This window comes from Oncorhynchus mykiss, chromosome 21 (assembly GCF_057628025.1).
Source record: "Oncorhynchus mykiss isolate SJ-2025 chromosome 21, ASM5762802v1, whole genome shotgun sequence".
Lineage (NCBI taxonomy): Eukaryota > Metazoa > Chordata > Actinopteri > Salmoniformes > Salmonidae > Oncorhynchus > Oncorhynchus mykiss.
Window position 1 is genome coordinate 22,356,111 of NC_143042.1, and position 262,791 is coordinate 22,618,901.

At 43.2% G+C, this 262,791-nt stretch overlaps 5 protein-coding genes and 1 long non-coding RNA gene across 11 annotated transcripts; 4 read left to right on the forward strand and 2 right to left on the reverse strand.

Annotated features, from left to right (window-relative positions):
* Nucleotides 1-22,694: 22,694 nt before the first annotated feature.
* On the forward strand, nt 22,695-45,648 carry tmem168a (transmembrane protein 168a). Its single transcript, XM_021577492.3, has 5 exons — nt 22,695-22,941; nt 23,307-24,609; nt 33,370-33,512; nt 42,249-42,523; nt 44,124-45,648. The coding sequence occupies exons 2-5, from the start codon at nt 23,446-23,448 to the stop codon at nt 44,669-44,671; spliced, it is 2,130 nt and encodes a 709-aa protein (XP_021433167.3). The 5' UTR covers nt 22,695-22,941; nt 23,307-23,445; the 3' UTR covers nt 44,672-45,648.
* A 44,548-nt stretch (nt 45,649-90,196) lies between these two features.
* LOC149973023 (uncharacterized) lies at nt 90,197-94,007 on the reverse strand. Its single transcript, XR_016490256.1, has 2 exons — nt 92,595-94,007; nt 90,197-90,493 (listed from the first exon to the last, which is right to left on the reverse strand). It is a non-coding gene; the product is annotated as an uncharacterized LOC149973023 (long non-coding RNA).
* Nucleotides 94,008-104,567: 10,560 nt separating this feature from the next.
* On the reverse strand, nt 104,568-113,953 carry LOC110500243 (interferon-related developmental regulator 1). Its single transcript, XM_021577493.3, has 11 exons — nt 113,499-113,953; nt 111,940-112,044; nt 111,624-111,705; nt 111,241-111,365; nt 109,449-109,606; nt 109,303-109,353; nt 108,901-109,079; nt 108,556-108,664; nt 106,498-106,632; nt 106,073-106,297; nt 104,568-105,491 (listed from the first exon to the last, which is right to left on the reverse strand). Exons 1-11 carry the CDS (start codon nt 113,527-113,529, stop codon nt 105,405-105,407), a joined length of 1,287 nt encoding a protein of 428 aa, XP_021433168.3. The 5' UTR covers nt 113,530-113,953; the 3' UTR covers nt 104,568-105,404.
* Nucleotides 113,954-128,959: 15,006 nt separating this feature from the next.
* Nucleotides 128,960-133,217, forward strand: LOC110500245 (apoptosis facilitator Bcl-2-like protein 14). The gene is made up of 7 exons (XM_021577498.3): nt 128,960-129,414; nt 130,418-130,815; nt 130,977-131,072; nt 131,287-131,348; nt 131,603-131,749; nt 132,048-132,161; nt 132,303-133,217. The coding sequence occupies exons 2-7, from the start codon at nt 130,422-130,424 to the stop codon at nt 132,339-132,341; spliced, it is 852 nt and encodes a 283-aa protein (XP_021433173.2). The 5' UTR covers nt 128,960-129,414; nt 130,418-130,421; the 3' UTR covers nt 132,342-133,217.
* A 210-nt stretch (nt 133,218-133,427) lies between these two features.
* LOC110500244 (ras association domain-containing protein 3) lies at nt 133,428-183,048 on the forward strand. Of its 4 annotated transcripts, none has more exons than XM_021577494.3 (7): nt 133,428-134,097; nt 144,516-144,640; nt 176,160-176,267; nt 178,006-178,161; nt 178,286-178,373; nt 179,963-180,078; nt 180,160-183,048. In XM_021577494.3, the coding sequence occupies exons 1-7, from the start codon at nt 133,743-133,745 to the stop codon at nt 180,307-180,309; spliced, it is 1,098 nt and encodes a 365-aa protein (XP_021433169.2). In that variant the 5' UTR covers nt 133,428-133,742; the 3' UTR covers nt 180,310-183,048. The 4 variants fall into 4 exon arrangements, with proteins under 4 accessions (XP_021433169.2, XP_021433170.1, XP_021433171.1 ...); XM_021577495.3 differs by lacking the exon at nt 133,428-134,097 and adding an exon at nt 140,393-140,744; XM_021577496.3 differs by lacking the exon at nt 133,428-134,097 and adding an exon at nt 143,228-143,446.
* A 7,003-nt stretch (nt 183,049-190,051) lies between these two features.
* On the forward strand, nt 190,052-243,593 carry LOC110500247 (ras-related and estrogen-regulated growth inhibitor). 3 transcript variants are annotated; one of them, XM_021577499.3, is made up of 5 exons: nt 190,052-190,429; nt 194,503-194,676; nt 235,603-235,659; nt 240,611-240,684; nt 241,772-243,593. In XM_021577499.3, exons 2-5 carry the CDS (start codon nt 194,616-194,618, stop codon nt 242,180-242,182), a joined length of 603 nt encoding a protein of 200 aa, XP_021433174.1. In that variant the 5' UTR covers nt 190,052-190,429; nt 194,503-194,615; the 3' UTR covers nt 242,183-243,593. The 3 variants fall into 3 exon arrangements, with proteins under 3 accessions (XP_021433174.1, XP_036813551.1, XP_090070408.1); XM_090214282.1 differs by having other exon boundaries at nt 190,143-190,429; nt 240,611-241,169; XM_036957656.2 differs by lacking the exon at nt 235,603-235,659 and having other exon boundaries at nt 190,106-190,429.
* The last annotated feature ends 19,198 nt before the right edge of the window (nt 243,594-262,791 follow it).

A 262,791-nucleotide genomic window follows, 5' to 3' on the forward strand; every position in this document is an offset into this window, starting at 1 on the left:
AAATCATGTTGTCACATGGCCTCTAATAGGGTTCGAGGGAGGAAGTCAAATATCATAAATCTGCTGTTTGAATATTCAGAATAAGCTTTCGGGAGAGAACTCCCTTGACATATGTCAGCTTTGCCGACAGGAATTCCATGGTTCATGTTTGACATTAATCTTGTTTTTAAGAGGGGCTACTCATCTGAATTTGATGTGTACTTCAAGGACCCTGCATGTCTGGAATGGAACAAACAACAAAGCTATTTCTGTCAGGTTCAGGAAGAAGAAAAATAGGTTTGATTAAATATCAAGTTATTTTATCAAATTGAACTTAGAATCAAACATTGTTCAGGTGTGCCTTCAGTCTGTTTTTTTTTCACTACTGCTTTGGTCTATGGTTTTGTTCATGGAAACTAGGCTATTGTACCTGCATGTGTGTGGGTGCATAGAGAGCTGTTTGGTGAGACAAAGCCAAGTAAACGATGCCTCTCGGCACTAATATTGCAGCAAAGAAAATCACATAGACTCAACCCCCCTGGCATCCAATTTATTTTTAACTCATCTCTTGCTCTTGCCCTGCTGCCTGCGAAAGATGCTCTTCGCTTTCCACTACAGCACGTGTTTAGCAATGCATGAACACGGCACAAACCTCCCGTGCGCACGTTGAGAAATACATTTCACTGCCTGGCTCACAGAGACCTGTGGAGCATGAAAAGGTAGGGCTGTGACCACGGTAGAGAATTGATATTACTGTAATATGGTTCAATTCTCTGAGGCGGTAATTGTCCACAAGTGACAGCAATTCAATCAATGAGGAATGGTCTCCTGTGGAAAGCAAAAAGTTAGACACACAGGTAATAGTTAGCATAAAACCACTAAAGTACATCAGGGCTATTTGGTGAGTAATAACCAATATCTGTTAAATCCATACCGTATGAATAGGGCTATATTATCGTGACATTAGTGATGTGATAACGGACTTGAAGGATGTTCTGCTTCATGGACAGAATGGTGTGGGTGAACCAGTTCTATAATGTACATGTCAGCTCACAGGTTGCAGGGTTCCTGAAGTGCTTTAGAGATTTGAGGGGAGGTGTTTGTGTGCATCCGTGCGTGTGTTAATTCATCAGTGTACGTGTGTTGAACCAGTTTACAGGATCGTGGTTTGTGGGCACTGTTGTATCTAATTGATTCAACATTTCATGTGCTGTCTACTGTCATGCAAGCCCAAGTGATTTTTACTGTAAATATGGTTTCTGAGGTTCCCATGTGATAGTAACCTACAAGACAGGACACTCATTCCGCACAGCTCACGTTGTCGTCATTATATATAAGCCTATCCTAGTCATGATCAGACATTGACCTACACAGATCCCTCTCGGACCTTCACAATGATAATGTACTGACGCGTGTGGGTTTTAGGAGTCATTTTCAGGCCAATCAGGCATTTCCCACTTTATGTCTGTGCTGTTATCACTGCTCTGATGAAGCATGAAAGTACCTCGCTCACTCACCTTGAGTTTGGATGTTGGTGAGGAGAGGTGTGTGTGATGGGAGAGATGTGTGTGTGTGTTTGTATGTGTGTGTGTGTGTGTCGAGTGCCTCTCCGGACTAGCACTTTGAGAATGAGGGGCGCTGTCTTTGTTACAAGTTGAATCACTAGCCTGGAGGCAGGTGTGTTAACACTCTCATTCCTACTTTGTGATTTTTCACACATGCAGACATACTATAAAAGAGGTGCTGTCCGCATAGGAGAACCCATTGAAGAACCATTTTTGGTTCCAGGTAGAATGCTTTTGGTTCCAGATTTAACCCTTTTGGGTTCAATGTAGGACCATTTCCACAGAGAGTTCTACATGGAAGCCAAAAGGGTTCTATGTGGAACCAAAAAGTGTTCTCCTATTTGTAGTTTCTGTACTTGAGGATGGCTTATACATCATACATTTGCATATAATCTACTACATGTTTCAGAAATATAGTCAGTTATTAAAGAATGAACATGACATAACACTATCTCCCCAAAATTAAAAAGTAAGTTCATTATTTTGACACGGACTCTACATTCTGTCATCATACTCCATAATACTCACTCTGACAACATCCTCGCCAACCACGTCTGTACAGTACGCATCTGACAGAACAGGGTTTCCTGAAAGGCCTCTGTGTTGCTTCTTTGTTGCTGCAGGGAGTGTCTTGGCAGTTCTGCCATCCATTTTGAGACGAGAAACACTTTGGCTGGGCCTGTGGAGCTAGGAGTCAGGGCAGCAGGGTGATAAATGGGACCGTTCAGAGACCAGGATGGGGGCCCTGCCTGGCTGCACTCAATCTACTGTATGGTGGTGGGACTGGGAAAAACACATTATCTTTCATGACTGCTGGGTTTGGAACCAGTGGTAGGCAGCATACAGGTGAGGCAAGAGCTGTTTTGGCAGATGGTCAGACCAGCACACCTGCCAGTAGTGTAGAGTAAATTAGTGTTGTGGGTTGTCTTACTGTAGAAAGGAACCGAATCTATGAATAGACTAAGAAGTTTAATGGCGCCAAAGGGGGTGGCTGCTGTTTTACGGGCTCCTAACCAATTGTGCTATTTTTTTCGCAAGGTTTGTAACCTTTTTTGCACATACTGTTTCTGCCACCGTTTCTTAAGACTGAAAAGAGGTTTATGACATCAGAACAGCGATTACTCACCTCAGACTGGACAAAGATTTTTTTCTATAATGAATCGGAGGCTAAAGATTTACGGATTCTCCCAGACCAGGCCCAAATCCCCGTCATTTGCATGAAGAGTAGACACAGATACAGTGGCCGCAGATCCGAGTGTTCGGTGAGACTCGTTGGCGAGTGTATAATCCGCCTTTACCATCTGTCTTACTGACAAACATGTAATCACTGGAGAATAAACTGGATGAGCTCCGTTCGAGACTATCCTACCAAAACTGTTATATCTTATGTTTCACCGTACAGTGCATTCGGAAAGTATTCAGACCCCTTGACTTTTTCCACATTTTGATACGTTACAGCCTTATTCTAAAATTGATTAAATCGTTTTTTTCCGTCAATCTACACACAATACCCCATAATGACAAAGCAAAAACAGGTTTTTAAACATTTTTGCAAATGTATTAAAAATAAACTGAAACATCACATTTACATACGTATTCAGACCCTTTACTCAGTACTTTGTTTAAGCATCTTTGGCAGCGATTACAGCCTTGAGTCTTCTTGGGTATGACGTTACAAGCTTGGCACACCTGTATTTTGGGAGATTCTCCCATTCTTCACTGCAGATCCTCTAACGCTCTGTCAGGTTGGATGGGAGCGTTGCTGTACAGCTATTTTCAGATCTCACCAGAGATGTTCTGATCGGGTTCAAATTTGGGCTCTGGCTAGTCCACTCAAGGACATTCAGAGACTTGTCCCAAAGCCACTTCTGCGTTGTCTTGGCTGTGTTCTTAGGGTCGTTGTCCTGTTGAAAAGTGAACCTTTGCCCCAGTCTGAGGTCCTGAGCGCCCCGGAGCAGGTTTTCATCAAGGAGCTCTCTGTACTTTACTCCGTTCATATTTCCCTCGATCCTGAATAGTCTCCCAGTACCTGCCGCTGAAAAACATCCTCACAGCATGATGCTGCCACCACCATGCTTCACCGTACGGATGGTGCCAGGTTTCCTCCAGATGTTACACTTGGCATTCAGGCCAAGGAGTTCAATCCTGGTTTCATCAGACCAGAGAATCTTGTTTCTCATGGTTTCAGAGTCCTTTAGGGGCCTTTTGGCAAACCAAGCGGTCTGTCATGTGTCTTTTACTGAGTAGTGGCTTCCGTCTCTACCATAAAGGCTTGATTGTTGGAGTGCTGGAGAGATGGTTGTCCTTCTGGAAGGTTCTCCCTTCTCCACATAGGAATTCCAGAGCTCTGTCAAAGTGACCATTGGGTTCTTGGTCACCTCCCTGACCAAGGCCCTTCTTCCCCCGATTGCTTAGTTTGTCCAGGCGGCCAGCTCTAGGAAGAGTCTTGGTGATTCCAAACTTCTGAATTATGGAGGCCATTGTGCAATGCTGCAGAAATGTTTTGGTACCCTTCCCCAGATCTGTGCCTTAACATAATCCTGTCTCGGAGCTCTACGGACAATTCTTTCAACCTCATGGCTTGGTTTTTGCTCTGACATGCACGGTCAACTGTAGGACCTTATATAGACAGGTGTGTACCTTTTCAAATCATGTCCAATCAATTGAATTTACTACAGGTGGACTCCAATCAAGTTGCAGAAACATCTCAAGGATGATCAATGGAAACAGGATGCACCTGAGTTCAATTTTGAGTCTCATAGCAAAGGGTCTGAATACTTATGTAAATAATGTATTTCTGTTTTTTATTTGTAATAAATTAGCAAAAATTTCTAAAAACCTCTTATAATTTTGTCGTTATGGGGTATTGTGTGTAGATTGATTACAAATGTTTTTTTTTTTTTTTTTTTACAATTTAGAATAAGGTTGTAACCTAACAAAATGTGGAAACCGTCAAGGGGTCTGAATAGTTATTTTTGAGTTGTACTGTACTTGCTCAATTTTGTGTTGAAATGTAACTATGCGTCATTGCGTTTCACTCTGTACAGTATTCATTTATAATAACTCACTTTCTTTAGTTAAGAGTAATGCTTACTCCTACAAGTGTCATTACAATTTACTCTGACTCATAATATTTAAAAAATGTACTCTGATCAGGGTAAACACAGAAACATTATATTACTACTATAAATCAGTCAAAAAAATATTGCACAACAGGATTTTTTTTATTACATGAGATGCCAAAAACAGTCCAAACAGTACTTGCATGGTGTACAATCCTTGAAATAAAATAAAGCTATAGGGACAGTAGGAATTGAAAGCCACACCACTGTTCCTCCTTGGGGGAATTTCTCAATTGTTCTGATACTGTGTACAATCATGGAAATATAATCACATGAAGCAGTATGGGACCACTGTCACGCCCTGACCTTAGAGAGACATTTTATTTCTCTATTTGGTTAGGTCAGGGTGTGATTTGGGGTGGGCATTCTATGTTGTATATTTCTTTGTTTTGGCCGAGTATGGTTCCCAATCAGAGGCAGCTGTCTATCTTTGTCTCTGATTGGGAATCATACTTAGGCAGCCTTTTGCACACCTGTGTTTGTGGGTAGTTATTTTCTGTTTAGTCTCTGTTACCTGACAGAACTGTTCGCTTTCGTTTTCTTACTTTGTTCAAGTGTTTTTTGATAATAAAATAAATCCTGAACACTTTTCACCCTGCACTTTGGTCCACTCCTTCCGACGACAAGCGTTACAACCACAAACAAACTTGAATCATCACCACTATAGGACATCTGTATGTCAAATACTTTGTGATACAAAAGATCTTCAACAACATGGGGTCCCTTTCTTGTCCATACAACTTTAAACGCATTCAAATGTTCACATATACAGAGTGTGTCTAAAGCAAAGAGAACCAGCAGTACGTTGTCATCTTTTACAAGAATAGACTGGATTTCGTGAAATATTGGCATCTCACAATGAACTTTAATAAGACAAACAATCTGTGATGTTCTGCAATGCAGTGCTTCAAATATACTGTAATACCATCTGATAACACTGGAGAAAATACAGTGTTGACTATTTGAAGAAACAAAAGCAGCAAATGCCAGTGTTGTTCATTTGGAGACACCAAGTCACCAAAGGTAAGTGATTGCATAGTAGGAACCAAGACTGAATGGAAAATCATTGGAACCTTCAAGTGACTTCACTGCAGGGGGTCTGTTACATATAACCATATTTGAAGCTCTGAATTCTCATCAATTTCTTTTGAAATTAAATGCTTGTTTTGCAAGTGCTATAGTAGCAATTTCACCTCATGTTGCCCAACACCCTCCAAGATGTCATGCATGATATCAACTGAAAAATGATCACTTGTATGGAAGTACTGTTATGAATTTAACCAGATTTTTTTTTTTTAAATCTTGGGACTGTCTTCACTAAACTATGTCTGAAAGTCGTGTTTCTCAACAAGACAGAAACGGAAGCAATATCTTGCACTAAAAGATCCCACAAAACCAAATAAACCATGAGTACCAAAGTTGTCACTCACCAGTTACTTGGACAATAGGTCCATGAATTTGGTGATCGTACAAGGGAACCATAATTCCATGACAAAATGTTTACACCCCATACAATTGGGTCAAGTAGTGAGTGAAACATACGTTTTTATATCTTGAGCATGAAATAGAGAAACTAGGTGAATATTGAGCAGAGAGGAATTCCACTTTGGAGAGACATTTCTTAAAATGAAAGTAAATGGCACCCAATGTATGTATGCCACGCTTCGATCCAAGAGGATTAGCGGTTTCAAAGTCGTCAAACAAGAGTTGAATTTTTATTGCATGTTTCTCTTTTGAGAACAGAGCACGATTCTTAAAGAAATATCCGTCACGCAAGACATAGAGTAGAGACTTTCTTTGGGACCATCCAGAGGCTGCAACATTTTGTGTGCATTTTTGTAAATAGACTCTAAAATCTGCAAAATGGGTATGTACAATAACCTGGTCATATGTTCCACTGGTTCTATTGCGTCAAATCTTGTGCCAAGAACATATTCAACTGGATCTATAGTTCCCCACTTCTCTGAGAAATATTTCAACCTTTTGGTTTCAGAATTCAATACACTGAAAGGATTTTCAATTTGCCCAAAACACCCAAAATCAATTTTACACCCAATGCCATTGTTGCCAGTTTCCTGTAAAGTTAGGCTCGTCTTCACTGACTCTTTAGCTTGACTGTGGATATCATCAACTGTCTCATCCATGGTACTGTAACGGATGTCGTCTGGAGATAGAGAGGAGGACCAAAGCGCAGCGTGGTAAGTGTTCATGATGATGTTTAATTAAAACTCAGAACACTAAACAATAAATGACAACGTGAATTTACAAAACCGAAACAGTACCGTGTGGCCCAAACACACGGAAACAAACACCCACAAACCAAAAGTGAAACCCAGGCTACCTAAGTATGATTCTCAATCAGGGACAACAATTGACAGCTGCCTCTGATTGAGAACCATACTAGGCCGAACTCAAAAACCAACATAGAAAAACAAACATAGACTGCCCACCCCAACTCACGCCCTGACCATACTAAAACAAAGACAAAAACAAAGGAACTAAGGTCAGAACGTGACAGGTACTGACTAAAGTGTCCACTGTTGTCTCACCAGCTCCTGCTGCTTTGAGTTGAGTTATTGTTGTGGCACAACTATCCACAGTAGTCTCATCACAATGTGAGCTTGGTGCTGGCACATTGGCAAAATCGTTTGCTGTAAAACCGTTAGCAGCGGTAGAGGGACCTCCACCATCATTATCAGAAACTGCTTCGGTACGCTCTTCATATGCCCTGTTAAGATGCTTTCTATATCCAGAAAAAGTACCAAATACATGTGAACAACCAACCTGACCACACTTTAAAACGCAGATATTTCTCTGGACAAAGACACGGGATTCACTTCAGATGTTTTACAAGGCTATTGGCATATGCCTGGCGGCGTTTGCCAACAAAACAAAACATTTGTCTCTAACAGATCTGTTTAAAGCAACATTCTGGCCCTTAACCTGGGATTCGCCTTAGTTGTATCAACGTCAGTGTCATAGATTGTCGTTTATAGAGAAGTGTACATGTTTGCCAGACCCTGACTGTAAGAGGTACCAAAGACAAAGGGAGTTTTGTAAAGCTTATCAAAACAGCCCAGTGGAGTAGCCTCGTCCCCTGTATTAAGCCTCTTTATTGTTATGTACATTTGTTGTTACTTTAAAAAGAAAAGAAATGTACCTTAGTAAAAAAAAAGAAAATTGTGGATGGGTATAATTTGTATGTATAAAATGAATAATAGTAATATTTAAAATGACTAAACCTGGTAATTTTGTATACATTTATTTAAATTTGCACCGGGCTTCTTCTGGGTGGATTCTGGTAGGATGCCGGCAAAGTCGGCCTAATTCTGGTAGACGGAAACGGCCCGATGTACTTGTGCCGATTCTGGGCAGTCATTCATTTTGATTCTGGGCGAGTCCGACACCCGATTCCGGGCTGATTCCATCAGTTCCGGCCCCTAGGAAGAGGGCCAATTCCTCATTGCTAGCTGGGTATTCTCATCAAGTTGTAGCTACATGTAATTTACCTGTTTCCACTCTAGTCTGTTCCCACTCAATGATGACTTCTCATATGTATGATACGTACCCATTGTTTCTAGAAGAATATGTATATATACAGTGCCTTGCGAAAGTATTCGGCCCCCTTGAACTTTGCGACCTTTTGCCACATTTCAGGCTTCAAACATAAAGATATAAAACTGTATTTTTTTGTGAAGAATCAACAACAAGTGGGACACAATCATGACGTGGAACGACATTTATTGGATATTTCAAACTTTTTTAACAAATCAAAAACTGAAAAATTGGGCGTGCAAAATTATTCAGCCCCCTTAAGTTAATACTATGTAGCGCCATCTTTTGCTGCGATTACAGCTGTAAGTCGCTTGGGGTATGTCTCTATCAGTTTTGCACATCGAGAGACTGACATTTTTTCCCATTCCTCCTTGCAAAACAGCTCGAGCTCAGTGAGGTTGGATGGAGAGCATTTGTGAACAGCAGTTTTCAGTTCTTTCCACAGATTCTCGATTGGATTCAGGACTGGACTTTGACTTGGCCATTCTAACACCTGGATATGTTTATTTTTTAACCATTCCATTGTAGATTTTGGCACTGTATATATATATATATATATATATATATATATATATAAATTAGCTTAGTTCTACTGTCCTACCCTACTAGAAGCCCAAATATAAGATTGTCTTACTCCAATATCATGAATGGTCAGTCCTTGCATCCATAGCTCTGTCTAAAAATTTGACTGGTAACATTTCTCCAGCCCCGTCCCGTAGCTTTTTACCAAAACAGGGACATGGAAGATGCTTTATTTTTTCTACTGCTAATTGCTACATAAAGTGCTTTCTAATTTCTTCATATTGTAACCTGCAGTAGGCTATATGAGTACAGTATAATGAAAATAATGGCTCCTACTACCCTGACCAAGGGCTTTTGTTCTTGCTGGCAAAGGCTAATCCCCTGTCATTTAGACCAAAAGGACTGAAGGCTCTTGTTCAAAGACTGGGAAACACTTACATACACCCATGTTACAATTTAATATTTCATATATCTGTGTTGCTGTTGTTGTAGGAAGACATCTCCTAATGGCTAACATCAGGGGCGGTCCTCAGCCCTGGTGACAGAGGCTGCTGCAGCTACAGGACTACCTGTGTCTGTAGTTAAGGTATGAAATGTATTTATTTATTTTACCTTTATTTAACCAGGTAGGCAAGTTGAGAACAAGTTCTCATTTACAATTGCGACCTGGCCAAGATAAAGCAAAGCAGTTCGACAGATACAACGACACAGAGTTACACATGGAGTAAAACAAACATACAGTCAATAATACAGTATAAACAAGTCTATATACAATGTGAGCAAATGAGGTGAGAAGGGAGGTAAAGGCAAAAAAGGCCATAGTGGCAAGGTAAATACAATATAGCAAGTAAAACACTGGAATGGTAGTTTTGCAATGGAAGAATGTGCAAAGTAGAAATAAAAATAATGGTGGGAAGGGGGGGGGTGAGAGGGAGGTGGAATTAGGGACATGTGACTACAGGGTTGATGGGTTTTGAGGGGTTAGTGACCAGAGGGGTTCGGGGGGCACATATCTTTTCATGTGACAACACTGAAGAAATAACACTTTGCTACAATGTAAAGTAGTGAGTGTACAGCTTGTATAACAGTGTAAATTTGCTGTCCCCTCAAAATAACTCAACACAGACATTAATGTCTAAACCGCTGGCAACAAAAGTGAGTATACCCCAAAGTGAAAACGTCCAAATTGGGCCCAAAGTGTCAATATTTTGTGTGGCCACCATCATTTTCCAGCACTGCCTTAACCCTCTTGGGCATGGAGTTCACCAGAGCTTCACAGGTTGCCACTGGAGTCTTCTTCCACTCCTCCATGACGACATCACGGAGCTGGTGGATGTTAGAGACCTTGCACTCCTCCACCTTCCGTTTGAGGATGCCCCACAGATGCTCAATAGGGTTCAGGTCTGGAGACATGCTTGGTCAGTCCATCACCTTTACCCTCAGCTTCTTTAGCAAGGCAGTGGTCGTCTTGGAGGTATGTTTAGGGTCGATATCATGTTGGAATACTGCCCTGCAGCCCAGTCTCCGAAGGGAGGGGGATCATGCTCTGCTTCAGTATGTCACAGTACATGTTGGCATTCATGGTTTCCTCAATGAACTGTAGCTCCCCAGTGCCGGCAGCACTCATGCAGCCCCAGACCATGACACTCCCACCACCATGCTTGACTGTAGGCAAGACACACTTGTCTTTGTACTCCTCACCTGGTTGCCGCCACACATGCTTGACACTATCTGAACCAAATAAGTTTATCTTGGTCTCATCAGACCACAGGACATGGTTCCAGTAATCCATGTCCTTAGTCTGCTTGTCTTCAGCAAACTGTTTGCGGCCTTTCTTGTGCATCTTCTTTAGAAGAGGCTTCCAATTTGATGCAGTGTACGGCGTACGGTCTGAGCACTGACAGGCTGACCCCCCACCCCCTCAACCTCTGCAGCAATGCTGGCAGCACTAATACGTCTATTTCTCAAAGACAACCTCTGGATATGACGCTGAGCACGTGCACTCAACTTATTTGGTCGACCATGGCGAGGCCTGTTCTGAGTGGAACCTGTCCAGTTAAACCGCTGTATGGTCTTGGTCACCGTGCTGCAGCTCAGTTTCAGGGTCTTGGCAATCTTCTTATAACCCAGGCCATCTTTATGTAGAGCAACAATAATTTTTTTCAGATCCTCGGAGAGTTCTTTGCCATGAGGTGCCATGTTGAACTTCCAGAGACCAGTCAGTATGAGGAAGTGTGAGAGCGATGACACCAAATTTAACACACCTGCTAAAAATGGCTAATTGGGCCCAATTTGGACATTTTCACTTAGGGGTGTACTCACTTTTGTTGCCAGCGGTTTAGACATTAATGGCTGTGTGTTGAGTTATTTTGAGGGGACAGCAAATTTACACTGTTATACAAGCTGTACACTCACTACTTTACATTGTAGCGAAGTGTCATTTCTTCAGTGTTGTCACATGAAATGATTGTCACGTTTCTTCAAAATCGAACCCAGAAGCAGACCAGGACAAGGAGAGTAGGAAGAAGGTGAGTATTTATTTACAAGTGAAAGTGAATGGTTAGATATATCCAGGTGGCGTAGCGGGCAGCGGTGGTGAGTTGATGGGAGTAAATAGGTGTATCCAATGGGGAAGCGGAATCCTCCGACAACCAGGCGGGAAAGGGGTAAATGATCAGGGTGAATAACTGAAGACAAAACAAACGGAGGTAAGTTTAAGGCAAGCAATACGTAACAAACAACTAAACAAATTCTATCCAACTTGAGGCTGATACTCTGGCACAACATACTGTTCATGGCTAACGATCCGGCAGGGAATGGATGTCAGGTCCGGGCTTATGAAGAGGAGAGATGATGATCAGGACCAGGTGTGCAGATAGCTGATGGGATACAGGTGCGGGTAATCAGAAACCCCAACTGGCTACATTGCCCGGCAACCAGACAGGGTGCGTTCCAGGACGCCGGAAAAAACACTCCAGGACAGAACATAGGCAAAAAACAGACTCAGGAAACGGGATTCGTGACAATGATATACTCAAATATTTACAAAAATGTGAGGGGTGTACTAACTTTTGTGATATACTGTATGTACGTTATCCATGCCAAGCTCTCCGTCTCCCCCTTTGGCTGAATGTGGTGGAAAAGGTTGATTTTCCTTCCTCTCTTTTGAGGAGGGGACCATCGCCATTAGACGTCTGGGGCATGAGTTAACCATCAAGAGACTGTCATCTTTTAGAAAGAAACAGCTGGAAGACATACTGACAAAGGCAGGAGACTTCAAATGTGAAATTAGTAGGTGTAAATTAATTATATCATTGTCTCGTTCTATTTTGTTATGGTTCAATTTTATGATTCAATTATTACTTGAGATAACTGAATAGATATTGAAGACCTGCCACTGAAATGACTCTTAACTGTATGCTGTATTAACTGTATTATTGTGTGAAAAAGATGTAAGGGAAGCGCTGCACAATAATTGATTTTTGCAGATAGAAGTTGCTCTTTTGGTAAACAGGTTCATGTCTTTCTCCCTTTCTGATCACGTGTAGAATAAAGCCTTAATGGCAGTAATGTGCTGTAACTTACGGTTTTGCCTTGTTATTCAATATTCATCTTTCAGATCTTTCTAGATAGGCAGTTAGTGCAACTTAACCATAGTCCTTTTGCACATTGCTCCCGTCCCCCCCATGCGACGCGAGGGACAGCCGAGCCCGAGTGGACCTCCAGTCCCCCAAAGAAGTGGCGAGGGCAAGCTGGGCCCCAGTGGACCTCCTGTGCCCCCCAGGCATGGCGAGGAACAGTCTGGCCTCAGCGGACTTCCGGGGCCCACCAGACCCCTTGTTGCATTCACACCTGATCAGCCGGTGGGTCTACATTGTCCCCAATCATTTGATGGCCATTTTCAAAAGTCTGACCTAAATATGCTTCTGCAACAACATTGCTACTAGCGAAGAAGAAAAAAAACACACTATACCGATCAACTGCTAAGTAATAATAATGAATATTTGGCTTGGAACTAGCTAATGATATATAAGGATACACCAATCTAAATGGTTGACTTACATGCTGACCACACCTTTCACCATTAATGTTTCATGCGTCTCGACCTCTCCCCAAATGAATAAAATAGGTTCAGAGTTTGTTTCGACATTTCAACCTGCGTGTCTTGATCGTGTCTGTTGTGGATGGACAAAATCAACATGTGCGCAGTGGCGGGCGCAGTCTAGTCATGTTGATTTTGTCCATCCACACAAGACAAGATCAGGACACACAGGTTGAAATATCAAAATGCACTCTGAACCAACTATATTAATAGTTCACTGCAATTTAGCTAGCTAGCTTGCAGTTGCTAGCTCATTTGTCCTGGGACATAAAGATTAGGTTTCAGTGGTGTAAAGTACTTAGTTAAAAATACTTTAAAGTACTACTTAAGTATTTTTGGGGGGTATCTGTACTTTACTTTAATATTTATATTTTTGACTACTTTTACTTTTACTTCACTTACATTCCTAAAGAAAATAATGTACTTTTTACTCAGACATTTTACCTGACACCCAAAAGTACTCATTACATTTTGAATGCTTAGCAGGACAAGAAAATGGTCAAATAGAACCAAGTTCTATTTTAAGGACTGGCTACGGAGACCTTCATTGACGCGTGCCAGTGTGGATGAAATTATTGAATAACATGTAAGTGTACATTTATTTTGCAACGCATCTAAGCTATGATGCCGTTACTCAGAATGTGTACTCAGAGCATGCGCTGACCAACTGGCAAGTGTCTTCACTGACTCCCTGACCGAGTCTGTCATACCTACATGTTTCAAGCAGACCGCCAAAGCCCCTGTACCCAAGAACGCTAAGGTAACCTGCCTAAATGAGTACCGCCCCCTAGAATTCACAGCAGCAGCCATGAAGTGCTTTGAAAAGCTGGTCATGGCTCACATCAATACCATCATCCCAGAAGCCCTAGACTCACTACAATTCACATTTCGCCCCAACATATCCACAGATGACGCAATCTGTACTGCACTGCCCTTTTCCCAGCCCCGCACGACTCAAAACACCATCATTAAGATTGCCGAAGACACGATGGTGGTAGTCCTGATCCCCGACAACGATGAGACAGCCTATAGGGAGGAGGTCAGAGACCTGGCAGTGTGGTACCAGGACAACAACCTCTCCCTCAACGTGAGCAAGACAAACAAGCTGGTCGTGGACTACAGGAAAAGGAGGGCCGAGTACGCCACTATTCATATCGACAGGGCTGTAGTGGAGTAGGTCGAGAGCTTCAAGTTCCTTGGTGTCCACATCACCAACAAGCTATCATGGTCCAAACACAACAAGACTGTCATGAAGAGGGCACAACAACGTCTATTCCCCCTCAGGATACTGAAAAGATTTGGCATGGGTCCTCAAATCCTCAAAAACCGACTGCAGAGTGTGGCCAAGTACATCACTGGGGCCAAGCTTCCTGCCATCCAGGACCTCTATACCAAGCAGTGTTAAAGGAAAGCCCTAAAAGGCCACCCAAGTCATAGACTGTTCTGACTAGACCGGGCACGCGCATGTCAGGCTGACACTGACAGAAGTAGCGTTACCGGAGTGCCAAGTCTAGGTCCAACAGGCTCCTTACCAGCTTTTTAGTTTTTTTACCCTTGTTTTCTTCCCAATTGGTAGTTACAGTCTTGTCCCATCGCTGGATCTCCCGTACGGACCCGGGAGAGGCAAAGGTCGAGAGGCATGCGTCCTCCAAAACACGACCCTGCCAAGCCGCACTGCTTCTTGACACACTGCTCGCTTAACTCAGATTCCAGCCGCACCAATGTGTTGGAGGAAACACTGTACAACTGGCGACCGCAGTCAGTGTGCATGCGCCCGATCCGCCACAAGGAGTCGCTAGAGCACGATGGTATCCTCTTGGAATTCATGATCTCAGTCAAAGGCAAACATGGTATAGAGATATAAATATGAATGACTTTATATTTCTATGGTCTGAAGTACTGAGTTAGTATGTCTTAACTCTGCTTGCCTTGTTGGTACACAAAGTACACAAAATACACAAAGTATATGATGGAGGAGTGCAGCAAGGCTCTCTCTCCTGCCAACTCTTTAAACAAATATTTTTCCCTTCTCTATTCCCCCGCTCTATCACTATCCTTCTCTCTCTCTCTCTCTCTTTCTCACACTCTCACCCTCATATATATATGGAGCCAATGGGTTATGGGCTTGCAGACTTGTGAGCAGATGCTGATTTGTTGAACCTGAGAGAGCACAGCAAGACAGCCCTGAATTCAGCCCAGTCTTTGGCATGATATTTTCTCTACAGGTCCACTACAGTGTTGGAAAGAGAGAGAGCAGGGAAAATAATTGGAATCTGGTGACCTAGTTTGTGAAACAGTGTGTGGTAAATGTAATGATCATTGGTGTTGTTCATGGTTCTGTTGATTCTGTTGCAGTCTACAGATGTAGGATCTTAATTTGAGCCAGTTCTGCTACAGCAGAAAAAAGAATCCTTCAGCAACAGGAAATGGTAATTACATTTTTGTACGGGTTGATACATGTTTTATTAGGGCAAATCTAGTCTGACATTTTAAAGTGGAAATGGCAAACTGCAGAAGCCTTTAGAAAACTCAAATGTACTACAAGTTTGCATTTCTTGCTGTGCAGGAAAAGTCTTAATAACAAAATAGGGATCAAATTACGATCCTACATCTGTTGTTACTGTTCCGATTTCTCAGTCACAACTACATAAACAGATTTGTTTTGAGTTGTAATTTTCTCGCCGTCAGATCAATTCATGAATTCCGCTTTTATTGTCTTATTATTAAAAAGGATTATTAAAAAGTCATCGCTGTTCTACATGGCTGTTCCAGGGAAAGGAGTAAATTAGGTTGGTAATGTATGAATGCCCTCGACGGGTAATTATATTGAAGGTTCACGTTTATGAGAGGAAATGTCTCTATGCTTTAGATTACATATGAGTCATTGTCTTTCTTTTGCACACTGTCTATATCTCCTCCCTTACCAACCAAGGCACAAAAGGTTATTTCTGAAGCTGAAGGCTCAAAGTAAATATCAGGTGAAGAAATGTGATATTGCTGTTTTTATATCATGACTAGAATATGAATACAAATATAGTTATTCAAGATATTGGGTTGAATATATGTAGGCCTCTCATGGATAGGTGGTGCTGAAAATCAAATTTCCCCTATGCAAATGTATATTTCTGCTTATTTATCTCCTTTCAAATTAATCTTATGAAAGTCAATTAAACAGATTACATGTCACTCTTCCCCTACATGAGCTGAAATTATTAACATTTCCTGTGTGTCTCTCCCTCTCGGTGTCACGCCCGTGAATGGCTGACAGGAATAAGGAGTGTAATAGCTGTTTGAATTGATCCCTGTGAGTTGACAAGACGTCTGGCCGGTGAAGCGTCGTCATTGTCCCGTCAAGATAGATGACTTTTGAGCATAAAGTGACAGTTAGTGGTGGATTTATTTCCCTTTGAGTATTAATCAACAGAGGATTTATTTTTGCTGCGTATTATAAAGACTGAGACTTACTCTGCCACTGCCATAGAATAGCGTTCCACCCCTTTGGATATCGGTACTTCTGGGGGAAAGAAAATGAATAGGCTCTGATGTTAGCCTCTGATGTGCCCGACTCTCCAAACATTAACTTCGTGCGGCACACCCACTCCATCACGTTGATTTCTGTGAAGATGAAACTGTGATTGAACAGGCCTCTCCTCCTGCAGGCTCTCACCGTATGTCTCATACAGTTAGAGAGTATGAAGGGTGAGCTTTATAAAGCCTGTCACCTGACCAAACATGAGGTGAGGAGTATACCTGCTACACATGTCTATGCCTGCTGCCGTGTCGGTCAGGGTTCACCTGGGGGTGGAATGTGGGGGGCATAGAGTAGGTGGGAAATGGGGGTGGAAAAGGGGGGTAAGTTGGGCTAGATCGGTTGAAGGGGGTTAGATAGGGTGAGGTGATAGCTATGCAAGGTGGCAGCTTGCTATCCAGCTGGCTATCTCTAACTAAACCTGCATAATGTGGTGGAGAGCTTTAGGTATGGTTAGGGTTGGTGAGGTAGACGAGGCCTAGGTAATGTGAGGTGAAGTGGAAGCTGGGAAGTGGAAGCTGGGCATTTGAAGGGAATGGTAGAGGCTGCCTGGGGAGAAGAATGAAGCGGTGGCTGTTGCTAGGTAGGAGACCCAGACCACAGACCTGGGGAGGCACAGTGAACAATGATAAACATCAGCAATTTCGGTCACTGGAGGCCTCAAATCTGGATCTCTCACCATCTGAGTGGATCTGGCCAGGGTTATCCACACAGTCAAACCAACCGCAGGACAACAAGCGAATAAAACACACCCTCACCGCTCCACCACCATAAGAACACAGCTCTGCATTTTTAATGGGAGCTAAAATCACTCAGGACTTAAGAAGGGGATTGCCTCTGCTCTATATGCAGAGAGCAGAAGACTGGATACTGGCAGTGTTGAGGAAGCTACTCTGAAAAGATAGTTTACCAAGCTTTACTTCACGCTGAAAGAAGTTAAGGTACACTAAAGCTTTCCCTACGAAAAATATAGTTTACTTAACTAAAGTTACTTTGAAAAAGTAGTTCACTACATCCAAACTACTTTGTGAAATGTCAGACTATAAATTGCAAGAGCACACTTTGGGGTCATATGTTAACAGAATGTGTCATTTATCCGATTAAACACAAAAACAATGTTTCAAGTGAGAATTAGGCAGGTCTGACGCAGGAAAAGGAAATATTGCATACTCCACCCACATTTTATTGTATTCTGCAAAACAAGTAGTGTATAGTTCCAGTACTTACAGTGCCTTTGGAAAGACTTTCTTCCACATTTGGTTACTTTACAGCCTTATTCTAAAATGGAGTAAATAAAAATAATACTCAGCAATCTACACACAATACCCCAAAATGACAAAGAAAAAAACTTTTTTTAGAAATGTATACAACTTTTTTTTAAATGAAAAACTGAAATACTTTATTTATGTAATTATTCAGACCCTTTGCTATGAGACTTGAAATTGAGCTCAGGTGCATCCCGTTTCCATTGATCATCCTTGAGATGGTTCTACAGCTTGATTGCAGTCCGCCTGTGGAAAATTCAATTGATTGGACATGATTTGCTTAGTAAAATAAAGGTTCAATTTAAATAAATAAAACATTTGGAAAGGTACACTCGTGTCTATATCAGGTCCCACAGTTGACAGTGCATGTCAGAGAAAAAACAAAGCCATGAGTTTGAAGGAATTTTCAGTAGACCTCCGAGACAGGATTGTGTCGAGACAGATCTGGGTAAGGGTAGCAAAAGAATTCTGCAGCATTGAAGGTCCCCAAGAACACAGTGGGTTCCAAAATTCTTAAATGGAAGAAGTTTGGATCCACCAAGACTCTTCCTAGAGCTGGCCGGCCGGCCAACTTGAGCAACTTGGGGAGAAGCGCCTTGGTCAGGGAGGTGACCAAGAACTCGACAGAGCTCTAGAGTTCCTCTGTGGAGATGGGAGAACCATCTCTGCAGGCCTTTATGGTAGAGTGGCCAGACTGAAGCCACTCCTCAGTAAAAGGCACATGACAGCCCGCTTGACACCTAAAGGAATATTAGACCATGTGAAACAAGATACGCTGATTTGATGAAACCAAGACTGAACTATTTGACCTGAATGGCAAGCGTCACGTCAGGCGGAAACCTGGCACCATCCCTATGGTGAAGCGTGTTGGTGGCAGCATCATGCCGTGGGGATGTTTTTCAGTGGCAGGGACTGGGAGACTATTCAGGATCGAGGTAAAGATGAACGGAGCAAAGTACAGAGACCTCCTTGATGAAAACCTGCTTCAGAGCACTCAGGACCTCAGACTGGGTCGAAGGTTCACCTTCCAGCAGGACAACGACCCTAAGCACACAGCCAAGACAACGCAGGAGTGGCTTCGGAACAAGTCTCTGAATGTCTTTGAGTGGCCTAGCCAGATCCTTGACTTGAACCCGATCGAACATCTCTGGAGATATCTGAAAATAGCTGTGCAGCAATGCTCCCCATCCAACCTGACAGAGCTTGAGAGGATATGTAAAGAGGAATGGGAGAAACTCCCCAAATACAGGTACCAGGCTTGTAGTGTCATACCCAAGAAGACTCAAGGCTGTAATCGCTGCCAAAGGTGCATCAACAAAGTACTGAATACTTATGTAAATGTGATATTTAAATTTTGTATTTTTAAATCATTTGCAAAAATGTCTAAAAACCTGTTTTTGCTTTGCAATTATTGGGTATTCTGTGTAGATTGATGAGGGGAAAAACAATTTAATCAAGAATAAGGCTGTAATAAGGCTGTAGAATAAGGCTGTAACGTAACAAAATGTGGAAAAAGTCAAGGGGTCTGAATACTTTCCCAATTCACTGTAGCTACACCACTACATGGCAATTTTTTTTTGTTAAATTACTAGTTGAACTACATGTAGTTCACTACTCCCCAACAGTGAATACTGGATGGTGGTGGTTCCGTTAAGGTGGCCATGTTTCCTCAGAATGTTGTTGTAAAGTCGTCTTGCCACGTCTCATTGCACATCTAAGAATGACGAACACGCGATGAGGCCCGGACTCCCTGCATAATTCAGATGAACCTCACTCTTTCTCTCTCTTTTTTTCCCTCTCTCTCTATATATATATATTCTAGTTATTTCTCTCCCTCTCCTTCTTTATCTTTCACTCTCTATCTCTCTTTCTCCCCCGTTCCCTCTCCTTCCCTCTCTCTCTCTGTCCCTTTCTCCCCATCTCCCTCTCTCCTCCCCTCTCTCTCTGTCCTCAGTCTCCTTCACCCCTCTCTCCCTCCCACTCTCCCCTTACTTCTCTCGCACTCTCTTTATGTGGGAGTTCATTCATTGAGTGCTGTGACCTACAGGGAGTAATGAAAACATTGGCACCATTCATGAGCTCTGATTGGGTTTCGGAAAATAAGTAATCACGGGTGAGCTAGTCTTCTCTGCCTTGTGGAAACAGCACACCAGGAAACTGTTGCTGTGTTGGGCCAGGTGCTGCTGAGCTGCTTTTCTGTGCTGCTTACCAAGAATAGTCTTACGTTCCAACCACATATTCAATTAAAGATGAAGAAACTCTGCACTCATTTAAAAAATGGTCACTTGAATTCTGTTGTAACAGTTATCGTGGTCTTGCCTGAAATATGTGGCCTATTTAATACACGGCGACCTCGATATTTCATTGAGGAAAAAAGAGCAATGTTGAAGTGGACTAATTGGGTGTATTTATAAAAAGTGATGACCTCTTAATACACTCTGAAACACTCACAAGTGTTCTTTCTTCCTATCATCAGTCGATTTCCCCAGAGTGTAAACGAGTGAGACTTCTGTACCCTTCAGGCCCTCCGGTACACCACGTGACACTCTGCCTTACTCTTCGCCAATAAGCTCAGCAGAGAGAAACACACTCACTTTGACATTAACATTTCACTTTTACAGTACCTGGGGTACAGCACACACACACAAACACAAACGCACAAACACACACTCACTTATCTCTGCAGAACCTCACTTTGCCCTCCTCCTGATACTTTGAGATACCACCCTATCTGTGCATCAATAAATAGGCTGTTTATAAGCTGTGAATGTTGATTGTCAACCTATTACAAACACACACGTACACACACACGTACACACACACACGTACACACACACACGTACACACACACACACACAGACTTTTTGGATGCTTTATAGCCTCAGGTTAGTGAATTAGCCTTCTCCTTGATGTTCATCCCATCCTTACGTTTATCATGTTGTATCAGCAGAAAATCCTAAATAAACCTTTTAAAAGGCTTCTCCTCTGTAATGCTGTAAATGATCCAAAAGGCCAATGGGTTTATCTTGGTCTTAAAAGCCCAACGTTGAGATTTTCTGTGCAAAAAAGAAGAGGATAGTCACATTAAACCTGCAGTTGGGCTTGGCGGTTACAGATATGTGTACCATAGAATTTGAATTTATGTTATTGACATCACAATCCTCAAGTCCAAATTTATCATTCACCTTGACCAAATGTATTTAATGTAAACTATACAGAACATTTATGTGGTCCTTATACACATGGTGCTCATAACTATGGTCTAGAGTTTTCCTGGTCATGTCATCATATGAAATGGTGGGGAAAAACTCAGGGCCCTAAATCCCTCCAATTACAGTACGCTGGTATGATTTTTGATGAGGGCTGCAACTGTGTTACGTGTTGTGTCTCCAGTCTCCAGCTCAGACGTTTCTTGGCTCTGTGGGCTTCACAGTGATGTGTGGGAGGAAGGACTGCCGCTGTATCTGTATGTGCATTATTACACCTAGTCAGTCAGAAAAGATAGAATCAAATCACATTTTATTTGTCACATGCTTTGTAAACAACAGTGAAATGTTTACTTATGGGCCCTTCCCAACAATGCAGAGAGAAAAATACTAAATGAATAGACCCCTGCCTCCACAGTGCCCTTGCTGAGACAAAGCCACACTACTCCACAAAATAATTTTCCAGAAAGTATCATAATTAACCAGTGTAATCTCTCTTGGATTATTCCCACATAGTGTAGTATTTGACCAGAGCTACTGTATGTAGAAAAGTAACTTGAGTAGGGTGTCATTTGAGATGTGCCCCTTGGCACCACTATGCCACCTTCACATGATGTGTTCACAGACCATAGAGACCATAGAGGGCACACAATGGATGTGGATGCAATAATTATATGCTCGAGGTGGTTGTCTTTTCTGATCAATGAATATTAAAATTACATATTTGTTCAATTATCTTGATTTATTTTTTAAAATGTTTATATCAGTACTGTTAACAGTGGCGGATTCAGGTATAGGCGACATGGGCGGCATCTTGCCGGGGGGCGGTAAGTGGCGCCCGGACAACAAAAACTTGTTATGGGGCACCCAGACAATTTTTTTTTTATTGCTCATATGCACATTACGTCAATGATATCATTTCACCGTGTGGGACTGTTGGTCAATTAAACTTGTTGGAGTGGGCGCCCTGATTCTAGTTTGTGAGCTAGGCAGGCTACAGTCTGGGAAGCTCTCCCACTCAGAAGTACGAGATGGGGAGGGGGGTGGTGGTAGGTTGACCTCAGGTCTCCCCACTGAAAACCTGAGGTAGGGGGAGTGGGGGAATCTATCAAATAGCGCACCTCTAACGTTGTACAGTACTAATGCAATGAGTAAAATCAGTCGCACTACGAAAGGCTACCAAATAAACCACAATTAATTCATAATACTGTGAATATATGGTTTCACAGACATATTGTTGCATTTTTTTCTGGTTTGTGGGAAATCATTAAGAATAATATAAAACCAATCCAAATTTATGCTATTAGAATTTGTCTATTCTTCCAGTGATCGTAGCTGAAGCAGAGAGGAGCTTACCTGAGGTCCACCTTGTCACAGGAAATCCTTAGTGGCCTTGCTGTCATCCGTATTAACTATGCAATTGCTGGGCAAAATTCTTATGATGATGTAATTGATGACTTTCAATTAAGGAAGATAAGAAAGGTCAAGGTTTAGATGGCAGTTGTGCAATTTAGTTTGTGTGTTTCTTGTTTGAAGTGCAATAGTGTAATAATCAGGTTCTCTTCTTTATAAGTGTGTTATTCTATTTGTGCATTTGTGTGTTATAGGATTCGTGCAATTTAGTTTTATTTGTGTTTTTTGTTAGCAATGGTGTAATAGTGTAATAATTCGATTCTATTTTTTATTTGTATGTATATACTACAATTTGTTTCTATTTGTCTTTGTTACTTATTTTTGTATATATTTTTATATTTATATAGTTTTAAATGTTACGATTATTTATTGATGTTCCAAATGTCTGATTAAAAATTACAGTTGGTGCAGAATGGTGCTTCTTTTTTTTGGGGGGGGGGCGCTGAAGCGGGGGTTCGCCCAGGGAGCTATACAAGCTAGAACCGCCACTGACTGTTAACGTAAATAATTATCTTTCATTGATGTCACCTCTAATGGAATAATAATTTATTGAGAGGGACAACCTCATTCGTTTTCTCAGCAAACGCAAAATCCCAGGTATGTTTGACTCATCAGCCTTGCCGTAGTTTGGAGTCCGGAAACGTCACGAACTGGAAACGAAAAAAGTTTTTCAACAAACAAGAGTAAGCAACTCAATATTAATCTTTCGTTTTATCATCGCTAATTATTTGTGAATAGCTTTAATGATTTGAATTAGTTTTACTGTGATGTATCTGGAATTGTGGGAGATGTCATCACTTATTCAACCTTGCGCCGCGTAACTAGGTAGCCATTGTTGTGCTATGTGGCATTCTTGTACTATTGACAGCAGCACCTAGCAAGCTAGCTAACTGGCTCTAATCTTCTGTCAATAGCAACAGGGTCCGTGTTTTTTTGCTTGTCATCCAGCCAACATATGACATATACAGCTAAATTAGGATGACTGTTGTGTTTATGATAATTAATGTACACATTTTTTACATTCCCAAAATATGTTCTCCTTTCACAGTGGCCGAATAGCCTATTTCATCTGGATCTCATCCATAATGTTGCCTAAATTCAAGTGTCCCAGTCCACTACAAAACCTACACAAGCTTGCTACTGTCAGTGTTATATCTGATCATTGAATCATGAGTCCCCCCAGTTGAATGTTCAGGAGGATCTGTTACTGCCTCAGCCACTGTCTCTACACAGCCATGTCACGCCTTGAGCCGGAGGATGAGAGCGGGCCTGGGCAGGAGCCCAGCAGGGAGGTGGACATGTGGTCGTCAGTGCGTTGCCTTGGTTACCTGTCCAGTTTCAACCTGATGGTGGCGGTATGCCTGGGCCTGTACGTGCGCTGGGAGCAGACAGACGAGCCCATGATCCTTGTTATCTTCATCCTGGGTCTCTTCGTCCTGGGCATCGCCAGCATCCTTTACTACTACTTCTCCATGGAGTCAGCCAGTCTCAGCCTCTTCCACCTGTGGTTTGGCTTCCTTCTGGGCCTCCTGTGCTTCCTCAATAGTCCCTTGCTGGAGGAGAATGTGAAGGAGCAGGCTACTAACTACCTGCTTCTGGCTAGTGTGGCTTTGAGGACGGTGTGGGCCTTAACTGATAGGATAATGGGCTGCGTTCACTATAAACCCACCCTGCTCTTGTCCGAGGAGCTCCTAGAACTCCTGGGCTTTGGAATTGCCAGCACCACCATGCTGATGCACAAATCTATTGCCCTCATTGCCCTAGTGGTGGCGCTGGGGGCTCTGATCGTGAGCCTACGTGTTAAATCCCTCCTAGCCCTGCCCAACTTGGCCTGCTTTGCCCTGGTCACCTCCCTGCTGTTCTTCAAGGCCGTGGGGATAACCACCAATCCCTTCGCCCTGGGCTGCTACCTGGGCCGTCTGATATGTGACCCCCTCTTGGACGTCTACTTCAGCAGCCTAGGGGCCACCGAGCGCTGGCTGCCCCTGCTTTCCTGGGGACGTGTCTGGCGTCGACTCTCCCTGCTCCCTCTAGGGCTTGTGGAGATAGCCTTCTTCGTCCTAGCCGCTCTAAAGATGAGCCATCTAGAACTGTGGTACCTGGTGATCCCCGGATTCTGTGTGTTTGGCCTGTTTTGGACAGTCTGCCATGTGGTGCTGCTGATCACACTATGGGGCTTCCACACCAAGCTGAGTGAATGTCAGAAGGCGCGCTCGATCCAGCAGTCAGACACACGCAGCCTTGACCGGGTCATGGCCTCGCGGGGGATGAGACACTTCTGCCTGATCTCTGAACGCCTGGTCTTCTTCAGCCTGGTGTCCACAGCCATACTGGCAGCTGTGTCCTGGCAGGTAAGATGCTACATAGTGGTAAATGGTGAATTGGCAGGGTAATACAGTGCCTTGCAAAAGTATTCATCCCCCTTGGTGTTTTTCATATTTTGTTGCATTACAACCTGTAATTTAAATAGATTTTTATTTAATGGAAATACACAAAATAGCCCAAATTGGTGAAGTGAAATGAAAAAAATAACTTGTTTCAAAAAATTCTTAAAAATAAAAAAACAGAAAAGTGATGTTTGCATATGAATTCACTCCCTTTGCTATGAAGCCCTTAAATAAGATATGGTGCAACAAATTACCTTCAGAAGTCACATAATTAAGTCCACCTGTGTGCAATCTAAGTGTCACATGATCTGTCACATGATCTCAGTATATACAGTGAGGGAAAAAAATATTTGATCCCCTGCTGATTTTGTACATTTGGCCACTGACAAAGAAATGATCAGTCTATAATTTTAATGGTAGGTTTATTTAAACAGTGAGAGACAGAATAACAACAAAATAATCCAGAAAAACGCATGTCAAAAATGTTATACATTTATTTGCATTTTAATGAGGGAAATAAGTATTTGACCCCTCTACAAAACATGACTTAGTGGCAAAATCCTTGTTGGCAATCACAGAGGTCAGACGTTTCTTGTAGTTGGCCACCAGGTTTGCACACATCTCAGGAGGGATTTTGTCCCACACCTCTTTGCAGATCTTCTCCAAGTCATTAAGGTTTCGAGGCTGACGTTTGGCAACTCGAACCTTCAGCTCCCTCCACAGATTTTCTGTGGGATTAAGGTCTGGAGACTGGCTAGGCCACTCCAGGACCTTAATGTGCTTCTTCTTGAGCCACTCCTTTGTTGCCTTCGCCGTGTGTTTTGGGTCATTGTCATGCTGGAATACCCATCCACGACTCATTTTCAATTCCCTGGCTGACGGAAGGAGGTTCTCACCCAAGATTTGACGGTACATGGCCCCGTCCATCGTCCCTTGATGCTGTGAAGTTGTCCTGTCCCCTTAGCAGAAAAATACCTCCAAAGCATAATGTTTCCACCTCCATGTTTGACGGTGGGGATGGTGTTCTTGGGGTCATAGGCAGCATTCCTCCTCCCCCAAACACGGCGAGTTGAGTTGATGCCAAAGAGCTCCATTTTGGTCTCATCTGACCACAACACTTTCACCCAGTTGTCCTCTGAATCATTCAGATGTTCATTGGCAAACTTCAGACAGGCATGTATATGTGTTTTCTTGAGCAGGGGGACCTTGCTGGCGCTGCAGGATGTCAGTCCTTCACGGCGTAGTGTGTTACCAATTGTTTTCTTGGTGACTATGATCCCAGCTGCCTTGAGATCATTGACAAGATCCTCCCGCGGAGTTATGAGCTGATTCCTCACCGTTCTCATGATCATTGCAACTCCACGAGGTGAGGTCTTGCATGTAGCCCCAGGCTGAGGGAGATTGACAGTTCTTTTGTGTTTCTTCCATTTGCGAATAATCGCACCAACTGTTGTCACATTCTCACCAAGCCATTTGGCGATGGTCTTGTAGCCCATTCCAGCCTTGTGTAGGTCTACAATCTTGTCCCTGACATCCTTGGAGAGCTCTTTGAGCTTGGCCATGGTGGAGAGTTTGGAATCTGATTGATTGCTTCTGTGGACAGGTGTCTTTTGTACAGGTAACAAGCAGAGATTAGGAGCACTCCCTTTAAGGGGGGTGAATACTTTCGCATATTACCTGTATAAAAGACACCTGGGAGCCAGAAATCTTTCTGATTGAGAGGGGGTCAAATACTTATTTCCCTCATTAAAATGCAAATAAATTTTTGACATGCGTTTTTTTGTTTTGTTATTCTGTCTCTCACTGTTCAAATAAACCTACCATTAAAATTATAGACAGATTATTTATTTGTCAGTGGGCGAACGTACAAAATCAGCAGGGGATCAAATACTTTTTTCCCTCACTGTATACACCTTTTCTGAAAGGCAACACCACTAATTCTGCAACACCACTAAGCAAGGGGCACCACCAAGCAAGCGGCACCATGAAGGCCAAGGAGCTTTCCAAACAGGTCAGGGACAATATTGTGGAGAAGTACAGATCAGGGTTTGGTTATAAAAAAAATCTGAAACTTTGAACATCCCACAGAGCACCATTAAATCCATTATAAAAAAAATTGAAAGAATATGGCACCACAACAAACCTGTCAAGAGAGGGCCGCCCACCAACACTCACGGACCAGGCAAGGAGGGCATTAATCAGAGAGGCAACAAAGAGACCAAATATAGCCCTGAAGGAGCTGCAAAGCTCAACAGTGGAGATTTGAATATCTGTTCATAGGACCACTAAGCTGTACACCACAGAGCTGGGCTTTACGGAAGAGTGGCCAGAAAAAAGCCATTGCTGAAAGAAAAAAAATAAGCAAACACATTTGGTGTTCACCAAAAGGCATGTGGAAGACTCCCCAAACATATGGAAGAAGGTACTCTGGTCAGATGAGACAAAAATGTAGCTTTTTGGCCATCATGGAAACGCTATGTCTGGCGCAAACACAACACCTCATCACCCTGAGATACCATCCCCACAGTGAAGCATGGTGGTGGCAGCATCATGGTTTGGGGATGTTTTTCATCTGCAGGGTTTTGGAAACTGGTCAGAATTGAAGGAATGATGGAGGGCGCTAAATCCAGGGAAATTCTTGGAATGGCCTAGTCAAAGCCCAGACCTCAATCCAATTGAGAATATGTGGTATGATTTAATGATTGCTGAACACCAGCAGACCCCATCCATCTTGAAAACTGCTGGAGCAGTTTTGCCTTGAAGAATGGTCAAAAATCCCAGTGGCTAGATGTGCCAAGCTTATAGAGACATACCCAAGCTTATAGAGACATACCCCAATAGACTTGCAGCTGTAATTTGCTGCAAAAGGTGGCTCTACAAAGTTTTGGCTTTGGGGGTTGAATAGTTATGCACCCTCAAGTTTTCTGTTTTTTTTGTCTTATTTCTTGTTTGTTTCACAATAAAAAATATTTTGCAACTTCAAAGTGGTCGGAATGTTGTTTAAATCAAATGATACAAACTATCTATTTTAATTCCAGATTGTAAGGCAACAAAATATGAAAAATGTGAAGGGGGTGAACACTTTCGCAAACCACTGTATATGTTAAACTAATATGTTAAACTAATGAATGAAAAGATGGATTGATAAATCAGTTGGTTTATTGATCAGCTGATTGATCGATTGAGTGATTGATCTGAGCTTTTCATTTATTTGGGTTTTTCCTCATTGAGAGGATTTTAATTATCTTATTAGAGACCGAACTGACCATGATAGCTGCATAGTCTAGTAACAAAGCAAGACGAGTGACATCATCAACATTGAAACATCAAGCGTCACGTCATAAGCCCCAGAGACTGACGCTTGCTAGAGGCTTGGCATGCAATCACAAGACAGTCCCAAGCCGGAAAGGAGAGCTGCTTCTGCTCTCAACCATGACCCAAGTTAATTAGCACTTTAATATGCCTATCTCCTTACATAAAGAGCCATACATTATTTAGCTTTACTTGGTAATCTGCTATTAGCATAACAGGCTACACTGTAGCAACTATTTGCCACATCATATAAGATCTCCAGCCATCTTATACTACTGTACCTGTAAACTTCTAGTTATTGCGTTAATGCTAGGCAAGTAGCGTCATCATTGGCTCACAAAAAAATAATAATTCCTTAATACTGCACGCAGAGACATTAACATGCTATCCACGAGTTTGCCTGGGTAGGTAGAAAACAAATTGTCAGAATCTCGCTATATCCCTTTAAGCTATGACCCACCATTTATTTTAATCATGAGCAAAAGCTGTTGGTTTTCTACCTAAAGTTGCAATGGGTCCATTTAAAGGCCCTGTGCAGTCAAAAATGTGATTTTTTTCCCCCTATGTTTTATATATTTCCACACTATGAGGTTGGAATAATACTGTGAAATTGTGAAAATGATAATGCCCTTTTAGTGCCCTCAGACGAACCATCAGAGACAAAGCTTCACTTCAGGATTAAGATTGAATCCTACTACACCGGCTCTGATGCTTGTCGAATGTGGCAGGGCTTGAAAACTATTACAGACTACAAAGGGAAACCCAGACACAAGCTGCCTAGTGACGCGAGCCTATCGGACGAGCTAAATGCCTTTTATGCTCGTTTCGAGGCAAGCAACACTGAAGCATGCATGAGAGCACCAGCAGTTCCAGATGACTGTGATAATACTCGCTGTAGCCGATGTGAGCAAGACCTTTTAAACAGGTCAACATTCACAAAGCCGCTGGGCCAGAAGGATTACCATGACATGTATTCAAAGCATGCCTAAACGAACTGGCAAGTGTCTTCACTGACATTTTCAACCTCTCCCTGACCGAGTCTGTAACCTACATGTTGAAAGCAGACCACCATAGTCCCCGTGCCCAAGAAAGCAAAGGTAACCTGCCTAAGTGATTACCGCCCATAGCACTCATGTCGGTAGCCATGAAGTGCTTTGAAAGGCTGGTCATGGCTCACATCAACATCATCATCCCGGATACCCTAGACCCACTCCAATTTGCATACCGCCCCAACAGTTCCACAGATGACGCAATCTCTATCGCACTCCACACTGCCCTTTCCCATTTCGACAAAAGGAACGCCTATGTGGGAATGCTGGTCATTGACTACAGCTCAGTGTTCAACACCATAGTGCCCACAAAGCTCATCAGTAAGCTAAGGACCCTGGGACTAAACACCTCCCTCTGCAACTGGATCCTGGACTTCGTGACGGGGCACCCCCAGGTGGTAAGGGTAGGTAACAATAGGTCTGCCACGCTGATCCTCAACACTGTTGTCCCTCAGGGGTGTGTGCTTAGTCCCCTACTGTACTCCCTGTTCACCCATGACTGCGTGGCCAAACACGACTCCAACACCATCATTAAGTTTGCTGATGACACAACAGTGGTAGGCCTGATCACCGACAACGATGAGACCTGGCAGTGTGGTGTCAGGACAACAACCTCTCCCTCAATGTGATCAAGACAAAGGAGCTGATCGTGGACTATAGGAAAAGGCGGGCTGAACAGGCCCCCTTTAACATCGAGGGGGCTGTAGAGCGGGTCGAGAGTTTCAAGTTCCATGGTGTTCACATCACCAACGAACTGTCGTGGTCCAAACACACCAAGACAGTCATGAAGATGGCACGACAACACCTTTTCCCCCTCTAGAAGACTGAAAGGATTTCACATGGGTCCTCAGATCCCTAAAAAGTTATACAGCTGCACCATCAAGAGCATCCTGACCAGTTGCATCACCGCCTGGCATGGCAACTGCTCGGCATCTGACCGTAAGGTGCTACAGAGGGTAGTGCGTGAGGGTAGTGCGTACGGCCCAGTACACCACTGGGGCCAAGCTTCCTGCCTTCCAGGACCTATATACTAGGCGGTGTCAGAGGAAAGCCCCAAAAATTGTCTTAGACTGTTTTCTCTGCTACCGCACGGCAAGCTGCTACTCGCTGTTTATTATCTATGCATAGTCATTCCCACCCTACCTACATATACATATTACCTCAACTAACCTGTACCCCTGAACATTGACTCGGTACCGGTACCCCCCTTTTATATAGCCTCGTTATTGTTACTTTTTAATAATTTTTTACTTTAGTTTATTTGGTAAATATTTTCTTAACTCTTTCTTGAACTGCACTGTTGGTTAAGGACTTGAAAGTAAGTATTTCACAGTAAGGACTACACCTGTTGTATTTGGCACATGTGACAAATAAAGTTTGACTTGAAAAGGCCGCCTGAAATTTCTGCCTGTTTTGGTGGGATGGAGATTTGGCCTGACTGTTGACAGACGGTAAATTAGTAAATAGACTAATAAGAAACCGTTCCAAATCTCTCAGCTAGTTTCAATTTTCCCCTCCATACTCAGACCACTCCCAGACAATCCGAGCAAAATTCTTGCTTGAGAAATTGCTCTTTGCGAAGAAGCTTTTTTGTCGTTGTTATTTTTGACCATTTTAAATTAAATCAATTGAGGTACTTAATTGTTACTCAGAAATGATTTGATATTGGGATAGAAACGACCTTTAATAAGTACAAGCGACCTGTAAAATGTATAAAAGGCTGTGGCAATACGAGCAGGAACAGCAGCATCTAGTGGACAACCTGGTACTCTCACACTAATTTATGGGGAGAAAAAGCTTCATAAGCTTCATAATACTTGTCAAACATAGAGAACTGATACTGTATACTGGCGGTTGGAGTGAGCTTGGTTTGGGTGGGGTACATGGGTGGCTTTTGGCGATTTATTTGGATTCCTCACCTCTTAGTAATTTTAAGTAGTTTGGTCCAAATCAGATGTTGGGTATTATATTTAATTAATATTATTTTTTATTTTATTTCACCTTTATTTAACCAGGTAGGCAAGTTGCGAACAAGTTCTCATTTACAATTGCGACCTGGCCAAGATAAAGCAAAGCAGTTCGACAGATACAACGACACAGAGTTACACATGGAGTAAAACAAACATACAGTCAATAATACAGTATAAACAAGTCTATATACGATGTGAGCAAATGAGGTGAGAAGGGAGGTAAAGGCAAAAAAAAGGCCATGGTGGCAAAGTAAATACAATATAGCAAGTAAAACACTGGAATGGTAGATTTGCAATGGAAGAATGTGCAAAGTAGAAATAAAAATAATGGGGTGCAAAGGAGCAAAATAAATAAATTAATTAAATACAGTAGGGAAAGAGGTAGTTGTTTGGGCTAAATTATAGGTGGGCTATGTACAGGTGCAGTAATCTGTGAACTGCTCTGACAGTTGGTGCTTAAAGCTAGTGAGGGAGTTGTGTTTCCAGTTTGAGATTTTTGTAGTTCGTTCCAGTCATTGGCAGCAGAGAACTGGAAGGAGAGGCGGCCAAAGAAAGAATTGGTTTTGGGGGTGACTAGAGAGATATACCTGCTGGAGCGTGTGCTACAGGTGGGAGATGCTATGGTGACCAGCGAGCTGAGATAAGGGGGGACTTTACCTAGCAGGGTCTTGTAGATGACATGGAGCCAGTGGGTTTGGCGACGAGTATGAAGCGAGGGCCAGCCAACGAGAGCGTACAGGTCACAATGGTGGGTAGTATATGGGGCTTTGGTGACAAAACGGATTGCACTGTGATAGACTGCATCCAATTTGTTGAGTAGGGTATTGGAGGCTATTTTGTAAATGACATCGCCAAAGTCGAGGATTGGTGGGATGGTCAGTTTTACAAGGGTATGTTTGGCAGCATGAGTGAAGGATGCGTTGTTGCGAAATTCTATGAATCCTATGATTGAAATCGCCAATTTGGATGCAATCAATTAGCTTAATTGCTCAGAGTTCAAATAGTCTTTTCAACAAAATAATATTTGCAAGAATGCGACAGAAACTATTTCAACAACAATCGGAGATGGTGGGTGTCATGGCTTGCTGAAATGGAACTACCCTTAAAGAGATTCTCCTGTACCTTTTGTATACTTTTTAGCCGGTTGTTCTGAAAATATTACTCACGAGCCAAAAGTGGTCTCCAAAAATGGTGTACTACGTCACATATGTGCAGCTATGTGCACCACGTAATTACTCTCGCCCTCTCGCTCTCTGCTGTGTCCACTGAGTCGCACTGCAACCTCTTTGGATAACGATGGGCAGGCGTCTTGCTAGCTGTCACTCAAATGCGAGGGGCTGAAGCGTATTGGCTAGAACTCTAATTGCTAGGAGTCTGGCCCATGTGGGGGGGAATGTAGGGAAAATGGTGCAGCGCAGCTTCAAAAAAGCAGTCACTTTCAAACTAGGGATTTCGTGGCTAATTAAGGTGACAGTAATTCTGCCAATAGATGATGCATGTATGAACTACACATTGTCACATCCAGCCCAAAGTGGGAGGTTAAATATTTATATTTCTTAGTCACCAAAGTATTGTAGCATTTCTTTAAGCAATAATACTTACCCACCCACACACTCAACATAGTAAAATATACAATTCAGTGTCCGTGTTACCAAACATGTAGGCCTAGCTATAGCCTTGAATTATTTTTCTTTAATATAGGCCTGCTCTACGATAAAAGGGCTTGAAGGCTGGGATGGCATAAGAGCTTCGGTGTTGCTATGTCAAATCAGGACTGAGGAGATGATGATGGACCAGCTGTGAGGCCTTGGGCAGTCGGAGCTGAATTTAACAAGAGGTCTGCTGCCTCCATCCAAAACTGACGAGCTAATAATGAAGCAGGGAGCTCTGAAGTGATGTGGTAACCTTGCTGGTGCCTCGCTAATTGGACAAGTCAGATTGAGGAAAGAGTTAATAAGGATTTTAATTGCAAATGTGAATGTAACACAAGTGTAGTTGAGGAAACACAAGGCTACATGGAAATCGTCATGGCAACGGCATAAAATAATTTAGATGCCTATTGTTTCTGTGTAATTTATGTTTATTTAACTGAATTTTAACAGCTTGGTGAATTTGTATAACAGAGTCCATTGGGTAGGCCTATAGATGTGGCCTTGGAATTCACTTAGACTATCTTTAAAAAAGCTTAATTCTCACTCATTCCCACAGCTTCACTTGAGTGTCTTTGAAGGGTGTTTTGAACTCATTCCCACAGCTTCACTTGAGTGTCTTTGAAGGGTGTTTTGAGCTGAAGCCTTGTGATGGAATTGTTTTATGTCTGTATCTAAATAGCTAAATTCTCTTGTTTCAAAACATTTTTTAAAAATCACATGAAATGCTCTATTGTGTTGCAGCCCTCAAATGGTGTGTTCATGAGTGTGTTCCTGGTGGTCCTCCCTCTGGAGTCTCTGGCCCACGGGCTCTTCCATGAGCTGGGCAGCTGCCTGGGGGGCACATGTGTGGGCTACGCTCTCGTCATCCCTACCAGCTACAGCAGGTCCGTACACACGCACATATAAAGACTACGTAGACACATGTACACTGAACTCACACACACCAGGGTCTCCGTTAGCTGGTAATAGCCAGCTTTTGGCAAAAACAAATACATTTGCAAATACATGCTTATCGGTCTATAAGTTAATGTGCAAAATTTTGTGGAATTAAATTGTCGCTTGTGTATCTTCGTTAGTCGTTATGTTTATCACACGCGCACAGCATACCGATACAGAGCATATGAGCGGAAAATTTGTCAAACAGCTAGAGGTCGACCGATTAATTGGCATGGCCGACTAATTGGGGTCGATTTCAAGTTTTCATAACAATTGGTAATCTGTATTTTTGGACGCTGATTATGGCCGATTACATTGCATTCCACGAGGAAACTGCGTGGCAGGCTGACCACCTGTTACGCGAGTGCAGCAAGGAGCTAAGGTAAGTTGCTAGCTAGCATTAAACTTATCTTATAAAAAGCAATCAATCTTCACATAATCACTAGTTAACTACACATGGTTGAGGATATCACTAGGTTAACTAGCTTGTCCTGCTTTGCATATAATCAATGCGGTGCCTGTTAATTTTGTCATCGAATCACAGCCTACTTCACCAAACGAGGGATCAAATCAAATCAAATTTTATTTGTCACATACACATGGTTAGCAGATGTTAATGCGAGTGTAGCGAAATGCTTGTGCTTCTAGTTCCGACAATGCAGTAATAACCAACAAGTAATCTAACTAACAATTCCAAAACTACTGTCTTGTACACAGTGTAAGGGGATAAAGAATATGTACATAAGAATATATATGAATGAGTGATGGTACGGAGCAGCATAGGCAAGATACAGTAGATGGTATCGAGTACAGTATGTACAAATGAGATGAGTATGTAAACAAAGTGGCATAGTTTAAAGTTGCTAGTGATACATGTATTACATAAGGATACAGTCGATGATATAGAGTACAGTATATATGTATGCATATGAGATGAATAATGTAGGGTAAGTAACATTATATAAGGTAGCATTGTTTAAAGTGGCTAGTGATATATTTACATCATTTCCCATCAATTCCCATTATTAAAGTGGCTGGAGTTGAGTCAGTGTCAGTGTGTTGGCAGCAGCCACTCAGTGTTAGTGGTCTGATGGCCTTGAGATAGAAGCTGTTTTTCAGTCTCTCGGTCCCAGCTTTGATGCACCTGTACTGACCTCGCCTTCTGGATGATAGCGGGGTGAACAGGCAGTGGCTCGGGTGGTTGATGTCCTTGATGATCTTTATGGCCTTCCTGTGACATCGGGTGGTGTAGGTGTCCTGGAGGGCAGGTAGTTTGCCCCCGGTGATGCGTTGTGCAGACCTCACTACCCTCTGGAGAGCCTTACGGTTGAGGGCGGTGCAGTTGCCATACCAGGCGGTGATACAGCCCGCCAGGATGCTCTCGATTGTGCATCTGTAGAAGTTTGTGAGTGCTTTTGGTGACAAGCCGAAAATTTCTTCAGCCTCCTGAGGTTGAAGAGGCGCTGCTGCGCCTTCTTCACGATGCTGTCTGTGTGAGTGGACCAATTCAGTTTGTCTGTGATGTGTATGCCGAGGAACTTAAAACTTGCTACCCTCACCACTACTGTTCCATCGATGTGGATAGGGGGGTGTTCCCTCTGCTGTTTCCTGAAGTCCACAATCATCTCCTTAGTTTTGTTGACGTTGAGTGTGAGGTTATTTTCCTGACACCACACTCCGAGGGCCCTCACCTCCTCCCTGTAGGCCGTCTCGTCGTTGTTGGTAATCAAGCCTACCACTGTTGTGTCGTCCGCAAACTTGATGATTGAGTTGGAGGCGTGCGTGGCCACGCAGTCGTGGGTGAACAAGGAGTACAGGAGAGGGCTCAGAACGCACCCTTGTGGGGCCCCAGTGTTGAGGATCAGCGGGGAGGAGATGTTGTTGCCTACCCTCACCACCTGGGGGCGGCCCGTCAGGAAGTCCAGTACCCAGTTGCACAGGGCGGGGTCGAGACCCAGGGTCTCGAGCTTGATGACGAGCTTGGAGGGTACTATGGTGTTGAATGCCGAGCTGTAGTCGATGAACAGCATTCTCACATAGGTATTCCTCTTGTCCAGATGGGTTAGGGCAGTGTGCAGTGTGGTTGAGATTGCATCGTCTGTGGACCTATTTGGGCGGTAAGCAAATTGGAGTGGGTCTAGGGTGTCAGGTAGGGTGGAGGTGATATGGTCCTTGACTAGTCTCTCAAAGCACTTCATGATGACGGATGTGAGTGCTACGGGGCGGTAGTCGTTTAGCTCAGTTACCTTAGCTTTCTTGGGAACAGGAACAATGGTGGCCCTCTTGAAGCATGTGGGAACAGCAGACTGGTATAGGGATTGATTGAATATGTCCGTAAACACACCGGCCAGCTGGTCTGCGCATGCTCTGAGGGCGCGGCTGGGGATGCCGTCTGGGCCTGCAGCCTTGCGAGGGTTAACACGTTTAAATGTCTTACTCACCTCGGCTGCAGTGAAGGAGAGACCGCATGTTTTCGTTGCAGGCCGTGTCAGTGGCACTGTATTGTCCTCAAAGCGGGCAAAAAAGTTATTTAGTCTGCCTGGGAGCAAGACATCCTGGTCCGTGACTGGGCTGGATTTCTTCCTGTAGTCCGTGATTGACTGTAGACCCTGCCACATGCCTCTTGTGTCTGAGCCGTTGAATTGAGATTCTACTTTGTCTCTGTACTGGCGCTTAGCTTGTTTGATAGCCTTGCGGAGGGAATAGCTGCACTGTTTGTATTCGGTCATGTTACCAGACACCTTGCCCTGATTAAAAGCAGTGGTTCGCGCTTTCAGTTTCACACAAATGCTGCCATCAATCCACAGTTTCTGGTTAGGGAATGTTTTAATCGTTGCTATGGGAACGACATCTTCAACGCACGTTCTAATGAACTCGCACACCGAATCAGCGTATTCGTCAATGTTGTTATCTGACGCAATACGAAACATCTCCCAGTCCACGTGATGGAAGCAGTCTTGGAGTGTGGAATCAGCTTGGTCGGACCAGCGTTGGACAGACCTCAGCGTGGGAGCCTCTTGTTTTAGTTTCTGTCTGTAGGCAGGGATCAACAAAATGGAGTCGTGTTCAGCTTTTCCGAAAGGGGGGCGGGGCAGGGCCTTATATGCGTCGCGGAAGTTAGAGTAACAATAATCCAAGGTCTTTCCACCCCTGGTTGCGCAATCGATATGCTGATAAAATTTAGGGAGTCTTGTTTTCAGATTAGCCTTGTTAAAATCCCCAGCTACAATGAATGCAGCCTCCGGATAAATCGTTTCCAGTTTGCAGAGAGTTAAATAAAGTTTGTTCAGAGCCATCGATGTGTCTGCTTGGGGGGGATATATACGGCTGTGATTATAATCGAAGAGAATTCTCTTGGTAGATAAGGCGGTCTACATTTGATTGTGAGGAATGATGATTTAACAAAAGCGCATTCGCGAAAAAAGCACATCGTTGTACGAATATACCTGACCATGAACATCAATGCCTTTCTTAAAATCAATGCACAGAAGTATATTTTTTTAAATCTGCATATTTAGTTAAAATAATATTGCCTGCTAACATGAATTTAACTAGGGAAATTGTGTCACTTCTCTTGCGTTCATTGCACACAGAGTTAGGGTATATGCAACAGTTTGGGCCGCCTGGCACGTTGCAAACTAATTTGCCAGAATTTTACATAATTATGACATAACATTGAAGGTTGTGCAATGTAACAGCAATATTTAGACTTAGGGTTGCCACCCGTTCGATAAAATACAGAACCTTTCTGTATTTCACTGAAAGAATAAACATTTTGTTTTCGAAATGATAATTTCCAGATTTGACCATTTAAATGACCAAAGGCTCGTATTTCTGTGCTTATTATATTAGAATTAAGTCTATGATTTGATATTTGATAGAGCAGTCTGACTGAGCGGTGGTAAGCGTCAGCAGGCTCGTAAGCATTCATTCAAACTTTACTGCGTTTGCCAGCAGCTCATAGCAATGCTTGAGTCACAGAGCTGTTTATGACTTCAAGCCTATCAACTCCTGAGATTAGGCTGGCAATACTAAAGTGCCTATTAGAACATCCAATAGTCAAAGGTATATGAAATACAAATGGTATAGAGAGAAATAGTCGACGCGTCATAATTCCTATAAAGACTACAACCTAAAACGTCTTAACTGGGAATATTGAAGAACTGGGAGTATTGAACCACCAGCTTTCATGTGTTCTCATGTTCTGAGTGTAACAGTATAATTTCCGTCCCACTCCTCGCTCCAACCTGGGCTCCTCTGCACACATCAACCACAGTCACTCACAAAGCATCGTTACCCATCGCGCCACAAAAGCCGCGGCCCTTGCAGAGCAAGGGGAACCACTACTTCAAGGTCTCAGAGCGAGTGACGTCACCGATCGAAACACTATTAGCGCGCACCACCGCTAACTAGCTAGCCATTTCTCATCGGGCACATGAGCAAGGAACTTAAACGTTAGCTCTTTTACATGGCACATATTGCACTTTTACTTTCTTCTCCAACACTGTGTTTTTCCATTATTTATACCAAATTGAGCATGTTTCATTATTTATTTGAGACTAAGTAGATGTTATTTATGTAGTATATTAAGTTAAAAATTAAAGTGTTCATTGTTCATTCAGTATTGCTGTAATTGTCATTATTACAAATATATAAAAATTGTCAGATTAATCGATTTTTTTGGTCCTCCAATATTCGGTATTGTTGAAAAATCCTAGTCGGTCAACCTCTACACACAGCACGAGAACTGCTGCTACAGCTTCTAAAACAGCTCATTTGTTGCTGCTGGAGTGAAACTTGCTTTTATAAGCCCAATCATTGCGTACCAATTCTAAATGCAATTGCGTATTAAACTGTTTTGATGGCCACGATTAAAATTGAAGCAGGCTTCCCATTCGTAATTGAAGCACGCTTCCCATTCACCATTCAAGTGCATATAGGCAACGGTATAGGCAGGCTTCAGCATGTCACACACCACTTTGCAATGAGCTGGAGCAGTATGCATTTTGAAAACATATATTTATCTGTTTTGAAACCTTTTACTTCATATTATGAGGCATGTAGCCTATATCTCTCATGTTCTATTGGTTTTCAAATCAACTTTCTTTCATTGTCCAGTAACCAAATGCACAATCCTAAGCTGTGTTCGATATTAACCTTACTATTTTTGATGTGAGTATAAAGTATGGATATAGTTAGTATGCCAAAAGTTCAGATGTCGTACTAAATTCGCCAAAATACAAAGTATACGAGCAGTGTACACTATTTCCGTGCTTTTAGGGACCATGATGCAATTCTTCAGAAAATGGGTGTGGCTTCACAACGTTTTCACATTTGAAGAAAATGTCGGGGAAAATGCAGCCAAAGTCCGACGAGAGTGGATACAAATTCATTGCTTCATTGCTTTTCTTAACATTATGACAAATGTTAAGAAATGTAATAAAGTAATGTCTTTTCAAGTAAGTTACGTTGGCTGACAATTTGTTAACTACGCTATCCTTATAAAGAGCATAGCATTACAGCAGTATGTTAGCTAGTTGGCTACTAATACATCGAACTTGCCAGGCTGTATTTTAACTATCTGATATCTTACTATTTTCTATCTAACTATTCACATCATTCTTAACTAAGTGGTATAGTCATTGTGTGTTTCAATGGACATGGTTAATTCAGGCTATCTACTCCGATTTCAGAACTCTCGTCTGAGTGTGCCAGAGCGCAGAATAACTGATGAATTTAAGAACACTCAACACCCGTTGAATATGGCCAGTGGCAGTAAACGTTGGCCAAAAAAAAGCGTCATTAAATTGTTTCCAGTCACCAACGCTCTGGATAACATGAAAACAGCCTAACCAGCTCTGCTAGGGCAAGTAAAATGGTTAGAGTGAGGTGTTCTCTCATTTGTGGTTGGAAGTAGCTAGCCAACATCATCAGTCAGTTAGCTTGGGTGCTTGACTGCCAGTGAACACTCGGATCAACCCTACTCCTCGGCCAGAGTGTCCAGCGTGCGCTCTGAACGTTCCGAGAGTGAAACTCTCTGAATTTATGAACGGACAATCTGACAACACTCTGAATTTACGAATCGTAAGACGTCTAGCTGGTCGTTTGTTATGCTAACAAACTAGCAAGAGGCTGCATAGCAACAGCATCAACTTCTGGTAGACGGGCAAAGCGCTAGTACGCTCAACTGAAACGATACCGTTCATTTACAGTATATCAAAATGAACTAATAGTATGTAGTATATACTCATGAAATGTGTAGTATACAGAATGTTAGTATGGGTATTCGAACACAGCTCTAGTCATATTAGCAACCCATGCTAGTTCTTGAATCTTTAGATCTCCCCTCTTTTCATATTTATAACAGATATTTGTATCTCTGTCACATGAAACCGCTTGCATGTGCAGTTTGCATTTGACAACTGTATTTTTCCGCTAATTGCATTACGGAACAAACATATCTGTGTAGCTTACTGCTTATTGTGTGCTTTGCTAAGCTTATACTGTGAAGAAATAACAGTTTATCAACATTTTAAGCTAAACGTTCTGATCTGTTGCATCAGACTCATTGCTTTTAAATTTGTAACATTTTTTTAATGTAGCCGAGGCCTACTAGTTATATGAATTTGGGATCTATCATCCCATAACTGTCCCAGGGTCTGTTTGGAATAGGCTATTTCTTTCTCGCATTGAACGCCAAGCTGACCATAAGAATAGGTCAACTTTTCGACTATGGGGGATATTGCATTGACGCAGGCTAGTGATTTTGCTGTTCGTTACTCGTCTTGTTGGCTGATGAAAAGTGAATGTGGCAGTTATTCTTATATCTTAAAAGTGCGCATTGGAATTCGGTAAGAAGGATGCACGCTGTTGTGTCCTCGAGTTGCATGTTCTGTGACGACAAATAATCAAAATGTGATTTTTGTCAGTGGGTGGACGCCCTAATCAGGTTATGTGCCCAATGCATATGGGTCCGGTAAATTTCTCAAATGTCTGTTAAATTAAAGTACTGCCGATCAAAAGTCAAGACGCCACATTTTCCTAATGGAAACTCTGACACTCGTACACAGACCTCACACGCACAGACACACATTCACTTTATTCTTCTCCACAATCATTACTTCCCTGCACCCAAGTAAAAAAAACAATAATAATTCAATCTTATCTTTACAGCATCCAGAGGGACAGACCATAATTTCAATTCCCTCACTGGACAAACCAAGTGGAAAAATATCCCAATAAACATGGCCCTAATGTTTCCCCCCTTAGGCTGCTCTCTCCCTGGCATACTAAGTGGCTGTGGATGGAACATGTGTTTATGACCAGGCAGGGCCACTCTCTGTCCAAAATGGCACCCTATCCCTTTGACTAGGACCCATAGTGCACTACTTTTGACTAAAGCCCTATGTAGGGAATAGGGTGCCATTTCAGACTCTGCCTCTATGATGTAAAAAGGGCTTTATAAATAAATGCGATTGATTTGATTGATCTCTGTGCTAGGGCAGTTAGCACTTAGCAGTAGCTAGCTCTGTGGTGGTGATTCGGATGCAGGCCCATACATCTGCTCTGTATGCCAGGGCTGTGGATGTAGGCCCCAGCGGGAGACCAGAGAGAATGTTGAGAATATAGCAGTGTATTATCTACTGTTTGATGGGTTCAGATCATGTTTTTACAATGGTGAGTGGCCCCTTGGGAAGATGAGGAGGAGAAGAAGGGAACGGTGAGGGACAGAGAACAAAGGAGAGAAAGTCAGACAAGGACAAAGTGAGAGAGGGTGCAGGGGAGAGAGACAGGCTTTTAGAGAGGGAGGACAGAGGGAAGGAGATAGCAGGAGACTAATATGTTCCCATCTTTGTATAGATAAGGCCAGGTAAGTGAAACAAATCTGTCACGTCAGCCTCTAACAGCCACGTTATCCACTGTCCCCAGTCATCTCAATACAACTACTCAGTCAAAATCTACTCATTATTTAAACAGAACTCTCTCCAATCTATCCAGCCCAAAGTCTCTCTCGAGATCATAATAACTCTGCTTTAAGATGAGATGCTTTGAGTTATGTAGATGTCTCTATGATTGAATGGAGAAAGTCGTGAGTAATGTCAGGCACAGGGACAGAGATACAGAGTGAGTGGGGCTATGTTGAGTGACGGAGACTGGGGCAGCCTTGACTCCTGCCCTCATGCCTGGTGCTGTGGGATGGAGAGAAAGAGGTGTGCCGGATCAAACAGGTGGCTCTGTCTTACCCTCCGAATCTTGTTGTTGGGTCAGGACTCATCTCCATCGTTATTCTCGCTCATCTTAGCCTTACTCACACACACAGACATGCACATGCACACACACACAAATTCATATTATCTCATATTCCATCTCTACTGTACTGCCAGTGCCTTCACCTCTTTCACCTCTATTCCTTTTCATTCTCTACATTCTCCTCGTCTTCCTCTTTTCAATTCCGCTCTCCGTCTCCACTTGCCATTCTCTCCTCATATTCATTCTCGTTCTCTCCTCCACCTATCCTCTCATCCTCTCCTTTCCCTCTACCTATCCTCTCATCCTCTCCTTTCCCTCCACCTATCCTCTCATCCTCTCCTTTCCCTCCACCTATCCTCTCCTTTCCCTCCACCTATCCTCTCATCCTCTCCTTTCCTCCACCTATCCTCTCATCCTCTCCTTTCCCTCCACAGCCCAGACGGCCAGCCCACCCTCCTACCTCCGGACCAGGTGCAGGAGCTGAATGTGCGCTCCACGGGCATGTTGAACAGCGTGCAGCACCTCTTCTCCCACCACATGATCGAAACGTTTGGCTGTGACTACTCCACCAGCGGGGTGACTTTGGAGGCCCTCCAGGCCAAACTCAAGGCCTTCCTGGAGCTTCGCACGGCCGACGGGCCCCGCCATGATACATACGTGGTGTTCTACAGTGGGCATACGCAGCGCACCGGGGCCTGGGCACTGGCAGGTGAGGGTCACCATAGCTCACAGAGGCTGGCTGGCTGGCTACCAGCAGACAAGCTTCTTGCCTATCTCTGTCTCTCATCGTCTATCAGTGTTTATTTTACACCTACTTATTTCCAGACTAGATCTAACATGAAAAAAAACAAATACAGGATCAAATTAAGGTTATATGTTTGAATAGAACATGATGATGAGTGTAGAATAGTATATTTTTGTTTTGACAAACATTTAAATGTTAGTTTTTGAGAAATGTCTAGAACAACAGCAGTAGTTAGAACAAGTACACAATATTTAGTAGTCTGCCAGATACAGTGTGTGCCTGTACTTTTCATTAATCCATGGCGATTTAGTAGAAATGAAGAGTCCAACATTTTCCCAGTGTGATAACTGAAGTTTGTCTTCAGTGGCTGCCGACACACGCCCACGCTTTATCACTGCATGGTGCAAGGCAAGCTCAGTGACAATTAAACATGACTTGACCATTAATGTACTCCCACTCGTAACTTTTCCTTTTCAACATGAACCCAGACAACTTTTACCTTTTGTCTTTAATGTCCATTACTTGCTCACCACCTACCTTAACCACCTACCTTAACCACCTACCTTAACCTTAATCAAATACATGCATACAGTCGTCGTGGCTCATCGGGCAAGTCAGCTGTAATAAGTGTAGTTAATTAGTATTATTATTAACCCATTAACCAATTATTATTTCATGGACTAAGGAAGGAATACATTTGTATCGTACTGTACATTCTAAGCTATGATTACAGTAACAAAGTAACCTTTGTTATCAAACTAGCTACTAAACTCCTAACATGCGGGGTCAATTAAAAAAAAATGTGTATGTATTGTTTTCCTAAAGATACAGATCCGACTACGGACCAACTAAGTCTTCTAGTAATATGTGTCAAAACATCAACGCGGCCACAGTACACCACACCACTGCTCCCAAATTGTACTTTAAGCATCAAGTGTGTCGCGACCACACAGTATCACTCCTCCTAACCAGTCCCTTTCTGAGCAGCTCCCAAACTGTAAAGAAATATCTTGGCACCATCTACGGGCACCTCTTAATCTTCCTGCCATGGAGCCCGCTGCCGTATTAATCCTCATGAAGGATACTGCGTGTCATACCCCGTGTCACAGTGTTTGAGCAGTGGAGGCCGAGTGGAAAACAACCCAGGCCCTGGCTGGCGTTGGAGCTTTACAGAACGGACTGGGAAGAGCGGGGGGGGGGGGGGTTGTCTCTGGCACTCACACTCAATCACACAGGCTACTCACGTGCACATATACACGCTCGTACTCCGCTCACGTTTCTGCCACAGAGGAAGGGTGCCCAAACGGAGAGCAGTCCCTATAACTCAAGATTTAGGTGCCTTAGACTAGGGATAGGCCATACAGGTGTGTAGTTGTAGACGGTACACAGAATAACGATAGAGAGGATTGGACCGATAACTTGACTATTCACATGTTCCTTTTGTTTGCATTGTGCATGTTCTGATATAGAACATATCAGCTGTTTGCAAATGGTTGTTCCTTGTTTGTCCCAGCCTAAGACTAGGGTTGTGTTTATTACAATGTTTTATTTCTCTCTCTACCAGGAGGAGACTCTCTGCGTCTGGAGCAGCTGCTGGAGTGGTGGAAGGAGAAGAACAGCGGCTTCACCTCCCGTCTCATCCTGGTCCTGGACACGGAGAACTCCATGCCCTGGGTAAAGGAGGTCCGCAGGACGGAGGGAGTCTACTTGGCCGTGCAAGGGGCCGAGCTCGCCCCTGCTGGCGACATCGAAGGCGGGGTCGCCCCCCGCCTTGGGGACTTCACCTCGGAGTGGGTGGAGTTCAACTGCAACCCGGACAGCACCACCCAGTGGTCGGAGAAGGACAGGGCGGTGGCGGCGGCCTACGGCGTGTCGAAACACTGGAGTGACTACACGCTCCATCTTCCCACAGGGAGCGACGTGGCCGAGCACTGGAAGACCCACTTCCCCCAGGCTACCTATCCTCTGGTGCACCTATCCAACTGGTGCTGTGGGCTCAACCTCCTCTGGCTGTGTGGAGTGTGTCTGAGGTGCTTCAGGCGACTCAAACTGGGCTGGTTCCCTCCCAATATACTAGACACGGGACAGGGCATCAAACTGGTCCACTCATAGACTGACTGAGCTGTCTGCCTGCCTGGGAGATCACTTGCCTGACCACTCACCCTGAATTGAATTCCTCTGCTCTATCAATCGCTACCTACTTTCAGTCAGAAGCTGTCATCCTAGAAGTTGACTTCAAAAGAAATTAATCAGTGATTGGTTAGATTTGTTATAGACGATCCAAATCAGAGAATCAAAGTTGATAACGTCATCGGGTAGTCCGGCTCTGGCCCAACCCATCGGTTTCTGGGGCCAATCAGATTGGTCAGATTGTGTTCGCGTTCTAGAAATCGTCAGGGGGGAGGCAAATCCAGACTCATCGTGGAGAAAAAAACATCAGTTGGACGGAGCAATGTGGATGGGTAGCCAGGCAAGGAGACCACAATGGAGTTTCAGCAGGTAGCCTAGCGGTTAAGAGGGTTGGGCAAGTAACCGAAAGGCCGTTGGTTCAAATCCCCGAGCCGACTAGGTGAACAATCTTGTTGATGTGGCCTTGAGCAAGGCACTTAACCCTAATTGCTCATGTAAGTTGGTCTGGATTAGAGCGTCTGCTAAGTGGCTAAAATGTAAATGTGTTGACCTATGATCTATGGTAAGTTATGTGTAGACAATCACCAATAGAATATGTGGTAAAGTACAGTCACCACAATAGGCCTGCTTTCTATGGTAAAGCTATAGACAATCACTGCAATCAGTCTTATTGCCATAGACTTCAACCATGCTAGTGTGGGCCTTATCTAAATGGTACAAGTAGACAATCTCCACAATATTCTGTGTATCTATGGTTTACTGACATCCACCCTATGTGCCTTTGTGAATTGAACGGGACATTGTGCTTTATTTTGAAAGTGTAATATGACATTACTCACGTGTTTTTTTTCTGGGAAGATTTTTGTAAATTGTTTCATGTTTATTTCCCCTTTTGAAACTGATAGTATACAGATTTTACCATTAAAATGTCTAGCCAAAGATTTTGGGACAATTTTCAAGAGTTGTGTCTTACCTTGTGTTTGGTGTTCGTTTCTGTGGACTGACTATTTAAAATGATGAGACGAAAGCCTTATTTTAGTACCCAATTCTGTTCCATTAGATGGATCCCCACAAATGTGGTTAATTCATTGATTCGTTTTTTTTTTTAAACATTCATTTTATAAATGTGCTGCATCAGTGTGAGTAGGAGGAGGGAGTGTTGACAATTGGTCAGCCTGACAGGATCCATATAGCTGCAGGGATATACAGTACACAGCTCCCTGCCTGGCGCCACTTTCCTGCAGTTGTTTTGGAGTCAAATCCACCGTTAAAACAATGACTCACCACATGTAGCCTATCATTGAATCACTACGGCTGCGATGGCCATGGTGACCCATATTGGCCAACCTTTCTGCTTCATTTGGTGCTCTCTCTCGCTCTTTCGCTGCGATGCTGCCTTTTATGATACACTGTGATGTTTATGCTAAAAAGGTCCAATTGTATTATTCTACATATAAATGAAAGCCGAGCTTTTTGTCTCGCTATGTCTTTGATGTCCTGATAAGAGCCGATGTGATGCCTTATCTCAGATTATGCTTGAATAATAAAGTGAATATGTAAAACGTTGACCACATATCTATTGAAAGTAATAGTTTATAAAGCATGTTCAATGGGTTAAATTGGGCCCAGTCGGCTCTACATAATTGCTTGTCTCTTAGTTGTGGTTTGATAGGATGTGTAGAGGGAGAGAGGAAAAATAAAAAGCAAGAGTGGGAAAGATGAATCATGAAATGGGGCATAAGAGAGAGGAGATGACCCAGAGGTGTCCCTAGCCATCCATTCCAATTCCAGACATTAAAATGACATGGTTTACAGACATTGAGCAAATACAGGGCCTTGGTGTAGATATGTTACTGTTGGCAGCAAATATTGGGTTTGGGAACGTAGAAGTCCGGGCAGATGTTGTAGGAATAATTGTCCTGCGCTGCTGTAAAAAGCTGTCAGTTCTCTCTCTCTCTCTTTCACTGGGGAGTCTAGCTGGACACAAAGCTTTCGCTTCAGCTTAGTCGCCCTTTCCTCAACATGTTTGGTGGAAATTCAACACCAGGGACACCTTAAGTCAATATTAAATGAATCACTCTTTAACACACGTACAAAGTACAAGTCTGCCCACAAGCTCCGTCAGGGTGCTCCCCTCGGCCCTCTTATATACCGCTACCCAAAAAACCTACATAGGCATGGTTCATAGGGTTGGTTCTTGCAGGTGACTGGCTGTTATCGCTCGTTGCTCAGATTCTCTAGAAACTATCTTAACTTCCAGATCATATTCTGGGCATTCTGCCCATAGGTCTGTAGAGGAGGTCACAGTCACCTGCACGAACCAAGAGGGAGTGAGAGAAGATGCATACTGTGTACAATTCAAGGCTATGTCTTCAGAACATAAAATGTTCCCTTACAATGTCTCCAAGGTAGAGCTGTTTTCGATGGTCACACTTGATGCGTTTTATTGGTTTCATAGAGCAGGTCAGTGAACCGTGGCATGGTGCCTGGAAGATACTATTAGACTAGAGAGAGGAAGGGATGAAACAATGTTGATAAGTTTTGGGATGAATAGAGAGAACTCCAGTGTCAGCTTTGCTGCTTTCATACAGGCCTGTATCCTCACACAGACACATGCTTGCTCGCACGCACACACACACGGTCTCTGTCTTGTCTTTCTATTGGACAGGGCTGAAATAGAGTGCTGTTGGGTAAGGTCAGTGATTCATGTATACAGGAGGAATCATTTATTGGAATATTAGATTCAAGGCTGGATTAATCTCCCAAACTGGATTCGGTAATAAAAGAGCCAGTCTCTCTCTCTCTGCAGCCCACATCAATGTGCTGAGTCAGAGCCTGCCACTCACTCACACACTGACAGTAGGACTACCCAGCATGCTTCAATCAGCAGCTGTGCCTCATCTGTACTGAGTGGGCAATTTGGGCCCGTCAGAAAATGTTTCCCTAGTATAGGAAAAATCATGTGCGTGAGTGTTATCCAGACTGTATTTGACAATTACTTAGCTGTTTATCGGGTTTTTGTAACCGGGAATTAAGTCACTTGAAAGAAGTGTGCTTGAAAGAACCGAAACATTGACACAGCCCACAGTAGGAGGCCATGGGTAGAAAGTCTTCTAGAAATCTTATTTCACTGCTAGACAACACACCGGTATGAAATTATTCACTGTCTTCATTTAACTATGTCTCCACAATAAGGCAAGCACACATCATTATTCCTAGTCTCATTCATTGTTTCCAAGCCTTTGTATTGTTGCAATATGAACCATCATGCCAGTACTGTATGACTAGGAGCTCATTGCACTCTTTCCTATTCAGAGGTATGGTCTATTCTCCTGTGTGTCCTTCAGGCCTTTTTAAGTGTGCTGCTCACAGTCATTCAGCATCTGCTCGTTGCGAGGGAAATCTACTGTAGATGTATGAATACAGAATTTCTATCTTCTCTTCTCTCTGGCTGTAAATGGGCCTGACCAGCTGCTGGAGTAATGGGATGAGATTATTGATTCATTCGATGCAGGACCGCTCCAACTTTCCCACCCAAAAAAGATAGTTGATATTGCTGTGACTTTGAAATGTCAGAGGCATTATCTCTAATCACAAGAGGTGAGGAAGCGTTTAGTGGCCACTTAACCACTGAACGCTTTCCTCTCCACATTATTATTTTATTTTAAAGGCGGCTGCCAAATACAAAACCTTCCATCCAGCTCACTTGTCCTTCCTTCATCCAGCAAGGAAATTAAAACAAACTAGCTACCTTTTAGGTCTTTTGAAGTAAAAAGGTCTTTCTCTGTCCTTCCATCAATCAATCAAATTTATTTTATATAGCCCTTCGTACATCAGCTGATATCTCAAAGTGCTGTACAGAAACCCAGCCTAAAACCCCAAACAGCAAGCAATGCAGGTGAAGAAGCACGGTGGCTAGGAAAAACTCCCTAGAAAGGCCAAAACCTAGGAAGAAACCTAGAGAGGAACCAGGCTATGTGGGGTGGCCAGTCCTCTTCTGGCTGTGCCGGGTGGAGATTATAACAAAACATGGTCAAGATGTTCAAATGTTCATAAATGACCAGCATGGTCGAATAATAATAAGGCAGAATAGTTGAAACTGGAGCAGCAGCACAGTCAGGTGGACTGGGGACAGCAAGGAGTCATCATGTCAGGTATTCCTGGGGCATGGTCCTAGGGCTCAGGTCCTCCGAGAGAGAGAAAGAAAGAGAGAATTAGAGAGAGCATATGTGGGATGGCCAGTCCTCTTCTGGCTGTGCCGGGTGGAGATTATAACAGAACATGGCCAAGATGTTCAAATGTTCATAAATGATCAGCATGGTCGAATAATAATAAGGCAGAACAGTTGAAACTGGAGCAGCAGCACAGCCAGGTGGACTGGGGACAGCAAGGAGTCATCATGTCAGGTAGTCCTGGGGCATGGTCCTAGGGCTCAGGTCCTCCGAGAGAGAGAAAGAGAGAAGGAGAGAATTAGAGAACGCACACTTAGATTCACACAGGACACCGAATAGGACAGGAGAAGTACTCCAGATATAACAAACTGACCCTAGCCCCCCGACACATAAACTACTGCAGCATAAATACTGGAGGCTGAGCCATCGATCTGTCTGTCTGTCTCCTTCATACCAATAGCATTCATTTAACAACAGCACACTTCTATTGAAGGGAGGACATCATTGATTTCAATCTCTAAATCAAAGTATAGCCGTGCCCAGAGATATTTTAGGAGAGAAGTAAGAGTGAGACTTTTCTGAAAACCAGAAAGGAAATTTTAGCGCCAAAAATGTCAAAACTACAGTGCCTTGCGAAAGTATTCGGCCCCCTTGAACTTTGCAACATTTCAGGCTTCGAACATAAAGATATAAAACTGTATTTTTTTGTGAAGAATCAACAACAAGTGGGACACAATCATGAAGTGGAACGACATTTATTGGATATTTCAAACTTTTTTAACAAATCAAAAACTGAAAAATTGGGCGTGCAAAATTATTCAGCCCCCTTAAGTTAATACTTTGTAGCGCCACCTTTTGCTGCGATTACAGCTGTAAGTCGCTTGGGGTATGTCTCTATCAGTTTTGCACATCGAGAGACTGAAATTCTTTCCCATTCCTCCTTGCAAAACAGCTCGAGCTCAGTGAGGTTGGATGGAGAGCATTTGTGAACAGCAGTTTTCAGTTCTTTCCACAGATTCTCGATTGGATTCAGGTCTGGAGTTTGACTTGGCCATTCTAACACCTGGATATGTTTATTTTTGAACCATTCCATTGTAGATTTTGCTTTATGTTTTGGATCATTGTCTTGTTGGAAGACAAATCTCCGTCCCAGTCTCAGGTCTTTTGCAGACTCCATCAGGTTTTCTTCCAGAATGGTCCTGTATTTGGCTCCATCCATCTTCCCATCAATTTTAACCATCTTCCCTGTCCCTGCTGAAGAACAGCAGGCCCAAACCATGATGCTGCCACCACCATGTTTGACAGTGGGGATGGTGTGTTCAGGGTGATGGGCTGTGTTGCTTTTACGCCAAACATAACGTTTTGCATTGTTGCCAAAAAGTTCCATTTTGGTTTCATCTGACCAGAGCACCTTCTTCCACATGTTTGGTGTGTCTCCCAGGTGGCTTGTGGCAAACTTTAAACGACACTTTTTATGGATATCTTTAAGAAATGGCTTTCTTCTTGCCACTCTTCCATAAAGGCCAGATTTGTGCAATATACGACTTATTGTTGTCCTATGGACAGAGTCTCCCACCTCAGCTGTAGATCTCTGCAGTTCATCCAGAGTGATCATGGGCCTCTTGGCTGCATCTCTGATCAGTCTTCTCCTTGTATGAGCTGAAATGGGTAGATTTGCAGTGGTCTGATACTCCTTCCATTTCAATATTATCACTTGCACAGTGCTCCTTGGGATGTTTAAAGCTTGGGAAATCTTTTTGTATCCAAATCCGGCTTTAAACTTCTTCACAACAGTATCTCGGACCTGCCTGGTGTGTTCCTTGTTCTTCATGATGCTCTCTGCGCTTTTAACGGACCTCTGAGACTATCACAGTGCAGGTGCATTGATACGGAGACTTGATTACACACAGGTGGATTGTATTTATCATCATTAGTCATTTAGGTCAACATTGGATCATTCAGAGATCCTCACTGAACTTCTGGAGAGAGTTTGCTGCACTGAAAGTAAAGGGGCTGAATAATTTTGCACGCCCAATTTTTCAGTTTTTGATTTGTTCAAAAAGTTTGAAATATCCAATAAATGTCGTTCCACTTCATGATTGTGTCCCACTTGTTGTTGATTCTTCACAAAAAATACAGTTTTATATCTTTATGTTTGAAGCCTGAAATGTGGCAAAAGGTCGCAAAGTTCAAGGGAGCCGAATACTTTCGCAAGGCACTGTATGTCTACATCGCTGTGTGTAGTTATACATTTTCATACTTTCTATAGGATTGGAGGTCAGGGCTTTGTGATGGCCACTCCAATACTTTGAATTTGTTGTCCTTAAGCCCATTTTGCCACAACTTTATAAGTATGCTTGGGGTCAATGTCCATTTGGAAGAACCATTTGTGACCAAGCTTTAACTTCCTGACTGATGTCTTGAGATGTTGCTTTAATATATCCACATAATTTTCCTCCCTCATGATGCCATCTATTTTGTGAAATGCACCAGTCCCTTCTGCATCAAAGAACCCCCACAACATGATGCTGCCACCCCCGTGTGTCACGGTTGGGATGGTGTTCTTCGGCTTGCAAGCCTCCCCATTTTTTTTCCAAACATAACGAAGGGCATTATGGCCAAACAATTATATTTTTGTTTCATCAGACCAGAGGACATTTCTCCAAAATGTATGATCTTTGTCCCCATGTGCAGTTGCACACCACAGTCTGGCTTTTTTATGGTGGTTTTTGAGCAGTGACTTCTTCCTTGCTGAGCGGCCTTTCAGCTTATGTCGATATATGACTTGTTTTACTGTGGATATAGATAATTTTGTACCTGTTTCCTCCAGTATCTTCACAAGGTCCTTTGCTGTTGTTCTGGGATTGATTTGCACTTTTCGCACCAAAGCGCGTTCATCTCTAGGTGACAGAATGTGTCTCCTTCCTGAGCGGTATGACGGCTGCTTGGTGCCATGGTGTTTATACTTGCATCCTATTGTTTGTACAGATGAATGTGGTACCTTCAGGTGTTTGGAAATTTCTCCCAAGGATGAACCACACTTGTGGAGGTCTACAATTTTTTTCTGAGGTCTTGGCTGATTTCTTTTGATTTTCCCATGATGTCAAGCAAAGAGGCACTGAGGTTAAAGGTAGGCCTTGAAATACATCCACAGGTACACCTCCAATTGACTCAAATTATGTAATTTAGCCTATCAGAAGCTTCTAAAGCCATGACATCAAAATTATAGTTTGTTAACAAGAAATTTGTGGAGTGGTTGAAAAACACTTAGGTTGGAGTCATTAAAACTCGTATGTAAACTTCCGACTTCAACGGTGTTATTGATTTCTCGTCAATTTACACACAATACCAAAACAGGTTTTTAGAATGTTTCAAGTTTATAAAAAAAAAAAACTGAAATATCTTCTTTACGTAAGTATGACACTTTGCTATGAGACTCGAAATTGAGCTCAAGTGCATCCTGTTTCAAATCAAATCAAATCAATTTATATAGCCCTTCGTACATCAGCTGATATCTCAAAGTGCTGTACAGAAACCCAGCCTAAAACCCCAAACAGCAAGCAATGCAGGTGTAGAAGCACGTTGGCTAGGAAAAACTCCTTAGAAAGGCCAAAACCTAGGAAGAAACCTAGAGAGGAACCAGGCTATGAGGGGTGGCCAGTCCTCTTCTGGCTGTGCCGTGTGGAGATTATAACAGAACACGGCCAAGATGTTCAAATGTTCATAAATGACCAGCATGGTCAAATAATAATAATCACAGTAGTTGTCGAGGGTGCAGCAAGTCAGCACCTCAGGAGTAAATGTCAGTTGGCTTTTCATAGCCGATCATTCAGAGTATCTCTACCACTCCTGCTGTCTCTAGAGAGTTGAAAACAGCAGGTCTGGGACAGGTAGTACGTCCAATGAACAGGTCAGGATTCCATAGCTGCAGGTTTCCATTGATCATCCTTGAAATGTTTTTACAACTTGATTGGAGTCCACCTGTGGTAAATTCAAGTGATTGGACAGGATTTGGAAAGGCACACACCTGTCTATATAAAGGTCCCACTGTTGACAGTGCATTTCAGAGCAAAAACCCAGCCAGGAGGTCAAAGGAATTGCCCGTAGAGCTCCAAGACAGGATTGTATCGTGTCACACATCTGGGGAAGGGTACCAAAATGTCTGAAGCTTTGAAGATCCCCAATATCACAGTGGCCTCCATCATTCTTCATTTGAAGTTTGGAACCACCAAGACTCTTCCTAGAGTTGGCCACCCGGCCAAACTGAGCAATTGTGAGAAAAGGGCCTTGGTCGGAAGATGACCAACAACCCGACTGTCACTCTGACAGAGCTCCAGTTCCTCTGTGGAGATGGGAGAACCTTCCAGAAGGACCATCATCTCTGCAGCACTCCACCAATCAGGCCAGACTGATGCCACATGACAGCCCGCTTGGAGTTTGCCAAAAGGCACCTAAAGGGCTCTGACCATGAAAAACAAGATTTTCTGGTCTGAATGCCAAGCGTGACATCAGGAGGAAACCTGGCGTCATCCCTACGGTGAAGCATGGTGGTGGCAGCATCATGCTGTGGGGATGTTTTTCAGCGGCAGGGACTGGGAGACTAATCAGGATCGAGGGTAATATGAACGGAGCAAAGTACAGAGAGATCTTTGAGGAAAACCTGCTCCAGAGCACTCAGGACCTCAGACTGGAGGCGAAGGTTCACCTTCCAACAGAACAACGACCCTAAGCACACAGCCAAGACAACGCAGGAGTGGTTTCGGGCCAAGTCTATGAATGTCCTTGAGGGGCCCATCCAGAGCCCAGACTTGAACCTGATCTAACATCTGTGGTGAGGCCTGAAAAATAGCTGTGCAGGGGATCTACAGAGAATGATGCTTTGTAATTATGGGGTATTGTGTATAGATGGATGAGGGGGGAAAAAATCTATTTAATCCATTTTAGAATATGGTTGTAACGTAACAAAATGTGGAAAAAGTCAAGGGGCCTGAATACTTTATTAGCAAGTGCATTGGTGATGTTGTACCCACAGCATCTATTAAAACATTCCCCAACCGTGGATTGATGGCATCATTCGCGCAAAACTGAAAGCCCGAACCACTGCTTTTAATCAGAGCAAGGTGACCGGAAACATGACTGAATACAAACAGAGTAGCTATTCCCTCAGCAAGGCAATCATACAAGCTAAGCATCAGTATAGAGACAAAGTAGAGTTGCAATTCAACGGCTCAGACACGAGGTATGTGGCAGGGTCTACAGTCAATCACAGACTACAAAAGAAAAACCAGCCCTGTCGCGGACAACAATGTCTTGCTCTCAGACAGACTAAACAACTTCTTTGCTCGCTTTGAGGACAATACAGTGCCACTGACATGGCCCGCTACCAAAACCTGCAGGCTCTCCTTCACTGCAGCCAACGTGAGTAAAACATTTAAAGGTGTTAAACCTTGCAAGGCTGCAGGCCCAAACAGCATCCCCAGCCGCGTCCTCAGAGCATGCGCAGACCAGCTGGCCGGTGTGTTTAAGGACATATTCAATCAATCCTTATCCCATTCTGCTGTTCCCACATGCTTCAAGAGGGCCACCATTGTTCCTGTTCCCAAGAAAGCTAAGGTAACTGAGCTAAAAGACTACCGCCATGTAGCACTCACTTCTGTCATTATGAAGTGCTTTGAGAGACTAGTCAAGATCCATGTCACCTCCACCCTACCTGACACCCTAGACCCACTCCAATTTGCTTAGCGCCCCAATAGGTCCACAGACAGCACAATCACAATCACACTGCCCTAACCCATCGGGACAAGAGGAATACCCATGTAAGAATGCTGTTCATCGACTACAGCTCAGCATTCAACACCATAGTACCCTCCAAACTCGTCATTAAGCTCGAGACCCTGGGTCTCGACCCCACCCTGTGCAACTGGGTCCTGGACTTCCTGACGGGCCGCTCCCAGGTGGTGAGGGTAGGTAACAACATCTCCACCCCGCTGATCCTCAACACTCGGGCCCCACAAGGGTGCGTTCTCAGCCCTCTCCTGTACTCCCTGTTCACCCATGACTGCGTGGCCATGCACGCCTCCAACTCAATCATCAAGTTTGCAGACGACACTACAGTGGTAGGCTTTATTACCAACAACGACGAGAGGGCCTACAGGGAGGAGGTGAGGGCCCTCCGAGTGTGGTGTCAGGAAAATAACCTCACACTCAATGTCAGCAAAACAAAAGAGATGATCGTGGACTTCAGGAAACAGTAGAGGGAGTAGCCCCTATCCACATCGACAGGACAGTAGTGGAGAGGGTGGAAAGTTAAGTTCCTCGGCGTACACATCACGGACAAACTGAAATGGTCCACCACACAGACAACGTGGTGAAGAAGGCGCAGCAGCGCCTCTTCAACCTCAGGAGGCTGAAGAACTTCAGCTGGTAACCAAAAACACAAACTATTACAGATGTGCAAGCATCCTGTCGGGCTGTATCACCGCCTGGTACGGCAACTGCTCCGCCCATAACCGTAAGGCTCTCCAGAGGGTAGTGAGGTCTGCACAACGCATCACCGGGGGCAAACTATCTGCCCTCCAGGACACCTACACCACCCGATGTCACAGAAAGGCCAAAAAGATCAAGGACAACAACCACCCGAGCCACTGCCTGTTCACCCCGCTATCATCCAGAAGGCGAGGTCAGTACAGGTGCATCAAAGCGGGGACAAAGAGACTGAAAAACAGCTTCTATCTCAAGGCCATCAGACTGTTAAACAGCTATCACTAACATTGAGTAGCTGCTGCCAACATACTGACTCAAATCTCTAGCCACTTTACAGTTTTTTTCGATTGCTAAACGACAGTGGGCACAACTGGAGTCACATGTGCAAAACTCTAACTATAGTCTGCACTACCAACAGTCACCTGAGCTAAACAGTTCACATCACCTGCAAAACTCATTCCAAGCAACACAACTCTTAACACATGGCTCAAAACACGCTCAGTGCAGCCAAACACTATGCACAACCCTCACTGAGATAACACACACTGTCACTCAGAACACACTGAGAGTAAAAACACTAGCATCAAACACCAATACAGAAAATACAAACTTTTCATCTTTACAGTTTGAACAATTTCAGTGACTTCATACAAAGTAATATTTTCTTCAAAGAAAAGAGTGACATTCTTTCACATGATTTATATTTTTTTTTAGAACATAACAATTCTTTAAGGTAAATGAAAATTAGCAGTTTGCTTCAATAGTCTGTAGTAATTTACGGAATTACAGTAATGAGAAAAAAAAGGTAGAAACTAAAAGTACATACTGTAATTCGAACAAATAATTGAGGGGCTAATCCTGCCTCTCTCTAGCATCAGGCCACAGGTTTTCTTCAACATCACATCTAATGTTTTCTCTTGCCATGCACCTGGGGAAGAACCTTCTGGAGTGCCTTATCCAACCCTGGCAGTCCTCTGGACTCGTGTCCTCACATCCGGCACGCATGGCTTCCAAAAGAGACATTTGGTCATGTGGGTGGTGACCAAACACTTTCCACCTCCAGGCAGAGAAAAACTCCTCTGTTGGGTTGAGGAAGGGTGAATATGCAGGCAGGTACAAAACCATAAATCTGTGATGTGCTGCAAACCAATCTGTGACAGCTGCAGAGTGGTGAAAAGCAACGTTATCGCAAACTATGACAAAAACTTGTGGGTTTCTTACTGGCTCCCCCTGTTCTGCTGGCACTAGCTGAGCATAGAGCTGTTCTAGGAAAGCTATAAGCCTTTCTGTGTTGTATGGGCCAATGAGTGGTGTGTTGAGAAGCAAACCATCATTGGCCATTGCAGCACACATGGTGATATTTCCCCCCCTTTGGCCTGGAACCTCCATATAACATTCCTTCCTCTGCGCCGTGTTTTGGCAAGGTTAAATCCAGCTTCATCGATAAATACAAATGAATGTGGTCTTTCCAGTGCTTCCACCTCCATTACTCTCTGAAAAACAGTAAGTGCACAGTTTTACTGTAGAAATGCTAGTGTTTTTTTTTACTGTAAATATTTTGTATAGCTGTGTACGTAACCTCAGACGTCTTACCTGGACATATTGGTATCTTTGCTCTTTTACCCGTTCACTGTTTCTCTCGAACGGTACAGTGTATAACTGTTTCATTGTAACTTGGTGTTTCTTTAGGGCTCAAGCAATAGTTGTTGTGCTGACAGAATTAACATTTTCAAATATATAATTATCAGCCAGCACTCTATCTTGAATCTCCCGCAGTTTTATTGCATTGTTGACAACAACCATGTCAACAATAGCATTTTCCTGCGCATCTGAAAATATTTTTCCTCTTCCCCCTGTTGGGGGCAGCCTTTGGGTCCTGTTGTAAAAATATATTTTACAGTCAAACTTACTGTAATATATATCTGTGTAAATATTCTATAATTGCAATACAAAAAAAAAAAATCCTGTAATGTTTTCATTTACTGTAAGGATGTAACTCATCTGTTTGCATGATGGAAAATTCGCATTACAGATGCCACTGTGGATCTTTGCAGATTGGGTTGCACCCTCAACCCTGCCTCTCTCAATGAGAGACCATGGTTCACGACATGGTCTATAAGTGTAGCCCTTATTTCATCTGAAATAACAGCTCTTTGTCTTCTTTGTCTTCCTCCACGCATCCGCCTTCTCCCTGCCACCCTTCTCCCTCCACGAACCCATCTTCCTTGTTCCATTTCCAAAATGAGTCTTTCTGAGCTCTACCTATATATACTGTAATATGTGTGTGTGTTCACTAACAAGTCTAAAACAAGACACCTGCTTAGCCTTTCAGCTGAAATTGCAATCAGCAGTGTTTGAAAGGCACAAGGCTGAAATCTATTCCGTTTTGAATGTGTGGTTCACAGTTTTGACAGTAGTGTGTTAGCATTTGAACAAAGTGCTGCAAATCCACAGTGTTGTGCAGGTTGTGGTTAAAGTCATGGGATAAGTGTGTAGAGTTTTGAAAACTGTGTTCAAGCAATGAAAAACTAACTAGGGTTTGGTCCACATGAACTGCTGCTGTGCCGACTGTAGTTAGTTTTGCACATGTGACTCCAGTTGTGTCCACTGTCGTTTAGCAATCGAAAAAAACTGTAATAATGGAAACATTTTATGTAATAAATGTATCACTAGCCACTTTAAACAATGCCACTTTATATAATGTTTACATACCCTACATTACTCATCTCATGTATATACTGTACTCTATATCATCTACTGCATCTTGCCTACGCCGTTCAGCCATGACTCATTCATTTATTTTTATGAACATATTCTTATTCATTCCTTTACACTTGTGTGTGTATAAGGAAGTTGTTGTGAAATTGTTAGGTTAGATTACTTGTTAGATATTACTGCATGGTTGGAACTAGAAGCACAAGCATTTCGCTACACTCGCATTAACATCTGCTAACCATGTGTACGTGACAAATAAAATTGGATTTGATCGTGACGCCAAATTTCTCCTTGAAAGTCTTCCATACCCGTGACGTGAATTGGGGGCCACGGTCGGAGACGATGTCCTCCCAAATGCAATAGTGCAGGAAGACCTGCTGGAACAGTGCCTCAGCGACCTGGAAAGCAGAAGGGAGAGGAATAAACCGGCATGACTTAGAAAATCTGTCCACAACCACCAGAATGGTGGTGAAACGATCAGAGGGGAGATCGGTAACAAAGCCAATGGACAGATGAGACCAGGGACACTGAGGCGCAGGAAGGGGAAGGAGCTTCCCTGCTGGAGCGATTTTGTTTGGGCACATACGGAGCATGAGTTGATATAGCACGCCACATTCTGCGCCAAGGTGGGCCACCAGTATTTCTAAGAGATGGAGTGAATAGTGCAAGTGATACCTGAGTGGCCAGTGGTGAGGGATGTGTGCACCCAGGTCAACAGCCTATCCCTTATCCCTGTGGAAACGTAGATGCGCTCAGAAGGACAGTTAGTGGGTGCGGGCTCCCTCTCCAGAGCCTGGTGAATGTCTGCATCATCGTTCCAGACCACATTGACTGACTCGAGAGGGAAGGCAGGTCCTCCGACATTCGGGCGCCTAGTCCGTGATATTAATCTTCGACCATGAGATGGTGGGGTTATGGCGTTGGAGCCATGGGAGGCCGAGGATGATCTTGTGAGCTAGAGCACTATAATTGGGAGGAAGAAAGGAGTGTTTTCCTGATGAGTGGACTCCACGGTGAGGTGATGTGTGTAATGGTTCCGGACCCTAGTGGTCGATTATTCAGGGCTTGAACCGGAAAGGGGGGTGGGTATGAGGTGATGTTCAGAGAGAAGGCAAGGGTCTGGTCAATAAAGTTCCCAGCGGCACCGCAATCCACTAGCGCTGTAGAAACAGTACATGAGGGACAGCCAGCTAGTGTGAGAGACACTAAAAAGGGTTTGGCTGAAAATGATGAAGATGGGACACTCACACCTGCCCCAGGAGGTGGAAGATCACGTGACCGTCCCTCTGCTCTCGTGGATCCCGAGTTGGGACCTACCGGACACTCAAGCTGGTGCCCACCTTGACCACAATAGGGACACAGCCCCAGCTGTTTCCGTTTACGTCGTTCAGCAGCGGGGAGGCGTGTGACCCCTACCTCCATGGGTTCAGGCTCTCATACAGTGGTCACTGAGGGAGAGAGAGCAGTGAGGGTACCGATTAGGTTATCCAGATGGATGGCCATCGCGATGAGTGATTCCAAGGAGAGGTTGTCCTCAGCCCTCTTCTGAATAGCTACGGAGCTCATTCCATCCGCTGGATACTGCTACAGTCCGGAAGGTGAGCACATGCTCTGCAGCGGTCTGGTCATCCTACCGTAGTTGGAATAGGGATCCCCCTCTGATCGAAGATACCTCTGAACAGAGCCAAAAACCCTTCATTTGAATCTAGCTCCTCCACGCCTCTCTCCCAGACGGCCGTAGCCCACACCAACACCCACCCAGTTTCAGTGGTGGGGACTCCCATCTGGTGCGGAAAATAGAGGGAGCACTGGAGTAGGAAGCCATGGCATTTAGAAGGGGTTCCGTCATATTTATGGGACAAACGTGCGTAGCTGACCTGGGCGGACAACTGAATGGACTGATGTGCTGGCTCGCTGGGTCGACTGGTGGAAGAGTATCCTCCGCTACTTGAAGGCAAAGCCTCTCGGGCATGTTTGAGATGTAGAAGATTGCGAAGAACCTCATCCATAGCCGTTCCCAGTTGTGCCAGCTGGTCGTGGTGTGGACGAAGTCTTCTTCCATTTGTTGAGGCAGTATTCTGTAACGTAGACGCTGGGAGTCGGGAAGCAAGTGCAGGTGGTGAGTTTAATAATGAACTAAACCTGGACCAATACAAGAAACAAGAGATGCGTACGAACATGAAACTACAGCAATACTGCCTGGGGAATAACCCTAAGTGAGTGCCAGATATAGAGGAGGTAATAAGTGAGGAAATGGTGTCCAGGTGTGCCTCGTCATGAGGAGCAGGTGCACATACTGATTGATGCCAGGTGCGCCTAATGATGGTTGCCAGGACCGGTGGTTAGTAAACCGGTGACATCGAACTCTGGAGAGGGGGAGCAGGAGTAGATTTGACAATATTATTTAACTACTGATAAAAAAAACAATAGTTTCTACCTTGTGGCCAGGTGTATATGCCTCATTATATTAGTTAACTATTGATAGAAAAGGATAGTTGCTCCCTTGTGGCCAGGTGTATATAGGTGCTCCCCTTTCTCCAACTAAACAGAACAAGTCCACCTCCACCTATGTTCTAAAATGTGTGACGCTGAATTTGTCTCAAGGCTTTTTCTCAGGAGACTATCACCATGGCAAAGTTGACCCTATTTTCGCTTCTCAGCGCTGCCTTTTCTCTGGGTGATGCAAGTAAGAGATATACCTTCGTTCTTTTTGTTATTTTGTTATTTTTTTACTCTTTTTAGTTAGATAAGAGGTGTTTATTGATGTGTTGGTAGCAGAGGTATTCTTATCAGTGGTTTGATTACCTGTTCACACGTCAGATGCAGTTTGATGATATAATTCCACACTTTTTAAAGAGCAGATGAGTATTAATCTTCTGTCTTTGGCTCTCTTTGTTGTAGTGGATCTGAATGACGCAGAGAAACACATTATGGAGACCCTGATACGCCACCTGCCAATCTGTGAAATGCCATCCTCATATCAACAGACTTTCTGAAACCTGCAGAAAACAATAATATTACATTGTTTTGCTAATGTTAATGGACTGATAACGCACAGATAGCCATGTTGCTGTGTTCAATAACACGGCTGGAATGCACTTTTGACCACTCGGATTTCATAAAAATATTGAATGTTATCTATCCCTCCTACAGAGTCTGAGGAGATGGGAGTGAAGGAGAAGCAGGGACTACAAACCAGGAGCCCACCTGGTTGGGACAGTTATTTTTTTTATTTATCCTTTATTTAACTAGGCAAGTCAATTAAGAAATTCTTATTTACAATGACTGCCTACCCTAGCCAAACCCTAACCCGGACGACGCTGGTCCAATTGTGTGCCGCCCTATGGGACTCCCAATCACGGCCAGGTTGTGATACAGCCTGGAATCAAGCCAGGGTCTGTAGTGACGCCTCTAGCACTAAGACGTAGTACCTTAGAACGCCGAGCAACTCGGGAGCCCCATGGGACACACTGCTATCACTACGTCCCCATCATGGAAAAATGGCCAGAGGCGCCTTTTAAATTGCTGTAAACAAGTGTCTATATTTAGGGACAGATTTACTCATTCTAAACATCATAGGATTAGTGTGTTTAACAGGGTTGCTAAACTAAAACTTGATATGTGCTATTCATTTTCTTTATCTTTTATATTCAGAAACTTATATATATATATATATATATATATATATATATATATATATATATAAAATCATCATTACATTTAGACTCACAAATGAGCAAACAGGCTTGGATAACTCTGGATGCCACTTCGGTCTCCCCAGAGTTGGGTAAAGTTGCTTTTAGTTTTTGTTGCACACTTTTATGTGGAACAACTTCCAGAGCTCTAAGAAATGAAATGTTCTGGTCCCACAGTTCAAAGTAACGATTGGAGACAGCCATGTTGATTAATGTGTCTGTTCTAAATGTTTTGACTGTATTTCTACAGGGCTCATCTGTAAAAGAGAGTCTAAATTATGATTATATATATATATATATATATATATATATATATATATGAAGTTTCTGAATATAAAATAGAAAGAAAATGAATAGCACATATCAAGTCTCAGTATGACTTATCTGTCAAAATATAGGTTAAATAAAACAAAATACTACCTTCTGTATGATTCCCTTTAAAATATCTCTTTCACAATTGTCCAATGTCCCAGTTCTTCCGTGGCCTGCATACACCAGACATGTCACCCATTGAGCATGTTTGGGATGCTCTGGATCGACGTGTAGGACAGCTTGTTCCAGTTCCCGCCGAGATCCAGCAGCTTCGCACAGCCATTGAAGAGGAGTGGTACAACATTCCACAGGCCACAATCAACAGCCTGATCAACTTTATGCGAAGGAGATGTGTCGCGCTGCATGAGGCAAATGGTGGTCATATCAAATGCTGACTGGTTTTCTCATCCACGACATACCTTTTTTTAAGGTATCTGTGATCAACAGACACATATCTGTATTCCCAGTCATGTGAAATCCATAAATTAGGGTCTAATGAATCCATTTCAATTGACTGATTTCCTTAAACATTGGGGCAAAAAAGTATTTAGTCAGCCACCAATTGTGCAAGTTCTCCCACTTAAAAAGATGAGAGAGGCCTGTAATTTTCATCATAGGTACACTTCAACTATGACAGACAAAATGAGAAAAGAAATCCAGAAAATCACATTGTAGGATTTTTTATGAATTTATTTGCAAATTATGGTGGAAAATATGAATTTTGTCACCTACAAACAAGCAAGATTTCTGGCTCTCACAGACCTGTAACTTCTTCTTTAAGAGGCTCCTCTGTCCTCTACTCGTTACCTGTATAAATGGCACCTGTTTGAACTTGTTATCAGTATAAAAGACACCTGTCCACAACCTCAAACAGTCACACTCCAAACCCCACTATGGCCAAGACCAAAGAGCTGTCAAAGGACACCAGAAACAAAATTGTAGACCTGCACCAGGCTGGGAAGACTGAATCTGCAATAGGTAAGCAGCTTGGTTTGAAGAAATCAACTGTGGGAGCAATTATTAGGAAATGGAAGACATACAAGACCACTGATAATCTCCCTCGATCTGGGGCTCCACGCAAGATCTCACCCCGTGGGGTCAAAATGATCACAAGAACGGTGAGCAAAAATCCCAGAACCACATGGGGGGACCTAGTGAATGACCTGCAGAGAGCTGGGATCAAAGTAACAAAGTCTACCATCAGTAACACACTACGCCGCCAGGGACTCAAATCCTGCAGTGCCAGACGTGTCCCCCTGCTTAAGCCAGTACATGTCCAGGCCCGTCTGAAGTTTGCTAGAGAGCATTTGGATGATCCAGAAGAAGATTGGGAGAATGTCATATGGTCAGATGAAACCAAAATAGAACTTTTTGGTAAAAACTCAACTCGTCGTGTTGGAGGACAAAGAATGCCGAGTTGCATCCAAAGAACACCATACCTACTGTGAAGCATGGGGGTGGAAACATCATGCTTTGGGGTTGTTTTTCTGCAAAGGGACCAGGACGACTGAACCGTGTAAAGGAAAGAATGAATGGGCCATGTATCGTGAGATTTTGAGTGAAAACCTCCTTCCATCAGCAAGGGCATTGAAGATGAAACGTGGCTGGGTCTTTCAGCATGACAATGATCCCAAACACACCGCCCGGGCAACGAAGGAGTGGCTTCGTAAGAAGCATTTCAAGGTCCTGATCTCAACCCCATAGAAAAGCTTTGGAGGGAGTTGAAAGTCCGTGTTGCCCAGCAACAGCCCTAAAACATCACTGCTCTAGAGGAGATCTGCATGGAGGAATGGGCCAAAATACCAGCAACAGTGTGTGAAGACTTACAGAAAATGTTTGACCTCTGTCATTGCCAACAAGTATTAAGATAAACTTTTGTTATTGACCAAATACTTATTTTCCACCATAATTTGCAAATAAATTCATTAAAAATCCTACAATGTGATTTTCTGGATTTTTTTTCTTATTTTGTCTGTCATAGTTGAAGTGTACCTATGACGAAAATTACAGGCCTCTCATCTTTTTAAGTGGGAGAACTTGCACAATTGGTGGCTGACTAAATACTTTTTTGCCCCACTGTATGAACTGTAACGCAGTAAAATCTTTGAAATTGTTCCATGTTGCATTTATATTTTTGTTCGGTACAATTGTAAACAAACACTATGTAGCTTCAAAACATAGTTTAGTCATTTCTATATATCATGTATGGTTAGGTCTGTCTATGAATTTCAGAGTGGCTATATTTCTCCAGTCCCATCCATCAGCTGCTTGCCAAAACAATGGCAAGGAGATTGCACTTTCCTTTAAAGAACAGTAGTGTTTAGTGTCTGCTGGTTACACATCTGCCTGTGTGCTCTTTAGGAGGGTCTTTGGTTTTGGATCGACGGGTCCAGGTTTAGCTACCAGAACTGTGGCCAGGGGCAACCCAATAACCACAACTATGGTGCAGTGAACGACAACATAAATGGCCGTGAGCATTGCATGGATATGAACTATGGAGGTACGATGCAGACGCCAGTCCACCTTCCCTCACTTTATGCATCAAACATTTTAATAGATGTAAAAATACATCTGAAATAGAATTTGTTCCTTTTTTTTAGCTACATAAAAAAAAACATCAATACAATAATTAGCTTTCTCTGTGTTACCCTCTTTCCCAGGTGACCGTGGCTTGAATGATGCACCCTGCCGGATTCAACAGCCATTCATGTGTTCCAGAAAAATGTGATTTCTACCGATTAGCTGAGAATACGTTCTATCGTTACTCCCCTGGTTAGTCTGTCATCGTGTGTAGTGTACTTTTATATTCTTGTTGATTTTAATGTGGGATTATATAACTTTTTTTTTTATCTTGATGATTATTGCTGATTAAGTAAAGTGACTTTGGGTGTCTTGAAAAGCGCTTCAAATATTTTATTATTGTTATTATTATTACATCTGAGAGCCTCCTGGGACATGGGATTCTTCAATAACGTCACAGTCGGTAATATTTCCTGTTGTTCAGAGGTCATTTTTGCAAAACCCCCCCGAAAATTGTGTGTGGCTACAGGGAGGGGGTTTCCTTTGCAGAAGCACCCTCATGAAACAATGTATTAATATGTGCGTGCATGTGCACCATTGATTGCAAACAGTCCTTTGTAACAACCGAACCTATCCCTTAGCTCTCAGCATATGGGATTATTTTAACTGAGGATGGTGTTGGATGCTGGATATTGCTGTATAGCTGGCCAAAAACACCTAGTATGGGCAAAATGATGTTGAAACGGATGATAGGATTCAAAGTGTAAATCTGGGAGCTAACGGGCCTGTCAGCCTTGTGGGATTTGAGGACGGAAATTAGCTCAGCTGTCACAGTCGGGTTCAGATGGGTTTTACTCCGGGCCGAGATAGGGCAAGGGCTGGGCCAGATTTGGACCGAATGGAAAAATACACAGAGAGTTGATACAGGAGTTCCTCAAACAAGCAAAGCCAGCCAGCTTGCCAGCCACCTCTCCCTATGTCCCTGCCATCAAATCCACTCTCCCCTTAATGAAGTGGCTGACATGACTGAAGCGCTCTCCGTCTGGCTGCGTGGTGGAAAGTAGGTTATGGAAACAAGGGGGTGTCCTCCACCTTCCCGCCATAACACACATGCATTCAGACTGTAGCTGGCTGGAGACATACCTGTTTACTGCACCGTAAAGCAAAGCATGGATGGCAACCGTGCAGTGGACGGGGAATAACAAATGGCAAACGCATCACGGTAGTGCAGAATACTGTACCCTGCAGTGTTACTTAGCTACATGGGCTGATTTTATGTGTCATAGCCATGTGTTGTCTCAAGAGATGTTGTGCCTGCATGTATGTATGTATGTATGTATGTATGTATGTATGTATGTATGCTTGCTTGCATTCATGTGTGTAGGTAGCCTACACTGTGCTGTGCACTAGAGATTTGACCACTTCATTATACTACGGTACGACATTTCTGCTGAGACAAAATATTTCATGATATTACATGCATGACGGAGTGCATGCCTGTATACTTCCACGCATGTATGTTGGTAGCCCACATACAGTACACTTGAGATGTGTCCTGCCCAGGGGAATCTCCAGAATTATACCATACTGTAGTTGAGGCAAAATATTGAAATTTGCTTCTCCTTCCTTCTCTGGAATGTGGAATACCATTCGCAACAAGTTTGATATATATTTTGATGTATATCTAGTTTGAATGGTATGCGTGAAGATACCAGGCAGACCCAGACTTAAATGATGCAGAAAACTGATTTATTTCCCAGATTTACCCATGCTTCATTATTGGAGCATATTGGCTCTGGGCACTGATGTCAGTGTTCCCCAAGAGGCCCTCCCTGCAGGAATTTGTTTGATTGTAGCCTCATAGCTGGCTTGTGATGTGGGCCAGGCCTGAATGGAAGGATGGAGGGAGGAGGGGAGACGGGCGAGTCAGTTGCCCCCAGCTGTGAAAATCTGAAACTCAGGCTGGACCCTGGTGCAGGGTTGGGAAGAGGGAGGAGTTTCTCTCTCTTTTTCATTCTTGCTCTCTCTCTCTTGCTTTCTCTCTCTCCTTCTCTATCTGTTTCTGTGAGAGTGAGATAGAATAGACCAAAAATGCACGTGCACACACATATACCCACATGTCCTCAGCAGCATCCTCGCCTGGATGGGTGGAGGATATAAAAGCCTGCATGGTCCCTGCCCTGCTGTAGAGAGGCAGGACTCCCTCACTGTTTGGCAATTGGGCAACGGAATGCCTGCCTGCCTGCCTGCCTGCCTGCCGCAAATATGTGACAAACAGCAAAAGTAAGAGACACAAGTACGGAACAGACACCCACATTTCCCATGAGAATATCTGTCATCCTCCGTGGCATGCGGTGTGGAGACATACCAGGGCTCATCTAATTTGTGTCCTTGCTGTGACTGCTGAGAGAGAGAGAGAGATAAAGGGAGAGAGCGAGTTAAAGAGACAGACTGCTGAGAGAGAAAGAGGGCGAGAGGGAAAGAGGCCAGGGAATGAAAAAAGCGACTGAGACCGAGACTGTATTTTGTATTGAGGCACAAACACACTGATGATGCATAGGGGCAGGAGACTTGTTATTGCCGTTATTGCTCCAGCTGTTCCATTTGGATGAAGAATATGTTTCATGGGACGTGTGAATGGACTATAAAACAGGGAAACAGTCTTGGGTGTGAAAACATTGTGTTAACGAGGCCCACTTCCATTCATTCAGGATAAAGAGGGTATTCTCGTAACCTGCACCTCAGCGTTCAACACCATAGTGCCCTCAAAACTCATCACTAAGCTAAGGACCCTGGGACTAAACACCTCCCTCTGCAACTGGAATCTGTACTTCCTGCGGGCCACCCCCAGGTGGTAAGGGTAGGTAACAACACGTCCGCCACACTGATCCTCAACACGGGGGCCCCTCAGAGGTGCGTGCTCAGTCCCCTCCTGTACTCCCTGTTCACTCATGACTGCACGGCCAGGCACAACTCCAACACCATCATTAAGTTTGCTGATGACACAACAGTGGTAGGCTTGATCACCGACAACGACGAGACAGCCTATAGGCAGGAGGTCATAGACCTGACCATATAGTACAACCTCTCCCTCAATGTGATCAAGACAAAGGAAATGATTGTGGACTACAGGAAAAAGAAGACCGAGCACGCCCCCATTCTCATCGAGGGGGCTGAAGTGGAGCAGGTTGACAGCTTCAAGTTTCTTGGCGTCCACATCATCAACAAATTAACATGGTCCAAGCAGACCAAGACAGCCGTGAAGAGGGCACGACAAAACCTATTCCCCCTCTGGAGACTGAAAAGATTCGGCATTGGTCCTCAGATCCTCAAAAGATTTTACAGCTGCACCATTGAGAGCATCCTGACGGGTTGCATCACTGCCTGGTATGGCAACTGCTCAGCCTCCGACCGCAAGGCACTACAGAGGGTAGTGCGTATGGCCCAGTACATCACCGGGGCCAAGCTTCCTGCCATCCAGGAACTCTATACCAGGTGGTGTCAGAGGAAGGCCCTAAAAATTGTCAAAGACTCCAGCCACCCTAGTCATAGACTGTTCTCTCTGCTACCACACAGCAAGCAGTACCGGAGGGCCAAGTCTAGGTCCAAGAGGCTTCTAAACAGCTTCTACCCCCAAGCCTTAAGACTCCTGAACAGCTCATCAAATGGATACCCAGACTGATGCTACTACTGATGCTACTACTCTCTGTTATTATCTATGCATAATCCATAATTATCTCAATTACCTCGACACCGGTGCCCCCCACACATTGACTTTGTACCGCTACTCCCTGTATATAGCCCCGCTATTGTTATTTACTGCTGCTCTTTAATTATTTGTTTTTCTTATCTCTTATTTTTATTTTTTTTGATTTGTTTAATGTATTTTCTTAAAACTGCATTGTTGATTAAGTAAGTAAGCATTTCACTGTAAGGTGTTGTATTCGGCGCATGTGACAAATCAAATTTGATTTGATTTGATGTCATTTATTGAGTGTAAACTGGACTGTGAATAGGTTGATGTGAAGCAGGATGACTTCTCACACATCACCCTTCGTTCTAGACCAGCGTTGTAGTCATTAGGGCACACTGTGGCAATCCATTTAAAAATGAAAACAAGTGGTTCCTGTTGGACAAGTCCAGGTAGTCCCTCCCTGCTCCCTGTTTCAGTACGTGTTCTCCCGTTTGGTGCCTAATGAACACAACCCTGGCTGCTTCACATGACCAGCCCCTGTTGCTAAGCAGCCAGTTCAGGTCGAGCTATTTTAATGGCTGACACTAGATCACCCATATTCTAATTACATTGGCTGGAGAAGCGGCATCCACCGCTAAAATGATAACCTGCTTATTCAATTCATTGACTGAATGCGCACATGTAATGACTACCATATTACATGCATTCATGAAAGGATGGATGCGGCTGGGCCTGGGGGACCTTCAAATATAATTTATATAATACTACAAAAAAATATCCTTGAGCTCTAGGCATCATTATTGTCGCTATAATATGCATTGGTTGAAACTCAATGTTAAATCTACCTACCATCATATCTAAGCCAATATGACAGCAATGTCGATGAGAATTCGCAAATCAACTTGATTGACTCGCCTCTCATCATGATTGTCCATCGTTAGGGCCGTTAGCATTAGGGTCGTCAGATTTTTTTTTTTAAATCCCAAACCTAGCTCAAATTTTAGACATCGGATTAAAACGAGGCTACAGCGTCGATAAAGTGACCATTAGATTTAGACACATTTGGACTGGATACGTTTGTAGGCTCAACAGTTTTTATTGAATTCACAATGACTGGCTCTCACGTGTACATTTCTGACCAATAAAAACCAAGGATGCGCTGCTACCTTTTCAGACCAATTTCAGAGTTCTAAAACCAGTCGAGCAATTTGGTTGCTGCGCAACAGTAGCAGCTAGCTAGTAGAAAGCCAGCATCTTTATGTAGATAGCTAACACCAGTTGGATGAGAAGCAAAATAAAATAACTAGCTAGATATATTTCGCTATGTAAGGTTTTCATATGGCTGAAGACAGTCATCCGTGAAAACTGCTGACCTGGACTGCGCCGTAATCAGAGCACGAACAAATAAATTAGCGAACATCCTTGGCTGCTATTATAGCCAGTTAGATACACAAACTTTGGTAACTTTGGGGTAATTGCCACATGGCTAATTATAATACATGCACACACCAGACATACCGGTTGCTGTTAAAAGATCAAGAGCAAATTCTAGCCCTTACCTTATGCAGTAATTCCGTTCACTCCCTCCTCTGTCAATGACATTTTCTTCTTGTCATTATAATACACATTTACACTTTTTGATCAACACAGAGTCAAGTTACTTTTCAATGCGTTTCCAAAAACCTGACGTCTCTATCCACAAGTGAAAAGTAGCAGGGATGCAATTTGCACATGAAGCATCCAGGTAAAACAACATAATGATCATTGCTTTTTTTGCACGAGGTCAAAAGAAAACGCCATGCTGCTAACACATTCATGTAAAGCTTAGAGAGGATCTCATGTTAAATACCGTTGAAGTAATATGGCTACTGATTCATCTGCCTCATCTAAAGCCCATTCTTGTGGGAAGCTGCTATATACCACCAAGTGCTAACAGTCAGTATCTGGATAACGTGCGAAATGCTTAATAATGTGATATCAACAGAGAGGTAGATTTTATGGGTGATTTAAATATCCACTGGCTTTCATTAAGCTGCCCAATTAGGCTGTGTAATGAGGAGCAAACAGATGCTGAACTTGACACATTGATGAAATTGCTTATTCCAGTTACTAATAAGCATGCACCCAGTAAGAAAATGACTGAAAACTATTAAACTCTTGTGGATTGATGAAGTATTGAACAATTGTATGGTTGAGAGGGATGACGCAAAAGGAATGGCAAATAAGTCTGGCGGGACAACCAATTACCAAGGTAAGACCCAAGTACAGACTGTGTTAAAGTAACAATGTTTATTACAGCAACATGGGGCAGGCATATGACCGGTCAAGGCAGGCAGGGGTCGATAATCCAGAGTAGCGGCAACGGTACAGGATGGCGGGCAGGCAGAGTGGTAGGCAGGTGGGCTCAGAGTCCGGACAGGCAAGGGTCAAAACCAGGAAGGCGAGGAAAAAAAGAGACTGGGGGAGGGCAGGAGCTGAGAAAACCGCTGGTTGACTTGAACAAACAAGACCAACTAGCAACAGACAGACCGAAAACACAGGTATAAACACACAGAGGATAATGGGGAAGATGGGCGACACCTGGAGGGGGGTGGAGACAAGCACAAGGACAGGTTAAACAGATCAGTGCGTGACAAAATTGAGAAATCATGTGACTAAACTGAATAAAAAGAAGACACTACACTATCAAACAAAGATAAATGACATCGCAGTGCTAGCTGTGCCACCAGAGACTCTGGGTTCGCGCCCAGGCTCTGTCGCAGCCGGCCGTAACCGGGAGGTCCGTGGGGCGACGCACAATTGGCCTAGGGTCGTCCGGGTTAGGGAGGGTTTGGCCGGTAGGGATATCCTTGTCTCATCACACACTAGTGACTCCTGTGGCGGGCCGGGCACAGTGCACGCTAACCAGGTCGCTGGGTGCGCAGTGCGTCCTCCGACACATTGGTGTGGCTGGCTTCCGGGTTGGATGCGCGCTGTATTAAGAAGCAGTGCGGGTTGGTTGGGTTGTGTTTCGGAGGATGCATGGCTTTTGACCTTCGTCTCTCCCGAGCCCGTATGGGAGTTGTAGCGATGAGACAAGATAGTAACTATTGGATACCACGAAATTGGGGAGAAAACGGGGTAAAAAAAATAAATAATAATAATAATTTAAAAGCACCTTAAATTAAATTTTGGGAAAAAAGGCAAACTCAGCTCAGTCATTCATTGAATCATTCATCACAAAACCGACTGATATTGCCAACTCATTGACATTATTAGCAAACTTAGGCATGACATGTGTAACAGTACAAATTTAGACCGTCCCCTCGCCCATACCCGGGCGCGAACTAGGGACCTTCTGCACACATCAACAGTCACCCTCGAAGCATCGTTACCCATCGCGCCACAAAAGCCGCGGCCCTTGCAGAGCAAGGGGAACTACTACTTCAAGGTCTCAGAGCAAGTGACGTCACTGATTGAACCGCTATTTAGCGCCCACGCTAACTAAGCTAGCCGTTTCACATCCGTTACACTCACCCCCCTTTTGACCTTCCTCATTTTTCCGCAGCAACCAGTAATCCGGGTCAACAGCATCAATGTAACAGTACAAATTTAGACCGTCCCCTCGCCCATACCCGGGCGCGAACCAGGGACCTTCTGCACACATCAACAGTCACCCTCGAAGCATCGTTACCCATCGCGCCACAAAAGCCGCGGCCCTTGCAGAGCAAGGGGAACTACTACTTCAAGGTCTCAGAGCAAGTGACGTCACTGATTGAACCGCTATTTAGCGCCCACGCTAACTAAGCTAGCCGTTTCACATCCGTTACACATGCTACCAAAAAACGTTGACACTACTGACCAAATTATGAAAGCCAAGCATTGTAATTTTGAATTCCGTAAACGTAAACTGAGTGTGGAAGAGGTGAAAACATTATTCTTGTCTATCAACAATGACAAGACACTCTGGTCTGACAACTTGGAGGGAAAATTACTGAAGCTAATAGCTGATGTTATTGCCACTCCTATTTGCCATATTTTCTATTTAAGCCTACTAGAAAATGTGTTCCCCCTCATCAATTTAGACACAATAGCCATAATGACAAAGTGAAAACTGTTTTTTAGACATTTTTGCAAATGTATTAAAAATAAAATCAGAAATACCTTATTTACATGAGTATTCAGACCCTTTGCTATGAGACTAAATTGAGCTCAGGAGCATAATTTTTCCATGGATCATTCTTCGAGATGTTTCTACAACTTCATTGGAGTCCACCTGTGGTAAATTCAATTGATTTGACATGATTTGGAAAGGAACACACCTGTCTATATAAGGTCCCACAGTTGACAGTGCATGTCAGACCAAAAACCAAGCCATCTGTCGAGGCACAGATCTGGGAAGGGTACCAAAAAACGTCTGCAGCATTGAAGGTCCCCGAGAACACATTGGCCTCCATCATTCTTAAATGGAAGAAGTTGGGAACCACAAAGACTTTATAGTGCTGGCCGCCCGGCCAAACTGACCAATCAGGGGAGAAGGGCCTTAGTCAGAGAGGTGACCAAAAACTCGATGGTCATTCTGACAGAGCTCCAGAGTTCCTCTGTGAAGATGGGAAACCCTTCCAGATGGACAACCGTCTCTGCAGCACTCTACCAATCAGGCCTTTATGGTAGAGTAGCCAGATGGAAGCCACTTCTTAGTAAAAGGCACATGACGGCCTACTTGGTGTTTGACAAAAGGCACCGAAAGACTCTCAGACCATGAGAAACAAGATGTTCTGCTCTGATGAACCCAAGATTGAACTCTTTTGCCTGAATGCCAAGCATCACGTCTGGAGGAAACCTGACACCATCCCTACAGTGGAGCATGTTGGTGGCAGCATCATGCTGTGGGGATGTTTTTCAGAGGCAGGGACTGGGATACTAGCCAGGATCGAGGGAAAGATGAAAGGAGCAAAGTACAGAGAGTTCCTTGATGAAAACCTGCTCCAGGACCTCAGACTGGAGGTTCACCTTCCAACAGGACAACAACCTAAGCACACAGCCAAGACAATGCCGGAGTGGCTTCGGGACAAGTCTCTGAATGTCCTCGAGTGGCCCAGCCAGAGCCCAGATTTGAACCCGAACATCTCTGCAGAGATCTGAAAATAGCTGTGCTGCGACGCTCCCACCCAACCTGACAGAGCTTGAGAGGATCTGCAGAGAAGAATGGGAGAAACTCCCCAAATACAGGTGTGCTGAGCTTGTAGCGTCATACCCAAGAAGACCCGAGGCCGTAAGTACAGAGTAAAGGGTCTGAATACATGTAAATGTGATATTTCAGTTTTGTATTTTTTATGCGTCGACATTATGGGTTATTGTGTGTAGATTGATGAAGGAAAAAAACAATATAGGCTGTAAAGTAACAAAATGTGGAAAAAGTGAAGGGGTTTGAGTACTTTCCGAATGCACTGTATAATATTCAATGAATACGTTTTATTGTAAATTTCATATTTTGTAATAACTCACTATTGTTTATAGGTTATGTAGTACTAGGCCTTTGGGTGCCAAATACATCGATGAAGGCAGACCCCCACACCTCTGATTCAGAGGAGTTGGGTTAAATGCGGAAGACACATTTCAGTTGAATACATTCAGTTGTACAACTGACTAGGTATCCCCTTTCTTGAGTAAACTTTAAAGCACATTTTCATGTCTTTAGTTAATGGGTACAAACTAACTATCTTAAGGTACTTTAAGCTAGGCTGTTTGAGAATGTTTGACTCCTAAGCAACCTGCCTACACATTGTTGGAAGTACAACAGACATATATAGCTAATGTAGTAGGTCAAAGCGTGCTTGAAAACCTTGGTAGAGCATGGGTGAAGAACGCATTGTGGTGGTCATGTGAATTTCCTTGCTTTTTCGGCTTCAGACCAATGACTACTTCTCACTTAAAATATAGTTATTTGTTTTTAATACAATTCCATTGACTGATTGAATATATTCAAAGAGGGATGGGGTGTCTCTTTTATTAAGAACACTTATTTATGTCTTTGGGAAATGGGACGAACACTTCAAAGCAGTCAGTTATGAGAGGAGCTTTTGATTTGGCAGGATTAGAGATAGGCAACCCCTAAATGACATAATCAAACGTACTTTACTCCATCATCTCTAGAGGAGGTTGAAAGGCAGAGTAGTAGATAAGAGGCAAGGGGCAAACACATCTATCACATGTATATTTACACTATATTGAAATGGGTACAATGTTTTCCAACATATTCATTTACCAGGACCACATTAAATCCAGTGTCAGGTGTAAATGGACCGTCTTTAGAGCTTTTTTGAGAATTACGACAAAACCAAAGGCAGGTCCTTGTGAACCACATGCAGAGATTGCCTGTTGGTACATTTTCTTTATTGGCTTGTCAAATATGTTTACCACACACTGACAGATTGAAGTTGTGACATCAGGGACCCACTATATTACCAAAGGGTCTTTTGTATTCTGAGCTCTCACCACTGTGAAAAGCTTTCTATCGATTGGCAACAAACTAACAGAGAGGATTTAGTACTGAGGAGAAGCACAAGCCATTTCCCTGGATTGAATATTCAAACAGTTCTTATTTGTTTAGGGACAGATCAAAATTTACCGTGGGGAGGGGTGGTCCAAAATAGGGGAGGGTTGTCAAACTTTTTGTTTTCCTTTGGGGAGGGTTCTGTGATTTTCTGGGGAAGGGTAGTGCGTTTTTTCCCTGGTTTACATTTGCTCTTCTGCTAGTATTTTTCCTATAAACAATGGCTTGATTTAATTTTGATATTACCCTAATAAAGTTTAGAAAAGTTTGAAGGTGTGGCTATTATTAAGCTTTAGTTACTGCAGGTCTTTGAAATGAAGGCAGTGTGCTCCAACCGACTCCGACAGTTGAACTTTAGATGAGGAAGGCTGTTTCAGGCCTACCATAGTCACTCTTACAATCTAACATTATAATGCTTATGTTTATAACAAATATTTGGATAGAAAATTAACGAATTACCCTCCTTCTGTACATCTTTTTGGATACCAGACGAAGAGCTCAATGACTTTCAACGAGTCAGTTCATCAAATTTCTGCCTTGCTAGAGTTACTCCAGTCAACTGTAAGTGCTGTTATTGGGAAGTGGAAACATCTAGGAGCTCACGGCTCACGGCTCAGCCACGAAGGGGTAGACCACACAAACTCGCAGAATGGGACTGCCGATTGCTGAAGCACGTAACGCGTAAACATAATCTGACCTCAGTTGCAACACTCACTACCTATTTGCAAACTGCCTCCGGATGCAACATCAGCGTCGGCTGGAGTGGTGTAAAGCTCGCCGCCATTGGACTCTGGAGCAGTGGAATCGCGTTCTCGGGAGTGATGAATCACGCTTCACCATCTGGGAGTACAACGGACGAATCTGGGTTTGGCGGATGCCAGGAGAACGCTGCCTGCCCCCATGCATAGTGCCAACTCTAATGTTTGATGGAGGCACACCATGGTTCACCAGCAGCACCAAACATCTAAATAAGCTACGAGCCGAACAAGCTTGTAAGAATCGTACTTAAACTCCCCCTTATACTCATCTGGAGGTTGAATTTTGTCTCTATCTCTGTAATGTGTCTGTATCTAATTTAATTGTATACGCAAATCATGATATTGAAGTACTGAAGTCAGTATGCTTTGTTTATTGGTTGCGTGGTGGATTGGCACAGAAACCTGTTGGTGGAAAATTTGTTGTGTATATTTTAATACGGTATAACAATTTTGAAAATCAGATTTTCCCCCTAACTGATAATTGTCTGCGGCCAGATCTGATCATAGTGTAATGAAACAGGTAGGGAGAGTGAGCTTGTGTGTGTGGTGGTCGGTGAACCCTCAACTCTATGGCCCGTAGCCCTGTGTGGCATCGACTGTGCAACTAAAGCATGCTGAAGTGGCAAAGTCGACATCCACATTTATAATGTGGGTTGCTACACTTATTGTTGTTTGTTGTCGTAAACATGAGTTCATTCTGGGTGGGGGGGGGGAGGGGGGGGGGGGGGGGGGTTCAATTTATTTTACAGTACAAGGGGAGGATCATGTGAAAATATTTTTTACTTTGGGGAGGGGGGTGCATTTTTTTTATGACGCCTTGAGTTGGACCAGCCCACCCCCCCCCCCTCCCAGGAAAGTTCAATCTGTCCCTTATCATCTCTAAGAATAACTTTTTGGGTTGCACGTAACAATATCAACACAGCCCGCCATAGACCATCATGTACATTTGATTCGCTGTAGCCCTCTATTGAAATACAATAGAGTCAACTGTCAAGACATATCTCCTCAACATGGAATGACTCTCATTAGTTAACAGCACAGCCAAGAGTTAACCTTGAATGACCGCATATGACTGCAGTGTGTTCGTGTTTTATCAATTGCGGGAGTGTGTGTGTGCCTGCATCTTCACCAGTGTGTGCATGTGGGTGTGTGTGCCTGCATCTTCACCAATGTGTGCATATGTGTGTGTGTGTGTGCCTGCATCTTCACTAGTGTGTGCATTTGTGTGTGTGTGTCCCAGCATCCCACTCAGCATTATATGTGTGGTCCCTGTCACATTAGCATTACTGATATGTGTGCTGTGTGCAGCATTACAGAGAATTAAGTGGCTGACTACCTTAAGCTGTCAGTGCTCTAATTAAAACAACTCTCTCTCAGGCTGATGGAGGAGCAATGGAAAGCTGCTAATTAAATACATTAAGGCCACAATCTGGACAAAAGGACTTCTTTAAGGTCAACTATCACGTTTCAGGTAAGACCCAGATGCAGACTGTCGATGTCACGGCCGTCCTCCTCTTCATCTGAAGAGGAGAGGCGAGATGGATCTGAGGACCAATACGCGGCGTGGTAAGTGTCCATGGTCAATCTTTAATAACGAAAGTAGTGAACACTGAAAACTATACAAAACCAGTAAACAAAATAACAACCGTGAAGCTAATCATATGGACTGTGCTGAAACAAGCCATCAACATAGACAATCACCCACAAACAAACAGTGCAACCCAGGCTACCTAAGTATGATTCTCAATCAGAGACAACTAATGACACCTGCCTCTGATTGAGAACCATACTAGGCCGAAAACATAGAAATGCCCCAAAACATAGAAAAACAAACATAGACTGCCCACCCAACTCACACCCTGACCATACTAAATAAATACAAAACAACGGAAATAGAGGTCAGAACGTGACAGTCGAAGTAACAAAATGTATTACTAGTACAGGGGCAGGCAAAACGACAGGTCAAGGGCAGGCAGAGGTCAGTAATCCAGTGTGGTGTGGCAAGATACATAACTGCAGGCAGGCTCAGGGTCAGGGCAGGCAGAGGTCAGTAATCCAGTGTGGTGTGGCAAGATACATAACTGCAGGCAGGCTCAGGTTCAGGGCAGGCAGGGGTCAGTAATCCAGTGTGGTGTGGCAAGATACATAACTGCAGGCAGGCTCAGGGTCAGGGCAGGCAGGGGTCAGTAATCCAGTGTGGCAAGATACATAACTGCAGGCAGGCTCAGGGTCAGGGCAGGCAGAATGGTCAAAACCGTGAATCTAGAAAACAGGAACTAGAACAGCCAGGCGCAAGGGGAAAACCGCCGGTAGGTTTCACGAAACAAAACGAACTGGCAACAGACAAACAGAGAACACAGGTATAAATACACAGGATGATGGGGAAGATTGGCGACAACTGGAGGGGGGTGGAGACAAGTACAAAGACAGGTGAAACAGATCAGGGTGTGACATTAACAGTGTCAAAACAGTTTGTTTTCATTCCTATATATAGAATGATTTGTATTGAACCCCTTATAATAATCATAATCGGTAACACTTATTTGGTTAGTCCATCTGTAGATGCTCTACAGACTATCTACCAACAATAAACATAGCCCTAACTTTATCCAGGCTCTAAACTTAACCCTTTGCCTAACCCTACCCCTAACCCTTCAACCTAACCCTAACCGTAACCTTAGCAAGCAGTTGCTTATCAACAGATAGTATGACCATCTGTAGACCATCCGTAGAAGCTCTATCTGGGCTATCCAAATAAAGTGTGACCTCATAATCTGTTAGATTTCATGTTAACAGTTGTGTTTATGTTCAATGCACCAATGTGAATGTTCATTTACCGAATTGCCATTCGAATTAAGATTGTCAAAGAAAGTTGACTTCATCGGTGAGATCCTGTTTTGTCTTAGCGAATATATTATGTAGGCTACAGACAACTATCCCCAGTGCACCCATTTCCCATAGTCACACAATGGTAGGTAAAACCTCCTTATCTTATTCCAGTGCGACCAGAGGGAGACCATAGTCAGTAAGCTGTCCTTGTCACCAGCCTTATTATCAGTTAAACACGGATTTAGAGGCCCCTAGTGTATGCTTCAGCCACACATCCTCAGCCACTGTACAGAATACTGAGTTTGACTTTCAATATGAGAGTATAGGCTATGGACGATATGTGAGTCTGGGGGTTTAAAACTTATGACCCAGCAAAAGGTCCAACCAGTGTGAGCTATTACTGTGTCCAACACCATCCATGCCACACCATTCATTACCATCAATAACCGTAATAATATTTGCACTGCACCTGGAATTGCTTTTCCTTTTTATATTTCAGTAGGATTTATGTTGTGTGTGTGTGTGTGTGTGTGTGTGTGTGTGTGTGTGTGTGTGTGTGTGTGTGTGTGTGTGTGTGTGTGTGTGTGTGTGTGTGTGTGTGTGAATGCATGTATGTACACCTGTGTGTGTGTAAGCGTTTCAACCATGTTTGAATACCGAAGGGACACCCCCCCATCCCCCCCATCCCCCCCCCCCCCCCCAGCCCGGCCTAGGCCCTGTAGTGAGTGGTCAGCAACCATGTTCCAGTGATATTAGTGAATTGATTTATATGTTGAGAAACACTGTGCACTCCCTCTAATAGAGCTTTAAGACAGGATGATGGAGAACTCCTCTGGATAGACTGCATTGCTGCATTTCTCCACTGTTAAAAGCAGCTGAATTTATTGTCGCTCTGATGTGATGAATTAAGCGCTCAGGCAAATTTAGCTTGTGACCTTTCTCATTCTAATCAACAAAGCAGGCGGCCAAGCCAAATATGTATACCCACACTGATCCCTCAGAACAGGTGTGTTTGGTTCAATACAAGAGGCAAATCAACATCGGGCTTGGGTCACAGTTCCACATTCCACCTCTTTGAGAAAGCCATACCGAAAGCAGTCAATGAAGCTATAGGATACTGTAGCCTACCAAACAACATTCTGGTGACTTTAAGTCAATTAAGGACCCAAAATCAGCCCAGTCTATTTGCATATGGACCACATATACAATACCGCTGATTGGCTGGTAGATAATTGGACCCCCTCAGCCAGATGACAACAGACTGATTGACCTGCGTTGACATTCTCGACATTGTCGGACTAAGTCCTCCACCCGAGGAGAGAGAAATCACAGCCAATCAGCCAGAGATATGCAAAGGCACATGTGGAGGATCTTGAGAGTTGAGACTGTAAGGGAGGGGATCAGCTGCCCTAACAGGCCACCCTGTCTTGATCTGAAAACCATCCACTCTGTAGAAGAGAGGCGCCAAAGAGCCCAGACATGACTAATTTCGAGAACTAAATTGCTTTCACTTGAAAAGGCAAGACGGTGTTACGAAACAAACCCCGCAGTGTGAGAAGTTAAGTTAGTCTGTCCCCAAAAAATGGAATGGGGAGGAAGCAGCAAAACGTTTGGCCGCACCGTCGCTACCGTCTGCATTTTTCCTGCTTTAAAACAAACCCCTTGTTTGTCAATATTGTTGTGGCTCTCACCTTGTAGCCCTTGTGAGTGCACCGGTAAAACTGGAAATAAAATCTGAGTCCCGTAGTCACACTCTCCATCTCTTACGAGTTTCTCTGAGTGAAGGGGCCTCTTGCCACTCTCTCGATCTTCGGAGCTGGTCTGTGCCACAGGGAGCGGATTTCTTATTTGTTGCATCAGTGATTCGGACTGAGCTGAGAGAAGAGGAGGAGGAGGTGGAAAAGAGTGGTCTAGGCAGAGGAGGGGAGGACAGGGGCCCTCCAGGACTAGCAGTGGCCCTGACCTTCAGGAACTTTATTGGCTTTCACAAATGGCTCTGCAGGGTGTCGTCTCCAGCTAGCCTTAGCCACTACTGGCCCGACGCCACCTCCACCACTACTAACCCCTTTAATGATTACAGCTATAGGCCCGGTTTACCATATCTGAACCGAAGCTGAGGCCATCATAACGTGGGCGCAGCACTTTTCTGTAGCATCTTGCAGTTACTTTACGTCTTTGTTAACAAAAAAAAATCAATCACTTGTTTGTTTTCAGCCTTCATATGAACCTGCTGGGTCTGCATAGGCCTACAATTAGTTATTTATTGAGAATGTTTAAACATAATGACCTGACAATCGCTGACTACCACTGGTACAAATAGCTCGTCTTTTGGATGAACGCCAGCCTTCGGTACAGCAGCAAAGAAACTAACATAGAGGACTTTATCATTTTTGCCTGGTGACCTTTCTGTCTTTCTCCTCCTCCCCTTCTCCCTACTCCTCTCAACGCCTTCTCCTCTACCTCTCGCCATAATCTGTGTGGTTCCATTCTTACCCATTCTCTACCTCCTCTCGCTGTCCTTCTCTACATCTCGTTCTCTCTCCTCTTTCCTCCCTTTGTCTCTCTCACTCCCTCTTTCTAGTTCTCCTTCTCGCTGCCTCTCTCCCACACTCTCTCCCCCTCCTTCTTTCTCTCCCCCTCTATCGCTCCCTTCCTTCCTTTCTCTCCCTCCCTCTCTCAGGAGAATTATTCATAGAGGGACTCTGAATAGGGTTTCAAGGTTAAGTGGCAGTGTGTTCGGCGGTCGTGCTGAGTTGTGCACTCTGTGTCTGTTCTCTGTACCGTGGGGGGGGGGGGGGGGGGTTGGCTGGGAGACAGCCTATCACATCGTCGCACAACAAACAGGGGGGCTGTGCCCTGGCCTGGAGTGAGAAACACAATAAGAGGCAATCAATAGGTTTCAATATGGCCCGCCGCAGGCTGGAAATGAAACTCAATTTTATTTCGCAATCTGGTGCATTTATTAGATGAGCGGATATTGATGGAGAAAATAGCCCTGGTGGTGCTCTGTCCAATGCACACACGAGCTGGGTCTGGTTTATAGGCAGATTTCTTGAGCCAAGACGAGATGAGACACAGTGTCTTTTGTTAATGGATGCTATACTGTAAATAGATCCTTATACAAATACTATGTCGATGTATACAAAACATCAATTAGATTAGATACTTCTCAGAAAAGTCACAGTTGTCACCTTCACATCCTCACTCCCCACTGGTTGAATCAAAGTTGTTTCCACGTCATTTCAATGAAATTACGTTGACTCAACGTGGAATAGACATTGAATTGACGTCTGTGACGTCTGTGCCCATTGGGTCATCCTCCTAACCCTTCAAGCATATACCTGTAGACAGCAACCAAAGTAGAGACCTTCCTTCCATGTAGTGACTTTGGTTAATCAAGAGTCACAGCCCCACAGCAGATGCTGGAAGTGAACGTCCATCCCACAGATCCCGCAGGGCCTATCAGGAGTTAACACGATTAAAGTGGATCAAGGCTGATTGTGCCTAATTCACCAGTTAAGTAATCAGAAATACTATAGCAGATGGTGCTCTGCTCTCCATCCACTATCCCGTTCTATACTTTGCTTTCATCCTCCTCTCTCTGTCCCCCCCCCCCCTTCCCCACCACCACCTCACACACACTTTCCCTCTCTATCAACCAAGGACAGGGTCAGGGGGTCGAGATGTGTGGATGGTGCTTGTGTGTGTCTGGTTGTGCTGTTGGGCACCAAGATATGGTGTTATTACAGGACCCGGGGTCTGTGGTAGTGGTGGTGATGGTGGTGGTGGTGGTGTCAGTGACTGCGGTGATGGGATTGGTTGTGAATGCGGCTATTGGTTGTGGTATAAGGTATAAAGGTAAAAAAAAAAGCTGCATGTTTAAGTCATGTCAGGGATAAGTTTATAATAATTCTTTGTCCTCCAAACACGACGAGTTGAGTTTTTACCAAAAAGTTATATTTTGGTTTCATCTGACCATATGACATTCTCACAATCTTCTTCTGGATCATCCAAATGCTCTCTAGCAAACTTCAGACGGGCCTGGACATGTACTGGCTTAAGCAGGGGGACACTGCAGGATTTGAGTCCCTGGCGGCGTAGTGTGTTACTGATGGTAGGCTTTGTTACTTTGGTCCCAGCTCTCTGCAGGTCATTCACTAGGTCCTCCCGTGTGGTTCTGGGATTTTTGCTCACCGTTCTTGTGATCATTTTGACCCCACGGGGTGAGATCTTGCGTGGAGCCCCAGATCGAGGGAGATTATCAGTGGTCTTGTATGTCTTCCATTTCCTAATAATTGCTCCCACAGTTGATTTCTTCAAACCAAGCTGCTTACCTATTGTAGATTCAGTCTTCCCAGCCTGGTGCAGGTCTACAATTTTGTTTCTGGTGTCCTTTGACAGCTCTTTGGTCTTGGCCATAATGGAGTTTGGAGTGTGGCGGTTTAAGGTTGTGGACAGGTGTCTTTTATACTGATAACAAGTTCAAACAGGTGCCATTAACACAGGTAACGAGTGGAGGACAGAGGAGCCTCTTAAAGAAGAAGTTACAGGTCTGTGAGAGCCAGAAATCTTGCTTGTTTGTAGGTGACCAAATACTTATTTTCCACCATAATTTGCAAATAAATTCATTAAAAATCCTACAATGTGATTTTCTGGATTTTTTTTTCTCATTTTGTCTGTCATAGTTGAAGTGTACCTATGATGAAAATTACAGGCCTCTCTTAAGTGGGAGAACTTGCACAATTGGTGGCTGACTAAATACTTTTTTGCCACACTGTATAGGACAAAATGCACATCACAACAAGAGAGACAACACAACACTACATAAAGAGACCTAAGACAATCACATAGCAAGGCAGCAACACACGACAACACAGCATGGTAGCAACACAACATAACAACATGGAAGCCACACAACATGGTAGCAGCACAAAACATGGTACGAACATTATTGGGCACAGACAACAGCACAAAGGGCAAGATGGTAGAGACAACAATACATCACACAAAGCAGCCACAACTGTCAGTAAGAGTTTTTGAATGAAGAGATTGCGATAAAACTGTCCAGTTTGAGTGTTTGTTGCAGCTCGTTCCAGTTGCTAGCTGCAGCGAACTGAAAAGCGGAGCGACCCAGGGATGTGTGTCCTTTGGGGACCTTTAACAGAAGGTGACTGGCAGAATGGGTGTTGTATGTGGAGGATGAAGGCTGCTGTAGATTTCTCAGATAGGGGGGAGTGAGGCCTAAGAGGGTTTTATAAATAAGCATTAACCAGTGGCCCTTTTGACGGGTATACAGAGATGACCAGCTTACAGAGTATAAAGTGCATTGATGTGTCCTATAAGGAGCATTGGTGGCAAATCTGATGGCCGAATGGTAAAGAACATCTAGCCGCTCGAGAGCACCCTTACCTGCCGATCTATAAATTATGTCTCCGCAATCTAGCATGGGTAAGATGGTCATCTGAATCAGGGTTAGTTTGGCAGCAGGGTGAAAGAGGAGTGATTATGATAGAGGAAACCAAGTCTAGATTTAACTTTAGCCTGCAGCTTTGATATGAGCTGAGAGAAGGACAGTGCACCGTCTAGCCATACTCCCAGCAATCGTATGAGGTGACTACCTCAAGCTCTAAACCCTCAAAGGCAGTAATAACACCTGTGGGAAGAGGGGCATTCTTCTTACCAAACCACATTACCTTTGTTTTGGAGGTGATCAGAACAAGGTTATGGGTAGAGAAAGCTTGTTGGACACTAAGAAAGCTTTGTTGTAGACCATTGTATCACACAATCCGGGGAGGGGCCAGCTGAGTATAAATGGATGAGACAGCTTCCTACTGCCTGAGCTATGTTGTTGATGTAAATTGAGAAGAGCATGGGGTCTAGGATTGAGCCATGGGGTTCTTCCTTGGTGACAGGCAGTGGCTGAGACAGCAGATTCTCTGACTTTATACACTGCACTCTTTGAGAAAGGTAGTTGGCAAACCAGGCCAAAGACCCCTCAGAGACACCAATACTCTTTAGCCGGCCCACAAGAATGGAATGGTCTACCGTATCAGAAGCTTTGGCCAAGTCAATAAAAATAGCAGCACAATATTGCTTAGAATCAAGGGCAATGGTAACGTCATTGAGGACCTTTAAGGTTGCAGTGACACATCCATAACCTGAGCGGAAACCAGATTGCATAACCGAGAGAATACTATAGACATCAAGAAAGTCAGTCAGTTGATTATTGACAAGTTGTTCCAACACTTTTGATAAACAGGGCAAAATAGGCCTATAACAGTTAGAATCAGCTTTATCTCCCCCTTTAAATAAAGGATGAACCAAGCAATGGGAACCACCCCAGAAAGGAGAGACAGGCTTGGCGATGATAGGGGCAGCAACCTTAAAGAAGAAAGGGTCTAAACCATCTGACCCAGATTGTTTTTTGGGGGTCAAGTTTAAGGAGCTCCTTTAGCACCTCGGACTCAGTGACTTCCTGCGAGCAAGGGAAAAAGAGCACCGGGGATAGTCACATTAGAAGGGGCGGGAGATGAGGAAATGTTGAACGGGCAAAGAGGCATGGCTGAGTCAAATAGGAATCCTGACTTAATGAAGTGGTGATTAAAGAGCTCAGCCATGTGCTTCTTGACAGTAACAACCACAGCATCAACATTAAGGGACATGGGCAGCTGTGAGGAGGAGGGTTTATTCTCCAGGTCTTTAACCGTTTTCCAGAACTTCTTGGGGTTAGACCTACAGAGAGAGAACTGATCCTTAAAGTAACTAACTTTGGCCTTCCGGATAGCCTGAATGGACTTATTTCTCATTTGCCTGAACGATAGCCAGTCAGCCTGAGTATGCATGTGCCGAGCCTTTCGCCAAATGCAATTCTTGAGGTGGAATAACTCTGCAAGATCACGATCGAACCAGGGGCTGAACCTGTTTTTAATTCTCATTTTCTTTATGGGAGCGTGTTTGTTAACAATACCACTGAAAATATAAAAAAAATAAGGTCCAAGCGTCTTCGACAGAGGGGATCAAGCTGATTCTATACCATTTTACAGTGTGAAAGGACAGTGTGAAAAGGAAATATCAGAGAAACCACAGTGTGCAGTTTGTTCGGGCCTGTGACGTGAATCAGGTATAATGGTCCCCTTGGCATCACCACTGGTCCAAGGTGAGTTGTGGCCATGGTGGGATGACGCACTGTATCTAAAGTCTGACGGGGACTCATCAGGTTGGGGTTGTCTCCTGTCTCCATCTGTAACCCAGCATGCATCTCTTTAGAAATCTAATCGCACATTAAGGGACAACAACCTTGAGATCCAAACAAGTCTCCCTTCATAGAACTCCCCATTACTAATCTGTTGTCAGGGAGGGACACCAATATGGTGAGTTAGGGGAGGAGGAGGAGGAGTGAGTTACCGATGTGATGTGAACTCTCATCCTGTCCGTGCTCATTTTCAGCATCAAATTACCTCGCGAGTGCATCACCGTGCAATAACTGTAAATCACCAAATGAGAAGAAATTATTTAGCCATTTCTAAAGGGCAAAAGAGCTCAGCCGATGAATTACAAGGTAGGGGATCTAACTGAAGCAAAAGACTAATTAGAAGACATCAATAACCAGGCGAGGAGGAGAGCTGTCCACGGCCAGCAGACCAAAGGTTAATAGATAAAAGGATAGCGATCCCACTCCATGGGTTTTCAGTGACACCCGCTTTGACTCTGAATATTCAACGACTTGTATTCATCCCTTTGACATGTTGTCAAAATGGAAATCTATCATTTGAATTGAAAGCAGTCAAGCACTTGCTTTCATAAGTGAGTGTGAGAGAGGGTGTTTGTGATTTTTTGTCATAGACAGGTGTTCTCTGTAGGCCGGGTGGATGCAACTTGAGAGTGTTATTTTGGAAGATATTATACATCATTTTTTCCTCCCCCTGGTTGTTACAGCGACTGCTTGACTGGTTGAGAGAGGAAATGATTTGTACAGCTGAATGAGTAAGCCACTGATGAGAAGTAAGGCTAATTAGAATTGTTTCTGTGATTGTAGTTCTTGGCACCTTTAAATATTTAATTAGTTAATGTTATATCATTGTATTAATTTTCTCCACAGAGCAGTGAAGATCACTTCTCCTGGGTATTTTGGCGGTGCAAAAAAAGATTAGACTTATCAACCACATATTCATGATGTGATTATCCTTGCTGATTTGCGCGTGAAATACTAGATATGGTCTGTGGTTTGTGTGTTACACAGGGGAATGCAAATCAATTGGATGTGCAATGTAGTAAACTGAATTTCAACCCAACAATGTCCCTCTATTCAGTTGTGTTTGGGAAGACATGCGCAAGTCAAAGTGACATTGTATTGTCAAGTCCGTTCTGTTGCTGGCTGAGTCTGTAGGGAGGTGAGAGAGACTGCATCTCAAGGGCCATTCTCCAAAGACGGACAGACATGACATTAGACATACACACATTCCCACAGGTGAGGGGATGACATAATGCATCAGCTGGGGGATAGTGAATGCATGAAACCGGAGTGTTTGTCTGGAATGTGATTACCATTTTGATGACTCTTCTCATTTCTCCCTCTGGATTATCGATGACATTTTCATTTGTTACATGTCTATCAGCTGTGATACATTGTATTTTTTCTGATGAATCCAGTGCCTTTTTTCCTGGTCTAGCTAGTCATTGGCTTTCTCTTTCGTGTGCGATGACTGGGGAAAGCAGAGAATTCAAATGCCAGTCACATCATCTGAATATCACGGTTTAAAAGGTTACGTGTGGGCAGAGCCTGGAGCTGAGCAGCAGTCTGTGATTGTGCTTCAGGGAGAGACTCAAAGTCAGACCAGAACATCCTTCAGCAGCACAGAGGCAGGCCAGAACATCCTTCAGCAGCACAGAGGCAGACCAGAACATCCTTAAGCAGCACAGAGGCAGACCAGGGACATCCTTCAGCAGCACAGAGGCAGACCAGGGACATCATTCAGCAGCACAGAGGCAGACCAGGGACATCCTTCAGCAGCACAGAGGCAGACCAGGGACATCATTCAGCAGCACAGAGGCAGACCAGGGACATCATTCAGCAGCACAGAGGCAGACCAGGGACATCATTCAGCAGCACAGAGGCAGACCAGGGACATCATTCAGCAGCACAGAGGCAGACCAGGGACATCATTCAGCAGCACAGAGGCAGACCAGGGACATCATTCAGCAGCACAGAGGCAGACCAGGGACATCATTCAGCAGCACAGAGGCAGACCAGGGACATCATTCAGCAGCACAGAGGCAGACCAGGGACATCCTTCAGCAACACAGAGGCAGACCAGGGACATCCTTCAGCAACACAGAGGCAGACCAGGGATAGGGTATCAATGCAGTAAACGACTGTTGTATTTCAAAAGTATTTTTTGTTAGTGAGAACAAAATGCTACAGTAAACTGGAAAGCGGTGACAGTACTGATGGAAAAGGAAATAGCCGCCATAAACAATGCCAATGTATTTACTGCCCTTGTAAAAAAATACGATGGAATACATTTGAACCCTGAATGCATAGTAAAATGAGTTGAAGGATATATGGCGGATGGCTAACTGACTGTAATTGCGCCTTAGCAATAGGCCTTTCCTTTAAAGTGTGTATGTGGAGTAGTAAAGATAACCTTATCTATTGTAGAGGGGTGTTCAGACGGCTGACATACTGTATGGGAGTATTCCTTTAGAGGAAGTCATTGCTGCTACCCGCAAGGATAGCCAGCCTGGCACTTGATGACCTTGTTGAATTCACTGGCACACTCTCACACTCTTGCTGAGACACACGTGCACAAGCGCACACACACACATGGATACGTACACACGGACGTGCACAAACTCACGCACGCACACTCACGCAGACCGGCCACACACTCGCATGCATGCACGCTCACATACACACACACACACACACACCAGCCAATAGATCTCAGTCTTCAGTGTTATCAGCAACCAGAAGCCACAGACAAGGAAGCTCTGTGAAGTACTGTCTACTCTACATCTACATAGATTCGGCTGTGTTCTACGATCCTCTCATGTTAACACACAGTTATCTATTTTCTGCCTCACACAGCTGCCCTTTACATCCTTTTATCAGGTAAAGATCACAGAATGTTATAAAAATCCCTCCTTTCACAGAAAGCACAATACTTCCATCCACACCGTTTTGTGATCTTGGCATAATGATACACTCATCATTTGTGTGATTACGATCCTGATGATAGATCTGTCAGATGAAAATGAGTTTCCCTCACCTTGGCTACTGTACTGTAGAGCTGATATAAAAACAGCTCCTTTGAAACAAACCTAATTAAAAGAGGGTGGGTTGATGGGGAGTGTAATGAGAGAACCGGTGGTTGGTGGGGGAGATGGGAAAACGAGTTAAAAGGTTCCTGTTTTAGAAGAGCGAGAAGACCGTCTGACTGGTGGGGGACGCTCCCGTCATGGGAAGGAGCCAATCAGCTTGCGCTCTCCCTCTGAGCCGCTTGGCAACAACCTCCTCTGGCAAAAGCAAGCTTCTGTGTGTGGGAGGAGTGTGTGCGCGTGTTAATCATACGACAGCCAGTACATGCCCCACTCTTCTGTATTCAGGTATTGTATGAGAGCCAGCTGTTTAATGCACTCAGGTTAGACAAAACACACACAGGCACAGGCGCGCGCACACACACACTTTCATTTGAGCTATAAAATGCATGATTCAGGGGTGACCACTTTCATCCCATGATTGACAGATAAATGGATGACCTCATGAATTTATAATGAAGGTCCAGCTATAAGTAGACATGGCACTACGGTCTGTATAGTTGGGACCAGAATATACAATGAGCCTTTACAAGCTCCAGTATAAACTGATAGTCCCATATGGAAAACATAAAGAAGAATTGAACAAGACTCTTATGTTCTACCTGCAGCGAAGACACATACAAGATTTATAGAAGATTCTTGTAATAGCTGACTTACTGTTTGTGTTGCATGTGTTGCATTACAAACCATACAAGAGACGTGTAAACCAAGCCTTCTAAGGTGGGGAAATCACCAGTCATGTATTTAAATCAAACCAAATGTATTTATAAAGCCTGTCACGCCCTGATCTGTTTCACCTGTCCTTGTGCCCAGGTGTCGCCCATCTTCCCTATTATCCCCTGTGTATTTATACCTGTGTTCTCTGTCTGATTGTTGCCAGTTTGTCTTGACCGTTCAAGCTTACCAGCGGTTTTCCTGTCAGCTCCTGTCGTTTCCCAGCCTCTCTTTTTCTCGTCCTCCCGGTTTTGACCTTTGCCTGTTCTGACCCTGTACCCGCCCGCCTGACCTCTCTGCCTGACCCTGAGCCTGCCATCCTGTACCTTTGCCTGTTCTGACCCTGTACCCGCCCGCCTGACCTCTCTGCCTGACCCTGAGCCTGCCATCCTGTACCTTTGCCCTACCCTGGATTTTCAACCCCGGCCTGACTTGACCTGTCTTTGCCTGCCCCCGTTGTTACAATAAACAGTGTTACTTCGACAGTCTGCATCTGGGTTTTACCTTGATTCCTGATAAAGACTTTTTTTACGTCAGAAAATGTCACAAAGTGCTTACATACTATTAAATTGTATTTGCCACATAAAGGCATTTACGTTAACGTATACAAATACAACCAATGACATATAATCGGCCAGAATATATTCTTATTTTGATTATTCTTTTCCATATGGATTTATAAACATCCTTTATCATATATGTATCAAGGTTAGTCCTATTGAGATACTGAGATCTCCATTCTATAAGGAAACTCAGGGCAAGAGGAAGTATAATAATTTATTAACCAGTGTAAAAAGGCTACGAAAGGGTACAGAATATTCTCACTCACCAGCACATTAAGGGAATAAAAGGGTGTTCAGCACATGATATAAGTAAACTCCACTATTGGCTGTGTATCTCTCCGTTTCTGTCAGGGTGGCTGTGTTTTGGGCTCCTAGGCAATGTTTCTAGAGGAGATCAAGTCGGGTTCCCGCTGAGGCGTTGGCTCCACTGCCAGAGCGCTAGCTGGCTCGTGCTGCTCACTCACAGGTGTCTTCCAATGCACCCTGGCCTCCTGTATCTGGCAGATACACACAAACAGTTGTCAGCCTCAACGGGGGCCTGTATGTGTCACTGGCCTCCATCATGGGAGAGAGGGGGATGGAGGGAGGGAGAGGGGGGTAGTGGGGAGAGGGGAGGGTAGTGGAATTAGTGTAGTGTGTGTGCGTACGTGTACATGCTTCGCTGTGTGTACATATAAGTCACACATAGAGTAGTAGCTACAATGCATCTGTGCCCAAGATGAAAAATGCGCACCACTTGATTAAGGTTCAGAAAACATTATGTATGGACACCCTTATGGTGTCCGTCAGAGTGACATAGACTGAAGGGTTTCTGTTTTACAATGCAAATTCATTCAACAAACTATTTCATCGGTCTGTTAAGTGATTATATCATCTGATTTAAAACAAAAATGCATATATTTTCTCATGGCAAACAAGCATTGTTTTTGTAAATTCAGTGCAGTAGATCTGCGTCTGTTGAATGTTTACAGAAATGCAAATGATGCTAAATCTAATTGTATTGGTCGGTTGTAGCGGGTGTAGCGAAATGCTTGTGTTTCTAGCTCCAACAGTGCAGTAATATCTAACAATTCACAACAATACACACACATTTAAAGTAAAGGAATTAATAATATATAAATATTTGGACGAGCAATGCCGGAGCGGCATACACTAAAATACAGTAGAATAGAATGCAGTATAGACATATGAGATGAGTAATGCAAAATATGTAAACATTATTAAAGTGACTAGTGTTCCAATTATTAAAGTGCCCATTGATTTCAAGATGATGTATATAGGGCAGCAGTCTCTAATGTGCTAGTGTTGGCTATTTAACAGTCTGAAGGCTTTGAGATAGAAGCTGTTTTTCAGTCTTGCGGTCCCAGCTTTGATGCACCTGTACTGACCTCCCCTTCTGGATGATAGCGGGGTGAACAGGCAGTGGCTTGGGTGGTTGTTGTCCTTGAAGATCTTTTTGGCCTTCCTGTGACATTGGGTGCCTTAGGTGTCCTGGAGGGCAGGTAGTTTGCCAATGGTGATGCGTTGGGCAGACCGCACCATCCTCCGGAGAGCCCTGCAGTTGTGGACGGTGCAGTTGCCGTACCAGGCGGTGATATAGCCCAACAGGATGCTCTCAATTGTACATCTGTAAAAGTTTGTGATGGCTTTAGGTGCCAAGACAGAAAGAATTGCTGTTGCCGTTGCGCCTTCTTCACCACACTGTTTGTGTGGGTGGAACATTTCAGTTTATCAGTGATGTGTACCCCGAGGAACTTGAAGCTTTCCACCTTCCCCACTGCGGTCCGGTCGATGTGGGTAGTGGGGTGCTCCCTCCTATAGCAAAGTATATTGAATTCAGAATTCAATATATTTTGCTATACATTACAGACAAGAACACAGTAGAGTAGTTTCAGAAGTGACAGAAGCACCAATGTGCTATTCCCAAGGCGCTCTATTTGTAAAGTATTGTGCATAAAGACCTGCCATTCCATTCAGTTTAGTGGTAAATAACTGCCACCTGCTGGTGAAAAATAAAAACTACAGTCTGCTTGACATAACTCAGACACACATGTAAATGTTTTTTTTTTATTATAAAGATGAAGACATAAATACACAATTCTAACCTGTTTAAAATAATGTAATATACAACGCAATCAAATACCACCTATTATAAATGTAGATTATACAGCAGTACAGTACAGTATCCCTTCACCCCTTCATAATCATTTATTTGATTAAAACATGCTCTAAATAATCCACTGTGTCATTCTCTCCTCCCATAACCTACAATAACAGAACCTGGATGATATGGGAGAGGAGAGGGACAGTCACAGAGCCATATCATCAATAAATAAATTGTGCCATTAACCCATACGGGCTCTTTTGAGATAAGTGCTCCGTTCAAGTAGGCCCTGCATCAAACGCAGCAGACAGCACCAAGACAAAAGGCTTATGTCTAAAGCCTTTCTAAGAACTGCTTATGAGGCTGACGATGAGTGACGACCCTCTCTCTCTTTGGCAAGCATGCCGTTTCAACATGCATTCTGCTTGTGTAAAGTGGATTATGAGCCACGCTCTCCTGTGAGTGTTGAGAGGAAGACTGAAAGGAAGGGGTACCTCACTATGAGCAGCGGCTCTGGCTGAGGTCCAGGTACTGTTGAAGGAGAGTCTTCCACGGTCTCATCTCCCCCAGGTAAGTCCTCTCCACCTCACTACCGCCTGCTAACTCACCCATCCAAGATGTTGTCACAACTGAGGACACAACATAGAAAGATAGAGATAATTGAATGATTGCTTAAATGAATAGGGGTATAAATATGTTGCGTACAATATATGCCTAGCATAAAGCAGGTAGGATTGGGTTTCTTGAGTGATGTAGGCCTCTAGCATTTGAAATAATGCATGTAGGATATTGCTAGGTTACCCATGAGATAGACAGCGTAGGAAGACAGCAACAGGATTAGCAGCAGAGCCAAAGTCAGGAGGATGAAGAGGATGAGGAACAGTCTGGGTTGAGGGTGAGTGTGTGATGTTTTAGTGCCCTCCTCTTCCTCACTGGTGTGTAGTGTCTTAATGTGCTCCTCTTCGATGCCAACAGTACTGTGTCCATTCACCAGCTGCATCACACCACCCAGGCAGCCTGGGAGATGAATAAATACTTGAACCTCTTCTTCGAGGGTTATCGTTGAGCGTCATGTTTTGTTTGTAGAGGTAGATGGAGACACTGCCTCTGGCTCTTCTAGAACATATTTTGCATGCCAAGGAGCCTTATCTATGTCTATTGATAGTACTTTGATTGATCCCTGGTAAATTAGTAGGAATGGATTCAGAGGTGTCGTAGGCATCTTTTTTTAAACATATAATTAGGCATAATGATTATGGCTCTAGATTGCAAGAAAAAGCTGTTTTAGGTTTTTGAAAAATGCTAAATTCGGCAAACTCCCCTCCATCCTCACATACTTTGCGCCCCCTCTACAATAATGGGTGCATGACACCCCTGAATAGATGTGTATACTTTTGCCTTTACCTGCTGCAGGCCAGTGTTATGATACTGATGATTTGTCGTAACAGATGGTTTGTTTACGTTCTACCGTTGTGGCTAGATGGAGTTGGCCTACAGCTCCATCTAGTGGTCATGTCGGGGACAACAGTGGTTGACAACTGTAGCATTGAAGCTAAACCTAACCCTTTCCATGAGCATAACCTCATTCTCCTAACCTGCTTCGTTAATTCACCTAACCTGCCACGTTAATTATCCTAACGTATCATGTTATTTATCCTAACTTGCTTTGTAAACAAACCATACCAATGGCATCACCACACAGGCCAGTGCTGTTGGCATTCTTCCCTCTTCTTTCTCCAGGAGTGGGTGTGGTCAGAGAGCTCATTGGCTGTTCTGAAACCAACCAGAAGAGAGGACAGCCTACTACTATATCTATCCGGAACACTTAAAGACCAATCACGCTACCATAGAAAATAAATCATGACATTATAGATACAAGTCATATACTGGAGAATTAATAACGCAATCTGTTATAACTGATTCCAGGCAAACCATGCGAGGGACATTTTATTTCCTGGATTCTGTCAGATCTCTGTCTTTGATCAAAAATAAATACATGTCTCACCATGGGGGATTATCGATATGCACACATTAATAATCAGAGTACATACAACATGCATGTGTATACATGATTATCTGAGTGCCTACAACATATACAGTATCTGTATCTATCTATCTGGATTCTTGTTGATGAGGAAAGATAGAGCGGGCAGAATATTCAGGAAATTATCATCTCTTCCTTCATTCCTTCACCGTATTGGTGCATGCTCAATCTCAATGCATAATTTCCTCCTTCCATCATATTTCCTTCTGTAAAAGAAGATTGATATCCACCGTCTTGAAACAAGGCCCATAAAAACACTTCACTGTGAGCCTATATGTGTACCTGCACCTCTCAGTGAATGTTTCTCTGACACAACCACAGCCCCACACTTCCTTTGTGCCTTGTCACTAAGGCAGAGAGCCTCAAGGCCAGAGCTGGCTAATTATACCCCAGCGGAGGTGACACACTAACAGGTGGCCGCTCTCCCAGTCTCCCTAGGGACATGGACAACCGTGCCACCACTGCAGCCAGCCAGCACTCAGCTCAAGTCTGTTTTTTTTCTCACTCTTACAGTACCTCTGGAGACTAGTTTGCTGCATCTGATTTAAAGGCACTCGACATACGCCACCATTGAGAGGTTCAGATTAGATATACTGTAGATGCTAGCAGTCACCTGGACATTGTGAAAGCAATGCAGGCATCTTCCAGTGTGTTCACATCCATCAGTGGGAGCTGCCATTTTGTCAGTGAGGCGTTCTTTTTTATTTATTTATTGTGATAGGCAGCAGAGCTGGCTGGCTGGCTCTGGGGCCAACTGTATACAGGGGTGGAGGGATGATGGGGGGGGGCAGTGTGAGTGGGGGGGGGTAGCTGCTGAGGAGATATACAAATACTGTGCATGAAAGTGGTTAGCATCCATGTGGAAGTGTGTGTGGCGTGCGTGCGCCGACGTTGTCTCACCTGTTCGTAGGCTTCAATACCCTGGGGGGACTAACCAGCCGTGGTAATGACTCGCTCACAGCTTTGCACCTCCCCACTTTCACTAATAGTTTGCACTAAACACATCAAACATACTGTATAATACCTACGCACATATGCAATGCCAGTGCATTGCATGCTATTAACATGCAATGGAGACAGTTTAAAGTTCATTATAACTCTAACATGATTGGAGACTGGAGGATAACTACTCATCACTATCAGCTATTCCATGCTGTTCAGACCTTCAAGCTCACAAAAGGTCTAGACGATATTCTTCTTCACCATGGAAAGCTCATATTGGTAATCCTAGAGAGGTTTAGTGAAGAAAAAGTGCTAAGTCATTCAGTGAAACAAGGCCAGCCATTGAGTCTAGACAAAAGTGAGGACAGAGAATGCATTCAATAGTCTGACGGAATTTGTACCAGCCAGCCGAGGAACATTCCTAAGCTTCTTCTTCGTATCTCGGACTGAATAACCCGCAGACAGATAAAGAGCTCATATATTGTAAGAATCCACACAGCCTCGAGAGAATAGTGTCTGTGGACTGACTGACCTAGTCTGCATGCATATGATGTGGGAATGAATAAGACAAGTCACTAATAAACAGACACCAACCTGTGAGTTTCAGCAGGTCCTTGGGGTCGGCGCACACGTTCATCTTGTGGAGGTCGTTCAGTGATTCTGCCGTGTAGTTTCCTCTCCTCGTCTAAGCATTCCAGGTATAGACATATCTCTGTCATTGTCTCTGATGTTAGGAACAACTTGAAGACAGGAAAGACTCTGTCAATGGAGTGTTATCACAAACTTAACCAGAGAGAGCCAATTCCATGCCTGAATTGAACCTTTATTTAACTAGGCAAGTTAGTTAAGAACAAATTCTTATTTACAATGACGACCTACATCGGCCAAACCCGGACAATGCTGGGCCAATTGTGCCGCCCTATGGGACTCCCAATTACAGACGGTTGTGATACAGCCTAGAATCTAACCAGGGTGTCTGTAGTGACACCTCAAGCACTGAGATGCAGTGCCTTAGACCGCTGCGCCACTCGGGAGACCAAGCCCCTTCAATAAACTAGATACTTTCAAAATAAATGGACTTCAAAATGAGTTGAATCCAAAAATAGTCCAAATTAAGAGTCTAATAGTCTGTTGATGAAGTCAGTCAAATAGCCTGGCTTTAGTAATTGGTAACCCAGTGGCCCCTGAGAAATGAGTCCAGGGCTGGGCATGGACCCCCTGGGGAGGCATGTGGGACATGACCCACAGCAGGTCCATCCGGTGTTATAGTCTGGCACTGCCATCCCCTATATCCCTCCGTCACTCCCAATTCTCCTGACAGACAGACAGCTGTGCCCTTGCCTTTTCCAATGGGTCCCTGATAAATGACAGCTCAGGGGGATTTAGAGAATGCCATTTGCCATAGCCAGGAAGGGTCCGACATCACACATCAAAGGGTCAGTCCATGTCAATTAGCATGCAGCCTTCACCCCGATTAACACTGATAGGTCTATCGGTCTCTGGTTCAAAGTGCCTTATAAAGTGACATGTACAGTAGTCTGGTCCAAGAACCGTATGTGATTTATCCAATTCCCCTGAGTATCATTATTATACATACATTATATAGCATGATAATAGACTGTGGAGTGAGTTATCTATTGCCTGCCTTGCTCAAAAGTTTTCTGGCAGTAAGTCATTGTTTTTCAATCACTGTACTTACCAGTCTGTAGGAGAAAAATGAAGCCCGAAAGATAAAGGATTTCCAAGCTGGATCACAATAAACTTGTGTGGTTGTTACCTCAATAACCCAGGCGGATACAGTGTTAATATCACAACATTGTGTGTGTGTGTGTGTGTGTGACTCAATTTGGCCCGAGAGAGACAGAGCAGAGCAGAGGATCAGGTTTCCAAATAGGCCCACTACTACCTACCAGAACTTTAGATGAAGACCCTCCCGTTCCCAATGTAAGTAGAAACCCAAGGCATGAAAGATGCATATGTTTATTTGTTCCTGACTTGGTGTTAAGCGATACCGTTCTCATAGCCTAAAGTTCAAAGCTTTGGTAGACTAAAGGGATAGTTTATTCAAATGTACAGTACATATTGATTTCCTTACCCTATAAGCAGTCTATGGACAAGGTATAACAGTATGACATAGGTATGACAGTACACTATATACACTGCTCAAAAAAAATAAAGGGAACACTTAAACAACACAATGTAACTCCAAGTCAATCACACTTCTGTGAAATCAAACTGTCCACTTAGGAAGCAACACTGATTGACAATAGATTTCACATGCTGTTGTGCAAATGGAATAGACAACAGGTGAAAATTATAGGCAATTAGCAAGACACCCCCCAATAAAGGAGTGGTTCTGCAGGTGGTGACCAAAGACCACTTCTCAGTTCCTATGCTTCCTGGCTGATGTTTTGGTCACTTTTGAATGCTGGCGGTGCTTTCACTCTAGTGGTAGCATGAGACGGAGTCTACAACCCACACAAGTGGCTCAGGTAGTGCAGCTCATCCAGGATGGCACATCAATGCGAGCTGTGGCAAGAACGTTTGCTGTGTCTGTCAGCGTAGTGTCCAGAGCATGGAGAAGCTACCAGGGGACAGGCCAGTAGACCAGGAGACGTGGAGGAGGCCGTAGGAAGGCAACAACCCAGCAGCAGGACCGCTACCTCCACCTTTGTGCAAGGAGGGGCACTGCCAGAGCCCTGCAAAATGACCTCCAGCAGGCCACAAATGTGCATGTGTCTGCTCAAACGGTCAGAAACAGACTCCATGAGGGTGGTATGAGGGCCCGACTTCCACAGGTGGGGGTTGTGCTTACAGCCCAACACCGTGCAGGACGTTTGGCATTTGCCAGAGAACACCAAGATTGGCAAATTCGCCACTGGCGCCCTGTGCTCTTCACAGATGAAAGCAGGTTCACACTGAGCACGTGACAGACGTGACAGAGTCTGGAGACGCCGTGGAGAACGTTCTGCTGCCTGCAACATCCTCCAGCATGACCGGTTTGGCAGTGGGTCAGTCATGGTGTGGGGTGGCATTTCTTTGGGGGGCCGTACAGGCCTCCATGTGCTCGCCAGAGGTAGCCTGACTGCCATTAGGTACCGAGATGAGATCCTCAGACCCCTTGTGAGACCATATGCTGGTGCGGTTGGCCCTGGGTTCCTCCTAATGCAAGACAATGCTAGACCTCATGTGGCTGGAGTGTCAGCAGTTCCTGCAAGAGGAAAGCATTGATGCTATGGACTGGCCCGCCCGTTCCCCAGACCTGAATCCAATTGAGCACATCTGGGACATCATGTCTCGCTCCACCCACCAACGCCACGTTGCACCACAGACTGTCCAGGAGTTGGCGGATGCTTTAGTCCAGGTCTGGGAGTAGATCCCTCAGGAGACCATCTGCCACCTCATCAGGAGCATGCCCAGGCGTTGTAGGGAGGTCATACAGGCACGTGGAGGCCACACACACTACTGAGCCTCATTTTGTCTTGTTTTAAGGACATTACATCAAAGTTGGAGCCGCCTGTAGTGTGGTTTTCCACTTTAATTTTGAGTGTGACTCCAAATCCAGACCTCCATGGGTTGATAAATTTGATTTCCATTGATCATTTTTTGTGTGATTTTGTTGTCAGCACATTCAACTATGCAAAGAAAAAAGTATTTAATAAGAATTCATTCAGATCTAGGATGTTATTTTAGTGTTCCCTTTATTTTTTTGAGCAGTGTATATAAAAGCATGTGGACACCTCATCAAATTAGTGGATTCGGCTATTTCAGCCACACCTGTAGCTGACAGGCGTATAAAATTGAGCACACAGCCATGCAATCTTCATAGACAAACATTGGCAGTAGAATGGCCTTAGTGAAGAGCTCATTGACTTTCAACGTGGCACCGTCATAGGATGGTGCCACGTTCAAGTCAGTTTGTCAAATTTCTGCCCTGCTAGAGCTACCCCGATCAACGGTAAGTGCTGTTAATGTGAAGTAGAAACATCTAGGACCAACAACAGCTCAGCCGCGAAGTGGAAGGCCACACAAGCTCACAGAACTGGACCGCCGAGGGCTGAAACGGGTAAAAATCGTCTGTCTCTGGAAGCAACGTCAGTCAGCACAACAACTGTTAGTCGGGAGCTTCATGAAATGGGTTTCCATGGCTGAGCAGCCGCACACAAGCCTAAGATCACCATGCGCAATGCCAAGCATCGGCTGGAGTGGTGTAAAGCTCGCCGCCATTGGACTCTGGAGCAGTGGAAACGTGTTCTCTGGAGTGATGAATCACACTTCAAATCAAATCAAATTTTATTTGTCACATACACATGGTTAGCAGATGTTAATGCGAGTGTAGCGAAATGCTTGTGCTTCTAGTTCCGACAATGCAGTAATAACAAGTAATCTAACTAACAATTCCAAAACTACTGTCTTGTACACAGTGTAAGGGGATAAAGAATATGTACATAAGGATATATGAATGAGTGATGGTACAGAGCAGCATAGGCAAGATACAGTAGATGGTATCGGGTACAGTATGTACAAATGAGATGAGTATGTAAACAAAGTGGCATAGTATAGTATAAAGTGGCTAGTGATACATGTATTACATAAGGATACCGTCGATGATATAGAGTACAGTATATACGTATGCATATGAGATGAATAATGTAGGGTAAGTAACATTTATATAAGGTAGCATTGTTTAAAGTGGCTAGTGATATATTTACATCATTTCCCATCAATTCCCATTATTAAAGTGGCTGGAGTTGAGTCAGTGACAGTGTGTTGGCAGCAGCCACTCAGTGTTAGTGGTGGCTGTTTAACAGTCTGATGGCCTTGAGATAGAAGCTGTTTTTCAGTCTCTCGGTCCCAGCTTTGATGCACCTGTACTGACCTCGCCTTCTGGATGATAGCGGGGTGAACAGGCAGTGGCTCGGGTGGTTGATGTCCTTGATGATCTTTATGGCCTTCCTGTGACATCGGGTGGTGTAGGTGTCCTGGAGGGCAGGTAGTTTGCCCCCGGTGATGCGTTGTGCAGACCTCACTACCCTCTGGAGAGCCTTACGGTTGAGGGCGGTGCAGTTGCCATACCAGGCGGTGATACAGCCCGCCAGGATGCTCTCGATTGTGCATCTGTAGAAGTTTGTGAGTGCTTTTGGTGACAAGCCGAATTTCTTCAGCCTCCTGAGGTTGAAGAGGCGCTGCTGCGCCTTCTTCACGATGCTGTCTGTGTGAGTGGACCAATTCAGTTTGTCTGTGATGTGTATGCCGAGGAACTTAAAACTTGCTACCCTCTCCACTACTGTTCCATCGATGTGGATAGGGGGGTGTTCCCTCTGCTGTTTCCTGAAGTCCACAATCATCTCCTTAGTTTTGTTGACGTTGAGTGTGAGGTTGTTTTCCTGACACCACACTCCGAGGGCCCTCACCTCCTCCCTGTAGGCCGTCTCATCGTTGTTGGTAATCAAGCCTACCACTGTTGTGTCGTCCGCAAACTTGATGATTGAGTTGGAGGCGTGCGTGGCCACGCAGTCGTGGGTGAACAGGGAGTACAGGAGAGGGCTCAGAACGCAACCTTGTGGGGCCCCAATGTTGAGGATCAGCGGGGAGGAGATGTTGTTGCCTACCCTCACCACCTGGGGGCGGCCCGTCAGGAAGTCCAGTACCCAGTTGCACAGGGCGGGGTCGAGACCCAGGGTCTCGAGCTTGATGACGAGCTTGGAGGGTACTATGGTGTTGAATGCCGAGCTGTAGTCGATGAACAGCATTCTCACATAGGTATTCCTCTTGTCCAGATGGGTTAGGGCAGTGTGGTTGAGATTGCATCGTCTGTGGACCTATTTGGGCGGTAAGCAAATTGGAGTGGGTCTAGGGTGTCAGGTAGGGTGGAGGTGATATGGTCCTTGACTAGTCTCTCAAAGCACTTCATGATGACGGATGTGAGTGCTACGGGGCGGTAGTCATTTAGCTCAGTTACCTTAGCTTTCTTGGGAACAGGAACAATGGTGGCCCTCTTGAAGCATGTGGGAACAGCAGACTGGTATAGGGATTGATTGAATATGTCCGTAAACACACCGGCCAGCTGGTCTGCGCATGCTCTGAGGGCGCGGCTGGGGATGCCATCTGGGCCTGCAGCCTTGCGAGGGTTAACACGTTTAAATGTCTTACTCACCTCGGCTGCAGTGAAGGAGAGACCGCATGTTTTCGTTGCAGGCCGTGTCAGTGGCACTGTATTGTCCTCAAAGCGGGCAAAAAAGTTATTTAGTCTGCCTGGGAGCAAGACATCCTGGTCCGTGACTGGGCTGGGTTTCTTCCTGTAGTCCGTGATTGACTGTAGACCCTGCCACATGCCTCTTGTGTCTGAGCCGTTGAATTGAGATTCTACTTTGTCTCTGTACTGGCGCTTAGCTTGTTTGATAGCCTTGCGGAGGGAATAGCTGCACTGTTTGTATTCGGTCATGTTACCAGACACCTTGCCCTGATTAAAAGCAGTGGTTCGCGCTTTCAGTTTCACACGAATGCTGCCATCAATCCACGGTTTCTGGTTAGGGAATGTTTTAATCGTTGCTATGGGAACGACATCTTCAACGCACGTTCTAATGAACTCGCACACCGAATCAGCGTATTCGTCAATGTTGTTATCTGACGCAATACGAAACATCTCCCAGTCCACGTGATGGAAGCAGTCTTGGAGTGTGGAGTCAGCTTGGTCGGACCAGCGTTGGACAGACCTCAGCGTGGGAGCCTCTTGTTTTAGTTTCTGTCTGTAGGCAGGGATCAACAAAATGGAGTCGTGGTCAGCTTTTCCGAAAGGGGGGCGGGGCAGGGCCTTATATGCGTCGCGGAAGTTAGAGTAACAATGGTCCAAGGTCTTTCCTCCCCTGGTTGCGCAATCGATATGCTGATAAAATTTGGGGAGTCTTGTTTTCAGATTAGCCTTGTTAAAATCCCCAGCTACAATGAATGCAGCCTCCGGATAAATTGTTTCCAGTTTGCAGAGAGTTAAATAAAGTTCGTTCAGAGCCATCGATGTGTCTGCTTGGGGGGGGATATATACGGCTGTGATTATAATCGAAGAGAATTCTCTTGGTAGATAATGCGGTCTACATTTGATTGTGAGGAATTCTAAATCAGGTGAACAGAAGGATTTGAGTTCCTGTATGTTTCTTTCATCGCACCATGTCACGTTAGTCATAAGGCATACGCCCCCGCCCCTCTTTTTACCAGAAAGATGTTTTTCCTGTCTGCGCGATGCGTGGAGAAACCTGTTGGCTGCACCGCTTCGGATAGCGTCTCTCCAGTAAGCCACGTTTCCGTGAAGCAAAGAACGTTACAGTCTCTGATGTCCCTCTGGAATGCTACCCTTGCTCGGATTTCATCAACCTTGTTGTCAAGAGACTGGACATTGGCAAGAAGAATGCTAGGGAGTGGTGCGCGCTGCGCCCGTCTCCGGAGTCTGACCAGAAGACCGCCTCGTTTCCCTCTCTTTCGGAGTCGTTTTTTTGGGTCGCTGCATAGGATCCACTCCGTTGTCCTGTTTGTAAGGCAGAACACAGGATCCGCGTCGCGAAAAACATATTCTTGGTCGTACTGATGGTGAGTTGATGCTGATCTTATATTCAGTAGTTCTTCTCGACTGTATGTAATGAAACCTAAGATGACCTGGGGTACTAATGTAAGAAATAACACGTAAAAAAACAAAAAACTGCATAGTTTCCTAGGAACGCGAAGCGAGGCGGCCATCTCTGTCGGCGCCGGAAGTAGCCATCTGGAGGTCCGACGGACGAATCTGGGTTAGGCGGATGCCAGGAGAACGCTACCTGCCTGAATGCATAGTGCCAACTGTAAAGTTTGGTGGATGAGGAATAATGGTCTGGGGCTGATTTTCATGGTTTAGGCTCCTTAGTTCCAGTGATGGGAAACAATGACATTCTATACAATTATGCGCTTCCAACTTTGTGGTAACAGTTTGGGGAAGCCCTTTCCTGTTTCAGCATGACTATGCCCCCATGCACAAAGCAAGGTCCATACAGAAATGGTTTGCGAAGATCGGTGTGGAAGAAGTTGACTGGCCTCAATCCCATCGAATACCCATGGGATGAATTGGAACACCGACTGTAAGCCAGGCCTAATCACCCAACATCAGTGCCCAACCTCAGTAAGGCTCTTGAGGCTGGATGGAAGCAAGTCCCTGCAGCAATGTTCCAACATCTGGTAGAAAGCCTTCCCAGAAGAGTGGAGGCTTTTATAGTACCAAAAGGGGGACCAACTCCATATCAATGCCCATGATTTTGGAATGAGATGTTTGACCAACTGGGTGTCCACATACTTTTAGTCAGGTAGAGTAACTACTATATGGTACCTATGTTAGCATGTTCACATTTCCCATCCAAATCATCTATAAATAACTTGAGTCACAGAGTAGATTTTATACTTTAGTTGATTTGGACATGAAGCACAAAATGCTTCCATTGGTGCAAATATGTCATTATGCAATTCGGTTGATCTATCCCTTAAAGCTAGAATCCTTAGTTGCTACATCAATTTTTGGACTTATAAATTAATACATACACGTAACGCCTCATGACCTTAGTTCAACTATCGTTGAACCCAAAATAAGCTTGTTTTACTCCGTTTGTAAACAAACACTTTATAACCTCGAAAAATGGTGAAAACTATACGTTTGATATCATGCATGGTCAGTCAGTCCTTGCATCCATAACTCTGAATTTGAGAGTGGTTACATTTCTCGGTAACACTATTTTGGTAGTCCGTCTTGATCAGTAGCAGTTCAGCGATCTACTTACCCTAACGATGGCCGAACCAAATATTGTGGCCCATTCCTCATCTTTTTTTACCAAAACAGAGGCGGGTGATCACTTTATGGTTTTAATTAAGGACTCCATAACTCGTATTTTTTATTCGATAGCAGGTATTTGGGGCCCAAACTCCAGAGAAGCAGGGACGTTCTTGGTTGTTTGACTAGTTACCGAATCATGCATCTCTGCTGTGCTGCAGTGTAGCGTTAAGTTTTCTACGAAAATAAAACAGGCATACTTGTGGGAAAGAACATCAAGTACTGTAATGCTAATATCTTCTTCCCCTGTCCTTTCCTCACTCAGCTTGCACAAGAACATCTCTCTGGAGGACCCATTTTACAACCATATGCACAAACTGCAACATTCTCTGAAAAAACAGGTTTAGATGGACACATTGACAACTACACATTTCCAAAGCAACTGTAAAGCAGTTCCTCTTCCTCAAATGTGAAATCAGCTTCCAGGAAAAGCTGAGACTAGGTTAAATTAACCAGAAATCCATTTGGTTGACTGGCAATTGGTTTCTTCTATTCCATTCACTTTGTGCGCATCTGATAGATTACATAATGACATACTTCCGCTCAATATGCTACTTACCCTCTCACTGGTCTGAAGGCTGGCCATAAACAATGATTGACCTGGAGATAAGTACTGAAGCGCAAGAAATGCACATTGAGACTGGTCCATAAGTATTTATTTGGGTTTCTCACTTCCCCAATAGACCTACTAAAATACAGTGAGTGTACAAAACATTGACACAATCTTTACATGACAGATGATACCTTAGTGATGGCACTTGTTAAATCTACTTCAAATCAGTGTAGATGAAGGATTTTTAAGCCTTGAGATGTGGATTGTGTATGTGTGCCATTCAGAGGACGAACAGGCAAGACATATTTAAATGCCTTTGAACAGGGTATGGCAGGTGGTGCCAAACACGCCGGTTTGTGTCAAGAAATTCAACACTGCTGGGTTTTACACACCGTTTCCCCACCATGTGTATCAGGAATGGTCCACCAACCAACTTGACAACTGTGGTAAGCATTGGAGTCAACATGAGCCAGCATCCCTTTGGAACACCCGACACCTTGTAGTCCATGCCCCGACAAATTGAGGCTCTTCTGAGGGCAAGGGGGTGACTCAATATTAGCAAGGGGTTGCTAATGTTTGGTATACACAGTGTATAACAAAATACGTCAGGATTCAGGGGTCCATAGGAAATGTTAACCAATTAGTGCATTTTCAAATAATACATTAATGTTAAAATGGACCACAAACAAAAACAGAGCAACAAGGTCTACATCTCACATGACACTTTATTCCCTACATAGACACTCTGGCTAAAATTGGTGCACTGGCAAGTTCATATGGGGAATTAAGGCATCACTTGAGACAGACATGATTACTCATATTTACAAATACCAACCACTTGACCATTGGATAAATTAAGGATAGTAACAGTGATATTCAAGATTGTTAATAAAAAAAAAAATTAAAAAAAGAGGTCCGACCCATTAAAACTCCCCGACGTCAACCCTCTTGTCTCTGAACTTGTTCCTGGCCTTTGTCCGAGCCTTGAATGCAGCTGCGTTGTAGAGATGCTGGAAAAGACCGCAACGTGAACACAATAAGAGACCGGTTCTTTTTTTTTTTTTTGCACTGGAAGTATATCCATGCGAATGTCATGCCAATAACACATTTCAAATGTAAAATGGATAAATAATTAAACGCAATGAGTCCATTTGGACTCCTAGACCATTTTCGATATTGTGCGTTTCAGCTACTGACTGCTGGGTTGTACCTTTGGATTCATCTAGTTCTCCTAGATCCGTTGGTCTGTGTGGTTAACGGAGGGGTGGGGTGAGCTAGAGCTGTGTTTGCGAGACAAGGGCGGATCCCGAAGGGGCTAGGTCTTTACAGACTGGTTGGAGCTACTGTTAATGTCAAATTGTTTTTTTTTTAATGTACTTGTAGACCTGGTTGTCCTGAAAATAAAAACATTTCATTGGGAGGCTAAATATAAAGGCTGGATAAATTTTGATCAATGAAAAGATGATTTTTGGATGGAGTCTCAAGACTGGTTCATTGAAAGAAAATACACTTGTGACCTTTTTAAAAACATTAGTCGCGTTAAATTAGCCATCAAAGAAAGAAAAGCATGCAGTCTAGTAAGGATAATTACCCTTTCGAAGCGGGAGATTTTCATGGACTTAAGTGTGGCCGTGTCAACCAGCACGGGTGGTCCCAGTTCAAACACACCACGAATAAACTCATTGGCCTGTAGGTGGTAATTCATACCAGAGCCCACAAACTCCCTGAAGGCATCGTATGTCCTCTTCCTCACCCAGCTGTCGATGGTCATACGCTCAGTGCTGAAACGAATTGTCTCAGCCTGAAAGTCCCTCTCCTAAAACACACACACACTCTGTACACTGTTCTGGTTTCTCACAAGACAACAAAATGGGTAAACGTTACTGATAACTAGATGGGTAGATTATATCAACACAGGCACACAACTCACGCCATGAATCAGCAATGAGTCATCACATGAAATTCAAGCTCTATTCCCCAGACAGTGACCTACTATTGCATAATATGCCCACTCACCTCCACAGCCTTGAGCACATCCCTGAACACAGACCTCTGCTTCCTCTTGTCAGTCTTGGCACGGTGTTTGTTGCAGTCGGTGGCCAGAGAGTTCAGCTTGTCACACTGGGGCTCCCAGTCATCATACTCAAACGCCTGAGAACATCACATCAGAGCACAGGTCAGTCATCACTAAAGAAGTGTATACAGATTAACACGCTATGCTGGCACTGCATTTCAGTCAAATTCAATTTTAAATTCAGTACAGGGTGGGGATGTGCACAGCGAAACAAAACAGACAGTATTCAAATACTTGTGTGAGTATTCATTTGAGCAAAAACTATTTATAGGTAGGTATATTTTAACTGAAAAGGCTTTGTCTAAATTAAAATATCCATGTGACATTGTTACATACAAGGTTATACCATAACACTACAAATTATACATTTTATCCAAACATATTTTTCAATGTGGATATTGGGGCGGCAGGGTAGCCTAGTGGTTAGAGCGTTGGACTAGTAACCGGAAGTTTGCAAGTTCAAATCCCAAGCTCACAAGGTCGTTCTGAAAATAAGAATTTGTTCTTAACTGACTTGCCTAGGTATTTTTATGAAATGCCCCAATAAAACAAGCACAACTGGAGCCTTCACGTATAGCTTATTGTTTATGTTAGCCATTCAAAGCAGCTAAATGTTTAGCATATGATTTAAAATAATTATAAAAGTGACTGAAATGAGAAAGAGTAGGCTACAACGCGTAACTAACAGGAAGGCCATTTCATCTGAATGGGTGTTGGGGAGAAACCGCAAAATGTTGCCTCAACTAGCTAGCTTTTCAAGGCTACTCCAGGCAAGACAGGCTAAGGCAAGGCGAAATGGAATAAATAACATTGCGACTGCTACAAGTTAGCTAGTCTTGGCTGTAGCGTCCCCATCTCTGCCGACATCTGCTCGCTCCAACCTAACCGGCACCATCGCAGCTGCAGCCTCTCCCATTTTCTTTTACATTGTAGATAAATAGAATACATTTTCTTCAAACAAAGATAAAATGACATGCTACAAACAGATGCACAAATTGCTACAGAGAAACCACTACTAAAAGGACACCAATAAGAAAAAGAGACTTCCTTGGGCCAAGAAACATGAACATTAGACTGGTGGAAATCTGTCCTTTGGGCTGATGAGTCCAAATTTTAGATTTGTGGTTCTAACCACCATGCCTTTGTGAGATGCAGAGTAGGTGAACGGATGATCTCTGCATGTATGGTTCCCACCGTGAAACTTGGAGGTGTGATGTGTGGGGGTGCTTTGCTGTTGACACTGTCTGTGATTCATTTAGAAGTCAAGGCATGGCTTCTAAACCAGCATGGCTTCCACAGCATTCTGCAGTAATACGCCATCCCATCTGGTTGGCAGTTAGTGGGACTATCATTTGTTTTTCAACGGGACAATGACCCAACACACCACCAGGATATGTAAGGGCCATTTGACCAAGAAGGAGAGTGATGAGTGCTGCATCAGATGTCCGGTGATTGTAGAGGCCAGGTCCCCAACCCAATTGCGATAATTTGGGATGAGTTGGACTGCAGACTGAAGGAAAAGCAGCAAACAAGTGCTCAGCACATGTAGGATCTCCTTCAAGACTGTTGGAAAAGCATTCCAGGTGAAGCTGGTTGAGAGAATGCCAAGAGTGTGCAAAGCTATCAACAAGGCAACGGGTGGCTACTTTAAAGAATCTAAAATACATTATGATTTGTTTAACACTTGTTACTACATGATTCCATATGTCTTCACTATTATGCTGCAATGCTGAAGATAGTAAAAAATACAAATAATAAAAAACTTAAATGAGAAGGTGGGTCCAAACTTTTGACTAGTACTGTAGATTATTTAGAATGTCCGGATATCCGACAAACTCATGATGCTATTAGAATAGTGACATTTCAACCCCCCCATCCCTAGTATACGGGGATTGAAAATCCAATGCAAGATTTGAACAGCACTTTCTAAATGAATTAAATGATTCTCCTGAATTTAAAATGGAACTGAGCCACAGACCAAAGAACAGGTGAGCACTTACAGGGTCCATATCCCTAGCCAGCTCAAACAGCAGAGCGATGGTCTCTCCCGCTGCTATCCTCATGTTGACATCATCATTCTCCAACAACCGGGGTAGTTTGGGCAGGTGCCTGACAAACATATTCCAGTCAAAAACAAGTAGAGTCTCAATTTAAGACTCCCCATCCCCATGATATTTCCTTTATCTTCGCTGGTAAGACAACTGGACAGGTAAAAACATCTCAAGCACACATTCACTATATTGTTTTGATCAGATGCATCCAATGACCTATAGGCTGAAACGGACTGCAAGTCGTGTCCCAGAGAGACTTCGAGGTTCACGTTAAGTACTTGTGCGAGTACATACTTGCGTGTGACTGCTTTGACCTGGCTGCCTGTGCAGATTGTGAGCAGCAGGGCCCAGGAGAGGAGGGCGTTGGTGTGGAGCAGGGTGGTCTGGGGGTTGAGAGAGGGGCGACTCCCATCCTCCTTCACATAGGAACGCATGAACAAACTCTCAAAGCTCTCCATGGTGGCATACACATCCTGGAGACCCAGAGAGAAAGGGGTTAGTCATTTATGTTTAACCAGGGTGAGATTGGACTATGCAGACAATTGGAGAGTAGTCTTGGTTTCTGTAGCTTGTGCCAAATGCTGAACAGAAAATGCTAAACAGAATGCCAAATTTTTCAGCAAAACAACGCATTTCCACACACACACACGCAAGCATAGAGAATATCACATTGGAACATCAAATACAGCCACATACCAGGATGTCATCTTCCACCACGAGAGTGCACAGGCCCAAACTTGTTGCGCACTATAAAAGAAAGAAAAGGCTTTCAGTAGAACTATAAAGGCCACTTCTAGCAAACCAAACTTATTTTAAATGATAGGTTCCGGGCAGATACTCACCGCTTGTCTGGTTTGGATGTTGGCCGCTCCATCCAACAGAATGTTCTTGAAAATGGGTTTGAGGGTCTTGAACACCTCCTCGCTCTCAACGCCTGAGCCCAGCTGAATACACAGCAGACAGGCCAGGGAGGCTGCTGCACACTGCTCCTGTCCTTTACCTGGGAGAGGGATTTGATTTATTAGGATCCCCATTAGCAACAGCTAGTCTTACTGGGGTCTGACAAAAAAAAAATACATTACAGACAAAAGATTTTACATACATTAACATGTAGTGTGCGCGCATCAATCAGTTCCATATACACACAAGTAGGTCACATGGGGGAGAGGCATTGTATTTGTTTCTTGAAACCAGGTTTGCTGTTCACTTGCGCAATATAAGATGGGCGTTCCATGCACTCATGGCTCTGTATAATACTGTACATTACCTTGAATTTGTTCTGGACCTGGGGACTGAAAAGACCCTTGGTGGCATGTCTGGTGGGGTAAGTGTGAGTTTAAGTTGACTACGCAAATCATTTGGAATTTCAAACACATTGTTTAAAAAAAAAAAACAAGTGACCAAGTCAGTCTTTCCTCAACTCGTAGCCAAGAGAGACTGGCATGCGGTGTCCCTAAACCGGGTCAGTTGTTGCTCAATATGCAATTAGGTGACTAGAATGACGTTGGAAACGGACAACTTTCCGGGACATAGACATGTCTTATATGGGCAGAATGCAGTTAAATTAACAATAATTTAATCTGTGTCCAATTTACAGTAGCCATTAGTGAAAAAAATACCATGCCATTGTTTGAGGATGGTGCACAACAACAACACTTATCACAGAACTTGGTTTCATACATTCACCTCTAAAGGTAAATAATGTACTTACATTCAGTAATCTTGCTCTGATTTGTCATCCTGGGGGTCCCAGAGATAAAATGTAGCGTAGTTTTGTTTGATAAAATCTATTTTTAATATTCAAATGTAGGAACTGGGTTCTACAGTTTGACCCCACTGCAGTCTCTGGCGCCACACCCACCCCGCCATCTAGATGTGTTACGGTTAGTATCTTTTCTGTAGGGAAGCTAATGATCCATCTTGTATTTCATTCCTGGGAGTTCGTAAACATAATTTTTTTTTACCATAGCATTTTTTCGTATGATCTCTATAGTTATGTACTCAAATGTATAAATTGACCAATTTATACAAGACTTGATACAAAATGTGATGCAGTGATGTAATTCTTCACTGGATCTGTCTGAAACTTTGCACAAATTGCTGCCATCTTGTGGACAACATCTAAATTACACCTAGAATCCTACATCACTGTCTGGCCTTTCTCTTGTATTTCAAAGATGCAAAAAAGAAAAACACCTGTTTGTTTTATGTTACCAGAGCTAATGTGTTATATTCTCCTACATCAATTTCACATTTCCAAAAACTTCAGTGTTTCCTTTCAAATGGTATCAAGAACATGCATATCCTTGCTTCAGGTCCTGAGCTACAGGCAGTTAAATTTGTTTTTTTAAATCTAACAATTTGCTAAGCCCTCGTAGCAAGCTGATAGGTCTGCTTTACTACTCTTGGGTACAGGAATGACTTTGCCTTCCCTCCAGGCCTGAGGACAAAGACTTTATTCTAGGCTCAGATTAAAGATATGACATATGAGTGGCTAGAGTCAACTACCATTATCAGTAACTTTAAGGGGGTTATAGTAACTGCTGAAAACTCAATACTACAATGTTGCTGTATTGGTATTTGGTGAATATAACACATGACTTGGTGAAAGACTGAAAGCCTGTAGTAGCTAACCTTTCTTGAGACAGCGCTCAATGCTGTCGGTGATGGTCATCCTCCTGTCTGAAATGAACTCGTACAGGATCCTAGTTGCCATGGCAGCCTTCAGCCCATCCAGAGCTCCTTGTCTGGTCTTGGCACTGTCAATGAGGTAGAACAGTAAAAGATGTAGGCCTAGTGTTTGAAGTAGCTTATGTAACATCTACACAATTCAGTTTTCAGCAGCAATCTTATGAATGGAAAGGTTGATGTCTTGTTGCATTGTGTTCATTAGTTAACATCTCAGGTTCTGTCGATCCAGTTCTAGGCCTATGCGATCTGGTTCCACATCTTCTGAAAGCGATACAGCTAACAGAAATAGCAGGTAGACCAGTTTCCCCACAGTGGTTTAGACTTGCCTCTTATCCACAGCGCTGTCAATGAAAACATTCAGCTTGTACTGTAAATCCTCCTGGGCTGTCTCCTCACCTGTTTCCCCTCCTACACATAGGAAGATGAATACAATATACCATGAGAAATACAGAATTGTACTATGCTATTCCCCTAGTAGTTCGTATTCTTTGAACCATTTAAGATAGAAACATAAAAAGGCTGTATGACATTAATCACAACTTCACAGGTCAATTGTTACAGCGCTTTTTAAATGTATTTTTTACTTGCCCTTTGTTGCTTTATGAATGGGACACAGGCAAGCGCGTGCACACGATCACATACCTTCGTCTGCCACACTCATGGCATCACTGAAGCTGCTGCAGTGGCTGAGGGTCTCGATGGAGGCATCCTCATCGCTGAAAGGTTGCACAGCTCCATGAGGCCCCCCTAAAACAATTACATGACCCCCCCCCCAAAAAAAAATCATTCATAGTCATGGTACAATGTGTGCATTCTACTCTGGGGGTTTAACCAGTACACATCCATGCAAGCACAATGTAGAACTTTAAATGCAATTATTTGACAGAACAAAAGCCATATTGCTACTCTTATGGGATATGCACTTGATATTTTCTCCCTCAAAGTCAAGGGCTCCCTAAAGCCCCTTAAGTGGGTAGCTGGCCAGGCAGTGACAGAATCTAAACCCAGCGGGTGCAGCTTATTATGTTAAGTCTGTTCCCATCTAAGAGGAAGGGACACAAGGTCTGCTCTGCACATGTGTAAAAGTGACCATGTTCACGTGGCAATCCATTGCTTCCTTCTCAGACCATAGCACTGAACAGACAATTCTGGGGGAAAAAAAGTAGACTAACATGATCCTGATTTATATCAATGCTGGCCCTATAACGTGTGACAGCTATGTAGCTAGCTTGTTGTAATGTGAATAACGGGTTAGCTAGCTAATCCAGCGAGTGTTATATAACATTGAGGGGATTGGATGAATCTGTCCCGGTCAAGCGTGTTTTACACCGGGTGAAAGTTGCTAGCATTCGTTTTGAGCCAGGTGCCCCGTTCAAAGTCCACGGCGAAGTCGTCACAAAACAAAAGTTAGGTAGGCGCGTGCAGTAATGAGTAGTATTCGGTGTTCTCGCATGCAAAGGTGAATGCTTTTGATATCTGCCTTCCAATGAAAGCTGGTTAATTTCAAACGTATTTTATGGAAAAGCATGTTGTACGTTTCTGGATGATCCACCATGCTGCCTTGTTGACAGCATGACCAACCCGCGTAAATGGAGTTGGTCGATTTGAGAAGTGCGCTCCTCCCTCACAGTTTTTGACCGTTAACGTCACGGGCCATAGGACGGTGCCCTGCGGCTCAGCATAATCGAAGCCGCCCATTATTTGACTTGATTGGCTGCCGACCTCACTCAACTGTTGTGGCGTCCTTCCAACTAAAGTTATTGTACTGAAACAACCATCCCTTTGCAGGAAGGAAGTCCAGGAGAACTCGCTAAAAACGAACACACACGACTAACACTGGCAAACTGACGTTAGTTGCTAGGTAACAAATTAGTTTCAAAAGTCAATCTAAAAATAATGTAATCGCGGTATTGGGTGTAATTTCTATAATCACAATACTTATACAATGTCGGCAAACAACATGATATTGATCGTTGAAGTTAATTACAATTATTTTAAGAGAAAGCGAGAGTTATGTCTGAAACCTCTTGGCCTGATGTCAACATAGGCAATGATGCCACTTTTGTAGTCCTGTCAGACATGTACTTGTCGTTAATCTCAACACGCTTTAAGAATGCACAGAACTACAATTCCTACAATGCATAAAACTCAAAACCACGAGAGTAGGCCAAAATCAACCCGGTCTGTAGCGATTTACTTACCCCTGGAACTCCTCTTCCTGGACCTTGGCATTTTCGTGCAGAAATATGAGAATATGAGCTAAAATAAATCAGCCGACACACGACCAGTTTTTATTAAACTGTATCATAAATTGACAATCTTTCCGTGGCACGGTAGAGAGAAAGGAATTAAAAGCGATCCTGGAGAAAGACTGTGGGCGAAGAAGATACATTTTTCCTCGGGAAAAAAAATAGGGCTGCGTTAATGTCGCGAGGTTCTAAGAATTGATATGACCAACGTCACATGATCAAACATGGGTTTACCCCTACACCAACGACCAATCATGTTGCATAAGTGTATGACGCATTGTGATTGGGATCTCTTTGCTGTCTGTGGGTCATGTTCTCTGTGGTCATGTTCTTTGACAGCCTCACGAGAGTGCTGCTACCCTGTCCACAAAAGCCCTGCTGTATCGGTCGTTGCTATTCGGAATCCTTTGGACGTCCAATTCTGACGTCACCATATCGAAGTTGAAAATGGTTAGGGTTACTAAGGTTATGTAATAGTTAAGGTTAGGGTTTATGATGAATAATGGTAAAACATTAAATAGGGTTTAGGGTAGGGATGTCCCAAGGATGCCAGATAGCACTAACCCTGCTGTATCCCTGGCCTAAAATACACAGTGGTGAGGTCTTCTGACTGGGTGGACAATGATGTATATAAAGAAGTGGAGGCTGCTGATGGGAGGATGGCTAATAATAATGTCTGGAACAGAGCAAATGGAATGGGATCAAACACATGGTAACCATGTTTCCAAGATGACGTAGCAGTCGGACGTCTGTTTTGTCTTGTCCCGTCACGTCCCGTGCATATACAGTTGAAGTCGGAAGTTTACATACACCTTAGCCAAATACCTTTAAACTCAGTTTTTCACAATTCCTGACATTTAATCCTAGTAAAAATGCCTTGTCTTAGGTTAGTTAGGATCACCACTTTATTTTAAGAATGTGAAATGTTAGAATAATAATAGAGAGATGTATTTATTTCAGCTTTTATTTCTTTCATCACTTTCCCAGCTTCTACTTAAAAAAAAAAACACCCTTCCAGAAACAAGTCTCTCACAGTTGCCGCTTGTTATAGACCTCTTCAGCCCCTAGCTGTGCCCTGGACATCATATGTGAATTGATTGTCCCCCATCTATTTTCAGAGTTCGTACTGTTAGGTGACCTAAACTGGGACATGCTTAACACCCCGGCCATCCTACAATCTAAGCTAGATGCCCTCAATCTCACACAAATTATCAAGGAACCTACCAGGTACAAGCCTACATCCGCAACCATGTGCACCCTCTTAGATATCATCCTGACCAACCTGCCCTCTAAATACACCTCACTGTCTTCAACCAGGATCTCAGCGATGCCTCATTGCCTGCGTGCGTAATGGGTCCACGGTCAAACGACCACCCCTAGTCATTGTCAAACGCTCACTAAAACACTTCAGCAAGCAGGCCTTTCTAATCGACCTGGCCCGGGCATCCTGGAAGGATATTGACCTCCTCCCATCAGTAGAGGATGCCTGGTTGCTCTTTAAAAGTGCTTTCTCACCATCTAAAATAAGCATGCCCCATTCAAAAAAATGTAGAACAAGGAACAGATATAGCCCTTGGTTCACCCCAGACTTGACTGCCCTTGACCAGCACAAAAACATCCTGTGGCATTCTGCATTAGCATCGAATAGCCCCCGTGATATGCAACTTTTCAAGGAAGTCCGGAACCAATATACTCAGTCAGTTAGGGAAGCAAAGGCTAGCTTTTTCAAACTGAAATTTGCATCCTGTAGCACTAATTCCAAAAAGTTTTGGGACACCATAAAGTCCATGGAGAATAAGAGCACCTCCTCCCAGTTGCCCACTGCACTGACGATAGGAAACACTGTCACCACCGATAAATCTACAATAATCAATCATTTCAATATCAATGATGTCGCTCTTGCTGCTGGTGATTCTCTGATCCACCTCTACGCAGACGACACCATTCTGTATACATCTAGCCCTTCTTTGGACACTGTGCTAACAAACTGCTAAATGAGCTTCAATGCCATACATCACTTCTTCTGTGGCCTCCAACTGCTTTTAAATGCTAGTAAAACTAAGTGCATGCTCTTCAACCGATTGCTGCCCGCACCCTCCCGCCCAACTAGCATCACTACTCTGGATGGTTCTGACTTAGAATATGTGAACAACTACAAATACCTAGGTGTCTGGTTAGATTGTAAACTTTCCTTTCAGACTCACATTAAGCATCTCCAATCTAAAATTAAATCTCGAATCAGCTTTCTATTTCACAACAAAGCCTCCTTCACTCATGCTGCCAAACATACCCTCGTAAAACGAACTATCCTACCGATCCTTGACTTTGGCAATGTCATGTACAAAATAGCCTCCAACACTCTACTCAGCAAACTGGATGTGGTCTATCACAGTGCCATTCGTTTTTGTCACCAAAGCCCCATATATTACCCACCACTGCGACCTGTATGCTCTTGTTGGCTGGCCCTCACTACATATTCATCGCCAAAACCACTGGCTCCAGGTCATCTATAAGTCTTTGCTAGGTAAAGTCCTGCCTTATCTCAGCTCACTGGTCACCATAGCAACACCCACCTGTAGCAAGCGCTCCAGCAGGTATATTGCACTGGTCATCCCCAAAGCCAACACTTACTTTGGCCGCCTTTCCTTCCAGTTCTCTGCTGCCAATGACTGGAACGAATTGCTAAAATCCCTGAAGCTGGAGTCTCTAACTTTAAGCATCAGCTGTCAGAGCAGGTTACCGATCACTGTACCTGTACACAGCCAATCTGTAAATAGCACACCCAACTACCTCATCCCCATATTGTTACTTATCCTCTTGCTCTTTTGCATCCCAGTATCTCTACTTGCACATCATCATCTGCACATCTGTCACTCCAGTGTTAATGCTAAATTGTAATTATTTTGCCTCTATGGCCTATTTATTGCCTTACCTCTCTACTCTCTCTTTTATACATTTTGGAGCGTGCATCTTAATGGAACCCCAAATTACATCTTATGACTTTTTGACCACGTTGTCTGTTGTTGGCGTGTTTAATTAAAAAAATATGTTTTGCAACTGGTGTGTGGGATGTTTAAACAAAATATTTTATATCAAAGAACCAGAGCTCAAACACTCTATAGCAGGGTCACAGCCAAGTATACAGTGCCTTGCGAAAGCATTCGGCCCCCTTGAACTTTGCGACCTTTTGCCACATTTCAGGCTTCAAACATCAAGATATAAAACTGTATTTTTTTGTGAAGAATCAACAACAAGTGGGACACAATCATGAAGTGGAACGACATTTATTGGATATTTCAAACTTTTTTAACAAATCAAAAACTGAAAAATTGGGCGTGCAAAATTATTCAGCCCCCTTAAGTTAATACTTTGTAGCGCCACCTTTTGCTGCGATTACAGCTGTAAGTCGCTTGGGTTGTCTCTATCAGTTTTGCACATCGAGAGACTTTTTCCCATTCCTCCTTGCAAAACAGCTCGAGCTCAGTGAGGTTGGATGGAGAGCATTTGTGAACAGCAGTTTTCAGTTCTTTCCACAGATTCTCGATTGGATTCAGGTCTTGACTTTGACTTGGCCATTCTAACACCTGGATATGTTTATTTTTGAACCATTCCATTGTAGATTTTGCTTTATGTTTTGGATCATTGTCTTGTTGGAAGACAAATCTCCGTCCCAGTCTCAGGTCTTTTGTAGACTCCATCAGGTTTTCTTCCAGAATGGTCCTGTATTTGGCTCCATCCATCTTCCCATCAATTTTAACCATCTTCCCTGTCCCTGCTGAAGATAAGCAGGCCCAAACCATGATGCTGCCACCACCATGTTTGACAGTGGGGATGGTGTGTTCAGCTGTGTTGCTTTTACGCCAAACATAACGTTTTGCATTGTTGCCAAAAAGTTCAATTTTGGTTTCATCTGACCAGAGCACCTTCTTCCACATGTTTGGTGTGTCTCCCAGGTGGCTTGTGGCAAACTTTAAACAACACTTTTTATGGATATCTTTAAGAAATGGCTTTCTTCTTGCCACTCTTCCATAAAGGCCAGATTTGTGCAATACACGACTGATTGTTGTCCTATGGACAGAGTCTCCCTCCTCAGCTGTAGATCTCTGCAGTTCATCCAGAGTGATCATGGGCCTCTTGGCTGCATCTCTGATCAGTCTTCTCCTTGTATGAGCTGAAAGTTTAGAGGGACGGCCAGGTCTTGGTAGATTTGCAGTGGTCTGATACTCCTTCCATTTCAATATTATCGTTTGCACAGTGCTCCTTGGGATGTTTAAAGCTTGGGAAATCTTTTTGTATCCAAATCCGGCTTTAAACTTCTTCACAACAGTATCTCGGACCTGCCTGGTGCGTTCCTTGTTCTTCATGATGCTCTCTGCGCTTTTAACGGACCTCTGAGACTATCACAGTGCAGGTGCATTTATACGGAGACTTGATTACACACAGGTGGATTGTATTTATCATCATTAGTCATTTAGGTCAACATTGGATCATTCAGAGATCCTCACTGAACTTCTGGAGAGAGTTTGCTGCACTGAAAGTAAAGGGGCTGACTAATTTTGCACGCCCAATTTTTCAGTTTTTGATTTGTTAAAAAAGTTTGAAATATCCAATAAATGTCGTTCCACTTCCTGATTGTGTCCCACTTGTTGTTGATTCTTCACAAAAAAATACAGTTTTATATCTTGATGTTTGAAGCCTGAAATGTGGCAAAAGGTCGCAAAGTTCAAGGGGGCCGAATACTTTCGCAAGGCACTGTAATGAAATAAAATAATTAGAATTTCAGAATATGGAACAAGTCCCCCCCTGACCCCCAGTTGTAGTTGCACCCCTGTGCTAAACTGTGCAGAAACCACACAAAATCTAATTGGGTAATCATGAAAGGGTTGGTGACCATAAAATACCTATATTCATATTCTATCGACCGTTAGGCCTATGTAAAACGGGTTGATTGCACTTACCAGCCAGATGTCTTATTCACCATTGATCTCTGACTGTATCACTGGTTGAAGATAAGTAGTACTTCAATCGCCCAGAACCCATGCTACATACACTAAAGCAGGAGTGTCACTTTGGTTTTAGAAGTTGAGGGGACATGACCTGCCGGGGAGTCAGGGGGTCCTCCCCCATAATTAAAAAAGCTAATTTCCTGCATTTTTAAACAATCCAATATGCCTTCTCCATGTAGAACAAAAACTAAGCAACAATGCCGACAGTCATCAAGCTAGGTAAGATATCATTATTAAATATGTTTAACCTTTCTAGGGTAAGTGGGATGGTAGCGTCCCACCTGGCCAACATCCAGTGAAATTGCAGCGCGAAATTCAAAAATACTAAATTCAAATATTTAACATTCTTGAAAATATATGTGTTATACATCAAAATAAAGCTTAACTTCTTGTTAATCCAGCAGCCGTGTCAGATTTCAAAAAGGCTTTATGGCGAAAGAAAGCCATACGATTAGGACAGCGTGCCACATACAAGCACATGAAAATCATATTTCAACCAGGCAGGTGCGACACAAAAGTCAGAAATAGCGATATGAAAAATGCCTTACCTTTGACGATCTTCTTCTGTTGGTACTCCAAAAGGTCCCAGTTACATCACAAATGGTCATTTTGTTCAATAATGTCCTTCTTTATATCCATAAACAGTTTAGCTGGCGCGCTACAGTCAATAATCCACCCATTTTCCCTCCATCAAAATGCATACAAAATGAATCCCAAATGTTGCTAATAAACTTTTCCAAACAAGTCGAACAACGTTCATAAACAAACCTTAGGTATCCTAATATGCAAATAAACGATAAAATTTAAGACGGAGAATCATTATTGTCTTTACCAGAGAAAAATACCAAAGAACGCGCTTTCTTCCACGCGCTTGGAAACACTACAGCAAAACTACAATTTCTGGGTCATTTTTTCAAAAACCAGCCTGAAACTCTTTCTAAAGACTGTTGACATCTAGTGGAAGCCCTAGGAAATTCAATCTGGGAGGACTTGACCTTATAATTAAAGTAATTGCCATTGAAAAAAGTGGTAAGCTGATTTTTTTTTTTTGGGGGGGGGTGGTTTGTCCTCGGGGTTTCGCCTGCCATATCAGTTCTGTTATACTCAGACATTACTGAACAGTTTTAGAAACTTTAGAGTGTTTTCTATCCAAATCTACCAATTATATGCATATCCTAGCTTCTGGGCCTGAGTAACAGGCAGTTTACTTTGGGCACACTTTTCATCCGGATGTCAAAATATTGCCCCTACTCCAGAGAGGTTAAGTGATTAATAAGACTTAACTAGATCTAAGGTAATTCAATAATAAATGTTGTGTTGCACCTTTAACCAAATGCCTAACAAATGAACAACTCTTGAAAAAATACAAAGACTTTTGATTGTCTTTATTAAGACATCCTCTATATTCCATTTTAGCCAGAGCGACCAGTCAGCCCGGGCCACCTGCACGCAAGACCCCCACCAGTCTAGTCAATGACTAAACTCTCTCCCAACACTATTTATTTTGCTTACATTGCTTTAATTCCCAAGGGAAGGTTTGGAAACTAAAAACTAAAAACTCACATACACATCAAATATACATTAACACACAGAAACAGCAAATCCTCCCTGTAATTAATCTCATAGGACTAATTGTACTGTAAAGCTCTTTTTACTTGCACACAATATAGCTGGATAGCACACAATGCATTTCTTAGCCGGTATAAATGATTGGTTACACAGTTTCTTCAGATAACAGTCTCCAGTATCAACATTTCTAAGCAAACAAAAACAGGGAGTAGGGGGAATCTGTAGACTTGCTGAGATAAAAGAACATACTCTTTGCCAGAATTCAGCCATTCTTCACAAGACCATAACATATGCAAATATGTCCCCTTTTGTGTTTACACCTCCAGCAGAAGAATTCCATTTCTGAGTAATTCAGGATCACTGGCATATACAGTGGCAAAAAAACGTATGTGAACCCTTTGGAATTATCTGGATTTCTGCATAAATTGTTCATAAAACTAGATCTGATCTTCATCTAAGTCACAACAGACAAACAGTCTGCTTAAACTAATAACACACACATTGTTGTATTTTTCTTGTCTATGTTGAATGCATCATTTAAACATTCACAGTGTAGGTTGGAAAAAGTATAGGGTGTGTTCAATAAAGACACGAAAACATATAATTGTGTATTATTAGATTAAGCAGACTGTGTTTGTGTATTGTTGTGACTTAGACGAAGATCATATCAAATTGTGTGACCAATTTATGCAGAAATCCAGGTATTCCAAAGGGTTCACATACTTTTTCTTGCCACTGTAGTATGTTCTATGGATGGCCTTAAATTGCAGTAATTTATGTCTGAGATTATATGATCATGACGGGGCATTCAAACACATCTGTATCCATTCATCATCATCAATAGCTTCTACATGTTTTGTATCATCAGGAAAATTCTATCAACCCTTGATACAGTTTGGAAATGAACCTTGGAGGTTTGTCAGACTGCCTTAAAATAGCATCTGGCTTGTCCAGTGTTTTCTGCACAGAGGGAACAAAGTGTTGTATCTGCAAAAATTCACCTCACCTCCATCACAGCCTGGTCTTCCCTGGCCGACTGACCCTGCTGAGACCCCTGTCGCCATCTGATCCTCCTAAGATGAGGCATGACAAAGAATTACCTTGGTGTACATTTATACATTATATTATCCAAGAATAAAATCAATGGTTCAATAATTGAAATGACCATTATTTACAGATCCCGGACTGTAGCTTTAAGTTTAATCTGCTGTCCTGTAGCTACTGTTGGTCTACCCATCAAGATGGAACTTTGTATCATTTACTGATATGTTTAATATAGGCCTCCTACAAAATTCACCTGAGCTCCGTAGACTGGCTGTCTGACCCTGCTGGGACCCCTGTCACCATCTGATCATGATAAAACATGAGCACTGTGCTGTGTACTGACTACACTAGAGGGCTGCATTCCCTCTATTCCCTCAAATGCAACCACGCGCAATGATCTCTGTCGGGACCCGAAGGTCCCACAGGCGTCCAGCGGGTCCCGACAGAGATCATTGCGCGTGGTCGCATTTTTCATATTGCAGAGGGAGCAGGGTTTCAGACAGACTACTTTGGGATGAACATATTTTTTGTTGTCCCACAGATTATTGGAAACGGTCCTCTTTCATTGTATTAAAAACACATATTTTTATTTGTCTCTGCCTGCAAATCGTCCTCACAAAATGTAGGCTATATCATATAGGCCTATGCAAAACGTAGCAAGTGTCGCTGTCATCATTCTTGATGCTTCCAGTTCATTAGCCATACCTGCGAGATCATGTGCGAGTGGGATCTCAAAATAGAGTAGGCTAAAGCCTATAAATGGGTGGAGAAGCACTGGCAGTTATCTTTCCAAGGACATGTTCTTCCTTAATAGGCCTATGATTATAGTTTACTACATAGCCTAGAAATAGTCCTGAAAATATTGATCACCCATATATCTCCCTCTGAAAATCTTCCCTCTCCTAAAAGGTAGGCTTTGAAAAATAGTTAGAGAAAGTGCAAGTCTCTCCAAATCTGTCTGCTGTTGGCTGATACACTGTAAAAAATATTGTGCCCCTTTTAATTCAACATTTTTTAGTAACTATTTGCATCAGCCTTTTAAGTAAATCCAACAAGGAGAATCATTTAAGTACAATATTTTAGTGCATTACAAACTCAAATATATTAAGTGCAAACAACTAACAGGATCTCAAAAATTCCTTTCATTCAACTTCATTTTATCAGGTTCAGAAGTTTTTTTTAGTTTGACCTGCTTAAGTCCTTCAAGTCCCAGAACTAATGTTATAAGTTTGATATACTTAATGTAATCAGTTACAGAACTAATATTGTAAGTTTAATTTGCTGAATTTACTCAGTATCGTAATTTATAGTCTATGTTTAATCTACAAATGTTTTTTTGCTCAGTTACTTATGGTACTCAAGTTAGTAAAATGCATTTAAATTGGGTTCCTACTACTCAAATATATACTCACAGCTATACTTAAAAAGCTGATGCAAATAGTTACCTCAATATACTTGGGATAATTGACTAAACATGTTTATTTCTAAACAAGGGAATATGCAAAAAGAAACAACAGTGTTCAGCTTCAAACTTCAACACCTTTATTTTGAATAAAGGTTTCTTCAAACTTCAATCTCAAATTGCCCCTTAAACCCTACTCCTTAAGCATTTGTGGAGAGCTCATTATTTTTTAATCTGTAAGCATTCTGGGTATAACTCCACCTTGCCTCCTAAAGTTACATCCAGATAGCTTGCATCTGACTACAAATAATTTCAGATCTTCACATCTCTATAAAGCTTAGGTGATAGTTTGGGATTAGCACTTTGACCTCACATCTTGTACATTTTGGCAATAATTCTCTCGTGGTCTGTGTGCCCCTTAACATCAAAGCGATATTTTAACAGAAATGTAAATTAACAATTTATCTTAATAGACTTTACACAAAGCACAAAATGAATTTTAGCTCAAATACAACTTCATTAAAACTGTTTTAGATTCATCCAAACATGGGTTTTCAAAACATACATTGTTACAAAATATATGCCAAAATATATGCCAAATTGTCCCTTAAGCCTGACTCCATATGGACATATTATTTTGACAGGTATAAGCATTCTGGGTACAACTCCACCTTGCCTCCTTAGGTAAAGTTACATCCAGATAGCTTGCACCTGACTACAAATAATTTCAGAAATCCACTAGTGCATATGAAGTAAGTTTTAAAACAAAGCTGTTTTTTAACCGGGAATTGTCAATGTCTCATGACTTCACCTGAAAAAGAGCATCATGTAAACTGTTGCTCCTATACTACCTAATAACTAGTTTTTCAACTTACTGAGTAGGGCTTAGACCACAGTTTGTGAGTGGCCCTTTGAGAGTTCTTATAGATATCTTTAGATATCACTGAAAACTGAAAGATAACTTCATCTTTAGAGCTTGGACCCGTGGGGAGGTCCTGAGATCATCAAGTTCCAAGAATACTTTTTGGAACACCTCAAAGGTATATTTCAGTTCTTTGGGGTACCTTAGAATTAAGCCATAGATGAGGCCCAAAAGCAAGGCTTGGGGGTAGAAGCTATTTAGGAGCCTCTTGGACCTATACCACTTGCCGTGCGGTAGCAGAGAGAATAGTCTATGACTAGGGTGTCTATGGAGTCTTTGGGCCTTCCTCTGACACCGCCTGGTATAGAGGTCCTGGATGGCAGGAAGCTTGGCCCCGGTGATGTACTGGGCCGTACGCACTACCCTCTGTAGTGCCTTGCGGTCGGAGGCCGAGCAGTTGCCATACCAGGCAGTTATGCAACCCATCAGGATGCTTTCGATGGAGCAGCTGTAAAATATTTTTTGGTTCTGAGTACCCATGCCAAATATTTTCAGTCTCCTGAAGGGGAATAGGTTTTGACGTGCCCTCTTCACGACTGTCTTGGTGTGCTTGGACGATGTTAGTTTATTGGTGATGTGGACGCCAAGGAACTTGAAGCTCTCAATCTGCTCTACTTACTACCCCGTCAATGAGAATGGGGCTGTGCTCGGTCCTCCTTTTCCTGTAGTCCACAATCATCTCCTTTGTCTTGATCACATTGAGGGAGAGGTTGTTGTCCTTGCACCACACGGTCAGGTCCCTGACCTCCTCCCTTTAGGCTGTCTCATCGTTGTCGGTGATCAGGCCTACCACTGTTGTGTCATCAGTAAACGTAATGATGGTGTTGGAGTTGTGCTTGGCCACGCAGTCGTGGGTGAACCGGGAGTACAGGAGGGGACTAAGCACACACCTGAGGGACCCCCGTGTTGTTGCCTACCCTTACCACCTGGGTGCTGCCTGTCAGGAAGTCCAGGATCCAGTTGCAGAGGGAGGTGTTTAGTCCCAGGGTCCTTAGCTTAGTGATGAGCTTTGAAGGCACTGTGGTGTTGAACGCTGAGCTGTAGTCAATGAATAGCATTCTCACATAGGTGTTCATTTTGTCCAGGTGTGAAAGGGCAGTGTGGAGTGAAATAGAGATTGCATCATCTGTGGATCTGTTGGTGTGGTATGCAAATTGGAGTGGGTATAGGTTTTCTGGGATAATGGTGTTGATGTGAGCCATGATCAGCCTGGGGTGGGGTATGTACGTACAGTCATTGTGGGGACGACGTTCCTTGATGTACTTATTGATGAAGCCAGTGACTGATGTGGTATACTTCTCAATGCCATCGGAAGAATCCCGGAACAAATTCCAGTCTGTGCTAGCAAAGCAGTCCTGTAGTTTTTTTTTATACAACGAGTCAATGGTGCTTCCTGCTTTAATTTTTGCTTGTAAGCAGATATCAGGAGGATAGAATTAAGGTCAGATTTGCCAAATGGAGGGCGAGTGAGAGCTTTGTACGCGTCTCTGTGTGTGGAGTAAAGGTGGTCTAGAATTTGTTTTCAACTGGTTGCACATTTAACATGCTGATTGAAATTAGGTAAAACTGATATAAGTTTACCTGCATTAAGGTCCCCGCCACTAAGAGCGTCGCCTCTGGATGAGCATTTTCCTGTTTGCTTATGGTGGTATAGAGCTCATTGAGCGCGGTTTTAGTGCCAGCATCGGTCTGTGGTGGTATGTAGACAGCTACGAAAAATACAGATGAAAACTCTCTAGGTACATAGTGTGGTCTACAGCTTATCATGAGATACTCTACCTCAGGCGAGCAAAATCTTGAGACTTCCTTAGATATTGTGCACCAGCTGTTGTTCACATATATGCATAGGCCTCCACCCCTTGTCTTACCAGATGCTGCTGTTCTGTCCTGCCGATGGAATGTATAACCCGCCAGCTGTATGTTCTTAATGTCGTCGTTCAGCCACGACTCGGTGAAACATAAAATATTACTGTTTTTAATGTCCCTTTGGTAGGATATACATGCTTTCAGCTCGTCCCATTTATTTTCCAGCGATTGAACATTAGTTTGCAGGACGGAAGGCAAGGGCAGATTAGCCACTCGTCGCCTGATCCTCGCAAAACACCCTGATCTTTTTCTACGAAATCTTTGTTTTCTTCTCCAGCGAATCATGGGGATCTGGGCCTGGTCAGGTGTCTGTAGTAGTATGTCCCCTCCCGTCCGACTCATTGAAGAAGAACTCTTTGTCCAGTCTGAGATGAGCAATCGCAGTTCTGATTTCCAGAAGCTCTTTTCAATCATAAGAGATAGTAGCAGCAACATTATGTACAAAACAAGTTACGACCAATGCGAAAAAACAAACAAAATAGAATGGTTGGTTAAGAGCCGATAAGACAGCATCCCTCCAGCGCCATCATTAACTGGTGAAAGCTAGCCAAGTACATTTACTTCTGAAACGGGACAAAACAAAGACAACAAAACATTTCCGTACAAACAACAGCTGTTAGATAGTAATAGTAGCTACTTCATACTGCTATCCGACAGATAACTAGAGACTAGAGCTGACCTGACTGTGGTAGCTACTGTACTAGCTAGCTAGCTCAGTCGAGAGGGGATGAAACATTACATATCAGTTACATATCAGTTACAATACTAGTTCAGCACTGCGAATAAACACTAGTTTAGTTTTTTTTCTGTTAAGTTAAGCAGCAGTTAGGGCCTCCCGAGTGATGCAGTGGTCTAAGGCACTGCATCACAGTGCTAGCTTTGCCACTAGAGATCCTGGTTAGAGTCCAGGCTCTGTCGCAACCGGAAGCAACTGGGAGGCCCACGGGGATGGCGCACAGTTTGCCTAGCGTTGTCCGGTTTAGGGGAGGGTTTGGAACAGGGATGTTCTTGTTCCCTCGTGCACTAGCGACTCCTGCAGCGGGCTGGGCGCAGTGTAAGCTGGCACGGTCACCAGGTGTACGGTGTTCCCTCCGACACATTGGTGGGTCTGGCTTCCGGGTTAAGTGGGCATTGTGTCAAGAAGCAGTGCGGCTTAGCTGGGTTGTGTTTCGGAGGGCGCACGGCTCTCGACCTTCGCCTCTCCCGAGTCCGTAACTACCAATTGGATATGACGAAATTGAGGAGAAAAAGGGCTAAAAAAATGTAATAAATAAAAGTTGAACAGCAGTTACATTGCCAGCTACATCAGTCAACTAAAGAGGAGCCAGTCTCTGCTCTGCTTGCCTTTAAAACTTGGTGAATGGGCACAACACATACACACTGAACAATGCTCAACTCTCCAGTGCTGATCCAGCCAGCCTTCCAGATCTTATTTCCCATAATATGCCCGTGCTTACCTGTATGGTAGCATACAGTGGGGCAAAACAAGTATTTAGTCAGCCACCAATTGTGCAAGTTCTCCCACTTAAAAAGATGAGAGAGGCCTGTAAATTTCATCACTTCAACTATGACAGACAAAATGAGAAAAAAAATCCAGAAAATCACATTGTAGGATTTTTTATTAATTTATTTGCAAATTATGGTGGAAAATAAGTATTTAGTCAATAACAAAAGTTTATCTCAATACTTTGTTATATACCCTTTGTTGGCAATGACAGAGGTCAAACGTTTTCTGTAAGTCTTCACAAGGTTTTCACACACTGTTGCTGGTATTTTGGCCCATTCCTTCATGATTTTCTATGGGGTTGAGATCTGGAGACTGGCTAGGCCACTCCAGGACCTTGAAATGCTTCTTACGAAGCCACTCCTTTGTTGCCCGGGCGGTGTGTCTTCACAAGGTTTTCACACACTGTTGCTGGTATTTTGGGCCATTCCTCCATGCAGATCTCCTCTAGAGCAGTGATGTCTTGGGGCTGTTGCTGGGCAACACATACTTTCAACTCCCTCCAAAGCTTTTCTATGGGGTTGAGATCTGGAGACTGGCTAGGCCACTCCTTCGTTGCCTGGGCGGTGTGTTTGCTATTGTCATTGTCATGCTGAAAGACCCAGCCACGATTAATCTTCAATGCCCTTGCTGATGGAAGGAGGTTTTCACTCAAAATCTCACGATACATGGCCCCATTCATTCTTTCCTTTACACGGATCAGTCGTCCTGGTCCCTTTGCAGAAAAACAGCCCCAAAGCACGATGTTTCCACCCCCATGCTTCACAGTAGGTATGGTGTTCTTTAATCCAAATGCTCTCTAGAAAACTTCAGACGGGTCTGGACATGTACTGGCTTAAGCAGGGGGACACGTCTGGCACTGCAGGATTTGAGTCCCTGGCGGCGTAGTGTGTTACTGATGGTAGGCTTTGTTACTTTGGTCCCAGCTCTCTGCAGGTCATTCACTAGGTCCCCCGTGTGGTTCTGTGATTTTTGCTCACCGTTCTTGTGATCATTTTGACCCCACGGGGTGAGATCTTGCATGGAGCCCCAGATCGAGGGAGATTATCAGTGGTCTTGCATGTCTTCCATTTCCTAATAATTGCTCCCACAGTTGATTTCTTCAAACCAAGCTGCTTACCTATTGCAGATTCAGTCTTCCCAGCCTGGTGCAGGTCTACAATTTTGTTTCTGGTGTCCTTTGACAGTTCTTTGGTCTTGGTCATAGTGGAGTTTGGAGTGTGACTGTTTGAGGTTGTGGAGAGGTGTCTTTTATACTGATAACAAGTTCAAACAGGTGCCATTAATACAGGTAACGAGTGGAGGACAGAGGAGCCTCTTAAAGAATAAGTTACAGGTCTGTGAGAGCCAGAAATCTTGCTTGTTTGTAGGTGACCAAATACTTATTTTCCACCATAATTTGCAAATAAATTAGTAAATTCATTTTCTGGATTTTTCCCCCTCATTTTGTCTGTAATAGTTGAAGTGTACCTATGATGAAAATTACAGGCCTCTCTCATCTTTTTAAGTGGGAAAACTTGCACAATTGGTGGCTGACTAAATACTTTTTTGCCCCACTGTATCTGTCAATGATCACCAACATTTAATGTAGGTCTAAGTACCTGGAACTGATATAATAAAGTGTCGTCATTTTCCAGCACTACCTGTGGATGTCTCATGAGTCGCAACAGTATGAGTCACAAGTTCATAACAAAACATGTGACAATGTGTGTGTGTGTGTGTGTGGTAGGCTAACTGAGGGCATTTCACAGGAGACATTTTCCAAGAGAAAATACTATTGCTTGCCTCTGACTTTATTTCCTGTGTTTTGAATGATTGTTTGTTGTTGAGGTGGGGCAAAAGAGAAGTCACATTTACACAAGCCTGTGAAAGACTCCCAACCTTCAGAGTGGGATAGAGGACAGATAGTAGGGTGGTTGAATATCATGGGTGCCTGCTAAAACTAACTCTGGGGATTTCCTTAAGGAATAGAATATTATTGTTGTCCATTTTGAAGGTAGCTGAATCGCTCTATCCAGTCTCAGAGAGACTTATATCAGTCATAGACTATGCCTGCAATATAGTCACAACCTTTACCCATTACAGCCAGCAGGTTGATATGGCCTATACAGACAGGGAACAGACTGGCAAGCAGTTAAAGTATGTATTATTTTTGGAAGGGGATACATTTGATAGACATTAGGAATAATCCAACACCAACGGATTGTATAATTGTGTCCTAATATGTGAATAACTATCAATTTAGAAGAACAGATAAAATAGCAATGTCATTGTTTTGTTTATTTAACATGACTAGTTCATCACGGGGTTGACGTGTCACTATTTGGGGGTTCTCACATGTAGGTAAAACAATCGTCATGCCAACTTGGTTTCAATTTCGACCACATACAAACGTCGCTCTGACGTTTACGGAAGACAGGTTATAAAGAAACACCAGGAGTCAGTCGGACAGGCAGCAGCAGAACGAGAGTTTTAAGAATCAGAAGAACGCTCATTCACCGGCGAATTTATAACTTAAAACGTTGGCAACTAGCGCAGACGTAGTACTGTTATACGTAAGTAGGCATGGCTTTTTATTTGATAAATAAGTAAGTGCCGATTTATTAACTTAAACTTTGTTAAAGTTTTACTGTCCCTGGTTGGTTTCTCAGTACGCGCCTGGTAGTAGACGTTTTTGTGAGAAATCTTCCGAACAAGAATTTCGCATTAATATGAAAATACTACATGTAATGTCTCAAAGTCGATATATATCTTATCTCGATATTGTGCCGAAAATCTCCCCCCTGGCAGAATTCTTTATTTTTTTCCCCTCAGGCCACCATTGAATTATCCCCTCCAATAACCTTTGAACGAATTATGTTGGCGACATGAGGTTTGAGCCATTGGCTTTCTTAGAGGAGTATCTACACAATTAACACATTTTATTTTACACATTGGTCAAAAGATGCGTTTTTGATTGTACACACTACTATTTAAGACAGTCTGGATAATTTAAAATGCTTATAATTTGGTGGGTACTTATTTGTCCTATTTAACACATTTAGGCAGCTACAAGTGTGTTGTACTTGTATGCGCATTGGAAATATATATATTTTTGCATGTCCCAACTCCAAGTGCTTTGCTCACGGTCACATTTACATATTTTTCACCTTCAAACTAGCAACCTTTCAGATACTGGCCCAAAGCCCTAACCACTATGCTACCTGTCACCTATTGATGTCTTGTCAGACTCAGAACTCACAGGACAAAAGGGTGTGCCTTGGTATGTTGTCTTCCCATTTTTTGGCATCAGTTACGCCCTTTACCACCACATGAGTGCTGCTGCTCTCTAGAGGTTGTTTTAATGTTTTCTTTTCAGTGAAAATTTTCATTCTCTATTCCCAATGTGCTGTTTGGGGGGGACTGTGCATTGCACTCTTCCAGGAAAGTATACATTCATAAACTGTTTTTAAACTGCATTGGAAAACTTACAGATCAATGTTGTTGGATTTGTGTAATAGGCTGTTGCAGCTATACACTCACTTCCTGTTCCTGGTTTGTTTGTTTATTTTTGTTTAGGGAGATGGCAAACAGCAATGCCAATGGGAGTACCAACAGTAATGTGAATGGGAGTGCCAAAGCTGGGCTGCCAGGGGATATGGATGGCATGGAGGACAGTGTGGAGTTCAGGCTGATGATGGCGTACGCCCAGAGGAGGAGACCTAGGGAGGTGTTGTGCCCGCTACCTCAAGGCACAGACACCCAGCCGGGTGGTGCACAGACACTAGAGGGCCATGCAGACACATTTATAAAGAAGGAGAAGAAAAGGAAGAAGAAGGGGATTAGAAGGAGGCTGCAGAGCTTGTTGAGCTGTATCCGACCCCACAGAGATAGTACAGCTGTAGCATCAGGACCACCAAGAACACCATCACCACCAACGGGCACCCAGAGGTCCTCCTTCAGATCCTTTGGCAACTGTGAGTTTGTATCAGGGGAAGGAGAGACGGGAGGGTTGTTCGATTGCATGTGTTGGTGTAATACACTGTTCCTTACATTTTAAAGTATGTTTATTCTTTAGGCAGATGGTTTGTTGACATGCCAAGTATACTAAAGCTGTGTGTGTTTGTTTCCGGTTTAGCGAGAGATGAGCTGGGGGAGGTAGCTGACCGGTTGACTCAGATTGCTGACGGAGTGACCTTCAGTCCTGGGGACCTGGAGACTGACGGAGAGGAAGGTATAAGACCAACTCAGCCGTCATATATGGGATGTATTCATTAGGCACCAAATGGAAAAGGGACTGAAAATGGGAGGGACTACCTGATCTTGTCAAATAAGAATCGCAAGGAAAAACATTTTTCTACCATGTGCCTTAATCAATACGACCCTGAACTCCTCTTTGTTTTTTACTTATGACCTCTAACCCTTACCCTCTTATCTCTGCCTTTCAGATGCTATAGAGAGGCTGGTGGGGCTTCTGCTGAGAGGAGCGGGAGACAAACTCAATGAGGAGGTAAAGTATGGCAGGAAATATCAGTTTCTGTAGATAGAACCTGTGTGATTGTGTAGTTCTCTGCCCACTTGGTGTCCCTCTACACACAGATAATATTAGTCTATCTGCAAGACTGGGATCCCCTCACAAAGAGAAATGGAAAAAATGGTGTTGCATTTATCATTCATCCATTTTTCATCACATGGGCATTCACCCAGAAAATTATTGTGGGATTGGGGTGTAAACTTTACTGTCCTCTATCATGTCCCTGGCAGGTCCTGAAGGACGCCTCTCTGTCCTCAGAGCTCTTTGGCTACAGCTTGTATGAGAGGACCATCTCCACCTTCCTCGGCAGACTTGGCCTGACCTCGGACCCCAGCACTCAGGGGTCACCCACGGCCCAAATCGCCATGACTTGTGAGGTAATCATGACAGAATTACATTTACATAAAACATTTTTTTCCCAATCCTTTTTCTAACTAATGGCCATTTTCCCAGACACATATTTGAACATACTCCTGGACTAAAATGCATGCTCAAGAATCCCTATTGAAAGTGTTTTTTACTCCAGAAATAAGCTTAATCTGGGTCTTAGAAACTGTCCCTGTAAGTGCTTTACATTGTATGCGGCTAAATCACCCATCGGAGTACCACAAGCATGTATAATATTGGTTGCATGGCAGCCATTTTGTGTCAAGTCTCAACCCTCTGCTCCACCAGGTGACCAGTCGCCTGTCAGCGGTGGACAGCCTCCCTATGAGCCGGGTGCTGGGATTTGGAGCGAAATACCTGCAGGATCACTTCTCTTCCTGGGCCATACAGCAGGGTGGATATGTACGTACATACAGAGAGATCTATCGCCTATAGTACTGGAGGTCCACCTTCTTGTTCCTATCAATGATCTCCAGCTGACAAAAATATCAATGTTATTTTGTGAGATGTTGGTCAATACAGCTTTCATTTCTCTCTCAACAGGAGGAAGCTTTTGTGAATGATGAGGAGGAAGTCGACTGAGTCAGAGGGATTTTCCCCATCCTATACACCCATTGGTTCTTCCTGATTATCCACCCTTTTCCCAAAGTATGCTCTTGCGCACTTTCTTCCATGGATCAGAATTTCATTGGTGTAGGTATTGGCTAAAGTGAGTTTCCACCATTGTTAAATACATGGGAAAGGGTGGAGAATTGGGATGTCGCCCTCTAACCCCAACCCCTAGAGAAGTTTCAACTCAGGTTAATATTGCATGCCCAATTTAACATTGATTTTGCACAAAGAAACATGCACATAGAAATATAGACTGTCTTCCAGAGCCATAGTATATAAGAACATGTACATCTCAAACCCCATTCCTTTTTTTTTTAAATTATACATTGATATGATATAAGAATGTATGTGTAAGTACAGTATTCAGGTGTTTTGTTAACATTTTAATTTGGACTAGGAATGTAAAAAAAAAAAATAGAAACATATTTACTTGATTTTTTTTATTGTAAGAATAATAATGATGATGAGACTGTCGACTATTGATGTAGCCTATGCTGTCTGATCCAAATAATGTTTACATAAAGCAAAGAGGTCAACATGCCAGACCTCCAGGACTTATGTCCTCAGTTGATCCAGAGATTGAACCACTACATGGTTAAACCATGACTGGACCAAAGACTGGGGCAGCTACTGTAGCCTACATATACTGTATGGAAGTGCATCTATTCTTACTGCTATATGGTCACACTTTCATTCTGTGTGCTGAGTCTATGCATTGGAATGTCTGACTTGTTTAGGAATAATTAAACAAATTCCATGTTATGATTATAGTGTTCAATGTTAACACTGATTTAGACAGCTTTGTTTCAATATTGATTTATTGAATAAAAATAGTTCTGTTGAAGACTCCTGACATTGTGTAAAATGATTTAGGACCAAGTGGTCATTTATATTGAAATGCATTCTCAGAATCATCACGCACAGCATGCTTGTACAGGTATGTCACCCATGTGCAGGTATTGTGTACAGGTACGTCACTCATGGAGGGAGGGGGGATTTATTGGGGTCTGTACTGAAATGAACCTAAACGGTTTCCTGCACCTGCTCAACCTGCTTACAGACAAGAAGAACAGGCCAGAGCGAGAAAGCAGTGTCATCTATTCACACAATGTGGATTTCAACATGTAGGTAACATGTACTAAACTAAACACCTTGTTCTGTATCTCATCTGTGTTGCGCGCGAAGAAGACTAATCGTTGCTGTCGCCTGTGTGCCCGAAAGAGTGCGTAAGATCATGCACCAAAGTAGGAAGTACTCACCGATGCGCTACATCGCGTGATCGGCGTATCACAGTTAGCTGTGGATATCGCTAATAAATCAGCACTGAAGACGGTGAACTACAGTCGAGGGGAATTGTTCAACCCGCCTAGGATGTACCATTCGAAAGTCAAGGTAGTCCGAGCCGCCCGAAGGCATACCTCTACTCCAAGCAGGAGTCTGGAGAACATCGAGGCGGTCTGGTGCAAGATCAGAGCGGACTCGTTACCAAACCTCGAAGAGAGAAGACCGGAGCCGGTGAAGGTGATGAACCCCGCGGAGAACGGCTGCCCTGTCCGCGGCAGTAGGAAAAGGGGGTTCAAGCCCCCGGATGTGAGGACCATATTCTCCCCCAGTGAGAGAGACTCCCAGATGAGGGGGGAGGGACACACCTTCTACCTTGGTCTTTCGGGCGCATGGTGCGATGTTTGCCGCGTATACATCCTCCACTTCTCCCTGATGTGTTCAGGTGAGTTCTACAACTGTATTATGTTTCAGTTGAGATCGCTTGACTGTCTTAGCATCAATATCATCTACTACAGCAGACAACATACTGGTTAACAGAGAGTCTCAAGGTATGAAGCTTATCAATTTAATGATTTATCAACTGGATACCTAAACTGCCTTATGAAACTAGACTTTCTTACAGGCTCCATACAATCTGGATATTAACATATATTCATACCCCTTTGCTTATTCCACATTTTGCTGTGTTAAGCCAGAATTCAAAATTGTTTTTTTGTCACCCATCTACATACAATGTTTTTAGACATTTATTAAGACCTGTATTCAGAGTGAAATACGGAAATATCTCAAACACACAGGTATTCACACCCCTGACTCAATACTTTGTAGAAGCACCTTTGGCAGCGGCGATTAAAGCTGTGTGTTTTCTGGTTTAAGTCTCCAAGAGCTTTCCACACCTGGATGGTGCAGCGTCTTCCCATTATTCTTCAAAACAATTCTTCAAGCTTTGGCAAATTGATTGTTGATCATTGCTCGACAACCACGGAAAAAGTCAAGGGTTGGGAATACTTTATGTTGGTTGTACATGTTCAGGAAGGCATGGCTACGTATAGTCTACCCCTACACAGGGCCGGGCTCTACGCACACACTCACACCGTGCTGATAAACTGGTTTATAAACTGTACATTTGTACACATGCTTTCCTCTCGGCTCAGCTTTCTCTGTATTCTTCCACTGATAGGCACTCACTTCCTCGATCTAATGTCCTAGGAACCTGTTTACTGATGATTGATACAGTACATTCTTGTTGTTACTCCTATCATTGCTGCATTACTCCCCACTGGGCAAAAACTGGTTGAATCAACGTTGTTTCCACGTCATTTCAATCCCCCTAATCTATGTTATGACGTTGAATCAATGTGGGAAACTGATTGGATTTGCAAAAAGTCATCAATTTAAGGGCATTTCTTTTAACCTAAATCCAATGACATGGTGACATTTGTTGATTTCACATTAGTTGACAACTCGACCTTGAACTGACGTCTGTGCCCAGAGTGGTCCATCAGTCATCACACGTTTAAAAGCATTGCTTGTACATTAATGGTTTCAAAGTGTAACAGTATAGCTTCGGTCCCTCTCCTCGCCCCTACCTGGGCACGAACCAGGGATTTGTTTAACAATTTCTTGGTTATTACATGATTACATTTGTGTTACTTCATAGTTTTGATGTCGTCACTATTATTCTACAATGTAGAAAATAGTAAGAATAAAGAAAAACCCTTGAATGAGTAGGTGTGTCCAAACTTTTGACTGGTACTGTATATGATGATTCTATGTGAGTGAGTGTGTGTAGACTCAGCATAATTGTATGTGCATAATACAGTTGAAGTCAGAGGTTTACATACACCTTAGCCAAATACATTTAAACTCAGTTTTTCACAATTCCTGACATGTAATCCTCATAAAAATTCCCGGTCTTAGGTCAGTTAGGATCACCACTTTATTTTAAGAATGTGAAATATCAGAATAAAGGAGAGAGAATGAGTTATTTCAGCTTTTATTTCTTTCATCACATTCCCAGTGGGTCAGACGTTTGAATACACTCAATTAGTATTTGGTAGCATTGCCTTTAAATTGTTTAACTTTGGTCAAACGTTTTGGGTAACCTTCCACAAGCTTCCCACAATAAGTTGGGTGGACGAGTCCTATATCGAACACAACCTGAAAGGCCGCTCAGCAAGGAAGAAGCCACTGCTCCAAAACCACCATAAACTACGGTTTGCAACTGCACATGGGGACAAAGATCGTATTTTTTTGAGAAATGTCCTCTGGTCTGATGAAACAAAAATAAAACTGTTTGCCCATAATGACCAAAACAAAAGGGGGAGGCTTGCAAGCCGAAGAACACCATCCCAACCGTGAAGCACGGGGGTGGCAGTATCATGTTGTGGGGGTGCTTTTCTGCAGAAGGTACTGGTGCCCTTCACAAAATAGATGGCATCATGAGGTAGGAGAATTATGTGGATATGTTGAAGCAACATCTCAAGACATCAGTCAGGAAGTTAAAGCTTAGTTGCAAACATGTCTTCCAAATGGACAATGACCCCAAGCATACTTCCCAAAATTGTGGCAAAATGACTTAAGGACAACAAAGTCCAGGTATTCGAGTGGCCATCACAACGCCCTGACCTCCAATGCTATAGGAAATGTGTGGGCCGAACTGAAAAAGTACAGTGCCTTGCGAAAGTATTCGGCCCCCTTGAACTTTGCGACCTTTTGCCACATTTCAGGCTTCAAACATAAAGATATAAAACTGTATTTTTTGTGAAGAATCAACAACAAGTGGGACACAATCATGAAGTGGAACGACATTTATTGGATATTTCAAACTTTTTTAACAAATCAAAAACTGAAAAATTGGGCGTGCAAAATTATTCAGCCCCTTTACTTTCAGTGCAGCAAACTCTCTCCAGAAGTTCAGTGAGGATCTCTGAATGATCCAATGTTGACCGAAATGACTAATGAGGATAAATACAATCCACCTGTGTGTAATCAAGTCTCCGTATAAATGCACCTGCACTGTGATAGTCTCTGAGGTCCGTTAAAAGCGCAGAGAGCATCATGAAGAACAAGGAACACACCAGGCAGGTCCGAGATACTGTTGTGAAGAAGTTTAAAGCCGGATTTGGATACAAAAAGATTTCCCAAGCTTTAAACATCCCAAGGAGCACTGTGCAAGCGATAATATTGAAATGGAAGGAGTATCAGACCACTGCAAATCTACCAAGACCTGGCCGTCCCTCTAAACTTTCAGCTCATACAAGGAGAAGACTGATAAGAGATGCAGCCAAGAGGCCCATGATCACTCTGGATGAACTGCAGAGATCTACAGCTGAGGTGGGAGACTCTGTCCATAGGACAACAATCAGTCGTATATTGCACAAATCTGGCCTTTATGGAAGAGTGGCAAGAAGAAAGCCATTTCTTAAAGATATCCATAAAAAGTGTCATTTAAAGTTTGCCACAAGCCACCTGGGAGACACACCAAACATGTGGAAGAAGGTGCTCTGGTCAGATGAAACCAAAATTGAACTTTTTGGCAACAATGCAAAACGTTATGTTTGGCGAAAAAGCAACACAGCTCATCACCTTGAACACACCATTCCCACTGTCAAACATGGTGGTGGCAGCATCATGGTTTGGGCCTGCTTTTCTTCAGCAGGGACAGGGAAGATGGTTAAAATTGATGGGAAGATGGATGGAGCCAAATACAGGACCATTCTGTAACCTGATGGAGTCTGCAAAAGACCTGAGACTGGGACGGAGATTTGTCTTCCAACAAGACAATGATCCAAAACATAAAGCAAAATCTACAATGGAATGGTTCAAAAATAAACATATCCAGGTGTTAGAATGACCAAGTCAAAGTCCAGACCTGAATCCAATCGAGAATCTGTGGAAAGAACTGAAAACTGCTGTTCACAAATGCTCTCCATCCAACCTCACTGAGCTCGAGCTGTTTTGCAAGGAGGAATGGGAAAAAATGTCAGTCTCTCGATGTGCAAAACTGATAGAGACATACCCCAAGCGACTTACAGCTGTAATCGCAGCAAAAGGTGGCGCTACAAAGTATTAACTTAAGGGGGCTGAATAATTTTGCACACCCAATGTTTCAGTTTTTGATTTGTTAAAAAAGTTTGAAATATCCAATAAATGTCGTTCCACTTCATGATTGTGTCCCACTTGTTGTTGATTCTTCACAAAAAAATACAGTTTTATATATTTATGTTTGAAGCCTGAAATGTGGCAAAAGGTCGCAAAGTTCAAGGGGGCCGAATACTTTCGCAAGGCACTGTATGTGCAAGCAAGTAGGCTGCAAACCTGACTCAGTTACACCAGCTTTGTCAGGAGGAATGGGCCAAAATTAATCCAACTTATTGTGGGATGCTTGTGGAAGAGTAGCTGAAACGTTTGACTCAAGTTAAACAATTTAAAGGCAATGCTACCAAATACTAATTGCGTGAATGTAAACTTCTGACCCACAGGAATGTGATGAGATAAATCATTCTCTCTACTATTATTCTGACATCTCACATTCTTAAAATAAAACAGGGAATTTTTACTAGGATTAAATGTCAGGAATTGTGAAAAACTGAGTTTAAATGTATTTGGCTAAGCTGTATGTAAACTTTGTGACTTCAACCGTAAATGTGATATTTCAGTTTTATATTTTTTATAAATTAGCTAAAATGTCTTAACCTGTCTTTGCTTAGTCATTATGGGGTATTGTGTGTAGATTGATGAGGGAAAAATACTATTTTGGAATAAGGCTGTAACGTAACAAAATGTGGAAAAAGTCAAGGGCTCTGAATCTTTCTGAAGGCACTGTATGTGATGCGATTTATGGACAGTATGTGGATCAAATATGTACTCTATCTGAAGAATACGTTGCATACAGTAGTATATTTTCAGCAATAGTTGAATAGGATGGACCGGACGAGAATACAGTATATTCATATGAAATGGGTAAAACAGTATGTGAACATTATTAAAGTGACCAGTGTTCCATGTCTATGTACATAGGGCAGCAGCCTCTAAGGTAACCATGTGGTAGCCAGCTAGTGACAGTGACTAAGTTCAGGGCAGGGTACTGGGTGGAGGCTGACTAGTGATGGCTATTTAACAGTCTGATGGCCTTGAGATGGAAGCTGTTTTTCGGTCCCAGCTTTGATGCACCAGTACTGACCTCGCCTTCTGGTTGATTGCGGGGCTCGGGTGGCCTTGATGATGTTCTTGGCCTTCCTGTGACACAAGGTGCTGTAGATGTCCTGGAGGGCAGGCAGAGTGCCCCCGGTGATGCGTTGGGCAGACCGCACCACCCTCCGGAGAGCCCTGCCGTTGCTGACGACGCAGTTGCCCTACCAGGCGTTGATACAGACCGACAGGATGCTCTCAATGGTGCACCTGTAAAGGTCTGTGAGGTTCCTAGGTGCCAAGCCTAATTTCTACAGCCTCGTGAGGTTCTTCACCACGCTATCTGTGTGGTTGGACCATTTCAGATTTTCAGTGATGTGTACGCAGAGGAACTTGAAGCTTTTCACCTTCTCCACTGTGGCTCCGTAGATGTGGATGTTGGCTTGCTCCCTCTGCTGTCTCCTGAAGCCCACAATCAGCTCCTTCATTTTGTTGACGTTGAGAAAGAGGTTATTTTCCTGGCACCACTCCACCAGGACCCTTGCCTCCTCCCTGTAGGCTGTCGCGTCATTGTTGGTAATCAGGCATACCACTGTTGTGTCGTCTGCAAACTTGATGATTGAGTTGGTGGTGTGCGTGGCCACGCATTCATGGGTGAACAGGGAGTACAGGAGGGAGCTGAGCACGCACCCTTGTGGGGCCCACAAAGTTCAGGACCCAGTTGCACAGGGCTGGATTCAGACTCAGGGCCCCAAGCTTGAAGGGTACTATGGTGTTGAAGCCTGAGCTGTAGTTATTGAACAGCATTCTTACGTAGGTGTTCCTCTTGTCCAGATGGATAGTGCAGTGCGATGGCGATTGTATCACCCGTGGATATATTGGGGCGGTATTTATCCCTGTCATTCACACAGAACCATTGGCCTTATAAGCCCAAATGGTCAGCTAGGCCTGTGGGCCTCGTCCATAGCCATTTACATGGAGAGGTGAGAAGTTCGTGAAATCAGATTAGACACAGAGGAGATGGGGGATTAACATGACCATTCATTCACCACAGGGAAGTGTTAGAGACCTGTTGTGCTCCTGGATTGGAAATAACTTGTTGTAATTCCCCATGACTAGATCAGCTTTCATTCTCCACTGAAGACTGTGTGTGTCTCTGTGTGTGTCTCTGTGTGTGTCTCTGTGTGTACTTGCCTGCCTGCGTATGTGTTTTCCCTAGTGCCCAGCTGCTGTTTGTGCAGGTGCAGTGACAGTGTGGCTCCAGAAGACACTACTCTCTCATTGTGACAGGTTAATGACATCACAATGACCACACACACTTTATGTATTACTATCCTTGTGGGACCTAAAATGCATTTCAATTCATAATCCTATTTACCCTAAACCTGACCTTAACCCCTAACCCTAACTCCTTCACCTAACCCCTAATTGTAACCATAACCCTTAACCCAACCCCTAAAATAGCCTTTTTCCTTGTTTTACTATCCTTATGGGGATTTCCAGTACTCACGAGGATAGTAATCCTCACACACACACACACACGCACACACGCACGCACAGGGTGAATGGGGGGGCGACAGTAAGGGGAGGGACTAGCACAGGCCAGACATGACACAGAAAAGCCAGACAGGGTAGGATAGAGGGGGAGAAAGAGAGGAGGAGAAAGAGGGTAGAGAGGGGCCAGAGTGAAAGACAGTCTGGGATTTGCAGGACCGGGGCAACCTTATGTTGGATCTGCGCAGTGCTCTCTGCAAAATGGAGCCCACTATGTGTGAGTTGGAACCTGGGTGTGCGAGCGTATGAGTGTGTGTGAGCTCTGTGTTAGTGAATGAGCAATGGGGCTGGCTAAAGGATTTGGGAGGACTCTGAGGAGGTTATCAGGTTTCTTCTTCCGTGTTCCCAAACTGATCCGCCGCTCTGGACGCCTGGAACTAAGCCTACTTTGGAGGAACTCTGGTGAGTGTGTGTGTTTGTGTGTCTGTGTGTGTGTGTCCGTGTGTGTGTGTGTACGTTTGTATATGTGAGTGTGTGTATCTGGGCCTGTGTTTAGCCAACCCCAGAGCATGGTGTTAAGGCAGACAGACGGTTTGGTGTCACTTAGAGGCCATGAGCTGAGAGATAAAATAAGTGTATAAACACATTGTTGTGTCCACAGACAGATCACTCAATGTCATCCCTGACCTGTCATGAAACACCCAAGACTCAGCACAAACACTTTGTGTGGAAGACAGGCAGGTAAACAGACAGACAGACTCTGCAGAGAGACCGAAAGACAGAGGAAGGGATACCCGTGAGAGGGAGAGTGGAAGATATGCACGTTCCATAATTAAGTGTGTGTGCATTTCAGTTAGGTGTTTAGCAGCCATGTGTGAAAAGGCTCTTAAGTGCTGAGGGAATGGGTTTAGTCCCGTCGCTGGTGTCTATGGGAAACGGATTACCGTTGACTTAGGAAAACAACACTACCACAGTGGAATGACAACCCTTCCGTCTCCTCCACTGACAGTCAGCACGGTCTGAGACCACCTGCTGTCCTGGCAGTGTGTATGTGTGTTTTTAGTGCGGTGTGTTTTGTTAGTGGGGGCCTGAGTGGAGCCGGATAGGAATGAGAGACGTGGAATTCCAAATTGAAGTCTCCGAATGTGGAATGGGGAACTAAGAGGGCTGTTAAGTTTGCGCAATGCTGCTTCAAGAAGGATATCTATTTTCTACAGTCTAAAGAAAGCGCAGGAACAAATTCAACGCACCACCTGTCTGGACTAGACACACAAACACACAGCTCTCCAGCCCCAGACCATTCTACTCCTATTACAGTCCAGAGCCTTAGTGTCATACCAACTGCCTCAGTAAGTTGATCACGTCAACCCACAGCCCAGATACAGCTATTGTGCCTACTGAAACACAAGGCTTCATTCCACCTTTGATTACAGGATAAGAAAACGATATCTCTCACACACACACACACACACACACACACACACACACACACACACACACACACACACACACACACACACACACACACACACACACACACGCACGCACACACACCATCCCCAAACACGCACACAGGTCTACCTGGTCACAGCAGGACTCCAAGAAGAGTAGGCTTGAGTACTGTTATGTCTTCTGCAACCACACAGTGTCCTGTGGGTGAAGGTCTGGCCCTCTCTTACTTGCTTTTAAAACCAAGGCTATGGTCTTTACATGTTGGGATTGATACTGCAAGATGTGTGTGTTGTGGGGAGGGGGAGGCAGAGTTTGGCTGAATTGGCTCTTGGCACGTCAGTGAGAAAGTCGCCACAGGTTCCTCATCTCTCCTCCCAGCACACAGAGACATGGTTAGACAGCCAGCTCTAAATACTACACACAGCTGACAGTGGCTAGGCTCAGGGGCGAGTGGTGTTGGTACGCATCTGTTTGTGGAGTGTGTTGTTGTTCTTTGTGGGAGTGTGGGAAGATGCTGACTTGCGCTCTGTTCTCCTCTCAGCTCCACTGATTAAGTCTGATTGATTGGTTTTGCCTGGCTGATTACAGGAAGGGCTATTATCAATGAGACAGCACAGCTATACCACACACACACACACACACACACACACACACACACACACACACACACACACACACACACACACACACACACACACACACACAACACTCCCCACAGGCCCAGGAGACTCCCAGAGAGAAAAAAAGTGCTTAACTCATCAGACAGACAGTAACAATCATCATCAGATCGTCAGTCTTTTGCAGTTGTGTAAGACATGGAAGTGTGTTTTATTTCTCCTCAATGGGGCGAGACAAATCTCCTCTAAGTTCATGCATCACAGGCATAGTGCCTTATGTCTGATGACATAGCCTGTGGTGGTGTTTGTTATTCTGTCATGGCGTCGTGGACGGACAGTGTACCGTTTCCTCTCTGGTTCTGTCCCAGCGCCAGGGCCTAGCTGAGACAATACCCAGGCTTTGCCTAATTGTATCGAAAGCTACAGAGGGTTAGCGAGTGTTAGGGCAGGAAGCCTAGCAGACAAGAGCTGACCACCCTCTTTGTGTGCTGGTGAGCTCAGAGAGGAGCATCCCTGGCCTACACCCACACACACGTACGCACACACTCTCTCGCACACACGCACGCACGCACGCTCGGACACACACTCTCTCTCTCTCCCCCCTCCATCTCTCCCTCTCTCTTCTCTCCTACTGTCTGTGTGTCCATCACTGTGACCCACTGAGCCTCCATTTGACAGGCAAATCACCCACTCAGCACTACCATACATAGAGAGTGGGAGGGGGAGACCGAGAGTGAGTGGGCGAGTGTGAGAGAGAAAGCGAGAGAGAGTGGTAGCAGCTAGTCTAATGAGTCTCTGTGTAGGTCTGGGCTGGCGAGGGAGGTGGGGGGTTCCCAGTCCAAACAGGCTATTGTTCCTGATGCTTGTTGTGCCTGTGTGTAAGAGAGTGAGTGCGTCGAAGCTGGGCCTGTTGCAACTGGCCAGTGGTGGTACAGTGTGCGCAGTGGTCAAGGAGTATTGGTTGAGCAGTGAGGGAGAGCTTCAGAGAGAAGAGTGTGTGAGGCAGGAGGGAAATGGTGTGCTGGTCGGGGATGGGAGCAGCCATCTGTAGACTGTCGGTGAAGCTCAGCCGGCAGGTGAAGAGGAGGTCCTCAGGTAAGAGAGGAGACACAGACAAACGCACGCGCACAGGCCACTCTGTTCCTGTACACCGGTGCTAACAACGAGGACTCGCTGGATGTTCTGTACTCTGCAGAGGGAGTGTCACAGTGATGTGTAATGTATTCTGTGTTATTAGCGGTCTCTCCCTGTCTCTCCTCCACGCTGGGTTAATTCTAAGTGGGCTGCTGGATGCTGGCCAAGCCGGCGCAGAGAACGAGAGGGGAAAGAGAAAGAAAGAGAGGACACATTAGAGATTCCACCAACCTTTTTGTTCTGCCGCGGCGGAGTTACAGTGTGCACGGGAGGAAGTGTGTGTGTCACTTGGAGACTTTTCCCCGACCTGTCAGACAGATCTGATCAAAGGGCAGCAGAACAGTTCCCCTTGTTCTTTGTCACTCCGATGTATTATATCATGTTTACATTTTTCTTGCACTTGGAATAGTTTGGAATGGTGACTTCTGTTTCACTTGGCTGAGATGAATGTTTTCGAGAGCTCAGGTGAAAGATTTTTTTGCACTGGTGACTGTGAACGGGGTCAGTGGGAGTGTTCGCACACTGTGGACAACCTCGTTTCCATCTCGTCCTTTCCCTCCAGACACAACACAACCTCGCCTGGTCATTCATTGCTGTTGCTGGAGACCCGAGCCTGGAGTCCCAGGGAATACTTGCGTAGCAGCTTGGGGTTGCGTTACAGATTAAATAAGTTAGTGGCTGGGTTATACATGAGTTATTTGGTTATGGGTGAAACCTGTTAGGGGTTGGCGGAGTATTTAACATAGTACTTGTGACCTGAGTGCATGCACGGGTCTCTGTTAATGATCGCGCTGCTATTGAGTCCAACACAGATGAAATATTTGAACTCCTCCTGGCAAGGAAGTGGCAGGAGTCTTCAAGAGGTGGAAGAATAACTAGAAGTATGAAATGAGGGTATTTGGTGCAGTGTTGAACGCCGCCCGCTCCGTTGACACACACCGCGAGACAATGCAGGCTCTATGAGTCTGCCAGGTCAGGTCAGAGTGTGCTCTTTACAATTATTTAACAAGCTCCTCTCCTCCTGCTCCAGGGTGTAAGTATACGTGTCACCCAGAGTGTCGGGAGCGAGTGTCATTGGACTGTCCCCCCGGTGGTCCTGTTGCCGCTGACACCCCCCTCAGCCAGGACCACCTTAACAACAACACACCGGCCATTGTGAGTACCCACCTTCTCTCTCACTCCCTCTGTGTGTCTGTGTTGTCTAATTAAAGGGTCAACACTTTGTTCCTTGAGATGAGGGCTGATATTATATTCTGTGATGGTCACATTATGACTGAATTTCGTGTGTTTCACCACAAAGGGGTGTTAGAGTGCATAGAATGAGTATTCGCCCTGCCTGTGATTACAGTGAGTGACTGAGACGTAGTTCACCAATGTACCACCAGATGACGCTCTCTCTGTCTCTATACTGTATCTCTTGTCATAGAACTCTTGGCTTGAGTGAGTGACTGTTTGGGGGATGTGTTGCTCTTAGGGTTTTTTGGGGGGATAAATGGCTTGGCTCTAGGTACTCTGATGGTATCATACTGAAGGGTGCGTGTTTGGGATTAGCTAGGTGGGGCCAATGCTTTGAGACCAGCTGTCCATGTCATTCTCTATATAATAGGAAAGGGAAATGGAAAGTGGGGGATACCTAGTCAGTTGTACAACTGAATGTCTTCAATTGAAATGTGTCTTCCACATTTAACCCAACTCCTCTGAATCAGAGAGGTGCGGGGGGGGCTGCCTTAATCGACATCCACGTCTTCGGAGCCCGGGGAACAGCTGGTTAACTGCCTTGCTCAAGGGCAGAACGGCAGGTTTTTACCTTGTCAGCTCGGGGATTCGATCCAGCAACCTTTCGGTTACTGGCCCAATCAAATCAAATGTATTTATATAGCCCTTCTTACATCAGCTGATATATCAAAGTGCTATACAGAAACTCAGCCTAAAACCCCCAAACAGCAAGCAATGCAGGTGTAGAAGCACGGTGGCTAGGAAAAACTCCCTAGAAAGGCCAAAACCTAGGAAGAAACCTAGAGAGGAACCAGGCTATGAGGGGTGGCCAGTCCTCTTCAAATCAAATCAAATTTTCTTTGTCACATACACATGGTTAGCAGATGTTAATGCAAGTGTAGCGAAATGCTTGTGCTTCTAGTTCCGACAATGCAGTAATAACCAACGAGTAACCTAACCTAACAATTCCCAACAACTACCTTATACACACAAGTGTAAAGGGATGAAGAATATGTACATAAAAATATATGAATGAGTGATGGTACAGAACGGCATAGGCAAGATGCAGTAGATGGTATCGAGTACAGTATATACATATGAGATGAGTAATGTAGGGTATGTAAACATAAAGTGGCATTGTTTAAAGTGGCTAGTGATACATGTATGGGGCGGCAGGCTAGCCTAGTGGTTAGAGCGTTGGACTAGTAACCGGAAGGTTGCAAGTTCAAACCCCGAGCTGACAAGGTACAGCTGTCGTTCTGCCCCTGAACTGTCATTGAAAATAAGAATTTGTTCTTAACTGACTTGCCTAGTTAAATAAAGGTCAAATTTAAAAAAAATAACATAAAGATGGCAAGAGGTGGTATAGTCATACTGTACATATGAGATGAGTAGTGTAGAGTATTCTAAACATTATATTAAGTGCCATTGTTTAAAGTGGCTAGTGATACATTTTTACATAAATTATTCCATTATTAAAGTGGCTGGAGTTGAGTCTATGTTGGCAGCAGCCACTCAATGTTAGTGGTGGCTGTTTAACAGTCTGATGGCCTTGAGATAGAAGCTGTTTTTCAGTCTCTCGGTCCCTGCTTTGATGCACCAACTGACATTTACTCAGTTTACTCTGGCTGTGCCGGGTGGAGTTTATAACAGAACATGGCCAAGATGTTCAAATGTTCATAAATGACCAGCATGGTCAAATAATAATAATCACAGTAGTTGTCGAGGGTGCAACAAGTCAGCACCTCACGAGTAAATGTCAGTTGGCTTTTCATAGCCGATCATTCAGAGTATCTCTAACGCTCCTGCTGTCTCTAGAGAGTTGGAAACAGCAGGTCTGGGACAGGTAGCACGTCCGGTGAACAGCTCAGGGTTCCATAGCCGCAGGCAGAACAGTTGAAACTGGAGCAGCAGCACGGCCAGGTGGACTGGGGACAGCGAGGAGTCATCATGCCAGGTAGTCCTGAGGCATGGTCCTAGGGTTCAGGTCCTCCGAGAGAGAGAAAGAAAGAAAGAGAGAAAGAGAGAATTAGAGAGAGCATACTTAAATTCACACAGGACACCGGATAAGACAGGAGAAATACTCCAGATATAATGCTCTAACCACTAGGCTAATAGCCCCGGAGTCATTGTGTGTGTGTGCGTGCGCATTCTAAACTACCTGGCCCTGTAGCACACCCAACAGCAACATGAGCCGGCTGCCACATATAGCGGTGGTTGTTTTGGGTGGCCTCACACACATTTCTGACCTCTGTGGTCCCAGGAGAATCAAAAGGTGTGTGTGTGGGGGGGGGGGGGGGGTCAACCTAATGTACGCAAGCATGCACACACACACAACTCTCGTGTGGGATGGATGGATGGATGGATGGAAAGAGTGAGGGCATTACGCCATATAGACACACCTCTGGATCATATTCTATTATGGCACAAGGCGAGACCCAGATGCAGACACAGGAGGCAGACGGTTGGAGCCTTACAATATTTATTCATCCAATAGGGTAAGGCAAGAGAATGGTCGCGGACAGGCAAAAAGGGTCAAAACCAGTTCAGAGTCCAAAAGGTACCAAAGGGCAGGCAGAATCAAGGTCAGAGCAGGAAGGATGATCAGGCAGGCGGGAAAGTAGTCCAGAGTCAGGCAGGGGTCAAAACCAGGAATATTAGCAAAAAGAGAATAGCAAAAAGAGTACGGTAAAAACACGCTGGTTGACTTGAGTAACCTACAAGACGAACTGGCACAGAGAGACAGGAAACACAGGGATATATACACTGGGGAGAATAAGCGACACCTGGAGGGGGTGGAGACAATCACAAGGACAGGTGAAACAGATCAGGGCGTGACATATTCAGGGCATGTCAGGGATCTTCAACTCTGTCAAAAACAGTCTGGCTTCAATACTGCAGTGAAACAGTTTAGTGGTGAGATGTTAGCTCAGCAGAAACCTGGGACCAGTGCTGAACAGTGCTGCTGAGACATGCAGATGTCTGTCGTTGTTGTTTCACAGTGCCGTGTTTCTGTTTCTGTGTTAATCTGTGGTTGGGTGTGTGTGTCTGTGTGTCGTCTGTGTCTCTGTGTGCGTGTGTGCGTGCGGCCGGGTCAGACAGCGGGAGGCATTGTTGGGTTTTGATCAAACTCTCCCATGTGACTGCCCAGAACCAGATTCCTATATTTATATGATCCTTTATTATCCTTATATAAAGTACTCTGAACCTCCCAGTAGACCGTAGCTCTATCTCTGTCCAACTCTCTGTCTCTGCTCTGTGGTCTGTGGTCCCAACTCTCCTGAAATGGACAGATAATGATATGAACCCATGAGACAGGAAATGTCTCGGTGAAAGAAATGGAATCGGAGAGAGGCTGGATGGATGGATCTCTGTTATACCCAGAGGACACAGACACAGGAAGACAATGAGCTCCTTATCCTAGTTTAGAAGAGTCTGTAATAAACTAGGAATAGAGAGGGCCTCTACAATATTACTCAGTAACTATCACGATTAATAGATTAACACCTAGTGGTTGTCTGTCTGTCTGTCTGTCTGTCTGTCTGTCTGTCTGTCTGTCTGTCTGTCTGTCTGTCTGTACGTACAGTGGGGCAAAAAAGTATTTAGTCAGCCACCAATTGTGCAAGTTCTCCCACTTAAAAAGATGAGAGAGGCCTGTAATTTTCATCATAGGTACACTTCAACTATGACAGACAAAATAATAATTAAAAAAAAAAAAGAAATCCAGAAAATCACATTGTAGGATTTTTAATGAATTTATTTGCAAATTATGGTGGAAAATAAGTATTTGGTCACCTACAAACAAGCAAGATTTCTGGCTCTCACAGACCTGTAACTTCTTCTTTAAGAGGCCCCTCTGTCCTCCACTCGTTACCTGTATTAATGGCACCTGTTTGAACTTGTTATCAGTATAAAAGACACCTGTCCACAACCTCAAACAGTCACATTCCAAACTCCACTATGGCCAAGATGTCACGTTCTGACCTTTATTTCCGTTGTTTTGTATTTATTTAGTATGGTCAGGGCGTGAGTTGGGTGGGCAGTCTATGTTTGTTTTTCTATGTTTTGGGGCATTTCTATGTTTTCGGCCTAGTATGGTTCTCAATCAGAGGCAGGTGTCATTAGTTGTCTCTGATTGAGAATCATACTTAGGTAGCCTGGGTTGCACTGTTTGTTTGTGGGTGATTGTCTATGTTAGTGGCTTGTGTCAGCACAGGTCTCATTTTGTAGCTTCACGGTCGTATTTGGTTTATTGTTTTCGTTACTCTTTTGCATAGTGTTCAGTCTTTCTTTATTAAAGATTCACCATGGACACTTACCACGCCGCATATTGGTCCTCTGATCCTTCTCGCCTCTCCTCTTCAGACGAAGAGGAGGACGACCGTGACACAAGAACAAAGAGCTGTCAAAGGACACCAGAAACAAAATTGTAGACCTGCACCAGGCTGGGAAGACTGAAGAACCACACGGGGGGACCTAGTGAATAACCTGCAGAGAGCTGGGACCAAAGTAACAAAGCCTACCATCAGTAACACACTACGCCGTCAGGGACTCAAATCCTGCAGTGCCAGACATGTCCCCCTGATTAAGCCAGTACATGTCCAGGCCCATCTGAAGTTTGCTAGAGAGCATTTGGATGATCCAGAAGAAGATTGGGAGAATGTCATATGGTCAGATGAAACCAAAATATAACTTTTTGGTAAAAACTCAACTCGTCGTGTTTGTAGGACAAAGAATGCTGAGTTGCATCCAAAGACCACCATACCTACTGTGAAGCATGGGGGTGGAAACATCATGCTTTGGGGCTGTTTTTCTGCAAAGGAACCAGGACAACTGATCCGTGTAATGGAAAGAATGAATGGGGCCATGTATCGTGAGATTTTGAGTGAAAACCTTCTTCCATCAGCAAGGGCATTGAAGGTGAAACGTGGCTGGGTCTTTCAGCATGACAATGATCCCAAACACACCGCCCGGGCAACGAATGAGTGGCTTCGTAAGAAGCATTTCAAGGTCCTGGAGTGGCCTAGCCAGTCTCCAGATCTCAACCCCATAGAAAATCTTTGGAGGGAGTTGAAAGTCCGTGTTGCCCAGCAACAGCCCCAAAACATCACTGCACTGGAGGAGATCTGCATGGAGGAATGGGCCAAAATACCAGCAACAGTGTGTGAAAACCTTGTGAAGACTTACAGAAAACATTTGACCTCTGTCATTGCCAACAAAGGGTATATAACAAAGTATTGAGATAAACTTTTGTTATTGACCAAATACTTATTTTCCACCATAATTTGCAAATAAATTAATAAAAAATCCTACAATGTGATTTTCTGGATTTTTTTTTCTATGATGAAAATTACAGGCCTCTCTCATCTTTTTAAGTGGGAGATCTTGCACAATTGGTGGCTGACTAAATACTTTTTTGCCCCACTGTATGTACAGTACGTATGTATGTACGTACGTACGTACCTGTCCTACTAAATGAATCACAGACAGCTGGTTACGCGATGAAGTTCACAGGAGTAAAGCCGACTCAATATGGCTGCCAGTCAACACATGGTGACATTTTATAACTAGGAATCCTACACACTGTAACACAGCCTCCGAGTGTGACAAGATCTGGGGCAGCACTCAGTCCTAACGTGCAGGAGCGTAAAGTGATTAGCTGATTGAATAGATCAGGGATTGCATCTAGCAGTGATTGTTCTGGTCTGGAGTGTGTCACTGAGTTGACTATAACAGAGTAATACAGAGATTGACATAAGTCTGACCCAGAGCTCTTGCCCTGTCATGGGCTAACTCTGTTACTGGGCTTGAAACACAGTTCTTGGTAATGGCAAGTGTCACTGTCAATTTCTCACCATAGAGACATGATTGCATCACATGCAATGTACATCTCTGTCAGCGCTAACTAAAGGTCTATACACAACAAGAGCTCACTAACTCAAAAATGAACACACTAATGCAAGAAATTACACACAAAGACACCCGAGTACATAATTTGTACTCGGTTAGTTAATGTGTGATTTAGTTAGTTCATGTATAGTAAGTTTAGCTGTAGAGGTAGTTGTTCTGACTGAGGGGATGTGTTTTCTGACTGAGTGACTATGCACAGTGCTGAGAGTGACCTCTGAACTAATATGACAATGTCCCCTACTGCACTCTTATAGGCTGAGCCATGCCCTCTGGTAGGTTATCTAACCAGACAGGCGGTAAATAATAGGTATATTTCCTGTTCCTGTACGATGGGAAAGTCAAACACAGGGACCTGGGGGGGGGGGACAGTTGTTAGGAGGAGAAGAATGTTGATGTATTCCCTCTGGGCTTCTTTGCTGCTCGTTAACCCCAAAATGTTAGCTTAGGATAACCTGCATAAGTTGTTGAACTTTAACCTTTGACCTTTGTGACACCTCTGTTAATATGTGCATTCTTCACAAACCTTCACAGAACTCTTTATCTGTGGCGGAATGCTCAGGGACTCTACACCTCTCTAAGCTCTCAGACTAACGGGAGTCTCCCTTATTCCCTTCCCTCTTCTCCTCCTCATCGTGCGCGGGGTAATGTAGTACGTCCTATAGGGTTGCTTGCGTCATGCCATAGGTATGCTATCTTACCTGCTTCAGTCCGGTTAAGCTATGGGCCAAAATCAAAGGATACCGTCAGTATAGACAAGAGGACAGGAAAGGCTCTACATAGATCGAACAAAGCTTTAGACCTCATGCTGAATGAAGATTCCTCAACAGCACACTGTGTAGCCAACAGAAATAGCCAACCGTTTCCTTAGTGACCCCAAATGTTAAATACAATTCTGCGTGGCTCCGTTGGTTTTTCATGGTGCTTGTAACGCCAAGGTTGTGGGGAACCCGTGTGAAAAAAAGTATGAGAATGTATGCACTCACTACTGTAAGTCATAAGAGCGTCTGATAAATTACTGAAATGTAAATGTTTAGTGGAAATACCCCCGAACACTTGTCACTGAATCACTGAAAGGCTGCTCTGTCACACGGCTCTCGCTATAAGATATAGGCCTACACTCCTCTGATAACAGAACCCAACCTCTCAGCAGAGTGCCTGGTCCTGGAACCGTTCTCCAACCCAGAACCCAGAACTCGGAAACAAAATCCACCAAATCATATATTGCGTAACAGCTCTGTTCTATATGATTAGTGGGCTGTAATTTAAGATAGTTTACCTTTTAGTGACCTAACCTCAACTGCAGGGATATTGTGAAACACACAGTTAAAAAGGACTTGGTTGACCAAGTCACACCCGGTCCTGATTTACTGTAGATGTTGATGTCGGGTTTTTATTGTTACGTGGTTGTTGTGAGGGAGCGGGGTCAGAGTTCAGCCCAGATTGGTTCATCATGTTGCTGTTTTACAGACAGGGTGTTCCAGTTATTTCAATGTTCCCTCTCTGTGTCAAACTGGGCAGATAAAGATGTACGATAACATCTTCAACACACCAGACATCCACAGGCTTTCCCCATAACCCAGCTACCTCTGACAGACAGTGTTTCCTATCAGCAGACATAGCAGGCATGACTGTCTGGATCAAAGAATCGTCTGGGACTCTACAGTGAACTCTATTGAACTAGAATGTCTATCACTACTAGTCAATATTCATTTGGTCTGCGATACATCAGTGGTCATCCCAGTCCCTTATGGTTCCAGCGTAGTTCCCCTATCATTCACAGCCCTACAAGAAAACCTTATGTCGAGCCACAAGACAGAGTGGCTTCTGTGCTACGATCACAATCAAAACCCCATCACGATCACAGCCTGAGGACTTCCAGGTCAGCCTGTAAAAACTGGATGTATTATTGTTTCTTATCTGCACCTCCTCTCCCCTGTTTCCCATCGTCTCCCATCTTTCCTGCCAGTCTGTAGTGTAATCAGTGAGTCATTGTGTTGTGACCTGAGGAGAGGAGACGTCCATGTTGTTGACAGAGCCAACAGCTCATCAGAGCCTGCGTCTAATCCAAGTGTGACGAGGGGATAATCTCACCCGATGTTTTATGTTGCCTGTAGTGGCTGTGTGTTTTAACTGTAGCGTCTCTGTGCTTCCCCCTCAGTGTCTATAGGTAGTGTTTGTGCTTCCCCCTCAGTGTCTATAGGTAGTGTTTGTGCTTCCCCCTCAGTGTCTATAGGTAGTGTTTGTGCTTCCCCCTCAGTGTCTATAGGTAGTGTTTGTGCTTCCCCCTCAGTGTCTATAGGTAGTGTTTGTGCTTCCCCCTCAGTGTCTATAGGTAGTGTTTGTGCTTCCCCCTCAGTGCTTCCCCCTCAGTGTCTATAGGTAGTGTTTGTGCTTCCCCCTCAGTGTCTATAGGTAGTGTTTGTGCTTCCCCCTCAGTGTCTATGGGTAGTGTTTGTGCTTCCCCCTCAGTGTCTATAGGTAGTGTTTGTGCTTCCCCCTCAGTGTCTATAGGTAGTGTTTGTGCTTCCCCCTCAGTGTCTATAGGTAGTGTTTGCGCTTCCCCCTCAAATGTACAGACAGAGTGGGGACCTGATGATTCTAAGCCCTGTGTCCATCTAAGGGCCAGACAAAGGAGCCACAGTTAGTTACTGTATATGGGGCATAAGGCGGGGAGAGAGCAGGTCTATTGTGACTCTTTAAGCGAGTCCTGACCTGCCTATAGTATTATGCCTGTGAGCAGCAGCTGTTCCTGTGTTGTCTGCAGTTATGAGTAGGATAAAGTTGCCCCTATACATTTATAGATCTGTGCCTATGGGCTGATCGTAGGGTAGCCAATGGTGTGGTATGAATCGGGTCTGTGTGTGTTTATGTTTACAATGCTGCCTTGAACTCTGCCCACCGTATCTACCCGTATAATCGCTGCCTCCTCCTCCCGCTCCTCTGCAATAAGCTTCCACTGCAAATGGCACACATTCGACACTGATAAAGGTATAAATGTACAAAATTAACGTTGAAAGACTTGAGATTCAACTGGATTTGAGAAAACCGAGAGCGTGTGAAGTGGATAGTGTTGATCTGGCTGTGTTGGCAACGACGAGTGTAGAATTATGGGCAGCAGCTCAACTCCCCAAAGAGTAAGTATGTTACCCAGTATAATAGTCCCTTTGATCTCTCCGGGGTCAACGCTGGGTGCCAGGTTCTTTACCGTTTGAAGTGCAAAATGGAGGGTGGTTTGTGTAGCTCAGAAACCAGTTAAGTGAAATACAGTAGTCTGCACATAACTAAGAACTTTTTGTTGTTGTTGTGAGCTTGTGAAAATTAGGTAACTACAGAAGCAAAGATGGAATATATTACAGTAGCATAGTGTCCGTATCCAAGCATTCCTATGGTGTTTGCTCATGAGTGAGTGGCGCTTCTTGGCTGTCAGAGAATGTTGTGAGTTACTGTGCCTCAGAGGAAGAGAGGCAGCAGATATATTTCAACACACACACTCACTCCAATGCACTCAGTGCCTCAGAAGAAACACAGGAGAAGTCAAAGTTGAGTCACTCAGGCCTTATTTGGCGAAGTAAAAGGGGGTAGGGACAGGTATCCAGTACTATTCTGGTGTAATCTAACCTCGTATATGGCCACAGGTGTTGAACAAAAAAACTCAGCAATCTACACACAATACCCCATAACGACAAAGCAAAAACAGGCTTTTAGAAATTTTTGCAAAAGTATTCAAAATAAACAACTGAAATATGTATTACATAAATATTCCGACCCTTTACTCAGTACTTTGTTGAAGCACCACAATTACAGCCTTGAGTCTTCTTGGGTACGACGCTACAAGCTTGGCACACCTGTATTTGGAGAGTTTCTCCCATTCTTCTCTGCAGATCCTCTCAAGCTCTGTCAGGTTGGTTGGGGAGCGTCGCTGCACAGCTATTTTCAGGTCTCTCCAAAGATGTTCAATCGGGTTCAAGTCCGGGCTCTGACTGGGCCACTCAAGGACACTCAGAGACTTGTCCCGAAGCCACTCCTGTGTTGTCTTGGCTGTGTGCTTCGCGTCATTGAACCTTCACCCCAGTCTGAGGTCCTGAGCGCTCTGGAGCAGGTTTTCATCAAGGATCTCTCTGTACTTTGCTCTGTTCATCTTTCCCTCGATCCTGACTAGTCTCCCAGTCCCTGCCACTGAAAAACATCCCCACAGCATGATGTTGCCAACACCATGCTTCACCGTAGGGATGGTGCCAGTTTTCCTCCAGACGTGACGCTTGGCATTCAGGCCAAAGAGTTCAATCTTGGTTTCATCATACCAGAAAATCTTGTTTCTCATGGTCTGAGAGTCCTTTAGGTGCCTTTTGACAAACTCCAAGAGGGGTGTCATGTGCCTTATACTAAGGAGTGGCTACCGTATGGCCACTCAACCATAAAAACCTGATTGTTGGAGTACTGCAGAGATGGTTGTCCTTCTGGAAGGTTCTCCCATCTCCACAGAGGAACTCTGGAGCTCTGTCAGAGTGACCATCGAGTTCTTGGTCACCTCCCTGACCAAGGCCCTTCTCCCTCGATTGCTCAGCTCTAGGAAGTGTCTTGGTGGTTCCAAACTTCTTCCATTTAAGAATGATTTCACGGTATATGATTACACCTGTTGTATTCGGCGCATGTGACAAATAAAATTTGATATGATTTGATGAAGCCCACTGTGTTCTTGGGGACCTTCAAAGCTGCAGAATTGTTTTTATACCCTTGCCCAGATCTGTGCCTTAACACAATACTGTCTTGGAGCTCTACGGACAATTCCTTCAACCTCATGGCTTAGTTTTTGCTCTGACATGCACTGTCAACTGTGGGGCCTTATATAGATAGGTTTGCCTTTCCAAATCATGTCCAATCAATTGAATTTATCACAGACTCCAATCAAGTTGTAGAAACATCACAAGGATGATCAATGGAAACAGGATGCACCTGAGCTCAACTTCGAGTCTCATAGCAAAGGGTCTGAATACTTATGTAAATAAGGTATTTATTTGAATTTTTTTATACATTTGCAAAAATGTCTAAAAAACGGTTTTTGCATTGTCATTATGTGGTATTGTGTGTAGATTGATGAGGAAAACATGTATTTAATCCATTTTAGAATAAGGTTGTAATGTAACAAAATGTGGAAAAAGGAAAGGGGTCTGAATACTTTTCCGAATGCACTGTATACAGTATACTGAAACTAGCTATCCATCACTCTTATGAGTGAGCATTCCTCATCTGTGTTTTATCTCAAGCACATCATATATCATTGCTCATAGGAATATTTTTTGTACTTCCTGATAATAAAATAGGGTGAATTATTACAACAATGTCGTCATTCTAGATGATAAAGGTAGGGGAACTCGGACTCCCACACTCACTGATTAGCCTGAAGTAGAGAGTGTCAGTTTTCTCACAACACTCTCTCCACAGACTAGCCTTTGTGGTGGAAGTCTCATTTATGGAGTCATTTATGGGACATTCCTTACGCCTCCCCGACCTCACCCACTCACCTCCTTATGCACCTACCCCTTTTACCTCACCCTCACCTCTTCTTACCCCTTCACCTATAACTAACTAAATCTGCAGCTTGGAAACAAGCAGTGTGCTGAGAACCTTAACCCCCTGTCTGCAGAGGAATGTGGGTAATGTCTGCCAAGGGCTGTAGCTTTCAGCCAGAGAGACTACAGGCCTAGTGAAGGTTCACCTCTCTCTCTCTCTCTAGCCTGGCCTGCCTGACCGCTCTCTCTCTCTCTGTGGAGATCGGGAAGGGGGGGGGCGGGGTTCAAGCTGAGTGTCCATTGTTTTACACCAGGGAAGGGAGAGGGAGTTTGAGGGGGTTGGGACTGAGAATGAGTTTCCATGTGTCTGAGACATTCTCTGTGATTTTTTTTCACACGCTCCCATGCACCTACAGGAGCCGATCTGTTGGTTCCAAAGTCAGCACAGTACTACAGAAATACAGGCCACGGAAGCCATAACAACTAGTGCCCATCACTCCACCTGACCAGAAGCTGTTGGTTAGACAGGGTTCTAGTGGACTGTATAGTTTGTCCTCGACAGACATGTGGGCAGTTGGCTCTGAGACTGCAAGAGAACTGGACAGAGAGGCCAGCTGTATGAATCTTCTCTGGCCAGGCTGTGGTGTGGTTGAAGGGTTTGGCTGTTCCAGTGCTTCTAGGTTATTTTTAGGTCGCCTCTGCACTCTGGGTTTAAATTAGGGTTGTCCCTCCATAAACCCCAAAGAAGCCTGCTACAGTATGTGTTGGGTGTGGTCAGGATAAGGGTTGTACGCCTTATTCACTACAGATGTTACATACGTTTGACCCAGTATCTGACATTGTAACATCCTTTCTAGTGACTGGGTGGGCTAGTTAGTTGAATGATATTAGTGTGTTAAAGAACAGGCCACACAGGAGGAGCCATGTAGAAATGTACTCAGAAAAAAGCCTTAGGCAACTAAAATCCTAATAGAAATTAACTGCATGCACTTTTCATTATGGCTGTTAAAGCATTATAGCTCTGCTCTCTGAGAATCACAGTAATGGGTTCCATTTGTTGGCTGATGCAAGACAACTTTATCAGACACTAAAAACACCACCACTGAGTTAAAACATGAATAAAAAACATATTACACATTTATAACCAAATAAACCCAGGAGCCAGCTAGCCTCCCCACCGTCAAACACCAAATGTGTTTTTAAGAATGTTTATTAATACTTATACAACAGATTATCTGACACTGCATGGGGTGGTTGTCGTAACAACAGCATGAGAAGCTGCTGATGAAATGATTACATTTTCATGACTCACTGTGATCAATGCCAGTAGGAGAGAAAGCCAACCAACATCAGGGAATGAGAGTCAGTAGCAGAGAGGGGTTTATTCCTGGCTAGAACCCAACCCAGTCTCATGTCTAACAGAGAACAAGACTTTAATTTGGGTGTTTTTATTCAGCTTTTCTTCATCCATGCCAAACGTTTACATAACTAATGTTGTCCTCATATGGTAGAGATGGACCAGAGATGGACCCCAGGTCACTATAACCAATGCCTTGACCAGTTTGGATTGAAAGGTGAGAATGCAGTTGAACCGGAGTTCCTGCGTAGGGTTCTCGTTGTCCCATTTCCTGGTTACTGATGATGTCATGTTACCCCTGGCTACAGAATCCCGTCCGAGCACATTGAGCTGTGTTAGGGTGGATCCCATAGGCCTATGCAGAGTTTAGAAAGGGGCAAGACATTCTGATTTTATATATAGGTTATATGTGGTTCTGGTAGATAGGCAGGGGTTTTTGACATGTACACACTAAGAGACACACAAACACACACTACCACAACTATCAAGGGTCACTGGGAATTTTAAAAGGTTGGTCTGACTGAACGGCTGATGTTCCACCCATTCATCTGGGCGTATGTAAGTCTAAAGTATTAAATGCCTTTGGTCTGCATTTTTAGTTTAGTTGGTCCTGGAGCTCTGGTAAAGCAGCATGTTGCAGGGAAGGAAAATAAGAAAGCTAGCTTCGCTGTGCTGCATGTTCATTGAGGTAAGTGGGAAGCAGATGTTATGTTGTCTCTTTAGGATGTGTGCACCTATGGATTCATATGGATTATTTGATGATGAGTGGAAGTGCTGAGCATATAGACAGACCTACAGTATAAAAAATAATGTCACCTTTATTTAACTAGACAGTTAAGAACAAATTCGTATTTACAATGACGGCCTACACCGGCCAAACCCGGACGACGCTGGGCCTATTGTGCGCCGCCCTATGGGACTCTCAATCACGGCCGGATGTGATACCGCCTGGAATCTAACCAGGGACTGTAGTGACGCCTCTTGCACTGAGAAGCAGTGCCTTAGACCGCTGTGCCACTCGGGAGTATGTCATCAAGTGCCACACTGACTAAGGAAAGAAAAGTATGAGAGGCAGGAAGTAAGAAAGAATGAAATAACTATTGGTTTCACTTCATTGATGTGAACGTAATGGAGAAGCCGGTGGAAACTGTTGGTTGGGAAGAGGCGAAAGAGGTGCGATGACGCGAAAGCGCAAGAATGGCGCATAAGATCAGAGGTTTGTCTCCTGAGTTTGAGGAGTACATACTGTACATACTTACGTCTCCTGATTACAAACCAAGTCATCTTACTTATAGGTCTTCATGCTCTCTTGAGAACCTTGAGGATCTTGAAATGGAGTCAGTCGGCAGTGGTGAGCACTCTGAAGTTGAGCCAGTCCAGGATGTAGTGGTCCTACATGCGGCAGCAGGTGTGGTAGAGTCTTTCAACGTTTGCCCCGAGAATCCTACCGGAGAGTGAGATTTTAGAAAAGGGTTGATTCCGGCTTTTTGGGCAACCCGTACGTTGTGTCAAGCTGGGTAAAGGATAAACTGGGAATGGTTACATCTGAAGTTTCGAGAAGTGGAATTGTTTGGATTTTTTATGTATCTGCCTCCCAGAGGAAGCGGGTGCTTTAAGTCACGCAGCTCGGGGTTCAACCTGTGGTGTGCTTTGCTCTCCGGAGCAGGGCACCGCTGAAAGGGGTGCCCTGTGGGGAAGTGTTGAATGTAGAGGTGGATCAAATGAAAATGAAGATTCCTAGTGTTTGTGACTTCTGCCATTTGGTGAGATGTAGACCCGATGGCAAGACTGAAAATACCCTGTCTGTTTTGTTGAGCTTTGACCCAGAGTTTCTACCTGTTAAGGTTAGGTTATATTTGCTATTCTGTGAGGGCCTATGTTCCGAACCCGCTACGGTACTTTAGGTGCCAAGGTTTTGGACATGTTGCAGCAGTAATGTAGAAGGGAAATCCCACGATGTGAGAAATGTGCATGAGAGCACAGTCAGAGGGAGTGTACTGTTGGGATAGAGAAAGCACTGTGTGTCAACTGTGAGGGTGCCAATGCAGCTGGGGATACGAAGTGCCCTGTGAAAGAGAGACAGGTTGAGATTGCCAGGGTTCGAGTGGGTCAGAAAGTTTCCTATGCTAAGGCAGCCGACTGGGAGCCCCCCAGTGAGCAGGCATGAAGAGAGCGAGCCAGAGAGGATAAGTTTTAGTAAGGTTGGATTTCTTGCGGTTATAGCCATGGTGATCAACTGCACTTCACTGATGGAACAGACACCACTGAATATACTGTAGATGTTGTAGTTGCAGTAGCAGAGAAATATTTGGGTGTGAGAGATTTTAGTGCAGAAGTTCTACAGGAAGGTTTGAGAGAAGGGGTTCCATCCATCGGGCAAAAATAGTGGAATGGGGTGGTGGGTTTTTGGGGATAGTGTATAGTTGCATGGTTAGATGGTGGTGCAATTTAAATGTGTCCAATTCCTCTTTCCCTTTTTTGGGGGTGACCAAAATGTGCAATCTGCTCTCCTACCTGTAAACGGCAGCAACACAGCGTCTAGTCTGCCGGAAAACCACACGAAGAAGAAGAGGAAGAAAGTCAAAGGTGATTTCTATAGAGGAGTTTTCAATGAATTCTAGTAGGCGTGTCTTCAGAGCGGCTGACAGACGGCGGCTCCATAGTTGCTAGAGTGTGAGGATTCATCAGTAGTTGGTTGAAGAGTGAACGGAGGATTCGAGCGTTGGAAAGTGTTCGGCTTTTTGCGGTTCACAAAACAAGTTTGCGGAGGTGTAGCCAACTTTATTTTCAAGTTGTTGCTTTGCTGCAGCCAAATTTGAAGAGATTAGTTTTCTCCTCAAATGACGTGGACTAGCACCATGAGTAGTGGCTACAGTAGTTTAGAGGAGGACTCCGAAGAGTATTTTTTCACCGCCAGAACTTCGTTCTTCAGGAAGCCTTCAGGGAAACCAACCCAGTGCAAGGTACATGAACTTTAATTTGTGCCAACGTCTCACCTGTTAAATACTGTGTTTTGTCATATAAAGTTAGCAACCTGTTGCTAACGCGTTAATTTAAGGAGTTACCAGTTTCGCGTGCAGTCCTGCTCTACAGTATGTTCAACGTAACCAATGGCAGGCAGGCTGGCTAGCCGTCTCATGAGTTAACTTTAGCTATCAATTATTTGTTTAGGCTAAATCCGTATTGGTTTGCCAGGCTTTATGATTTTAGATTTGAATGGAGCTAATCTGATGGTGGACAATTATATCCGTAATCTGAGTGGCACGTGCAGCTAATATATTTCAGAACCACGTGGGATCATACTTTGATAGTGGCACCTAAATTGCTATCCTAACACTTTATATTTTGAGCTATAGTCAACAATTTAAATTGTATAGCTGTATTTTAAACAGTGGAAGAGTTGGTTAACGTGCATGCCAGAGGTGCATGCCAGAGGGGACCTTTAGCCCCTGATTGGGTTAAAGCTCATGACATCCTGACTATGGGTTCTGGAACTCATAAGTAGGTCAATTTGTGCTCATCAATACTGGTCTGTCTCCCAGACTCAAGACTCTGCATATAATGTAAGTTATTGTCCTGTCTCTCACACACAACTGCATTCACTATGTGTGTGTTGAGCTTGCAAACTCTTCTCAGCCTGACCTCTCATATTTCCATATGACCTTGACACAGTCATATTCCATGCCACCCTGCGGACAAAGTGGCCCATGCAACACACACACACACTATGCCATGAAGGGACTTGCCCACTAAGCATAATGCTGTGTCTGCACCCACAATTGTGTTATTGTGAGTGAAACGTCACTCAGAGGGTCTCTCATAGTAGCCCCTCCAGCAGCTCAAATCCTGCTGTATGGGGTTCTATTCATCCAGTACCATGTGGAAGACTTAATGCCTTCTTTTTAAATGTACTGTTCTTCATGGTGCCATTGGTTATGCCACTGCTACTTGTTTCAAATAGGTTTCATGGGCTTAGATAACTCTCTTTCCTTACCCCCCTGACAGCCCCAGCAAACAACAGTTAAACTACCAGTTAATGATAAAGATGAGGGGCTAGTTAGGTTCTTCCGTAGCAGTGTCTCCTCTTGCGCAATGGTTTTTGTGACGATTTAGATTCTCTGTTGGCCTTGGCCCATGTTTAACCAAGAGTGCCTGTTCATTGTGGTGTGTGTCTTTACAAGTCAAAGTTTCAGCTTCAACATGCCTCTAGTCTTTCTGTTTACCCCTTAGCACCATGGACACTCAAAGCTCTGACTCTGCCCGGGCTGCTGGGAAACAGCTGCAATAGACACACACGGTGGCGGCACAGCTTCTGAGTGACGGGGCCTCATAACCCTCCTCAGCTAGTCTCTGTCTCCAGAGTAGCTAGCTAATACTGTGGACTACTCAGTAACTCACAGCCCTCTTTCTGTATACGGGAGGAGAGAACCCTAATGGGTTTGTAGAGGAGCTATGTGATAGATATATTGCTGTATAGTACATTAATCCTAATAGTAGGTGTGTGTAGTGTTAGTTATAGTTATCGTATTTGCTCCTGAGTGGCACAGCGGTCTAAGGCATTGCATCTCAGTGTTAGAGGCGTCACTACAGACCCTGGTTTTGATTCCAGGCTGTATCAACAACCGGCCGTGATTGAGAGTCCCATGGGGCGGGTCACAATTGGCCCAGCGTCGTCTGGGTTAAGGTTTGGTACGCCGTCATTGTAAATAGGAATTTGTTCTTAACTGACATGCCTAGTTAAATAAATACTTAAAGTAGTTAGGTTTTAGTAGAGCTGTTTGGGAGTGAGTTGGTCTGTTTCAATCTAACATGGCAGCCGTGTAGAAAGAGGGCTGCTGTTTGTTGCTCTGCTCCAAAGTCAACAACGGCAGACGCTTATGTAAGATAATCATCACGCATTATCTCCTCTGGCAGTCTTCCTGTATAAAACTATAGGCTGCCTCGGTCACAGAGAGGGCTGTTGGTTGGGTTGAGTGGAGGACAAGCGGTGGCTGTTTGTGTGTTTAGGGTGCTGTACAACAATAATGCATTTCAGGTTCTCTCCTTGAGTGCTCTCTTTTTCCAGATGGAGAGGGTGGGAGAGAGATCTGTCCAACAGAGGGAGGGAAAGAAACAGCTTAGTACCGGTCTTCCTCAGACATCAGAAACACTGCTCCATCCGGACCAGAGGATGCCCCAGATTACTAGAAGGGGATGGAATCACACCCATGATTTCTGTGTTGCTACAGATAAAGAAGCTGCTTTAGCCTCCCTTCCCGTCTCTACTGCTGCTGGTGGGAAAAGGCCCCTTTTAGTTGGATCTCAGTCCCGCAGACTATATTCCTGTGTAAGTACAGGAGGGTTTTGGTGGCAGTGCCCCCACACACGTTCAGGGAGGCTGGGTTTGACTTGTCTATGACATTACCTGGCAGCATGGTGTGATCAACCACACAATCCATTAACACACCCTCCCTCACGCGTCTCCCCCTCTGCCACCCCTAGTTCCTCAGCTATTGTATTGCAGTTCCTGATTGTTCCCAGCTTTGTATCTGGTTCTCTGTTTGCTGTCACTTTCAGTTCAAGTTGTGCATAATGTATTTTTTTTAAATTTATGCTATCCAATTGGTAGTGACAGTCTAGTCCCATTGCTGCAATTCCCGTACTGACTCGGGAGAGGTGAATGTCGAGAGCCGTGCATCCTCTGAATCATGACCCCGCCAAGCCGCACTGCTTCTTGACACATTGCTCGCTTAAAGCGGAAGCCAGGAAACACCGTACACCTGGCAACCTAGTCAGCGTGCATTGCGCCTGGCCCGCCACAGGAGTCGCTAGAGCGTGATGGGACAAGGACAACCCGGCCTGCCAGCCAAACCCTCCACTAACCCGTACGGTGCAGGGCCAATGTGCGCCGCCTCATGGGTCTCCCGGTTGCGGCCGGCTGTGACACAGCTTGGGATCGAAGCAGGATCTGTAGTGATGCTGCACACAATACTTTACATACTGCAGGTTTTTAAAGGACCAAGGAGTTTGGTCTGCTTCGTGTTTTCATTTTTGCCATCCAAAAAATATTGCGCTATTGGTATCGTCCTTGCCCTAATTATTATAGTATCACATTTAACACAGTTCCTCCATTTGGTCATGCTTGTCATCTTGCTGTAGGAAATGAGGAAATGTAAACAAACATGCAAGTCTAAAGTACATACAACAAACCTGTTCACCAGGCCTGCTCTTCCTCCTGGGCCGTACTGTGCTAGCGTTTACTTAGCACTAGCTTTCGGGGAGTGGAAAAGGTCTGAGTGAAAGAGAAGCCAGCCAATCTCAAACTCACACTAGAACCTTCAGTCTGCTGTGAGTTTACATAACGGCAGCCAGACCTCTCCAGACGCCTGTTCCAGAAGTGAGAACGCCTGAGAGCTTTGTCTCTGCTATTCAGGGACGGGGTGTCTGTTTTTTCCAGCATACCGGTCTGTGTGTGTGTGTGTGTGAGAGAGAGAGATGACTCCTCTGACTTGAGTTTTCAGATTTGGAGATGAAGTGAGTATGTCAGTGGCACACCCAGCCTAGACAAAATGTAGGATCTGCTCCAGGGAGATCTCAAATAGATCTGTGTAATTAACAAGTTATATATATATACTTGCTGTCCAAGCGGTGAATGACTGGTGCCACGACAGTTGTACCTTCATCAACCTTACACAAAGCCTTTCGTGTCTCTTTATGTGTGTTTCAATATGGCGTATTAATGATAGGAGATAGAATAGTATGACTAAGCAGTGGCAGAGGGCTCGGGGCACCACTTGAGGTACAGACTGTTTGAAGAGGAGTCCCTGAGGCTTTCATCTGTTTATGTTCACAACCTAGCCAGCCCTAAACACTGCTCAGCTCGACTCAGCTGTGTGTGCCTTGTAACCGTGTGTTTGTGTCAGTGGGTGCCATGCAGGCCTGTTTCCTTCCTGCTGTTGTGAGTTTTGTTCTGCTGCAGAAAGGAGAGAATGTCAACTGTTTCTCTGTTTTCATACTTCAGCTAAACAAAGCAAGACCCACACAGCATACTCCACCAATTCAGCCCTCGCAGCTACTGATAAAAAAAAGGCTGATTATGGAAACGTGCTTCTTAGTTTAGAAATGCAAAACGGGGCCCTACGTCATCTAGCCTACATACCAAACAGAGCCATGTTGAAAAAAAGACTGTGCTCCAAAGGTGGGTTTTACTGCAGGGAGTTAGCATGGGAGTAGGCTGCTTCATGATCCGTGGCCAGTCTTCCTCTCTTATGTTGCTGTTGCATGACCTGCCTGCATGTTACATAAAGCCCTTTTTATAACTGCCTGCTGCTCTAAGTGTTCTGTTCCAGAGGAAACTCAATTTGATTGTTTTTGCAATGGCCCCGGTTGCTATCGCAGTCCCCCCCCCCTACACGCACACACAGAGCAGGCTCCTTGATAATATGATTACCTTTCAGACTGCCTGCGTCATGGAGCAGATGAGGTGTTTGTTAAACACTGGACCCGTGTGTGTGCTCGACTACTCGTGCATGCACAGCCACATCAGTTATGGAACGGCAGCACTTGATCAAGCTTCCAGACCTACTGAACTGTATCACCTGTGGTCATGTCCCATCCTAGCAAGACAACAGAACAGGTGGTCTATTAGACACACCCCCTCACTGTCTGTGAGAGAATCCCCTCTCCTCTGGACAACAAACTATCATTATCCTGAATAATGCCCTGTATTAGAACTACTGAGGCCCAATAGGAGCTGGTTCTTACTCATAGGTCCCAGAAGACACCTGGCCTAAAGGTGTCTATTACACACTAGGAAGGGTATCCAGGTGGTCATTTAACTGATGGGTGTCAGCCACCACCCTCTCATTTCCCCTGGCTAGGGTCAGAAGCCAACTGGTACAGAGCAGAGGGTTGTGGGTCACTATCCTTGAAGATCCCTGGCTACCATATGCTGTTTCTGGGAGCAGTTAGAGAAATTGGCTGTGGCTGTAATTACTCTACCACAATCACACACACACACTGCACATGGTATCTACACACATCATTACACACTACGTACAAGCTCCACACACACCATTGCACACTACGTGAGAGGAGAGCGAGAAAGGGAGGACATGCCAACAGCATGGAGTAAATTGGATCTCGTAGCTACTTGCTAGCTATACCTATTGACATGTGTACACTGTATACATTTAAATGTATCAGCTGCTCAATCATGTCACTTGTAGGTCCATGAAACAGGACGTCTTGGAGAGATGCGATTGAAGTTGCTCAGGCCAGTTTTGTGGAAACCCAATCTTTACTGTGGGCCTAATGTGTTTATTGCTTTGTTGGTGGGTATCCCATCACGCTCAATATACTCGCATGGGTGTTCCAGCCCTCACAGCATAATGAACACCATTTGCCTAATTCAAATGAAATTGTATTTATCACATGTGCCGAATACAATACCGTGAACTGCTTACAAGTTCTTAACCAATGCAGTTTTAAGAAAATAAGTGTTAAGAAAATATTTACACAAGTAACAATAATGAGGCTATATACAGGGGGTACTGGTATTGAGTCGATGTGCGGGGGTACAGGTTAGTGAAAGTAATGTGTTAGTGGTGCCCTTGACTGGTGTGTGTTTGGACCATGATGGTGTCTACATCACCAACAAACTAAGGAACTTGAAGCTCTCCATCTGCTCTACTAAGCCTCGTCAATGTGAAGGGGGGCATATTCAATGCCCCTCCCTCTTCTGTAGTCCACGGTCACCTCCTTTGTCTTATGTTGAGGGAGAGGTTGTTGTCCTAGCACCACACTGCCAGGTCTCTGACGACCTCCCTATAGGCTGTCTCATTGTTGTCGGTGATCAGGCCTACCACCGTTGTCGCCAGCAAACGTAATGATGGTGTAGGAGTCGTGCTTGGCCATGCACTCGTGGGTAAACCGGGAGTACAGGAAGGGACTAAGCACGCACCTGTGTTGTTGCCTACCCTTACCACCTGGGGGCTGCCTGTCAGGAAGTCCAGGATCCAGTTGCCGAGGGAGGTGTTTAATTCCAGGGTCCTTAGCTTATTGATGAGCTTTGAGGGCACTGTGGTGTTGAACGCTGGGAAAGGGCAGTGTGGAGTGAAATAGAGATCGCATCATCTGTGGATCTGTTGCGGTATGCGAATTGGAATAGGTCTAGGGTTTCCGGGATGATGGTGTTGATGTGAGGCATGACCAGCCTTTCAAAGCACTTCATGGCTGCAGACGTGAGTGCTACGGGGCGGTACTCATTTAGGCAGGTTACTTTTGCGTTCTTGGGCACAGGGACCAATTATGCCTATGGATTGTGGCATTGTAAAACAACAGATAAAGGTGCAATTACTGGTGTCTTCACTGAGCCTTATTATTTTTCTCTGGGTTTTAGTCACCGCCCCGCTATGGCTGGCTGCTACACTCACCGCCCCGCTATGGCTGGCTGCTACATTCACCGCCCTGCTATGGCTGGCTGCTGCATTCACCGCCCCGCTATGGCTGGCTGCTACAGTCGCCGCCCCGTTATGGCTGGCTGCTACAGTCACCGCCCCGCTATGGCTGGCTGCTACAGTCACCGTCCCGCTATGGCTGGCTGCTACAGTCACCGTCCCGCTATGGCTGGCTGCTACAGTCACCGTCCCGCTATGGCTGGCTGCTACAGTCACCGTCCCGCTATGGCTGGCTGCTACAGTCACCGTCCCGCTATGGCTGGCTGCTACAGTCACCGCCCCGCTATGGCTGGCTGCTACAGTCACCGCCCCGCTATGGCTGGCTGCTACAGTCACCGCCCCGCTATGGCTGGCTGCTACAGTCACCGCCCCGCTATGGCTGGCTGCTACAGTCACTGAACTGTGTGGCTATAGCTGCTGGTCTCCGCCCTGGCTAGTACTGAAGCTGTGTCTGATTTTAGTGAAGGCTTTGGTGACGGCTCATGTCAGCATAGTCCTCTCCGTCAGCCAAACCATTCATATCACACTCCATTGTGCCAGAGATGGGCCTGTTCAGGTTTCTATTGGTGCTTAGAGGTGACTGAGCCTCGGGGGTCTGTGATCTGTCATGTCCAAGTTGTATGGGTTTATTCATGGTAGGAAAAGCAACAACACACCCCTGTCCCATTCCCTCACAGAGAGCGTGGACAGGTTGGTTAGTGTGGCATTGTAACCCTATAGAGCCTCTGTGTGCTGTGTTTCTGCACTTGGTTAGTGCCTGACTATGGTCTAAGCATGCATTAATGCGTTACACAACCCTGGTATCATGTGTTCTTACTTAAATCCATTCAAAATAGAATTCAGCACTTATTCCGTTTTGAACATGCTCATGGTAAAACGTGACTACTGTGTTTCTCGGAACAGGGCCGCTATAGTTGTAGTAGGCTACTGGCGCTTATCTATCTAATGTCTCTCTCTCTCAGACAGACAGACAGTGTCACAGGAGAGTAGCCTATAGTTAGTTAATGCCGGTTAGCTAGCTGCCTTTAGGCCAATATTGTTAACAGACCTTCAGTTTCACTATAAGAGGCTTGTCAATATGTCCATACTCCAGGTTGAGAGCCTTTCATCAACGTTGATTTAAAGTAGTGCAGTTTTGATCGTCAGAGTTTAGTCTACAGTTATAGTGTTAGCCTGTTTTGACTGGCTTGGAACTGTTAGTACAGTAGCTTCCCAGAGGTTGTGTTTGATGTGACAGTCTATACCTTGCAGCCAAGGACCTTCAATTCATTTTCCACTGCAGTCATGCCTGCAGCCATGCCGACTGAGTGGTCTAGCGGAGCGTGTTGGTGCTATTGCTCTTGTTACGCTCTCTGCAGAATGGTTCCTGTCTGTCTTCGCTAAGTGCGGGTTAGACATGATAGTGGGTCAATGCTACTCCCCATAGACTAGTTCTACAGGCTAGCTCCCTGCCACTTCATACCTCCGTGGCAGTTTATGGTAAATACTGTATGAGTCGTTAGTCAGACAAGTCTACTTCCTCCCCGAGTGAACCACATAGTATCACATCTGCTCAGTCGTCCCCATATTCCACATTCTGCTCTCTTGTGTGTTCTATTGTATTCCTGTCTCTTGCCACAGACACACCTGTTTTTCATCCCTCTTTATTATCCTCATTGTGTTGCTCTATAGGAATGTTTTCCATGTTACTGTAACTAGACCTGTCTGAAGCCAAGCCTGTTTTGTCTCTGAGATGGAGATCCACTCTAAAGCGAAAAGTGGATCAGGAAGACAGAGGAACAGGGCTGGGCCTAGTGCTATTTGTTACTGTATTCCCTATGTGTCTCCCATTGCTCAATGCCATGTTATAGGCCTAGGCTACATACTATAGCCAGTGTGTATTGTGTGGGCCTCTCACATTAGGTTAAGAACAAGCTGACCCAGCACATTGGTTTGCTGTATGATGAATCCTCCCCAGGCAGTTATGTGAACTGTCAATCATCCCTGTCTCCCTCGTTAACAGGCCTGTGTGTGTCTGGTCTGTAGTGCAGGGTCCAGGTTTCCACAGAGCCAGCTAATAAAACTCAACAGTGGAAGTTTGGGTTATTGTTGACCTGGGTTTTCAAAGGACTGGTGTCTTTCAGTGCTGTGAAATGTTCTATTGCCTCACACACTAACATAGCTACTGAAGAACAGGGAAGTCTGCCTTTCATAATGTCACTTCTCACCACCCCATGCTTACTCCCCATTGTTGAAAAACACACACGGAGTTGGGTAACAGTGGCTGATCAGATGAAGAGATTAGGGAGGATGGGGTGTGGTAAAAAGCCTGAGGAGCTGAGGCGTGAGGAGGTAGAACAGTCTTGTTATTGGACCACAGTGATGTAATGTCTTTATTACAGGCCTAGGCTATGTGCTGCAGTAATGAAACCTGTCTGTCCAGGCAGTCGTACTCCGCACACTGATATTAAGCCTATATTTCAGGAGTCTTAGAAAACCAATAACTGTGCTGGAACATCCTGGCAAGAAGCCACTTGGGGTTGAGGGGTGAAGAGTTGCATTATCAGCACTGTCTTGTGTGGTGACGCTTTACAGCTGTGTTGGCGGAGAACTGACCCCCTTTAGTCGGCTGGTCGATTGTTTGGGCAATAAGCTTTTGGTTGGCCTAGAATTTTTATTTTCTTTAGTCGCTGTTACAACAACTAAAACGTCTTGATTGACACCTGTCTGTGGCATAATCCATTGCGGAGGCCGCGTCAATGGCTCACCAGTATTTTATATATACAGTGGGGCAAAAAAGTATTTAGTCAGCCACCAATTGTGCAAGTTCTCCCACTTAAAAAGATGAGAGAGCATTCGGATGATCCAGAAGAAGATTGGGAGAATGTAGGTATGGTGTTCTTTGGATGTAGACCTGCACCAGGCTGGGAAGACTGAATGTGCAATAGGTAAGCAGCTTGGTTTGAAGAAATCAACTGTGGGAGCAATTATTAGGAAATGGAAGACATACAAGACCACTGATAATCTCCCTCGATCTGGGGCTCCACAATACTTATTTTTCACCATAATTTGCAAATACATTCATAAATGTGATTTTCTGGATTTTCTTCTAATTTTGTCTGTCATAGTTGAAGTGTACCTATGATGAAAATTACAGTCCTCATCTTTTTAAGTGGGAGAACTTGCGCAATTGATGGCTGCAGTAAAACCCACCTTTGGAGCACAGTCTTTTTTTCAACATGGCTCTGTTTGGTATGTACGAGACTAATAATCTATCTATCTATCTATCTATCTATCTATCTATCTATCTATCTATCTATCTATCTATCTATCTATCTATCTATCTATCTATCTATCTAATCATCGCACTAGGCCCAGCACTAACTAACCAATTGATCAGTCAACTAAATGGGGTCAGCCCTAGTGTGGGGGGGGGGGGGGAAACATTTTTAATATTTCGGTTGAAATAACAGACTCCTGGTCGACCAAGATTTTTGTTGTCGGGAACAGCCCTAGACGGTGGGACCAGATTAGATGGTAATTCCCATCAGTTTGACAGAGAGGACCTGACTTTGATGTGTGGAGCACACAGATGCATGCAGACTAGAGAGAAACCGTGAGAGGGAGATCATCAAGAAATGGCCCACAAGAAAGCACGAGCCTAGGGTCTGTCCCTCAGTCATCGTCAATTCCTTGTCCTCTGACAAGGGCTTGGAATTGCCACGGACGATACGATATCACGGTACTTAGGTGGTGATTCGATATGTATTCCGATTCAGTAGTGATTATTTTCTTGCGCTTCACTGTTTCTAAAATATTGCTCAACATATGTCTGTGACAGAGGGACAAGCGAAAGTCGTGATGTGTTTTGATCAGTCATGGAAATAAAGCTACTTAAAACCAATTGGCTCCCTATTTTTAAAAAGACGGAGAACAATTTAAAGAAGAAAAAATACTGGATGCTGCATGTACAGCCAACTAGCGCAAAAATATTGATCTCCTTACTCCTCTTGGAACTACCCATCCTGGATCCGGGAGAATTATCATCAACTACACTAGCGCAACGGTCAAAAGATATTACTAGAAAATATTCATGAAATCACAAGTGAAATATAGCGAAACACAGCTTAATCACCCTGTCATCTCAGATTTTGAAATTATGCTTTACAGCCAAAGCAAGACAAGCGTTTGTGTACGTTTATCGATAGCCTAGCATAGCATTATGTCCAGCTAGCAGCAGGAAGCTTGGTCACGAATCAGAAAAGCAATCAAATGAATCATTTACATTTGATCTTCAGATGTTTTCACTCACGAGACTCCCAGTTAGACAGCAAATGTTCCATAAAGATTATTTTTATAGCTAAAATACCTCCGTTTGTTGGTCACGTTATGTTGAGAAATTCACCGGAAATAGCGGTCACGACAACGCCAAAAAAAATTCCAAATTATATCCATACTATCGACAAACATGGCAAATGTTTTTAATAATCAATCCTCAAGGTGTTTTTCAAATATCTATTCGATAATATATCAACCGGGACAATTGACAGAGCCCTCAGCTGGCCACTTACGCGATGTAGTCGTTTACGCTCATTCTTCAACAAAGGCGTAAAACTACGTCTAAAGGCTGTAGACACCTTAGGGAATACGTAGAAAAAGGAATCTGATTGATATCCCTTTCAATGGCCAATTTGGGATGGATAGGAACACAACGGTTTCAAAATAAGAGGCACTTCCCGATTGGATTTTCCTCGGTTTCGCCTGCAATAATATCAGTTCTGTTATACTCACAGACAATATTTTGACAGTTTTGGAAACTTTAGATTTTCTATCCTAAGCTGTCAATTATATGCATATTCTAGCATCTGGTCCTGAGAAATAGGCCGTTTACTTTGGGAACGTTATTTTTCCAAAAACAAAATAGTGCCCCCTAGTTTCAAGAGGTTAAGTAAAGCCACTTTCAGTTATGAGAGTCCATCGACACCACAGGAGGCAGGATGGACTTGCTCACTGTCACCCTCTCACTCTGAGCCCACTGAGCAGGAATTCACTTCTGGTCTACCCTGTGGGACACTAAGGGATGGATCACACACTCCTGCTGCAGTCATTGGAGTGGTTTAGTCTTTCCTATGCTATTCTGTGTGTTTGTGCATGCAGTACTGGGTCGGACTCCAGTACGGCAAATAGCTGTTGGAATCCCTCCAGGTCCAAATTAATACTGTGTTTTGTAGTGTGGTGTCAGGGAATTTGCTGTGGTTTAGTGGTAGTATAGGAGCTCTCCAAGTGGGCTTGTACTGAATGAGGTGTATGCAGTGCTTGATTTTAAGTCTACATAACCTGCATTAGTTATCGATGTCTGTTATGCGGAGGAAAGGCGTGGCTGCTGTGGACTTCCCCTCTAAGCTGCAGAGGAAGTCCCACACAAGGGGGGGGGGATAGTTGCTACAGCGCTGTGGCACTGATTGAGACGGTCATCACAAAATACCATAACACATGGTCAAATTGCTCTTCCCATACCAGATCTTTATGTAGAACAATATCCATGCCCATCCAGATCTAGATTAAGTCAGGGGTGTTTAGTCTATTTCCAGCTTTTCCTATATATATATTTTTTTGTTGCTCTGGATCTGTCCGTCTGTAAACGGATTACCTACATAGCTGATGTTATCTTAATTAGTCAGTCAAACCTGTTCCTCGCCTGACTGAGAAGCGCTGGAGAAACCAGTCTGACGACACAAAGCATAGCCTAATCTCTATTCTTAGAACACACCACACACATTACTTCACACGTTAAGCTACACCACCTCTACTTAACCCAGCACTGAACTCATTGTAACTCTACTTACTAAGGCTTACTCTAAGCAGTCAATCCCAGAGCATCTTTACCAAACACTATCCCTCGTTGCTCGGCCTACTGACTCTTTACCCTAAAAAAAAACTACTTCTCTTTATCAGTCCTGCTCTTATACCGTTGCCACCCCAGCTAACCCTGCCTGCCCCAGGAAAAGTTGCTTAACTGCTTACTTCAATCCGAGTACAGAGGGAGAGTATAGGCTTGTAGTTCATTTAACGGAGTCTAATCCGACTGGCATTCATTAACCTTGATGCTGCAGTAACTACAGTGATGGGTGAAGAAAGAGCAACAGGTTGAACTCTCAGGGAGAGTCTGTTCTGCTGTCTTTCTGTTCTCCCCCTCACCGGCTGCAGTGTAGTGGCCCGTGGCTATAACAAACACTGTGTGGGAGTGAGAATGATGTTTTTTTTTTTTGGTCCATTACCTCATTGGGATGTTTGTTTGTTTAGCCTTTTGCCTGTCATGCTCTGTCTCACTGGTCCTCCTCTTAACCCTCTCCTGTCTGCCCCATCCTCATCTGTCTGTATGGACTCAAATACACTCCCTTTTATATACTCTGCCATGTAACCCAAAGTAATGATACTGATGTTAGTTTGTTCAAGACCGCGGTCATGAACTGGCTCGGTGCGGCGTCATCTGATGTAGTTGATCATGACCTCTGCGAGGTTCTGTTTGAAACCGAGGTAATCCTATAGAGCTGGTTGGAGAGGGTGAGAAGACAAATTATTTTTAACACAGTAACCAACCCAAATCTTTTCTCTCACAACCCCAGAGTGGTTATGGCCCATGCAATAGCGGCTATTAAGTGTTGTCATAACCATCACCAACCTCTTTCTCTGTGGCTACCCATAATCCCCTGGGTCTTACTGTGAGCCACCTGAATCAGCTGTGACCTAGGTGGACTTGACCAACAGTTTTCCTCACAGGCCCATCCTACTACAGCTCCACCAAGCCCAGTTCCCAGTCTGCGTAGACAGCTGGCTGCGGCAGGAGTCTAAACCACAGCATTAGACCACATCCATTGCTAACCGTAACAGTAAGGAGCTCTGTTCTGTTACTTTATGAGCCTGTTATCCTCTGTGGTAGGCAGTAAAAACAAGTCAATCAGAAGCACCTCCAGAAGGGCATGCATGCTTTTTACTGCCTTGATGTTGACATTAAAGAGAACACTAGTATTAGCTATTAGAACCATACCACTCCACTATCAATGTTATTGCCTAAGGTGGATTCTTCTGTGTGTGTGTGTGTGTGTACACAAGTTGGCACCCTGGTCTCTCGTGCAGTGTGGCCTTATAAGGTGTCCAGGGCCTGCTCGGTCTTGTCAGGATACTGACTGGGGTTTAGGTTTGTTTTTAGTATCTAGGAGCCTTAGAGCAGAGAAGCACTATGCCCATGTAAGAACACACAGCGCTGTCTGGACTTTGGACCTTCAGGCACACACGGAGGATGACGCGTGTCTGCTATGACTGCATGATCCAGGGTGAAATGGAGAGGAAGCTGCAGTCATGTCCATTAAGAAATATGACAAATTCAGTTATCGTTATCAATGAACTCTGAAGTCAGATCCTTCTACTTTCTAGGAGTTTAAACTTTGTGTGTGACGGTCACAGCCTTCAGCAGAAAGACTCTCTCTGGATCTGGGGAGAACATTCGTTACATAACTATGGGTTGGGCCTGGCGCACTTCTGTTCTCTGGATGAATCGTCTCTGCTGTGGTGGACCCTTGCCTTGAGGGGGAGACCCAATATGAGGGCAGGGCGATTCCAACTACTAAACACAAATATAAATGCAACATGCATCAATTTCAATGATTTTTACTGAGTTACAGTTCATATAAGGAAATCGGTCAATTTAAATATATTCATTAGACCCTAATTTATGGATTTCACATGACTAGGCAGGGGCGCAGCCAATCAGAATGAGTTTTTCCCTTACAAATGGGCTTTTATTCCAGGCAGAAATAATCCTCATCAGCTCTCCGGGTGGGTGATCTCAGATGATCCCGCAGGTGAAGAATTAAACATTTATTTTTTGGGGTGTATTGCCTTTTTGACTAAGTCAGTGAAAAACAAATTCTTACTTACAATGACGGCCAAACCCGGATGACGCTGGGCCAATTATGCGGCGCCCTACGGGACTCCCGATCACGGCCGGATGTGATACAGCCTGAATTTGAACCAGGGACTGTAGTGATGCCTCTTGCACTGAGATGCAGTAGACCGCTGTGCCACACAGGAGCCCAAAGAAGCCGGATGTGGAAGTCCTGAGCTGGCACGGTTACACTTGGTCTGCGGTTGTGAGGCCGGTTTGACTTACTGCCAAATTCTCTAAAACAACGTTGGAGGCGGCTTATGGTAGAAAATTAACATAAACATTTCTGACAACAGCTCTGGTGGACATTCCTGCAGTCAGCATGCCATTTGCACACTCCCTCAAAAGGGAGACATCTGTGACATTGTTGTGACAACTGCATGTTTTAGTGGCCTTTTATTGTCCCCAGCACAAGGTGCACCTGTGTAATCATGCTGTTTTAATCAGCTTCTTGATATGCCACACCTGTCAGGTGGAAAGAAAGCAACGCATAACCACAAATTAAGCACTTTTCTTAAAAGGAAATGTTGCCAAAAGTAATTAGGAAAGAAGTGACGTGAGTCAAGGTGCAACAAACAATGATGCTTTGTTTTATTTAAACAAATATTAAAAGGTTCTAAAAGTAAATAGGTCGTTTTAAAATCATCTGAAAACTAAGCATCTCAATAAATAACAAAGAATGCAGTGTGTCGTTAGGTAATGCAAAATTCCAGTCTGAAGGAAGTATGCTTTGAATTCATTTCCCTCAGTCATTAGACATGTTTTTTGTCATACTCCCTTTTAATGAGTCCTTGTGTGTATGAGGGAAATAGAAGGCACATATCTGTTCCTTAGTCGTAGCTTTCAAAAATGTGGTCATAATATTTTAACTTAATCCGTTCAAACGCTAGACTCCATATGTAGAATCAACATGCCACATAGGCGCTAGAAACCACACTATAGACAACCACCATAGTGCTTGTCGTTCTGGAACTGAACGTCCGATATTGGCATTATTATTATTATTATTATTATTATTATTATTATTATTATTATTATTATTATTATTATTATTTTAAAGATCTTTCATTAATGTTCACAATTAATCAAAGGGCCAGTATAAAATAATAAACGGGCTAGATCTGGCCTGGGCCCCGCCAGTTGAATATCCCTTATCTAGGTCCTCCAAATGAAGGTCAGGACAACACTGGCAGGCCCAGGGCTGGAGGCCTGTCAGTGTGTGTGTGTGCTCTGTCGATCTGTATCAGCTGATCTTACCAATCTCTTCAGGCCATAACACATGTAATAACACCACTTAACTCTCTCTGTTTCTGTCTATCAGGATGTGGAGCAGGAAAGAGAGTTACGGACTCATCTCAGCAGAGAGGAGATCAGACAGAAGGTCGAGCTGTACAACTCCTCCTCCAAGGACCACCTCAAAATGACCCTGGTAAGTGACCTCTAACCCCGACCCCATCCACTAACCCATAACCCAACTCCTTCATCAGACATTAGGCTTCCTCGGTTTATCATCCCTTCTGACCTAGCTTCCCACTTTTGACCCCCTCATCCCTAAACAAACTTGTATGACCGTCAGGCCCTGATGGTCATCTCTGCCACGAGTGTGTGCGTGGTTCTGCCAGCCTTCAGAGCTGAACTGTAAAGGCTCATTCAGCACTCATGTGTTGTGCGTTATCTATCCCCTCCTGATCCACAAGAGACGTGACACACACGTTTGCTTGCTGCATGTTTCCACCACATCTCTCCTTCCTTCCTCTGTTTACTAATGATAAGGATGATGATTGAACAGAAGCTCTGTTGTCCTGACCTCCCCTGTTATGTGGAAGAGAACCAGCTCTGTCTAACTGACTGCTCAGTGCTCACCAAGCTGCGGGCATGATGGTGGCACACAGCACATGTTCACCAGACTAGCTGTCTGGAACAGGCCTGTCTGAGATGTATCAGATGAATAACTAGCATACTTACTTCCTTCTGGGTATGGGTCAAAGTTCGAAACCACTGTTCTTTGATTCACATTGATGTCCATCTAGTCCATGCGATCAGACCCGTCAGTCATCTAAAACATGCAGTCAGGCTGGCATAATGACACTTCTGCGGTCTTGTTGTCTTTAGAATGTCTTTGTTTGCTCCCACTTCTCGCCTCTCTTTGTGTCCCTGATCTGTCCATCTATCGCAACCACAAGTCACTCTTTGTTCTCTTTCTCTATAGAAACATAACTCTGTGATGGTGCATTTTAGTAGTGGCAGTCAGCTGATTGATGCGTTTCATCTCTTCTCCTTTAATAACCTTCTCTCTCTTACCCTTCTAAACACCAGTGGTGGACAAAGTACCCCATTGTCTTTTTATTTTTTAACTTAAAGTAAAGATACTTTAATAGAAAATGAATCAAGTAAAAGTGAGTCATCCAGTAGAAGTCTAAAAGTATTTGGTTTTAAAAGTATGGATAATTCCTTATATTAAGCAAACCACACGGCGCCATATTTTGTAAAAGCGCACTACAGCACAGACATTTACAAACAAAGCATTTGTGTTTAGTGAGTCCGTCAGATCAGAGGCAGTAGGGATGACCAGGGATTTTCTCTTTAGATGTGTGTGAATTGGACCCTTTTCCTGTCCTGCTAAGCATTCAAATGTAACGAGTACTTTTGGGCGTAATGTATGGAGTAAAAAGTACATTATTTGTTTTAAGAATGTAGTGAAGTAAAAGTTGTCAAATATAAATGGTAAAGTAACCCCCAAAAACAACTTAAGTAGTGCTTTAAAGTATTTTTACTTCAGTACCTTTACACCACTGCTAAACTCTCTCACTCTCTCACTCTCTCACTCTCTCACTCTCTCACTCTCTCACTCTCTCACTCTCTCACTCACTCACTCACTCACTCACTCACTCACTCACTCACTCACTCACTCACTCACTCACTCAGTGCTGTCACGTCCACAGGGGGATGGCATGTGAAGTACTGGGCTTAAAGATGGGCCCACAAATCTGGGCTCCATCTGGTAATTAATGTGAAGCCCCCACCCACCCCATCATCTGGTAATCTCTCACACAGACATGACAGAGCTTACTGTGTGCGAACATGAGTGCTTGTGTACCTGTTCTGTGTTACCCTGCAGTATCCTAACCGGTCCCCCCCCCCCACCCCTCCCCCCCCCCTCCCTGTAGAACCCCAGTGGTGTGTATACAGGGTTCATTAAGGTGCAGTTGGAGCTGAGGAGACCCGTCACAGTACGAGGGGGCCAGGGAGGAGAGGAGGCCTTCTACCTCCCCCAGGGGGCGATTAACACTCTTCACATCAGCTCCAACAACACCGTACGGCAGGTGGGTCTCACTCACACACACACACACACACACACAGTTTCGTACAACCTGCGTGCAGTGATTTCGTAGAAAATGGCTATAATTATATATGAACACTGATGCTAATCTTTAATGTTTCCATCAGGTGATTCAGGCCCTGTTGACCAAGTTCACTGTAGCTGACAACCCTGCTAAATATGCCCTGTACAAACGCTGCCGCAGGGATGAGCAAGGTAAGTGTGTGTGTGTGTGTGGTCTGTCTTTCTGGCTATAGGAGACATTGTAGTTGGTTTGTCATGCTATAGATGCCAGTCTGTTAGCTGGCTGGATAGCATGCATGCCAGAACTGGGTTGGTGTCTGAACATAGTGTGTGTCGGTATCTGTAGGGTTTAGTGTGTGTCGGTATCTGTAGGGTTTAGGGTGTGTATTTCTAGACGCCTCGCCCTCATGTTGCTGAATGCCACAGGGCTGCCCACACACACACACACACATTACTTTTCACCCCTGTGGCTGGAATACCCCACCAGGGAAGGAACACACACACACCGTGTACAGCAGCAGCTGTTCTCAACCAGCCAGTCTGTGGAGAGAGGTCCACAACAGGTTTCAGTACAGTTTACAGTAGCAGCTGGTGTTTTGGTCTTCTGTTCTTCCTATTTTAGGGCTCTGCTAGATAAGATGGCGAGGGCAACTCCCTGGTGAGGTTCAGCATGGACCCCCAGGAGACAAGCAAAGATGGATCAGTCCCTATACCACAGAGCAGGAGATAAGCCCATCTTACTGAAGACTGGGTGGGGGTAGAGTAGTCGGGAATAGGAGTGCAGGTAGCTTATGGTTGTGAATAGGTCAGACTTTCAGCCCAGTTGCAGTGCCGACCGTGCAGTCTGTCACGGTCTGTCTAATCTCACACTGTTGTGTAATCTGCCAGCTCTTCATTATGTCAAGGGAAATGCGCACACCCGCTATCCCAGACTTCTAGAACAGCGTGACTCGGACGCTAGCTCTGACGTTGTGCGTGTTTGCAGTGTTTTCCCTTCGGTACATGAAGAGGGGAGTTCTTAGCCTGTTAATGAGGGTCTGTCTAGACAGTCTATACTGTGGTCCAATTAAAAACACGGGGGGGGCTTATGTGTGCTGGGCTGTGGGGCACGGACTCAGTTCGTAATGGTTAGGATTTGAGGCGTCATAACTCTGACCCTAGATCTGTGGTTACTGCGTGATCTATGAGGAATGGTAAATGTATGCACGTCTAACTTATGACCCATTCCGATGGTGTAAACTTAAAGCCCCTGCCTGCCGCAAGAAATGCCACGGTGATGTCTGAATCCGGCATGGAATGCAGGTCTCTCCCAGTCCTGCTGAGATGGACGGCTAAGGTACTGTACTACCATGGCACCATCTGGTACATAGCTGTGTAGAGCTAGTCCCTTTCAGCAGCTGTGTTTTTAATAGGAGAGCCTGTAGGCTTGGCCTAGCAGGCACTTGGGAGCCTCTACTGTAGAGGGACAGGCTGAGAGCATGTAGTGGTGTGAGCTGCTGTCTCTGGATATGGAGCAAGCAGGAGGGTTTAGGGCTGCCTGGTGACTTGACTCGCATGAAAGACGTCTGTCTCTGATCTGACCGGGCTGCTTTCTGTGTGTGCTTACCCCCATGGCATGGAGCCAAAACGTAATTTTTTAAAATTATTTTTTACTAAAGCTCTCATTAGTGTTTTTACAGCACATCATCCCCCCCCGACTTGACAATGAACCCTTCTGTAGAATAATCCCTAATAATCATGAATTATAACCACAGAATATTATTGTGTGTTTCCTCCTGTAGAGTACATGTGTAAGCTGTCGGAGGGAGAGCATCCGTTGTTCCTGCGTCTGCTAGCAGGTCCCAACACCGACACGCTGGGCTTTGTCCTGAGAGAACAGCAGACTGGCGAGGTCATGGTAAGACGCACACTGAACTCCCACACACACTAAACACACACTCATGCTCCCTGTATTAACCATACCTCTCTCCTCTTCCAGTGGGAAGCGTTCTCCATCCCAGAGTTGAGTAACTTCCTAAGGATGCTGGAGAAGGAGGAGACTGAGCGGGTGTGTTCCGTGACGCGTCGCTACGACAACTACAGACTCAAACTGCAGGAGGCCATGAGAGCAGCAGGGGGGCCGGGGTAACTACTGTCCCCGGAGGAGAGAGGGCTGGGAACCAGAATCCAGTCTGAGGGACACTGAGGGGGAAACTGGTCCAACCTGATTCAGAAACTGGAGAGAGCTGGAATAAACTCTAGATTGTACCTGTGGACCCTATGTGCAATACACTAGATGGACACTAGAGGGCATCTGTGGTTCCACTGCGTTCAGCCTGGACTTGGCATTAAGCACTCAAGAGACTAGCTCCATGTCTTTACTGAGTAGGCCTACACCCCTGTGTGCCATATCCACTCTTCTGTTCACTCTTTTGATCCTTCTGGTTATTGCCTTTTTGAAATTCTTTTAGAATTACCTTTTTGAACACGTGAATGATTCATACCCCCGAATATTTGAATCCATTTATTTAGCATTTTTATTTAATTGGTGGATGCAAGGGTTTGTACATATTGTCGTTTTTAATTTATGTGGGTGAAGCTTTGTTCTGTTTCTTTGCAGAAATTGTTTTATTGTGTTCTATGAAGGCGTGGCAGCAATCCAACCCCCAAAGGGCCGACTCGTGTGCTCACTGATTTCTCTCACAGGGGTTAATGCACAGAAAACATATCAGCAACATAAAGGCTAGACTGGTTTATCATGGAAAGGACACAGTATTAGATGGACAGGATGAAATAGAAACTAGAAAAGGCAAATGATACAGACCAGAATAAGAGTGGTGTATTTAAACTGAAGGTTGTGAGGGTCTTGAAAGGAGAAGAATATTTGGTGCAGTTTGTAGAGTCTGGCAGTCACAAGCTGTTTGGGGTTTAGAGGTCAGGATGGAAGTGTGACCGCTTGTGACCAGACTGACAGTGGAGTTTGAGCTGACCGCTCACCTTTGACCTCTGGACAGAGACTAGTTGTATCAGAGGAGAAGAGGTTAGCGCTGTGAGAATGGAAAGATTTTAGGAAGTTGACTAATGGTTTTAGAGGAAGTAGATAAGTAACACTGTAAAAAAAACAACAACAAATTAAATGGAGTTTTTGGAGTTCCATGTTAAAAGAGATTTTCTATGCCGAGAAAGTTCAGGGCCTCTTGGAGCCAGCGCCAGGCCAGTGGCCACAGATAACATGGTCAGGAATAGCAGCAAAGGACAATGGCTATATTTCTGTTCCTCTGGTAGTCATTGAACATGGCTACATCTGTCCTAATCTGCTTCAGGGCTGGTAGGATAAAGTCAGTTTATTGTAGAGGCGACGTCACATGGCCATGTGTTAAGTCTCCTAGACTAGGAGAAAGCGGCTAGAACCTGTTGCTTTGAAGTTCTCGCATTTCGCCTCCCTGTCCGTCTCTCTCCCTCAGTACTGTATTTACATCTACCAGGGTTGTAGCGAGAATATATGTTGATTTGGCATGTTTAAAAGCCTTGTTGTTTATCTGCCAGTACTATATGACGTTTTTCTGATGGTACTGCATTAGTTGCCATGTTTATCTCTATAGAAAGAGTAGTGGTGTGGTTATATACCCCCACCTTGTGGATAAATGCTGTAACTGTGTCCTCTCGGTCTGCCTGTTGGGGATATGATGTGCTGTTGCTTATGTTTTCATGTTCTATAACCGAAGCTATTATAAAATGTTTGGATTTATTTTAGGTTTTGCCTGATGCTCCTAGAGGCCTCAAATTAAGGGAACATTTTATAGCTAGAGTTTATTATAAGGGTTTACACACCCAGAACTTAATTTACGTTTAAACACTGGGTTAATGGAATTAGATATGGTAAAATATATAACATTTTTTATCCTAAAGCCATTATTTTCTTTGCAAGCCCTGCTAAATGGTGTTGCAAAGCACAGTGTTACATTGACAGATACCACTCGCCCTGTGTTAGCTAGTTAGAGGTCTGCACATCTCCGCATCAGGGCTTTGAATCAGACAAGTTAATATCTATCTACAGAGCTTCTATCGGACCAGTTTATGATCTACTGAAGCTTCTGGGCACTTTACCTTTTAATTCAGGGATTTTTCTTTGCCTTCTCCATTTACCAGATGCCAATCTTCCACTATTATAATTCTACACAATATTTCAAAATTAGGCCTTATTGAAATGAGTGGCTTTTATGAAAGATGTAAGGTGTTTCTAAAACGTGACCTTTGTACAAGCTCCTGTATGATTTGTTAGACTGTGAAAGTTGGTTTATCTTCAATTTGTATCATGGGCGGCGCTCTCTGGTTAGCTTTGTTAAGTGGGATGTAGGAGGATGACTGCTAAAGTAACCCATATAAATATACTATAAAGCATGCATCATCTACACCTAATGCATATAGGTCTACTATGTCGCTCTTAGGAACCAGAGGCCTGTACTGTTGAACTTGGAAATGTATGAAAGTTTTTATAGATAAACATAAACTAGTTAGATGCATAACTGTTATTTACCAAAGATTGCTAGCCCCCCTGTCTCTTCAGCTATGCCCTTGTAATGTTCTACGCTGCAGTGCTATATGCAGTGACTGTAAGATCTATACCTGGAATGATTCTGCTGACAGTGTTAGTGATGGTTCAGTACCAGGATGTGGATGAACACAGCAGCTGTGTGCTCAGCTTGGAGGAGACGGGATTGAACCGACATGTTATAATGAAAAAAAAATGTTGCTATATTCTATTTATATTATTGATGATGCAGATTTATTTTTGTAGGCAACTTTTTTTTTTTTTTGGATTGTTACCAAATGTGGCCTTCTCTAAAGGACTGAATTCATCTATTAAAGTTTTAAATTGTACAAAAAAGGGAATATTGGTGAATCCAATGATCTGGCCACTGAATCAAAAATGCTGAACTAATAATGAGACCTGACTGCACTCCTATAGGCAGCTCCTAAAGGGGCAAACAGCAGTTGCTACGTAAGATGACGTCCTCGTCGATGATCTCCAGTACATAGCCATACTGGGGGTAGCTCATTAAGGTGTTGCAGCATAGCAGGGGCATCTGCATCAATAGGTGGGCAAGTCAGCGGTCGCCCAGGTGTATGTCACCTGCTCATAGACCTCTGGTTTCTACACCGGCATGTCTTTGCCTGTGTGCCTGGGGTCTCAATCTTCAGAGGGTCCCTGGAGTGAGCTTCTTCCTGTGGACTTCGGAGGCTGCGCCAGTGTGAAGCAGCCTCTTCATCCCGCATATCTCTGTAGTCAGGTCCTTCGTGTAGGTGGCTGTGAACTCAACTTACAGGTCCTGCTCTCTTCTCTTCGTCTGAATAGCATCTCGTTGATGTTATTGGGAGGGCTTTCTAGGGGCCGGGCTGGGGCAGCCCAGACAATCTTCCCTGTTATTGGATACATTCAATCACTTTCAAATTAATTTACAGAGCTATAGATGTTAAGACACCATCCATGATATCAAAATTCTAGTTTTAACCATGTTTTGAGGTTATACACTTGTTTACATCGACCTGGAGTAAAGCAAGCTTATATTTGGGGTTCTTACAGGACAATTAAAGGGCAATGCCAGCACTTTTCAACTTAATTTTCATTATTTACAGCACAATACCAGGGTTAACATATGCGAAAAGGCGTTTTGTTGAGGGGGGGGGGGGGGATAATCCAGGATTTTGAGGTAGTGACAAGGGGAGCACAAACATTGCCTCCCTTGGGCTGGAAACCTGTTGAAGGTTATTTAATTTTTTATTTTTAACCCTACCCTGTCACAAAGAAGCTTTAAAAAAAATGTTTCAAACACAATAGAAGCACGCCATTTACACATACAGTATGTAGACAGGTTTGGTGCTGCAGATGATGACTGAGGTTGAACATTTGCGGAATTGCCCTTTAAACTAAGCTCAGAAAGCATTTATAGGTGTATATTCTTCAAGAATCAATGGGTTCATATCAATTCATAAGTCCAAAAATGGATGTAGACTGAATTTATGCAAAATGCAACAATTTCAAAGATTTTACTGACTTACAGTTCATATAAGGAAATCAGTCAATTGAAAAGAATTCATTAGTTTGGGCCTGCGTCTAGCTGATCCTGGGTTAGACCAACAGTTGCAAACGAGAGTTTATATTAGACAAATTCAGGTTTGTTTATCCCCGTTTTGCCTTTGCTTCCGTTTAAGATATATATATATATATATATATATATATATATATTCTTTTTCAACAGAATCGGCGGATTGAATACATCCCTGATCACGAGTAAACACGGTTCACTTTCTCACCTCTTCCTTCGCGTGTGGACTTCAATGCACAACACATCAGCTCTGTGACCAGGCGAAAAAACCTTTCCAAGCCAAACCGTTATACACAGCCTACATCGCTGTCACCATATTAGCTAAAGTAATGTCAAAGTCAGCATAGCTAATATAACTAAAGTGTTAGTAAACCTGCTACAATCATGCAGTAACGTTACAGTGAGCAGTTACACCGGTGGGCCCCGGTGACAATAAATTAGTAACACCAAAAGCTTACCTTGACTTGGAAGAGTTCCAGTGTTGTTGGAAAGTCATAACCAGTTAGCTAACATAACATCCCTCTGTTTGAGGAGGGTGAAACTGGAAAAAAAATGACACTCGCTATTTCTGTCTTGAATCTCCATTTTGGAAGAAATTGATTTATTCAAAACTGTTCAACTATTGACTTTTTCTTAATTTGAGTCAACTACTCACCACATTTTCTACACAATACACAGTGCTAGCTAGCTAAAGTTTATGCTTTCAGTACTAGATGACTTCTCTCATCCTTTGATTGGGTGGAAAATGTCAGTTCATGCTGCAAGATCTCTGATAGGCTGGAGGACATCCTCCGGCTACATCATTGTACAACCCTACAGAGTGCTGTTGAGGCTACTGTAGACCTTTGCAAAACAGTGTTTTAATCAATTATTTGGTGACGCGATTATATTTAGTATAGTTATACCTAAAAATAACTGCTTAATGTTTTACAATTCATGAAATTCACTGAGAAGGATGGTCCTCCCCTTCCTCCTCTGAGGAGCCTCCGCTGATACAAAAGTATGTGGACACCCCTTCAAATTAGTGGATTCGGCTATTTCAGCCACATCCGTTGCTGACAGGTGTATTAAATCGAGCACACAGCTGCAATCTCCATAGACAAACATTGGTAGTAGAATGGCCTTACTGAAGAGCTCAATGACTTTCAACGTGGCACCGTCATATGATGCCATCTTTCCAATAAGTCAGTTCGTCAAATTTCTGCCCTGCTAGAGTTGCATCGGTCAACTATAAGTGCTGTTATTGTGAAGTAGAAACGTCTAGGAGTAACCGGCTTAGCCGCGAAGTGGAAGGCCACACAAGCTCACAGAACGGAACCGGCGAGTGCTGAAGTGCGTAGCGCATTAAAATCGTCTGTCCTCGGTTGCAACACTCACTACTGAGTTCCAAACTGCCTCATTGGGAGCTTCATGAAATGGGTTTCCATGGCCGAGCAGCCGCACGCAAGCCTAAGATCACTGTGCATAATGCCAAGCGTCGGCTGGAGTGGTGTAAAGCTCGCCGCCATTGGACTCTGGAGCAGTGGAAATGCGTTCACTGGAGTGATGACTCACGCTTCACCATCTGGCAGTCCGACAAACAAATCCGGGTTTGGTGGATGCCAGGAGAATGCTATCTTCCCTAATTCATAGTGTCAACTGTAAAGTTTGGCGGAGGAGGAATAATGGGCTGGGGCAGTCTTTCATGGTTTGGGCTAGGCCCCTTAGGTCCAGTGAAGGGAAATTTTGAAACTTCAGCATACAATGACATTTGGCGAAGGCTCTTTCCTGTTTCAGCATAACAATGGCCCCATGCACAAAGCGAGATCCATAAAGAAATGGTTTGTTGAAATCGGTGTGGAAGAACTTGACTGGCCTGCACAGAGCCCTGACCTCAACCCCATCAAACACCTTTGTGTTGAATTGGAACACCGACTGTAAGCCAGGCCTAATCGGCCAACATCAGTGCCCGACCTCACTAATGCTCTTGTGGCTGAAGGGAAGCAAGTCCCTGCAGTAATGTTCCAACATCTAGTGGAAAGACTTCCCAGAAGAGTGGAGGCTGTTATAGCAGCAAAGTGGGGACCAACTTCATATCAATGCCCGTGATTTTGGAATGAGATGGTCGATGAGCAGGTGTCCACATACTTTTGGTCATGTAGTGTGTATATAGGTGAAATTAATAATTCCTTTTGATGTTAATACTATGTAAAGCATCTAATCATGTTGCAATACAATTATGAAATAGCCTAATATAGACCTATTCAACCACCGTTGAGGAAGAAGTGGTTGTATTCGCTAAAAGTTTTTATAAAAATTGTACATTTCAGTACCCCTCTGAAGGATTGCAGTTGGACAAACATAGATAGGCCAACAGATAAACATTTTCATACTTGTAAAAATGTCAAGACTAGACGACTCAATGTTGTTGCTAGCAAATCACGCGACTAGTTATCAAAACTCAAGTTGAGCATTCCTCAGCTAGGCCTACATAACCTGTTTCAGGCCTTCATGACATTACCCTGAAGAAGCCACAGTGATGATGAAACATTGGTGTTTTACCCAATACATTCTTGAGAGCTTACATATAGTGTGTGACTCTCTTTATTTTGATAGCCTAATTTAACGAATTTCCCATCAAACTAGCGACTTTACACTGTTTGTATCTTTATCCTCCCTCCCTCGCTTCTCTGTACCCACACGAGTGTGCACACTGCACTCTTCCAGCAGTCAGAAGTTATTTTGAATGTTTGTTAGTAGGCCTGAGAGTAGAGTAGTACTTACTTATTGATTCCAACTTGGTAAATAGTTTTGTCACTCATCATTAATGAATTACAGAGACAAGAACGTATGAATGACAAACACATGATGAAAAAAACACAGAGGCAGATGTCTGTATCAGAATAAACTATAAACAATCACGCCTAAAGACTGGTTAGCGTTTAGGCATTAACTCCTAAATCTGAAGGTTAGGCATAACTCAGAAGGGTTGAAACAAAAATCTCTAAATCAACTTCTATGGCTGGATTGATTGATGTTTACGCCCATGCCATGCCAGTCCACAATGCCCTAGCAAAACCTATTTGAAGATAACATCGCTCACTGTTGCCCGTAGTGGCTGGTTTCCAGGTCATTTCCTGACATAGTCAGACATGGATGGACGTTGAATAATGACTTGTATTATGGGTGACCTGGCTAAATTAGTTATGAATGTAAGAAATGTAAGTCAAGTTAATTTGTCATTTTTTTTGCTATGATCACCCCCCAATGCCCTCTCTTTGAGAAGTAAGCTTGCTTTCAGTGGGATGAGTGTATTTTGCAGAAAATAAAGGCTAATAATATACAGTACACTCTTGGCATTCTCTCAACCAGCTTTACCTAGAATGCTTTTCAAACAGTCTTGAAGGAGTAACCACATATGCTTAGGACTTGTTGGCTGCTTTTCCTTCATTCTGCCGTCCAACTCATCCCACACCATTTCAATTGGGTTGAGGTCGGGTGATTGTGGAGGCCAGGTCATCTAATGCAGCACTCCATTACTCTCCTTCTTGGTCAAATAGCCCTTATACAGCCTGGAGGTGTGTTGGGTCACTGTCCTGTTGAAAAACAAATGATAGTCCCACTAAGCGCAAACCAGATGGTATTGCTGCAGAATGCTGTGGTAGCCATGCTGGTTAAGTGTGCCTTGAATTTGAAGTAAATCCATGACAGTCACCAAAAAAGCACCATCACACCTCTTCTTCCATGCTTCACGGTGGGAACCACACATGGGGAGATCATCCGTTCACCTACTCTGCGTCTCACAAAGACACAGCAGTTGGAACCAAAAATCTCAAATTTGGACTCCTCAGACCAAAGGACACATTTCCACCTTTCTGTTACTTGAACTCTGTGAAGCATTTATTTAGGCTGCAATTTTTTGAGGCTGGTAATTCTAATGAACTTATCCTCTGCTGCAGAGGTAACTCTGGATCTTCCTTTCCTGTGGTGGTCCTCATGAGAGCCAGTTTCATCATAGCGCTTGATGGTTTTTGCGACAGCACATGAAGAAACGTAAAAGTTCTTGAAATTTTCCGAATTGACTGACCTTCATGTCTTAAAATAACGATGACCTGCCGTTTCTCTTTGCTTATTTGAGCTGTTCTTGCCATAATATGGACTTGGTCTTTTACCCAATAGGGCTATCTTCTGTATACCACCCCTACCTTGTCACAACACAACTGAATGGCTCAAACGCATTAAGAAGGAAAGAAATTCTGCAAATTAACTTTCAGTAAGGCACACCTGTTAATTGATATGCATTCCAGGTGACTATCTCTTGAATCTGGTTGAAAGAATGCCAAGAGTTAGCAAATAGTGTCTAATTTGAAGAATCTGAATTGTAAAATATATTTTGATTTGTTTAACACTTTTTTTTGGTTACTACATGTTATTTTAATAGTTTTGATGTCTTCACTATTATTCTACAACATAGAAAATAGTAAAAAAATAACGAAAAACCCTTGACTGAGTAGGTGTGTCAACTTTTGACTGGTAAATGAAATCAAATTTTATTTGTCACATACACATGGTTAGCAGATGTTAATGCGAGTGTAGCGAAATGCTTGTGCTTCTAGTTCCGACAATGCAGTAATAACCAACAAGTAATCTAACTAACAATTCCAAAACTACTGTCTTGTACACAGTGTGAGGGGATAAAGAATATGTACATAAGGATATATGAATGAGTGATGGTACAGAGCAGCATAGTCAAGATACAGTAGATGGTATCGAGTACAGTATATACATATGAGATGAGTATGTAAACAAAGTGGCATAGTTAAAGTGGCTAGTGATACATGTATTACATAAGGATACAGTCGATGATATAGAGTACAGTATATACGTATGCATATGAGATGAATAATGTAGGGTAAGTAACATTATATAAGGTAGCATTGTTTAAAGTGGCTAGTGATATATTTACATCATTTCCCATCAATTCCCATTATTAAAGTGGCTGGAGTTGAGTCAGTGTCAGTGATATGTGGTACTGTATATGTTAAATGTTGGCTTCAGGAGCATTAGATAATTAGCTATGAATGTAAGACGTTTCAGTCAATTATTTTTTGTTGTTGGGTGGGGGCATTTTGAGCACCTGCCCCTCCAAAGGTCTGTACATGGCCCTGCTCATATGGTTCCAGAGTTGTATCTGAATATAAAGCTGGAATTCTGACCAACAGGGTTGCTCTCTGTATCGCCAGTCTGGTGGACTTTGGAGAAAACGTTCCTCTCATCCAAACTAACTATCACTGTGTGTCAGGGAATGTACAAAAAAATATTTTTAAAAATATATATATTTTTCTCCCAAACTGCACAACAGATCTCAAATGGAATGAAGGCCACCTTACAAAGCCTGTCTCAACTACTTAAGCAAAAAAAAAATGTAAGCAATGGTAACTAAGGATTCTGATGATAAGAAAACAGGACAGGTCAACACTCATTTCCTCTCCGACCAATTTACAGCATGTGACATTTTAAATGTTCAAATACATCCAACCTCAGTAAGATCAACCTCGTCCAAATGGTGTGCACATAACCATATAGGCCTGCTGCAAAATTAGGCTACAGAGAGCGAGAGAGAGGCACTTGCACTTTCCCACAATATCAGTTTTAAATTAGTAATCAATCATTACTTTCAATACAATACCATGATAGATTAATTGATTATTCAAATGACAATGTAACATAATTACATATTTGTTCACATTTGAGTGTAGCCCACGGTTTTATTTCATTTTACTGACGGTAGAGGGCCCTAGTGTCCTCCGCTTCCGTCTGCAACAGATGCAACGGTATGCAGCACGCCGATGTGCTATCAAAAGCTCAAGTTCAGCAGCGCCACTCCGTGTCTTGCAGCTGACCCTCGTTTGGAGATGATACCTTGACAGTGCTTGTGGTTGACCACGGTTCAGACTGCTTTGATCAGAGGACAAGTAGCGGTGTCCACCTTGCGCTCCTCTCTTCTGGAGCCCTAGGTCCGAAGTTGTTGGATTCTCTTCGGAACGCTGGGTCCGAATCTGTTGGATTCGAGTCAAGATATCGCCTCACCTTGTTACAATTTGTAGAAACACTGATTAACTTTTGTTCCTCCATCGCAACTGCTTTCAGAACAAGGATTGTTTTACATTGACCAATCGTTTGGTGAGTCAACCTTTTATTATGAGATGAAGATTTCTTGTTTCTGTATGGAATGACATTTGTGTCCAAAAGTAACCTAACTGAAGTCACCTGGTTGTTCATAGGGCTACAACTGTAAAAACGACTTAGTCAGCGTAGTTTTATTTTATTTCACATGTATTTCTCATTATTTTTCTAAAGTTATTATGCAGTCTCCCTTTCTATTTCCACATACGCGTTGGTTCCACGTCAATAGCATGTCAATGTCAACTGTAGACTAATGATGTGACACATCTCCTACCTACCTGTTGCCAACAACTATGATATATTTTCTACGTTTTCATATTGAACAGGAACAAATAATTAAAGCACACTCTGACACATGCGGCAGCCTAGTGGTTAGTATGTTGGGCTTGTAACCCACTGAATGGTAGCTGGTTCGAATACCCGAGCCGACAAAGTGAAAATCTGTTGCTGTGCCCGTTGGGCAAGGCACTTGACCCTAAATTTGATCCAGGGGCGCCATACTACTATGGCTGACCCTGTTAAACACATTTCACTGCACCGATCTGGTGTATGTGACATAAAACATCTATACACTAAAGAAAGGGCCATAGACATTTGAACAAATGCATCTCATTGTATTATCACATGCAAATATAACTGGATTTATATTATATCTGTAGGTCTATTAAAATGCTTAAGGAAAGACATTTCACGAGCGCAACACTAAATGAAGCTATACATTGTTTTTTCATACTATAAAAACAAACAATGGAGAACTTTGCTTTGGTAAGGCAATACAGTTGTAGTAAGCCCAATAAGGTATTTATAGTCATACAAAAAATGGGTATATCATTAATTGAAACAACTAGAAATGTTACATACTCTTGACTTTAAATGTACAAGATGGTCTAATATGTCAGTTACCCCCATCGCCTGTGCAAGCCAAGCAGTGAGAATGATCACATTGCTGCTCATTTCGCATTCATGTCATCTAAGACTTGAGCTGGCTGTGTGGAGTGTTGTGTAACAGATCTGATCTTCTCAGAGCACACACACACACACACACACTCTCTCGGAGCAGAGTTCAACACAGGTTTGGCGGGAGGACTGCCAAGAGGCAGCTACTGCTCAATGTGACAGAATGAAATAATGGCATTTTACATTGTGAGATCGTTCAATGTGTATCCCTTGATGTGTCCTACAGCTTACCATCTGGAAAAATTGGAATGTTATATAATTCAGGCAGGGTGCAGCCTACTGAAATACACACAATTAGCGTTTAACCTTTTCAACAACTTCAACAGAAATTGAACATCGAATTACATCTTTGCTAATGTCATTTGCCACATTGACTCTGATGAACAGTGCGTTTATGAACAGTGCACACATCAGGCAGGTTTTTAGTGTCCCTTTGGAAAAGCTGTGGTTTTTGGAGGTCTTTCTTTAGCGTGTGGTGCACTATGCTCAAAGCACTCACTCAGGTCTCCACCCAGGGTTTGGAAGCATTCAGCCTGTAATCTGTCTACGGAAGTAACTACGACACACACCACATTCACTGCTGACTCAACGTTAAATGGCATGGGCACCGAGCTCTGGCTTTGGTGTGGAAAGAAAAATAAATGTGCTTATTTTGAATATTTAGACAAGGTCCCGAGTGTACAGCCCTCAGGTGAAATGCCAGCACATTTCATTTTCCTCACCCTCGCTTTTAAGACTTTGATGGTATTTTCTTAAGCGATGGATCTTAAGGTAGTGTAAAACACCATTTTACAGAGAGGCAATGCACCTATCGCCCATATCTTCCCTCCACTCCCAGCTCTCTCTTCTCCGTATCGTTCTCTCACACACACCACCACACAGTATGCTCAGATCTCACTATCGCCCAAGGCTCTTTACGGCAGGATTCGTTATTCTTTTTAAACTCCAGATGTGTTCAATTTGTCACCAAGTCTCCCCCGGCCTCTTTTCCCACCTGACCACTTAGCAGCCACTTAACGCAATCCATCACAGGCCTTATTGAGGCTATTCATCTGGCCTCCCCTTTAGGAGACGTCATTGGATTACAGATAGGATAGTGTGGGCCGTGGGGGAACCTGTGGTACACGAAGTTGAGCCAATAAATGGCCAAGGGCCAGGGAAGTGACACTGACGTTAGCAGGGCGAGGGAGTTAAGTAATGGATTCCTCCTTCTCCTCGGGTCTATTTGACCAAGGTGGGTGGGTGCTCAGAAGATGCTATCCTCACAAATGGGGAATGTTGTTTAAATGTTGTTGTGACGTTGCAATACGTGTGTCCCCAAACTGAGACAGACGTTGGCGCCAAACGGATAGACCGGGATGTTCCCGTCTAGAACCTTCAGCTTCCCTTGGCAGGAGAGAGAAAGTTGTGAGATAGATGATGCTCATTTCTCACACAGCTCCGGAGAGAGAGAGACAGGGCTTGGCACTGCAGCCCCTAGTGCAGCAGCATAGAGCTGTATAAACCCAGAGTGGTGGTGTGGCCTCAGACAGAGGTCTCCTGCCTCTCTGTTTATTGGGTCTGGATGGGGAAATGGAGGGATAGATGATGGGAGGGATGGAGAGGATGACCTCAGCGATGTTGACTGAGACACTCGTTTGCCACTCGAGCACCTTCGGCAGGCTAGGACAGGGCACAGATGGTGCACAATCATACCATATAAGGGCTCAATTTGAGAGGGAAGGCTAGGAGAGTGCTGTGTGACTGTACACAACAAGTCAGTGAGGGAGTGAGTGGTATTGAGGGATGGCTGTCGATGGCACCCGTGCCAGGATCTGAGAGAGATTGCGATTGGCTAATGGGAGGTGATTCAGCGCACTTCTTGATCTCAGCCAACCTGGTGTCAAATAAACAATGGCTGTGTCTCAAATGGAACTGCATTCCATATATAGTGTACAGGGCCCATACACTGTAGTCAAAAGTGGTTCTCTATGTATGGAATAGGGTGCCATTTGCAACGCAGACATTTCACTCCGTATATATGGTGTACTGAGCAGCAACCATTTTCTAAATGAGTGGGGGGGGAAAACATAGTGATAGAACATCATTGGGGCTGCCAGCCCAGGACTTAGACATACGTTTGCACTATGTGATAATTAAAAGTGTTTTATTTCTCTAGTGTGCATTCATTTCCTGTCATTCCCCGTCAAAAGGTGAAGCAATGCACTGTGTGTGATGTTTTAGAGTTTATTTCTGTCCGTTTTCTTCAGCGCCAGCAGCAACACAGCTCGGCTGGTTTCTACCTAAACAGATTATAGTGCAGAATTGACTGCTATTTAGAGCACGGAACCATTTGCTTTATTTCTGAATGAATAATTCAGAAGACTGCCCTCCCACATATGCTCTCCCTCCCACACCAGCTCAGATACTAATGCAGCTGCTAACAGCCTTCCACGCAAAAAAAAAAAAGAGTATGTGACTCATATCAGTGGTGATGCTGTTGCCCGCGGTAACGCTTCTGCAGATGGGCCTCATCCATCACTTCAGTAGGTGTGAGCATGTGTGTGTCTGTGTGTGTCAGGGCTAAGCCATTGATAAACAGGAGCCACAGTACCCTGACATATCCACAGCTTCTCGGAGAGATTCACTTTGCCTCACCCTCCCCAGTGATATGGAGCTCGTTCATATAATAAAAGACTATCAGAATGAGGATAACCAGAAATACCTGCAGCCACCTGTTCCCTTGAGCCAAAATGGCTTCCAGCACATTGAGGGTATTTTAATTAGCACACCATTGACAGCCATTTCACAGCCTCAAAATAAATTACACCTGGGTTGTCAATACAAAGAACTATAGAGAACACAATACTTACACATATTATATATTTCTTTAATGCATTAGACATAAAATATTTTTCTCAGATCCAGACCTCATCCCACATAAACCAGACGACCTCGAATCGCGTGCCTTTTCCATTTTTACGACTCACTGCCTTGGAAATTGTATATCAAAGGCTTCTCGCCTGTCATTTCACATTGCTTCAGATCCCAGCAGGAAATACATCTAAGTTCATATGTGACAAGCTGTTTCATATTAAAGCCTTAATCCCGTATTTGATGGTTTGCTTTCCCAGACATCCCAGCTCCCGTGTCTGGAACTGAGGATGGGTGGCTGAACCCGGAACCCGCTGTGTGATCTATCGGCTCTGTGATTGGTCCGTTCTGGTTCCGGTCGCTACCTGCTGCCATGGCGAAGAGTCCCGAGATGAAGCTGGCCGTTTTCGGTAGAGCAGGAGTGGGTAAATCAGGTAGGAGGACCACTGACTGACTGTCTGTCTGTGTGTTTCCATGTTTGTGTCTTTACATGTTTGTGTCTTTCTATTTGTTAATCTATTGGAGTGAGTCAGTGAGATATGGCTTGTGGGCTTATTTTTGTTAGAAGAGCAGTATTTGTTTTACTTCCCACGTTTCAGTGACGATTACACAATAAACTATCTACTAAATCAACCGCTGATTGTTGTTCTGGTCTGAAGTGCCTTACTTTACCCAAGCCAATTCAACACATTCTGAATCAGTTCAACACAAACTGGCAAAACTCTCCTGTATATCCTAATGCACATGTCAAACAGGGGTCACCATATTTAGTATGCTGTTTATTATGATATCTGCAGTAGCTAACAAGATAATGAAGAGCATATGTCTCTTGCACGGCACAATTGAAGACAGATTGCTCTCGATGGTGTTGGAAGATATTTATTTGAAAGTTATCCATGTTTTTAAGAAGGCCATTATGTAACACTGATGTCTGTGAAGGTCAAATAAGGGACTGTTTTGGAAACTGCGGAAAGATGCCAAATGATTCCATGAAAACCCGTATAGAACCGTAAGTACTGTACAGCAGGTTGTTTTGCAATGAACATGTATTATTAACCACTAATAGGTCATGTGGAATAAGGATTACCGCTTCTATAAAAGGGAAGTATGTTTTACAGCCCAGCCCTGTATATTGCAAGACTTCACACACATTATCCTCCTGTGACAGCCAAACTCAACTGGCGGTCCGGTTCCAGACCCAGTTAAGGGTCAATACGGACCAAAACATCATTTAGTTCTATAAAAGTCAATTATTTTTTTAGATGGCTTTAAAACAAAACGTAATTCTTCCCACAACCAATGTGCCTAATATGCAGTGAGTCCGTAGCCCTTGTGAAAAGTGCCAATGTTACGACAATAGTAATATCGATCCGATGTATCTCCTTAAACACTGGGGTGAAAACAAACAAGATTAACCAACTCAAATCCCAATATGAGAGGTCCACCAAAGTCCATGTCGATTCCCTGACAGCCCAACAACATGCAATGGAGTATTCACTGAGGATAGCCTGGGTTTTGGGAAAACACGAAAAAAACATTTTCTGATGCTAAGATGGTAAAATAATAATGTGTGAAGTTGCTGACACCTTGCTTGAAGGTAACAAAATAATTAGCTTAGGGAAAGATCAGATCCCACTGTCAGATTCCATAGCAATGAGAACTGAAATATTAGCTGGAGATTTGACTTCACAACTTGATGAGGCTATTCAGAATGCACCATGCATTTCATTGGCTGTGGATGAATCAACAGATAACATTGATAATGCCCAGCTTCTGGTGTTTGTCAGATTGTATAATGAAGCAAAGAAGGAATTCTGTGGAGCTGTTGGGCTTAACAAATCTAGAAGCACCCGCGCGGGGAGAGGATACCCATGAGACCTTCAAAGGGATGCTGACAAAAAGGGGGATAGATCTGAAGTCCGTGGTCTCCATCACAACAGATGGCGCTCCAGCCTTGATAGGAAAAGAGAGGGGTGGCTGGTTGCACGTTTTGAAAGAGGACCACCCTAAACCTGACGACATACCATTGCATCACCCATCAATCTGTCCTGTGTGCCAGTCTGGGAAAAGAGTATTCTAAGGTCATGACAACAATGATGAACTTTTTGAGAGCAACATCATCCCTATAACACCGCCTGCTACGAGGCTTTCTGACAGAGACCAATGCCATTTTTATTACTTACTATTGCACAATATCATATTGCTCAGCAAAGGCAGGGTTTTGGAATGCTTTTGGGCCATTCGGGAGGAAATGCAAGCTTTCTTATTAGAGCAAAAGAGTGAGAAGGCAACTCAATTGTCTGAGGTTTTGGAAGATGAGAAGACAGTGACGGGGACTGCTGACCAGTTGCATTTTTGACAGACATTACATCACACCTTAACAATGTTACGCTGCAGGGACGGGACAACAGTGTGTGATATAACAGCTCTCCGGGCTTTCCAGAGGAAATTTGAGCTTTTCCAGAATGATCTCCAGGGAGAACTTGTCCACTTCCTCAATCTTCTGGTGCAAATGCAGGGAGACTAAGATGTTCCCAACCATGTTGATTTCATCCAGAAGCTAATGGATAACTTCAAGGCTTGCTTTGATGACTTCACTGTTGGAAGAGAGCTACTGCTGCTCATCCAGAACCCCAAAATGGAGTTGATTGAGCTGCAAGAAAATGTGGCTTTGAAGGAGCAGGCTTGTGATTGGGGCCCTGTCACTTTCTGGGGAAAGACGGTGCCTGAAGTTGATGTCCTTGTTCTCAAAAAACTGGTACTACACATCCTGACCATGTTTGGCTCCACATACAGCTGTAAATCAGTCTTCTCCACAATGACCTTTCTTAAAAAAACAAATACCTCACCAGTGAACACCTGTACCAGTGTCTCAGAGTTGTTCTCACATAATTTGTGCCAAAGTTCAAAGCACTGGCAGGAGACAGTACAATTTCTCTCATTGATACAAGGGCAAGGCCCAGAGTGGCTTATACATGAATATTGCCCAAAGTGACTTTCTGAGCATTCAGATTATTTTTGTTCAACTCTCCTTTGTTCTCCAGAAAACATGCCATCACTAACAGAGTCTGCTGCCTACATACAGACTTGAAATCATTGGCCACTCTAACAAATGAATAACTAGTCACTTTATTAATGCCACTTTAATAATGATGTTTTCATATCTTGCATTACTCATCCCATATGTATATACTGTATTTTATACCATCTTGCCTATGCCGCTCGGTCATTGCTCATCCGTATATTTATATGTACATATTCTTATTCCATAGAGAAGTACAAGCATTTCACTACACTTGAATTTCTCTTTTAATGAGTCGGACGAGAGGGATTTACTCCAGACACCCGAACAGGCCCTCTTCCCCGTCATTCGCAGGAGAAAAAGACGGAAGAGGTATCTCGGGAAGAGATTAGAGTGTCTTGTGAGGATCTGCCGACGAGTGGCTAATCTGCCTTTGTACATTGGCCAATAGTACAGATGGCAATCGCTGGTTAATAAATTGGACGAACTAAAAGCACGTGTATATCCTACCAACAGGACTTTAACTGTAATCTTATGTTTCACTAAGTCGTAGCTGAAGGGCGACATAAATAACATACAGCTGGCGGGTTATACACTCCATCGGCAGGATAGAACAGTAGCCTCTAGTAAGACCAGGGGTGGCGGTCTATGTATATTTGTAAACAGCTGGTGCACGATATCTAAGGAAGTCAAGGTTTTGCTCGCCTGAGGTATCTCATGATAAGCTGTAGACTACACTATTTACTTAGAGTTTTTATCTGTATTTTTCATAGCTGTCTACATACCAACACAGACCGATACTGGCACTAATACTGCACTCAATAAACTGTATAAGGCCATAAGCAAACAGGAAAATGCTCATCCAGAGGCAGCGCTCCTAGTAGCCAGGGACTTTAATGCAGGGATACTTAAATCTGTTTTACCTCATTTCTACCAGCATGTTAAATGTGCAACCAGAGGAGGCAAAAAATAATTCTAGACCACATTTACTCCACACACAGAGACGTCTACGAAGCCAGCCCTCCATTTGGCAAATCTGACCATAATTCTATCCTCCTGATTCCTGCTTACAAGCAAAAATTAAAACAGGAAGCACCAGTGACTAGATAAATAAAAAAGTGGTCAGATGAAGCAGATGCTAAGCTACAGGACTGTTTTGCTAGCACAGACTGGAATATGTTCCTGGATTACTCCGATGGCATTGAGGAATACACCACATCAGTCACTGGATTTATCAATAAGTGAATCAATGACGTCGTCCCCACAGTGACTGTACTTGCATACCCCAACCAGAAGCCATGGATTACAGGCAACATCCGCACTGAGCTAAGGGGTAGAGCTGCCACTTTCAAGGAGCGGGACTCCGACTCTTTTCTCTGTATACATCAATGATGTTGCTCTTGCTGCTGGTGACTCTCCAATCCACCTCTACGCAGACGACACCATTCTGTATACTTCTGGCCCTTCTTTGGACACTGTGTTAACTAACCTCCAGACGAGCTTCAATGCCATACAACTCTCCTTCCGTGGCCTCCAACTGCTCTTAAATGCAAGTAAAACTAAATGCATGCTCTTCAACCGCTCGCTGCCCACACGCCCAGCATCACTACTCAGGACGGTTCTGACTTCGGCGATGTAATTTACAAAATAGCCTCCAACACTCTACTCAACAAATTGGATGCAGTCTCTCACAGTGCCATCCGTTTTGTCACCAAAGCCCCATATACTACCCACCATTGCGACCTGTATGCTCTCGTTGGCTGGCCCTCGCTTCATATTCGTCGCCAAACCCACTGGCTCCAGGTCATCTAAGCCTTTGCTAAGTAAAGCACCGCCTTATCTCAGCTCACTGGTCACCATAGCAGCACCCACCCGTAGCACGCGCTCCAGCAGGTATATTTCACTGGTCACCCCCAAAGCCAATTCCTCCTTCGGCCACCTTTCCTTCCAGTTCTCTGCTGCCAATGACTGGAACGAACTGCAAAAATCACTGAAGCTGGAGACTCCTATCTCCCTCACTAGCTTTAAGCACCAGCTGTGAGAGCAGCTCATAATCACTGCACCTGTACATAGCCCATCTATAATTAGCCCGTTCAACTACCTTATCCCCATACTGTTATCTATTTTATCTATTTTGCTCATTTGCACCCTAGTATCTCTACTTGTACACTCATCTTCTGCACATCTATCACTCCAGTGTGTAATTGCTATGTTGTAATTATTTTGCCACTATGGCCTATTTATTGCCTTGCCTTGGCCAGGTCGCAGTTGTAAATGAGAACTTGTCCTCAACTAGCCTGCCCGGTTAAAAAAAATGTAATATTAAATAACCCGGAAGCTTATAAGAAATCCCGCTATGCCCTCCGACGAACCATCAAACAGGCAAAGCGTCAATACAGGACTAAGATAGAATTGTACTACACCAGCTCTGACACTCGTCTGATGTGGCAGGGCTTGCAAACTATTACAGATTACAAAGGGAAGCACAGCCGAGAGCTGCCCAGTGACACGAGCCTACCAGACGAGCTAAATTACTTCTATGCTCGCTTCGAGGCAAGTAACACTGAAACATGCATGAGAGCATCAGCTGAAGACTGTGTGATCATGCAGTCATTGGGGCCATATGCCCAGTACATCACTGGGGCCAAGCTACCTGCCATCCAGGACCTCTATACCAGGCGGTGTCAAAGGAAGGCCCTGAAAATTGTCAGACTCCAGCCACCCTAGTCATAGACTGTCTAGGTCCAAGAGGCTTCTAAACAGCTTCTACCCCCAAGCCATAAAATTCCTGAACATCAAATCAAATGGCTACCTAAACTATATGCATCCCCCCCCCCCTTTTTTACGCTGCTGCTACTCTCTTATCTATGCATAAGTCACTTTAATAACTCTACCCATGTATATATTACCTTGACTAACCTGTGCCCCTGCACATTGACTCTGTACCGGTACCACCTGTATGTAGCCTCGCTATTGTTATTTTACTGCTGCTCTTTAATTATTTGTTTATTTTATTTTCTTAATGCATTGTTAGTTAAGGGCTTGTAAGTAAGAATTTCACTTCTGATCATGTTGTATGACTTTCACAGAAACAAATATTCAAAACCACATGACTTTCAACACATTACTCCTAATGAATGAGAGAGAAGTGCTACTCTCCAGCACAGACTGTACTGATAAAAGTCTGAGGAAAAGGAGTGAGGAGACGTTTAGGCTAGCAGCTTTGGGATGTATCAGGCGCCAGTTTGTGAAACAATTTCCCTTGACTCCATCTACACTTGAAAGAAAATGGAGGTACGATCAAGTGTAATGTATTACATAAATAAAGCGAATTGGATGGAAAATGGTGAAAAATGCACAAAATTGTTCTTGAATCAAACCAAAGATAATTTTAAAAAATAATCACAAGTCCTATCACAGTTTACTTACTTACTAATGATGACTCATTTTTAAAATCATTTGAGCAACAAAAAAAATCAATTTGATTTGGAATGTTAAGCCAAAAATTAAACTGGCCTATTCATATAATGAATATAAGTTTGGGGGCTAAAATGATGAAATATTAAAGCTTTAAAGCTCTCACTAAAAGCTTCACTCAGACATGAGATATTCAAACCCAAAATGGTTCTCAGGTAGATTATTAAGAAAGGCTCTTCCTTTGTTCAAAAATGGCCTTTTTATACAGATTACAACTTCTCATTTCCCGACTAATTGAAAATAAAATGTTGTTTAAAGTATTGCCCTTTTCTTAAACAGGCTGGTTACAATTTCAGTTTTATCCTCCAGAAAAGATAGAACAAAAATGTTGACAGCTGCGCCATGCAGGTTACAAAATAAATGAAGAGATTTTTGATGTACCAATTCCATGGCATATGGTTTATGAACTGGTACAAAACCACACTTGACTCGACACTTAGTTTTTCAATTTAAAGTATTATATATATATAATTATTGCCACCAACAGAATGCTATATATATGAGGCATACAACAATCTCAGCTCTGCAGATTTTGCTGCGAAGAGACAGCATCAATAGGTTATTTATTCTGGTATTGCCCCTATAGTATGTAGCTTGTTTCTGGTCACAGGTTCAGGAATGGTAAATAAATCACAGTGTGCACTTAAAATGAACCTTACAAATAGCAGTGATGGGCAATTTGGAAAACCATAGTCAGTCAATAAATAATATAATAATCTTAAGGTTTATCTTTAGCTCACAATCTGTGGATACTATACGATTTAGAAAGGAACAAAATTATATAAAACATCACAGCACAATTGTAAAATATATGGCACATGGAAACCAAATGAGGGTGGTCTATGGTGGTAGGTGGGATGGTCTGAGAGTGGCTGAGGGTTGGGATTAAATAGTTTATGTTGGTAAAGTATTATTGTTATGTGACTGCTTTATATAAAAGTACCATGTATGTAAAATGTACAGTTAAGTCGGAAGTTTACATACACTTATGTTGGAGTCATTATTAAAACTCCTTTTTCAACCACTCCACAAATTTCTTGTTAACAAACTATACTTTTGGCAAGTCGGTTAAGGCACCTACTATGTGCATGAAACAAGTAATTTATCTAACAATTGTTTACAGACAGATTTCAATTATAATTCACTATCACAAGTCCAGTGGGTCAGAAGTTTACATACAAAGTTGACTGTGCCTTTTAAACAGCTTGGAAAAATCTAGAAAATTATGTCATGACTTTAGAAGCTTCTGACAGGCTAATTGACATTGAATCAATTGGAGGTGTACCTGTGGATATATTTCAAGGCCTACCTTCAAACTCAGTGCCTCTTTGCTTGACATCATGGGAAAATCAAAAGAAATCAGCCAAGACTTCAGAAAAATAATTGTAGACCTCCACATGTCTGGTTCATCCTTGGGAGCAATTTCCAAATGCCTGAAGGTACCACGTTCATCTGTACAAACAATAGTACGCAAGTATAAACACCATGAGACCACGCAGCCGTCATACATCTCAGGAAGGTGATGCGTTCTGTCTCCTAGAGATTAACTACATTGGTGTGAAAAGTTCAAATCAATCCCAGAACAACAGCAAAGGACCTTGTGAAGATGCTGGAGGAAACCGGTACAAAAGTATCTATATCCACTGCAAAACGAGTCCTACATTGACAAAACCTGAAAGGCCGCTCAGTAGGGGATAAGCCACTGCTCCAAAACCACCATAAAAAAGCCAGACTATGGTTTGCAACTGCACATGGGGACAAAGATCGTACTTTTTTTTGTCCTCTGGTCTGATGAAACAAAAATAGAACTGTTTGGCAAAAATTAACATTTATGTTTGGAGGAGAAAGGGGGAGGCTTGCAAGCCGAAGAACACCATCCCAACCATGAAGCACAGGGGAGGCAGCATCATGTTGTGGGAGTTCTTTGCTGCAGGAGGGACTGGTGCACTTCACAAAATAGATGGCATCACGAGGGAGGAGAATTATGTGGATGTATTGAAGCAACATCTCAAGACATCAGTCAGGAAGTTAAAGCTTGGTCGCAACTGGGTCTTCCAAATGGACAATGACCCCAAGCATACTTCCAAAGTTGTGGCAAAATGGCTTAAGGACAACAAAGTCAAGGTATTGGAGTGGCCATCACAAAGCTCTGACCTCCAATCCTATAGGAAATTTGTGGACAGAACTGAAAAAGCGTGTGCGAGCAAGGAGGCCTATAAACCTGACTCGGTTACACCAGCTCTGTCAGGAGGAATGGGCCAAAATTCACCCAACTTATTGTGGGAAGCTTGTGGAAGGCTACCTGAAACATTTGACCCAAGTTAAACAATTTAAAGGCAATGCTACCAAATACTAATTGAGTGTATGTACACTTCTGACCCAATGGGAATGTGATGAAATAAATAAAAGCTGAAATAAATCCTTCTCTCTACTATTATTCTGACATTTCACATTCTTAAAATAAAGTGGTGATCCTAACTGACCTAGAACAGGGAATATTTACTAGGATTAAATGTCAGGAATTGTGAAAAACTGAGTTTAAATGTATTTGGCTACGGTATATGTTAACTTCTGACTTACACGATATGTACTGTATATGTAGCAAAAAAAGCTACAATAAAAAGATATGTCCTTCAAATAGAGTTAATAATAAAAAGTAAAATAACTTGAAAGAAGAGGTCCAAAGTATTGGTATGCTTCCCAAAGGTTCAGCCTTTGCAAATCTGAGACTGACGTCTTTGACCAAAGAGAACGAATGGCAGCTGAAAATTGGTGACAGCCTCCTCCAACGTCAATTACAAGAGAAAGTTACCACTGAGTGAAATGAGTATGACGAAACATTAGCACTTGGCTAAAGCTAAGTGCTTTTTCTAATTTTCTGAACAATTCTGCAGAATCCCATGTCAATTATGCCCAGCTATGAACCCAACTTAGCAAGTAGAGGAAGATATACTGTGCATGTTGTGTTTTTCAACCATATAGGCTTACTTACATTCAGCAAGACCGGGGTTATCAGTGGATGAGGAGAGAGTTTGAGTCAGAGAGAAGGTGGGTGTGATTGCTTTCTGAGAATTTATCGGTAGCCTGGTTAACCGGACAGAACCACTGTAGTGTTTCCCGGAAGCTAAGACCCGGAGATTCATTGCAAATTGACACTTGCATTAAGGATTTTAGGGTTTGAGTAGAAACTGCAGTAGCCCATTACTCTTCTGACAACCCACACTGACCCACACACATGCATGCACGGACGCACTTGTAGGCTCTGCCATAATTTATGTGCTCTCTGTCACTTGGAGCTGCATGGCAAATGGTGCAGGAACACAAGGAAAACACAAAAGGACAATGCCCAAGGACAAGTAAGCCATTCCCCCTCTGAGTGGTCAAAATGTGTCTCCTTTACAGTAGCCAGAGGATTGACTATTGAATGTGTGATGATACCAGACATGGATACTATAGTATTATTCTATCTGAATCTTGTCCCCTAAAGAGGACTCTGAAGCTATCTATATGTATGTATGATCTCTGTGGTTACTTGCATCTGTACATGGTGAACTTTAAATGACTCTATGCAAAGGGATTTTATTGTCCTCTCAGAAATGATTTACATTGGTCTTATCCTTCATACAAGCCTTTAAATGCTGTGACTGAGCCTGGTAGTCAGGTTACTGTAAACTTGGTATCGTTTCATTGGTGGTTGTTTTAAAAAATATATATATTTTTTTATAATTTAACCTTTTATTTAACTAGGCAAGTCGGTTAGGAACAAATTCTTATTTACAATGACGGCCCACACCGGCCAAACCCGGACGACGCCGGGCCAATTGTTTGCCGCCCTATGGGACTCCCAATCACGGCCGGTTGTGACACAGCCTGTTGTGATACAGCCTGGATTCTAACCTGTAGTGTCTACTGACGCCTCTAGCACTGAGATGCAGTGCCTTAGACCGCTGCGCCACTTCAGATGTTATAAATTGAATGAAATGCATTTTGTCCTCTCCTATCCTTGTATCCATTCCATGGAGGAAGGTTGTATGATCAATTCTCATTTCCTAGGCATCTCTTTGTTCATGCTTTGTCTTGTAAGTTAACCTTAGGCTCTATATGCCTAGAATGCTTTTTGTTAATGTCAGCATTGCCTTGTAACTTATGTTGTATGCCTTGCATGCGAATCCATTCATTTTACAAAGTAATTCAATACACTTGTATTTAGAATTCAATTGAAGTATTTCTTGATTGCCTAGTACTGTAACTTAACTATAGTCTCTTCCATATTGCAAAATAATATTTATGAAGTCAGAAACATTTTAATAGGTTTATTGCTTAGTCTTACTATGAGTCGCATGTGCGGTACACTACACACTCGCACACTTGAAAGGGGATTATTATTTTTGTGGTCTCTTCAATAAGTTGTTCCTAACATAGAATCTCGATGGGGTGGCATAACATCAGGTTACTCAGACCTCTTTTCAGTACATCTTCTGCCTGTGTCTCCAATCGATTTTCAGACAGTCAGCATCACCTCCCTTTCCTTCTTGGTCTCCTGGAGACCGGATGATATTAATGGGCTCTATTTCTGTAAGGGAACGGGAGTGTGACTGCATGCAAACGTTACACATGCACAATCACTGGGTTGTTGGCCAGCAGAAAACATTTACCATCGTAATCAGAACATTGGTTGGTTCAGGGAAAGGGATGTTTCTTGGCTTGAGGAGGATGGTGTGTGTACATGTTTGTGAGACTTGGTTGGTTAAAAAAAAATCTTACACACAGACACCCGGGTTTAATAAAGATGCAGAGTGTTGTCTAACCCTGATTGGTTTGTTCAGGGAATGGCAAGGGACATTTCTTGGCTTGAGAACAATGTGTTTGTGAGACTTGGTTTTGATTGGTTGGAGAGATGTCTTGATCTCCTTAGACACACATAGACCCAGGTCTAATAAAGCAACAGAGTATATTGACCGACTGTGTGGATAGTCTGTTCCAGCACTTCTCAGGCTTTGGTTTATTGACTCACTGGAGAGATGCTGGAGTCTGGAGATGCTATTTGTCAAACACACACACACACACACTGGCATGCACACAAACTGACACACACACACACACACTCGTGAGATGTCAGCGTGGCTCCGGCAGTGTGGTGTTTTTATTTGGGAGTCCAAATAAAGTGGAAACAAGGTTTATTGAGTGCGAAATGTGGCCCCATAAATGGGCCAGTCTGCTAGATCCCTGAACATCCTGCCTCTCTCCCTCCGCTCCCTCCATCCCTGCCTGACGGAGAAGAAAAGATAACAATAATAAAGTCTCCTGCCCGCTGCTCTCCTCTTCTCCTCTCAGCCTAGAAACACTGCTGTTTATGGTTTCCAACCCAACGCCTCAAGAAGACCATGAATCAGCTTAATGTAAGTGTCTTGTTAAAGAGATATGTAAACAGTATTTCACGCCGAAAGGGCACGGATGAGGAGTTGGGCCTTTGGAAAACAAAGAAACTGGCAGGTATTGCTGCCCCGAAGATGAACATCCGCTACATTTCAGGTGGTTATATTATAGACCACACAGTCAGTGTGTGTTATTTTGTTGTAGTCTTATTTTTTTTAGGACATTCTGGGAACAGGGACCCCCCCCCACAGGTCTTTGTTTTTATGACATGCCCTTCTAATACAAGTGCATGCACACGCATTAAAACCCAACGTTCTTTGGAGGATACACCAGATAGAATGGCCACATGGTCTACAGCCAGTTACTCTGATGGAAACATGCTAGCGCTGCTCAGTTAACTGAGAACAAGCAAATTGCTGTCATCAGGGAAGGCAAAAACCACCAAACAGAAGAAGACTAACTCTTCAAAATGATTATTACACAAGTAGCTTCCCGAGACGGCATTTTTTGTATTTATTTTTTTTATTTTACCCCTTTTTCTCCCCAATTTCGTGGTATCCAATTGTTATAGTAGCTACTATCTTGTCTCATCGCTACAACTCCCATACGGGCTCGGGAAAGACGAAGGTTGAAAGTCATGCGTCCTCCGATACACAACCCAACCAAGCCGCACTGCTTCTTAACACAGCATGCATCCAACCCGGAAGCCAGCCGCACCAATGCGCCGGAGGAAACACCGTGCACCTGGCCACCTTGGTTAGCGCACACTGCGCCCAGCCCGCCACAGGAGTCGCTGGTGCGCGATGAGACAAGGACACCCCTACCGACCAAGCCCTCCCTAACCCGGGCGACGCTAGGCCAATTGTGCGTCGCCCCACGGACCTCCTCGGACCACCTCATGAACGTAGTCAAATTCCACATGACCGTTTCGTCACGGTAACTAGGCTTCTCCAAGCTCTGATGCTGCTGCTCCCATGAGCTCACGTTGCACACAACATTTCTATAGGCTATGTAATTGTGTGAGAAAAGAGTTTTGATGTGCTCTATTAAAAAAGAGGCTAAGCCTGCTATATTTATTTCTCAACTTTCCTAATATTAAGCAAATTTCATGACATGTATTTTCTCCTGCCCCTGTTCTGAAACAGGTGCATGATAATGGTCCATTCTAAATCAAAACTCATTTCACACATATATTATTTAGTATATGTAAAGACCAGATTCAATTAAGAATAGTCTGATGGGTGACATCAGCCTATCACTTGTGAATGATGTATTATGATATCACTTGTGAATTTTTGCCCAGCGTGTGCAGTAAGGCAAGAAACAGCGCATGCCTTATTTTTGTGCTACTTTTTCAAATCATAGTCACACTTCATGTAGCCTAGCCCATAGGCCAATATGTTGATAAGCTTTGTATTGATGGGGGTTACCTTGGGGTCATGATAGGGGCTGCACAAAATGATTGATCTATTATAATAATGTATTATGCTTATGTAGTATTAATAAAAGGGGAAGGGCTATAAAACCCTCCCCCACTACATTTATAGGGTCCTGGACCACAGATGACCAATATAGGCATGATAAGGTTTAATACTGTTCCACAGTTCTCTTCTAGTCTCTGCCTCTTAGAAATGGTCTGAGCAGATGTGTGAGCCATTGCGGTCAAAACTGGGTGTCTGTGAGAAAGTGCCTCAAGGCTAAAAGAGATACATAGACACAGACTCCGGCAGGGAAGTAAATAGATAAGAGACAAGTCAGACATACCACTAAGTCACTTGTGAATGGAAAATTACTGCTGAGCCCTTAGAAAACACTGGACTATTGTTTTTTCCTGCAAGTTTGTATAACTGTATATGCATGGGCTTGGTCTCATGAGTAGATGGTGTTGACGTAGGCAGTTACATCACTAGGGGTTGACTGCAAGTATATTAAAGCAATTTTGACCTGTTTTATTTTGCAGAACTTACTCTGAAACATACGTGCTGTGTTTCCATTGTCAACTTCTCTCTGCAATTGCATTAATAAAGGTTGAATTGATTTATTTAAAGAAGATATTGTCTGTCTGACTGTTTTCACCAATAAGCCAATGATTAACAAGGAACCAAACCCTTACAGTATCACAACTAAGGTGGCCAAATAACTTCTTAAAATGAAGCACATTAATCTGCTTTACAACCAGTGTAGAGCCTTACTGGCATACATAGGCGGCGTGTGAGTTTCAAGTTTGGGGAAGATCATTTTCACCATAAAAATGCACCTTTTTATAATAAAGGATTACATGCATAGTCGCATTGGCGGTCACTTTTGAGAATGGTGTTTTCCCGCTTAATTGATTGCATTTTGGAACATTTGCACTTTAGCCTACTGTCGTGTGTGCATTACTGCGCTTATAGTGTGAAGAAATTGCCTAATAGTTTCTCAATTTTAAGCTAAGCTTTTGGCACTGTTGCATCAGCCTCATTGCTTTGGGAGAAAAAAATTGGATACGAGTGGTTGTATTAATTTGGGGTCTATTGCAACCCACAACTGTCCCAGAGTATGTTTTGGAATATTTATTTCTCGCACAGGACAAGTTGACCAATGGAATAGGTTAACTATTGTACTATGGGGGATAGTAGATTGACATGGGCCAGTACTTTTGCTGTTCGTTAGGCCTAATCATCTTGTTGGCTGACAAAGTAAATGTGGACAGTCCTTTTAACATCTTCAATACATGCCTCGGAATTCGATAAGGACGCGCGCAGTTGTCTGTCTTCACTTGTAGCCTACTTCAGAGCTGAGATGCCTGTGAGAAGGACCCGATCATGTGAGGGGCATGGGATAATAAGATTTGAGATATATCTTAGAAAGCCATGTGATTGAGAGGTGCTTCGGAGCACGGCGATTGACAGCCGGGATAAGTGAATAATAATTGTTTTTATTCAGCCCAAGGGCATTACGGCCACACAAGGGGGATGCTGCCAGGATATACATATTCTTGGTTCTATTTGAAAGGAAACACTTTGATGTTTGTGGAAATGTGAAAGGAATGTAGGAGAATATAACACAAAGGGGAAAAAAACTTTTTTTTTTTTTTTAAATGCAAGAGAAAGGCCATAATGTATTATTCCAGCCCAGGTGCAATTTAGATTTTGGCCACTAGGCAGCAGTGTATGCGCAAAGTTTTAGACTGATCCAATGAACCATTGCATTTGTTCCATATTTTGTATCAAGACTGCCCAAATGTGCCTAATTTGTTGATTAATAACTTTTCATGTTCAAAATTGTGCACTCTCTTCAAACAATGGCATGATATTCTTTCACTGTAATAACTACTGTAAATTGGACAGTACATTTAGATTAACAAGAATTTAAGCTTTCTGTCAAAATCAGATATGTCAATGTCCTGGGAAATGTGCTTGTTACTTACAACCTCATGCTAATCACGTTAGCTCAACCGTCCCGTAGGAAGGGACACCGATCCCAAAGAAGTTTTAACTGCTCAACACAATAGCTGTATGTGTGCGCTCCCTCGGAAAGCATTTGGAGAAAATATCCTTTATATTTTATTCAGATTAGTTCAATTAAATTATTCATACTATAAAATAATGCCTCTGAATTCTAAGCAAATCTTGTCTGCTAAGTGAACTATCCCACATCCATATGGCTTAGCCAGATCAGGACAACTCAGAGTATGCTATTCTGTTCTTCTAAAATAGACTACGTTTTCTTTATATCATGTTTCTTTAAACCTGTCTAAACTAAATAATGGATTTGTGATGGTGTAGGCTATATTAAATGGATTTATTAAAATGTAGATGTTCCGATGGTCTGTATCAGTGGCTTGTAGCCTATGAGTGGAAGCCAGGAGATGCTAAATGTGTTGATATTAATTAACGGTCAATTACCATTAGACCGGCAGTTGTTTGCTTGACGATCACTGGCGGACAAAATGTAATGACCGCCACAGCCCTACCCATAGCTCTTTGGTATGCACTGAATAGCCCTGTGAAAGAACCTTCAAGAAAGTGTAGACCGGTTGGCATGCTGTTGGAATACCCTCATTATATTGATGGCACAGTGGTCCTGTGGGCATAAGATGTGATTCATCATGGCCATTATTCCACTGCACAAGTGCACTAATTAACAATCGTTGCTGGCATTTTCATTCCTGAGATAAGATCCTTGGAGAGGCATACAAGTGTCTCTCAAAAAGACGTGGTTAGAATGTTTCGGGCAAACTTCTAAAACCAAGAGGCGAGCCAGGTTCATGCAAGGTTTTCAGTGATATGTACCCAGTACGTGTTGGCACGGCTACAGAAAACAGTTGAATTCTGATCCATGTAATGTGTTTATGCGACTTATGCATACAGCATGTTATCTAGGCATTTAGATTTAGAGACTAAAAGAGATCAGAGGGTGGTTATGGGAAATGTGTGAATTTACCCATGGAACGCACTGGGAATTGGCACGCTGGTCTGTTTATTAAATTGCGTGTTTTCCAGAACCCTGACAAATCAAGCAAATGAAGTGCATTATTTATGTATATTTATATCTTTGTCTCACTATCGCTTCATCATTTGATCATGTTGTCTTTATCTCACTTGGAAAATACCCTAAACCCTACACAGATCATACACCGAGTGTACTAAGTAATGTAAGTCAATTCTAATCTCAACAAGTGTTTTTTTGCTAAAGGACTGAGATTTACAGTAGTCCTACAAATGTGACACATTGATTGACTATACCGGTAACTTGAGTTCAGACAGATAAGCTTTTAGAATGTTAAAAACATTTCATAGAAGGTGCTGGTATTCTGACCCACTCACACCACTCCTGTTCTGTTGATCTACAACCAGAGTGATTTGAAGCGTAGACACAACAGGGAGTAAATATTCTACAGTAGTCTGTTTTCCAGACAAGGGCTTAATATTCAGGTTATATGCTGTAAGGCTAGACATACAGTGCATTTGGAAAGTATTCAGACCCCTTGACTTTTTCCACATTTTGTCACATTTAACCCTTATTCTAAAAATTCCTTATACCCCATAATGACATAGCAAAAACAGGTTTTTAGACATTTGTGCAAATAGAAAATATTGAATTATGACATTTACATAAGTATTCAGACTCTTTACTCAGTACTTTGTTGAAGCACCTTTGGCAGCGATTACAGCCTTGTCTTCTTGGGTATGATGCTACAAGCTTGGCACACCTGTATTTAGGGAGTTTCTCCCATTCTTCTCTGAGGATCCTCTCAAGCTCTGTCAGGTTGGATGGGGAGCGTTGCTGCTATTTACAGGTCTCTCCAGAGATGTTCGATCGGTTCAAGTCCGGGCTCTGCCTGAGCCACATAAGGACATTCAGAGACTTGTCCCAAAGCCACTCCTGTGTTGTCTTGGCTGTGTGCTTAGGGTCGTTGTCCTGTTGGAAGGTGAACTTTCGCCCCAGTCTAAGGTCCTGACTGCTCTGGAGCAGGTTTTCATTAAGGATCTCTTTGTAGTTTGCTCCGTTCATTGTTCCCTCGATACTGACTAGTCTACCAGTCCCTGCCGCTGAAAAACATCCCCACAGCATGATGCCGCCACCACCATGCTTCACTGTAGGAATGGTGCCAGGTTTCCTCCATACATGCCACTTGTCATTCAGGTCAAAGAGTTCAATCTTGGCTTCATCAGACCAGAGAATCTTGTTTCTCATGGTCTGAGAGTCCTTTAGGTGCCCAAGCGGGCTGTCATGTGCCTTTTACTGAGGAGTGGCTTCCATCTGGTCACTACCAGGGATGGTTGTCCTACTGGAATGTTCTCCCATCTCCACAAAGGAACTTTGGAGCTCTGTCAGAGTGACCATCGGGTTCTTGGTCACCTCCCTGACCAAGGCTCTTCCACTCCGATTGCTCAGTTTGGCTGGGCAGCCAGCTCTAGGTGTAGAGTCTTGGTGGTTCCAAACATCTTCCATTTAAGAATTATGGAGGTCACTGTGTTCTTGAGGACCTTCAATGCTGCAGAAATGTTTTGTACCTTTTCCCAGATCTGTGCCTCGACACATTCCTGTCAAGGAGCTCTACGGACAATTTTTTTCGACATCATGGTTTTTGCTCTGACATGCACCGTCAACTGTGGGACATTTTATATAGACAGGTGTGTGCCTGTTCAAGTCATGTTCAATCAAATTAATTTACCTCAGGTGGACTCCAATCAAGTTGTAGAAACGTCTCAAGGATGATCAATGGAAACAGGATGCAGCTGAGCTGAATTTCGAGTCTTATAGCAAAAGGTCTGAATACTTATGTAAATAAAACATTTCAGAAAACCTGTTTTCACTTTGTCATTATGGGGTATTGTGTGTAGATTAAGGGGGAAAAATAATGTAATACTTTTTAGAATAAGGCTGTAACGTAACAAAGTGGATAAAGTCAAGGGGTCTGAATACTTTCCGAATACACTGTACTTTGCAGGCTAGGGCAAGATATAATTAGCAGGCTATTGGTTTTTATGGCCATCCGTTAATAACGTGAGACATTGCATTGTAATATACATTTATATAGCTACTTGTTTAGCGTCATAGGTTCCTCAAGGGCTTGCGAATTGCCTGTCTGCTGGCGCAAACTCAAACAAAATGTATGACTAAATCTTAGGATACAGAATCCTGCTATTCCGTTGGTAAGCAAGTAAAACCAAGACTACTGTATGAATCGACACACTGTCAGTGTTTCTTCTGTCACCTTTTTTCCTCAATAAGTAAAGGGACTGAGCCTGCCAGCTAACATTACCATCAGTCATTTGTCCTGATAAGAGATTGCTTTGGTGACAGCAAATGGGCCAAAGAAAAGGAGAAGTGAAGAAGAGGAGGGATGGGAAATGATTTAGGGTTAGACAGGCGAAATGAGGGTAGGTGGGTGTCGTCAGCCTGTTGGGTGGTGTTTGTTTACAATGCTGGAATGTTAATAAACTGAGAAGGGAAAGCTACTGCAAGTGTGGCCAGGTGATACAGGTCTGTCACTGTGTGTGTGTGGTTAGGAAGATCGGATCACAATGTGTCTTTAATTGTCTACACCTGTCCAAGAAATGTGAGCACAATCAGAATGTGGACAAGATCAGGACAAAGGGTTAGTACCAGGTATAAACAAGGCTTACAGTATATGTATGCTTGCCACATATTGGCACACATGTTGCATCGACAATTCCAACAGCATCTCCTCCCCTCTTTCCTTCCTCCCTCTTGCTCTCTGAACAAATTAAATACACCCCAGAGCATCATTTTGTCCTCACAGCACTTACCTCCTATTTGAATTGTCAAAAGACCTTGCTTTTCTTCCGCCTAACTCAGCGTTCACACACACTTCCACTGAACCCACTCATCTAGCTCCTAGTCTTTCTCTCTCTCCCTCTCTCTCTAGAGCAATTGCATCACAGGGAGATAGGTTGATAAATAAAGAAATCATGAAAAAAGAGCCTATCCATTTTTAGACCATGCACTCTAAAATGCTCTCCCAGATTATTTGTCCATACGTACACTTCCATTCAAAAGTTTGGGGTCACTTAGAAATGTCCTTGTTTTTGAAATACATTTTTTTTAAATGTGGTCCATTAAAATGACATCAACTTGATCAGAAATACAGTGTAGACATTGTTAATGTTGTAAATGACTATTGTAGCTGGAAATGGCTTTTCTTTAAAAAAAAAAGTAATATCTACATAGGCGTACAGAGACCCATTATCAGCAACCATCACTCCTGTGTTTCAATCGCACGTTGTGTTAGCTAGTCCAAGTTTATCATTTTAAAAAGGCTAATTGATCATTCGAAAACCCTTTTGCAATGATGTTAGCACAGCTGAAACTGTCCTGATTTTAAAGAAGCAATACAACTGTCCTCCTTTAGACGAGTTGAGTATCTGGAGCATCAGCATTTGTGGGTTTGATTACAGGCTCAAAATGGCCAGAAACAAAGACATTTCTTATGAAATTCATCCATCTATTCTTGTTCTTAGAAATGAAAGCTATTCCATGTGAGAAATTGCCAAAAAACTAAAGATCTCGTACAACGCTGTGTACTACTCCCTTCACAGAACAGCGCAAACTGTCTTTAACCAGAATAGAAAGAGGAGTGGGAGGCCCCGGTGCACAACTGGACAAGAGGACAATTACATTAGAGTGTCTAGTTTGAGAAACAGACGCCTCACAAGTCCTCAACTGTCAGCTTCATTAAATATTACCCGCAAAACACCAGTCTCAACGTCAACAGTGAAGAGGTGACTCCGAGATGCTGGCCTTTTAGGCAGAGTTGCAAAGAAAAAGCCAAAATCTGCCGTTTCCAGCTACAATAGTAACAATGTCTACACTGTTTTTCTGATCAATTTAATGTTATTTTAATGGACAAAAAATGTTGCTTTTCTTTCAAAAAACAAGGACATTTCTAAGTGACCCCAAACTTTTAAACGGTAGAGTACGTAGGTCTACCTACTCCTCTCCCTTGCCATGCTCGCCCCCAGTTCGTCACGAGTTCTCCATGCCGCTGGTCTCCTTAGTGACGAGTGAGTCATCGTTGGCAATTCTTTCCCTTTTAACAGCCTTCCCTGCTGTGTCTCGGGAGATTAGGACGGCTTTTAAAATTTAATAGTGGATCTATTAAGCATTTTCTTGTTGCTTTCTTTTACTTTTTAAGACACAGCGCTTGTGAGGAAACGCTCCGGTTAATGTATTTGTTTTCCTGTGGCACCCTTTTGACAAATTGAGTGGCTTTGAATGGCTGAGTTCCTAAGTGGATCTGTCCACTCTCTCAATAACACACGCTTGTCATCAGGTGGACACTAAAAAAAAAAAGGGTTCCAAAAGGTTTCTTTAGCTGATCCCCATAGGAGAACCCTATTTGGTTCCAGGTAGAACCCTTTTTGATTCCAGGTAGAACTATTTTGTGTTCCATGTAGAACCCTCTGGGGAAAATGGTTCTACATGGAACTTGGAACCAAAAGGATTCTACCTGAAACCAAAAAGGGTTCTTCAAAGGGTTCTCTTATGGGGATAGCAAAAGAACCCTTTTAGGTTCTAGATTACTTTTAGAAAAAAAAAGTGCTGTCATTAGGTAGACAAAAAGATCTGTTCAGCTCTATCGTCTGAATGGAGGTTTTTAGCTGATTTAATATAATACTATATATGTTGCCAGGTGTTGTCCATAGCACAATGCAGAACATAAATATTTTAAGTCCTGTGTAACACAAGACAAAATCACATGTTTATGCAATTATGTATAAACCGTAGTTGGGTTATTTTGGGCTAAACGTCTGGTTACATGTAGGACTAGTTGAGCAATAGAACACCTGCTTTGTGTATATCTAAACTCAACTATTTAAAAATAATAATAAACAATTCCATTCATAGTCATCCATTCCCTGCGAAGTCATCTAGTTAGTAACCTCCATGTCACAGGTAATATTCAAACTCAGATTAGCTCATGAGTCTCAAATATTTGACACAATGTCAAATCATGTGTACTGGGATCACCTGGGAGAGATGTGAGCCAGGGTGAATACGAGTAGATCCCCATTGTTCATTGGCCAGATTAGAGATCCAATGGAGTATCAGAAACCTTAAGCCCTTCCCAGAGTCCCAACCGACAATATCCCGGGTTTTGGTCCTTTGCACCCTTAGAAAAAGGGGAAATCGTACTCTCCTAAATGTCCTACATTACACTGCCTTAGGGGACAGGAGTGAAAGGCTCTCTTTCTCACCCCCCCCATTGTTTGTGTGCTTATAAAGAGCTGGAACACGTACCAAGTTGAGCGACACTGGTCAGACCCTCCTTCGGGGGATGTCCCAGTCATTCAAAGTAAACGTGAGAGGCTTTCCTGTACAGCAACCTGTTTAATACAATCAAAAGCAATATATCTCCATTGACCTTCATAGTCCTTTAGGCCCATAAAGGTGTATCAAAAGGATCTGACTGAACAAGTGAGTAATTACACACCCATTTAAGGATATACAGTATATACTACAATTAGGGATGAGGTGTATCAGGTCGAATAGAGTGCATGGTTATTTTTCATGTCCCGTGGCTACATTAACATCATTCTGTGCATTTAGAGCTTCTCTAATTGGTCTACATGCTGTGATCAAACAGGAATGATATAGCCTGAGAGGTTGTGACTGAACTCGAGAGGGTTCGCTTCGAGGTAAACCCATAATCACCAGCTGATGCAGAGATAGCATGGTTTACCTTTGCCTCTTCTATGACCTCATACTGTATATGGAAAAGTACAGAGGTCGTGTGTATCTGTCTGCACTCGTACAGTACATATAAGCCATACTTTCTAGACTGGCCAGGTTCTGATTGCAGCTGATAGAGAGCCAAACCTTCGTCATTGACTATTCTCCCATTGAAGAACAAAACATTTCAAAATGATCTGGCTTTCATTTGAACACTGTTATTGTCCAACATGTTGTAAAACATTCCTCTCCTCTCATCTGTGATCGACTATCAGCTCCGGGTTGCCTTGTCTGTCAGGTCGAGTGTGCTGCATTCGATTGGATGATTTTCTGTCCATTCCTCTGATGAAGGTCAGGAAGCATAGGTGTTGGTCTCCCTCTCTGAATTATACCAAGCTTTCCTTGGAAATCCATCTTGGAAAATAGTTTGAGGTGCAGTATGGTGTCCAGTATGGTGTCCAGTATGGTGTCCATTTGTCAGGTAGTTTTTGCTAGCTGTCTAGCTTTGTTCAGTTCAGGCCAAATTATGTAAGCACGCCCAAAGCTTACCCACACACCATGTTTAGGCAATACGCATACGCAAAATACGTAAAGAACGGCCGCATGTGTCCACCATTTGAATGGATGGGAAGGAAGGCATGAATACCCTGGCGACTGATGTTTTGATGCAGTTTTATCAAATTTGGGGATTTGAAGCATACTGAACATCATTAGATAACACAAAAATGTACTTAAAATTTTTTTTTTTACTTGGCTTTTCAAAACAGCTTTTTTAAAAATTTGATTATACACACACCCTGACTGCACATCACTGGTGTGTGTAAACAAACAGTTTTGGAGGCAGGCTGCTCACACTGCTATTTAAAGGGAGATATTCATTTTCCCCAGCTGCAGCTTTCAGGGGGAACATTCTGTGATTTAATGATGGTTTTAAATTAAAGGAATGATTTGCTATTCTTAGTGTTGTGACATTGCTCAGAGCTTTGGCGTAACAGAGGTAATTTATTTGTTCTGTTTTTGGAAGATGATTGGTATCAGAGTCCGGGGGAAATTGGCAGAGAAGGCAGTGCTTCTCAGACATACTGTAGCTCAAATTAGTAATGAACAAATGTGTTGTGCTTGCACTTCATAGGATTGGCACTTCTTCTGTAAATGTTAGGCCTACTAATTAAGCATTGTATGACATGAGATATGAATAAAATATCAATCACCTACCCTAATATCTCATCTCTTTGGAGTTTGGATGACTGTTTGGGGCATAGCACATTGTCATTTGTTTGTTTGGACCCCTATTAGTTATAGTGTACAGGCTTTTGTCACGAAACCAGGGACATGATACCCACTAATGAGCAGAGAGGCCCTAGAAAGAAAAGTGTTGACTCATGCAAATTCAACTCTTCCTAGGGCCACTACAGTTAATTGGCGATAATGATTTACAAAATAATCTGAACAAGGATCTTCTTGCTAGGCCTACAGACTATCATTGGCGCTGCCAACGACGTAGCCTATCATGGAAGTCGTCCATGTCTCCGCCCGATGAGCCTCTTGACTTAAACGAAAATTGATACGCCAAAGGAACTTGTTATCTAGCAACGTTGTAGTCGATGTCCCTACAAATCTTGTTTATCAATGGATCTGGAGCGCCTTGTAAACCCAGGGAACATAAACATGCCCAAGAGAGCATCTGGCGGTGAAAGAGGCTTTTGGGAAAGCTTCCACTGGACGCTGAGACTGACACAGAGCCGTGACCTCGTGTTCACAGGAAGTGACCAGAATATATATATATTATTATTTTTTTTTGCAGCAGCAGCAGCATGGGTCGAGTTGGTCCTAACTACTGCAGTCTGATGTTGGAAAGGCTTGCTAACTGAGCTGTCACTATCGCTATGTGCATCTCTGCGTGTTGCCCTTATACCCACAATTACAGTATAATTTGTCGCTCTATTGAATAAAGAAAAAAGCCTTGAGTGCCACTAATGGATCTCCAACTGCTCTTTACAATATAAAGTTCAATCCAGTTCACTATATTCACCTTGTTAAAAAGCCTGCTACATATAACTCAAGCTGCATATAAAGAGGCAGACAGAACAGTGTTAGAAATGGAAGCATAAATATGCAGTGTTTAATGGTAGAGTACAGGTTTGTTATTCAAAGGATAAATTAACTTGAGACCTACTAAGAGGCCGCATATTGAAATATTTCTACAGTATTCTGTACAGTTGAATTCTACATTGCATACCATTTATTTTCCGTAAACCCGATGACATGCTAGCTAGCATCCTGTAGTTTTAAATCATCCTCACAGTTGGCATCAAGTTTGTAAGGTTTTCGAGGATCAAATTGAATGAGCCCAGTCTATATTTGCCAGAACACACTTAGATCTTAAATACATCTTGGTTTTTGCTATTATTCTCTGAAGTAAGTAGTTGTAGCTAGAGACTACTTTTTTCAGATCGGGTTTGATCAATGGGGTATTCCAACTCTACACCTACTGTCAAAGACAAATGACTGGTGAGATGGCAATGGGAAAACAATATAAACACACACCTCTGTTACTCCTCCTACTAAATATACAGTTATTTGATTTCCACCAGCCCTGGTTCCTGTGTAGGGGAGATCTGTTGGACAACAGCAATCAATCGCCATGGTGATCGCTGTAAGATCTATGGGGCCCGGCCCCATATGCAACCCTAGCCATAATTGATCTCGAAATCCATTTGTCACGTGAGAGGAGGGTGAATGTCATGAGGCGGCCACATGAAGTGCATGACGCATTGGACCTGTGTTGTAGCCAATAAGCATTACACACAGTCATGTTCTCAGCTGTGCTAAAGAATATTTTTTTCCCGTGGTTGTGACCTCATACATTTAAAATCTAATTTTATTGGGTACATGCGCCGAATACAACAGGTGTAGACCTCACAGGGAAATGTTTACTTACGAGCCCCTAACCAACAATGCAGTTTTAAAAAATATGCATAAGAATAAGAATGAAAAGTAACAAGGTATTAAAGAGCAGCAGTAAAATAACAATAGTGAGACTGTACCGTTACCCCCTTGTAGTCAATGTGCAAGGGCATCGGTTAGTTGAGGTAATATGTACATCTAGGTAGAGTTAAAGTGACTATGCATCAATGATAAGAGTAGCAGCGGTGTAAAAGAGGAGGGGGGGGGGGGTCAATGCAAATAGTCTGGGTAGCCATTTGATTAGGTGATCAGGAGTCTTATGGCTTGGGGGTAGAAGCTATTTAGAAGCCTCTTGGACCTAGATGTGGCGCTCCGGTACCGCTTGCTGTGCAGTAGCAGAGAGCAGTCTATGACTAGGGTGGCAGGAGTCTGACAATTGTTCGGGTTTTGTATACATCTCTGTGTGTGGAGTAAAGGTGGTCCAGAGTTTTTTTTTTCTCCCTCTGGTTGCACATTTAACATGTTGATAGACATGTGGTAAACAGATTTAAATTTCCCTGCATTAAAGTCCCCGGCTACTAGGAGCGACGCCTCTGGGTGAATGTTTGCTTATGGCGGAATACAGCTCATTCAATGCTGTCTTAGTGCCAGCCTCTGACTGTGGTGGTATGTAAACAGCTACACAAAATACAGATGTAAACTCTCTAGGTAGATAGTGTGGTCTACAGCTCATCATGTGATACTCTACCTCAGGCGAGCAATAGCTTGAGACATCCTTCGATATCGTGCACCTGCTGTTATTTACAAAAATACATAGTCCGTCGCCCCTTGTCTTACCAGACGCCGCTGTTCTATCCTGCCGGTACAGCGTATAACCAGCCAGCTGTATGTTGATAGTGTCATCGTTCAGCCACGACTCCGTGAAGCATAGGATATTACAGTTTTGAATGTCCCATTGGTAGTTTAATCGTCCGAGCAAGTCGTCAATTTTATTCTTCAAAGATTGCACGTTTGCTAGCGGAATGGAAGGAAGTGGGAGTTTATTCGATCGCCTACGAATTCTCAGAAGGCAGCCCGCCCTCTGGCCCCTTTTTCGCTGCCTCCTCTTCACGCAAATCATGGGGATCTGGGTCTGTTCCAGAGAAAGCAGTATATCGTTCGCATCGGGCTCGTCAGACTTCTTAAAAGGGAAAAAAAGGATTCTGCCAGTCCATGATGAGTAATCGCAGTCCTGATGTCCAGAAGTTATTTTCGGTCATAAGAGACGGTAGCGGAAACATTATGTAAAGTCAAATAAGTTAGAAACAATGCAAATAAAACAAAAAACACTTTGTTGGCGCCTTCTTCTCCAGCGCCATTGTAGTTAAATTGCTTTAAGAACACATTTTGTGTGTGTTTTATGTAGTTGAGTGGAGGAATTCATTATAAGAGATTGGTGACCAGCATACAAGTTGCATACATACAAGTTACATGTTTTCAGTCAGTCAATATTTCAATGGAGCAGCAGTGAGATGACAGGATACTGTGTAGAGGAATGCTTTTAAAACTACCCAAACAGTCACTCCAGTTAATGATTTACTTCAGCTTTGATTGGATCTCAGCGCCAGGCCAGTTAATGTAAACCATGAGAAAGCAATGTCCCAAATGGACCTGCAACAAGCATGACAGCTCTGTAGTCATAAAACACCTCCAGAAGAATAATACAATTTCTGAGTGCATGATATTCAGTTTCACTGGCATATAGTACGTTCTATGGATGGTCTAAAACTGCAGTAATTTATGTCTGAGATTATATGAACATGACTGGGTTTTCTAACATTTGTATCCATTCATCATCATCAATAGCTTCTACCAGGTCTTCCTCACATTTTTGTTTTACATGTTTTGTGTCATCAGGAAAAGTCTATCAACCCTTCATACAGTTTGGAAATCAACTTTCGAGGTTTGTCAGACTGCCTTAAAATATCAAACACAGAGGGGGAGGATTATTTGTAAATGCTTGCACTGTGGAGGCTTAGCCTGGTAAAACCAGACTGAACACTACACTCAAGTTCACTCAGGTTCAACCAGGCTAGTGTAGACTACCCACCAGACAGAGATTAGGTCTTCATGGGAGAGAGGAACCTCACAGCATTTTTTTTGTGACCCTGGGAGGCAAGCTGAAACCCTGGGGCCATGTGGTGTCTGTCTGGTGGTTGTGGCGGAATCAATAAGGGCCTGTTCAATGAATAACACTGGCACTGATCTAGAACAGGGTCTTGGGAGTTGCTAATTGCTTCTGCTTTGTTTATCAGACGGACATTCTCCCCTGACGTTATAAAGGTAATTAGTTCACCCCGAGACAAAAGGAACTTGTTGCTAATCACCTCCCATGGTTGCTATGTTGACACTGGACAGCAAATTTAAAGGTCCTCCTCTCTCTGTCTTTTGCCCGTAGAGTAGGGGTGCTGATCTAGGATCCGTTTTGCCTTTTAGATCATAATGAATAAGATTAATGAACAGAGGGGACCTTATCCTAGTACTCCTACTCTGATGCTTTGACCCAGGTTATAAAAACTGGTAGTTTTTTTAAATTGTTTTATCCCTCCCTAGGTTACATGTTGAGTCAATTCTCAAACAAGTCTGGGCTTGTTTTGTTTTTCAGTTTTATTGTGAAATCTGCTCTGATCTTCTTCTTTCACAAAGCTCAGCTATTGATCTTAACGACAGCCCAGATATAACTGGCCACAGTCCTCAATCCTCAGAGGCTATTGATCTAGTAGTCAGTGTGTCAGACAGATAGTCACTAGATATTGTGTAGCAGCCGTGGAATAAGTATTTGATCACCTACAAACAAGCAAGATTTCTGGCTCTCACAGACCTGTAACTTCTTCTTTAAGAGGCTCCTCTGTCCTCCACTCATAACTTGTATTAATGGCACCTGTTTGAACTTGTTTTCAGTATAAAAGACACCTGTCCACAACTTTAGTCACACTCCAAACTCCACTATGGCCAAGACCAAAGAGCTGTCAAAGGACACCAGAAACAAAATTGTAGACCTGCACCAGGCTGGGAAGACGGAATCTGCAATAGGTAAGCAGCTTGGTTTGAAGAAATCAACTGTGGGAGCAATTATTAGGAAATGGAAGACATACAAGACCACTGATAATCTCCCTCGATCTGGGGCTCCATGCAAGATCTCACCCCGTGGGGTCAAAATGATCACAGGTCAGTACATGTCCGTCTGAAGTTTGCTAGAGAGCATTCGGATGATCCAGAAGAAGATTGGGAGAATATCATATGGTCAGATGAAACCAAAATATAACTTTTTGGTGAAACTCAACTCGTTGTATTTGGAGGACAAAGAATGCTGAGTTGCATCCAAAGAACACCAAACCTACTGTGAAGCATGGGGGTGGAAACATCATGCTTTGTGGCTGTTTTTCTGCCCCGTGTAAAGGAAAGAATGAATGGGGCCATGTATCGTGAGATTTTGAGTGAAAACCTCAGCAAGGACATTGAAGATGAAACGTGGCTGGGTCTTTCAGCATGACAATGATCCCAAACACACCGCCCGGGCAACCAAGGAGTGGCTTCGTAAGAATCATTTCAAGGTCCTGGATTGGCCTAGCCAGTCTCCAGATCTCAACCCCATAGAAAATCTTTGGAGGGAGTTGAAAGTCCGTGTTGCCCAGCAACAGCCCCCAAACATCACTGCTCTAGAGGAGATCTGCATGGAGGAATGGGCCAAAATACCAGCAACAGTGTTTGAAAACCTTGTGAAGACTTACAGAAAACATTTTACCTCTGTCATTGCCAACAAAGGGTATATAACAAAGTATTGAGATAAACTTTTGTTATTGACCAAATACTTATTTTCCATCATAATTTGCAAATAAATTCATAAAAAATCCTACAATGTGATTTTCTGGATTTTATTCCCTCATTTTGTCTGTCATAGTTGAAGTGTACCTATGATGAAAATTACAGGCCTCTCATCTTTTTAAGTGGGAGAACTTGCACAATTGGTGATGGACTAAATACTTTTTTGCCCCACTGTAGCTGGGTCACTCCGAGCTGCCCCTAGGGGTCCATGGCCCCGTAGCGCCCCAACCCAACACAACCCACTCAGCTTTAGGATCTTAGTGAAACATTCATTATTGTTTTCAGGTGTGTTAGGCCACGGCCAGAGTGACATCAGTATAGCAGACCCCCAGGGCCAGGACTGTGCAGCTCAGCAGCTAGGGATTGCCTAAATAGGTATCTCTGTTGACGTGGGCATGTTTTTAATACCGACTCCTTTTGTCGTACAGTATTCCATATAAGGCATCCAGACCTTATGAAAGTTGTACAGTATACGCTTAATCTTAAAACAAATCTAGTGATACTGTACATAACTTGATATTTCTTCCATACATTGTGGGAGGATAACTATCCTTCCAATTAATGACAATGCATTTATTAGCCACTATAAATGCTAGGTTACAGTTTTTTTTTTATGTAACCTTTTTTTAACTAGGTAAGTCAGTTAATAAGAACAAATTATTATTTACAATGACAGCCTACCCCGGCCAAACCTGGACGACGCTGGACCAATTGTGCGCCACCCTATGGGGCTCCCAATCACGGCCGGATATCACACAGTCTGGAATCAAACCAGGGACTCTAGTGACACCTCTTGCACTGAGATGCAGTGTCTTAGACCACTGCAACACTCGGCACTGATACGTCTCCAGTATCAATATTTCCAAGCAAACAAAAACAGGGAAAAGGGGGAATCTGTAGACATACTGAGTTAAAAGAACATACTCTTTGCCAGAGTTCAGCCAGCCTTCACCAGACCACAACATATGCAATATGTCCTCTTTTGTGCTTTACACCTCCAGAAGAATAATACAATTTCTGAGTGCATGATATTCAGTTTCACTGGCATATAGTACGTTCTATGGATGGTCTAAAACTGCAGTAATTTATATGAACATGACTGGGTTTTCTAACATTTGTATCCATTCATCATCATCATCAATAGCATCTCCCAGGTCTTCCTCACATTTTTATTTTACATGTTTTGTGTCATCAGGAAAAGTCTATCAACCCTTCATACAGTTTGGAAATCAACTTTCGAGGTTTGTCAGACTGCCTTAAAATAGCGTCTGGCTTGTCCAGTGTTTGCTGCACAGAGAGAATGTGTTTAATCCTCAAATTCACATCACCTCTGTCACAGACTGGTCTTCCCTGGCTGCCTGACCCTTGTCACCATCTGATCCTCCTAAAATGAGGCATGACAACATTACTTTGGTGTACATTATCCAGGAATATAATAAATGGTTCAATAATTGAAAGGACCATTATTCCTAGACTGTAGCTTTAAGCTTAAGCTGCTGTCATGTAGCTACTGTAGGTCTACCCATCAATTCAAGATGGAACTTTATCATTCACTGAATATACTGCAAAATTCACCTGTGCTCCCTAGAGACTGGTCTTCCTTGGCTGTCTGACCCTGCTGGGAATCCTCTCACTCTTAAAAGGTAGGCTATAAAAATAGCTCAAGAGAAAGTGCAAGTCTCTCCTACTCTGCTCCCTTCAAACTACATCTACTATATTAATCTCTGGTAAACAAACCTATTTTAAGTTATTTTTGCACATTTGATATTGCCTATAGGGTGGAAAATTACTGGGATCATGGCTGGCAAGTGAATTTCCCACGCAAACCTCTACTGTGCACCATGACAGTGAAGCTTGCAGGGTTAGAGCTGTTTATTACCGACTGTTTGTGTGAAAAGTAGGGAATTATCTAGGGAAAATAAAAGATAAATAAAGTTACATTGCCGTACTGACTAATACAACTCACATTACACTGAAAAAAACGTCAGAACATCAATTTGAAATAATTTGGACGATTTATTTCATTGTTTATTTCAGGTCTAGTTTTATTGAGGCAAAAATAATAGCTAATGTAAGCAAACTTTTGGCCAGCTCTTTTTAATGGTACGTCAAACGGCGAAAGTTCATTTACTTCTGAAACGGGACAAAACAAAGGCTACAAAACATTTCCATACAAACACTAGTTTTTTTTAATTTTTTTTTTAAGCTAAACAGCAGTTACCTTGCCAGCTACATCAGTCAACTAAAGAGTAACCCATTTCTGTTCTGCTACCTGCTACCTGCTACCTACTCAGTGAAAGAGAGCAACACATAGGGGAAGATTGTCAAACTTTTCTTTTTGCTTTGGGAGGGTTGTGTGTTTTTTTGGGGGGGGGGGGTACTGGATGTTTCTCATAAACAATAGCTTGACTTACCCCGGCGCTCCAACTGACTCCGACAGTTGAACTTGAAGTGCTTCTGGGCTTCTGCTTCTGGGTCCCGGCTCCCACTCAGCAGTGCCTGACTGTTCTTATGTATCTCCACTGCTTCCAGGAGGCCCTCCAAGGTCTGGGGTGCACAGACTCGTGGCCCTCTTTGTGTCCAGGACCACTTTGTTGAGGGTGGATACGTCGGTGAGGAGCAGTGCCCTAGTGACGCGCAGTAGATTGCTCATCTGGGCTCGGGGGGGATGCGTCAGATGCAAACCTCCAGTCGTGGAACCGTTGAGGCCGATGGGCCAGGCTGTACCCGTAGCGGCTGAGTATCTAACGTTTGAGTACGTCGTAGTTTGTTGCCGGTTCGTCGTTTAGGTCCCAATACACCTTTTGGGCATTCCCAGAGAGGAACAATTGTTTTTCTGTGGTCTTGGCTGATTTCTTTTCATTTTCCCATGATGTCAAGCAAAGTGGCACTGAGTTTGAAGGTAGGCCTTGAAATACATCCACAGGTACTCCTCCAATTGACTCAAATAGCCTGTCAAAAGCTTCTAAAGCCATGACATCATTTTCTGGAATTTTCCAAGCCAGGTTTAAAGGTACAGTCTACTTAGTGTATGTAAACTTCTGACCCACTGGAATTGTGATACAGTGAATTATAAGTGAAACAATTGTTGGAAAAATTACTTGTGTCATGCACAAAGTAGATGTCCTAACCAACTTGCCAAACTATAGTTTGTTAAGTTCACTGGTTCGCAACAGCCAGTGAAATTGCATGGCGCCAAATTCAAAACAACAGAAATACCATAATTAAAATTCCTCAAACATACAAGTATTTTACACCATTTTAAAGATATTCTTGTAAATCCAGCCACAGTGTCTGATTTCAAATAGGCTTTACAGCGAAGCACACCAAATGATTATGTTTGGTCACAGAAAACCATACAGCCATTTTCTAGCCAAGGAGAGGGCTCACAAAAATCAGAAATAGCGATTAAATTAATCACTAACCTTTGATCTTCATCAGATGGCACTCACGGGACTTCATATTACCCAGTAAATGTGTGTTTTGTTCGATAACGTTCATATTTATGTCCAAAAACCTTATTTGAAATTGGTGTGTTATGATCAGAAATGTATTGTCTCAAACAAACATCCAGTGAAAGTGCAGAGAGCCACATCAAATTACAGAAATACTCATAATAAACATTGATAAGAGATACAAGTGTAATGCATGGAAATATAGATCAACTTCTCCTTAATGCAACCGCTGTGTCAGATTTCAAAACGCTTTACGGTGAAAGCACACCTTGCGATTCACTGCTCAAAAAAATAAAGGGAACACTTAAACAACACAATGTAACTCCAAGTCAATCACACTTCTGTGAAATCAAACTGCCCACTTAGGAGGCAACACTGATTGACAATACATTTCACATGCTGTTGTGCAGGTCATCCAGGATGGCACATCAATGCGAGCTGTGGCAAGGTTTGCTGTGTCTGTCAGCGTAGTGTCCAGAGCATGGAGGCGCTACCAGGAGACAGGCCAGTACATCAGGAGACGTGGAAGAGGCCGTAGGAGGGCAATAACCCAGCAGCAGGACCGCTACCTCCGCCTCTGTGCAAGGGGGAGCAGGAGGAGCACTGCCAGAGCCCTGCAAAATGACCTCCAGCAGGCCACAAAAGTGCATGTGTCTGCTCAAATGGTCAGAAACAGACTCCATGAGGGTGGTATGAGGGCCCGACGTCTACAGGTGGGGGTTGTGCTTACAACCCAACACCGTGCAGGATGTTTGGCATTTGCCAGAGAACACCAAGATTGGCAAATTCGCCACTGGCGCCCTGTGCTCTTCACAGATGAAAGCAGGTTCGCACTGAGCACATGTGACAGAGTCTGGAGACACCGTGGAGAACGTTCTGTTGCCTGCAACATCCTCCAGCATGACCGGTTTGGCGGTGGGTCAGTCATGGTGTGGGGTGGCATTTCTTTGGGGGGCCGCACAGGCCTCCATGTGCTCGCCAGAGGTAGCCTGACTGCCATTAGGTACCGAGATGAGATCCTCAGACCCCTTGTGAGACCATATGCTGCTGCGGTTGGCCCTGGGTTCCTCCTAATGCAAGACAATGCTGGACCTCATGTGGCTGGAGTGTGTCAGCAGTTCCTGCAAGAGGAAGGCATTGATGCTATGGACTGGCCCGCCAGTTCCCCAGACCTGAATCCAATTGAGCACATCTGGGACATCATGTCTCGCTCCATCCACCAACGCCACGTTGCACCACAGACTGTCCAGGAGTTGGCGGATGCTTTAGTCCAGGTCTGGGAGGAGATCCCTCAGGAGACCATCCCCCACCTCATCAGGAGCATGCCCAGGCGTTGTCGGGAGATCATACAGGCACGTGGAGACCACACACGCTACTAAGCCTCATTTGGACTTGTTTTAATGACATTACATCAAAGTTGGATCAGCCTGTAGTGTGGTTTTCCACTTTAATTTTGAGTGTGACTCCATATCCAGACCTCCATGGGTTGATACATTTGATTTCCATTGATAATTTGTGTGTGATTTTGTTGTCAGCACATTCAACTATGTAAAGAAAAAAGTATTTAATAAGACTATTTCATTCATTCAGATCTAGGATGTGTTATTTTAGTGTTCCCTTTATTTTTTTGAGCAGTGCATTAGGTCAGTGCTAGTCACAGAAAAACATCCAGCTATTTTCCAAAGAAGGAGAGGTGTCAGAAAAGTCAGAAATAGCATTATAAATATTCACGTACCTTTGATGATCTTGATCGGAATGCGCTCCCAGGAATCCCAGTTCCACAATAAATGGTTGTTTTTGTTCGATAAAGTCCATCATTTATGTCCAAATACCTCCTTTTTTGTTTGAGCGTTTAGCCCAGTAATCCAAATGCATTATGCGCGATCACTTGTTCAGACGAAATGTCAAAGTTATATTACAGTTCGTAGAAACATGTCAAACTATGTATAGAATCAATCTTTAGGATGTTTTTATCATAAATCTTCAATGTTCCAAGCGAAGAATTCCTTTTTCTTTAGAAATGCAATGGAACGCAGCTAACTCTCACGGGGGCGCGCGTGATCGATCAGCTCATGGCACTCTGCCAGACCTCTGGTTGAAACAGCTCTCATTCTCTCCTCCTTTACAGTAGAATCCTCAAACAAGGTTCTAAAGACTGTTGACATCTCGTGGAAGCCTTAGGAAGTGCAATATGACCCCATAACACTGTATATTCGATAGGCAATGACTTGAAAAACTTCAGATTTCCCACTTCCTGGTTGGATATGTTTCTCAGGTTTTTGCCTGCCATTTGAGTTCTGTTATACTCACAGACATCAAACAGTTTTAGAAACTTCAGAGTATTTTCTATCCAAATCTACTAATTACAGTGGGGCAAAAAAGTATTTAGTCAGCCACCAATTGTGCAAGTTCTCCCACTTAAAAAGATGAGAGAGGCCTGTAATGTTCATCATAGGTACACTTCAACTATGACAGACAAAATCCAGAAAATCATATTGACAGCTCTTTGGTCTTGGCCATAGTGGAGGTTGGAGTGTGACTGTTTGAGGTTGTGGACAGGTGTCTTTTATACTGATAACAAGTTCAAACAGGTGCCATTAATACAGGTAACAAGTGGAGGACAGCCGCTTAAAGAAGAAGTTACAGGTCTGTGAGAGCCAGAAATCTTTTGTAGGTGACCAAATACTTATTTTCCACCATAATTTGCAAATAAATTCATTAAAAATCCTACAATGTGATTTTCTGGATTTTTTGTCATAGTTGAAGTGTACCTATGATGAACATTACAGGCCTCTCTCATCTTTTTAAGTGGGAGAACTTGCACAATTGGTGGCTGACTAAATACTTTTTTGCCTCACTGTAGATACAGACACATTGCAGAGATACAGACAAAAAAAAATTAAACACATTAGCCAGCTTTTGACATGCTTTTTAAAAGTGGGTATGGTTGTAATTGAGTTGCTGTGGTAGTTTGTTCCACACAACAGCACCAGTGTATAAAGATGTGTTCTTACCAGATAGCTTATATTTTTTGATGTTTGGGGCTGCTGGTGAATCCTGATGTGCAGGCAGAATCAAAGGGACACTGGACTACAGCACTTGGGAGAGTCTTTAGGGTGTCTATAGCTAGGTGTCCATCCAATTAGTGACAGATTTTCATGTGAATATTCTAAAGTATACATAAAAACAATATGCACATTTCCTCATCAGAGTTGTGTTTCTATCAAATTGACTTGTTGCGGAAAAATGTCTGTGCGTGTATACGCAGTGTACATAAAAATGACATGTACCAATAAAAACTTACATGGGTTTCTATCGTATTTACAACTTTTGGGGGTCAAACGGCTGCCAAGCATCATGTCACCAGAATTAAGACCCTCGATATTTATTGAAAGGAGCATCCATCAACCTCGTCACTGTGCACTTTTCCCCACCCTGTGAAGTTCATCATAATGTATTTAATCTATCCGAATAAAATGCATTCTTTCCCATGTTATGAAAAAACAAACATTTGCAACGTACTTTACTCACATAACAAGGCTGGATGGAAACCTGGTTAATGTCCAGCCATTTTGAGGATGTGGAATTATATTTTGGACGAACATGCCTGGCCTACAGGAGACTTCTGGACTAGCCGAATTACATTAAAACATTGACTGGTTGTGTTTATGCCACAAAAAAAAAGGTTATACATAAAAACATTTTAATGACAAATATTTAGGCTATATTGAAGTGTTAGGTTCTAAGGTGCGCTAGGGATAGCCTGTCGGATTGGAGAGGCAAAACGCATGTTAAGCTTTCCTGAATAACTGGGCCTGCCGGGAGCATATGTGGCCACATTATTATAGGTCTACTTGGGAGAACGATGATCTGCAACAGACAGCGCATCTCAGTATCAGAAGAAAAGAGCGTTGGGCCAGCACCGTTATTCAAATTCAATTTTCACTGCAGCCTTCAGTAGAATTTTGTACTCACTTGAAAACAATTATACAATGATTCATTGTATTGTAGGATAATTGTATATTGTCCCAAAACAAAATCAATAGGGGAGCTATCTGAGCTGCGTGTCTCATATCCTCACTGTTCTTTCATACTCAATGATGCACCAGGCCTCTCCACTGCCTATCAGCTATTCCTATTTGTTGATGTGGATTCAATGCTTTTGTGGGGTTTGATTGGTAGTTAGCCTATTGCAGATCTGTACAAATGATCCACTTACCAATATCACTATGAATGGTGGATAGAAGGCAGGATAGACAGACTGGTAGGCTATATTGATCTGTGGTATAGTAAAAGTTAGCATGCGGAAAAGCATAGTGCATAAGGGAAATACCAAAACGCCTTGATATAAGGGAGGCGCATGCAAGCAGATGAGGAGATTTGGCTAGGATGGAAGAAATGGTATACTAAAACCTGCAAAAGAGTGAATGTAAACTAGAGGTCGACCGATGAATGGGAATGGCCGATTTAATTAGGGCTGTTTTCATAACAACCTGGAAATCGGTATTTTTGGACACCGATTTTTTTTACACCTTTATTTAACTAGGCAAGTCAGTTAAGAACACATTCTTATTTTCAATGACGGCCTAGGAACTGTGGGTTAACTGCCTCGTTCAGGGGCAGAATGACAGATTTTCACCTTGTCAGCTCGGGGGATCCAATCATGCAACCTTACAGTTAACTAGTCCAACGCTCTAACCACCTACCTCTCGTTGCACTCCACAAGGAGACTGACTGCCTGTTACGGGAATGCAGTAAGCCAAGGTAAGTTGCTAGCTAGCATTAAACTTATCTTCTAAAAAACAATCAATCAATCAATCATAATCACTAGTTAACTACACATGGTTGATGATATTACTAGTTTATATAGCGTTTCCTGCGTTGCATATAATCTGACTGAGCATACAAGTATCTGACTGAGCGGTGGTAGGCAGCAGCAGTCTCGTAAGCATTCATTCAAACTTTCGTGCATTTTGCAAGCAGCTCTTCATTGTGCGTCAAGCACTGCGCTGTTTATGACTTCAAGCCTATCGACTCCCGAGATGAGGCTGGTGTAACCAATGTGAAATGGCTAGCTAGTTAGCGGGATGCGAGCTAATAGCGTTTCAAACGTCACTCGCTCTGAGACTTAGTTGTTGTTCCCCTTGCTCTGCATGGGTAACGCTGCTTCGAGGGTGGCTGTTGTCGTTGTGTTCCTGGTTCGAGCCCAGGGAGGAGCGAGGAGAGGGACGGAAGCTATACTGTTACACTGGCAATACTAAAGTGCCTATAAGAACATCCAATAGTCAAAGGTTAATGAAATAAAAAATGGTATAGAGGGAAATAGTCCTGTAATTCCTATAATAACTACAACCTAAAACTTCTTACCTGGGAATATTGAAGACTCATGTTAAAAGGAACCACCAGCTTTCATATGTTCTCATGTTCTGAGCAAGGAACTTAAACTTTAGCTTTCTTACATGGCACATATTGCACTTTTACTTTCTTCCCCAACACTTTGTTTTTGCATTATTTATTTGAGGCTAAATTGATTTTGATGTATTATATTAAGTTAAAATAAGTGTTCATTAAGTATTGTTGTAATTGTCATTATTACATTTCAAAAAAAATTTTTTTAAATCGTCCGATTAATCGGTATCGGCTTTTTTGGTCCTCCAATAATCGGTATCGGTATCAGCGTTGAAAACTCATAATCAGTCGACCTCTAATGTAAACCTCTAATGTGCACAATATAAAACAGCACAACCCAAAGCGAAAAAAGAAGTTTGACAATTGAAGATGAAAAACACCCCCAAAACACAGCGAGTTAAGTTGATGCCAAAGAGCTCCATTTTGGTCTCATCTGACCACAACACTTTCACCCATCATTCAGATGTTCATTGGCAAACTTCAGATGGGCATGTATATGTGCTTTCTTGAGCAGGGGGACCTTGCGGGCGCTGCAGGATTTCAGTCCTTCACGGCGTAGTGTGTTACCAATTGTTTTCTTGGTGACTATGGTCCCAGCTGCCTTGAGATCATTGACAAGATCCTCCCGTGTAGTTCTGGGCTGATTCCTCACCGTTCTCATGATCATTGCAACTCCACGAGGTGAGATCTTGCATGGAGCCCCAGGCCGAGGGAGATTGGCAGTTCTTTTGTGTTTCTTCCATTTGCAAATAATCGCACCAACTGTTGTCACTTTCTCACCAAGCAACTTGGCGATGGTCTTGTAGCCCATTCCAGCCTTGTGTAGGTCTACAATCTTGTCCCTGACATCCTTGGAGAGCTCTTTGGTCTTGGCCATGGTGGAGAGTTTGGAATCTGATTGATTGATTGCTCCTGTGGACAGGTGTCTTTTATACAGGTAACAGGCTGAGATTAGGAGCACTCCCTTTAAAAGTTGTGCTCCTAATCTCAGCTTGTTACCTGTATAAAAGACACCTGGGAGCCAGAAATCTTTCTGATTTGAGAGGGGGTCATACTTATTTCCCTCATTTAAAATGCAAATCAATTTATAACATTTTTGACATGCGTTTTTCTGGATTTTTTTGTTGTTATTCTGTCTCTCACTGTTCAAATAAACCTACCATTAAAATTATAGACTGATCATTTCTTTGTCAGTGGGCAAACGTACAAAATCAGCAGGGGATCAAATCCTTTTTTCCCTCACTGTACACCAGATAGATGCATGTGTTTATAAATGTGATACATAAAGATACATGTGTTTTACAGGGTCAGCCATAGTAGTAGAGCGCCCCTAGAGCAAATTAGGGTTAAGTTTCGTGCTCAAGGATACATTCACCAATTTTTCACTTTGACGGGTCAGCTTTTGAACCAGCAACCTTTCAGTTGCTTGGCCCAACGCTCTAACCCCTAGGCTACCTGCCACCCTCCCCTATTTTAGACCACCCCAGTAAATTTAGAACTGTCCCGAACTGTTTTGACATCAAGTTCGGCCATCGGCTAATCAGCTGGGTATACAGACTCAAGGAATTAGAATGTACCAGAGGCCACCAATATAGAGCTCATTTGAAAGTATATACTGTACTCTATACCATCTACTGCATTTTGCCTATGCCGTTTGGCCATCGCTCATCCATATATTTACATGTACATATTCTTATTCATTCCTTTACACTTGTGTGTGTATAAGGTAGTTGTTGTGAAATTGTTAGATTACTTGTTAGATATTACTGCATGGTCGGAACTAGAAGCACAAGCATTTCGCTGCACTCGCATTAACATCTGCTAACCATGTGTATGTGACCAATAACATTTGATTTGAAAATCTTTTAGAACCCTGGGGGGCGACTGGCTACTTTTTCTATTTGGCTGGCTACTCAATGTACTTGTGGAAAACACTTTTCTTTAATGTCTCGAATACCTATTACATAGCTAACACATTGAATAGAATTACCAAGCGGTTATCTTCACATCTCAACCTAGTTGAATGGCAATGATGTCTGCAGTGTCCAAAGTTATTGTATTTACTTGGAGTTAACAGACTATCAACTGAAATATCAACTCTGTAAATAACACACTCTACAACACTTATTTGATCTCTTAGTGTCAAATAAACACTACATGCAATTAAAATATCAGATCACAATAAACAGCCTTTCAGTAGCCTAATAAATAGAGAAATTCAATTGCTTAACATTTGTTTGATAATTTATGGCACAGCTGAAGTGAGGAGTGGGATTAATCATAGGTAGAAAGCAATTTTCTTTTCCTCCGAAGCTATTTTTACCTTTGGTAAAACAACACTCTTCTAAACCACAGGGAAGTGGCTACAGTGACTACATCCAGTGGGTTTATAATTCTACAATAAGGACAGGAAGTCAAAGTTCCAATCCTGTGACACATAAGGATATTTCATCATTTGAACTGAGACTCTACCTTCAGAATGACGATAGCGCTACACTTAAAAAAAATGCTGGGTTAAAAACAACCAAATTTTGGTTATTTGGTAACCCAGTGCTGGGTAAATATTGGACAGAACACACACTGGGTGATGTAATCCATAGGTTATTTTCATGAGGCGTGGCTTTCAGATAGTTATTTTTGGACACCCGTTAGAGCAAATGTAATTCCTGTTCATCGTGATAAATTTCAACACTGAAAATTAAAAAAATGTTCTTGAATATATTTTGCACATTAAAATCTAATACATTTCACAACATTATTATATACATATCACAACATTGAGGTTCAATATTAGAATATGTATTATTTATCCCAACATTGGGATATGCATAGGCTCTTTAGAAACTCACACTTGTAACACTCATTTAAGCCACAAAGGTGTCAGTGTTCAACCTTAACATGTGATAATACAACAGAACATATTAACATTTACTCTCACGGGTGGCCAAAAGTAACTACATGAAACACACATCCCTATTAAGTCACCCCTCCAGTCTTCTGATCTGAACTGCTGGGTCAACCCAACTAAATGTCCTAATGCCTGGCAACCCAGCAGTCGGGTCATCCAAACAACCCAGCATTTTTTAGAGTGTAGTGTTCTTTTCTATGGGAATGACTATCATTGGATAGAATGGTCTTATGCATTTCACATTTATGACAACAAAGACACAAAGTGAAAAAAGATAGGGGTAAATGGTAATTAGATATTTGAGGAACGGATGTCTGGTCTAGCAGGCTGTCTCTGAACACACTGTATTTGAAGATGTAAAACAATTCAGACAGCTAATACATATTTGCATTCAGATGACATGCTGCTGTATCTGTATGCACACGGTTCCTTTAAGGCTTACAAGCATCTGTCTCTAATACATTCCTGCTTGTAAGTGGCTCTGATTAGATGTGCATATAAAAGCGAGGTTGTTGTCCCTTTGAACTGAATAAATTGTTGCGTAATCAGATGAGCACTCTGTGCATCTGATACCGAGTGGGGAGAGTTTTCCATCCCACCCAAACTGATTACCCCTGTCTGTCAAGACATAATCCTATCTTCATGTTTTCACTTGCTCTATATTTAAGTTGATTGATTGATTGAATTAAATTACAGCACAGTATGTTAATTCACCCCTCCCTCCCTCCCTCCCTCCCTATCCCTCTCTCCACCTCTACAGCTCTAGTGGTGAGGTTTCTGACCAGACGTTTCATCTGGGAGTATGACCCAACGCTTGGTAAGACACCCTACCTACTCCTGCTCCCCTCCTGCTGTCCTAAGCAACATTGAAAACAACCTGCACAACACTAGTCTTAGTGTGTTTTGTGCAGCCAGTAAAGCACTCTCTGATTTTGGGTTATCAAAGGCTTTATCTGACCTCAAAGGCTGTTTTGATCCAGAGATGACCGTGCTGCGTTGGTCAAAGCCTTCTATCGCTGCGAGTTATCATATCAAGATAGCAACCGAAGTAATAATAATCACTCCCATGTGGTAGTATATTTCCCCCATATCTTCTCAAAACATCATACAGATTCATTTCCTGACAATATGCCTTTTTAGGTTAGGCCTGACCTCGTTTTCTTTTATAGCAAAAACTACATCACAAGCCTAGTCGGTGATTTAACATGCTATTTTTATTTATTTTATTTGACCTTTATTTAACTAGGCAAGTCAGTTAAGAACAAATTCTTATTTTCAATGACGGCCTGGGAACAGTGGGTTCCTGTTCAGGGGCAGAATGACAGATTTGTACCTTGTCAGCTCGGGGGTTTGAACTTGCAACCTTCCGGTTACTAGTCCAACTCTCTAACCACTAGGCTACCCTGCCGCTATGAATGCTATGTGATTATAAGACAGGGATAGAGGCGATGCCTTAAGTTTAGGGCGAGGCGAAGCGTCATTCATTCACGGCAGTTGTCGGTTAATCAGGTTCATATATAGGCTAAGTGACCACAGTCACCGTCCAAGGGGGAGGTTCGTATAGTAAGCCTACATCCCGTCATTGGCAGGAAAATCCTATTGTGGCATGTTTTGCTTAAAGCTAGAACAATATTGGGGTTGTTCGGTTCATGGTTCGAAGGCATGCTATGTACAGAGTCAGCCTCATTAGAAGTTGAATAACACCGTGGCACAGACCCAACTGTTGGCATGGTGGGAGAAGTAACATGATATAGACATTAAGCCTCATTGCATGCAGACATTTAATGTGATGGATGCTATATATACATATACTCCTACAAATACCAATGGTCTAAGAAATGCTTATAGCATGCTGTCAAACAATTAGCTTGAAAGGGAATTGGATTCGGCAGATATTTATATAGATTTTCTCACTGCAAGCCACGTCTCTGATTCCCATTGACAGTTCCCCCATTTTCCCCCTGAATGTGATGTACGTTTTGGTGCAGGCTCAAGTGCTTGTTATTCGAACAGCATTCAAGAGTATAACCTAGTACCCACCACAGCTTATTTCCTGACATCACACAAGGGTTGAATGAAAGATGAAGGCTTTGGGCTGAGAGAGCGAGAGAGAGACACCGCGCTCACCGCTCTGTAAGAAACATGGACGTTGAGAATATTGAATTACAACACCAGACAGATTAATTTCATGAAGTTTCAGAACAGGGTCTGGAAGCAATTTAATCACGTTTTTGCAAACAGTACGCAGTGTGTGTATACTGTAGGTTACACATATCCTTCGGTGGTTTATGCGAGTCCAGAAAAGTAATATGATTTTAATAACGTGCCTTGTAGTCTACTAAATTGGTCATTTCATCATATGATGATAGAACCCCTAAAATGGAGCCCTCTGATTAAATCAACCACCATGCTGTCAACCTCAAAACGCCTGTAATGAAATGAACAGCAATTTGTTTCGATTGACATTCAAGAAGCACTTAGTTTGCGTAGGTGTACAGACTGCACATACAAATGGATTTGATGAAGCTATGATAATAAGACGAAATCTCTACCACATCTTTCTCTTCACTTCGAAGAGATGCCATCTGCTAATTTGTTTTGTGGGGGGGGGTTAGACAGCCGTGCAAAATGAAGCTGTTGTACAACAGAGTGCTTTCCATTTCATTATTATATTGTTACATAATTCAACTGTAGGAATATGATATGTTGAAACTGTCACGGTTTTCTGTATGAGAAGGAGAGTCGGACCAAAATGCAGCGTCTCGATTGTGATTCATGTTTAATGAAAAAACACACTAAACACAAACACTACAAAAACAATAAACGTAACGAAAACCGAAACAGCCTATACTTGTGTAAACTAACACAGACCAAGGATATCAGGACAATCACCCACCAAAACCCAACACCAAACAGGCTACCTAAATATGGTTCCCAATCAGAGACAATGACGAACACCTGCCTCTGATTGAGAACCATATCAGGCCAAACATAGAACTAGACAAACTAGACATAAAACATAGAATACCCACTCAGCTCACACCCTGACCAACCAAAACATAGAAATATACAAAGTAAACTATGGTCAGGGTGTGACAGAAACCTTGTTCTTTTTTGATGTTCCCTCAATTCTGATCAGAGTTTAGGAGTTAGGATTTAACCTGCGCAAGGGGTTTAATTAAATATGATTACAAAAGACTGCTACAGTGACTGACATCAGGAAAATATTTTGCTGGGGGATGGAGATACACAATTCAATATATAAATGCATAAGTGTAGCCGATGTGAAATGGTTAGCTAGTTAGCGGTGGTGCGCGCTAGTGGCGTTTCCATCGGTGACGTCACTTGCTCTGAGACCTTGAAGTAGTGGTTCCCCTTCCCCCGGCTTTTGTGGAGCGATGGGTAACGATGCTTCAAGGGTGACTGTTGACATGTGCAGAAAGTCCCTGGTTCGCTCCCAGGTCGGGGCGAGGGGACGGACGTAAAGTATATACTGTTACATTGGTGCCGTGACCCGGATCACTGGTTGCTGCGGAAAGAGGAGGTCAAAAGGGGGGTGAGTGTAGCCTATGTGAAATGTCTAGCTAGTTAGCGGTGGTGCGCACTAGTGGCGTTTCAATCGGTGATGTCACTTGCTCTGAGACATTGAAGTAGTGGTTCCCCTTACTCTGCAAGGGCCTCAGCTTTTGTGGAGCGATGGGTATCGATGCTTCAAGGGTGACTGTTGACGTGTGCAGAGCGTCCCTGGTTCGCGCCCAGGTCGGGGCGAGGGGATGGACGTAAAGTCTATACTGTTACATAAGCATACCCTTTTCCCATAGTCATATAATCTATGTGGGTGAATGCCACAGGAGGTTGGTGCCACCTTAATTGGGGAGGACGGGCTCGTGGTAATGGCTGGCGCGGATTCAGAGGAATGGTATCATACACATGGTTTCCATGTGTTTGATGCCATTCCTTTGGCTCAGTTCCAGCCATTATTATGAGTCGTCCTCCCCTCTGCAGCCTCCACTGGGGAATGCGTTTTCCTGGCTCTGGACCGGAGCATTGTCATGCTTGTTGCCATGACACCAATAATTTGACAATGGCGGCAAACCCTGCTCATTGCGGCAGTCTTGTCAGGACTTTTCCCCCACAATTAAAAAACAGAGTTCTACATTTCTATGCTTTTTCATATTTGGTGGTTCTCTGTTTATTGTTCAATTGGGGCGGCAGGGTAGCCTAGTGGTTAGAGCATTGGACTGATTTGCTTACATGAACTAGGTTGCAAGTTCAAATCCCCGAGCTGACAAGGTACAAGATCTGTCGTTCTGCCCCTGAACAGGCAGTTAACCCACTGTTCCTAGGCCGTCATTGAAAATAAGAATTTGTTCTTAACTGACTTGCCTAGTAAAATAAAGGTAAAATTTTTTTTTTTTTTAAATTGTAAACTATTTATTTATCCGACTCCACCCTGCCCAGCTAACATACACAACCACTAATATTATCTCTCTACCATAGAATAGGAATATGAGAATTCCATTAATTGTCACTCAATGGGAAGCATGTGAGCAGAGTAATTATGTAAGTTGGCTTGTCATTAATACAAAAAGTTACCTTTGTGTTCGTGCCGATGCAGAAAGTAGCTGTGAACAACAATTTATACCCCCCTCTGATCTAATCTTATTTACCTCATGAAATGAAGTCTTACCAAGCCACTCCTCAATAAAAAGGAGCAGAGAAATCTACTACAATAACTACTACCTACTAGAAATCGACTATTAATCTAATTTATGGAGGTTATGACATTGCGCAATCACAGGAATAAATATCACAGGTAGAAACAAATAGGAAAGCAGATGCTTGGCAATCCAGTGAGTGAGCAGAACAAGAAAACACATTTCTAAGAGGCGTAGTAGTTAAAAGTACAAACAGCTTGAGATGGGGGCTGATCTGTTGATGTTTCCAGTTAATATTCTGGTATGAGACATTCTCTTTCAGCATTCTAAAATAACACCAACAGCAGCTCCAGGTTCTCGCTAGGAAATGAGTTATTTGCTGCCAGGAAAATGACTGGGGTGTTGGCCCTCAAGATCTTCAGATATGTAGGTTGACCCATTAAATCATCCCCTAGCCCCCCTGTTCATGCTGTCAATACCCAAACACACATAGTAGGTGTGTGTACTTGCGTGTGTGTGTGTGTTCAGGTGTGCGCTTGCACGTGTGTGGATATGGCAGCTGAAATGGGACGTCACCGACGAAATGTGAGACCCAGGCTACCCTCTAGCTATAGAAGGCAGTAAATCAACACCCTAGCGGTCGCGCATTTCACACGCACACAGTGTTTTATGTCCCAGAGGGCACCTGGGTAGAGGCAGGGATGATGACACGCACAGCTAACTAACACCCAACCAGAGCGTTCTAGTGTTACTGGCGGTTAAACTCCAGACCCCCGCCGTCTCCAATAGTAGCTGCCCACCATGCTTGAAAAAGTATGTTTTGAACAGGGAGAAGTGCCTTAAGGGTTTTTGAGAGTTTACACAGATTTTTTTTTATTTTTACAAGAGACATTTCAGGTAAACTACTCCTCATCTAGGTATAACAAAGAGGGTCATAGCCAGCACTCACATCTGTATCCACCTCTCATCCTATTGGTAAAGCTGCCCTGAGGCAATTCAACTTGATGGGGTTCATTGACCACCTAAACAACCAGGTGGAATCAACGGTGCATGATAGACATAAACATGTTACCATCTTCTAAATGGGGTTTGTCTTTTTGTTCTTTCCAGAATCAACATATCGCCATCAAGCAACCATAGACGATGAGGTTGTGACCATGGAGATCCTTGACACAGCCGGACAGGTTGGAGCTTCAGCAACTTTGCACAGAAAACAGACATTTGTGTAGAGAAATGTTTATACTCTGACTGGCAATAGAATAAGAATAATTCATAGTCAATTGAATATCCCAGTTCAACCCTACTGTATAATGATGATTATTTTATTATATATATTATTATATGATAATTATTCACAGTAGCAGTCCTAGCTAAACCAAATCCTCGTTAGCGTTGCTCTATTCTGTTCTAATCAGCCATTGGGTAAACACATTATACGATAAATGTGCTGCTGCTAGTCTGAGTACGTAGGTGTTCTGCCTGCTACTAATTTCCCCTGTGAAACATCAAGCCAAGTCATCCTTCGCTCATTACATTGTATTCTATTTTGAGAGTGCAGGGAGTGAGTTTAGGTGAGGGCCTAACCAAGCGTTGCTAGACATGTCTTTCTCTGTCAGAGAGCCAGTGTAGAGCTGAGGGTTCTTCGTTCTCTTCAAAGCTGTTGAAAGTGGTGAGTACATATATCAAGCCTTTTGATTCTTGATTTTTCTTGGACCCCAAAGGCATACCTCATAAATCAGATAAGTTCAGAAGTCGGTCAGTTATATAGATGTCAAGTATCACTATGTTCAATGTGAGTTATGCAATAGTTATTGTAACAAAGTAAGTTATTATTACCAATAACAGTTGAGGTCAAGAATATCGCTGGCTCATGCAAGTTTAATCACACGACTAGTAAGTTTTGTTACGACAGGACTGGCTGTACTGACTTGACGAAATCAGGAGCAGCTGCTGAAATTTGTACCCAGTTCAGAAGGGTAGCCGACTGTTCAAATCTGGGGGATTTAAAAAGTGTTATGTTGAGAAAGGAGAAATAAAGCATTTGAATCCGCTGAAAACATGGTGGAAGTTATTTTATAAAAAGCTCTGTTCAGATGCCTCAATTCTCCATCACATGTTCAATGAAGGCTTCCATAGAGTTATTGTTTCTTTGCCTTGTGGATATGCCAGACAACAAGTGGGCCTATTGGTCAACAGTACTCTAATTAGCTAGCTAGTTGCCGAAAGATTGTTGCTAAAAAAATATCCTGCCCTCCTGTATCTTTACCTCAGGAGGACACGCAGCAGAAGGAGAGCCACATGCGCTGGGGCGATGGCTTCGTCATTGTCTATGACATCACTGACCGGGGCAGCTTTGACGAAGTGGCTCCTTTGCGAGGCCTCCTAGAGGAAGTCAAGAAACCCAAGAATGTCCCGTTGGTTCTGGTGGGCAACAAAGCCGATCTAGACCATGCCCGACAGGTGGGCACAGAGGAGGGTGAGCGGCTGGCTGCCGAGATGGCGTGCGCCTTCTACGAGTGCTCGGCGTGCGCCGACGAGGGTGGCATGGTGGCGGAAGCATTCCATGAGCTGTGTCGCGAGTTGAGGCGCCGCAAGGTGGTCCAAGGCAAGGCCAGGCGCCGTAGCTCCACCACCCACGTCAAGCAGGCCATCAACAAGATGCTGACCAAGATCAGCAGCTAGGGGGAGCCGCTGAGCACACTCCACAAAGAGGATAAACTCAAGAAAAACTAAAGAACAAAGTGACTGATTTCAAGGGTTTAGATGTGTAGAAATATCACGCAGCCATCAAAGCTCCTAAAGAGCACAAATATAAAATGATGAATGAACAGCGAACCTCTTCGTACTTAGTATCAATGCACAATCAATGAAGATTTGCATTGATACCGAGTGTGCCAAAAATCGCTCTCCATTCAACACTGATTCTAAAGGGGAAGGTTGTAGGCCATTATTACTCGCTCTTTGACCACGCTCCACAACTAAGGTCAGAAGCACAAAGGGGAACATAATAATCACATGATGGGAACTACTTTGTCTGTGAGGGAGGTGAAGATGCTTTTGTTTCATAGCCAACTGGGACATTTCTGTATACTGCCAAGGAAGGGGGGAGAGTCCGTTATTCAGAAATCCCAAATCTCTGAAATTCACTCTCCCTTCTTGAGCAGCATGGTGAATACCCCAGTTTTGTGTCTCCACCAACTTTAAAGAAAATATTGTCCATGAACCCACCCTTTGTTTATTAGAAATAATGGACAAACCATTTGTAGTTTCCTGTAGCTTGTTTGTGGGATAATGTTTTGATATGCTCTAGGCCAGTGTTTCCCAACCCTGGTCCTCCAGTACACATCCTTATTGTAAACCTAGACAAGCACACCTCGTTCCACTTGTCAGCTAATCATCAAGCCCTCAATGAGTTGCGTTAATCCAGGGCTACAACAAAAATGTGTACGAGGACCGGTGTTGGGAAACACGTCTCTAGGTCAACGGATGTATGTTCTTTGAGCAGCGTTAAAAGATTCATGAAACATCAACAGTTTTCATGGTCTTAGATCATTATGTCGTCCGTTTGCAGAGCTCTGTTGGCCTTGGGTACTTGTTGACCTTAGACATATCCTTTGAGCTGTGACACGATTGGTCAAATAAACAATTGTCCATCATACTATGTCTCCCTCAACCCCCATCTCATACCAAGCATAGGACAGGGCTATAGAGATCATATCTCAAATATGTTTTTCATCTAAAGAACCTAAGAGGAGGAGGAGGAGGAGGAGGAGACCAAAGTTTTCAGTTTAAATCAACGCTAATACTGTTTCATGGTATCGTCCATCCATCATTCCGGTTCAAATTCCAGGAACGTTCTAAATGTACCTTAATTGTAAACTATGTATAATATTGCCTTTATCATTGGTCTCAAAGGAGTGTACAGTACATAACCCAGAGGCAGACAAAATGGTCGATATGTCTCCTATATTTTAACCAAATGCTGTTCCTTTGTTAACGAATGTACCTGAGCTGACTGAGTTTTGAGAATGGGGATACAATGGACAAATTTGCTGTGCAATTGTAATTAAACATTAGATACATGTATATCCAATACAAGTTTGAAAATGTCTCTTTTATGATTAATCTTCAACACTATGTTGTCATGCATAAACAAATTTCATTGTTTGTTATTTTTGACAGTCTAACAAAGCTGTATAATTCATATTATGGTTTAGAGTGACGGAAATGTCACATTTGCACAATACTTGTCAATCATAATGAAAGGTGCCCTCCATGAATCGAACCACGGGGGAACCACTCTCAAAGGCTACAAGGCAAAGTGCTATTTCAAACCCTGCAATCCTTTTCCCAAAATGTCAAAAACATTACCACTTTTACCACAAATCAATGTGTAATTCAAGTGACCCAAACAACATTTTATTGCTTGGGCAGTTAAGGAAACACAATACAAACCCTGTAGTCCTCAAAGAAAACGCTAAAGTCTTGGAGAGTTTGGGTGCTGTTTAGGAGTGTCCAGTCTCAGGGCGGATAGGCCTGCTGTAATTACAAAGTAGTGAATCTCTCAAAATAACTGCACCAGTGGACCACTACAACCCCAGTGCTCCTCCCTCTGGAGTCCCTAACCAGTAGCACACAGCTGGAGACAGTTAGCTCCCCATCACGTGACCGGTGTAGGAATACTACAGGCCTGTAGATTGATTCATAGCTTGCAGATGTAGGCTGTACATTTAGATGTCTCTTGGCTGTGTATTCTTGGACACAGACCAGTTGGAGAAGAAAGATGCTGTATCTATGGGATTATAAAGATGACAGAACTACATGAGTTTGCATTTTGAATTTCATGGTCGCAAGTTTGATTCCCAAATGTGTAATTTAATTTTGCAAGCATGTATCATGGGTGAAAGATTTTACAACGGTCGCAAAGTTGTAAATTGACATCTGAATACATACAATACAATTTGCAAGTATAATTTATTTTCAGAATTATTACAAGTCCATTTACGAGTATGAATATTCTGCTGTGAATCAAAAATACACTTGCATGCGCCGTCACTTGTCAAGAGATTCCCAAGTAAAAATCTTTGCACTCTGGAGGCAGAACTTTTTACTCCTGACCAATCAGTTCCTTCTGCCAAAACCACAGCAACCTAACCATTGGCTGAATTGTTCCATTAATCAAATCTCAGGAAGTAGCTACCCACATGCACAAGAGAGGATGAGGGAAATGAAACCAAACCTATCTGCTTGAAAGTAAGTGTCTCTTATCTATATTAATTGCATTCTTTTGTGAAAAGGTATGACAGTAGTTTGCTTATCATGTGAAATATAATGGTACATTTCAGGTGAACTCCAGACCAGCCATTGCATTGGCAGATGCTATTGTCTTAGCTAGTTGGCCTCATTCATCCTAGCTTTACAATCAACTGTCTAGCTTTATCAGGCAGCTTTAGAAGGGAAAACAAATATATTTGCTAGTTAACCATCTGAATGATAAAGTTGATTATAAATGCCATTAGCTAGCTAGATATCTAGCTAAATTGAAACTGCTGGATGAAAGTTAACTAGTTAACTCCCACTGTCATCACTGCAGTGTGGCTAATGTTAGCTAGGTTTCTCAAAAATAAAAATATACCGTACCAGTCAAGTACCAGTTTGGACACACCACACTCAAGGCAAAGGGTAGCTACTTTGAAAAACCTCAAAAAACCTTTGATTTGTTTAACACTTTTTTGGTTACTACATTATTCCATATGTGTCATTTCATAGTTTGTCTTCACTATTCTACAATGTATAAAGAAAAACACTTGAATGAGTAAGTGCATCCAAACTTAACTGGTACTGTATATTATGAAAACTAGTTTTGAAACTTGTATCGCATTATGATTAATGGTTATAATTGCAATGCATAGCAGATAAGAAAAGAAATATCAGTATGTACCTGGCTAAAGAGAAGGAATATAATATCTATTGTTTACAGGAAACTCATTCATCAATTTTAGATGAAGTTGTGTCGGGAAAGGTCCGGGCAAAATATACTTCTCCCATGTTCGAAGAAACTCAAAAGGGATGATGATGATGATATTAATTACCAATAATTTTGATCCGAATGTGCAAGTTGGATGGATTCTTTTAAATATGTTATTGGAACATAAACCAATTTGGCTCAATCTATACGGTCCAAATAAATGATCCACGCTTATTTGAAAATATATATAATAATATATCAAGCCTACAAACAGTACAAGACTCCAGTGGGAGATTATAATACAATTCTGAATACCTCAATGGACCATAAAGGAAATCACACTACAAACTATCACCCTTATGCACTTAAGGAAATTACGAATATCATGGATATATTGAAACTAGGGGATATGTGGAGGCTTAAATATCCTGACCTAGTGAGATATACCGCTCAATTAAGCTCATCAAATTATTGCCATTTACATTACTCTTACAGAATTTCCACATGGTCGAGGATATTGGAAATTTTGTCCAAGCCTATTGGATGATAACTTGTTTTTAACTTCTTTGGGACTGGGGGCAGTATTGAGTAGCTTGGATAATAAGGTGCCCAGAGTAAACTGCCTGCTACTCAGGCCCAAAAGCTATAATATGCATAAATTTAGTAGATTTGGATAGAAAACACTGAAGTTTCTAAAACTGTTTGAATAATGTCTGTGAGTATGACATAACTCATATGGCACGCAAAAACCTGGGAAAAAATCCAACCAGGAAGTGGGAAATCTGAGGTTTGTAGTTTTTCAAGTCATTGCCTATCAAATATACAGTGTCTATGGGGTCATATTGCACTTCCTAAGGCTTCCACTAGATGTCAACAGTATTTAGAACCTTGCTTCAGGTTTCTACTGCGAAGGGGGAGAGAATGAGAGCTGTTTGAGTTAGGTGTCTGGCAGAATGACATGAGCTAAATCATGCGCTTGGCCGTGAGTGGTAGCTGCGTTCCTTTTCATTTCTAAAGACAAAGGAATTGTCCAGTTGAAACATTATTGAAGATTTATGATAAAAACATCCTAAAGATTGATTCTATACATCGTTTGACATGTTTCTGCGAACTGTAATATAACTTTTTGGACTTTTCTTCTGAACCTTTGCCTGTACTTGCCCGCGCCTCGTAAGTTTGGATTTGTGAACTAAAAGCGCATATAAAAAGGAGGTATTTGGACATAAAGTCCATAATTTATCGGACAAAACAAACATTTATTGTGGAACTGGGATTCATGGGAGTGCACTCTGATGAAGATCATCAAAGGTAAGTAAATATTTATAATGCTATTTCTGACTTTTGTGACACCTCCTTCTTTGGAAAATGGCTGTATGTTTTTCTGTGGCAAGGTGCTGACCTAACATAATCGCAAGGTGTGCTTTCGCCGTAAAGCCTTTTTGAAATCTGACACAGCGGTTGTATTAAGGAGAAGTTTATCTATATTTCCATACATAACACTTGTATCTTTTATCAATGTTTATTATGAGTATTTCTGTAATTTGATGTGGCTCTCTGCACTTTCACCGGATGTTTGTTTGAGACCATGCATTTCTGAACATAACACACCAATTTGAAATAAGCTTTTTGGACATAAAGATTAACTTTATTGAACAAAACACATATGTATTGTGTAACATGAAGTCCTGTGAGTGCCATCTGATGAAGATCATCAAAGGTTAGTGGTTTCTGGCTTTTGTGAGCCCTCTCCTGGGCTGGAAAATGGCTGTAGGGTTTTCTGTGACTAGGTGCTGACCTAACATAATCATTTGGTGTGCTTTCACCGTAAAGCCTATTTGAAATCGGACACTGTGGCTGGATTTACAAAAAGTTTATTTTTAAAAGGGTGTAAAATTTCACTGGCTGTTGGCGAGGTGGGACGCATAACCCAGAGAGGTTTTAACCAGGACAGAATAATTTATAACTTACTTTTTCCGACATAATATAGGTACAGCAGATCCCCTTATTTTATGGGAAACTTTTAAATGTGCCTTTAGAGGCCATGCAATTCAATAGCTACAAATCTTTAAAACAAAAGCAATTTAGGTCAAAATAATTAATATTAACAAAGGAAATAAAGGGACTAACAGTACAGATAGATAGAAATAAAAACTGTACCATAGAGGCACATAATATGTTAGAGGAAAAACAAAAAGAAATGGAGGACCTTATTCAAGAAAGATCAAATCTAATATATTATAAAAATAAAGCGACCTGGATAGAATGGGGGAAAAAAGCACCATTTTTTAAAATCTTCAACATAGAAATGCTACCAAAAATAATAACAATATTTTGAAAGTGGATGCGATGTACTTTAAACTACAGTATGTTTTCATTTTAGTCTCCTCCTTCTCCACTAACTGTAGTTAATTTTAAGGATTTTTTTATAATGTAAAATGAACAGCTGTACAGAAAGACTCAAGTGAAGGCCAAATTACAGAGGAGTAACTTCTTGATGCAATTAAAGCTTTTAAGTCTGGGAAAACTCCAGGGCTGGATGGCATACCAGTTGAGGTATACCAAAACTTTTGATGTACTCAGAGGAATGTTATTAGCATGTTTCAACCACTCCCATAAAAATGGTAGATTATCAGATACTCAACAAGGTCTGATTTCATTTTTACTGAAACAGGGCCAAAGTGGTAAACATAAATATCCAGTCCTTTTATAAAATTGGAGGCCCCTTACACATCAGTGTTGTGATGCACAAATTCTAGCAAAATGCATAGCGCATAGAATTTAAAAGGTATTGTTGGATATTATTAATCCGAGTCAGACAGGTTCTTTACATGGACGATACATTGGAGATAATATAAGACAAGTACTGGAAACAATAGAACACTATGAAAAAAATCAGGGAAACCAGGTCTGGTATTCATGGCTGACTTTGAAAATGATAATGTACGGCTGGGAATGTATATATAAATGCCTGGAATATTTACATTTTGTAGAATCTCTTATAAGATGGGTTAAAGTTATGTAAAGTAACCTTAGGTGTAAAATAGTGAATAATGGCTACTTCTCAGAAAGTATTAAACTGTCAAGAGGAGTAAAACAAGGTTGTCCACTATTGGCGTATCTATTTATTATGGCCATCGAAATGTTAGCTATTAAAATCAGATCCAACAATAATATCAAGGGGCTAGAAATCCAGGGCTTAAAAACAAAGGTGTCATTGTATGCTGATGATTCAGCATACATGATTCAATCCCTCCACAGCCTCAGAGGATCTAGATACCTTTTCTAACCTCTATGGATTACAACCTAATTATGATAAGGGTACTATATTTAAGGCCAGAGGGTGTGTGATATATGGCCAATATACCACGGCTAAGGGCTGTTCTTATGCACGACGCAATGCAGAGTGCCCTTAGTTGTGGTATATCGGCCATATACCACAACCCCCAAGGTGCCTTATTGTTACCAATGTAATTAGCCCTCTAAAAATAAATATTTTTTATTTTACCCTTATTTAACTAGGCAAGTCAGTTAAGAACAAATTTGTATTTACAATGACGGCCTAGGAACAGTGAGTTAACTGCCTGTTCAGGGGCAGAACGACAGATTTGTACCTTGTCAGCTCGGGGGTTTGAACTTGCAACCTTCCGGTTACTAGTCCAACGCTCTAACCACTAGGCTACCCTGCCGCCCCATATTTTGTCATACCTGTGGTATACGGTCTGATATACCACGGCTGTCAGCCTATCAGCATTCAGGGCTTGAATCACCCAGTTTATAATACCTATTGTATCACTAAGAAATATACATTTTACATTACTGTGTAGTTACCAATAAAATTGTCTGACAGTGAAGTGGACATACTCGGTACTCATATCCCGAAAGAAAGAAATTATCTAACTGCAATACATTTTAATAGAAAGTTAACAAAAATAGATAAGATCTTGCTACCATGGAAAGTAAAATAACTGTCTATTTGTGGAAAAATCATCCTGATTAACTCTTTAGTCATATCCCAGTTTAGCTAGTTGCTTCTGGCCTTGCCTACACTTGTTTTTAAAATGATATGAGCAATGAAATATTCCGTTTTATTTGGAACAGGAAGCCAGACAAAATTAAACTGGTCTATTTCAATAATGACTATGAATTCAGAGGGCAGAAATGACTAAATATTAAAGCATTAGACCTCTGACTAAAGGATTCAGTCATAGTACACTTACTCTGATCTGGTTCTCTAGAAGATTAGTAAGAATGTCTCACCCCATGATCAAGAATGGCCTTTCCCCCCCTCTCTATTCCAAAATAGCCATTTGTTTTTAAAAATCTATAAAAAGTTGGTTTCATTTTCAGTTTAATCCAGCAGAATAAAACAGAACAAATATTAGGGTTAAACTCAAATATACTAATTGATTAAAAAAACTATATATTTGGAAATACTGTTTAAAAACAATATAATCTTTGTAAATTATATCATAAATAGGACTGGTAGAGTTGTCACACATGCAGTTAACAAAAATATATGGAAATGTCTGCTCTACTCAAAATGACAACCAACTATTTGCAGCATTACCGCGAAAATGGAAGAGGCAAGTCAAAGGGGGAGAAAGTAAGAAACTTGTCTCCCGGTCCTGCATTAAAGACCAAAAGAGGTTAATGAAAATTGTGTTAAATAAAGTATACTAATTCAATTTAAGGACCAAAAAAATTATAGCTGTGCCATATAGATTGCAAAATATTCCATGGCACATAGTTTATGAACTGATACACCTTTCCTCCTGGCTACCCCGGCCAATACCTCAGCGCCCCCCCCCCCGCTTCTCCTTCACCCAAATCCAAACAGCTGATGTTCTGAAAGAGCTACAAGATCTGGATCCCTACAAACCAGCTGGGCTAGACAATCTGGACCCTCGCTAAAATGATCAGCCGAAATTGTTGCAACCCCTATTACTAGCCTATTCTACCTCTTTCGCATTGTCTGAAATCCCCAAAGAGCTGCCGCGGTCATCCCCCTCTTCAAAGGGGGAGACACCTTAGACGCAAACTGTTATAGACCTATATCCATCCTGCCCTGGCTTTCTAAAATGTTCGAAAGCCAAGTTGATAAAAACATAATTTCGAATCTCACCATTTCTTCTCCACTATGCATTCTGGTTTCCGAGCTGGTCATGGGTGCACCTCAGCCACGCTCAAGGTCCTAAACGATATCATAACCGCCAAAGATAAAAGACAATACTGTGCAGCCGTCTTCATCGACCTGGCCAAGGCTTTCGACTCTGTTAATCCCCGCATTCTTAGCGGCAGACTCAATAGCCTTGGCTTCTCAAATGACTGCCTCCCCTGGTTAAACAACTACTTCTCAGACAGAGTTCAGTGTGTCGAATCGGAGGGCCTCTTGTCCGGACCTCTTGCAGTCTATGGGGCTGCCACAGGGCTCAATTCTCGGGCTGTCTCTTTTCTCTGAATACATCATTGATGTCGCTCTTGCTGCTGGTGATTCTCTGATCCACCGCTTCGCAGACATCATTCTGTATACATCTGGCCCTTCTTTGGACACTGTGCTAACAGACCTCCAAACGAGCTTCAACACCATACAACACTCCATCCGTGGCCTCCAACTGCTTTTAAATGCTAGTAAAACTAAGTGCATGCTCTTAAACCGATTGCCGCCAAACATACCCTCGTAAAACTGACTATCCTACCGATCCTTGACTTCGGTGATGTAATTTATAAAATAGCCCGCAAGACTCTACTCATCAAACTGGATGTAGTCTATCACAGTGCCATTTGTTTTATCAACAAAGCCCCATATACTACCCACCACTGCGACCTCTATGCTCTTGTTGGCTGGCCCTCGCTATATATTCGTCGCCAAACGCACTGGCTCCAGGTCATCTATAAGTCTTTGCTAGGTAAAGCCACGCCTTATCTCAGCTCACTGATCAACATAGCAACACCCACAAGTAGCACGGACTCCAGCAGGTATATTGCATTGGTCATCCCCAAAGCCAACACTTCCTTTGGCCACCTTTCCTTCCAGTTCTCTGCTGCCAATGACTGGAACGAATTGCAAAAATCTCTGAAGCTGGAGTCTTTTATCTCCCTCTCGAACTTTAAGCATAAGCTGTCAGAGCAGCTTACCGATCACTGTACCTGTACACAGCACACCCGACTACCTCATCCCCATATTATTACTTACCCTCTTGCTTTTTTGCACCCCAGTATCTCTTCTTGCACATCATCATCTGCACATATCACTCCAGTATTAATGCTAAGTTGTAATTATTTTCGTCACTTCGGCCTATCTATTGCCTTACCTCTCTACTCTTCTACATAGATTCTTTCTATTTTTCTTTGTTATTGACTGTACGTTTGTTTATGTGTAACCCTGTGTTGTTGTTTTTGTCGCACTGCTATGCTTTATCTTGGCCAGGTCGCAGTTGTAAATGAGAACTTGTTCTCAACTGGCCTCCCAGGTTAAATAAAAAATAAAAATACACAAAACAACGCTGGATTCAAAACTGAGTTTTCCATTTGTATTATTATTCAAAAAATGTATTGCAACCAAGAGAATGCTATATATATATATATATATGGGATACAACCATCCCAGTGATTTGAAAAGTCAGTCAAATCAATTATATAATAATAATACTATATTTTTGCTATCTTTAAAATCTGTAGAAACTCTGTATAAACTATGAGAATTGGAAGGTTCAGAACTTTTGTGAAACATCACAGCACAGTTGAAAAATATATGGCAAATAGAAATCATGGGGTTGAAGAGATAGATGGGAGGGGTTGAGTGGAGCTAAAGGGTGGGACAGAAAATAACAAGATGGACAGACACTAGACAGAGGAACTCTGCCTAGAAGGCCAGCATCCCGGAGTCGCCTCTTCACTGTTGACGTTGAAACGGTTGTTTTGCGGGTACTATTTAATGAAGCTGCCATTTGAGGACTTATGAGGCGTCTGTTTCTCAAACTAGACACTCTAAAGTACTTGTCCTCTTGCTCAGTTGTGCACCAGGGCCTCCCACTCCTCATTCTATTCCGGTTAGAGCCTGTTTGCGCTATTCAGTGAAGGGAGTAGTACACAGCATTGTACGAGATCTTCAGTTTCTTGGCAATTTCTCACATGGAATAGCCTTCATTTCTCAGAATAAGAATAGACTGACGAGTTTCAGAAGAAAGTACTTTGTTTCTGGCCATTTTGAGCCTCTAATCAATCCCACAAATGCTGATGCTCCAGATACTCAACTAGTCTAAAGATGGACAGTTTTATTGCTTCTTTAAATCAGAAGAAAAATCTTCAGCTGTGCTAACATAATTGCAAAAGGGTTTTCTAATGATCAATTAGCTAATCCAAGTTTATTATGTTAAAAGGTTAACAACTTGCCATTGGAACACAGTGGTCGGTTGCTGATAATGGGCCTCTGTAGGTATTCCATTAAAAATCAGCAATTTCCAGCATTAACATTAATGTCTACACTGTATTTCTGATCAATTTGAAGTTATTTTAAATGGACCAAAAATGTGCTTTTCTTTCAAAAACAAGGACATTTCTAAGTGACCCCAAACTTTTGAACGGCAGTATATATATCTATATCTATATACACTGCTCCAAAAAAATAAAGGGAACACTAAAATATAAAATATAATAAATGAAATATTCTTATTAAATACTTTTTTCTTTACATAGTTGAATGTGCTGACAACAAAATCACACAAATTATCAATGGAAATCAAATTTATCAACCCATGGAGGTCTCGATTTGGAGTGACACTCAAAATTTAAGTGGAAAACCACACTACAGGCTGATCCAACTTTGATGTAATGTCCTTAAAACAAGTCAAAATGAGGCTCAGTAGTGTGTGTGGCCTCCACGTGCCTGTATGACCTCCCTACAACACCTGGGCATGCTCCTGATGAGGTGGCGGATGGTCTCCTGAAGGATCTCCTCCCAGACCTGGACTAAAGCATCCGCCAACTCCTGGACAGTCTGTGGTGCATGAGCGAGACATGATGTCCCAGATGTGCTCAATTGGATTCAGGTCTGGTGAACGGGCGGGCCAGTCCATAGCATCAATGCCTTCCTCTTGCAGGAACTGCTGACACACTCCAGTCACATGAGGTCTAGCATTGTCTTGCATTAGGAGGAACCCAGGGCCAACCGCACCAGCATATGGTCTCACAAGGGGTCTGAGGATCTCATCTCGGTACCTAATGGCAGTCAGGCTACCTTTGGCGAGCACATGGAGGGCTGTGCGGCCCCCCAAAGAAATGTCATCCCACACCATGACTGACCCACCCCCAAACCGGTCATGCTGGAGGATGTTGCAGGAAACAGAACGTTCTCCACGGCGTCTCCAGACTGTCACGTCTGTCACGTGCTCAGTGTAAACCTGATTTCATCTGTGAAGAGCACAGGGCACCAGTGGCGAATTCGCCAATCTTGGTGTTCTCTGGCAAATGCCAAACGTCCTGCACGGTGTTGGGCTGTAAGCACAACCCCCAACTGTGGACGTCGGGCGCTCATACCAGCCTCATGGAGTCTGTTTCTGACCGTTTGAGCAGACACATGCACATTTGTGGCCTGCTGGAGGTCATTTTGCAGGGCTCTGGCAGTGCTCCTCCTGCTCCTCCTTGATGTGCCATCCTGGATGAGCTGCACTACCTGAGCCACTTGTGTGGGTTGTAGACTCTGTCTCATGCTACCACTAGAGTGAAAGCACCGCCAGCATTCAAAAGTTACCAAAACATCAGCCAGGAAGCATAGGAACTGAGAAGTGGTCTTTGGTCACCACCTGCAGAACCACTCCTTTATTGGGGGTGTCTTGCTAATTGCCTATAATTTCCACCTGTTGTCTATTCCATTTGCACACCAGCATTTGAAATGTATTGTCAATCAGTGTTGCTTCCTAAGTGGACAGTTTGATTTCACAGAAGTCTGATTGACTTGGAGTTACATTGTGTTTAAGTGTTCCCTTTATTTTTCTGAGCAGTGTATATACACGCACAGTTGAAATCGGAAGTTTACATACACTTAGGTTGGAGTCATTAAAACTCGTTTTTCAACCACTCCACAAATACTTGTTAACAAACTACAGTTTTGGCAAGTCGGTTAGGACATCTACTTTGTGCATGACAAGTAATTTTTCCAACAATTGTTTACAGACAGATTATTTCACTTATAATTCACTGTAAAAGCCATTTCTTAAAGATATCCATAAAAAGTGTCGTTTAAAGTTTGCCACAAGCCACCTGGGAGACACACCAAACATGTGGAAGAAGGTGCTCTGGTCAGATGAAACCAAAATTGAACTTTTTGGCAACAATGCAAAACGTTATGTTTGGCGTAAAAGCAACACAGCTGAACACACCATCCCCACTGTCAAACATGGTGGTGGCAGCATCATGGTTTGGGCCTGCTTTTCTTCAGCAGGGACAGGGAAGATGGTTAAAATTGATGGGAAGATGGATGGAGCCAAATACAGGACCATTCTGGAAGAATGATGGAGTCTGCAAAAGACCTGAGACTGGGACGGAGATTTGTCTTCCAACAAGACAATGATCCAAAACATAAAGCAAAATCTACAATGGAATGGTTAAAAAATAAACATATCCAGGTGTTAGAATGGCCAAGTTAAAGTCCAGACCTGAATCCAATTGAGAATCTGTGGAAAGAACTGAAAACTGCAGTTCACAAATGCTCTCCATCCAACCTCACTGAGCTCGAGCTGTTTTGCAAGGAGGAATGGGAAAACATTTCAGTCTCTCGATGTGCAAAACTGATAGAGACATACCCCAAGCGACTTACAGCTGTAATCGCAGCAAAAAGGTGGCGCTACAAAGTATTAACTTAAGGGGACTGAATAATTTTGCACGCCAAATTTTTCAGTTTTTGATTTGTTAAAAAAGTTTGAAATATCCAATAAATGTCGTTCCACTTCATGATTGTGTCCCACTTGTTGTTGATTCTTCACAAAAAATACAGTTTTATATCTTTATGTTTGAAGCCTGAAATGTGGCAAAAGGTCGCAAAGTTCAAGGGGGCCGAATACTTTCGCAAGGCACTGTACATACACTAAGTTGACTGTGCATTTAAACAGCTTGGAAAATTCCAGAAAATTATGTCATGGCTTTAGAAGCTTCTGATAGGCTAAATGACATAATTTGAGTTAATTGGAGGTGTACCTGTGGATGTTTTTCAAGGCCTACCTTCAAACTTAGTGCCTCTCTGCTCGACATCATGGGAAAAATAAAAGAAATCCGCCAAGACCTCAGAAAAAAATTGTAGACCTCCACAAGTCTAGTTCATCCTTGGGAGCAATTTCCAAGTGCCTGAATGTACCACGTTCATCTGTATAAACACCATGGGACCACGCAGCCGTCATACCGCTCAGGAAGGAGGCGGGTTCAGCGCTCCCCATTCAACCTGACAGAATTTGAGAGGATCTGCAGAAAAAAATGGGAGAAACTCCCCAAATACAGGTGTGCCAAGCTTGTAACATCATACCCAAGAAGACTCGAAGCTGTAATCGCTGCCAACGGTGCTTCAACAAAGTACTGAGTCAAAGTCATGTATATTTACATTTTTTCAACATGTGGATAAAGTGAAGTGGTCTGAATACTTTCTGAATGCACTGTATATATCTAAAAAATATGCATGACTTACTGACACTGACAGTAAGTCATGCTGGTAGCAGGCCTCAACCTGGATGCAGGGAAATGTCCTGCCTTGTAGTATGGTTGTATCCATCTCTACCAGGTTCTTAGAAATCAAACCTGCATAGATTAACAATGTAAAATGGTAACTGTACAGTATTTAGTCAATTGAAGTCATGACAGCCATATATTCTTTATACAGGAGTGTAAAGGTTTTTGTTCCAGCACTTCACTAACACCACATTCAATTAATTGTGGTCTAAATTTAACAAATATATACACACAGTTTAGTCCCCTGGGACAGAAATCACCCAAATCTGTATTATTGAATGAGCTTCCCAAGTTACAAACTAAACTACAATTCTGCATGATAGAAACAGATCCACACGTTATTCTCTATCTAACATTGAGAATAAACTCAGAAAACAAGATGATGGCTGGGAGTTTCCCAAGTTCTTTAAGTCTGTCTGGGTGTTAGGAATGTGCTTCTACCCGAGGAAAAGAGCAGAGGGCTATGTAATCAAATTTGTAGACAAATTGAGAGAAATAATATTTTTGTTTATATGGAAAATCTTGGGGATTTTTTAAATTATTTCAGCTCATGAAAAATTTGACTCTAGGGTGTTAACAAATATAATTAAAAGTTTACCCTATTCATCTATGGCAAAGATACTTATATGTTTGCCCTTTCATTGGTGTCTGGTGTTAGCTAGATACTGGCTATCTAGGTCTTCAGCCAGCATGGAACAAATGGGGGGGGGTCGTTCAAAACTCTGACACATTTGTCAAGTCAACACATTCGTTGGTGCTGCTGTAAACTGCATCACTAAGAGACATGCCAAACAGGGGATGTAAAATATTTTTGACATTGGTGCAATTTCAATGTTGTTTTGAGTTGCTTTGTGTATCAGTACATTTGCTTGATGTTTTTACTGCAACACTGCTCACTGTATCCGCGTTGCTTGACATAGGCGTTTCAAAGAGCTGTCAGTCAACGCGAGGTCATGAATATAATATTATGGGTGATATTTTAGTAACGCAAAATACTGTTTTACATGGGAATCAGAATGACTGTTAGGGACCTTTAAATCATATCTAGCACACTTGTAGAACATTGGATCTAACATTGGATCTATCCAGTGATTGAGTAGAAAGTAAATCTGTGACTAGTTGATCCTGAGGGCTGCACACATCTCATCTATATGTATTGCCTAAATGTGATGGTTCTCAGGGCTCTGGGGGTAAGCCCACCTGCTGTCATTCAGCACAACACACTCCAGTTGCAACTCTTCCTGCTAATACAGTAATACCCTGCTGTGTCTGCCTTGGGTCCATGTTACCATATTTACCTCTGCAGGCAGATAACACTCTTTCAGTGGCCAGAATCCCAGCAGACTAACAGCTCCAGGAGGCTTGGGTGTGTGTGTGTGTGCGCGTCTCCCTTAAACTCATGATATCTTTGGCATTAAATGCATGTCAACAGTGCAGATACAACAGTGCCACATCAAAGGACAGTTTTGTTTTATGTTGCCGTCATCTGGCCTTGAACTCAAACGGACAATTTTGTTGCTTATTTGTATCACAAATAATGTTCCATGTTTCAATCACAGTTATTATAAGGCCATGGTCAAATTGGTCCCTTTGGAATTGCTGTTTCTAGAATGAACAGTTGCTGGTAGCTTACCTGTTATTACAATTAGGAATGTACTGAGCTGCCATGGAAATATGTTGTCGTCTATAACAATTACATGTATATTACTTAGTTCAAGTAATACTGTATATATTCTCTTGGGTTCTGCCCAGTGACCTATTGTGAAACCGACTTGGCTAAATCTGTCTAGTTGTATTACTCTAGGCCAGTCAGAATCCCCATGCTGGACATCCTGTTTAACTTGGGAAAATAGCAAACATTTGCAGAACCATTTGCAATCAAATCTAGGAAATTGAGTATGAACATGAAGGAATGCACTCAAGCAGCAAAAAAACAGAAAGGATAAACAGAAGAAATACACTGTCAGAAGAGGAAATTAAATCACTATGGTCAGGGTACAATGTTCCGTCAATAACATGCAGACTATATGAATCGATATATAGGCCAAATAGAATAATAGCTACCGAGTGCTGCAGACAAAATACACAGGGAATTATCTTGAATTTACTTCAAAAGACTGTTCTGACTTCCTGATGAATACCTAACAGAGATAAGAATTGATGTCATCTTTGACAATGACTTGTGCAGTCAGTCATATAACACCACGTTATTCTCACAGAGGGACCACCCTGTAGCATTCAGTAGCGTGCTATTCAACAGGAAAGATTCACCAATGCATTGCTGTTTGATTGTCATGTTATGTCTACATACTGTGTCAGAATAGCCCTGATATATCATAATCTATAAGCATAACACATTGCACAAAACCCATTGCACAATATCTATTCCCTAGGCTTTTATAAAGTAATATTATAATGGACAGGCTATTGTCATGTCATCTTAGGTATAGATGGGAAGAAGCACTGAAGGACGGTGGCTTAGACAAGAGGCTACGGACAACAGGCAGAGGAGGAAACATTTCCATCTCATAAATGCAAGCACATAGAGATAACCACAACAATTGGTTAGCGGGTAATTGACATCTTGGTGGCCTTCCCTTCAACACTCCTAAGCTCGCTCGCTCTCTCTCTCTCTGTCTCTCATTGCAGTTACCATGACGACCAAGGCCTTCCCTTGATTCTAACCTAAGGAGATTCTCCCCCCCCTCCCCCCTCCCCTCTATGGTGACCGACACAATATACAGGTCTGGGAGATAGCGTAGGCACACACACACACATCATGCCCAAGAGTGGGAGGATCTTATCATATGAAACAAGGACCCCTGTGAGGCTGTGACGCATGTTCAGACCTGGAGGTGAAAGTGTGGTTAGAGACTTGGATGGAAGGGACAAGACTGGCATCTATACATAGCTCACAGGTGGGTTCACTAAAATTCCTTCCTTTGGAATGGTACAGAGGAAAGTGTTGTTCTCCTACTCCCACTCTCTACTTTATAATGTAATTGAACAGATTCTGAATGAACAATCAGCATATGTAACATTAAGTGGGAGTTTTGGATAACTGCACATCGCAGTGGATCATTTCCAAATATCCATTTATTCAGATAGGATATATGAATCACTATTAACTTCACTGAAAAAAGACCTGAAAAATAACAATCCTGAATAGCTGCCGTGCAATCCATGATCATGAAAAGCTAGAAAGTTGAAAACAAAAAGTACTTAGTCCTTGTAATTTAAGTTGACAGCGAGCTGGAAGTACTCTGGTTGTAAATGTAGGATTGGACTACCTTGTAAATGTAGGTTTGGATTGGTTTGTTGAGGAGCAGTGCCTTCTACTGACAGACTAAAATCAATGCAAGCACACTTTCTTTCCTGTAGATTTTAGATAGATAGTAGATACTCAATCTGCTCTGTTTTCTGGTGGTTTCCAGAGAAAATGATCATATTAGTTGCCACTAAAGCAAGTCAAATCTATTTCTACTGAAAATATGTTTATTATTTTAACGGGAAAGTCAACCAGTCCATGTGTGTCTCACTCAGGTGTCATTGGGGCCAGACGCAGTGCTCAGTGGCAGATGGGTGACTACTGTAAATAGACTCCCTGAAGTATGCAAGTGCAAGACCACGCTGGCCCAGCACAGTGATAATCATCATAGATCTAGATAGATAGTAGATACTCAGTCTGCTCTGTTTTCTGGTGGTTTCCAGAGAAAAGAGAGGGATGGAATGTAGAGGAGGCAGGTGGGAGGAGCTATGAGAGGACAGTCTCATTGTAATGGCTTGAATTGGATAAATGGAATGGTATTAAACATCAAGCATATGGAAACCACATACTGTATTTGACTCCATTCCATCCAGGTCACTTAAAATAAGGTTTCCCAAACTCAGTCTTGCCCCCCCCCCCCACCCATCTTTTGGCCAAAGAGCAGATGCTGCCTTCATTAGTGCAGGATTTAGAACCTGGAGAAAAGCCAGTGTAAAATTCACAGCACATCAGAACTGCCAAACCCACCGCCACTTTGTAACTAACAGCACACCAGCTAAATCCAATCAGTGCCCAGTTATCCAGCGCGTGGGGTTAACAGCGGCAAGGCATTGCTTGATGAAAATTGTTAGTTCGGTGCGACATGTAGCAAGACAGGAACAAGTCTTTAGAGGCCAAACGGATGACAAGGGGAATTGCAACTGATGTATTGTTGAGGCTCAATTTGCCCATGTCTGCCTTACGTGGGCAGAGTTACTATGGTGCCTCAAACATGGCAGGAAAATACACAGGTGCACAGGCAATTGTGAGGAGGCAGCAGCCATTAGCCCTCTATGTGCATTGTTGAGCACACCTTGTAAATCTGATAATACAGGCTGGCTGCTCAGCCTCCCCACTGATCCGGGATTCCCTTTCCTGGGTCCATCAGTTACAGTAGGTGTCCTCTATAGCCAGTCAGGAAAGTTTAAGAGCATGTTTTAATCAATTGACACGTCCGAAGATACACATCTGACCACCATGAAACCCCTATGTCCAACAAGGTGGACTGTGCGGAATACTGCTATTAGAGCTGTGCTAGGGCAGTATGAGCGGGTGCTAAGCAGCCTAGAGGAGATGGCAAAAACTGCTTCCAAGACAGCTTCAACTGCCAGTGGCTTATTTGAGCACTTCAGCAAAGGCAAGACTGTGTTGGGCCTCACACTTGCCTATGCTGTTCTTGGAGAGCTTGAATGCCTAAACATTTCACTGCAGAAGAAAACTCAGGCTGTCTCTGGTATGCAGGCTGCAGTCGAGTGTGCGGTCATGGCTTAGGGCGCATCTCACGGGTGAGTTGGACGAGTCTCTCGATCAGTACCCTGAGCTAAACATAGATTATCTTTCAGTGCAGTTGCCCCTCATTTGCAACAAATACCCCTGTAGCAGCAGTGGAGAGGCAGAAGAGGTCCTCAGGAGGCTTCCAGTGGAGGTAGGGGGTTGTTTGACCAAGTTGAGGAGCTGATCAGAATTTTGTTTGTGGTGCCAGTGTCTTCATGTAAGGCTGAGAGGCGTTTCAGTGCACTCCACAGGTTGAAGACTTGACTACGGGCCAGCATGAGCCAAGAGAGACTGAACGGAGTAGTTGTTTGTAATGTACGTAAAGACAGGCTGGACAGTCTCAAGAGGGAAAATATCTGCTAGCAATTTGTTTGATCCATTGAAACCCGCAAACATATGTTTGGTTCTTTTGTTCATTAGTTCAGTAGTGTGTATAGCAGTGGTTCTCAACCTTTTTAGGGTACTGGAACCCCTGCATATTTTGAGGCAAGGCAGGCAAGGTTTTAAGCGGTCCTCATGGACCCCCACCCCCTCTATAATATATGTAAAGTTACTGGAAACCTTGTCGTACTGAATACGTTCATTACACTTTTTTATTTCACGGACCCCTTGCAATTACACCAGGGACCCTTAGGGGTCCACGGACCCCTGTTTAAGAACCCCTGGTGTATAGTATGATATTTGTTATTTTGTTTAGCAGTTTTCAGTACATGAGAGTACACTTACTAATGATTTATTTTATGCTATTTTATTTAAAATTACATACTTTGTGTGACATGCTTGTCTATAGTTGTTTGAAGAGTTGAGGCACTGACTGAACAACGAACAAGTATTTTTGAAGGATATTTTGGTTGATTTGTTTGGGTTATTCATTGAAGTAGTTCTTTCGCTTTTAGAACTGCACTTTTTGAGCGTTTTGTTCTTGTAAAGCTATTGTAGTAGACTCATGACTATATAAATGTATCAGAAAAAGTGAAATAAAAAGGTAAATTCAATACGGAGACCAACTTTGTGATGGTTCCCAATGGAGATTATTTTAGATGAGATCGCACCATGTTCATTGTATTTACGAAAACTGCACCCATACAGTGTACAGTACCATTGTCACCTACTGGCCTTTCTTGGTCTTGCTGGTTGTAAATACAACTACCTGCATACATACTGGACTGATAAGGAACACTGCTATAACTTATTATTATTAGTAGTAGTATTATAATGATTTAAATTTTTAAACAAGTTGGGACAACCCCTCATTTAACTACCTATCAATTATCCAGTAGTAGTAGTAATTATGGTTCCTCAATATACATTTAACATATTACAACGTAGGCTGTGTGTTACAGCACTACTTTTGGTGTCCCCCTCTTGAGAAAATGTCATGTAATTGTCCATTCCAAAGTTGATATCAGATTTTCGCCCCTGGTAAATTGTATTGTACCTGTGAGGCACGTTCTCAATAAACAAGGCGCTAAAGCCTACCATTGACACGGCGTTACAGGACTGAATAATTTGAATATGTTTGGTGGAGCGCGTCTTTGGTAACCGGACAAGAGGTGCACTTTGGATATTGGGATGGATACAAGTCGAATGCAGTTTGCACTGCAGGTAGGACTATGTGAATTGTGAATATTGCAAAAGCCTCACGAGTAGACCATTTAGAAACATTTTATGCATAGGCTCCTTGGCTAATGAATGGCCAGGATAATAAATACACCCGATGCATTGCTGTCGAAACAAATTTCGTTTTCCCACTGAGGGCTTGTTATTTAATCACATGAAACGGATAACAAGCTATTGTTAAAAGGAAAA

Bases quoted from the DNA above. Each gene is read 5' to 3' on its own strand.
- tmem168a (XM_021577492.3), top strand. From the start codon at position 23,446: ATGTTCAGGAGGATCTGTTACTGCCTCAGCCACTGTCTCTACACAGCC. The intron at 24,610-33,369 runs GTAAGATGCTAC...ATTGTGTTGCAG, and splicing joins TGGCAGCTGTGTCCTGGCAG to CCCTCAAATGGTGTGTTCAT. The intron at 42,524-44,123 runs GTGAGGGTCACC...TCTCTCTACCAG, and splicing joins CGGGGCCTGGGCACTGGCAG to GAGGAGACTCTCTGCGTCTG.
- LOC110500245 (XM_021577498.3), top strand. From the start codon at position 130,422: ATGGCAAACAGCAATGCCAATGGGAGTACCAACAGTAATGTGAATGGG. The intron at 130,816-130,976 runs GTGAGTTTGTAT...TTTCCGGTTTAG, and splicing joins CTTCAGATCCTTTGGCAACT to CGAGAGATGAGCTGGGGGAG. The intron at 131,750-132,047 runs GTAATCATGACA...CTGCTCCACCAG, and splicing joins AAATCGCCATGACTTGTGAG to GTGACCAGTCGCCTGTCAGC.
- LOC110500244 (XM_021577494.3), top strand. From the start codon at position 133,743: ATGTACCATTCGAAAGTCAAGGTAGTCCGAGCCGCCCGAAGGCATACC. The intron at 144,641-176,159 runs GTGAGTACCCAC...TCTGTCTATCAG, and splicing joins ACAACAACACACCGGCCATT to GATGTGGAGCAGGAAAGAGA. The intron at 180,079-180,159 runs GTAAGACGCACA...CTCCTCTTCCAG, and splicing joins AGCAGACTGGCGAGGTCATG to TGGGAAGCGTTCTCCATCCC.
- LOC110500243 (XM_021577493.3), bottom strand. From the start codon at position 113,529: ATGCCAAGGTCCAGGAAGAGGAGTTCCAGGG. The intron at 106,633-108,555 runs GTAAGTGCTCAC...TGATGTTCTCAG, and splicing joins TGGCTAGGGATATGGACCCT to GCGTTTGAGTATGATGACTG. The intron at 106,298-106,497 runs GTGAGTGGGCAT...TGTGTGTTTTAG, and splicing joins ATGTGCTCAAGGCTGTGGAG to GAGAGGGACTTTCAGGCTGA.
- LOC110500247 (XM_021577499.3), top strand. From the start codon at position 194,616: ATGGCGAAGAGTCCCGAGATGAAGCTGGCCGTTTTCGGTAGAGCAGGA. The intron at 194,677-235,602 runs GTAGGAGGACCA...CCACCTCTACAG, and splicing joins AGCAGGAGTGGGTAAATCAG to CTCTAGTGGTGAGGTTTCTG. The intron at 240,685-241,771 runs GTTGGAGCTTCA...TCTTTACCTCAG, and splicing joins TCCTTGACACAGCCGGACAG to GAGGACACGCAGCAGAAGGA.